The sequence below is a fragment of the Alosa sapidissima genome, chromosome 8, assembly GCF_018492685.1.
Source record: "Alosa sapidissima isolate fAloSap1 chromosome 8, fAloSap1.pri, whole genome shotgun sequence".
Classification (NCBI taxonomy): Eukaryota; Metazoa; Chordata; class Actinopteri; order Clupeiformes; family Clupeidae; genus Alosa; species Alosa sapidissima.
In genome coordinates, this window is record NC_055964.1 from 3,625,464 (window position 1) to 3,913,821 (window position 288,358).

At 43.4% G+C, this 288,358-nt stretch overlaps 9 protein-coding genes and 1 long non-coding RNA gene across 31 annotated transcripts in view; 5 read left to right on the top strand and 5 right to left on the bottom strand.

Moving 5' to 3' along the window:
* prr16 (proline rich 16) overlaps positions 1-7,095 on the bottom strand; it is an 11,883-nt gene extending 4,788 nt beyond the window's left edge. Inside the window, exons 1-2 of the mRNA XM_042102129.1 lie at positions 6,852-7,095; positions 1,870-2,906 (exon numbers count right to left, since the gene is read on the bottom strand). Coding sequence (XP_041958063.1) covers positions 2,061-2,906; positions 6,852-6,986 — 981 coding nt within the window. The 5' untranslated portion in view covers positions 6,987-7,095 and the 3' untranslated portion in view covers positions 1,870-2,060. The remainder of the gene's footprint in view (positions 1-1,869; positions 2,907-6,851) is intronic.
* A 2,891-nt stretch (positions 7,096-9,986) lies between these two features.
* Positions 9,987-27,844, top strand: hsd17b4 (hydroxysteroid (17-beta) dehydrogenase 4). The gene is made up of 24 exons (XM_042102128.1): positions 9,987-10,206; positions 10,902-10,955; positions 11,645-11,752; positions 12,645-12,704; positions 12,833-12,854; positions 13,059-13,105; positions 13,562-13,646; positions 14,047-14,234; positions 15,368-15,459; positions 15,793-15,817; positions 16,262-16,390; positions 17,226-17,290; positions 20,080-20,316; positions 21,076-21,127; positions 21,351-21,422; positions 21,705-21,808; positions 22,629-22,694; positions 23,612-23,681; positions 24,502-24,608; positions 25,040-25,126; positions 25,310-25,396; positions 25,534-25,672; positions 26,210-26,337; positions 26,870-27,844. Exons 1-24 carry the CDS (start codon positions 10,149-10,151, stop codon positions 26,957-26,959), a joined length of 2,172 nt encoding a protein of 723 aa, XP_041958062.1. The 5' UTR covers positions 9,987-10,148; the 3' UTR covers positions 26,960-27,844.
* A 1,378-nt stretch (positions 27,845-29,222) lies between these two features.
* dmxl1 (Dmx-like 1) lies at positions 29,223-68,214 on the bottom strand. Of its 6 annotated transcripts, none has more exons than XM_042102123.1 (45): positions 68,066-68,214; positions 66,781-66,986; positions 65,373-65,498; positions 62,797-62,871; positions 62,592-62,670; positions 62,340-62,472; positions 61,888-61,954; positions 61,288-61,466; positions 60,332-60,533; positions 60,071-60,233; positions 59,512-59,703; positions 58,793-59,019; positions 57,787-58,501; positions 57,280-57,401; positions 57,063-57,152; positions 56,681-56,783; positions 54,974-55,093; positions 54,567-54,776; positions 51,149-52,837; positions 50,684-50,794; positions 49,813-49,982; positions 47,120-47,217; positions 46,514-46,679; positions 45,830-46,100; positions 44,562-45,670; positions 43,749-43,940; positions 42,879-42,955; positions 40,641-40,762; positions 40,235-40,477; positions 39,760-39,956; positions 39,143-39,288; positions 38,934-39,019; positions 37,549-37,750; positions 37,032-37,149; positions 35,961-36,023; positions 34,806-34,892; positions 34,602-34,723; positions 34,098-34,239; positions 33,579-33,639; positions 33,246-33,373; positions 32,615-32,692; positions 32,407-32,498; positions 32,098-32,150; positions 31,671-31,888; positions 29,223-31,209 (listed from the first exon to the last, which is right to left on the bottom strand). In XM_042102123.1, exons 2-45 carry the CDS (start codon positions 66,865-66,867, stop codon positions 30,985-30,987), a joined length of 9,156 nt encoding a protein of 3,051 aa, XP_041958057.1. In that variant the 5' UTR covers positions 66,868-66,986; positions 68,066-68,214; the 3' UTR covers positions 29,223-30,984. The 6 variants fall into 6 exon arrangements, with proteins under 6 accessions (XP_041958057.1, XP_041958058.1, XP_041958055.1 ...); XM_042102124.1 differs by having other exon boundaries at positions 56,681-56,780; positions 62,592-62,673; XM_042102121.1 differs by having other exon boundaries at positions 62,592-62,673.
* A 22,921-nt stretch (positions 68,215-91,135) lies between these two features.
* Positions 91,136-161,444, top strand: sema6a (sema domain, transmembrane domain (TM), and cytoplasmic domain, (semaphorin) 6A). Of its 4 annotated transcripts, XM_042101074.1 has the most exons (20): positions 91,136-91,390; positions 120,320-120,459; positions 122,483-122,600; positions 128,011-128,071; positions 129,245-129,307; positions 130,231-130,332; positions 134,214-134,304; positions 135,478-135,597; positions 136,534-136,622; positions 137,471-137,688; positions 138,853-138,984; positions 139,722-139,877; positions 141,239-141,412; positions 143,171-143,311; positions 143,950-144,027; positions 146,749-146,807; positions 147,140-147,160; positions 147,285-147,335; positions 150,670-150,822; positions 159,746-161,444. In XM_042101074.1, exons 2-20 carry the CDS (start codon positions 120,360-120,362, stop codon positions 160,864-160,866), a joined length of 3,048 nt encoding a protein of 1,015 aa, XP_041957008.1. In that variant the 5' UTR covers positions 91,136-91,390; positions 120,320-120,359; the 3' UTR covers positions 160,867-161,444. The 4 variants fall into 4 exon arrangements, with proteins under 4 accessions (XP_041957008.1, XP_041957010.1, XP_041957011.1 ...); XM_042101076.1 differs by lacking the exon at positions 147,285-147,335; XM_042101077.1 differs by lacking the exon at positions 147,285-147,335 and having other exon boundaries at positions 150,673-150,822.
* Positions 161,445-178,727: 17,283 nt separating this feature from the next.
* On the bottom strand, positions 178,728-221,812 carry commd10 (COMM domain containing 10). Its single transcript, XM_042101713.1, has 7 exons — positions 221,653-221,812; positions 221,351-221,441; positions 220,487-220,597; positions 219,143-219,298; positions 214,260-214,370; positions 179,100-179,159; positions 178,728-179,006 (listed from the first exon to the last, which is right to left on the bottom strand). Exons 1-7 carry the CDS (start codon positions 221,679-221,681, stop codon positions 178,968-178,970), a joined length of 597 nt encoding a protein of 198 aa, XP_041957647.1. The 5' UTR covers positions 221,682-221,812; the 3' UTR covers positions 178,728-178,967.
* A 2,770-nt stretch (positions 221,813-224,582) lies between these two features.
* LOC121714816 (AP-3 complex subunit sigma-1) lies at positions 224,583-247,122 on the bottom strand. 10 transcript variants are annotated; one of them, XR_006033449.1, is made up of 8 exons: positions 246,890-247,118; positions 240,698-240,789; positions 238,492-238,603; positions 233,044-233,115; positions 232,107-232,214; positions 225,921-226,073; positions 225,457-225,505; positions 225,061-225,219 (listed from the first exon to the last, which is right to left on the bottom strand). XR_006033449.1 is itself a non-coding variant. In XM_042099899.1 (8 exons), exons 1-7 carry the CDS (start codon positions 246,956-246,958, stop codon positions 225,466-225,468), a joined length of 576 nt encoding a protein of 191 aa, XP_041955833.1. In that variant the 5' UTR covers positions 246,959-247,117; the 3' UTR covers positions 225,061-225,219; positions 225,457-225,465. The 10 variants fall into 10 exon arrangements, 5 of the variants coding, with proteins under 5 accessions (XP_041955832.1, XP_041955831.1, XP_041955833.1 ...); XM_042099899.1 differs by having other exon boundaries at positions 225,921-226,003; positions 246,890-247,117; XR_006033448.1 differs by having other exon boundaries at positions 225,195-225,219; positions 225,457-225,585.
* cdo1 (cysteine dioxygenase, type I) lies at positions 246,315-255,681 on the top strand. Of its 2 annotated transcripts, none has more exons than XM_042099894.1 (5): positions 246,315-246,339; positions 251,469-251,546; positions 252,802-252,959; positions 253,531-253,700; positions 254,596-255,681. In XM_042099894.1, the coding sequence occupies exons 2-5, from the start codon at positions 251,515-251,517 to the stop codon at positions 254,623-254,625; spliced, it is 390 nt and encodes a 129-aa protein (XP_041955828.1). In that variant the 5' UTR covers positions 246,315-246,339; positions 251,469-251,514; the 3' UTR covers positions 254,626-255,681. The 2 variants fall into 2 exon arrangements, with proteins under 2 accessions (XP_041955828.1, XP_041955827.1); XM_042099893.1 differs by lacking the exon at positions 246,315-246,339 and adding an exon at positions 250,357-250,599.
* LOC121714818 lies at positions 248,321-250,072 on the bottom strand. Its single transcript, XR_006033451.1, has 3 exons — positions 249,561-250,072; positions 249,169-249,466; positions 248,321-249,085 (listed from the first exon to the last, which is right to left on the bottom strand). It is a non-coding gene; the product is annotated as an uncharacterized LOC121714818 (long non-coding RNA).
* A 10,781-nt stretch (positions 255,682-266,462) lies between the features above and the next one.
* tmed7 (transmembrane p24 trafficking protein 7) lies at positions 266,463-275,863 on the top strand. 4 transcript variants are annotated; one of them, XM_042099890.1, is made up of 4 exons: positions 266,463-266,581; positions 266,927-267,124; positions 267,422-267,667; positions 273,852-275,863. In XM_042099890.1, exons 2-4 carry the CDS (start codon positions 266,957-266,959, stop codon positions 274,086-274,088), a joined length of 651 nt encoding a protein of 216 aa, XP_041955824.1. In that variant the 5' UTR covers positions 266,463-266,581; positions 266,927-266,956; the 3' UTR covers positions 274,089-275,863. The 4 variants fall into 4 exon arrangements, with proteins under 4 accessions (XP_041955824.1, XP_041955826.1, XP_041955825.1 ...); XM_042099892.1 differs by lacking the exon at positions 266,463-266,581 and adding an exon at positions 266,594-266,788; XM_042099891.1 differs by lacking the exon at positions 266,463-266,581 and adding an exon at positions 266,792-266,810.
* A 6,728-nt stretch (positions 275,864-282,591) lies between these two features.
* Positions 282,592-288,358, top strand: part of LOC121715431 (protein fem-1 homolog C) — a 21,283-nt gene continuing 15,516 nt past the window's right edge. Inside the window, exon 1 of the mRNA XM_042101155.1 lies at positions 282,592-284,798. Within this exon, the coding sequence (XP_041957089.1) occupies positions 284,255-284,798 (544 nt within the window). The 5' untranslated portion in view covers positions 282,592-284,254. The remainder of the gene's footprint in view (positions 284,799-288,358) is intronic.

Below are 288,358 nucleotides of genomic sequence, written 5' to 3' on the forward strand. Positions count from 1 at the left end.
AGGCCAGGCCAGGCCGCTTGTTAGTGCCTTAGGGGCTCTCATGTCACTGTATGCAAAATGAAGAACTAGCACTTTTCCTTGCCGGGTTGAATGATACAATCATGGATAAGGAAAAAGATAGTGCTAAACTGTGGGATACAACTAGAAAAAATGGTGGTACAACCACCACACATTTTGCAATCCAGAGTTGATTTGTCCAAATAAAATGAGTGAGGAGTGTGGTAAAAATAAGAACTCTGTCAGTGTTGTTCTGACACTGTCAATTATTGGTGTCAGACTAATATGTTAAAAGGTAGTCTATTATCTTTTATCAATTGTGCTATTGCCAGTTGTGGATTTCAGTGTATTAGCATTTGACAGATACAGTATGTTGTCCAGTGTCTCTTTTGAAGATATAAGTGAGAATGCCAAGAGAGAAGGACACACAGACAGTGCCATGTTACCAAACAGCAGGAGAGTGTGCCTGCAAACGTGTGTTAAGGCCACAGCCTGGGAGTTGACCTGGGACCCATTCTCATTTCCCATTTCCCTGAGTTTCTCATGGCCATCTGTCGATACTGTTAGGAAAAGAGGTGACCGTGTCCAGGAGCATGAGAGGTCAGGCTTGTTTGGAGCATACAAGGCAGATGAGTAGCACTCCCAAACCATTATGAGCTCCCAGCATGCTGTTAGGCACTGACTGTTCTGCGGCTAAATGGCCCAGCGTAATTGTGGCGGGCTGTTGGTGGAAGCTTGTTTGTTTTGCTCTCAGACACTAATCTGTGCACAGCGTTTCATACTCACTGTTGTCTCCCTTCAATGGGAAATGATGAGTGAATGCTGCTTAAATTCCTGTAATTTTAATCAGTCAAGGTAATTACGTAATGATTAGCTAAGTTGGTGCTGTGATCATTGGTCTAGTATGACATCATGAGTAATAGAGTGACTCTTAATTATGCTTGCAGTGATTATCATTATATCATTGTTATATATGATTTACATTCAACTATTAGTCAAAATGTGCTGACCAGATTACAATGAGCTCATTGGCTATAGTGAGATAACAATCTCTAGTGGAGGCCTGAGGCACAAACAGAAGCCTTTAACATGAACAAACACATCTGAGTGGATACATCCAAAGACCATAACTAATACTTTGCCATGTTATTGCTTGTTCATGCTCCACCTAAAAACTCCATCCAGTATCATACAATAGAAATTCAAACATTACTGATGGAAGTTCCTTATCCCTTTTAAAAAACTGATAGATTCCTCTAGTTCTTCATGTAATTTCATTCTTTGAACTACACTGGACTTGGTCTTCAATGGCTACTATTGACAGACTATTGTTGTGTAGTCCTCGTATCGCTACAGTGAAATAGCACTCTATCATTAAACAAATTCACCCGCTTCACATTGACAAAAATCTAACCAAGAACATAATGACAAATCCCTCATTTTTTATGAAGTCTATTCTCTCCCATCTCCCACTCCTGCGGTGACTTGAGGTCGTACTTAATGGACTGACTCAATCACACTCCCTCTGCCAACCCACACGAACACTCTGTTCTTGAGTGAACCACAAGCCAAGAAGTGGCAACACATGCTCACATTCTCACCAGACCCTCATCTACACAAGAAACCCTCTAAAGTGCACAGAGTCTTCAGAGCTGTGAGTGTTCCCTAAACTAAACAAGTGCTACAGCCTGAAGCGCCAAATCATCTTCAGAGGGGAGTCTATGAAACTGGCCTCACCAGGGAAAACATGTAGGTCTGTTCTATGGAAACACGCCTAAGAGCCCTTATGAATTACAGCCATATACCACCAATACCTGCTAGTGAACTTGCTGCTTACTGTTTCACAAGAGAAGCCTTTGATGAGTCACTCACCATCCAGATGAACTGCATGCCCCGTGTGAGATGCGTCTCCAAGTTCACTTTTGATCATCTGATAATTAATTCCTTCATCCCATTTCTAGACAGTACTTGTAAAAATAGACAGCTATTTCATAAAAGAAAAATAGATGTATGTTTAGAACTATATAGATTTCAATTCATACTAAATGGAAGCAGGGTAGAGGTCAAACGGTGGTGGTGGTGGACTTGCGTAGGATGGTCTTGGCCGGTTTGAGGGTGGAGGAGTGGGGTGTGCAGGGCGGTGGCATGGGGCCAGACGGGGGGAAGCTGTGGCTGGTGGTCAGGCCACCGTTCTCCAGAGGGAGAGGGGGGGACGAGGGGGACGAGCAGCAGCGGTGCGTGGGGCTGACCTGCTCCTCAACAAGCTCATCGTGCAGGTGGAGGTCCGTGTGATCTAATTCGTACTGCAGGTCACAGTCTGGGCAATAGCCATGGTACTGCACAGTCTCACTGAAGCGCACCCGCTCACGGGTTGTGGCTGCCGTGGCAACCACGGCATTGGAAGCCACCGCCGACGACTGCAGACACCGACTCTTGTCGTGCCTTGACAGCAGCATGGGGACAGGTGGGGGTACAACAGGTACCAGCGCTTTGCTGTTGTCCACAGGAATCGGTCTGGGTGGGCAGCAGGAGTCGAGGTTGTGGAGTGCCGTTGGTTTCCCAGGAAACACGCCGTTCCGCATCAAAGTGCCGTTGGGCTTTCGTCCGGGACTGCGGCTGCGGGTGAGGGTGTGTGTGTGCTCGTCCGGGCGGAGGGGGGTGAGGCGAGGGGGCGGGGGTGGGGGGTGGGGCTTCCTCAGGACGGTGAGGACACCTGGGTTTAGCGATGGAGGCGGCGGAGGGTGGCACAGGCACTCGTCTGGGTGGGGCTTGATCTTCTCCATGCTGGAGGCAGTCGTGGTCGTCGTGGTGCTGCTGGAGCTGCTGTTGAGCGTGTCTGTTTTGGAGCTGTCCGTCATCTCCTCCTCCAGACGCAGGCTGCTTGTCAAAGTGTCTATCTCATCCACCACCTACAAAGAGAAACACACACACACACACACACACACACACACACACAAAGGCAAAAATAGAAAGACACACAGACAGATACACACACAATAGAGTACATTAAGAGATGAAGCATTCCGTGACATGAAAACAAAAATGCTTCACACTTAGCAATGGTTTTCATTTAAGGTTGACTGCACTGCGGGGGTCTGCCAACCTGCAGAGAGAAAAACTCAAAATAAACAGAAAGAGCCTAGCAAATACTTGGCCAGGGAATGAAATGGAATAATGTCATCTTAGTGCTGCGTTATGTTGACACACTTGCTCAATGGAACTGATAGACATGACAGTCTGGATGATTAAATTGGGATGCTCTCTCTCTGTTGATTATTATCCTGCCAATGGACCTCTGTAACACGATAGGAAAAGGTATCTGTTAAAAAACTAGACACTGATATAAAGAACCTTCAAGCAATGTAAATGGTTTTGTAAAGAACTCCAAAAGCTGTAGAAGTATTACAGAGCTGTAGACATCTGAATAATCATGAATTAAGTAGAAATTTCAATTTGAAACATTATTTGAAGGGTTCAGATGCAAAATCCTCTAAATGCCACCTATGTCAAAAATGAGATAAAGATGGTGAGGGGATGCTCTCCTCACATAGTATATGCTAATCAAATAATTTAACTTCTAAACCCACTAAATACCACTCGCTTCCTGGTCTGAAATATCGATTTATAGGCAAAAACCTATAGGAGCCTGAATTTAAATGCTCATTTAAAAGAAAAGTGGTCAGACGGATTTAGAGGGTTTTGCATCTGAACTCTTCATTTGTAATATCTGGTGAAATCCTCCTCTTTTGCCCTGCAGGAAAGAAATCCAATTTCTCCAACCGCACTAGGCTCTCCAGCAGCAGAAAAAAAGAGCCTTTGGAAAGACCCCTAAAGGAAATTGTGTAGCTTATTTGTTTGACTGTTAAGTTGCAAAATAGCTAACAATGCCACAGTCCTCCATACTTTTAAGAGTTTCTACTCCCTTTATACCAGACAGTGGCGGTTACACACAAATAATTCATTCTATTTGAGAAAACAACTAGATTCTATGTCTATTCCTTTACAGTTTTCACCTCAGAGAAACTGGCTTAAGAGCAGCTGTTTAATGAGTCATGGCTTGACTTCAAAGAGGGAGGCTATCTCACTCACAACTCTAGCCAACACCAGAGGAAACTGAAGCAAAATGGAACAACTGTGACCTGTGAAGCATACGCTTACAGTGATCAGTGCTTAGTTAGTTAGTTAGTTTATTTGTCCTTACATAGGAAATTTGTTTTCACATACCATACAAGCCTCACAGACATGAAATACATAGGTACACACAGTTACGGTTCTTCACCCACCACCCTGTCACCACATACCCCACCCACATAGACGTTAACAGCACATATACAGCACATATATCACAACAGCACATATACAGCACATACACATCACATTACACAGATACAAACAAGAAAACCATCACCAGTTGGCATTACAGAGGAATGAGGGCGGCACAATGATCCATCACCGCTGTGATCTGTTGTTCAGTGCTGCTATTGCAGAGGGCACAAAGCTTTTCCAAAAGCGTACTCGCTTCCACCCCATAGCCCTGTATCTGCGTCTTGATGAGGTGAGTTTACTGGTGAGTTTACTGTTGAGGTCTGATAGATTAGGGGTGGGGAGGCCTATTGCTTTGGCTGCGGTATGAGTGATGCATGTGAGTCTGTTTCTGTTGGCAGTTAGCATGTAAGAACAATAAATAGCCAGAGTAATACACTGGGGTCTGTATAATGCAATCAGCACTACAGCACAGGGATGCACTGGGGTAGTGGGCAGGGAGTGGGATGGTTGCTCTTACTCAACTCTTCTCCTCTGAAGTCTGGGAGTTTTACACTTTAAAGGGACACCAGGCAAGCCTGATGCTTTTTCTCTACGAAACTCCCCCTCGCTCGGTCTGAAGCTCTTTTCCTTTTCTTTGCGTCTTCCGTCAAGGGTTTTCGATGCTTCTTCGCCGGCTCTGCCATTATACACACGTTTGCAACAATCTCTAGCGTTTCGTTAGCCTGCCTCTGTGCTGTAAACTGATCCTGCTTCGGTCGGCGGGTAGGATACACCGAATTGGCAAGTGGGATATTCTTCCTACAGGCAGTAGGGGCGGGCGAGAGAGCCTTCATTCGCCCCGTAATGAGTCATTTAACCATATACTGACTTACGAAGATGATTAATTAACGCGAAAACGTTGCCTGGTGTCCCTTTAAACTAAAGGCTCAAATATCCACTCTCATATCATGTCAGGCTTGGTTACACAGAGCAAAGCTCATGACTTATGATCATCATCAATGTTATGATCATGAGAAATGATTAAAATCCATTATCTTGCTTAAACATATTTTTAAATATTTTTACAGTAGGGTGACATCATATAAACACACTACTGTGCAATCCAAGGATGAATTATTTTTTTTAAATCCGCACTGTCACCCTGACTTTCATGGTTGAGGTGAGAAGGATACCTGCAGGCTGTGAGACCAGCATCAACATCCCTTTGTGCAGAACATCCTCCGTTGCCTTAAGCATTCCGTTCCTATTTTATGAGGACATCAACAAGTAATGTACATGTCTTGTCCACATAGGCCTATTAGCTTTCCTCAAAAGGGATATCACATGTTTAGTTTATTTATTAGACACCATCTGAAATCAAATTTGTACATATTGTCATTATAAAAGGAGCACGTGTCTATTTTATTGGACCACTAACTCAGAACCAAAAGACATCATCCTTCCCTCTTACCAGCAAGCAGACAGAAACAGGGCCTTGCGCAATAATAGCCTATTAGACATTCAACAAAAGAAAACAATTGCCAATGTATGTTAACTATTCACTGACGCTTTGCATAAAATGCCTCCAACTTTTCTCGTTACGAACAATCCGCTTGGGCGTAATATTAAGAAAGGGAAAGATCGACACCAATAATTTCTAAATCACGCCAAGCGGTCGGCTTGCTCAGACGCGCACAACTGTCCGCTGTGATAGCCTGGGATAACTGACAGAGCTGTGCATCCTGACAATTTTTTGTGCCAATGAGAATTGTAGAAGCTGCTGTCACAGTCTCTAACGTGGAACAGCCATGTGGGTTGAGTGGGTGAAAACACTTGCAAAAACGGTCATATTTGTAACCTTGTGGAGACGGTGTAAGGCTACCTCATCAGCCCGATATCGCTCACACGCGTAGCATACTGAAGGTGATGTGCTAAGGCTTCTCGGCTCGTCCAAGCATGCATGATGGGCTATTTGTATGGGTTTAAATTAAGCTACCTGAAGACCATATTAGAAGGGAAAGCCGAGTCATGATGGTCTGTTAGAAATGATTGCCAATAAATGGTTCGGAAAGAAAGAGTGTAAGACATTTTTGAAATAAAGTCTGCAAAACGACTAGTGCTCTGTGTATAACATAGGTATGAAATAGCAAGAAGACTGACCATATTTGCGAAGAGCTTTAGAGCCCGTACATATCCGAGAACATATCTACATATTTTGATCTGGTTGGCAAAGCGTTCTGTTTTGGACTAATAACAACATGATAAGAACCAATATTTCTCACTCGGATCTTTCAGGGGAAAGTCGGTGGCCCCGTTACAGAATGGGCTAGCCTACTGTTTTGCATTGCTAAGGCTGTAATTGCGTCAGTATTTCCAGATAAAATGGTAGATGATTTGAGTGACCGTCGCAGGGCATAGTATCCTAACTGGTAGGCTCTCTGACTAACCCGTGGTCAATTCTTAAGTCACATTTTAAAAATATGACCCCAATGTTTCCCATAGACACAAATCAAATGCACAACATCCCCTTCATCAGTAAGGCGCAAATGTCATATTATTTATTCACTTCAGAATTGCCACTCTAACCAGAAGAGAAATGAAGCACCAACCTCTTTCAGCTCTTTTGCCACATCTTTCAAATCTCCCAAGACGTTTTCTAAATCCTGCACGATTGTCTTGATCTGTTTTTTGACTTTTACCTTGGAGACAACTCCCTCCGACTCCGGGTTTGCTGCCCCTGACATTCTTTGATATTAAAAAAAAATATCAAGGATCTCGAATGAATCCTTTGAATTCAGCATAAGCACTTTGTTCATGCATTTTAATTTTATGTTCTTTCCTCTTCCCAGATATACAATGCAGAAAAATGAGGGGAAGCGCGTCCAAGCTGTCGCGCATGCGCATTTCAAATAAGACGGTAATATATATATATATATTTTTTTTTTAGTTTTTTTTTTTTTTAAAGAAGTAAAGTTGCGTTGGTGGACACAGACTGCACATAGCACATGCAGTAGCCTATATAGCATTTCATTGTCCTATGGAAAAGATGGCCAAAATATGTTATGCCTAGGTAGTACGCTATCACTGTATATCAATAAACGTTTGTTCTTGAATATTTAATGCGTTAATTTCATCAGACCTCATTTACATTGGATATTTTGCGTAGCGGGCCCTTTCTCACAAGGGATCATCCTATTAAGGCACAAGCATCACTGCACTGACTGCATGCCTTGAGCGGACGAGGGGGGAGATAGCCAACGTCACTGCAAGTGAGCGTGTGTAGGCTATGTCACTGGAATTAAGGGTCTAAACATACCATAACGGCACGGGTCAGGTCTGTGGTGAGATAGCGCTTGGGGTTGGTCGAAGCTGAATTGACGACTATCACAATCGAACTTAGACCGAAATGTATGTAGACGTAGGCCTATAGTGTAGACGTCTAGTGGTCAGATTTAAGAGTGAAGTTATAGGCTACTGGCATAGTTGCATAAGGCTACTGTAATGGTGCATTGAGATGTCTCAACCTTTCCTGACAGTGCTAAACAAAACCATACAATAGCAATGACTCAACTGAAAGATATTAGGTCTAGGCCTATTTTGATGGAGAACTCCGCCCCCTTTCAAGGTTCTCTTATTTATTTTATGTAACTGCGGAAGTAAAAACAGGTCAGCTGACCTCGAAATGTCAAGTAAGAGTCAGTCAGTGAGGTGTGGAGCCAGTCAAAATAAAACTTTAAAAAGGTTGCTATGGCTATTGTGTGTTAATGCACACCAGCTGCAATGTTGAAATGTGAAATGCATAATTGATAAATTGTAGTGTGAGTTGCATTAGCAGTCATGAGGAAATAAAGGCATGGATTTTTTTTTTTTTTTCAAAATCATTAAGGTTACAGTCTGTGACTCTAATCAATACACTTTTTGTCAAAATCAGGGAATTGCTCCTCACAGCCCTCAAGCTGCCAGTTTTGTGTGCATCTGACGGCTACACCGCTCTGTACTTTGAAAATATGTGGTTCAGACCGAGCCTACACTATTCCAGCCTATATCAACAGTTTCTTCAGTAGTATAGCAGCGGTGTATTTTTGTCTGTTGAGCTTAAATGTCAAACGACCAGAATCACAGACTTCACTGAACAGATGAAATGTGGAGCTGAAACAAAGACTTTATTTTTTGTGTTATGCATCATCTGAGAATAAGAGGCATCTATGGGCTATTATGGCAGAGTCATACTAACCGCCATACTATCCACTGCAACTTAACAAAAACAGCAATCTTCTTTAAGAAGAGATATTCCAATGTTGAGCAAATTATACCTTAACTGTTTTGTTCAGGTCCTCATACAAAGTTCAACCTTCAGGTTGCAGCACTGGTGGCTTGCCCAGAAAAACGGCATTGAAAACTGTAGGCCTACTCCACAGTGTTGGAGTGTTGAGCATGTACTCCGACTGCCATAGCTCTTTTGCATTGTGCTCAAGCAGGTTTGGTGCCCCATAGACCCACTGATTTATTGTTGTTGTGCTGTCGATTTTACCGAATTTTGACAATTGATAGGAAACAGTGTAGGCTACAACAAAATACATACCAGTAGATAGAGTCAATCCCAAGTGTAGGTAGTGATCATTTAAAAAACACATTTTTTGATTGTCTTGAGTCTGAAGAAAATGTAGGCTATTGATATTAAGACGATAATGATATAATTTTTTGTCCCACCCTTATTGAATGCTAATTTAACCCTATGTTGTTTTCAATAAAAAACTAGCCACTGTCAATCAACTAAACGCCCTGAATAGGCTGATCATGCAGTGCTCTCTCACAGAATGCTGCATGTCAACTGCAAATGAATTAGTTGGGGTTGTTTCACTTTAGGATTTATAGCTTGACAGCATAATTGCAAATACATAATGCTTAGGAGAACATGAAGAAGAAGAAAGAAGGCTTTGAATTTTGATCCTCAGTCCTGTGAGGTTAGTAGATTGCATAGCAGTAGCAGGGAACAGTTATTGATAGGCCTTTTATAAAATAATTTGAAGGAAATTAATAGGCTAGCCATTAGGCTACAGATCAGGTTTAATAATATTTTTAAATCCTTAAAAATGTGTGAATGTGTGTGTGTGTGTGTGTGTGAGAGAGAGAGAGAGAGCGAGAGAGAGACAGAGTGTGTGTGTTTGTGTGTGTGTTGTGTGTGTGTGTGTGTGTGTGTGTGTGTGTAGGCTATGTTTATTATTTGTGTAGGCTAGGCCAGTGGTTTTCAAAGTGGGGGCCGTGAGGGGGTGCCAGGGGGGCCTCAGCAATTTGGAAGGAAAAATAAAAGCAACAAATAAATACATTTGAAAATTAAATATACCTATTACTATGAGGGTTGTTATACAATGCCATTAGAATAATTTGTCGCATATCTGAACATTATATTTTCCATTATAATGACTGGGAATAATAGTAGCATAGTCTGCTCATATAGCAGAAAGCTCCAAATGCAATTTTTACACACTGTATGCTCAATCGGTAAGTGCTTGTGGCTAAAATAATTATTAGAATTAGCTTAATTTTACATTTGCCGTAGTATTGTCGATGGGTTTAATAACACATCAATGGGTCCTTGGCCAGAACCTAGTGGTATTTGGGGGGCCTTGTCGTGGAAAGGTTTGGGAACCCCTGGGCTAGGCTACTGTAGTGAGAAGTGTTTGACACACAGGGGGTTTGCCAAGCCATGTGATTGGTGAAGTAAAGACGTACACGAAACGTAACCCTCGAGTCCCTCCTACCACGGAAGAGGGGGAAACAGACTCAAGAAGAAAGTCCTAAGTACATTTGTGGTGTTCACATTGCAGTCCGTATGGTCTGTACTAACTGTATGCATTAATCAGTCGCGTTGAGTCCTTAATCGGGATTGAAAACTACGTTTTACCATGTCTGTGCCTTTATCATTTGACGGGAAAGTAGTGCTAGTCACTGGAGCTGGCGGAGGTAAATTTCCGAATAGTCTGCTAGCAAGCTAACGTTAAGTTCAGTTAACTGTATCTTTCATGCTGCAATTAATTGCTTCGTACATATTGTGGTATTTTGTTGGCCTCGTTCACCAAACGGACGTTTAGTGTAACCGATTGATCACTTTTTGCATAGATGACGAGGCTCTCTCTGTCTGTCCAGTGCAATGTTAGCTAATAAGTCGGTCAAAGGTTATTTTGCAGTTTCAGGTCATCAACATCAAGTACTAGCCTACATGGTAGCCTTTAATGCACGCCAGTCTACTTGTGTAAATGTTGTCATAACGTATTTAAATATAATGACGAACTACTGAAGTAAACACGTAATGTTTTAAGACTGTCTAATTCTTGAGTTGTTCATTCACACTAATAAGGTCTTATCAGGCGAACTGTCACAACAGGCACCTTGGACTGGCCTCAGTGTGTCAAAGTTGTAACAGACCTATCAGTTGCTGTTGATGGTAGAACGATGAAGGCCAAAAGTATGATAACGACAAATGTAGATTGGGTGCCTGTATGAGATGCCACTGGCACTGAAAGTTTATTTATGTAATTTTAAGGTTGGTCAAATAAGCATCACATTTCGCACGTGACTGTATGTTGCTTTGCATGTCATTTGGGTTGCAGGCAGTCAAACTAGCATGTTTTAATATTTTCTTTCCCACTTGACTCCAGGGCTTGGCCGGGAATATGCTTTGGCTTTTGCTGAAAGAGGAGCCTCTATAGTGGGTAAGTTTGTTTTGATTAGAACAGTCTATCTTTTAGGTGTGCTTTTAGATTTGCACATTTGTAGTTTGGACATAGGACTATCTCAGTATGCTGACCTTGGAAGCTTAAACACACAGATGGGATTTGTAAACATTTGCCATTCATGATCATGTCTAATTACACCAGGTTGGGAAACAGGGTAACTTGTGGCTATTTTAGAATATCATGCTGCTTTCTGAAACCTCAAACTTCAGTAGAGTACAACCTCTGACAAAGACATTTTGTAAGGCAGAGTAGACTCAGATATGTGTATGTGTATGTGCTTGTAGCAGGGTTATTCTCCCTTCTCCCTCTACAAAATATTCTTCATTACCATGCCAATGCAAATGTTTTCAATCTTCTCAATGAATAACTATTCAGCTATTAATGTTTTTATTTTTATTATTATTATTAAAAATAAGTGTTATACTTTCTAAACAAGTGTTTGCTTGCAGATTAGCTTCTGTTATGAGTCAATATGATTTTCTGTTGAGTGCTATTTCTATTGTTTTTGGTAATTGGCTGTTTAGTACTAATGCAGCACATAGAGATTAGGTTGAAAACGAGTTGATTGACAGGGTTGCTGAGCAGCAAGAGTAGATGCATAATGTGCACTTGCCATGTGACTGGACGAGCTGACACCTCTCTCTTTCTACCGTCTCCCCTCACAGTGAACGACCTTGGAGGGGACATCAAGGGAGGAGGGAAGAGCTCAGCGGCAGCTGATAAAGTAGTGGAAGAGATCAAGGCCAAGGGTGGGAAGGCTGTGGCCAACTATGGTGGGTGTGTCTACTTCTTTTTGCCTGTATGTTAAAACTCCATTATGTGAGTATTGGTATTTACCCCGGTTTGACACTTTAGTAGTCCAAGACATTTTATTGTAACTCCCTCTTTTCTTCATACATAATAAGATACTACTTTTATACATATAAGATAATAATTTTATGCAACCAGTTTGAAACCTCTTTTAAAGTAAATGTCACTCTTAATGTTGCATTTTAATATGGCAACTCAAAGTTCCATGAAAGTCTGACAGAATGCCCTGCATGTTGAAAAATTAGCCTACATTAAAAAGGGGTACTCAAGTATGTTGAAAGTTGACAACAAAGGTTACCTTTGCTACCCACTTCACCACAGCTCCATAGTGTAGTAGCAGGCATTCCAGGTGTGCAGCGGCAATAACAGATATCATCCCTATTATAGGCAAGTGAACCATCATGAATGTTTGAAAGTGTTCATTCTAGTCTGTTTTTCAGTCTCAGAGAAAAGTTTCTGATGTAGGTACCTTCAGAGTGGAAGTGTCAGGTTGTTATTTCTGTAACATTATTTTGAGGGCACCAGGTAGAAAAGTTTTTTTTTTTTTTTACCAGAAAAGGTTGGAGTGGAGGCCCTTTGTTCTGCAGCATAGTAGAAAACCCATGAAGAAAATTCTTGACGGGTGTAGTCAGAATACAGAATCTTGATAAAGCATCTCGGGCTGTTGAAGGAATACTGTGTGGTACTGTGTAGCCTCACGGGATCAAAAGAGTATATACTTCGGAATACAGAATCTTCGGAATACAGAATCTTGATAAAGCATCTCGGGCTGAAGACCCGTGTAGAACATCAGCAGGGCCCGGCTACACTGTCTCGTGGTGTCCTCTGCTGAGTTTGTGCTCCTTTGCTTTGCAGATTCAGTAGAAGAAGGAGAGAAGCTGATCCAGACAGCTTTGGATGCCTTTGGTCGAATAGGTGAGTTGGTCTTCGATGTTCATGTGTTAAGTGTAGTTTTCTGTGGAGATACACATTCAAAGTCACAGTAACCAATTTAATAAATAATTTATATGTTGTGATGATTGTTTTTTTTGTTTCAACCACAGATGTTGTCATAAACAATGCAGGGTGAGTATTTTTGTCTTCTCTATTTGAATCTGTTTGACTTTCCTGAAAAGGCTCTTTTTTATTAGTTTCTTACCACAGAGTGTAGCAATAGATCATCCTTCCTCACTGCCTCAGAGAAGAAAGAACATTTCTTTGTTTATGTCTGAAAATGCATTTTTCATCTGAATGGGGTTTTAAGGTTAGCATCTCTGGTTGTTATTTCAGGATTCTCCGGGACAGATCATTTGGCAGAACCAGTGACTTGGATTGGGGTACGTACAGAGTATGGCTGCAGTGCTTTCACATGATCAAGTGATTGTTGTAATTTATAACTTGGCATTACTGTGCAAGGCTCTTGTTCCTTTCTTCATCGTAAAATGAATAGTTATGAATTTTTGGCATTGTTATCTCAATAAAACCATGTACTTCAATGGAATATCCCTGACCAGTTTCTGAGCTCTGTTGTTGACAGTGTGATAAGGATGTTTACTCACCGTGAAGGAAATAATAGTTTCTGTATAAGTGTAGATCATTTTTTACTTTTTCAACTGCTGAGCAGTGATTTGAAAATAATGGTTGACTTGCATTTTAATATGACAATTTAAAATGATCAGTCATTGGCTTAATGTGGATGACAGAGCTATCAGATATGTAGATGTGCCGTGCACTATAATCAGAGCTATCGGATGTAGATGTGCCATGCACAATAATCAGTCTCTGCCCCACAGACCTCATCCACAGAGTGCACCTCAGGGGTTCATTCCAGGTGACACGGGCTGCATGGGAACATATGAAGAAGCAGAAATTTGGCAGGTAGTTTGACTGTTGGTTGCCTTCCAGAGGGAGTTGGGGGGGGGGGGTTGATGGAGGAAAGAATCTGTATGTGTGTTCCTTCCTGTAAATTCTTTGCACTCATGGGCTGCATGTATTTGCTCCACCAGCTAAGCAATAGTAAGTCATGCCTTTATGTTTTTAAGATTCCATGTCAGATCGACTTATTTGTGTGATCTATTCTGAAGTGATCAAGCTCTTTTAGACCATAATATTTGGCCTTAATCAGCGCTAGATATTTGTGTATATATAACTGAAAGACCGCTTCCTATAACTCCTTTCTATCTATGAAACGCCAGTTTCAGCTGTTTATTAATGACACTGTGCTCATCAGTCTCTAGTCTCTCCTGCTCCACTAACCATGCCCACTCACCCCTCCCAGGATTATCATGACGTCGTCTGCTGCTGGCATCTATGGCAACTTTGGCCAGGCCAACTACAGCGCTGCCAAGCTGGGCATGCTGGGCCTGTCCAACACGCTGGCCATCGAGGGCCAGAAGTACAACATCCACTGCAACACCATCGCCCCCACGGCCGGCTCCCGCCTTACCCAGACAGTCATGCCCCCAGGTGAGCCCCCCCCCCCCCCCCCCCTCCCTGTTTGCACGCCTCCCAGAGGTCTAGAGGAAACATTTGATCTGGCCTCCACTTCCACATACCAACTGAGTAAATATTAGGGTTTTGTCTGGAGCAATTTTCTGTGGGGAAGAAAATATAATTTCATATTAGATTTTTTGAGGACAAGCGTTTGTTTGGCTCACGGGCAAAATAAATGAGTTGGGAAGTAAGTAAATAAATTAGCATCTAAATCAGGGTGAGGGTCTATTTAAAAATGGAATGTTGTCTGAATGTTGGTGTCTAAGTGTGTGTTTCAGTGTGAGCTCCTAATTGTGCAGGGAAGCAGTTTTTCTCATTGCAGTTGTAATGTGTTAGCTGACATGAAAGGCTTTTCTGACTGACCCTATCAGCTTCTTGCACACAAACACATACACATACATACACACAAACCGATACACATACACATACACATACACAGATACGCATACACATACACATACACATACACATACACATACACATTCGCATACGCATATGCATACACATACACATACACAGATATACACACACACACACACACACACGCACACACACGCAGCTGAACTCAGTTGTCCTCTCGCAGCAGCTCTTCCAAGTTCCAACCCATTTACATGCATGTACACCCCCACCCCCACCCCCAAGTGCAGCTCATCTCTGTTCTTAGCACACCAACTTCTTCTCTGAAGTTCTTCTCACGCTTGTGTCCGTGGCCCTGTACTGAGCAGCACACATACAGGCTGCTTGTGCCTGAGCAGCGGGAGCCTCTGATAAACTAAAATGCCTCTAAGAGTGAGGCAGTGTGCCAGCTTGTCACTGTGGCTGCCAGCCTCCTCCCTCACAACTGCTCTCACACTTCTGTGGTCCTCTCTCTCTCTCTCTCTCTCTCTCTCTCTCTCTCTCTCTCTCTCTCTCTCTCTCTTTCCCTCTGTCTCTCTCTCTGCCTTGCTTTGACTATATCCTCTCTTTGTTTCCATCTCTCTCTCTCTCTCTCTCTCTCTCTCTTGCCCCTTGGTTCCTCCTCCTCTTCTGGTGTGGGTCTCTTGCTCCCCCTGCTGCACTCCTTCTCTCTCTTGCCTTTTTATCTATATTCCTCTCTTCCATCCCAGATCTGTTGGAGTCTCTGAAGGCAGAGTATGTGGCGCCCCTTGTCCTGTGGTTGTGTCACGCCGACTGCCAAGAGAATGGGGGTCTGTTTGAGGTATGCATCAGCTGAACTCTTTCTTTATATCTCTATCACAGACACACACACACACACACACACATTTTTGACAACCACCAAGTTCAAATAGACACACGCACACACATACAAACCACTAAATACACCCATACCTAGCATTCACACCAAACAAGCAATATGTGTTTTTGCACCTGCACCTCTCTTCCCTGAACCCTTCCATCTGTGCAACCCAACAGAAGCCCCATCCTCACCTGTGTGTGAATGCTCACTGAGCTGAGTGCTTGTCATGTTAGAACGCTCGTGACTGCCTGCTAACTCACAAACCTAACTGCTGTTGTGATTGGTCTCTGACAGGTGGGAGCTGGCTGGATTGGCAAATGTAAGTGTCACCCATCATGCATCTGTGAAATACTGGCCAGAGCTTTATATATAGCTATCCCTATATGCAGCTGTGATGCTGGCCAGAGCTTTATACATAGCTATTCCTATATGCAGCTGTGATGCTGGCCACTCTGACCTCACATGTCAGTGTCACACATCTCAGGTGTTGACCTTGACTAGAAGATCCTGCAGATGGCCATCTCTCCTCTGCTTAATAAAGTAGCACGTGTCAGAAGGTGCACACACACCACATGCTGACAGAAAGAAAGAGGCGGAGAGGATTAAAGGAAATCAAGGGTAGTTTATAAGTAAATCAATCAAGATGGCTTAAGCTTGAAAAGCATTGCTAGAGATGCCCATTAGAATGAGAAGAGAGGGACGCTAATGGATGCTATAAAGCCTGAGCGAAGTGGAGCGCCTCATGTGCTCTTGTGTGTTGCAGTGCGGTGGGAGCGCACCCAGGGCCAGATCCTGCGCAGGAAGGCCCAGCCGGTGACCCCTGAGGCCGTGCGCGATCAGTGGGGGCAGATCTGTGACTTCTCCAACGCCACCAAACCCGCCAACATCCAGGGTAAAGCACACGCTATCAGTTCCCAGCACATCCAGGTTAAAGCACAGCCACCCCACCCCACACATGCTTTAACACTGCGGCTCCAAGCTGCACGCTCCAGAAGAAGCCGTCAAAAGCACAAGCACTCCCTCACAACTGCATCAAAGCACTGTGTGTGGCACAACTGGATGCCAAGGGGACTCAATTGTGTGATCTGGGTCCATTGATGAGAGGAGTTTGATTCTAGAGCAGTCTGAGCACTGTGCTGCATATCCAGGTGGGACTCTGAACTGCGCGCTGCGTTCGCACTCCCAGGTGCTACTGCATGCAAAATGAACACAACCAAGAGGCAGAACATGTGTCCCAACTGTTTAATCAACTTGCATTAGCTTAGAGAAACAGGGAGAGGGAGAGCCTGAGGTAACATGACAAGAACAAAAGATGGCAACCTTTCATTCCTATTCTCATCCTTCCTTTCCATTTTCCTCTTTCTCTCTATCTCTCTGTCTTTCTCTCTCCCTCCCTCTCTCCCTCTCTCTCTCACGTTGTCTCTCTCTCTCTGCCTCTGTCTCTCTCCCTTCCCCCATCCGCCCCCTGGTCATGTATCACATCAGAGAGGCGAGGGTAGAGCGAGGGAGCAGAAAGGAGGGCAAGAGAGCTAAACACAGAGGAAGAGATGGAGCGTGTGTCTTGAGAAGAGAGACTCTTCATTTGCATGCCTTTGTAGTGCTCATCATCATCTGTGTTAAGGTGTGTGTGTGTGTGTGTGCGCTCAGGATGCTCTCCCCATCATCTGGTAAATTAACCAAGCAGCTAATTAGCCCCCTCCCGTATCTTCCCCCCCCCCCCCCCATAGAGTCTCTGCAGACGTTGGTGGAGGTGCTCTCCAGGGTAGAGGCAGAGGACCGTGAACCCAGCCCTGTGAGTGAACACACACAAATACACACAGTACACACTCACACACATATTACTACACACAGTCAAGCAAAGACTCACATACACAAAGTAATGAGTTTAGAAACTCCCTCATGATTTATACTTACAAAGCACTCAACTCTATTAAGTATTAAACTGACAGAAACTGCATTTTATGCTCAGTATCTCAGCTCAGCAGATCATCAGTATGAATGACAGTGTAACACTCAAAACTGTCGTAATGTTCCAATGATGTTATAAGTTTTCTACAATGTAATAATTTTTTCCATCAAACATGTAATAAACTCAATAATGTAATAAACTCACAACAATGTAATGAAGTGTTCTAAAGTGAAAAGTGAATCATTGTTATTACATTACTGGTTTTACCTTCTCAATACAACTTTTTCCTCTTAACTCCATCAAAAATGTAATCTAATGTACTCAAACATACCACCAATAATATAACTGCATTTTTCAATGCATTATATGTAGAAGTTCTTTTTCAATCCTTACATTTTTTATTATTCGATATAGTGAGTATAGTGTAGTGAGTTCTATTAATGTATTATGTTCATATTTTGGTCTGTATTCTGCGTTTTTGTTTTTCAGAGATTGTGAATACCATTTTCTTTGGTAGATGAAAAGTGAGCTGAAGCTGCAGCCCAGTTATTCTTGGAGAACTAGATCATGACATCTCAACTGAGTCTATGAGTTATTGATTGTATATGAAATCTATTGCAGTTATAGTAAGACTTGATGCTTCAATTCTGTGCTAGTTGTTGACCACACAGTACAGCACAGTGCTCTAAATGAGCTTGGTGCTTTGGCATGCAGAATTTGATCTGTATGCAGCACTGAATGAAGTGAAAAGTGTTCATTCTATTTCAACAAGTGCACTGCACTTCATGCAGCTGCTTGAACAGCGAGGTAACTAATCTCAAACACTTGTCTTTTATTTTCATTTGCATCTAAACACGTACACGAGTGTGAATTTAACCTGTTTACTTCAAGTTTTCTGAGCCTCCATATTCCATGCTTAAAACAGTGAGAGATTTTTACGTAAAAAAAAAAAACCTCGAATATTTCAAGATATCAAAATAAAAATTGAGAGTAGAACTGAACACACCTGTCTGTTTTGTTTTCTGTATCTGCCAAAATTAATCTCGTATCCCAATTGTTTTTAAAATGATCATTAACTTAGATATATACTGTATTCGCAAAATAGAATGACATTCTAGAATGAGTTTCTTCAGTACCGGTACATTATTGAACTTTTTCAGTTTTAATTGCATTTTTGATGGCATTAAGTGGAAACAGAATTATTTGATGCTATATTGTGATTACTGGATTCTGCAACCATAATGATAATATAAGCTTTTACATTTTGGGAGTATTACATCATTGGGTTTTATTGTATTGTTTGATGGACTATTGGGAGTTGTAACATGAACTGCAAAATTATAACACTGTTGGGTTGTACAAGAACAGTTGTGAAGAATTAATTTTGTTGAAAGTTTGCGTGATTATGAGGATGAATGGTAGCCTGGAGATTCCAGACCCAAATCCGAATGATTAAGGGTCTGGCCATGACTATGTAATGGCCCAACTCGAGGGGCGGCACCAAGCATGCATTTGAAAATCTCACTGCACGCAATTGGACAACAGTACGACTAATGTTTACTGACTGATTCCGGACTTCAACGCAATTGGATAACACTACGACCAATGTTTACTGACTGATTCGTTGCAGCACTGTCGTCATCTATTTAGTTCGCCTCTGGCCCGCCTATATCAGATACACCGATGTGATTTGGTGCCCCACGATACAAGGGGCATAAGTAATGAGCTTTATTACTCATTGTCAGAGTAATAATTAAAATTGTGCTCCCGCGAGAACTCTGGATTCCCAAGGTGGATGAATGGTTCATCTTACGTTATAAATGGTAAATCAGCAGCAAACATGGTGAGAAGGTGGGCACCTTCATTTTTTTGGCAGAAAAGAAAACTTTTTGTTAGACAAATTGTTTAGTTGGAGTTTTTAGTCTACATTTGTGTCCTAAGCATCCTTGTTTGATGGGGACTTAAAAACCAGGTCTCGTGCTGGAGTTATTAGGGGACCAAGCAGAAGTTGCTTGAACCCTATTATTTGTCAGAATCATTATTTTTTGCATATTTATGTATTCACAATACAATATATTGAACAATCTTGGAAATGTATTTGTTAAGGTGTGCTGTTGAGGCAAGTGTATATACAAGTGGCTTTGTGAGGTGTCCACCGGGCCACACTACATAGCACATAGCCCTGAACATATTTGTCTTTCACATGACCACATACAATCAAATTCCATATGCACATGGTCTATAAAAACAACAACAAAGAAAACATGAAAGTGTAAGTGTTTGCTCACATTTCCTGTATGGCACTGCCAACTGGCCCACTCAACAAAATGGCCACAAACTTCATATATTAATATTTAATGATAATGAAAGATCTTGATTAAATGAGTCATTCACACATAGAGCTGTGTACTGAATTGGCCACAATGTGGTACTTCAAGAAGCCACAAAACATTTTCCTCTAGCATGGTTGAGTTTATCTTCAAAATTATTGTTTGCCTATATGTCCAATTGTCATCTATAACTTAGTGAAACAGTGGAATCCTTCAAAGTTTGGCCATTTGGTCAGTTTGGTTCTGCTTGGACCCAGCTGACCACTGCTTGCTATTTTATTTGTTTTTGTTATTGTCCTTGCTAAATCCTCGTAAATCCTGACTGAGCTCTTCTCCTCTCAGATGGATGCAGTGGGCCAGACGCTTCCGGAGATGACCTTTACCTACTCCCACATTGAGTGCATTCTGTATGCCTTGGGGGTGGGCATGTCCACTAAGGAACCGGACCACCTGAAGTTCCTGTATGAGAACAACGCAGACTTTAGTGTTTTGCCCACATTCGGGGTCATCCCCTCCCAGGCCTCCATGATGAGTGGAAGTCTCAGCTCCGTGCCTGGCCTCAATTTGGACATGACCCGGGTGAGACTTCACAGATGCTACCCAGCACTGCTGGCTTCAGCACGCCTCAGACAATCCACTTACACTGGGCTGCAGCTGGGTATGGTAAACCCCAACAACACCAGCTCTAGGCACACAGATAGCAGCACCTTATCTATAAAGATAGATAGATAGATACTTTATTGATCCCCAAGGGTAAATTCAAGCCCATATACTTGGCTGTGTCTGTTGTATGCATCACCCAAAGAGAGGTGTTGGTGGGGATTGTAAATGAGGTTAAGGTTCCTGATAGGTGGAATTGTCTTGCACAGTCATCCACATTTGTAATTGATATATCACCTATTCTGGATTTGTATTCTTCCTTGACATTCTTTGCTGCCAGGTTGTTATTCACTGTACTATAAATCCTCCCTCTCATCCTTATTGATGGGATACTGTACACAAGAGAACACACCACTGGTTGATACATAAGCTTTCAGAAATAATATGCTGTGAATGTTAAACAGTTTGGAGAAGGGAAGTAAAACTGTGTCGGCAGGATTTGTGCCGTGGTGAGCTGTCACCTCACATATCATTTAAGTGCCACTGAGGGGTCTAGGGATCATGTGGAAAGCCGCTGTTAAACCCTCTGCCACATTTAGCCAGGAGCTATCTGTTTGCCTCTCAGTTTGGCTGCTCCTGCTGTCTGCATGCGGTAGAAGCTGCTTCTGATCACTCTCACAGGTGTCTTCTCAAGCTGTTTACCAACCTATGTGTTTGTTTATTTGCTGGCCACTGCAGTTGCTGCATGGGGAGCAGTATCTGGAGGTTTACAAACCGCTCCCAGCTTCAGGTGGGAATCCATGTCCTGTCCTCCGTCCCTGTCTTTTTCACTACTGTCCTCTCGCTGCTTACCAGTGTCCCTCTCCTGTCCACTCCCCTCTCCCTACTTCTGTATTCAGGGTCATCTCTTCCTTTCTTCCTTCTTTTCCTCTTTTCATTTCCTCTCTTCCACTCATCGCTGTTCTTCATCGCTGCTCTTTGAATGGACTGTAACTCATTTAATGGTTTTACAGGAACGCTCACCTCCAAGGCATCAATCGCTGATGTTTTGGATAAAGGCTCTGGATCGGTCATCCTGTTGGATGGTGAGTACCCATGTCACAGATGTTGCGTCTCAGAGAGGAGTAGAGGAGGGGGTTGGTGCATCACACGGATTCAGAGAGTGAGAGAGCACCTCCCCTCACACAAGACCAATGGTATTTTCATAACACTGATGTCAGAGACACAAACATTAAAAGACAGAATGTTCTGGATTGGTTTGGTGAGCGTTGCCATGTGTTATGGCCAGTGTTTGCTGCACAATAAGCCTGCTGTACTGTATGCTGCATCACTGTATATGTGTGTAATGTGTGATAATGTACTCGCAGTGCACACGTATAAAGACCAGGAGCTGCTGTGCTACAACCAGTTCTCCCTCTTCATCGTGGGAGCTGGAGGATTTGGAGGGAAGAGATCATCTGATAAAGCCAAGGTAGAGTCCTGCACTTGTGCACTATTCTCTCTGTGCTCTTAGTGTGCTTACTTGTGCACTATTCTCTCTGTGCTCTTAGTGTGCTTACTGTACTTGTGCACTATTCTCTCTGTGCTCTTAGTGTGCTTACTTGTGCACTATTCTCTCTGTGCTCTTAGTGTGTTTACTGTACTTGTGCACTATTCTCTCTGTGCTCTTAGTGTGCTTACTTGTGCACTATTCTCTCTGTGCTCTTAGTGTGCTTACTGTACTTGTGCACTATTCTCTCTGTGCTCTTAGTGTGCTTACTTGTGCACTATTCTCTCTGTGCTCTTAGTGTGCTTACTTGTGCACTATTCTCTCTGTGCTCTGTTTTGGCTCCTTTGGCTAATTATTCCAAGGGTGTGGAAGTGAGGAACAACGTTAACGTGTCAGTACAGTCAGAGACTTTGGAGTGCGCACTAAATACCAGCTCTACTGAATAGAGTCTGATTCTAAAGGCCATGTGGCCGGTGGAGGTTGATGAGCTGGGGGATGACATGCACTCTTTTGAGGTGGTTGGAAATGAGACGCACCACTGCATTATGGGCCATTTGCGCAGACACACTGTGCAAACTGGAAGATCCACTAGAGGGGCATAGCGACAGCTGAATGGAGAGATACCCATGGCCTGTACCGAGAGTTGGGGAACATGCTGAGTTTGCTAAGATCTTTTTTTGGAGAGAGCCCTAAGCCAGAGTGAGCACTTACAGTAGGCCTAGACCAGAGGAAGATGTAAAGCATTCTCTGAGCTCTTGAGCTCTTTGTTGTTTGTGATGATGAGTCTGCTCTTCCTCTCCAGAGCACTGTGGATATGCCCAACAGAGCTCCAGATGCTGTGGTGACTGATGAAACTTCCAGCAATCAGGCAAGCGCAAAACACACACATCCACACGTGCACACACAAACACACACATTCACACTCCTGGACCACAGACTCACACTTGCAGAGCACGCAGTCTCTCTCCCCCACTTTCTCTCTCTCTCTCTCTCACACACACACACACACACACACACACACACACACACACACACACACACACACACACACACACACACACACACACACACACACACACACACACACACTTTTTCTCTCTCTCTCTTCGCGATCACACCTCTGGGAATCCGTGGCACAGTAGATTTCCACGTCTTGGTGTAAGCATGGTGACAGGCAGGAAGGCCAACAGTGAGGCAGTGCAGAGTTCAGCCGCTCACTTCTGATTACGTTGAACGGCCTCGACGAGGAGAGGAGAGGAGAGGAGCCGCCTTTCCTAAACAGATTCATTGGAGTGGTGAGAGGAGAGGTGTTCAGAGGTGACTGCTCCTCTCCCCCTGATATGATCTCTGCTGCAGCACACAGAGGTTGCACAGGAACAGCAGCTGGTGTCATCATGAGAGCCCATCCAGTTGTGACCAGACAGCATCTGTGGTGTGTCCCCTAGTGACTACGCTATGATGAGGTGGACTCTCCACCAGCACCAGCAACCAGCAACATCACAACGTGGTTCATTTCAAATTGATTTATACATGAAAAACAATTCTACAATAAATTATAATGTCATAACATTGATGCTTAAAATGTGTTTGTTGTCATTGTTGCTCAGTGAAATGGAAAATGATCTGTGGTACTGATGATGATGATGATTATGATGATGATGATGATGATGATATTTAATTCAAAAGAAATGCTAATGCTATTCCGAGTTCAATAGCACCCATGCTGATGAAGAGCAAATGCGTTTCCCAAATGACTGAATGTGGATGTAACTCCTGCTCCTCCAGGCTGCTCTCTACAGGCTGAGTGGGGATTGGAACCCCCTCCACATTGACCCAGATTTCGCAGCCATGGGAGGTAAGACATCACACACGCACACGCACACGCACACGCACACGCACACTCACACACTCACACACTCAACACTCACACACACACTCAACACACACACACAGGTTAAAGGTTAAAGGTGGATAAATGTTTGGGGTTTTAGTGTCCCTCTGGTTGATGATTATCTAGAGTATGTTGTGTATGTTTCCATTCCTTAGCCTAGAGCAATGTAAGATAAAGACCAGTAGTTCTGTGGAATTGCTCAGAATGCTGACGCACCTGTAGGCCTGAAATACAGATGTGTCAGATGTGTCTGTGTTTACGCTAGCTTGTCAAATAAAATGTTAATCTTCAAATTGTGATTAAAATGTCTTGCCATCATTCAGTTAGGGGTCTTGAGTGGTAAAGAGCCTTTGGTCACAATCTGCTTTTCCAGTAGTTCAGTTCAACTGGGCATGTCATGTGGTCAGTGTGGAGTAGGTGAGGAGCAGTATGTGGTCAGTGTGGAGTAGGTGAGGAGCAGTATGTGGTCAGTGTGCAGCAGAGGAGCAGTATGTGGTCAGTGTGCAGCAGAGGAGCAGTATGTGGTCAGTGTGCAGCAGGTGAGGAGCAGTATGTGGTCAGTGTGGAGTAGGTGAGGAGCAGTATGTGGTCAGTGTGCAGCAGGTGAGGAGCAGTATGTGGTCAGTGTGCAGCAGGTGAGGAGCAGTATGTGGTCAGTGTGCAGCAGGTGAGGAGCAGTATGTGGTCAGTGTGGAGTAGGTGAGGAGCAGTATGTGGTCAGTGTGCAGCAGGTGAGGAGCATACGCGCTGTGTCCTGTCTCACCAGCGTCGTGTCATTTCCCAGGATTCAAAGCACCCATTCTGCACGGCCTCTGCTCATTTGGGTTTGCTGCACGCCATGTGCTGAAGCATTTCGCCAACAATGACGTCTCCAGATTCAAGGCCATCAAGGTAACCCACATGCACAATTCAATACTCTACCGAAGTCAGTCACAAAGTCCCACTCTCCTTTATCAAGGTCACACACACACACACACACACACACACACACACACACACACACACACACACACACACACACACACACACACACACACACACACACACACACACACACACACACACACACACACACACACACACACACACACACACACACACACACACACTCTTCACACTACTTTTAAAAGAGAGGCCACCAGGAGAACTCGCACTCGGAAGGAGCTAGAGTTTAAAGTTTTCTCTGAGTTGTATGCCGTGTCGTTTTGACAGCTTTTACTCTCCTTTCTTCTCTCTCTCTCTTTCTCTCTCTCTTTCTCTCTCTCTCTCTCTTCTCTCTCTCTCTCTCTCTCTCTCTCTCTCTCTCTCTCTCTCTCTCTCAGGTGCGTTTTGTTAAACCAGTGCTTCCAGGACAGAGTCTGCAGACAGAAATGTGGAAGGAGGGCAACAGGATCCATCTGCAATGCAAGGTGACATTTTGAGATAAGGCCACTCAATGACATGCTAATGTAAAGAAACACATGCAGCCCAATAGGGAAAAAAGCTGCTGAGTTTAGTAACAAATAAACAAATATTATGTAGCACTGAGGGTTGGTCCATTGAGCTGCAGTCTAGTGCTGATGAGAGTGGAACTGGTGTGTGTGTGCTGGCAGGTGAAAGAGACCGGAGCAGTGGTGCTATCTGGGGCTTATGTGGACCTACACGCACCTCCAGAGCTCTCTCCAAGCACTGCTCCTGAGGTACACACGCACGCACACTCATACATACACATACACACACACACACTTACTGTATATATATACACACACACACACATTTACACACACGCATTGTATAATGCACACTTCCAATCTCAGTGCTGTTGTGGTGTTTGTAGGCGGGGGAGCTGCAGAGTGATCTGGTATTTGCTGAAATTGGGCGCCGCCTGGAGACCATGGGGGCAGACCTGGTGAAGAAGGTCAACGCAGTGTTTGCGTGGGAGATTACCAAGGATGGACAGATCTGCTCACAATGGGGTGGGTCCACATGCGCTCACTTATTCACACACACACTAAGGAGCATGGGCACTTATACACACGCACACTAAGGAGTGAGTCCACATGCGCTCACTTATACACACACACACTAAGGAGTATGGGCAGTAACAGGTCATATGAGAGATACATAATGTGTGTACCATGAAGTACGTATCGTAACGCCTCCAATTACCACCACTTTCTTTTGAAAATTCTAAAACAATGATGTTTTTTAATACTTCAAAATAACATTTGATAAATGAACCTTACACTTTTCAGTAGCCATAAGTGTCAGTAAGGCAGTAGAAAACTAGAACATGAGTAGAACATGTACAGGCAGTAGAACATGAGTAGAACATGTACAGGCAGTAGAACACTAGAACATGAGTAGAACATGTACAGGCAGTAGAACATGAGTAGAACATGTACAGGCAGTAGAACACTAGAACATGAGTAGAACATGTACACCCAATTCAAAGCCATTGCTATGAGAACAGACCTGTGAGCACACCTCCCCTCTTCCCTCTGTGTGTCCAGCCATCGATCTGAAGTCTGGACCTGGCGCCCTCCTCAAGGGCCCGTACAGCGGCAAAGCTGATGTCACGCTCACCGTGTCTGACCAGGACTTCATGGAGGTGGTGCAGGGCAAGCTCAACCCACAGAAGGTACAGTATGGCCTTTACCACGGCTCAGACTGGCTCAGTCTTGGGCTCCTCAAACATGTGAAGCGTGGGAGTCTTGATTTGGTAGAGTAGGTGTTGGTTGAATTGTGGCTTAAACTCCTGAAAGAACGCATGCATGCAAAAAGAACGGATGCATAACAAATGTCACACATTCGCACTCTCTGAGACACATACACACAACAGAGCTCACTGAATTTTGTCTCTGAAATTTCTCAAAGTGATGTGATCACTGACAGACTGACAGACTAAGTAAGACACCGCCTGCCTCTGTGAGCACATTGTGCTCATTATAAATGAGATATAAAACAGAGAGCTTGTCAGCCTCCCAAAGTGGAGCGATCAGTCAGCTGCAGCGCCTGAGCCCAGGCAGGAGCTCTGGAAGGTGTTTGCCTTCTTTCTCGCTCTCTTGTTCTCTCTCTCCTCTCCTCTTCTCTTCTCTTCTCTCTCCTCTTTTGCTCTGCGCTCCTTTCATTCCCTTCCTACTGAGATCATGCTTTCCTTCCTCCCTCTGCAGGCGTTTTTCGAGGGCAAGCTGAAGATGCGGGGCAACATTATGCTGAGCCAAAAGCTGGACAGCTTACTGAAGGACCACGCCAAGCTGTGAGGGGCCCAGTGCATCACCTCACAACCACCGTCCAGCTATCCCATGTATGTCCAGGGGTCAGGAGCGCAGACTAACCACCGCTGTCATGTAATGGAATCACTGAATGCAATGAGATCTCTGATAATCAAACTGAATGGACATAGAGGATGATTCAGCAGTGCTTTGAAACTATGTGGAAGGGCATTAATTTCTATTAATAAGGTACTGTAGTCATGGGTTGGGATTCAGTTCCAGTGAAAAGATGTGAGAGGAGAGGTGTCTGCAGCATTTCTGCAGAAAAACATGGGCAAGAATTTGGGTTCAACCGCTAAACTGACCTGTCTGATGGGGAACTAGACCTGCTTTGCCTTTATTAAGTTAGTGTATCTCAATAAAATTGAAATGAAGACTTGAAGACTAACATACTAAAATCAGTCTTCTGTGTCCATTTATTTGATTCAGACATAAGGACAGGTTAATGCTTTGAACTAAATTTAGTGATTCAGTGCCTTGTTGCGGTCTTCATCACTTGACTCATGCAAGGTGTTATTCTCAGTATCAATGTTTCACTCTTTCCAAAAACATAAATATACAGTATATTTTTAAATGATTGCATAGAATGGTGCTGTGTGGGGTGAAATTGAAAGTGTGGGAGAAGGTGTAGTTTTGTTGAAATGTTTCTGCCTCCATCTACGCTGTGCTGCACCTGACCGCCCCTCCTGAAGTAGGTTGGTGTATGTAAAGTGCCTCCACCACTTGAAGGATTAGCAAATAAACAGACTCTTCTCCAGCGAGGCCACACTGTTATGTGCTACCATAAAAGAGACAGGGGACTGAGGAGCACCTGATGTGTCCTGAGAGCCTCGGAAGGAATGAATCAAACTAATAAAAAACATCTGCTTTCTACTCATGTGCAAGTTATTTCCACTCTGCCAATCAGCGCTGTAGTCGAGTCACAAAAGCCCAGCGTAAGAGGTCCCAGTGTTTTCCAAGTCACCAGTGTAAGAGTCCAAGACACCAAAGACCAGTGGAGTCCAAGTCACCAGTGTAAGAGTCCAAGTCACCAGTGTAAGAGTCCAAGTCACCAAAGACCAGTGGAGTCCAAGTCACCAGTGTAAGAGTCCAAGTCACCAGTGTAAGAGTCCAAGTCACCAGTGTAAGAGTCCAAGACACCAAAGACCAGTGGAGTCCAAGTCACCAGTGTAAGAGTTCGGAGGCGAGTTCCAAGCTTGTCTCCAGTGCTCCACGCTGGCAGTCACAGAGCTGGCGTACAAACAGTGATGGTAAGCGCGTGAATCAGCGTGTAGGTGAACACACTTGCCTGCCATGAAATTGAATAATGGCTCAGTGGCCTATTAATATAGCCATCACCACCAGGAAGCTACATCCCCCAGGTCACATTAAGGACAAGGCCATTTTGTTTAATGATTTAGTTTCACTGATGTCAAAGGCTTTCATGTTCACGTTCTATCATCCTCACCTAGGGTAAGAAAACACTAAACTCACCAATGAGCAGCTCGTGCTCTAAGTAGAACAAATGATGTCTTCATCAAGTTCCTCTCCTGCAATACAGGAACCAATACACACAGGGCTTGTATGGTAGGTGGAATGTGCTTGAACAATTCTGTGAGGACCATCAAGAGACTGCTGACAAGCGCTTCACTTGTATGCTGCTGTTCTCTCTGGTATAATAAAAGATCAGAACTTCATGTTTAAAGTCTGTGGCTGTCACCAGTGCTTGTGAGGGTATCCCACCCTTCTATATAGGCACAGGTACAGTACACATGGTAGGCTCGCATGTCTTGTTGCATGTGTGATCAGCCTCTAAATCATTCTGTCATCAGTCTGTCTTTGGACTTCTCAGTTGGCCTCCTTTTGATAATGCTTAATGTACCCAGTCTTACAAAACAGACATCTTTAATGCTTAGCATGTGAAGAGTGTGACAAATGATGTCCTACTCAGGTCTTTGTGCCCGCGGTCAACATTTTAATTAACAGACCAGTCCAAGTGGCTCAGTCTGCTGCCTTTCCAGCAGGGAAGACTCAAATTGACAGAAGCAAAGCCTCACAGAAATAAGCAACAGTTTGATGCTTCACTAGTGTGGCCAATCATTACCTACAATACCCATTGAAAATCGCATTGCTTCATGCAGTCCATTTCTGTGGCCCTTAAGATAAAGCACACAACAACCTGCAGAGCATACAAGTATGTGCAGAATGCAATACAAGTAACCAGTTAAAGATAATCAGTATAATAACACCACAATACTGCCACGAAAATCTCAACGTTGAATCAAGTTGATTTTATTATATCTTTACATTTTATGCATATTTTACAGACAGATTTACAATCATCTTTATACTTATAAAATTAGATTCTTCTGAGTATATTCACATTTGTAAGATTTCAGAGGGGGAGAGAGAGGCTCGAGAGGCTACAGGTGGAGAGGGAGTCACTTCCTGCTCTGTCCATGAGGACCATGGCTCCATTCTCCAGCTCATGTAGTAGTGTTGTGCTCACCATGGCAACAGAGACAGGGCCAGCGACAACAAAGGGCAGTCCATCACAGCAATCTCACTCGCCGGCACAAAAAACTACAGTAAATGTCACAAAGGAGCTTTTAATATCTTCATCATTAAGCACTATACTGTCTAAACTGGGCTTGGAAGCTGAGGGAAGGGCTGATGTCATTTGTGTAATAAAATTGACAAAAAAAAAGAAAACTACTAAAAAAAACTAAAAACAAAAAGCATGCCAGTCCTTTGTAAGGCGTATTGCTAATAAATATGACTCATTTTCAACAGAAAATGTTTTGTAAAGCACAGGCTGTCTATTAGTTCTCAAGTCACATCATCATGTCCTTACTTATTTCTATATTTACACAAAGAAATCATAATTACCATAAAATTAATCATTTATTTTCCTCCACATAGGAAGCAAATGTACAGTTTTCTCTAGTAGCATTTTACTGATTGGCGCACGTAAGCAATCTCTGTTCACTTCATAAGCACAACGTTTCTGAGGCTGTCTTGTCCTTGACCCAGCTTCAGTAACATGATAAACACTGAAGGACTTTAAGCCCTCCTCCCAATAGCATGATTCTCTCAAGGCAATGAGGATGATTATTTAACTTACATTTTTGGCAGCAAGAAAAATGCAGACCCAATTATATTATTTAACAGATTTTTAAAAAAAAACACACACAAAACCATCTGGTATAGATGCTAGCCACCTAGTAAAGCTAGAAAATTGATAGTTATACATGGATAAATCTTAAGAGAATATAGGATTTTCACATCACTGATTTTAGTTTTCATGACCATACAAGATAAATTGTGCAAGAAATGCACACTACTTTGTCTAAAAGGTAATTAATATCCACAATGAGAAAGTGCTTTGTTTTTTTAGCCTTTAGCTTTTTTCATGAATGTTGAAAATGCTCTTCAGTATAGCGTGCACCGCTGTGCTTGATATCTGCTCACCACATCCACATGATTTATGAGGCTAGTCTGTGCCATGGGATCCCACTAACATAGTAAAATATGTAGGTTATAAGGACACTTATCAGTTCATTTCTAGGCTACACTCATAATATACCACTAGACAGCTTATATTGCAGATGACTTAAGGCTCTGATAAAGGTAGCTGAATAATAGCAGTTAAATGGTTCCTTATTGAGGTGGACATCTCATATGTTGTGCTTTAATAGCTTGTTACCATGATCTTGTCCTTACTTTTTACAGTGAATCTGCATGGTGGGAGAACTTTACAGATTATTCTTCCCACAATGTACTGTATACCCAAAGTCTGACCTTATCCAACAGGTTTGGCTCAGGCAGCCATGTGCATGCCCCAGTGTGTAATGGGTGCAGTTATGGCCCTCGTGTTGGACTTGACCCTTCATGACATGCCAAGGTTCCTGACATTGAGCAGCTGGAGCAGACTCTAGAGTGCCATGGAGCTTTACGATGAGTGTAGTTTAGAGGAAGCTGATAAGCCTGCTCCAGGTGACCTCCATCCCCATGGAGTCTGGAATGCTCCGTGTCTAGATGATGAACTTGACGTTGTTCCTGGCTCGACTGGCCTGCACGCTGAGGCGGTCGGGGAGGACGCGCAGCTTCATGGTGCCGTCGGCGCCGCAGGAGAACACCTGGTTGGAGGGCGCAGCCTCCACCTGCATGACGCCGGTGCCCAGGTTGCGGAAGAGAGACTGGCGCGCATGCTCGTTGGGAAAGGAGTGGAGCAGGGTCTGCGTCAGCAAACTCCACACCTGGGGACGAAGGAAGAAGGGAGAGAAAGAGAGGGAAAAGAAACACATTGTTAGAAGAGAGGTAGGATAATGGGGGGGTGGGGGGGGTGGTTAAAGACATCATACAATACTTCAATGAGAGTTGTCTGATTCCACTTTGTGTGGTGCCCAACAGAGTCTTATAGCTGTTCTAACATCACTGTTAGCCATGGACATTAGCAATGCCAACATGCAGCAACTCTAACTTTTGGATCAATTTGTGGCACCGTAATATAGAATGAGATGCGGTCAACGTAAATGGCTGCTTTGGGTTTTAATAACATCAAAGACCGGAACTACGTTTTAGAATATCCGTTTTAGAAGACTAAAATCTGGCCCACTCTGTGCCTGGGCCTGAGTGTGACAGAGGCTACATGACATTCCAGCGCTCTCTCCTAAGCTCTCTGAAGTGACCCCACGTGACGTCCTCCCCTCTGACCCACCTTGATGTTGCCCTCGGCCGAGCCGCTGATGAAGCAGCCCTCGCTGGGCTCCACCGCCAGCGCTTTGACGGGCGAGTCGTGGGCCTGGAAGCTCTGCCGCTGCTGCCGCTGAGTGAGGTCCAGCACACTGATCCAGCCCCGCCGGCCGCCAGCCAACAGCAACTGCTGCTTAGGGGCCATGGCCAGCACTGTCGCGCCGGTCTCGTGACAGCAGAAGGCTGACCAGAACACAGGACAGCAGAGAGGGGAAGAGGAGAGGGAGTTTGGAGAGACAGGGAGACAAGTGCACAAGAACGCAGTCTGGATTAGGATCTGAACATGCTGAAATGAAAGGGAGAGTAAACCATAGAGATACCAAGCCTTGGTTTCTGAGAGTCAATCCAGACAAGACATTGTGTATGTCTGTGTTTGTGTGTGTAAGACTCACCATGGACTAAACTGTTTGCTGGTGTAACCAGCGTGTCCCACAAACACACGTTCCTATGGGGGAGAACAGACATCAGCACAGCAGGCAGGACAGAGCGATGGCCAATTAGTGATGAGACAGTAATGAGCAGAATTCTACTGCTAGTTTGACTTGGGTGGCAGACAGAAATGAGCAATTCCTGCAATTTTGTATCATTTATGTATGAATGTAGGAGGAATATAAATGCTTAAAAGTATCTGAGTGAGCACATTGTCTGCTGAATAGTGTGTGTGTGTGTGTGTGTGTGTGTGTGTGTGTGTGTGTGTGTACCTGTTGTCTGTGGAGAACCCTGCTGTGGCGATGAGTGAGGATGAGCCCACGAAGACGAAGTCATGAGCAGTCTTATTATGGCACTGCAAAGTCTACACGTAACACACATATACACAGCTGAGATACAGTACACTCACTGCTACTTGCAGATCAACATTCAAAGCATGAAGAACTCTGTGTGTGTGTGTGTGTGTGTGATGGGACTCACCATAAAAGGTTTGGGGGTGTTCCCTGTTGTGTTGGTCTGCCACAAGCTCAAGGCTCCGTCTGCATCCACAATGCCAAACTAGGCAACACAGAGTCAGAGGCTGTTAGACGTACAGAATGGCCTAATGCCCTCGTACTGTATGGATGAGTGGCCATCTACTTCCTTTATGCCCCTGAGTGCCTCAGCACATGCATTTGTGTGTTCAAGTGATTTGTCCGCTATGCCGGTCATTAGGCGCATTCGGTAGGGATGGGCAAAACAAGGCTTTGTGAAACACTGAAACGTTCGAAGCAATTGTGCCCGAAATCGTTTCACGGCTTCAAAACCACATTTGAGCAGTCTAGGCTCCCGTGCAAAAACATCCACGCTAACCACTACACCATCATGGCTATGGCTATGGATATGGTTCCTATGAAAAGGGAAAAGAACCTACCCCAAAGTAGGAGCTCAAATAGTTACAGGAACTGCAGTCAGAGACACTCTTTAATCCCCACATCCATGCCGTCCCAATGCTCCAGAAAAGGGGTTCTAGGAACTGCATGTTCTAGGTCTAGGAAATTTTTACGGTGCTAAAAGGCCTATTGTGTTGCCCAGGTGTGTGTTAGCTCCTTGGCCATGGAGTGTGTGTTACCTTGTTTCCCTGGTAGTTGAAACGGATTCGTGTCACTCTCGAGTTGCCAGGGCTCCTGAAGCAGATGATCTGTTGTGAGTGACCCCATTCAAACATTCTCACACTGCCGTCCTGAGCCCCAGTGAGGTCTACCGCACACGCACACGCACACGCACACGCACACGCACACACACACGCACACGCACAGAAAGAGATAAAAGATCCACTTAGCTGAGAAAAATAAGCTGATATTAGTAACTTATAGTGAAATAGGTGTAATTGATCTATCTCCATGCTTGTCATTAGGGAAGGTTTAGGTTTTCTAGGTCTGGGGTAGGGTGCTCTGGTTCTTACAGTAGGGGAGTGTTGGGTGGGAGGCCATCCTCCTCACGTTGTTGATGTTCCTCTTGATGAGCTGCAATTGGAGGATGATTGGACACAAGTTAGGACCCTAACAAGGCAGCAAGCGTGTGGATATGTGTGTAAGTCCTGTATGAGACTCTTGGGAGTGTTTAAGCATACGTGAACATGTGCATTTGTATAAGTACCTGTGCATCTGTGCGTGTCTGCAAATAAAAATGTGAGTGAGTGTATCTGTATCGTAGGGCCCTTGTGCACAAATGTGTATGTATAATTGAAGAATGTCAGTGCAAGACCATGTATGTATTTGCATGAATGCTGATGTGGGAATAAAACTGAATGCATGATTGTTGCCCTGGGTCAGAGTGTGAGTGTGTGTGTATATAAGAAAGTGTCTAATGTGTGCAAATGTGGCCATACTTAAATGAATGGCAATGTATAATTTGATATGTAGTGTTTTTATGAATACATGTGTATAATAGTACATTTTTGTGTGTGTGTGTGTGTATTCACCACGGAGGCCCCTCGGCCAGTCTGCATGCTGCCCAGCCAGGGCAGGTTGATGGGTGTGCCGGGGCTGCTGTGTGTGTAGGGGGTGGTGCCATGGAGGGTGGTGAAGTCATCTCGTGCGTGCACCACCAGAAACTCATCACCCCTGGAAACACAAGCAGCACACACACACACACACACACACACACACACACACACACACACACACACACACACACACACACACACACACACACACACACACACACACACACACACACACACACACACACACACACACACACACACACAGTCTCAGAGGAATCACCTCACAAACAGTCCCTCAGACACCAGAGGATTATGTGTCCACTTGAGAGTGTTTTTATGAGTGGGTTAGACATTTAGCGTATGTGTGAGAAATAAAATGCCTGTCCTTGTTGCACGTGTGTGTGTGTGTATGCGTTTGTGTGTGTGTGTGTGTGCGCGTGCGTGCATGCATGTGTATGTGTGTGTGCACATGTGTCTCACCCTTTGGCCTCCACTTCTGCTTCGTCGTCGATCCACGTTAGGATCTGTGTGGCCAGGATGGACGACACGTCCAGCTCCTGGATGTCATGCGTGGAGGCGATGACCAGGCAGTTACGGTTCGCCTGGTGCAAAGAGACACGAGAGAGGTCACTTCTTCCAGAATCGGAGCAAAGCCACAGACAGGGCTAAGTGGGGTGAGCGTACCTTATTGATGGCAAACGCTGTAATGATGTCGGACTCCTTGTGAATGATGCGGGCCTTTCCACCCGGGTATCCCAGATCCGCCTCAATCTGTGCAGCAGAGGACCTCCGCAGTGAGACACCACACAGACACACACACATACAGTACACATCATCACACCCCCCTCCCCCACAACAACTGGGATGTCTTCTCCATCACTCACATGAACACACGGCTGCATGCATTTGCACATGATGCAGTATGAGTGAGCTTGTGAGATGAACACACGGCTGCATGCATTTGCACATGATATGAGTGAGCTTGTGAGATGTGTGTGCTGGGGGTTAGAGTGATTACAGCACTGCTAATGCTAATGTCTGGAAACATCACAACACACTGACATCACACACACTGTGTGGGGGACCATCCACTTCTCAGAGGCACAGTAGGTGCTAGAGATGGTTTGAGAGTATGACTTGTAGTGATCTAAAGGATTCTATAGGCCAGAACAACCCATGGTAACGCCATCTTGATGTTGCTACCTATTTTGAGGGGAGTAAACGTGGTGTTAAGGTCTAAAACCACTGGGTCATCTGTTTGTGTACTAGTGGTCTTGCACCTCTGGTAACTAGAGTGCAAAGAGGGGTCCTAAAGCTTAACACCAGGTTATCACCCACAAAACATGGCCCACAGACATAAATTTGATGGCTGCTCCACAGAGAGCTTCAACACTTCAAAGCCAGGTCGACATGTTGCATAAGGGTTTTTGAAAGAACTCACCAAACATCTCCCAGCTCCATGACATTCTTACATGTCTTCACAACTCACTGAAGGCCAATTACATTACATTTCTTCAGTTGTCAGTGCTAGTTATATAAAACCAGTCAATTAAATGGGGTGTCTGACTTCAAGAGTTTCATCCCTGACGTTCCAGCATAGCCAAATGACCAATACTGTAGAACACAGGCTGTGTTTTGTGGGTCAAACATGACTTGGCACCACGTGAGTTCAGTGAGGAGCTGCTGCACACCCCTGCTGAGATGCCAGGGAGACATTTGGTTGGGTGGAACACACACATCGCTACTAGCACAACATGTCCCACTGCTGGTAATGGCCCAGAGCCTCTCTCTCCCCCCGACCTCCAAACACTCTTCCCGTGATGGTCAGTAGGGCAGTACCTGGTTGAGGTTAGGCTCGTCCACGCCTGAACATTTCCCATAATCCCTGCTGTCTTCCAACGACTTTAACCAAACGAGACATCAGACAAGAGACACAGGTGATGAGGCATGCAGGATCAACAGTACACACAAATTAAGACACTCACACACACATTAGGCAGTTAATCAGCACACACATACACTCAACACATGCGACAGGTGAGTGAGTGCAGGTTTGTGTTAGGAGTGGGACGACCATGTGGTCAGACTACAGCCCAGCTGTGTTGTCCTCACACACATGGTCACACAACCTCAGACTGTAACATTTGTTTTCATATTTGTGTCACAGTGGTCTTTCCAGTGCAATGTCCAACACAGCATTGTCAAGCTCTGTGGCACTGCACTGTCTACATTATTTCAAATGCTGTGCACCAGCCATCTAGTCTAAGAATGGCTGAGCAGTCAGACTGGTATCAATCATCATGAAATTATTCACTGAAAAAGGTCATGCAAACAATGACAAACAAGACAAATGATTGGAACAGATACAAGTCATACAAAAACAGCCAACAATTCAGCAGTCATTCGTTCACCAACATTGCAATGTTAAAAAAAGCAACTCGATGTTTTCTGATTTCACAACACATGCAAATCATCCAATCTGAATCATATAGGAGTGTGACCCTTAATTTCACATTTAACACACAGGTGATATCATCAAAGGCCTAAGTATTTGTAGCTCAAACCTACGTGATCAAGCTAACTCTGTCTTTGTGTAGGGCAGAACTGCCTTTATAGACAACCCACAAACCAACTCAGATGCTAAGTGGAGTGGGCGTGTCAGAAAGGGCCCAGGTAAGTGAGTGAGAGAGAGAGAGAGAGAACAGGTCAGTGGGTATGAGAGAGAGAGCAGGTGAGTAGGTGAGAGAGAGAGAGAAAGAAAGAGAGAGCGAGAGCAGGTGGGTGGGTGAGAGAGAGAGAGAGAGAGAGAGAGAAAGAGAGGGAGAGAGAGCAGGTGGGTGGGTGGGTGAGAAGGCAGGTGAGAGGTGTGACCCCTAGTGGCGGAGAGAGAGAGCTGGGCTGGGGCTGCACCTCGTTCTGGTCCCGCTTCTTGGTGAAGATGTTGCGGATGAAGGTTTCCTGCACCTCCTCCTGCTTGACCAGGTACTGCCACAGGCGCCGCACGGGCAGCGCAGCGTGCTGCTGGGACCTGCAGCCACAAGCCACAAGGGTTAGTCAGGCGGCTACTGTGCACGAGGAGATCAAAGATGAAGATGCAGCAGAACATACGGCCCCACAGGACACCTTCACACACTCACATCCACTTTCACTACACATCAAACAGTACAAATCTACAAAGTCTGGTGAAATCAGAGACAGCGGGAAGGAGAGCCTGCGTGACATCTGCATCCTGTCACAGGGCCACAGAGCTCCACGTGCGCTTCCTCCCCCGGATACAGGCAACTCAGCACACATATGCATCAGACTGATCAAGAATTCCTTCAAAGCATTCATCATTTAAAAGTCATTTTGATGCTCTTCAGAAACAAAGAGTTGCTTTATCATTGGCATGAATAATAGAGGCGGTGCTAAGTAAGAGACGCTGTACCTGAAAGGGGTGTTGGAGGCTTCATACAGAGCCTTGTGGCGGAGCAGAGCTGGCCCAGGGGCGCAGCTGTCGTCCTGGGGGTGGGTGGAGATGTATTTGGGAGGGGGGCCTCCAAAGATCTCCAGCCTCTTGAGGAGCACCTGTTCCCAGCGTTGCAGGGTCTTGAGCACAGCATGGCACAGAGGAGAACCTACAGGGAGGTCTGATCTCACACACACACAAACACAATAAATACACACACACACACACAAACACCATAAATACATACACAACAATACACTGTCTGACTGTGCACAGATCTACACACATATGAAGCCAACCATATACATAACCTTAACTACGTCCCCAATAAGACCATGAACGCACAATATACAGTAAGGCTTTCACACCATAGTATACACACTCTCAATAGACATGAAAACACACACTAATATATTATATATATATATATATATATATATATATATATATATATATATATATATATATATATATATATATATATAAAAAAATATGAACACACACACACACACACACACACACACACACACACACACACACACACACACACACACACACACACACACACACACACATATATAATTCAAAAGAAATGCTAATGCTATTCTGAATTCAATAGGGAGCACCCATGCTGATGAAGAGCAAATGCGTTTCCCAAATGACTGAATGTGGATGTAACTCCTGCTCCTCCAGGCTGCTCTCTACAGGCTGAGTGGGGATTGGAACCCCCTCCACATTGACCCAGATTTCGCAGCCATGGGAGGCAAGACATCACACACACACACACACACACACACACCAAACAAATACAATTACATTACCAACAACTTACCAGGGAACAACATAGCATGCATACATACACTCTTGCACACTCATAAATATTGTATAAGCACACAGACCATACACAAACACCATGTAATGCCACATAAAGCCACACACACACATAAACAAAGAATTTACATGACAAACCTACCACAAGGGAGCACATATATTCAAGCACACTCGTTAATATTGTATGAGCCCTGTACATTAAAGCACGTCTATCCTACAGGGATGTGGTGTGATGCAGAGGCAGCTGTTTACAGACAGTCTCCATGGCAACTACTCTCCCCTCCCCTCCACTCTGCAGCGTTCATCTCCAGGAAAGAGCTTCCTCTCATGGCCCAACATGAGCTTCATAGGCTCACAGTCAGGTGGGTTACACTCATGCACTCAGGAAATCAGATGTCCAGAAAACTAACTGGACACGTGACCTCAACAAGAGAACACTGGTACCACATTAGATATTACCCATCTTCTGGTTTGAGCTACACCACCCTCCACCCATCAGACTAAGATCATCCCCTTGGGTCCTGGGTGCTCACCCATGAGGTCGTGGCCTGCCATGGGGTAGAAGGACCTCAGGCTGGACAGGACCATCTGAACCATGGCCAGACGCATCAGACACCAGCTGTTGAGAAAAGAGCACGTAGTAGCACACCCACAGTCAGTCCACACAACTGAGCTTTTCACATGTACATTTTTGATGTTTGATTTCTCGCATTAGGAGTTGAATGGTCTAAGTGAGGGGCACCTGTAGGAGTTGTGGTTGGAATGTTCTCGCAGAGGGGAGCTGGAGTCGAAGGCGTCCGTGTACTCATCTTCATCCTCCTCATCCTCACTGCCGAGGCTCTCCTCAGAGTCATACACAAGCCTGGTGTCGGAGGGGAGCAGGAACGGCTGTGGGAGCAACAGGAGACCAATCACTCTCAGATTAAAGGGCTACTTAATCACATTTGGCCAGCTTATTAGCTCAATCACCAGTTACCTAACAAGAGGACTGACTACTTATTGATTAGAAGACAATTCTCATTGTCGTGAGCCTACTGGTTAGGGCTTCGGACTTGTAACCGGAGGGTTGCCGGTTCGAACCCCAACCACAACCTAACCCCTCACTGCTCCCCGAGCGCCGCTGTTGTTGCAGGCAGCTCACTGCGTCGGGATTAGTGTGTGCTTCATCTCACTGTGTGTGTTAACTATGTGCTGAGTGTGTTTCACTAATTCACGGATTGGGATAAATGCAGAGACCAAATTTCCCTCATGGGATCAAAAAGAGTATATCTACTTATACTTATCTTAACAAGATCGTTAATTCACTACAACTAAGAAAACAATTCCTTATGCCTATATCTGCTATGAGTAAGGTGAGACCTTAGCGATGAAGTAATCCCAGATGCTGAGCTCGGGCTGGACGAAGCGCTCCGTGACGCTGGAGGGGCGGGGCTCGGAGGGCGGGGTGGGTGGGCTGGGCGGGCTCTCGGCCGGAGCCTCCCTGGAGCTACTGCGGGACGAGCGCAGCCGGAAACGCTTCTGCTTCCTGTCCGACTCCTCATGGGCGACGGCGGCCACTGAGGACAACAAGGTCAGGGAGCCATCAACCTCAGCAACCGCTAACATCAGCTCTTCTCATGCACTCCATCCATGTTGTCTCTTTTCATTACTTTATTAACACTATCACAAGTATCAATCATTCATCTTTATTATGACCCTACTTGCATCATGAATATTCCCACCAATTGACTATGCTCTATTAATAATTATGCATAATTAAATCAGAGATGTGGAGAGGGGCTGCTCTCTCAGTGCAGTGGTCATCCCTCGTCTGGCGTGGCGCTGACCCACTCACCTGTGGGGGCGTCCTTGGTGACGGTGGGCAGACGCGCCCCTCCCCCGAACACGGCGACCCACAGCTTGCTGTTGAGGGGGTGCGCCAGCACGCGGAAGAGCTGGGCGCTGGAGTGGGTGGCCAGGCCGTGCACGAACAGGCTGAGGAAGACGGCCGTCAGCACCTCGCACAGCAGCACGCCCAGGCCAGCGCGGCCCTCCTCCCCTCCGCACGCGCTCAGCAGACGCACCAGCGCCGCCACACCTACAGGGGGCGCAAGAGACGCACATGTACACATGTCTCTAGCAACTCACCACCTCATTCTAGAACAACAGGAAGCACACATTTCAAAGCCATCTCGGCCTAAACATAGATAGATAGATACTTTATTGATCCCCAAGGGGAAATTCAAGACAAACATGGTCACCTGGCCACTGTGCTGGGGGGGTATTGGGCAGAACGGTCTCCTCTGTGCTGAGGCCGCGGCCTGGTGGATGCTGAGAATGCAGCGCACTCTGGTACACCGGTCCCATGATGCCATTCACCTGACTAACACACAGAACACAGCACATCACATCACATCACACAAATGAGAACACCTGATCAGGGCTGAGGGGCGTGGCCTGTGGAACAACAAATGAGTTATTCCTTCAGAACAGAGAAGCATCAGGCTGTTGGATCACACCAGTCAAGGAGACTATAAAAGATGAACAGGCTTATTCTGGGGAGTGTTTCATGTCTCCAGCAACTGATGCTTAAATAACTCAGTACTGACATGGCAAAGGGAAGATAACAACGCCGCAGAATAAACAAGTAAGAGCAGCCATGCTCTAAAATAGGTCATTACCTGCATTTCCTCAGAAAAGCTAATGATTCATTAGCAACCCTGTTAAGACAATTTTTCAAGACGCAAACATGACAAAACAAATTTAGATTTCTCACAAGATGCGTTTGGAAACTGGTTTTATCAAAGCACACGTTGTCCGCCATCATCAAGCAGCCAGCCCACAGCCAGAGAGCACACAGAAGCCTTGTCTGTGCACAAGCTCTCACTCTGAAATGTCACGTCAGGCCGTGGGCCATTCGACAGTCACGGGACTCCTGGGTCAGATGACGGTCACACCGAAGAGTGATTGGGTCAAACTGCCGATTTGGGATCCAGTGTTAGACCAGACAGAATTCCCAATGCGAACCCTAACGAGTGCACAAGTGTCACGAGTGTGAAAGCAGAGGTGAGAAGAACGCGAGGGCAATGTAGGTCAATGGAGACGGGCTGGGGAGTGGACGCAACAGACAACACAGGAGAGGAGAGTGACAGAGGGAGAGAGGTGAAAAGAACAGATGAAAACAGATCAACACATCATGAAGGGCAGCCAAAACACCAGCCACACTCCAGTGCAGTGCCTGTGAAAGTGCAATCAGTGGTCCGGTTGTCAGCTGGACTTGGTGGTGTGTGTGTAGGGACAGCGGAAGCAGCAGCACGGTCCATGGAGCGGCCGGTCTCCGAGTCCACTCCACTCAAGTCAGCTCAGCTCAGCTCAGCACTGCTCGCGCTCAACTCAGCCTCGTAATGAGAAAATGGAATTGAAGGATTTTCCTCTTCAATTCACTTTAATGAATTATGCAGATGAAGTGGTTGGAGCACAAACATGCTCCCTGGAGATCCTGTACGTCAGGATAAAGAAACCCAGCGCTCGGAACAAATCAGACTGACAAACTGAGGGGGGAAGAAAGAAAGGCAGACAGAGATAGACAACGAGACAAAGACGGGAAGAGACATGCAGATAAAAGAAGTGTGTGTGAGTGTGTGTGTGTGTGTGTGTGTGTGTGTGTGTGTGTGTGTGTGTGTGTGTGTGTGTGCGTGAGTCCGCGTGTGTGCGCGTATGTGTGTGTGCGTGCGTGCGTGCGTGCGCGTTTGTGTGTGTGCGTGCGTGCGTGCGCGTTTGTGTGTGTGTGTGCGCTGGAGAGGCTTGCGTAAGCTGCCGTGCCTGTGGGAGCAGCTGCAGCTGTGTGAAGGTGGTCAGGTGTGGGCTAATGGGGCCTGGTGCTGAGGCAACACTCCACACGGTCTGACAAAGACACTTGCTGAGGGACTCAATTCTGCGGCTGGAATTAAAGGCCTCCACACATAGACGTCAACATGAGTGTGGCTCACTCTGCTTTTGACATTCCATCCCATTAGACTCCATTGTGTTTTATACAACCACGCACACCAACACTGAACTCTGCCCACGCCACTGTGTTCATTATGATGCACTTCTATTTCTGTTGGCGCCACTCGATAAAATCCATTGTTCAGTTGGAAGTGGATTGTCAGTTAAAAGTGTCAGCGCTTATGTGTGTGGGCAAGTGACAAAACGTGTTGGCGCACTCATGTCGGAGCCTATACGCCGTTACAAACAGCATGAGCAAAACATTCTCTGTCTGTAACTGGCACATATGCACCAAAGCACTCATTGCAAAAATAAGAGACGTCTTGAGTTCTTCAACCAAAGCAGCTGGCCTTAAAGACAAACACCTGTCGGACATTACCCCCGATTCTGTACACAGACATGTACACAAGAGTGGAGGGCTGTCCACTGGGGCAGCTGGTCCACCATGTTGTTGAGCCACAGCGGAGACTACAGCAGAGATAAGGGGCCAGTGAGAGGCGGCTGGAACTGACCTGTACGGGTGTCCATCGCACAGACACTGGTAGATACAGGCAGACAGCGAGGAAGCCAAGGCATGCATCACATAGATCTGCAAAGACAACACAAAAAACATGCTTATCAAATGATAAATCATTAACAATTATTAACAATTATCAATATTCTTTTAATGTATGTATTTATTTATTTTTCTTGTATCAATCTTCACACCTTTCCCTGCTTGACATATGCAAAGAGGAAGCCAGTGATATCAGTTTTCATTTTGAGGACAGTCTAAAGCAAAGGACTGTTACTTTGTAATAGTTTTAAGTATGTTCATTTCTTGTTTAAATTGAGCTATTTCAAGGCATCTTACTAAATTCTTTAGATAAAAAAAAAAAAGAATATTGGGGCAGCCAGAAAAATAATAAAATTATTAGATAGATAGACAGTCAGATGGCCAAAGTGGATGAGTAGATGGATGAGGTGATTTCCCATCGGTCAAGTGCACAAAAGTCAGGTTGCAGAGGAAAGATGGGTATTTATTTTGGTCAATCATATTTGATACTCTTTGTAAGCAGGGACAGGAACACTATCAGTGACAAATTACTGGTGATCTGAGAGGGCCAGATTAGAACAGCAACTCTTATTGGTGATCTGAGAGGGCCAGATTAGAACAGCAGCTCTTATTGGTGGTATGAGAGGGTCAGATTAGAACAGTAGCTCTTATTGGTGGTATGAGAGGGTCAGATTAGAACAGCAGCTCTTATTGGTGATCTGAGAGGGCCAGATTAGAACAGCAGCTCTTATTGGTGGTATGAGAGGGCCAGATTGCATGTGCTCTGTGTGAGGGAGGGCTAGCTGTGCTGTGGCAGCAGCAGGCGTGGCGTCTCTCCTGGCTTTACCTTGCTGCTGACGGAGTCGGGGTGCGGTGGGGAGTCTAGGGCATTGATGGTGCGCAGGATGTCATGAGTGATGCTGGTCAGGTGGGACACAGGGTTGGCCACTACGGTCCGGGAGCCGCCCATGCAGGACAGGAGCAGCGGAATGGTGGCAGGAGGCGGAGGGCTAATCACCGCTGAACACATGCTGTCATCCTACAAGGCAAAAAGCAGGGTGGTCAACATTAAGGGTCAAGCTATAGGGGTGTGTGTGTGTGTCTGTGTGTGATGTACAAATACAGATATTCTCTCCTATTTTAGTATGCTCTCTAGTTTACATCTCAGTCCACAAGTCTACTGAACTCTAGTTTGAAGTGATCTCCACAGAAAGACTGACAAAAAGAATGTCAAAGAAACCAACAGACAGTTCCAGGTCAAACTACCCTGCCATCTCTGAGAACATTATTTTATTCATCAGCATTGGGTGAAGGGGTGTGTGTGTGTGTGTTTGTGTTTGTGTTTGTGTGTGTATGTGTTTCTGAAATTGCTAGTCTAAAGCGGTTGCTCACAAAGCTCACTGGCGCCCCCTCTCTGAAGACAATAGCAACTTCCTAAAGAACTAGGTCATATTTTTTCAAACATTTCAAATGACTGCTTATGTGACTACGTCAACTGATGTGTGAAAAAACAGAGCAAGAGAATAAGAGCTTGGGAGTTAGCGGACACTCTTTCAGCAGCTAAATCATCTTTATAGGTGCATATGCCATGTGTGCATGTACCAGTTCATGTGTGTGGCTGTGTGTTCGTGGGGTGTGTGTGGGGCCTGGTGCTGGTCACCTGCTGGGACTCCTGCAGCAGCAGGATGAGCTCCATGTGGACGGAGGCCAGTCCTCCCCCGTGGGAGCCGTGGAGGCTGCAGTAGCTCAGGAAGATGCGCAGCAGCTGCTGGTTCCTCTGCAGCCACTGCCTCCTGCCCTGGGCGGCCACAGCCTCAGCCCCGGATCCGGCCCCGACCCGGCCCGCTGCCGCGCCCCCGGACAAGGCCTCGGCCACAGGGGAGAGGCAGAGGTGGCTGTCCCCGGCCAGCTGCGAGCCCTGCGGGGTGGGGGGGCAGGGGCTGTAGCCGCAGCAGCACTCCAGGGCCTCCACCTCGCGCTGCAGCCACACGGCCAGCTGCTGACGGAGGCGCCCGCCGTCCAGAGGGCAGCCGGAGGCCAGCGTGCGCAGCTCGGACGTCAGCAGCTTCAGGCAGGCGCGGAACTTCAGCTGCGCCGCCTGGATGTCGTCGCCAGCCAGTGCCTTGGGAGCGGGGCTGGACACGGCCTCGGAGGGAGCCTGTGCCGGACTGGAGGCAGCCGACGGGTCGGGGAAGGCCCTTGTGCTGGACGACACCGGAGCTTCATCCACCTCTGCCTGCTTTGTCTCACCTTCCTCTTCCTCCTCTTCGTCGTCCTCATCTTTGTCGCTGTCCCACTTCAGGTCCAGGGGCTCGTCCACCATGCTGGCTGACGGCTGGCTCCAGTCCAAGCTCAGCGCTGAGTCGGAGCGGCTCGGATTGAACGAGGACGGCGAATCGCAGGCCGAGCCGAAGCCGTTGAAGAGGGGCTGCGACCAGTCGGGCTCGGTGGCGTTGCTGCTCTGATCGGCGGACAGCTCGTGGCTAGGGCTGTCCGGCCCAGGGGGGCTGCTGGTCTTGATGGCGCTGGGCAGGCGGGACAGCACCTCCAGGGCCAGCAGTGGGCAGCCCGCCTGCAGGTGAGCGTAGGCAGCGGTGAAGAAGAGGCGGCGCTCCACCAGCGTGACCGAGTCTTCCTCTCGGCCCTCGGCCGTCAGCCTGCCCCGCCTCTCCTGCGAGCCCAGGTGTCGCCGCAGCAACAGGGGATGAGTGCGCAGGTAGGTGTAGAAGTTGAACACTTGTGGGTTACATGGAGACATGGCAACTGGTCCTGAGGAGACAGCGCAATATGAAGACGCATGTTAGACTTTCCAGAAGATTCTTTCCCCCTACCAAACCCCCCCACCGACCCACCCCCCCCCCCACCGACCCACCCCCCCCCCCCCCCCCCGGGCATGAGTAAGCGTTACGCAAAAGGGTCAAACTGTACCTTGCTGTGCCTTGTGCTCACTGGAACCTGATTGGTCCACTGCTGACGCAGGAGGCTCCAGGAGTGTGTCCAAGGCACGGCTGTAGTGGTCGAGTACCCAGCAGGCCATGCTGCGCAGGAAGGGGTCGGAGTGGGGGGGCATATGAGGGTCCTGACCCAGCACGTGCCTCTGCAGTATGCGCTTGTACGTAGAGGAGATCTCAAACTCGGACTCATAGAGGCGCGTGATGACCAGCGCCAGCTGCAGGTCCTGGAGCTTCTCTATGCACACCTAGAGGCCAGGGAGAACACCAGCCAAAACACGCCCTTTAGGACTACTGAGCAGAAACTGTTGCGGAAAATAACAATTCTGTATTCTTCTTAAGTTCAAAGATGAACGCTTTTTTCAGGAAATGTCTCAACAGATCTGTGGCAGACTTTTCCTCTGTGTGATCATTCAACTCTATGCTCTCCAATCATTACTGAAGATCTCCTGAAATTTCTTGAATTTGTACCTCTGAATAGTGTGTGGAGTGTGTGTGGGAGCAGTGGTCATGTCAACCCAGTGTGACCACTACGTATCCCTGATCTACGTATCCCTGAGGCATCTGCTAAATCCCAATCATGTTACTTTGAGTGGGTGCTTAAAATTGGAGATCAGGAGTTCACACTGGTGTGTGTATGTGTGTGTGTGTGTGTGTTCACCTCCACAGCATCCTTGAGGGAGCCTGCGAGGAGGAAGAAGGCAGCAGAGTGCTGGAAGCGTTGTTTCCCTAACAAGGAGAAGGCATTCTTCAGTGCTGCTTTTCTCCACCGGTCCTCAGTGAAGTTGTGGCTGAAGAACTCCGTCATCTTGGCGTTCTTCTGGGACCTGCAACACCAACCGATAAAACCGTGTTAGTGGCTCCACGAAACCGAAACACACAAGGTATATATATATTTCAGTGTATGTATGTATTTTATTTATATATATATATATATATATATATATATATATATATATATATATATATATATATATATATATACACATACACACACTGCTCAAAAAAATGAAGGGAACACTTCAATCATACACTGGATCAGTACTCTGACACTGTTTGGTTCTGCGCACAAGTAAAACTTTTGAGGCGAGTGTTTTATTTTGCAACAACTGTCAGACACTGTGAATGTAGTTTGAGAATGGAGGAAAGGGTGGAAGGTTTAAGCTGTAAGTGTTCCCTTAATTTTTTTGAGCAGTATATATACCAGTGTGTGTGTGTGTGTGTGTGTGTAAGTGTATCTGATATAAAAAGAGCAGGAGGCGGGCACCTGTAGAGGCCCCACACCACAGCCTTCTTCTTCATGGCGAGATAAAAGAGTGCTGCGTCCAGGGGGTCGTTGTTCCTCTGGAACGTTGCTTTGGCCACCTGCAGGAACACAGCGGGGGGGAGGCCCCGAAGGACGTGAGTCGGCACACTCTATTCAGGTCAGTGTGATTAAAGCCCTCAATGCACTCCACTTAGACAGGCTCATTATAGAGAAGATGGAGGTGTATCAAAGCACCCTGTGCGTGTCTGTGAGTGTGCCAGTGGGGTTTGATCTAACACACATTTCATCTCAACAAATGAGTTTGCGTTGCACAGCCTGTAAAAGGAGCAGAGGCGTATCATTTAGAAGGAAAGAGAGGCCCAGGGTCCATGAGAGCCCTTGTGAAGTCTTCCACACGCATGCACTCAGCACACTAGCTCACACGCCCCGCAGTGCTACCAAGTGCTCAGCAATGTATGGAAGCTACACCACAGGCATGAAAACAGGTCAGGGGTGTAAAAGGTGAGAAGGGTGCGCAAAGAGGGAAATGGCCGATTCATAGCAACACAAGCGCGAGTGACCTTGTTGCCAATAGTGCAGCTTCCATGGAGTATCAAGTTGCCCAACACCAGAGATTTAAAAAAAAACAAATTACAAAATGACTAATTTTTACAAAAAAAAAAAAATACTTATTATTTCTGGAAGTTACCTTGGCCTTTGGAATTAAAATAGCCCCACATCATCACATACCCTTCACCATACCTAGAGTTGGCATGGTGTTATTTCAGTTAGCCTATTAGCTGGTTTGTTGCTCATTGAGCTCAATGGAAATCAAACCAGCTAATAGGCTAACTGAAATAACACCATGCCAATCTCTAGGTATGGTGAAGGGTATGTGATGATGTGGGGCTATTTTAATTCCAAAGGCCAAGGTAACTTTATCAGGATGCACAGTATTCTGGATCCGTGAAATAAGTGGCCTTTAAAAATAAAAATCTGCCTGTCTCTATGGGAATTTAACATGGGGTGGGAATACTTATGACCCCTGTATTTTAAGGAAGATATTTCCTCATTTTTCACTTAAGGCATTAAGATCAATTTCCAAAAGATGATTTTATATTCCTCTTTTCAGTCAACTTTAGCATGGGTGCCAATACTTTTGGCCATCACTGTAAGTGTGAAGGCAACATGCTTCAGCCTGGCCCTCCTCTCCTCCTCAGTAATCTACATGAGTATTCTTCAAAGCTTTCTTTCTTTCTTTATGCCTGAAGTTATCAGACATTTCTGAAGATTTCATAGGCCTAATGGGCACTTCATAGTAGACTATTGGAATGAGTCGGAAATAAGATAAGTCTGAATATTTGTTGGACCAAACCAGGTAATAAATAAACTTGGGTAGGGTAGACTAGGCTTTAATTTGTAAAATTGGTTTTAATAGTTTTAACCTGCAGCATAGGCTACTTACAGATTGTGGCATTGTGCTAGTGTGTTTAACCAACCAAGTTGGTACATGTTAAACCCTGTGGACACAGACTAGGCCTACTTATCAGGCCAGGTTTCTTAAAAGACAGCATTACCATGTCAAACACTGCTTTTGTCTCTGAACTCGACAAAACGCATCAGCCCAGTTTAGGAGCATTTAATTCAACTATTTAGTTATTCACATTAGCCTTTGCTATACTGATAAAGTATACCTATTTGCTTCACCTTTTGCCGATCTACATGGCTCAAACTGCACGTATTCTTCATCAAATGAACTCTTTATCTCTGTCCAATACCGCTAACTTTAACAACAGCCTATGCTACGTTGCTACACCAATCTCAACGTCTTTTTCTGACAGAAGTTGAAAGTTTCAACTAGCCCACCTGTGACATCAATAAGCATCTCTCCTCACCGGGCTCACATTCCAGCGGACATCAGACGCATATATAGTCGTCACAGACAGGGAGTCTATTCCAGCGCAAGCGTTCTGTTCATGTTGCATCCGCGGCAAAATTGAGCTTCCACTGTTTAATAGGCTAAATGCATAGGGGCGGCATTCACATAATCATTGTTTTTAAATTGGGCTGTTGTCTAACAAAGTATCAAGATGCGTTCGCGTCTGCGCGTGATTTGTAAACTCAGTTGTAACCCCATACCCCCCCCCCCACAATATTTTTTCATCGGATCTGCAAGTCCCTATTTTGGATTTAAAACGGTGAATTTCGCCGAGAGGTGAGGAGTTTTCATGACAGTCACTGCTCCCTTATGGTTAAAGGTAGCAGGGTGTGTGATGTAATAAGAAATGCATGCATTTTGAATGAAGCTAATTATTCATCACTACAGCGCCCTTACTGCGTGCTACATGTGCAGCACTCAAAGCCATCGTCATGAAACGCTACGCTAGGCCAAATGGTAATGTACACTCTATAGAAAAGGACGTTGCAAAACTAAAGTAAAAATGAAAATACTGAACACATATCCACCTTGAATTGGAGCACAACAGCACTGAAACTGACAGGATAATAAGTGCCGTCATTCGCAGGCCTACTGAACTACTGTGTGCTGGATTGACAGGATCATAAATGGCATGGTCAGGCCTACTGAACTACTTTGTGCTGGATTGACAGGATCATAAATGGCATGGTCAGGCCTACTGAACTACTTTGTGCTGGATTGACAGGATCATAAATGGCATGGTCAGGCCTGCTGAACTACTGGGTGCTGGACTCACCTTCTCTATGCAGCGGCGGAGGCGGGGGGTGCTGCGGAGCCACCAGCCCAGGCCCATGGCCCGGAGCTCTGTCCACGCGGGGTCACCCTTCTGCAGCACCGGCAGCATGTTCAGCAGCTCCTCCTCGGCCTCCGAGTGGAACGCCCAGGCGTAGTGGCACGTGGAGAGCCCTGCAGAGGGAGAGCGGTCAGATCCCCAGCAGCATGCTCAGGGTGCCCTACACCAGGGGTGCCCAAACCTTTCCACGACAAGGCCCCCCAAATACCACTAGGTTCTGGCCAGGGACCCCCTTGATGTTTTATTAATTAAACCCATCGACAATACTACAGCAAATGTACAAATACATTACGCTAATCCTAATAATTATTTTAGCCACAACCACGTCGCGATGGCGCATACAGTGTGTAAACATTTATTTGGGGCCATCACTCTACTATTATTCCCAGTCATTATCATGGGAAATATGTTCAGATATGCGTCACATTATTATAATAGCATTGTATAACAACCCTCATAGTATATTTTAAATGTTTCAAATGTATTTATTTCTTGCTTTTATTTTTCCCTCCAACTTGCTGAGGCCCCCTGGGCATCCCCTCGCGGCCCCCACTTTGAAAACCACTGCCCTACACAGCCCCATGCTCACACCCAGAGCCCAGTGAGCACGCTGTGTTCAATCAGCACTCCCTACCCATCCACTGTTTCAACTGAAGAGTGATAGCAAATAAAACAAGACAGTCGGGAGTGTTTTGTAGAATTGTGAGTGTATGACTGTTAAGTAGGGAGTTTGTGTGTGTGTGTGTGTGTGTGTGTGTATTTTTATCTGCCCTTAGGCAAGGTGGTTGGGCAGAGTGGGGTCAGTCCTGCGTACCCTGGTGCAGCAGCTGGGCGCGGTGAGCAGGGGGCAACGAGGTCAGCAGGAAGGTGTGCAGACGCACTGCCAGCAGGAACCTCAGGCCACAGTCGTCCAGCGTCTCGCCACCTGTCCCACGGCCCCCACACACAGCAGGACATCAGACACACACACACTTACTCACACACTCACGTCACTCACAAATCCACAAGCTACAGTGCTCAGGACAGTTCAGCTCATGACACAGAAGCTGCAGAAATGGAATGAAAAGCGTTTTTGGCATATTCTGTCCAAGGGAACAAAAACATTAAGTAAGCCAGAGAGTAAATCTCAAAGAGAATACAAACGACCTTGGAAAAGTGCCATTCATTCATTTGTACTTGTTTATCATGTCCTGTAGCATTAGTGAAATACACCAACAACATCTGACTGAGTGATGTTTAAAGAGCCCTGGCAAACCTGCTGACCACTCCTGATGCTTACCCTGGGCCTTGCCTTGGCTCTCTCCGATGTCTGTGCGTGTGGATGCCACGGTGTCGGCCAGGGCCATGAGGGACATCTGCTCCATGCGCGTGAGGCCCGGGAGGCTGGCCTGCAGCAGGTAGCTGGACAGCACTTGGGCGTGCTCCGGCCCGAACGCCGTGGGCCCGTACTGCGACAGGTCGATCACTTTGGCCTTTTCGCCATCCTCGTCGTCGTCTTGGAACGGATCGGGCGGCTCGTCGGCGCTGGAGGGCATCCCGGGGGACTGGAAGAGCTGCTCGTAGGCGCTGGGCGGGTTGCTGCGGGGGCCGGGGCCGCGTCCGCTGTCGGGCCCCGCGCTGACCGGCTCCTCTGTGGCGCCGCCGGAGGAGTCGTGGTCGGCGGCCAGCAGCGCGTAGAGCGGAAGAGGCGGGATGGACTCGATCTCGGCGTAGTCGGACGCGGCCTCGGGCCGCTGGAACAGCTTGGCGTCCCGCGAGGTGCCCCCCCCGCCCGCGCTGAAGGTCCGGGAGCGCTGCCGACCGCTCGCGCAGGCCGAGCCCTCCTCCCCCTTCAGCACCACCCCCTCGCCGGCCACACACTTGACCAGGTGTGAGAGGATGGCCTTGGCGCGCCGCACGCGGCCCAGGTCCATGAGCTCCAGCAGCTGGACGGGGTGGTACTGGGGCAGCGTGGGGGACAGATGGTGGGCCGCCTCGAACAGGCCGCTGTCCTCCAGCTGGGCCGGGAGCTCCGGTCCACCGCGCTTTCCCCCGGCGCTGCTCAGCTTCTGCGCCAGGCTGGTCAGGGAGCGCGTCAGGGGCTGCCTGGAGGTCACAGGGGAGGCCGTGTGGCTGTCCTGCTTGGCGGCGGCCAGTAGAGAGCTGACGCTGCCGGAGTCAGTCCCCCTGGACACGCTGGCGGAGCGGGCGGGGGCGGGCGGCTGCCACTGGGAGTAAACGTGCATCTCGCAGTCCATGCCCACCACCAGGATGCCGTCCCGCACCCAGGACAGGGACACCGGGACGGGCAGCGAGCCCTCCACCGACGACACCAGGTCCACTGCCCGCAGGAGAACCAGCCGGGAGGCATCCCACGCCCCGTCTCTGCCCCCATCGGAGAGGCCCAGCTCAGGCGGCTTGACCAGGAGAGGGCCGTACATGTGCAGCCTGGAGCCCACGCCCACGGTGAGGATGTGGGAGCCGTCCTCTCTGGACACCCAGTCTAGGTGGACAGTACTCCGGCCGCTGAACGGGCACTCGTCGCCGCCGCCATGCTTGCCATTGGCCAGCCCGGTGGACAGCCTTCTGTCCCAGCTAGCCTCGCTGGGACTGTCCAGCTGGAGCGTCTGCTCCAGCACCCACTGGGAGCCTCCTGTGGACTCGCACTGGAAAATGCTCACGAGGAGCGGAGAGTCCTTCGGCTGGTCCCCCTGAGAGCCAGTGGAGTCACGGTAGGCCACCACCACCCGGCTAGTGTGGCAGCAGCAGACAGCGACTGGTTCGCTGGAGACGCTGAACGCGCTGCTATTGGCTGAGCCCTCCTCCACCAAGAGAGGCCACTCCTCCCACACGTACTCCGACTGATTTTCCACCAGGGGCTGGGGCGCGAGGCCGCACCTCCAGAAGCGCACCTGGGCGTCCGAGCAGGAGGTGGCCAGCAGGTAGGGCGCTCGGCCGGCAGGCTGAAGAGATGAGGAGCTCAAGTGACCTGGAAGGACAGAAACACCACAAGAGTCAGGAGTCATTGCCAAGGTCAGTTAACTGACACATTCCACCCCACATGAAATCTTCACACATTCATTCAATTATCTGGAACCCACACTGTCCAGCAGCCACCAGACACATCAAGAGCAACAGAAGTAGGCTTTGCTATTAGAGATGCACCGATATGGAATTTTAGGGCCGATAACGATAACCGATATTTATTGGTTTGTTGTGGCCGATACCGATACGATAACTGATAATATTACTCTTGAAAAAAAATTGTGAAAAGTGATTTGGGGAAAGCATTTAATAAGCATATTTTTATTGCAGTAATTTTACCTACCACCAAATGATGGACAGAATTCATAATAGTCCTCAATAGTGCGGCAGTCAACAACATAACAGTAGCCTAGCCCTACAGTATGTGTGGCTCCTTTAAGTGAACCTGACGTCAGTGAATTGCGAGTGAGTGGCTAGAGAGTATGAATCGTTTTAATTTAGGACTAAACTGTATCTTATGTCCGTCTACTCTGTTGCGCACAACCTGCTGCAGCAGAAAGGAAAGGGGTCAGCCCCGAAGGTTTTAATAACTTATTATGATGACTGGAACTGAAGCAGGAATGGTTAGCATATTTCTAGGTAGTAATACAAAACCCAAGTTAACGTAATGCAAATATAATGCTAAAACACAACTTAGAACTAGGCCTACTTATGTACTCGTCCCACTAACGAGTTTGCTTATTTGTTTCTCCGACCAGCGCGGTAAAGTGCAAACACACCAGCACAAGACGGCTCTAGATAGGGCTGAGCTCCGCTCTGGTAAGGTTAAATGGCGGATCATTCACGAGACGATTTTAAGATGCACAGATTCCCAAATGAACGCATATCCACAGATTTTGTTAGAGTGGTGAAATACATTCACACCGCTGACATTATATTGAGGAAAAAGTATAGCCAACCAAGCTCAAGTAGCTCAGTGTAGCCAGACGGACCTTACGTAGGCCTAAATTAGGACTTATCGGCGCAAATTATCGGCCAGAATTCTGTTATCGGAATATAATATAATATAATAATATTTTCATTTTTTCACTTATCGGCCAATAATATATCGGCCGCCGATATATCGTGCATCCCTATTTGCTATGCTATGGGTTGGCAGCTAAACTTTTCTATCTATCTAATTAATTCTTACAGAGTCGTAAATTGTGAGTATGTTTATGGTTATTGTTATTATTCTGTTAAATTTAATTTGGTCTGTAACTAACGTTTTTACACACACACACACACACACACACACATGTATAACGCTAACGTTATGTTAATTGATGTCATTGTAAATACCTTGCGACAAAAATGTTTGCTAAGAACCATAAATATCACACAACAGACACCGACACCATAATGTGAGATATGCCCATAATGTTATCGCACAGGCAGCATGTGACCCAAGTTCCAGTAACTCTGAGTCACATCATCTGTCAAGACCGAGCCCTCCACACAGTCCTGCCTAGTTGGCCTTTTCTCCTCTGGGTGTCTCATTTGTCAGGTTGCCAGGCTCAGCACCTTGACAGAGGACACTGCGTGCCAGCGGGTCGGCACAGGTCATTAAAAACAAACTGACCAATTAGGTCTGACCAGCAGGAGTCAAACCAGAAGGGCCTGCCGCTCACACTGATGCTACGCGTCCACCTCCCTCTCTGCAGGAGAGCAAACAGGTGCGTCGGGCCGCTCACCTGCCGCAGGTGTGACTCTGATGACCTCCACGCCGGCGGGCAGCTCCAGCTCCTGGCTGAAGACGCGCACGCTGTGGAGAGCCAGACGGCAGGCGCCGTGCAGGCCGCAGGGGCTCCCTCCGCTCCGCTGAGGCTGTCCAGGAGAGGACAGCTGCCCAAAGCTCAACCCAGAGCCACTCTGGTCTGGGCCAGCAGGAGTGGACGCTTCACCTGCAACCGACAGAAAAGGGAACGATATCAATGCCAGGACACAGTAGATGCTCGGAGAGTACTAAGGAGCAGGTGAGAATGCAGGTGTTTTAAGACCAGGCGAGTATATGAAAACTTCAAAACATGCATGGCATGGACACAGCAGTGGCCTAGGGGGAATTCTACAGTGGACATGGGGGCTGAATGGGCAGTCATACCTGAGGAGACCGGTTCAGCGGAGAGCTGGAGGAGCCACATGTGCAGCAGGGACCGCCCGGTGGGTGTGGCTTCCATCACCACTAAGAAAAACCTGGCAGAGAACACAGACTGGCCACAGGCTGCAACACAGATGGAGGAGAACATGAAGACACAACTAACAACTAACAACTAGCAGCACTCAGAGAACACACATCTCTGCCAAGGCCACATACTTTAGCTTTGTTTACTAGGGTAAATGAGGCCATCCTTAAAAATATTTTCGTTTGCCGTAACCCGACCGACCCTGTCAATTTAGAACCGACCCAAATATTTTTTTTCTTTCCCCTTTTAGTCCGACCGACTTGCCGGTTGTAAACTTGCGTTAATACCGACCGATTGGTTTTTTTACTCCCAATACAACCAATACAAATGCAATAAAATACTATTTATTTTAGTAGGCCTAAGTATTGTGAATATAAATTGCCTACACGCAAACGTAGACTCACTTAAATAAAACCCTGTGGCGTCATCTCTACACCATTGGTTTTACGCATGTCACACTATGGCCTATACGCTTCGTTTCATTCACACAAACTGATAACGCTTTTACTTGGCACGAAGTTCTGGAAGAACTGTGCCCAGATCTTTTCCCATCCCTTCTCCCCCCTAGTCTAATGGTGACCGTGTCGAAGTATTAAAATTGGTTGTGGTCTATTCAGCATTTCTCAAAATATGGGTCCGCAACGTGGAGACTGCTAGTCTAAGTTTGAGAAAGGCTGGTCTATACAGTATAACCTGCATCAGAATGAGGTTTGCAATGGTGCGCCTAAAGGCACGGGTCGAAGACCCAGTCAGTTACGTCACGATATGCACATTTGTGTAAATTCATACCTACGTAATTACCATGACCAAAATTTTACTTTTTTTTTTTTACTTTGAATCTTGAAAAAAAAAATAAAAATATTGACCTACCTACCGTCCCATTTTTATTTATTTTCTTGGCTGTTACTGCAAATAAGAATATTTTTAAGGATGGCCTGAATGCTAATTTGTGTATTCACTAGAAAGTGTAATGGGTTCCTCCTTGGCCTGTGCTACACCTCCAAGTTTCATGCAAATGAGACTGGTAGTTTTTGTATAATCCTGCTGGAAAACAGTTACAATCTCATTGCTAGTGGTTACAAACCAGCTAACACCTACAGTCTGTAGTCCTAACAACATCCGCACAAGCTACAGCCACAAAATCAGTTCAAGTGCCTTTGTTTTAGACTGCAATGTCCTAACTGACCCGGACGCAGTGCAGCGCTGCAAGCCCAGATGCAGCGCCACACTTTGAGCAGACCTTTTGACGGACGCCCCGTTTCTATTTTACTTGGTGTTGTTCGCATTGCTCTGCTATTTTGAATGAGAAATATGGTGCTACAAAATTTAACCGGGACATTCAATGCAGACAAAGAGCATTCAATGCAACGGAGTTGCTCGCTGCTCAGATTCTGTTAGGACTAGGTGTATAACATCATGGTAGCACCAAAATCTGCGCTGCCTTGTATCTGTGTGTGTTTGTACACGTGTTTGCAGTCTGAAACTTGAAAGTTCTTTGTCAAGGAGGAATGAACAACATGGGGCTTTTAAATGATGTATGTGCTGAACTGAGTTTCTTCATGCTACTGTTCTGACACAGGGAGTTTCAAAGAGAATGTCACAGTAACTTCCAGAAGGCCCCCTACCCGAGTCTGTAGGTGGTGCCTCCTGTGCTTCTCCATCGGGCCTCTGGCTCCCCAAGATCAGGTCCTCCTCGAACACGTGCAGCAGTTGAGTCTGCTTCCCCTGCTGAGGACAAAGCATGGCACAGGGCCCGCAGCGCTCAGTAAAACAGCAGGAACAAATGTGGCCTCTGTGTGTGTGTGTGTGTGTGTGTGTGTGTGTGTGTGTGTGTGTGTGTGTGTGTGTGTGTGGGGTTAACACAGTTTCCCCCTAAATATCCTTCATTGGGATTGCTGATTGTTTTTCCACAGTGGAAATCACCCAATTAGTTCTAACTAGCACTTTCTAATGTACTTTGCAAGTGTTTCCTGAGCCTAATAGTAGCGAGTCAGAGTTGTTACGTACAAAGTCTGTGATCACGTCCAGCTCAATGATGCAGCCTGGGCGCGCGGTGGACTGCTGACTGATGATGTTAAAAGCTTCCCCTACAGATTTCTGGGAAGAGGAAAGAAAAAGGAATTTAGCATTCCTCAGCAGAAAGCACAGGACAGAAAGTGACAAAAACAGCATAACATAGCTCATAATCTGTTCTGGATTGGCAATCAAAAGAAAAGACACTCACAGAATTTTCTGGATTGGAGACTTCACTAAGTAACTTCTTGGCTTCAATGACAGCTTGATACAAGCGCAGAGAATGACCATCATTTGCCACAAAACAGGCACTGGGGGAGCTGCCATACTCGCCTTTAAAAGAGACAGAGGATCATTAGAATGGTGAAACACTCATGTGTATGATGGTTAGACTGACACAGCATGGTCTAAGGGCTAAAAGTGATGACAGCGCCACAGAGCTAAGCTATACTCATAGCTGCCTGCAACAATAACAATAATCAGGATTCCCAGACAGCAACGTGGCAGAATGAACACAAAACATGACTGCAGCAAAGGCATTAGGGCTGGGAACCCAAATGCTAGAATGGAGTAGACGTGATAAGGAACAGGAGCCGGGAGCAGGAACAGTGGCCTGCAGCGCTGCTCACACAGTGGCTCATTCATTAGCACTGACGTCAGCCGCAGCCCCCACACATGCCCACTCACTGGACGCAGCTGCTGCGGCTACTCTACTTACCCAGGCAGTTGCTGGGGATGAGCGTGGGGAGCCAGGCCACGTTGGCGAAAGCCGAGGCGTGGAGAGAGTTGACCCTGGCCAGCTCGGACACGCCGCCGGAGAAGGAGAGCGGGCCCACGGGCTCCACGCGCCACAGGATGAGCTCGCTGTAGATGGCGTTGGGGTCCTGCGGCACGGCGCCGAGCAAGCCCCTGCTGTGGCGTCCGGTGGAGGAGGGGGAGGAGGAGAGCGCGTTGACCGGGCCGGCGGCCGCAGGGGTCGGCGAGCGCAGGGCGTTGTGGTGCGAGGTGGTCAGCAGCAGTGGCAGCAGCGAGTGGCAGGCCAGGTGGTTGAGGTGGAAGCGGTGGCCGCAGTAGCGCGAGCGGTGCGACACACTGAGCACCGTGGAGAAGGCCGAGTCCTCGGCGAAGCTGACCGCCCACTGGTTGAGCGAGCCGTCAGCGTGCTTGGAGATCATGAGCACGCTGGGCGTGAAGATGCTGAGGCGCAGGCTGCCGGAGCCCGTCGCTGACCCCTTGCCCTGGTGGCCGAAGCAGGAGATGAGGGAGGAGGAGCGGGGCAGGCCGCCGCCGGATGGACGCTGCTGCTGCTGCTGGCGGCCCTGCTGGATGGCCAGGTCCACGTTCTTGTTGCAGGCGTACATGACCACGCTGCGGCTCAGCGAGTTGGCGTCGCCCGTCGGGAACGCCACGGGGATGCGGGACACAAATGACACCTGTCAATCAAATACACTGGTCAGGCATCAAGGCACTTTAAAACCAAAATCAACAGAACAAGGCATGTCTGTGAATGTATTGTATTTGTGCAATATGCAAAAGACATATTCCAGTAATATTCTAATAAAGAGAGTGACAAAAAAATATATACAGTCCTTATACCATTGCCCCAAAACATTTTGGCAACATTTGCACAGACTTTTGCTCGGGTGGGGTGGGGTTATTACAGGTAGCTGAAGAACACATAGTTCTGTGTGTGTGTGTGTGTGTGTGTGTGGTCCAGTCCCCACCTGAGCCTGGCGGAACATCCCGGGCTGGTACTCGTCTAGCCAGTCGGTGTGCCACACGAGCAGCGAGCCGTCGGTGGGGTGGATGCTGAAGAGCATGTCTGCGCTCCTGTTCCAGTCCTCCAGCAGCAGCTCCACCTGCTGCTCCACGGCCGCCACGTCCATCCCGGCCTCCAACTGTGGCGGCGACTGACCGCCATTCCCAGAGCCGTCCTCCAGAAACATGGCGTCTGCAACGAAAGGTTCCCCAGTGAGTTGCGCAGAGACCAAATGATGGATACGTTAACAGAGCATGTTCTGCCAATGACAACAGCATGTTTCATTTGAGCACACTGCTGATTTGGGCTCAGCTGTGGGCAACACTGACAGCAATCCCAGCACAGACAGGCCCTGATCCCTGATTTATCAGCAGTGCGGCTGCTGCTCCAGAACCCATTTGCACGCGTCATGACGGCAGATGAAATAGAGGCGCCTGATCAAGGCCGCTGTCAGAGGGCCAGTTAAACAGAGCTGTGGCTCTGTGGCGTAGGTGAGAGATGACCTTCTCACACACACACAGGCAGCAGCTAGGACAGCAAGAAGATGTCGGGTGGGGAGGGGGGGGGGGGGGGGTATAGAGAGGAGAAGGGTGTTGGCTGTGAGGGAGATGTGAGTGTAACGGGGCATGTGAGAGCACATGTGTGGTTCTCCGGTTCTGCGTGTGTTAGGTGTTAGTGGCGTACCAGCGGTGTTGTCGGCGGCGGCGGGGGCCAGGCTGGGGCTGTCCTGAGCGCTGCGGAGCATCTGCAGCAGCACCTCCATGGCTAGAGTGAACTGCAGCTCCTTGTTGTTGAGCCAGTGCACTGTGAAGGGCCCGCCCGGCTCCTCCTCGTCTGTGCCATTCAGCGACGAGATGGAGGGCAGCAGCGGGATATCTGACACACACACACACACGCGCACACACACACACACACACACACAGTAGCAGTATTTACATTAGTGAATACAAATGATTAGGACTCCTGTAAAGTAAATATTTGCCACAATACCAAAGCTCTCTCTCTCTCTCGTGCTGCCTGGTTTAAAAACCAAGGCTGATTAAATGTGCAGAAAGAAATTCTGGAATTTTGGAGCATGTGTGTGTGTGTGGCGTGGCATGTGTGGCGCGTGTGTGTGTGTGTGTACACTATGCACGTCTATGGATGCGTATTGCTGTATTTCTGTACTGTTGAAACGGATGTGACACAATGTGGTAGTTATTTGTGGCAGGTGTGTGTTGTGGTTTTGAGGTTAGTGCGTCACCTGTGGCCGGGTTGATGCTGGCGGCGATGTGGAAGTGGCAGAGTGCGTTGGCGTGGGGCTGGATGGGCTTGTGGCTGTAGTGTTTGCCCTGCTGCTGGGGAAGCAGGCTGGTGTGGGCAAGAATGCCACGCTGAGAACCCCCCCACGACTCCTGCAGGTTGAGCTGACACACACACACACACACAGTTCCATTACAGTGATCTAATCAGCACTTTATCATCTCAGCATGTGATGGGGTGATGAGATCGGCTCAACCTTTACCTCCAGTGGATTTGGTGATTTGCCATTAGCTGGGAGCTTCTTGTCCCTGGCCAGCCGGTTGGGGTCACCGTAGTTCTGGTGGTTGCCAGGGTTATTGTGCTTGAGTCCAGACAGCAGGCAGTCACTTGGCAACAGTGTCTCCGCCCAGAGACGACACACACTGTCCTTGCAGCAGGTCAAGAGCACATTGCACACCGCACCCCTGAGGGAAGAGAACATGCACGCGCGCGCACACACACACAAAATTAATTTGACAATCATACACACACACAAAGTAATGTGGCCATTCAAATATTCTCATTCCATCTAGTAAATGAGCAGCATAAAAGAGCATCTATTCACATCTTTTAACTGGCAAACATGACTACTGCTTCAGATATGAAACAGCTCACAAGACACATACACAACTTCCTGTCTAACATTACCCTGTGTGTGTGTGTGTGTGTGTGTGTGTGTGTGTGTGTGTGTGTGTGTGTGTGTGTGTATATATGTGCTAAGCTGTACATAACTTGATGTGCTGTCTTTTTTTTTTGTAAAACACACACCACAAATACCAATGAGGCAAAAGAAACCTATTAAAACAAGGGTAACGTCCCTTCTGTAGACATTCAAACAAAACAGAGAGCTACTGTAGCTCGCTACTCCCTCCCATGCAAATGAAACTCTCCCAAACGTGCATCTCGTCAGTGATTTGCTAGAACAGTTTGTTATGTTTTCATGGGCTTTTTACAATGTATTCGGGGCACAGGCAGCTGGCGGATGTTGAGGTGATGCTAGCTGTATGTGACAAAACATGTTTTAGCTTAGAAACCGTGTTACATCGCTTATAGCACCTTTAAGAAAAAGTTCAATAAGTGACATCAAATCAAAAAAAGACATCCAATCCTAAAGTAGAATGACTTGCTGTTTTGCTGCTCTGATGAAGTCATGGTCATGCCATGCGGTGGCCTCTGTACCTTGGCATGTACTTGCTGGTCTTCCTCCAGGAGAAGCCGGTGACTGACCGGGGGTGGGCCAGGTAGATGAAGGAGAAGTCCAGCCCACCCAGGGAGCTCTGCTCAGGTGGGGTGAAGAGCTTGCCAGCATCCCACTGCCAGCTGCTGGTACCGTACCACACCTTCACTAAGCAGTCATCCTGAAAACATCCACTCACATGAGCATCTTAACCTAAAGCACTTGGTACCATACCACACCTTCACTAAGCAGTCATCCTGAAAACATCCACTCACATGAGCATCTTAACCTAAAGCACTTGGTACCATACCACACCTTCACTAAGCAGTCATCCTGAAAAACATCCACTCACATGAGCATCTTAACCTAAAGCACTTGGTACCATACCACACCTTCACTAAGCAGTCATCCTGAAAAACATCCACTTACATGAGCATCTTAACCTAAAGCACTTGCACAGGCATAGACACCGAATGCAAAATAACCGAATGCCAAATAAACTTGTATCACTTAGCTGGATCATAACATGCATCAAACAGAAATTTTCATTTAATCCAAAAGTGAATGCAAATTTCAGGTGATCAATGTTTGAGAGCTTTTACCTGACCAGCTGTGGCAAAGAATTCTCCTCCAGGTGAGAACTTCAGGAAGCGAATAGGGGAGGCCGTCCTGTCCAACACAAACACATAAGAATGAGACACATATTCATTTGTCATATAAAATAAAGATGCATATTCAACAACTTCACTTTTCTAGAGAGCCTAACAACTAACAAAATGACTTATAACAGATTTTGAACACAACCTACAGACACTAATTCTACAGTTACAGCACAGAAAACAGTTGTGAGAGAAATACTTCTCACTTGTATGGGAATAATTGCATTTATTCCTAGAGAATTGCTTAACATGGACAGCACACATGTTCCTTCTCTGGACAGAGCAGCCCAGCTTTTGCAGCATCAGTCCAAGCACATGAGGGCCAGTATGGGCGGAGGCCCCTGACCAATCCATGGACCAGCAGATAGTTCAAGTTGCAGCAGACCAACACCTACTTGCACTGCCAGATGCACCTCCACGTGTTGTGGCCTTCAGTGCTGGAGCTGGACACCTCCTCGGCCGCCCCACAGGTGTAGCTCTCATTCGACCACAGCTGCAGGCTACTGGAGCCTGTGAGGAGTTGCATACCTGCGCCCAGAAAAGCAAATACTCACAACAAAGCACTAGATTTTAGGTAGTGTCCCTGTTTTAGCCTCTATGAAACGTAGCTTCTAAGACGTGAGAGAAAAATCAATCCTGTGTTCTACCTGCAGGGTTCCATGCCAGGTTGTGTGCAATTGACTGCAATACAAACTGCCCGCTCTTCTGCCATTGGTAGCCAAATTTCTGCTGGTGGAACACACACAAACACACACACGCTTTACTGCATCAAGTGATACAAAGAAGTCACGTAAGAGTACAAGCCTTAGAACATGTGCTTGAGGGGTTTCATATAGAACTTTAGACACTCACAGTTTGAGTTTTCTCTGGGTTCAGCAGGGGAATTGGCTCAAACACACACACGATGTTTCCATAGGAGGCTGCTATCTGTTGGCATCAGGGAGAGTTCAAACATTTAGTTGGAGGCAGACCATCAGTAAATACTCATGGGAAATGCTTCCCATCACACGATACTGTAATGATTCAGTTTGATCTGTCCTTGAGTCAAAAGATCATGTTACACAAGCTTTTCCAGGTTAAGTTTCCATTTCTATTAGATAAAGAGACTACATCATTAAGGATCTTTCAACACACACACACACACACAGAGAAAGAGAGAGACACACAGACACTAACACACACACCAAGGTACCTCCTGTAGTTATCTGTTCTCTCTGCAGCATTATTGTGTGCACATCCGTCAGTACTTCAGCTGTACATAATATTCATAATAATACTTTCAATCACAATTCCATTGTTTAAGACCCTTATTAAACCTGCTTTGCTTTTTCTATTTCACTACATTGAGAAGGGAAATTGTTTCACCATGGTTTCTTTTTAAGAAACTGCTAACTGAAAATCTCATCCAAGGTCAAATCTCATTTCATTTACATCCGTAAATTAGATTTTCCCTCTGAGGTGATCATTATCAGTAAATTATACATTCCGAGGGGGTACTTAGGCAGCAAATATTGTCAAACTGGTCTCCCTCTTCCACAACTGTTCGAAGCTCATCCATTTTACTCACAAAGCATAATACTATGTAAAGCATGCTATGTTTTCTGCCCAACACTTGCTGTTTAGCAGACTTTTCAATAAGCAGCTTCTTCAAGTGGTGTATACAGTCAAAGCCTCACTACAACCTGAACAGGAACATTTAAATCTATCTGAACAGGAACATTTAAATCCATCTAAACAGCCATTTAGTGCTGCACTAAACAGCATTATTGTTGAAAAAAATATTCTAATCAGAAAAAGAGGAGTACTAGTCATCCCGACAGATGCTGCAGTCTCAGACAAGTGACTCACAATGACCACTCAGATACACACACTCTTCTCCATAGTGAGCTCGCCTAACAGCTCAGCTCGGTGACACAGAAAGGGAACACCACTTATTTTAAGATGATGGTTCAGCTGTCTGTTAGCTCCTAGAAAACTCACATTGTGTCACCAGCTCTCCCAGGCAAGAGGAATTGTGCTAACCATGACTTCTAAGACTGTCTGTGTAAGCTTGACAACAGTAAAAGGTTGTTCAAGCCTAAGTGGACAGAAACGGCTTAGCACAATGCTGAGCCATATTTAGCTGTAACAGAATGAGGACCTAGGACCTAGTCAAGGAAGAAAGCAGGAGCTTCACAAAAACAACTGGAAGCAGGCCAAGTCTCCTCAAGCATATGCGAGCAAACACATAGGCACGCGTCTCTAGAGTTACCACTGTTTAGCTGTGAAGTCTACAGGGGCTTCAGATTCAACAACATGAATCAACTTGGAACAGAGCACATGCGTGCGCCACACACACACATTGGGGAAAATATATTTTTTCTGACAGATATTGCGATTTGCAATATAATTTTTGAATGTCAATTAATTGATTCAGTTCAATATTCCAAATGTCTCCTTAATTGTGCCACCCTTGATAGGTGAGCACGCCCAGTGCACAAGAAGCACAGTAACCCCGACCAACGGTGAAGCTCACCAATCAGAATTTCTGTGACATAGTCAAGAAGTATGAAATGAATATAAAAAAAGTCACATTAACTGCATGATTATTTGTAGCTTTCGCGATTAGGTAATTGCATTGGTTCATATTGCGATTGTGATAATTGCAGATAATTGTGATAATTGCAGTCCTAACACACACACACACACACACTTAAAAACAGAGAGCCTCTGCATTCTGTCCTCAAACACAGATTACACCACACCATCCATGGTTCTGTGTAACCTTTATAAACATTATCTTACTTACATTTCATATTTGTTGTAGTTCTTGCACTACTGTAGCAGGACAGTGCTGCCATATATGCTATATGAGCAAGGATTTAGAATCAATACATGGAAATCACATTCACCTCTTTCCCAAGAGGTTGCAATGCCTGAAACTAGCGCCTTCACATCAGCAGAAGCCCATAACAGGCTGGGTGCAGAATCTCCTCAAACCTGACTTGTTCTCCAGGCTCAGGGTGTGGTTGGCCCTAAGGCGGGGATCACATTAGCCAGCGGCAAGTGGCAGGTTTCCTATTGTCCTATTGTTCTGTATGGTTCGGCAGCGGAACGGTGGCAACGCTGGCGTAACACTAGCGTTGAACTTGGTTCAACTTTCAAAGCGCAACGCGTGCGTATTCAATTGCCAAACTGTTTGTGTTGCTTAGGAATGAGACAAAACTTATTATGGTCTGAGCTTTGCGTTATGTTTGCCGCTGCTGCTTGCCGATGTGATCTCCGCCTAAAGGTCAGTCTTCAATGTCAGCATGCCAAGAATGTGAACACAACCAAGAACACACACACACACACACACACACACTCACTTCAACTCAACAACCTGCTCCTCCTGTCTGCTGTGGTCAGGAGGAGACAATGGGTGGATGCCAAGGAGAGACGGTTCTTACCTGGCCGCCCTGCTGAGAGCAGTCCACACAGCCCACCTGGATGTTTCCGTGCTTGGCTCCTGGAATGATTTGAAGCCTCTCAAAGTCACTGCCCAGAATCACTATGTCACAGCCGGAGGCGTAGGCCTGTAGTACACAACAGTCACAGCAACTGTCTTATTTATGAACAGAAGCTTTACAAGGAATACAGCTCATCAGCATGTGTCTAGGAAAAGTCTAACAAAGGAAGCCATGATGTTCTTCTTCTCTTATCGTGTTCTAGCTGCTGTGCTACATCATGCTGAGATTGCTCTAAAGGCTGAGCTACAGGACATGCAATAATCACTGTTCATGCAGCTACAGTAAAAACTCCCACAACACAGTAAGTGGCAATGTTCAAGAGAAATACTTCATAGACAACATGGAAATAGCACATACAATGTAAGTGTAAACGGCACCCTTCCTTCAAAGTAATCAAACACTTCTTTATTCAAACCTTCCTCGGAGATAGATAGATAGATAGATAGATAGATAGATACTTTATTGATCCTCAAGGGGAAATTCAAGGGTCTCAGTAGCATACAGGCATAACACACAACATGCACTTACAACAGAAAATGGTAAACATTAGTATAGTATAAACATATAACTAAACTCCACTGTACAATAAAGACAGTAGAAGATAAGATAAGAAACTAACAAAACTAAATACACTATATAAGATGCAGGGTGGTGGAGAATGAAACAGAGTTGTGACAACAGGGATGTGTGACAGGGCATCCGAGACATGCTGAGTGAGCACCATCTCACGCACAGCCCAACCCAGCAGGCCAAGGGCACACGAACAAGCATTCCCATTACTGATCTGGACCGGTGTTAAGCAATGCCCTTGAAACATGGCTGATCAAATTAGCTCTTGTATTCATTTGATATGTATGATAACCTAGTGGTGGGAGAGTGCTGTTTTTTTTACTATAGTCTTAGCGATGCATCGCAGCTTGTTCAACAAAATTTGTAGTAAATGACTATAATAACTATACTGCTTTATGTAGCTTCTTTTTCTCACACCCTCCTCCCTCCAACATACACAAGGGGAAAATATTGTGTATCCCAACACAGCCTAAACAATTGCAATATCATTTAGAGGCCACACCGGCCAGCCTCAGAGGTATCCTACATCTTTAGCTCAACTGAAACTGGATCCATTTCAGAGAGAGCAGGACAGGGGAAGAGGCTGCTCTCCAATAGGTTCTGATCTGAGTAATCTAGAAACACTGCATTCAGAAATAGGGCCAGGTTCGGTTGCACAGGAGACCAGCGCCCGAGCTCTCGGTCACTTTTCACCACATTCCCGCCTGTCTCAGCAAAAGTGGACTGAGGCAGAGCTGTAACTGTTCCTAAAGCATAACAGTGCTGAAACAAGACTTACCGTGAAAGGCACATTGTTCAGGCTGCCCACAGAAAAGCAGTTGTCCCCAGGGTTCACTGCCCCAGTCAGTACCTGATGCAGATTCATGGTCCTTGCAGTACCCCTTTATTCCAAACTAGGTCTCGAACCTGGTATGATCAGGTGGAGAGGCATGGTCCGAGGAAAGTGTAAGCTAACACTGTCACAAACGCGTCAAGGCCTTCAACCTGAAACACCAAACAAGCACACTGGTTGGTTTAGCACTCGACATGTACGGTAAGTAACGTTAGCTTGCAGAATTAACCTCGTTCTGTCAGATTTATTGTTAAAAATGTCACCACTGCGGGATGTTCCCGATGGATTATTAAGATTATAGTTTCTGCTGCAGATGTGTACAATCCTGTCTGAAGACATACTAACATTACCATTTTAAAACTCAATGTTAGTCGTCCATAACTCTCCTACGTTGGTAACTGGCTCAAGTTAGCCCACTAGCGTGGGATGCTGTGCTCTACACAGTACGTACGTAGGCACTAGGCAGCGAGCTATTTGGCAAATGCTCTCAGTACAAAATCAAATGGGGGAAACTAAATATGACAGTTGTCACTATGTAAAGGTCCTTATCGATCTACAAATGAAACACATAACTTATATAAAATGCCTGACCTAAACCCCCTGCATTAACAACCAAACAATAAAATAGGTGAACAAGCTCCGTGTGTCACTCACGTGATGCGAATGGTCGGAAATAAGTTGCAGACAAGTTAACGTTAGCTCGAAAGCTAGGCAACATATCCTTACACGTAGGCAAAGTAAACTTGCTCGAACCATAGAAACTTTATCGTGCTGACCCTTCCCATAACATGAAAAGTTGACGAATTTGGGGGACTACTAACCTCATTTAAAAGAACATAAATTGCAACAGCTCAATTTGCTTGCTAACAGATATTGAGGGACGTTTGCAGCAAATGTAGTTGCCTCCAAACATTCCATCCATTTAGCTAGCTTTAGCCAAAATCCTTTCGGTTGCACAACCTCTAATTACATCTAAATTACATGTTCTTAGGACATTGAAGTCATAATCTAACACAATGTATATTTTCTAATTTACATTAAGTTACCTCAGCCACCTTCTCGACATTTAAAGGATAACGTTACAACACATGATAACATGACATTCTGACAACCAGTTGGTTTCCTATGCTAAACGGCTAACTAGCTAAACTTAGCTGACTAAACAGACAGCTGCCTAGCAGTACATACCTATTCCAGTGTCTACCTGAAACAGGTTACTTTTCATTCTTACCTTTTAAATGCGTCAGGTTTTGTATCGATCTTAGACCACATTTTTCAAAATAGCAATGACACAGACCTGCCGACAGATTCAGCTAACCAGCCAAGCTTTGGTTGTACTGCAACTGTATCTGGCTATGATAGCTGATGTTTTGCACTGTACGACAGTTCCATGCGCAATGCACCCTGGTTCTTGTGGTTTATCTATTTAGCTGTCATTTCTGCTCAGTCTCCTCTCTTTCATGGTAGACCACTAGTCCAGGCAAATCAAGGTCTGACCTAAAACTAATTGCAACAGAATTTATTTTCACATTGTCATATTTCAATTGGTGATCTAAACACCATAAAAGTCCATGCACATCGTGTTGGTGGAAATATATATATATTTTTTAATGCATCATGCTTCAGCAAATACTGACAAAACTGTAATTAGAATGTTGTAGAATAGAGGTTCTCAAACTTTTCCAACCCAGGCTCCCCCAAAACGGGCATGAAGGCCCTCCCTGACCCTGTTCTGCGCTGCCCCCACGAGTTTGATACTGTAATGCCGCCTACACCTACTACTTGGCTACTATAGAGCATGGTGGTGCACTGACTCCTCCTCAGTTTTCCCACTACTCTTCCTCAGTATTTTCTCCAAAATACCCAGTATCCCTATACTCTAAAACTGATTGGAGTCCATTTCTGCCTAAAATAATACACTAGACATTATTAGGAAAAGCACACATCTCTTTGTACCAGGGCCGTAGTCACCATAGACTTAATATTCAGACGTGACCAAAATGCCCCCCCCCCCCCCCCCCAAATATTCGGACATAGAAAAATAAATAAAGAAAAAAACGCTATAGGCTATTACAGGGAACCAACAAGTCCCGCCATCTGAAATGCAATCAAACGTAAATAACGCACAAATTAGTGACCTGTTGATGGTTTCAGAGAGAGTAGCCTACACTGTGAGTGGTTTGTCCTGGAGGTTTTGCGTTTATCGTTTGAGTCGTGCGCTATCAAAAGCTTCCTGTACCCTCCTGCGGTGCGGGCTGTCAACAATATCGCAAAAGATACCGGTACAATTCTCCCAAAACTTGTTGGAAAGGTGTAGCACTGTCTAAGGAAACCCCATTCATTTTTGAAGCTGATCAGACTCAAAGGGAACTTTGAAGCAATTCCATATTGTAGCCTATTTTCAGTGGCGCAAAAAGTGGGTATGCGTTATATGCGTTATATGCGGCGCATAGGGGCGCAGTACCATGGGGGCGCCAAAGCGATGGTAATAATAATAATAATAATAATACTATATTTGATATATTCTATATGTAGCTACTGTTGTACGTTTCTAAATCATCAATCAATTTCTGCATTTCCTCAATGTTAAATAACATTTTAGAACACTAACAGGCTAGAGTAGGCACCCTATCTCATAAGATTCTATCATAGAATTTTGACATAAAAGAGGGAGTGGGGGCGCCGTGAGCACTGAGTGAGCAGGTACGAGTAGTGAGTTTTCGTCTATGGAAAAAGATGGATAAAGCAAAAAAGCTGTTGGGGGCTAAAAATATAAAAAGAAAGGGAAAATGAGATGGCATGTCAAGGGATGCGACAGTAGTTAAATAAGTGGATGGTGAAAAGCAACAGGTAGGATTTAAAGTGTGACGTCTGTGCTTGGAGGCACACGTTTCATGTTCATGTTATTCATGTTACCAGACTAACTAGCGTTTGCTAAGCATATGCCGATTGAAACATAGCCTATTCCGTTCAGATAGCTAGGTGGTTACCATGCTCATACTGCACTTTTAATGGCAAACTGCAAACAGAAATGTCTCACTAGCACCAACTCATTACATGTTTCCATTTCCTAACAATGAAGACTCCTTGTAATAACTTAATATTGTGCTGTCATTGTGGCGCAAACAAAGGCTAGAGTTGGATCAGCCTTATCCTTTGTGGGCAACAGCTGGCAAAAGGACGTTATGAGAACCGTTTAGAGACTCTTACAGTGACAATGCGACATTTTACAATAGGCCTACTTCAAGTTCAAATCGGCAGAATTTCTTAAAAAAATAATAATATGTAATACATTATTGGCCTTTTGTTTTACTTTAGTTGTTTGTGTTTTTTGTGGGGAGGGGGGCAATTTGTTGTTGCATACCCCTCAAAAAATGGGTAGCTGCGCCCCTGCCTATTTTCTCGCAATGAAAGCGAAAGTGTCCTTTTATTTGAATTTGTGCGTGCCTGTGTCATTCATTTCTGAACCGGTTTATAAGCCTCTTAGAAATGGTTATTGCATCTTGCATGTTACATTTAGATACGCGCTCAATCGCGCATCCATGCAGGCAAAACGTAGCACTCAAATGTGGCGACGGCACAAAAGTTGAAAAAACTTTTACAATGGCGGTGATAGCCTACAGTTAATGTGAATCGCGGACAATAAGCAAAGAAAGGAATTTCCACCTCTATTCACCAAATAAAGGCTGTGTTTCTACATGTTAACACAAAACGTAATTTCTGTCAGAAACCAGCCTATAATGCATAGGGTTGAGGTGAGTCAGACAGAAGAGGGACCTGACTTAGTATGCTAGCCTATCTTGAATCCCATCCCTTTCAAACTACCTTAAAATTGTGTGATTAGCTGCCAGAATAATAAAATCAAAATACAAAATATGATTGGGCTATAGGTCCAAACCTATGAGTAAGCATTCAGTGTAATATAGAGGTTATCAAAGATACTCTAGTTTGCATTTTCTTTTAAAATATACATTTTGGACAAATGGAGTCATACCACAGGTCTATATCCAGGGATGGATTATTGAATGGACCTACTGGGCCCAAGAGCTCAGGGGGCCCTGAAGCCTAAGACTGTGTGAAGTTGCTTCTCTGCCCCTCTCTTCTATTTCCACAAAACTCACAAGTCGTCATAATTATAAAGGGTCATTTTTTTTAAGTCTTCCGGGGAAGTATGCCCCCGGGTGCCCCTATCTTAACAGGGGAGGGTTTTTTTTGCATCTATGCCCAGAGGTTCATAATCCATCCGTGCCTATGTCCCTCAAAAGTTTGGTATATCCTAATTGACTGACTTAACTAATGACATGTTTGTGATTTTAATAATATTTCTGCATGGTAGGAAATGTGAATTGAAATTTTGTTATTGAAATTCACACCGCACCACAGATTTGGTCCCCCCCAATGTTGACATCATGGCTATGGCCTTGCTTTGTACAAGGTCTCACAGTTGATGGTGTATGTTAGAATGAAAACCAAGCCACGAGGTCGAGAGAATTGTCCGTAGACCTGCGAGACAGGGTTGTGTGAAGACTGATCTGAGGAAGGATATAAGAAAATTTCTGCAGCATTGGAAGTGCCCAGAGCACAGTAGCCTCCATCATTCTCAAATGGAAAATTTTGGAACAACTAGTCTTCCTAGATCTGGCCGTTCAGCCGAACTGAGTAATCCAGGACGAAGGTCAGACAAATAACCAATGGTCACTATGAATGACATCCAGAGTTTCTTTAAAGGATGAGAGAAGCGTAATAGTCCGGTGGACAGCCCATAGAGCCCCATTGTGGATCCGGAAATGTTGAGTACACCAAAGTTTTATGATGGAAATATATAGTATGGGTTCCCAGCATGCAGAAACTGCCGGATGCTAATTTGCATATGTTGGGCAATTTGTGTAATTGAGCTAATTAGCATAAATTAGCATAATCCATATCTGACATTTTCCAGATTCAAAATCACTATTTTAACTTGGTTTGGTCACGTTTTTACTCTCATTAACCTGATTTTGCTAAAAACTTTGGTCCAATTTAGACAGATTTTTGGAGGATAGGGCTGTAGCGATATGCAGTAGGGCTGTAATGATACACCAACCTAACAATTCGGTTCGTATCACAATTTTTGACCCACGGTTTGATACGAACCTCGATTGTTTTGGAGGGGTCGGATAGACATTTCAATAGCCTACCTTAGAACACCAGAGGATTACAATATAATATATCTGTATTATTTTATATCCTGATATTAAAAGAGAGAATACTGAATGTCTGATATTTATGACAGCACACTTTATGCAGATTAGCCTATAGCTTAGGCCTACTATTTCTATTACAACTCTACCACATTCAGCTTCTCTGGTTGAAGCCTGGAAATATTGTACACAAAGAAGCATAGTTGGCTAGCTTATCATAGTCTACTGATTGGACTGTTAAGTTTCCTCATGTGTGTTTAAGATAATACTCTTCTCGTAGGGACAAGCCCTTTTGGGAAACGTTGGTATTGAGATGATCACTCAACTTAAATGCAAGAGCTTTAACAAATATGTGCAGCATGCTAATGATGCTAAGCAGATTTAATAGTGTAATGATTGATGAGACAGCGTTGTCTAATCAAAAGCTTTATTAAAGGTCGGGAGCAGGGACATCGGCACAGAACATAGCACACGCCAGGGGAGTCAAGAACACTCGCACCTTACACACATAGGGTTGGATGCAGCCGCACCATACAGGCACACATAATAACAACCCCAAAGTTCTCCCAGAATCCCCAGCGCGAAACATTGTGGGAATCTCAAGCACAGTCCAGCACGCTGACGTTACACAGCTCCCCCAACGCCATTGCCATCCTTGGCACATTCAGTCCAGCAAAGTCTCTGGCACTGCCACACAGCAGGTGGGGTGCACACACCGCAAGAGCCCTACTCACCCAGGGGAACCACAACCACCAGCAGCCCAATGCGGGTAGTGCTGGCAGTCACCTGGCCTGTCGCCGCTCGTCCCCAGCTCCCTTCAGAGAACGCCCTCAGGTCGCACTTTCGCAGTGTGCACCACCACAACGTTCCTCCAACACCTGGCGGGGCCTAGCCTCCACTGGCACAGACTCCCCACCACTGAACACCATAACTGGCACCGCACCTCCAACGCTCTGCTCCGTCGTCTCGCCAGTCGAGGCAGCAGACTCCAGCTCCATCGTAGCCGGACCACGCGGGCAATCGGGCTACAGCTACCGATGTTGGCATCCCTCCTCTGCTGCCTCGTTGCATAGCGGTCCTCCGCTGCTCCCGGCCGCTCCACTCCACCAGGGTCGCGCCAAGACGTAGACCTTCTCTCTGGCTCGTGCCATCAGATTTCACACAACAAACTTTTTTTCCCCTTATTTTTCTAAAGAGCGCCAGCGAACAGGCCAACAAGAACAGGCACCCGCACAGCATGGTGCCTCCCACACGCACCCAAAGGCTTAGAGTTCCGTTTTTCAGAGGGCCCTTCCGCCGGAGCTGCCCAACCGTCGTGCCTCAAACGGCTCCGCCAACCGTCCATCCTCAAGGCACCACCTCCTTGCCGCTCCACCTCTGCTCTGCTCCGCAGACAGGGCCACCGCCAACTCCAACCTAAAGCTGCCTGGCGGGGCCAGGGGCTCAAGGTCTTCTCACGGTGAAGCAGGTCGGCGTCACCACCTCATCTTCCAAGGTCGCGTGAAGCCCTTCTCCGCCGTGTCCACTGCATCGAGATCCTCTTCAGGCTAGCACTCCTCCTGTAGCCAGGCCCAGGCGACGGCTGGTCTCCTCCCGCGGATTCTACTGAAGGCCTCTGTAAGCTTCTTAGTACCCCTTACAAGGGCTGTCTTTGGATCCTTTTGCTTGGGCCTCCACCTAGCGGTGAGCATGGACGGATTATGAACTTTCGGGCCCAGATGTATTAAGGGCCCCCCACTAATTGTCGCATGTGGAAGGGGGGTTTGGGGGTCCTTCCTCAGAAATGTTTTAATTTGTTTGATGTGATTTCCTGTATACTGGTGCATTTTGGGGATGGACTAAATTCAATCAGATTCATACACCATACATCCTGATGTGTTGATATGAGGCAATGATTTCATGCAAAGGCTTGGGCTTCAGGGCCCCCTGACCCTGGGCTCGGTAGGCCCGTGCAGTAATCCATCCCTGGCGGTGAGGCCTCCCATTCCCGGCTCCTCCAGCACTGAAGACACCGTCTCCTACAGAACGCAACTTACTCCTCCATGGAAAACGTGCCCATCTACAGGTGCTGCTTTGGAAAGCAGCAGACCACCCTGATCCACCGGCTGTGGATATCACCGCGTTTGGATGGAGTAAGAAGACAGGTATGAAGGAAGGAGAGGAACTTGCCCACCCTCGATTCAAGTCCTGTTGCTCCTGCTGATTTGTTAGATGTTATCAGCAGTAACTGCAAAGCTGGGTTAAAACGGTGTATACATGTATCTGGAAAGTGCAGCTGTGCAGCTGCAGGCCTAGCCTGTACTAATTATTGTTTCTGCAAAGGCAGTGATGTTACATGTGTCAATATATATATATATATACACAGCTAAAAGAGCAGAAGGACAGGGATGAAGAGTCTGGAGAAGATGGCGACAGGACAATGGATGAGGACAGGAGGAGTAGTAGAGGCTAGTTCTTCCCTTTGTTACTCAATTGTGAGTCACAGCAGAGGGCCACAAAAGGTATTTTGTCTCCAGCGTACCGTGACACCAAGACATAAACCAACAAATTAACAAATAATAAAAAGTAAAAAATAAAATAATAATAAATAATTTTAAAAATCAAGCAATCCAATGCAGTTATATTACCTTACATTTTTGCCCATTGTTTACACACTAAAATCGAACACACTTACAGTATTGTGAAACACTACATACGATTTCTTAGACACTTGTGACACAGTGAAATCTGTTATCATTGAGAACAGACAGGATCCATAACCCCCACACCCCCATACATACAAGGGGAAAAAAACAATAGCAGTTTCTCCAGTGATTGTTTTTTTTTACTTTTGTTTTGTTAGTGCATTTTTGTTTTGTTTAGAGTTCATTCACTTACACAGTATTACATTGGTTAGTTGGATCCTATTAAAACATGATGCAAAAAATGTTAGTTGATTACTGCAGAAATTCTACTCTTGAGTTTCACAGAAGACTGAGTCTGAGAAAACGACAATAACTATAGAAACACAAAGACTGCAGTGTTTTATATAAAACACATCAGTGTATTGCTGTTGATTTGAAAGAGTAATTCAAACAGTGCATATGTGTTTTGTTGCAATAATTACATTTTTAGAAAAGATTGTTGAGTTTTGATTGCAGTGTTTCATTTTGGCATATGTGAGTTGTTTATCTCCAAGTGCTATGTCTTATGGCTGTGTGTTTTGACATAATGAGCCAAATTATGCAAAAAGTGTTAAAATAACGGCTTCAAACTCATGGTATGGTACACTGACATATAGTATACAGAGAATGAAGTCACTGTCAATGCATGCCCAGAATGATATTGCACTGCAAAGCTGTTGATCAGGTTAGTTGTTTTTGGGTACTGTGTAAGTGCTAAATGGGGTTATATTGACACCAATGGGCATAGATATGGATGATGCAGTACATGAGGCAACTTTTTGAGTAATGTTGCAGGGAACCACAAAACAGTTTCCATGCATTCTGCTGATTCAGGAAACAGATGGTTAAAGTTCTCAAGAAACTGATGGTACAGTAGAATCTTGTTTGTGCAAAAGGGACAGAAAAGTGGCCATTGGGCAGATACAAGCAATGCAGGAGGACAGGGCAAACGTCTATTTCAGTGGTCTCAAACTCTCAGCCCAGAGTATTCTCTTCTGAAGATGTGATGGAGGAAGTCTTTGATAGGGAGAAGGTGAGGGAAGATGCCATTCTCTGCTACACAGGGCATACTGTACTCTCACCTGGATAAAGGGAGCAGGGCTGTGAGAATCATGTACTTTGATTTCTCCAGTGCTTTCAACACCATCCAACCCCTCCCGCTGAGAGACAAGCTGGTGCAGATTAGGGTGGACTCCCACCCGGTGTCCTGGAAAACAAACTACCTCACAGAGAGACCACAGTTTCAGTTTGTCAGGTTGACGGACTGCCCCCCTGAGACTGTGGTAAGCAGCACTGGCGCACCACAGGGGTCTGTTCTTTCCCCTGTCCTGTTCACCCTTTTACACGTCTGACTTCAGTTACAACCTTGCAACATGCCACATGCAGAAATCCTCTGATGACACTGCAAATTGTGGCTATTCATGGGTTTCATCAGGTCCCTTACACGTGTATAAAATCAAGCATCTTGATTATCAATGCAGACTGCATGGTGCTTGATTAATACACCTGTGGAAAGGGACCTGATGAAACCCATGAATAGGGAAGGACAGGGGTCTGTAGGAGCCTGGTTGAGGACTTGGGACTTGTGAAGTGGTGTAGGTCTGACTCTCTGCAGCTGAACACTTCCAAGACAAGAGGTGGTGGTGACTTCTGGACGTCTAGCCCTCTGCACCTGTCTCCAGTGAGGGGGTCGATGTGGAAGTAGTCAGGGTATACAAGTACCTGAACTGGACTGGTCAGCAAACATACATAGCAAATATACACTTTATACAATGCATCTATTTCCTGAGGAGGCTAGGGGTCCATCAACATCTGTAGCAAACTCCTGCTCATGTTCTACCAGTCAGTCACCTAGCATTCTCTACTATGCTGTGTTGTGCTGGGGAGACAGTATTACAGTTTTTGCTTATTGCTTGAACATTATTCATGGGTTTCATCAGGTCCCTTTCCACAGGTGTAATAAATCAAGCACCTTGATTATCAATGCAGACTACATGGTGCTTGATTAATACACCATTTTGCAAGCATGGAGGCAGGTAGAGCAAGAGGCAGAGGAAGACAAAGAGAGAGAGGAGTAGGAGGTGGTCGAGGAGGCTATGCACGGAACAATATTTCAGAGAAACTTTGGTAAATCATGTGAATCATGGCCTGAATGGATGAATCATGGCCTGACAATGAGGGAAGCTGGGCAGAGAGTCCATCACATCTAAGCCTGTTTTACAGTAGTGTATTTTTGGTTTTACAGTATTTTTTTGTCTTACTGCATTAACTTTACTGTAGTGTAAAGTATAGTACTGTGATGTACAGTATTGAGTTGGTATCATTTGTAACCTTACAGTACTTTAATTTTTGTTTTTTGTCTAAACCTTTGTTAAAAAAAATAAATAACAAAAACTGTAAGTGTTGCCTTGAGCGTCACAGAATCCTAACTGATAAACTGAAAAAAATCAGTGAAAATTAAAGACTGCAGTGTTTTATATAAAGTACACTAGTGTGTTGCTGCTAATCTGAAAGTGTATTCATATGATGCAAGTGTCTATCATATTGTCATCAGAGTGACATTTTGACAAAGGATTAGGTTTTGATAGCAGAGTTTCAATTTGACATACAGTGCAACCAGAAAGTTTTCAGACCCTTTCAAGTTTTCCACATTTTGTTATTTTTCAGACTCATCTTAAAATGGATTCCATTCATGTTTTTTTCTCATCAATCTACACACAATACTCTACACTCACAACACTCATTGTTGGAGTGTTTCGTAAATTTCTAAAAAATAAAAGACTGAAATATTCCATTTATATAAGTATTCAGACCCTTTGTTATGACGCTTGCAATTGAGCTCTGGTGCCTCCTACTTCAATCAATGGTCCTTGAGATGCTTCTACAACTTGATTAGAGTCTACCTGTGCCTAAATGAATTCACTGGAATTTATTAGGAGAGGCACGCATCCTTTTATATATGGTCTCACAGTTGATGGTGTACATGAGAGTTAAAACCAATCCACAAGGGTCGAGAGAATTGTCCGTAAATCTGCAAGACAGGGTTGTGTGAAGACACAGATCTGGTGGATACAAGAACATTTCTGCAGCATTATAAGTGCCCAAAAGCACGGTAGCCTCCATCATTCTCAAATGGAAAAGTTTGGAACAACCAACAGTCTTCCTAGATCTGGCCGCTCAGCCAAACTGAGGAATCCGAGACAGATGGCCTTGGTCAGACAGGTAACCAAGGACCCAATGGTCACTATGAATGACATCCAGAGTTCCTTTAGAGGATGAGAGAAGCGTAAAGAAGAGTCTGAAACATAACAAAATGTGGAAAACTTAAAAGGGTCTGAAAACTTTCCGGTTGCACTGTAGTGAATTATTTATTTCCCAGTGTCTTGTGCGCTTGTGTGTAAAGTTGACACAATGAGCCAAAGTTCTGCAAAAAGTGCAAGCAATGGGCAAAAACTGTAAGAAGATGGAGGCTGCAGGACAGCTGGCTCTGTTGTTGGCACTGAGCTCAGTGGCAGAGAAAACCACCCTGAACAAGTTGCTGTCCACCGCGGACTCTGACTGTCACCCACTGTACTGTACAGTATACGTATATATATATATACATACTATATATATATATATATATACTTTTTTGATCCCGTGAGGGAAATTTAGTCTCTGCATTTAGCCCAATCCGTGAATTAGTGAAACACACTCAGCACACAGTGAACACACAGTGAGGTGAAGCACACACTAATCCCGACGCAGTGAGCTGCCTGCTACAACAGCAGCGCTCAGGGAGCAGTGAGGGGTTAGGTGTCTTGCTCAAGGGCACTTCAGCCGCATTCTACTGGTCGGGGTTCCAACCAACAACCCTCTGGTTGCAAGTCCGAAGCGCTAACCAGTAGGTCCCGGCTGTATACTATTCACCAGGCAGAGAATCATGTTACTTTTTTTTCAACTGCTTACTCACTAAACCTTTGCTTGACACACAATTTTCTAAACATGTCGTCCAAACATCATAACCCCACACCAAATCTGCAAAACCATACACTAATTCTCAGTGTTTGACTCAGTTTTCAATTTATTAAATGACATTTTTTAAAACAGCATACACAATTTTCTACTTAACACACAAAAATTTACAGTAACTTGAAGTAACTTGATTTCATTTTTCAAACACAACCCATTAAAACGAAACACTAAATCACCAGTGCTTCACTATCTCTCTTCACGTGTAAAGTCATTACTTTACTGGACACCATCCAATCATGCCTTAGTATAGGCCTATGAATACAGTAGACATACTCTATATGTACTGTAGGTATGGACCCTTTTTAAGAGGATTTGCGGTTGAAATGTTCAGTAAAATTACAGTAATCTGTAAACCTTGTCTTTTTTACTCTATTTTTGTTTCTCCCCAAGTTACCCTTAGCTCACACACACACACACACTTTTGTTTGAAAGAAGTAAAGTAATTTAATAGTAGTCAGTCATTTCCGTCTTAGGCAAAATCAACTTTTTCAAAACTCCATGAAAATCTGGTGGGCATTGTATTTTGCTTTGGGTTTTTTTTGCTGGCTGTAAAATACTGTATTCGCAACAGCAAATTATTTGGGAAAAATCACTATTTTTTTGGTTTCAATATTGCTTGAATTTTACTGTATATTTCAACTTCTCTCTGTAGATACCATTGGTTCTGAATATTTCAACCGGAAATCGTAGGAGCAGATTGAAAGGGTCTATAGAGAGAGTATATCTATTCATAGGCCTATACTAAGGCAATGATTGGATGGTGTCCAGTAAAGTAATGAGTATTTACACGTGAAGAAAGAGAGTGAAGCACTGGTGATTTAGTGTGGTATTTTGATGGGTTGTGTTTGAAAAACGAAATCAAGTTACTACTTCCTGTTAGATTTTTGTGTGTTAGGTAGAAAATTGTGTGTGGTGTTTTGCAAAATGGGTTTTAGTACATTGAAAACTGAGTTAAACACTGACAATAAGTGTATGGTTTTGCAGATTTGGTTTGGGGTTATGATGTTTGGAAGACATGTTTAGAAAATTGTGTGACAAGCAAAGATTTAGTGTGTAAGCAGTTGAAAAAAATTGTAAATGAGTATGTGCATGTGTCTTTTTGCTTTTGTGTGTTGTATGTGTGCTTCTGTGTGTGTGTGTGTGTGTGTGTGTGGGGGGGGGGGGGGGGGTAATGGTGTGTGTGTGTGTCTGTCTGTGTGTGTGTGTGTGTGTGTGTGTGTGTGTGTGTTCGCTTGTGAGTGTGTCAAACCCATGATATACCATATAATAAGTAGGCCATAGTCTAATTGCAAACAGGTTTAACAAAACTCTTGAAATTGTGTCCAAGTTTGGAAATATATTTATCTCCTGCTTATTGTTTATTAACCTCTGTGTATACAGCATTGCTATTTTCTTGCTTGGCCATGCAGATTGGGAATAGTATTTTTCTTGTCTTTTTTTTTCAAAGTCAAAGTCAAAGTCAGCTTTATTGTCAATTTCTTCACATGTTCCAGACATACAAAGAGATCGAAATTACGTTTCTCACTATCCCACGGTGAAGACAAAACATATTTTACCAATTTAAGTCCACAGACAGACATAACATTCAAGTAAACAAAAAAGTAAGTAAATAAGTAAATAAGAGGGCACATATAATAATGAAAAAATAAGAGCAGCAAAAATTGGTTGAAATTGTGCATGGACAGTCAATAAAATACTAGTGCAAAGTCAGGCCAATAAAAGGCTTGGGTAGTTCTGTTTGACCTAAGTAATAAAGAAAGTGGCATAGTGGTGCAAGTTATGTAAGAGCAGCAGAAGTGTTGTGTTTTCAGGACAACAACACCAAGTTGTAAAGTGTGCAAGTGTGCAAGTGTGCAAGTGGAGTAGTGCTGGCGGCCATTGTGGGTCCAATGTCCAGGATGTTATGTAGCTGAGGGTGGAGGGGGGAGAGGAGGGAGAGAGTTCAGCATCCTTACAGCTTGGTGTATGAAGCTGTTGGTGAGTCTGGTAGTGCGGGAGCGCAGGCTTCTGTACCTCTTTCCAGAGGGCAGTAGATCAAACAGATTGTGAGCGGGGTGACTTGCATCACTCACAATTTTGGTCGCCTTGCGGGTGAGGTGGGTGGTGTAAATGTCCTTCAGGGAGGGGAGTGAAGCACCAATGATCCTTCCAGCTGTGTTCACTATGCGCTGCAGGGCTTTCCTGTTGTATTCAGTGCAGCTTCCGCCCCACACAGCGATACAGCTGGAGAGGATGCTCTCAATGGTCTTGGTTATTATTCTATACTAACCACTGATATGTGGGGTCAAAAAGTTCCATTTTATTGTCTTGTAAAACCATATCTTAGGTCTCAGGTCATATCTTAGACCAAAGGTCTATCCAGATTACATTCTTGCATATTTGCAAGATGTGCTTTTTTATGTGCTTTTTAGTCAAGACAGTAATGCAGCAAGGTGTTTTCTTCATCTAATGTTTATTGCCTGAGCCCTGCAATTGACATATTGTATCTGCATTGAATTGTTCTCACATCATCAGAATGCCAACCTTCAAAGTGTAGGGAGTTTAAGCATAATGAACTGTCTCTCTCACAATTATTTCATTTTCAATGTAGTGGCTTTTCTCTTGTGTTGGCATGGCTGACATGATAGTCAGCACTTTTCCAGCACTCCTAAAACATGTGTGGATATATTGTGGGTTTATACTTCATTAGCAAACACACATAATGCACAGATGTACAACATATTCAAGTTTTTATTGATAACATAAAGGTTTGGTGGTCTCTTATCTTTACCATGTTGGGCTTTGAGGTGCTAGCATGACTATATTATGGTAGATGATATTATTTAAAGCTGCAGTCTGCAATTCCAATCCCACACACTTTTTCTTCATACTCTACTACTTAAATTCAGCAAATTGCTCCTCCTCATGGTCATCTCGATTCAGTGATTTCACTAAAAAATGGGCTTCGTATACAGTCCTGGCTGGCTCTGTAAACGCGAAACCAAGTGTGGTTCAGACCGAGCCGGAAACAATCCCAGCCAGTCCACAGTGCTTCAGGACCACAGAGGGGAGGGGTGTCATTTCACTGGCACAGATACTGTAGATAGCAACCTTTCACAAAACCAACATTGAATCAAGGACATCATCTTTAATAAACATCATTACAGTAAAAGCAACATCAACAGCAACAAGCATCACAGTGAAGTTTTAATCACTTTGTTTGAGATGTGTCTTCACTAAATGACATATTGCATCCACCAGGCGACATCTCCATGAATTTGTGCCATGCAAAAATATAGTTTTTATTCATAATTCTTCTTCAGCCTGTCCCAGTATTTTGATGCAAATTCCTGGGGGGTTCAGGATTGAGCATCTATAAATATTTTGTCTGGTGTTACAGTGTGAACCAGCAGGGACCTTTGGTTGACAACCTCTTCATTAAAATGCTATGTAGTCTGACATTGTATGTGTAGTCTGACATTGTATGTGTAGTCTGACATTGTATGTGTAGTCTGACATTGTATGTGTAGTCTGACACTGTATGTGTAGTCTGACATTGTATGTGTAGTCTGACATTGTATGTGTAGTCTGACACTGTATGTGTAGTCTGACACTGTATGTGTAGTCTGACACTGTATGTGTAGTCTGACATTGTATGTGTAGTCTGACATTGTATGTGTAGTCTGACACTGTATGTGTAGTCTGACACTGTATGTGTAGTCTGACATTGTATGTGTAGTCTGACACTGTATGTGTAGTCTGACACTGTATGTGTAGTCTGACATTGTATGTGTAGTCTGACACTGTATGTGTAGTCTGACATTGTATGTGTAGTCTGACATTGTATGTGTAGTCTGACACTGTATGTGTAGTCTGACACTGTATGTGTAGTCTGACATTGTATGTGTAGTCTGACACTGTATGTGTAGTCTGACATTGTATGTGTAGTCTGACACTGTATGTGTAGTCTGACACTGTATGTGTAGTCTGACACTGTATGTGTAGTCTGACACTGTATGTGTAGTCTGACACTGTATGTGTAGTCTGACACTGTATGTGTAGTCTGACACTGTATGTGTAGTCTTTGTCAAACTTGACAGAGAAGGCGTGCAGAAGAGACATGTCAAGCACAGTTAAGAGCCAAGATAACTGGGACAGACAGGCAGCCACTGAATAATGAAGAGACATGTCACTGACATTAAGATGCTTTAAGGACATCTCTCCATGCGCTTGGCCAAAACAGTTGACTATGCAGTAGAAGTAGGTCACAGAGCTATTAAAGATGGAGGTTTTTTTCCCCCCTTACACTAAATATTACATTGCAGTAAAAAATCCACATAGACGGGCTCACTAGCACATAGCCTTCTGAACATATCTATACACACACAAATACACACACACAATTATACACATTCATTACACATGTGCTGTATGACACACATTCTTGTTCATAACCACACACACACACACACACACACACACACACACACACACACACACACACACACACACACACACACAACCTTCCCTTGTTCCTACGGGATGTTGCCTCCTTTATTTGTGCTCTGCTGATTAATGTGGAGATGTTGAGGCTCCGGGCCCTTGTGTGATATGGAGGCTAAGTTGCATTAGGGAATTGTTTTTCTAGATGAAATGTAAATTACTGAGGGCTGGGGAGCTGTTAATCCATTGTTTGTGTACTCCTATCAAAACTGCTAAAAATAATATACAACATGCAACAATTTTCACAAATAACTTCTTGGCAGGGACAGATACTTACGCCGCAGGGAAATCACTGTGTGAATATGTCTCACCTTTCAATCAATTGTTTTGGTGTACTTACAGAACATTTACATTTTAATCAATGCTCTCTTCAGATTTTAGATCTTCTTAGAGAAGGCTAATAATGCTATTGATAAAACAGAATTTACTCAAGGACATGAACTGAACTGAGATACATCATATTTAATCTAAAGAATCTATCCAGAACAGTCCAGACTGTAACTCATTGATTTAGCCCTCTAGACTGTCCTCCATCACCTGATCATTTGGGTCGTGACCTAATCTGTGGGAGTGGGTGCTGTTTTACTGGTAAGGATCCAAGGATGCTCATCATGAATGTGCTCACAGGTCAGAATGAAACGGCTGTCTGGCCAAGATGTTAAAACGTTCAGACACTGTCACTGTCACTGTCAGACACACAATCAAAAGTACATATGGCTTTATAAACATCCAAAGTAGATCTCTATCTGTATTAATGCGCTATGCCATTTAGTTATTTCATTAGGCTTCAGGAGAATTCCTCTGTGTTGCACTTATGATGTGATACTGGAGCTATCTTTTGATTTCTCTCTTCCTTTTTCACTTTTTTGTATTTCTATCACACACACACACACACACACACACACACACAACTAACCAATGCCCAGAAGGTGTCTCAAACTCATGTAAGTTTACTTCAGTCACTCACAAGGGGGCAGTATTGAACCATCTCTACATGTAGCAAATCCCCAGTGGAATAACAGATATAAACCATCTCTACATGTAGCAAATCCCCAGTGGAATAACAGATATGAACCATCTCTACATGTAGCAAATCCCCAGTGAAATAACAGATATGAACCATCTCTACATGTAGCAAATCCCCAGTGGAATAACAGATATGAACCTTTTTGCAAGCGACAGATAAATAAATAATGAGTGAAATTGGCACTTCTATGAAAAATTACCTTTTGTAATTGGAAGGGCACTTAGCATGGTGATGAGCTGAACCCAATGACTCTCAGCAAGTGCTGAAAACACAGCGTTGATCAGTCTCAGTTGTTCCCCCAGAAACCAGACAAAATCACAGTAGAAAGAGGAGCATTACACAGTCTGTGGTTCTTTCAGATGAATTATACATGAAGTTTATATTTCCTTACCGAAATGTGAGATTCTCTTGAAGTGTTGTGTTGTGTGTGTGTGTGTGTGTGTGTGCGTGTTTGCGTGTGTGTGTGTGTGTGGTTGTGATGTTATTGTATCCTGCCTCGATGAGTAATAATGTTGATGTCTTAGGCAAGCAGTAATTATGGGATCAAAAGTAGGTGGGCCATGCCAGAGCTCTATTGAAGTTCAAGTGTGACCACCCTCTGATGTTACTAGAGGGGGGAGAGGGGAGAGAGTGTCTGTGACTCTGTGTGTGTGTGTGTGTGTGTGTGTGTGTGAGAGAGAGAGAGGGAGAGAGAGACAGAGAGAGAAAGAGAGAGAGACAGAGAGAGAGAGAAAAAGAGAGAGACAGAGAGAGAGGGGGTAGAGGGAAACTTTCTCTCAAATGTACCCGCAGAGTAGCCATGAAAGGCATGCACAACGTACAAAAACCACAATGATGCTTAATGAGACATAAGTCATTCTTTGTGGGAAAAGATCAAAAGTTTGGATAGAGTATCTGTAAGATGGTAAATGTGAGCTCATTTAAGTGTACTCAGGGTTACTTTACTGTAAGCTTGCTCTTGGGGGTTTTGGTTTCATATATTTTTGTGTTTCTTTTGCCAGAAACCTGTGGCACTGTATCCTTTGTGAGTAAAGGCTTGGTCAGCTCCCACACAGTGTAAACTCAGAGAGCAGTCCTCCCGCAGCTTCATCGTAATATTCAATCCTTCCACGGTCGATGTGGGTGTTAATTCCTGTTGTATGCTCTCTGCTATAATGCTTATTCAATCATTTTGCCTCACTGTGCTTTCTTTATTTACACAACATGCTGCTCCAAAACAGGGAGGTCTTTCTTGCAAGTCCTCTGTCGTCAGTGCTGAGTGTGCTGTGATGGCCTCCTGTAGAGGTGATGGGGGTCTGTGGGAACAGAGGTGAGGACAGGGTGTCTCAGGATATCCCATCGCATCAGAACTGCGCACATACGCTTCCTGAAAGGCCGAGCATATCCCTCCAGGAAGGGGAGGGAGGAGGTCGGCTCCCACGTCACGCACGCCCAGTTCAGTGGATCGCCCTGTGCACCTGCACCGGCTGTGCTGACCACAACATTTTCTGCACGGCTGCTCAGCAAAACTCACACTTGTGAAAAACACCATGGCGCGTCTCATTTGTGAGCTTTAGATTACCGCAACTCATCTCCACTGCTCAATCCCTACATGAGCACATGCAACTATACGCAAATATACTCATCTTCAGTGACAATGCACAGTGGACAGGGAGTTGACCAAGCTGCAGCCTAACCCCCAGCAACATTTAACTACCTTGAGCAAGATGGCTGTTTGTAGTAACTGCTTGAATGCAAATGGTTTCAAACACATTTAATTCTGTATATAAATCACCTGGACAAAAGGCTTTAATACAACATTTAGTGTAGTAAAAGCTGTATTATTATTGTACTGTACATTTACCGAAAGTGTCCAGGACAACAATACCCAATATCCATTACAGAACCACATTAAGTTATAAGCATATAAGCATAATCATATATGTTTTAATACTATCGAAGCTGTACAAGCCCTGGTGGTAACTAGAATCATTACATTCCTTATGATGCTGAACTTAGAACGTAACTGTCATTTGGGTCTTCTTTCCACAAATACAATAAAAAACATCTTTGTTCTTCTGACACTGAGGCACTCAAGGGCTGTATGCAGGCAGTCATGGGTTGCTTCTCTGTTGGTGAGTCATTCACATTTGCCCCTGTCTACGGCTGACAGGCTGTTTCCCTGTTGTTGAAAGAAATGGCTTCACGGTCTCAGGGTAATGAGCAGAAGTGAATATTTTTACATAGTTTAAACACTATGACGAGCTGTCACTCCAAGCTCCATGCGCTCACGAGAGAATGTTCTTGTGCTGATAAATTCACTGCTTGTTTATCAAATGAATAAGTCTAACTAACATATCTTATTCTTTACAGTGAGCAATACGCGTGTCCTTGAAATGGCAATACAATCCAAAGTCCCCCAAAATGGTCCATTTTCTAGTCATTAGATCCTCTTAAGATAAGTGATATTTCACTATTTCAGTAGAATGTCAATATAGGAATATTTAGCTCCTTTACCTTAGAATGTTGTATGTGGTAATATGAAACTTTTTGTACTCTGAGCAGGCAGATGGATATGGTCACTTGCTGTATGTGCTCTACTGTGAGTAACATAGCATCACTACATGTACAATGACAGGGCTGTTTGGTTGCAGAAAATAACAGAAAGAACAAGTCTTCTTAGAATCCTTAGCCATGTGACAGCCTTACTAAGAATTCTTTCCACAAGAAAAGATCCTTCAGGGTGCAAAGGGTATTTTAGATAGATAGATAGATAGATAGATAGATAGATAGATAGATAGATAGATAGATACTTTACTGATCCCCAAGGGGAAATTCAAGCACATCTATGTACCATTATGTACCATTATAAGCTGATGAGTCTGTCTACAAAGTAAATCATGATTTATTTGTGTTCACAAAGACCCTTCGGCCTTAAGACAGTACAATCAAAAGGGTATTCTACACAGATCCATTATTAGATACAGGGTTCTTAAGACAGTACAATCCAAAGGGTATTCTACACAGAGACATTATTAGATACAGGGTTCTTAAGACAGTACAATCCAAAGGGTATTCTACACAGAGACATTATTAGATACAGGGTTCTTAAGACAGTACAATCCAAAGGGTATTCTACACAGATACATTATTAGATACAGGGTTCATTTGAGTACTCCATTGTTATTTTCCAACATACATTGATCAATGGCATTCCCTCACCATGGATTAAATTAAAACAAAATAAAAACAAAGTTAGTTTGGGATCTCTTCAGGGGCCGAAAACATTCTGTGAAGTGCTAAATAGAGACTCTTCAAAACTTGAACCCTCCTTTCAGCTCTTGAAAAATCTTGAAAAAGCCATCATGTCCACTTCATGTGGTCAGTGCTGAGTTGAGTTGTGGCCCTTGTGCAGCGTCATCATCTCTCGCACACATATTTCCCAGACGGGCTTGATGGATCGAGTGAGATGTGCTACTGCAGCCAACCTCTGCTAGAGGATGGGTCTCCAGAGGAGGACCGCACTCTTACGTAATGAAGTTTTGCCCTCTCTCCTAAACATCTCGGAGATGATTCCATGATGTAGCGGTCAGTGATCCCTCCTCTGAAGTCATCACCTAGAAATGGAGCAATTCCATCTCCCATCCGTCTCCATCTCAGGGAAAGGATGAACGACTCAGGGAGCACAATGTGCTGTATGAAAAATGCAGGAGTTCAATGGAGAAGATAATGCTTCACAGGCAGAGTACACATGCACACTCAGTGAGTAACTGAAAATGCACCAGCTTAAAAAATTGATGAAGCCTATATCGTGTGTTAGTGCTCACAAGCGGATTATTTATTCACCAGGGGAAGCAAGTTGTTCCTAAATCACATGGTATAGCCCACAGCCTGCCCCCTAGTGTATGCCTGTGAGAGCTTACGTGCGTGTGTGCACAATGGCTGTGTGTGTGTGTGTGTGTGTGTGTGTGTGTGTGTGTGTGTGTGTGTGTGTGTGTGTGTGTGTGTGTGTGTGTGTGTGTGTGTGTGTGTGCGTGCATGTGTGTGTGTGTGCGTGTGTGTGTGGGGGCGTGTGTATGCGAGAGAGGGAGTCTCTGGGTATGTGCATGTGATTGCACACATCACAGCTGATCACAGATCTGGGTGTGGCCCAGCACACCTCTCTAATAAATAAAAGCAGGCTGCCCAGATAGCTCTGAGAACAGGGAGGGATAAATAATGGACCCAAAAAAGAAAATCGGATGTGTGACCATTTCTAACCAAAATACACCATGTGCTCAGTCCTCATCTGAGAATTCAGCTCTTGAAGATATTTTAGGAGAGGAGGATGAATAATTCTGGAGAACATCTCAACACACATTGCATTTCTTACAGTAGAAAACACACTGATATGAGGATAGTACCACTGCCGTTTTATTTACAGGCTATATGAAATATATAACCCTCCTTTTTAAGCATGATCACCTACAGGTACGCCAATCTGTACCTCCACTGATGACTTCTGTTTAATCTGTTTAATCATTTGCATGGCTTGTGCACTTTATCAGATTGTGTTTTTTTACGATGTGTAGGATTTCCAGATAATGCTTTTGGATAATGTGTAGATTGTTTTTCATATGCAAAGGTTTATTAAACTGCACTGCCAGCATTAGCACATCTTGAATCACATAACTCAGGCCAAAGCAAAAATCTCCAAAGCTGACTGATCCTAGCTAACAAAGAGTCCTAATGACAGCTACGCCTGCTCCACCCCCACCCAGCAGGTGGCCAACTGCAGGCTCTTAAGATGACATTACCTATTACTTCCATGTAGTGCAGGCTGAAGCCCCTAACTTATTCATGCATGACGCAAGAGCCTCCTCCGAGCAGACACACACAGACACACCCATCCTGAATACAGGGGCCTCGAGCTGAAGATATACAGTATCTGGGTGAACTTTATTTTCTCCCCACTCCACCCACCCCACCACTCCTCAAACCCCCACCTTCTGCCCTCTGTCTCGCCTTACAACATTTGCCCATTATGGGGCACCAGCCTGCTGTCCATTGAAAATGCTGACGTATGTGTCTGCAACTCCCCACTATATAATTAGTACATGGAGCCAAAAGACATGTTTTTCGGAAGGCAGCTGGAGTCACTCAATTTGAAGTCTCAATATTCAGTGACAACTGCATAACAAATACTGTACGTTAATATGTCAGATTGTGACTGTGTGTTTTATTATTATTAAATTAAAAGATCAAAGTAATTGCAAAAAGAAAGAAGTAATATAACATGTGAATTAAATTATGTTACAGAAATGTATAGAAAATATATTAAGGCAGGTCTGGAAATTACGTAAAACTAAATCAATGGCAGTGGGAACATATCTAGGCCTAGGCAATAAAATATTATTGCCTGAATCCCAAGGCAGGTTCTCTCTACGACTTTGTTTTGACAGAAGAGCAACATCTATGAGTGAAAATACGAGACAGGAGGTGTGGAGAGGAGGAGAATGTTGTGCTGAAATCCTTCCCGAGCCCCAATTACACGGTGTGAAATGTACCGTTCCACATCAGTGCGGTGCTGATCAAAAATGTGCTAACTGCTCCGGCAGCAGCCAAGTAAACGCTTTTCCAAGTGCATGTCGCACATTCATTGCCTATATCCTTGCACGTTGGAGTCTGAGTAAATGTCATTGGTCCCACGATGACAACTCCTTGATTTGTTTTTCTTTTTGGAAAACCGTACAATATTGCTCAACAGGTCAGTAAAGGGGAAAATAAACTGAAAATGATCTTTACTTAATTTAGTTAACTGTGGGATTTTTTAAATCGCGTATAGCCTTTTGTAATTTTGTGAGTTGTAATTACCTGAGGGACTATATCTCACGATTCCTTAAAACAAAACTCACAAATATAGCGTAACAAAATATATTTTACTATTACTATTAATATTACATTTTCAAACGAATAACTGTGTGTGTGTGTGGGGGGGGGGGGGCATATAAAAATATCCTGTGCTGTGTCTTCCTTCTCTACATACCATTTTTACATAACCGAAATTAAATAAGGCGTGCGCAATGCCACTACACACCAGGGCACCAATGCACAACAGTGATTAGGTAGCTGATGGTCCTCCAGATTGCCATACACACACACACAGGTTCGGGCAAATAAAATTGCCCTTTAATCCTGAAATGGCAAGCTGCTCTGAAAACAGGTTTTTATTGTCTTGAGACTTAATTGGCATATGGCTTAGAACTGTGGGTTGCAGCCAACAGGGAATCACTATAATAAAGGCAGTGGTTTTAAAACGGGCGTACATTCGGATGTATTGTATGGGGCCATTTGGGTAAGATGGTGAGGTGCGTGGCCAGTCTACTCCAGTTCCAGAGCAAATGAGTAGCCTGAAGTTCACATATTGTTTTTTTTCCTGGAGCTGATTGGTTATTATGGGGATCAGACAAGGGTGATTAAAAAAACCTGTGCCAGGTTGATGACGGGACCACCGGAGGAGGAGGGTTTTCTCACAGACAAAGACAGGGAGGCCTCGAGCCTCGCCTTCGGGGGTCGAAATATCAGCGCCGAGACGGCCTGTTATTTAGGCTACCGGGTACGTCAGGCGTTCCATGTCAACTTACAATGGTAGGTCTATAGATACCAATGTGAAAAATAACCATAATTACTGACAATGATTAATGACCATGATTCAAAGGATAAAATGTGCTATTGAGTAGGCCTACCTATTATGAACATTATCCAAGGATCCAATTAAATGTCAATAATTTACAATGACCATATAGGAAAGAAGGTTTCTCTTTCGGTGAAAAAACAGGTAGGGTAGCCTACAATAGCAACAGATATTAAATGCTACAGTAGCCTAGATTGCTATAGCTACACCTCACGAAACAAAAGATCCCATTCCACATCACCCCGCTCCGATCTGCGCTTTGGCTCCTCCCTGTGTGGACCGAGTGACAGCTGGGATGGCTGAGTGCTCGTAAGAAGCCTTCATCTCCAAATAGGATGACCAGCCAACACAGTGGAGAAACTGTGCCTCGTTGTCGCGTATGATTCGAACCACCCATTGTTAGTTCTTGGACGTCTGTTTGGTTCTGTTCAGTTATTTTCAAAGGATACTTTAAGAAGGAAAAGGGGAAAAAACATCAACGGCATTTCAAGTGGATTTCCAATGGATATTCCGATCTGAGGAGGTGCGCGAGAGCACGGTATGTAGGCAATAACGCGAACGAACGCACCGTATGTTTAGGAAAGTATAGGCTATAGCCTATCCTCCTTATTTTTCAATCAGTCAAACGTTTTTTGTGGATCGGACAAACAGGGAATCGACATGTTAATGTCATGCTTTTATTTACAATAACATTTTCTTAAATGTTTGTCTTCGATCTCCTGTTTTTATCCATGCACTTTGCGTGCGCAAGGCTGAGACCTCATAACGGCTGTATTGGAGTACGCGGGAGTATTATGACTAAAAGACAAGTGCACCGTTTGGTTGAGTACAAAGTCTTGGTAACAGTTGTAAAACTTTTCTTGCTGTTTTATGTGTGATTTTACTCTGCTTCTTTCTGTGTGATGTTGAGATAAACTCTCCTTGTAACCTACCTGTGGTTAATTTGGTTCTTTCATCGATGTTCGCGCGTGCTGTTGGTTAACTGATTGATAGCTACGGGGTGTGTGACCAATGTAACAACAGTTCGCAGTGCTAATTACAGGGCGTATTAAGCTACAATTATCATTGGAGTTACTGTTGTTTGTAAGCATGGGGACGTGTTATCGCTTCCTGACGGTCAATTGGTTGGCTATTTAAAGAAAATCTTCCCCTGAGTGTTGGAAATTATGTGAATTATTTGATAATGTATTTTCTTTTACTATTTGTTCAAATAATTGTAGGCATATGAAACTCCACTCTGAAGGGGATGCTAAGTTGGTCCCTGTGTAGCCTAACTGTTCGTAACAGTAAACAGACTGTCGGTAACTGTAGTCGAAGCAAGAATCAAAAAGGTAGCTACACACATACTTTTTACGTCTTGGGCATCCCTCATGTTGTAGGAAATGCACATGTAGACAAAAATGGCAGAGACAAATGGCAGCTAACCTCCACCCCTGGCCTCTCTAACCCCTTCCTTCAACACCAAGCAAAATGGCTAAAGCTGGCAACTTATACATAGGCTACGCACTTTTTTAGTTCCATACATTCCCCTAGGATAGTGTGTAATTTATAGACCCAGTGCCACTGATAGAGAAACCTCAGTTTTGCAAAATTAGAAGGTGTACAAGCAATACTCTTGAGGGGCTGTAGGATATAGAGTGTCTGTAGAGGTTTTGTAGAAGGCAGCAATGTCCAGTCACCTGCTCAAGGTCCTGAGGTCAGATGGGGTGGGACCTTTGTCAGTGAGGACGCTTCAACTCCATCAACTTCACTTTTGTTGAGGCATCAGGGTGGTTGACAACTGAATGTCAGTGTGTGTGAGAGCTCTTCTATCTCCAAATAGGATGGCAGAAGGACAGAGGCTGCATGGCGTGCTGAGAAAACTCAAGTGTCTCCTCCTCACTGAACTATTCATACTGGAGAAGGCAGCCGAATGTGTGATCATTCGGAAACAAGATGGTGCATATTTAAATGAACTTCCCACAATTCTCTGACCCTGGGTCGCCGGGCACCCTGCCATATCACCCCTGCACATGCCCAAATTCCAGCATTCCGGTTTTGTGTGGCAGATGGGATTTGTATTCATGAGACTGTTGTTCTCCAGATTCTTCCAGTGTCAAAAGAAGAGAGCAGCTAGTGTTGGTGTGGCAGGTGATTGGTGGGTAGGAGGGTTGCATGTTGTTTTCTCTGATGGATTACGTTTCTCCACTTGTAGATGTTCCCCTGAGTGCTCGTATGACTGGGTGTGACTGTATGTATCTGAGTCAAAGGCATTGCTCAAAGATGAATGCTTATCCACAAAATCATGTTGCTTCTCACACAATGGAGGGATTGCATCAGGCCCAAGATCATATTTTTCCTCTCCATTTCCCACTTGATTCATGTCAGCCTGGTGCTGCCCTTGCAAAATATTAATATCCCAACTCATTCATTCACTGCTATTGTCACTACCAGTATTATTCATTACGCATCTGAATCACCCAGTTATTTGAAAGAAATGCCCCTGAACCCCGATGAACATAGCTTGTCTGTGCTTTTGTTTCTCACCAAGTGTGAATAAATAGTTGCCGAAAGCGGCTCATTGTTAAATGCATTGTTGTTGCTTACTGCCCACATTGTTTGTGGTAAATTGGGACATGCTGGTGCAGACAGTTTATTCTTAATATAGCACAATGCCATTCAAAATGGCAGCTAAGAGAAATCCAGCTTTGGAAACAGGTGCAGAAAATGTCAGTATCCTGGAGCTTCACGTTGGGGCTCAGTGGCAGGGCTTGTTATTTCAAAAGGATGACAAAACAATTCTCCCCACTCTCATGGAACATGTCCATTCTGTAGACAGGGACACAGAGCCTTGCAAGAAACAGGGTGCTGCTTTGACCCTTTGCTGTGGATGTCGCCTCTGTATTCTTATGTGAATTAGGAAGCCAGAATTGTGCCGTATTCCCAGAGCCATCTCTTCCACCCATAATTGCCGTCTTATAGTTAGAGTTATCTCATGTTATGACAGCAAGGTTGTCATTTATTAAAACAGAGGTGGATTATACTAATTTTAGACTACTTATTGTTTAGGGTCCATATGACTACATCCCTTGGTGAAAAAATATCAGTGTTTGAGAAAGAAATGTAAATTATTTCTATTAACTTTGCATCCATATTCTCTCAAAATATATTCAGATATGCCCTTAACAATTCATTATGGCAAGATAACATCATTACATTTATACACAGGATTAGTGTGTAGGATTGTAAGGCTGTAGACAAAATATATTTAGATATTTGTATTTTCTGTATTTTCCCCTGCCCATTTATACTGTCAAAACATCCCCAAATCCTCTCAGGCATTTGCATAAGTGAGACTCCCCAGCCCTGAGTGAAAGCCTTGGGGACTCGTGCACTCTTTTGAAAAGAACACAGAGCACAAAACACCAGCAAACGTTGTGGTATTTCTGATTCGGAGCGGTGCTCCAAAACACCTCATCTGCACATTTGCCCAACAATAGGGACGAGGCTTGCATTGCGTGTGACTGATATGGATTTGTCACAGTGCCCGCGGCCATATTTACATTGCGCCAGCACAGACAGACACATTTAGCTCAGTCTGAATAATTGATGAATGCCTGTGTTAAATGAATTGCAGTCAATTGCTATAAAGGGTGTGGGGATGGTGTTAAGCACAAGCTCAAATGCACTGTCAATATCTCACAATACAATAGAGTTCACAAATGTTCAATACTGTAAACAGTGTGCATAAGTACATATTTGATACATGGGAGATGACAAAGATTGGATAATATAAATGTGTCTAGTGAATTTGTTTTCTCTGATGTTTGCAACTGCATTAAAATGTTTGCGGAGGTGTGCACCTCATGATAAGTCTGTGTCTGTTGGTTTGCTCAACCGTGTGGCACAACCGTTATTAGCATCAGCGCTGGGCTGGCGCATTATCTTCATTATTTCCGCTCATTCGGAACCGTTCATCTGTTTGGCAGTGCTCAGTGTCGTCTCCTCACCTGAATCCACCTCCTCTCTCTCCCTCATCCTCATTTTCAGCTTCCAGCTCCCAGATGGTTGCCAGTGGTTATTTTTCCCTCTGCGCTGTTGACAGTTGCGGCCCACCCATCCACCCCCCCCCCCCCCCCCCCCCCCCCACTCCCTTCTGCTGTGAGGCTGTCTCATTCACTCTGCAGAGCCCTCAGCCCAGGCGGCGCTTGAAATCGATAGCATCCGGATACTGTGGGGGTGCAAAGGTGTCAGAGTTGTCGCCCGCTCATCAATGGGGTACTTTAGTGCAATTGCTGCAATGAAATTGCCCTCTGAAGTGACTCATTGTTTGAGGGCTTCTCTGAGGGTGGGCTGTGTAATAAGGCAGGCAAACTCCCATGAAGGCAAATGTGCAAGTGACTTTACAATCGCCCCCATTTCACAGAAGAAAAGCTTTTTTTTCTTTTGGGGTCATTGTCAAGATGGTTCTCCTCATTGTAAGTCGTGTCTGTCTATGCAGCATGTGGATGTAGGCATATACAGGCAAATCTCCATTATGCAGAGCCTGTTTTAGTCTCCATAAACACTTAACTATTTCAAATCTACCCGACCTCCCAAGTGTAAAGCAATTTCACACCACAACTGCAATGAAATAATGAAGTTGGCTAGTCACTTCCTAGATTTCAACATACTAGTGGATTACATTTGTCACTGTCCTATATATACACTGTGTGACAGGAGCATAATTGCTGTAATGCCATCTTCTGGCTGAATCCTGCACATTCTTGCTAATTCCAAGTGCTCCTGAACATTTGTAGATTAGCATAAGCACATGTTGCAGCGGCCAGGCGGCCCTGCGGGTCTGCAGCGCTGACGTCTGAGGGCGGCCGGCGCGCGCACATGAGGCTCCTGGCGAGGGCGGCCGGTGCGCACATGATGCTCCTGGCGAGGGCGGCCGGCGCGCGCACATGAGGGTCCTGGCGAGGTGGCGCGTGTGCAAATGAAGTGAGCTGCTTGTCACTCAGAGGCCAGGGGAGAAGAGGAGGGTGTGATATTGTCTCCGACTCACCTGGGAGCCTGGCATTTGCAGGTGGGCCGACATCCGTCAGTAGTAAATCCTCATCTACAAGATACGGAGCCCACAAATCAAGGAATTATGTTTTTTTCAAAGGATGAAAAATGTGCTTGCTTATGTACCATATTTACAACCAGCGATATATTTGATTTTATAAGCATAATAGACTTCCATAATTTCTTTAGCTCTGTTTGTACAGAGTGCCTGTATACATGAGAAGGCTGAATGTTTTCCAGTACTGATTTGTTTCACCTTATACCACATGGAGAAATGAACAGCCCTGAAGGCGGTGTGTCCATGAGACTGTGTCTCACAAGGGGCTGTCTGTTGAGCTGTCTTCTGCTTCATTTGCAGACCTGGAGGCACCATGCACTCATTTTCTTCTGGCTTTTTAGCTGTCCAGTGTTCCTCAGCTGTTCGTGTGTGCGTGTGTGTGTGTGTGTGTGTGTTTATATGTAGTTATGGTTGCATGTGTGGTTCCACGCTTTCTTTTGCACCTTCAACTGCATTGGAGTGAGTGTATTTGTGTGCGTGTCTACACCACTTGAGTATGTATGTCTGTGCATATATATCAGTGGTTGTATGGAATGTGATTGTGTGTGTGTGTGTGTGTGTGTGTGTGTGTGTGTGTGTGTGTTTGTGACTCGTAGAGGAGAGTACATCTGTCCCATCCCCGGGCCCACTGAGATTGGCACGGCGTTTCTCATCTATTAATCATGGAGCCTGCTTTCTTATTCCGTTGCCATAGTTGCAAGGCCTTCGCTGGTGTTGGGGCGCCTAGAGGAAAGGGCCAGAAGGCTGGAGGGCAAGACAGACAGACAGACAGACAGACACACACACACACACACACACACACACACACACACACACACACACACACAGACACACTTATATATGCACATATATGCACAAACACACACAGGCTCAATGAAGACATTGAGAGGGCCTGCATTGGTTCTGAAGGAAGCATATTGGAGTGGCTCAATCCTGATTTTTTTTTAAAAAATGGCTGCCTTCATATTTGCAGAAGGACACTAATTCAACAGAATAATTTCATCACATCAACTAAAAGTTCAACACCATTTTGTCTTGTATGCAATTATATTCTCATATTTGTCAGATTTACTCTAGGCTTTCCTATTAGTTATGAAGAAACAGGAGATGACTCCAGTGTATCAGGATGGCTGTGTGTCTGTGGGATTAAAGTGGAGGAATGAGCAACACCTTACACCCCCCTCCTCCTGCCTTTCACAACCATCTCTTTCAGCATGTGGCTTAACATAGAGGAAAGCATCAGTCCACCCACACACGGCCAGAAACAGAGTTGCTCAGTCACTGGGGAGTTCTGTGGACTGATAACACAAATACAGATTATGTGAATTTGTTATGGTGTGCAAATACCTCCTGTAAAAGGCTTAAAACGGAAGAAAAGCTTACTGGTTCACAGCATATGGTGTGGTATGTGGGCATCATTTTCATGTGTTCCTGAGCTAAGCAGCTAAACTCTGCCATTTGGAAGACGTGGAAGCACTACTTACTGTAATACCTTTACATTTTGGCTGACATCTTAGCATTTGGGTTGATAACTCTGCACTTAAGTTGATAGCTCAGCTTTCAGCATTTAGCTTGACAACTTTTAGGGCTTTTAGGGAACCACGTGGATAATATCTCTGTGTATGTTTATTTAAAGTGAAGAAATACCAGGTTAGGAACAGCCTCTCTCACTTACTGCAGTATAAAGTTCCTATTAAATATGTCCCGCTGTTTTTTCGCTCAGAAATGCCCCCATTGTTTGTTGGACTCATCACTTTTGCTTTCTCTCATGAGTATTTTTAGAGAGAGGAAGGGGTAAAGCAGTCAACTCTGCTATCACGGCCCTTCCCTGCTGGCCTTTGATGTGGCTGCATTAGGAACAAAAGAACCATGTCATTGCCAGTGCCACTGGGCTGTAATCCAAGCCCCTGATGATTTACGCGCCACAATTCCCGCTTATCTGTGACCTTTCCTCGAGGTGCAGCACTGGGGCAGCCAGGGCTGAGAGAAGGGGGGAGGGAAGAGCCGGTGTGTTTGCACAAGTGTCACAGGTCTCCAGGTCAACTCTGAAGTCACTGGATGACATCATCTTCTTTTTCTCATAGTTTTCCCACGTTTGTCAAACAGTGGGAAGTGTGTGTGCGTGTGTGCATTTTCATGGAATAGTGTGCCGGTAGAGAGCAGGGATAAAGTTCCATGTGGCAGCCCTGGTGAAACTGACATCTCCTCATTTCATTCAAAGCTCCTCTAGCTGCCATTTCTCTCTCGTTCAGAGTCTCTATAAACAATACTTGCAAACAATTAACAATGTTTACATAACTGGAATGCAACAGTTTTTTTTTTAAAACGGTTCAAACAGAAGCTTCCAGTTGGTGATAAAGAACCAGTTGTTTCTTTTCTTCATGCACCTTGCGTAGAGTCAGATCTGGTCAAACTGCATAATAGCTCACTGGGTGTTTCCAGTGGCAGCTCTGCATGGCTTGTGGTTGGCCCAAGGGGAAGGTTTACTTTTCCTCGCCCTGTCGCACGGAGCTCAAGGAATAATGGCTCTTTGTTGCACATTTACGGCAGATCTAATGAACAAATTGCAGCCATGTGGCATGGTCTGCCTTCGAAAGCAAGTGCCGCCACCACAATGCCCCCAGTGTTGTATGTTTCAGGCGTGTCTGTCAGCTCTGGGAGGAGACGACCTGACACAGGCATTTATCCAGATCTGACACAGGTCTCAAGTTTCGTCCCTAACGGAGGGAGAGGGATGTTCATGGTTGTGATGGAACAGACAGCAGGGTGTAAATGTGTGGTCTATACCTGTAGATAGTGCTTTGTGTTCTACAGTGGTGTGTTATGGAGAGCAAGTTGCCTCTGGAAAACGATGGTTGGTGTTTCATGAGGGTTGGTGCACTGAAATATATTGCTCAATATTAGAAGGTTGCTATTAATGTTATCCGCGGAGAGAAATGGTGCGCTTGTTTTATGACTGAGGCGAGATAAAGAATTTGAAACAGTAAATTTCAAGGTTACAAACAAGTGCTTGGTGTCAAAGGAACTCCGTATCAATGTTATTGTATTTTTTGAATGAATGAGCAGTTGCAGACAGCAATACCAAATGCAAATATCATGTTTCCTTACAGGCAAACAGCAGCTTTTTTATGAAAAGTGCCCTTCACATTTCGCCTTGAAGTGATTCTAAGGATGAGGAGTCTGCAACAACACTGTTCTATTCAACAGCCTTTAAAACCGCAAAACAATTCAGCTGTCTTGGCCTCTTGTTTTAGATAATAGTGGGTGGGTTGCTTTTCTGATGTTGCTCCTTCTTGGGAAATATACAAGGAAACTGGAGACAGGAGGTGAGAGGCACATTATCAGGATATAGGACTCGGCTGTTCAACACCTGACCTACATATGAGTCAGATCCAGCCCTCTGGCTCGCCTCAGTACCCCCACCTGGCTTTGATCTCATGACACCCCTCACCCCTCTTCCCCCTAGGCGGGATCTGGGTTTACACATCCCTCTGTCATGTCCTCCACGCTGTGTTTGCACTGACTGGAGCTCTAAAGACTATCTAGAGCAATCTCAATCCAGCGCAGTGCCAGATAAGACCGAGCGCTACTTGGCTGGTGTTTAACACTGGTGGCGCCTCATTGAGTATCACCATGTAGACATAAGTATTGGTGTGTTTGAACACCGAGCGTACGGTTCATTTATCCTTTTGTGTGCACGGCAAACACTGTCTAGGTGCCTATAGCATTCAGAGCTACTTTGGCACTTCCTTCTCTTTTGATTGTTCCAGTGCTCATATATTTGTTTGTTCAATTCAATCTCTTCCCCGATTGTGTTATTAATACTTGATGTAAACAGATCCTGTGGACAGGATAAGGAACCAAAACATCCTTCAAAAGGGTGCTGTTTTCTTATCAGGGTGAGGGTCAGGCGTCGGACTTTGTGTATGATGCCAAAGGTCAGGAGAGAAGCCTGTAGACCCCATGTGTGCGCACACCGTTTCTCCACCCCCATCCTGATCTCTCATCTCTCTCACAGCTGGAGGCGGTGCCCTTTCTTTTTCTTCTCCCCCTGGTCCAAATGTCATTCTCCAAGCTATCAGGCAGAGCCTCCCTTTCCCTAATGCACTGAAATGGAAAGAAATGTGGGGTTTTTGTACAGATATTGATTTTATTTGGCCACAGGAAAGTGAGCGAGACCTCAGGGCCTTTTTATAGCCGCCGTAACGGTTATTTATGCACACAGATGCATTGTATTACTCTTTGGAGGTTATGAAGTGGGAAATGAGATAATAATCAATGAAAGCGTTAATACTTTGTTTTGTCCCATGTTACAAACACAATAGCTTTCATATGCCACCCAGAGTGCACCAAACCCATCATATTAGGACATTAGGCTGACCCCTGTTTTGGTCAATAGCTGTGATGATTTTTCACACTGGAAGTAATTGGCTTTTTCTGTTGTGATATTGATTTTTGTTTGTTAGAACGCACTTGTATTGCAAATTACATACAATTATGTCTCCTACCGTGGTCTTTTGTTCCTGGTAGGAACATGGCCTTGACATCTGAAGTTAGGTGGTATGGAGGGCGGGTTTTAAGAGTGCAGGAGGGGTGATGGCATCAGATGATAGCAGCAGGGTGGTAGAAATCCTAGAGCCACACAATGCCTGGACAGCTGTGGGTTTGTGCTGTGAGACAAGTGGCTGAGGCTTAGGTTGGTATGTGTGTGTGTGTGTCTGTTTGTGTGAGTGTGTGTGTGTGTGTGTGTGTGTGTGTGTGTGTGTGTGTGTGTGTGTCCATGTGTGTTTGGGTGCGTGCGCGTGTATGCGTGTGCATACAATCTGTGGGTGTGTGTATGTGTACTGTGTTAAGGAGGCTTAGGGAGGTACGTGTGCCTGTCTGAGTATGCATACTTTCTGGGATATATATATATATATAGCGTGTGTGTGTGTGTGTGTGTGTGTGTGTATGTGTGTGCATGTGTGTCTGTTTTGCATATGGATGTGTGAGGCAGTGGTGTGGCATCCACTGCATATTTAACGGCCATGAGATCTCAGGGGCCGGGTGGCCAGGGGGGTAGGGTGACAGCCGGACATGTGCTCCGGGTCAGATGTCCATGCGGGTCGGATGGGAGCTGGATCACCAGAGGGATATCAGAGCGATTGCATTTCCCCGGCTGCCTCTGCTCAGATGTCACTCAGGCCTCATGTGTTGTGCATTAGAACGCATGTGTTCCTCAGAGAGTGGCCACTGAGTCACATCTAGTCCTGCCAAAGTGAAATGTGCTGTGCTGGCCACAAAGCAAGCATTTGGGTTGCTGAGCTGAATATTTTTTTTAAATTAATTTTTAATATAAAAAATCAGTACGGTGTACAGTTGGGAGCCATATGCGGTGTCTACACTTCATTTGCTCCAAAACAGACTGCATCTGGTCAAGGTCCATGAAGTATGACGAAAGACTTCCATTTAATTCCCTTCATTTATTTATAAAGCAGCAATAACAACTGAACTTGTCTCATGGGGAATCTACGCATCTACCTAGTAGGATATCCAGTCACATGTCTTTATATAAGAGCTGTCATTCAATTAAAGTAAGCCCAGGATTAAATATTTAGCATACCAGGGACAACAACAACAATGGCCTCTTACAAGTCTTTCTTAACTGTTCTTTTTAGCTAATTGAATAGTCTCACAACTTTCAAACCATCAAAGACGCACACAAAAAAGTACATATCTTTTTTAAGGTTGAGAGTTAAATTCACTCTTCATTTGCATAAGAAATGCAGCCCTCATTTGCACAACATTAAACTTTTCCCAACTACTATCGCTCTCACTACTCTATATTACACTGCTTAGCGCCAATAAACACAGACCTCCTGTCACTTGTCTTCTATGTGTTTTTACCATAAATAGATCAGGGCCTGCTCATCACTGTGGATTTGTAGGCTTTTGTCTGTATCTCAGAGCATCACCAACTTCAGACATCCACAAAGAGCCCAGTGAGCGAACAGAACCGCAAGCAAAGCGATTTCCCTTCTCTGCCCACTGTGCTCTCAATCGATTGGCTCCAACGAGACGGATCATTTTGTCTTAACCCCCACTGTTTAAACTGTGCTTATTGGACACTGGAGCGGGAGGCCCGTGTGCTCAGTCCAGAGTGTTTAACCAAGTGCGGAGTGAAAATGAAAAACTCCTCGGCCAGACCTGGTCCCTCTCTGAAAGGCAGATCGATGGTCTGTGGCATTTAGAAGGCAGAGCCAGTGTGCGCTGGGTGGAGGTGGGGGGGGGCTCCCCCGCTGGCCATCTCCCTGTAGAGGTGACCTGGAGTGGACCGCAAGCTGCACTTTATGCCACTCAGGCATGGGACGGAAGGGCTGAGACGGTGGAGAGCAGACAGCGGTGTTCACATTCGTATCGTTTGTGTGAGACGTGCAGGGCTGAGCCCTCCATATGCTCCCTCCTGCTATGGAATGTGACAGTGAGTGGTGTTTATGTGGCGTAATGAACCCTGCACAGGAGGAGGAGAGGAGGAAGGGAAGCCGTGTTAGTGAGTGAGAGAGATGGAGTGAAGGACAGCGAGAGACAGAGAGGGGGAGAGAAGAAAGGCAGGCTTCATTATGGCAGACCTGCTACGCTTCACTGGCTTTTCCGGTTAATATACAAACCATTGTCTTATGGAAAAGCAGATAATAAGAGTTGAATTCATATTGAACCACCCCAGTTTTTAATGAGTGCCATGTCAGAAACAATCTTTTCATACAATAGGTCATATTTTTTTAAAGCAAATTGAATCGGTCAGGAATTCAGGTTGGTAAATGAAGCCTGAGCTTGAATAGGATATGAAAGGTCTGATTTGATCCCACACTGAGCTTTGAAATGGCACAGTGAAGGTGGAGCAGGAGCACCCATTGCTGTGGTTCTCTTGTGGTTGTAAAGAAGAGCTTTGAATATTGAATTAAAGGAGAGGCAGACTGCCTGACTCTGGCCTTGGCATTTATGAATGTGGCAGGGCATCTCCCTGGAGAAGGAGGCGTCTTCCATAGGCAAATTAATTAGATCTGTGGTACTTTTTATTGTTGCTCCGGCTCTGCCCGCTCGTTTGTTACTGTCACCAGGCAGACAAAACCAGAGAAGCTAAGGCCAGGGGGCGTGCAGTGTTTGGACTGGTGCTTGTGTGAGCCACTTGTTTTGCCTTGACTCATGTAATCAGCGATAGCAAGGGCGAGATTTCCTGTTGTCTGTGTCCAGCCTGTGGACCTGGACAGTGTTTGTAGATTTCAAAGTTCCTCTTACGGGTGTACAGAGTCTCAGATAGCAGAAGAGGAGAGACAGTATCACACTACCTGAGTAACACCACCAGATACCTCACCTGTAACAAGACCTCTCCCTGCCAGTGTGAGAACAACAAGCAATGGCATTGTCCCACCTTCCGTAAAACACTTGTACTTCTCAGTAACACTAATACCAGGATGATCTTGTCAGGAATTGGCCAGCCTTTAATCCATGTCATTAAGAAGACCCTGAAACATCCTGTGATGTCCTGTGCAAGAACATCAACAGCCCATTTGTATTGTCGTCTCTGCGAGTCTAAACAGAACTGAAAACTTTAAGAAACACAAATTAGAGTATTCTCGCACAAGAGCAGGAATAGGTACATTTGTGTCCAGACAAGAGCTCTTCAAGAGTCTTTGTGGAATTAATTGGCAGCCAAAATGACTCTCCTGCACGGATTTGAAGAGTGGAGTGGCAGCCATTCCGGTGCAGCTCAGGGCTTCCTGTCGGGGTGGCTGGAGCAGAGGTCTGCAGTGCTGCCAGGAGAGGCCACAGGCTTAGATTTGCACATTTGCTACATCAAGTACTCTCAGTGAACAGTGATTAGCAATTCTGCTGCCTGCAGAAATATAGGATAAGACACCAATCAAGGTCAAGCCTGGATGAATTTGCATGTCCGCTCGGCTCAAGTGTGTGTGTATATGTCAAGTGTTTTTCTGTTTTGTGTGTGTGTGTGTGTTTTTGTGAATGCAAACCTCCCGGTGCTGTGATTATGGATGATGTAGGGGGATTATGTTAGTTGGCGAGAGCGTCACCTCTGTGGCGGTGAGGAGGCCGCTGTGCGCTGTGCGATGAGACAGGTCCCTGGAGCAGCTCCACGGCGTCCCGCTCCTAAGCCTGGCACACAAGCAGCTCTGCAGGCCTGCTTACAGGGAGTCTGCTACCGTCCTCCAGGGTAGAAGAAAAAGATAAATTACAGACCTAATGCTTCGATTCGGTCAGATCAAGGTCCACTTTCTCACACACACACACACACACACACAGCCAAAAGCGAGCTGATGCTGGCCGTGTGCTCAGCAGAAAGCATGTGTTCAGATGGATTTCTCTCAAATCAGATCTGGCTAGACGGATTAGCTGCAAAATTCCAATATAACAGTTCAATTAGTTATTCTGATGTGAGGTCCTTAGTAATGAGTGGAAAAGTACCATCACTATTACCACCTTTGGTTTTCATCTGGTGGGGAAAAGTCTGCCTGGGATCCAAGCTCATGGCATGGAGATGGAGATGTCCCACAAAAGCAAAAGGACATGACAGATCAGTCACGCTTGTCTTCCCTTGTCTTGTATAAGGTGTAGGGGGTTTCATCAAGTGTGTGCAAATGTATTTCTTTCTCTCTTGTACGTGGAGGAATGATTGAATGTGAAACTTTTGGAGGGTGTGGGTGGGTGTTTTGAGGAGGCTGGTTTAAGGTCCCTCTCTATTCAACCACCATGTCACCCCATGGGGCTTGGCTAATTGGTGGTCCTGGAGGGGCCTTTTGTATATGTATATATATGTGCGTGCGTGCGTGCGTGCGTGCGTGTGTGTGTGTGTGTGTGTCTGCATTTGTATCTGGATCCCCACAAAGGCGTCATTCTCCATCACGTGGTTGCAGGCCCTCAAACAGAGGGCCAGGGGAGGAGGAGGAGGAGGAGGGAGAGCTTGTGGAGTGGGGGCACTGGGAAAGAGCGCTCCTCTCTCCCCCAAACAAAGCTCTGGCTGGGAAGAGCCGGGGAGTCCTTTTGCAGACCGCGGGAGCGAATCCCCCCCCCCCCCCAGTCTCCGGCCCCCAACAAGTTACCGCTGACCCACATGAGCAGCCGAGTGCGAAGCGGCCTTTCATGTCCCGCTCACCCCGTCCCTCTCGCTCGCAACACTGAGTCCGCTCGCTTGGCTTTGTGCGCAGGGCGGCTGCTTCAGCCTTCTCTCCAGCCCCGCTCCTTTCTCTTCTCCCTCTTTCTGTCACTTTGTTGTTGCTGCTTTGTCCGTGTGAAAGAAAGATGAGCCGCTGCTAAAAAAGCCTCCCATGTGCGATACCACTGCTCACCTCGGTTGAAGGACAGTAAAGCTCTTGCCTGCGCTAGGCAGACCAAGGCCCAGCTATGGGAACGCTCTATTGATTCAGCGGCTCTATCTTCTGCTGCTTCTTGGAAGGGAGGGGTGAATGAAAGAGGTCGGTGTTTCTCTTGAATCATGGATTCTTTGGCAGTAGTGGGTCTTTAACACACTTGTCATTGATTTTCCTCCTATTAACGTTTTATGTTTTTGCGTGGATAATGTTTTTGAAGTAATTAGAGAGATGTCATTCTAGAGCACTCAGAGAGGCAACGGAGGAGCGCTGGGACATAACTGCTCTCAGGTCATGTGTGATTTATACCTGGCTAATTCCAACACATAACAATTTTATGAGCCGAAAAGCCTCACCCCTCTCTCTGGGAGGAGTGGTTTTCTAAAGTGGGAAAAGAATATCTTAGAATGTAAACTTCATCTTCAACCCTGTGAACGGCCATGAATCATCACAAGTCACACCATTTTCCATTTTTTCCATCCAGATTTGGCGATGGCCATTAGGGCTCCTATGAGATCACAGCATTTGCAGGCGTGCAAGGAGTGATTATGCGACTCTATTTGCGGTTGGCCGGAAGTTAAATGGCTCCTGCACATTCCCTGTGAAGATTTACAGGCTGTGTGCTCCCTCTGGGCCTCACTGCATGGTGGGGAGATGCTAATGAGGTTATTTCAATTAACAAATGAAGGAAGAAAAATCGGTGTTTTACAATAGGAGTATTCATTTGCCTGTTACTATGTTTATGATGCGTGTCAGCTTCTTCAAGTAAGGGATGTATGCTCCAATGCAAATGCAGACCCTGGGTGCTATAAATTCAGCTCATGAGTTTGAGCTATCGTTTTATCAATGCCTTAATGAGGCCCAGACATCCCAGGACCTTGGGCCTTGTGTGTCTCCATCTATCATTTATCTTCCTTTTGAAATGTTACGCTTTGGTGATAGAAGGAGTTTGCTTTTAGCTTGAAAACCCACTTAGAGATAAAAGGGTCAAACAGGGAGGACAATTATGTAAGTATTTCTTTTTTGTATGGAAATGTCCCGGGCCAGAGTGTGTTTAGTTTCAATGTGTGTTTTATGGCCCAAGTGCAGAATCAGTGCACTTTGCCGTAGTTGGATAATCATCCCATCGTGAATCAGTGACCTCAGTATCAGGTGCTTCTGTTTCTAAATGCATTCTCGTATTTCAGCGAACTCTGGGCACATATGCTTTCCATTACGAGCGCCCGGCGCAGGCTACTGTGTACTGACCTTCCTAAGGCTCGTGCATATGTGAATGAGATTACTCCCATCAGGCAGCCGGCCTCTTACTGAATTCTCATTTATCAGAGAGGCTGTAAACATGCAAATGCCACAAACTGCTATAAAACCGCTTCCAAGGACACGTTGGTATTAATAGCCATGGGTCATCCACTGCCACAGCTTGTCCACGGCGGTTGGTAGCGTTTTTAAAAATAATTTGTTTTGTAACTTTGCGACTGCTCAATAACAGCTTTGTAAAGATAGTATTATGAGCTGGGGAAAGCTGAAGTAATTGTTTTTCACTTTTGTTCATGAAGTGATAAAGGAGAAACTGTGAGGCAGTTTTTTTTTTAATCTTTCAGCCCCTTCCTTCTTCTAACCACAACATGCTAATAGTCCTCCTGTATTGGATATCCTAATGAAGACCTTATAAGGATATTGACTGTAATCCTTTTAATGACTGGAGCTGCTTTTTCATCCACATTTCTCTCTGTGAGCAATGTCAAAGCCTGAATAGCTGCAGTGAGTCTCTCTTTAATGTCTCGGATGATGAATTATCTCAAGATACACAGCATCGTTCATTCTGTCATGGTGAGATCCATCCATCATCATAATAACATTATGTGCTGTATAAGCTTAGACTGTTGAGCATTTAACTTCTGCAATGAACCATACAGAATTGTTTAAAACAAATCCAGAAAATAAGTATTTCAATTTGCCGCGAATTATGATTGTGTAGTTGATCTATAGATAAACCATTCACAGTGTGTATTCTGTGTGTCGCCGTCCCTCTGATTGTAATTAAGGAGATCTGTGAGATCTGTGCAGTCTCCATTGTAATTGGGTGCTGATTCATTTCCTGTTGGCTCACTAGGGCTGCCTACCCTACATAGAGAGCCATGGCAAAGAAGGCCCCGGAGAGACGGGGAAATCAGCCACTACAGCAGGCCTGTAAATCTCATGGCACTCTGGGGGGTCCTCATCTTCTGGGGGAGCGGAGCAGGATGTGGGGAGTTCCTAGGCAGCTCGTGGGTAGCTTGCACCCTGAGCTCCTTCCTGGAGTCACAGAATTTATTCTGATATGGCCACAACCCGTAAGAGATGGTCCCCTAAGTGAATCCATTCCAAGGGAAGTGAAATTATCAGGACATGTTCCTTCCCCCTGTGGTGTGCTTTCAGTTGTGCTGCTGTGGCCCATTGGGGAAATGGATGTAGAGGAGTCGCAGTAAGTAGGAGTGCATGTGTGTTTGTGTGTTTGTGCGTCTGCATGTGTGTTGCATGTGTACTTTTGTGGGACGGAGGTCTCCTTTGTTCTTGCGGGCTTTGTTTTTGTTACCGCTGGCGCGGCGCTGCGGTGCTGTACTGGGCTGCTGAGGGGCTCGCTGGCTCCTGTGGGCCCTTCTGTGTCATTACTGCGCCATGGCAGAACGGCTTGTAATCAGATGAAGGACTCTCTGCGCTGCGCTGCGTTGTGCTGCGTTGTGCTGTACTGTGCTGTGCTGTGCTGTGCTGTGCTGTGCTCCCTGTATTCCATTACACTTTGCATCCCTTGGCCCGCCAGTGTGAGTGCACCGCGGAACCGCCGCCAATGAGCTTATGTCAGCCCTTGATTAGCCAGAGAAGCACGTGGTGCTGGAGGAGGAGGAGGGCCGGGAGTGGACGCCTTGTGGACGTCACGTCACCTTTTTTAAATAGTTAATCTGGCCAGCCAGCACAATGACTCCTTTAACCCTTTCCCCACCCCCTTCTTCCACACACACACACACACACACACACACACACACACGCACACACACACACACACACACACATCTATCCCGTGTGTATGTATTGCCACGGAGGCTGAGTAATTCTCCTCAGCTTCTGCTGAATTTTGCTCTGCATTTCCAAATGTAGTCCCCCTACAGGCTCCTCTACCGGCCGTGCCTGAGTTGCTTCAGTTGATGAGCTCCCAGTGGGACGCTAGCGCCTGACTCCATAGGATATTACACGACCAATGTCGTCATATGGTGCCAGTTGAGCAACACAGATAGGCTTCCTTCCGGCGTCTTACAGCGCTATACTGTGCTGCTGGCTGCTTTGCCATGCAACAGAAAGCAGGTTAGAGCCTGGGGTGTGGGGGGTGGGGGTTGCCAGTGAGTAACCCCCTACTTCCAGACCTTAGCAAGCTGTGGTTTGTTTTTTGAAGGAAGTGGCTTTCCGTAGGAGGGAAACATTACGATCGGGAGGCTCTGAGAATTCGAGACAGTGCCTCATCCCACTCCGCGATAAAGCTGGTTTGGAATGGTGGTAGTGGTTGTAGCCGTTTCCTAAATTGAAAATGCTAATGCATTCAGCCTTTGTGGAGGTGGCCCTAATCGCATGGAGTCAAGCGGAGGGGAACTGCTTTGATTTGCAGTGCGTGCTGGAGGGGGGCTCTGCTCCATCCAGATAGAGCCATATCTGCAGTCCTCGGGAGCACAGCTTCCAGCTAATCCTTTCAATGAGCCACTCCAAGGAGGATTTACCTGAAATGTTGTATACTGTACACAGTTTATTTATTTATTTATTTATTTATTTATTTATTTATTTATTTATTTATTTAGTTCTATTCTTTATTTAAATTTGCCTGAAGACAGCCTGATTCCTTACATTTCAGCCTTCCTCGCTGCTGGGTAAAATAAGCTGGTAATGATGGCAATGTTTACAGTGTTCAGTCATTCTCAGACTGTGTACATTGCAGTTCACTGACATTTCTTATAGCACAAGTGGGATCAGTCTTTCTAAGAAGGGAGACATCTTCCCTTCTTAGAAACATTGCATTCCAAGCAGTCACTGGAAAACTGGTTTAGATTACCTGCATTTGGAGTGACAACAAACTGCCCATCTTGGCTCTGTGTCATATGGACCTAACAGCTATCGAAAGATATGTATAGACAGTGAGAGTATTCAAAGCCCAACTGTGCCTCAAGATAGGATGTGAAAACTAGGCCAGATGCGATCCATTCCTGTGTGCCTGTCTGACTGCCTCTGTGCTTTTGCATTGTTGCCTTTGTTTTAAAAGATGCTGTTTAAATGCACAAACAGTTGAATGGGTTAAGAGTAGGATGAGCAGGCTTAACTGCTTAAGTCGCACCGACTGACACCAACCGCAAAGCAGACAGATTTCATTGTTGCTCACTAGCTAGAGAGTAATTGCTCTATCTCCATTCCTGGATGCTGGAATCATCCGTGGATTAAGCTAGCCGGTGGTTTAGTGGTGAAAGATGGTGGGTTTTAGGGGGAGGGTGGGGAATTACCCCAGAGGCTCACAGAAAGACAGGGAGGGAGGAATAAAGGGAGGGATGCCGTCTTTTCCAATAGCAGAGAGGCAATGGATAGCAGCTGATGCTCCTTGGCCTCACTCATTAGTTGAGTGGATATCTGAAACCAATGAGCCTCAAAGAGATTGTCACTGACTCCTCAATTCCATTAAGTTGATTTACATTATTTAGCTAACTCGTTAATCAAATTTTCCTGAGGATTTAAGCGGCATGACAACCCCTAAAACATGGAGAGTGAAAGAGAGGGAGAAAGAACGAGAAACAAACAGATGGAAGCCATTTCGACTGTATTGACTTAAACGGCACAGTGCGGGCCGAGGGGGTTCACCAAGGTTGAACGCATCTGCGTGGATACAGTGTCTGAGTGAGACCAGTCGGGCCCAGTCGCTTATCTCCAAGGCTGAGATAGAGGACTCTGCATTCAGACAGCAAAGATAAATTGCGACGACAGGCGGGAATTGAAATGAAATGTTAATGGCAAGGCCGCTCTTGGTTGCGGTCTATTCAGAGATGAGATGGTGAGTTTTCTACAGGCAAAAACAATTTATTCTGGAAATGAATTTCATGTTTCTTATCCCCAACCCCACCATAATGCTGTTTTGTGACACATCCATGAGAGGGTGGGGTAGGAGGATGGCTGAAATTTAAGATGACTTCTCTGTTGCCAAGGAAACAGTTTAACACCTAAATGTTTTTAGAACAATGGCTGCTTTGCCAATATAACTATAACTGTGAGTAGTCATTTGACTTGGATGCTGTCAGCAAGTTTAAATGTAAATGCTCTGATAATGTATTTTCATTTATTTATATTATCATATTTAGTGGCAGAGAAGCATTTTACCATGACATGTGGTAGCAATTTCAAATATATTTCAAGGAGGAGGAAAACCCCTCTGTTAAGAATTATTTAGAGATACTGTAGCTCAAGGTGTAGACGGCTGAAGTCTAATACCTCTACCCGAGTAAACAGAATTTTAAGATGCTTATTGTTTCCTTCGGTGATATTTTCTGAGTGCTTCCCCCAAAGAAAAGTCAAAACTGCTACTAGCCTATCATGGTAGAGTTTACGGAGTCCTTCCTAAGCTCTTTATCCCTGATGTTTATTTTTCGGCAGGCACGTCTGTAATGGAAGAGAACTGTAATCTTCCTGGGAGGCAGTCACAGTAGTGCCTAACTGACAGTTTTTTTTATAATTTCATTTGAATCCGTGGAACTGTTCATGGAAGGGCACCATAGCCCTAAGCAACTATAGAAAGGCCTGTCTAGCCTCTTAAATTTACTCTAGGCAAGGCAGTTATATTTAGAGTTTTCTTTGCCATAACTCAAGACTCATAATCTATTTTCTATTCTGTTCATCTCAGAATGGTATGATGATATTTCTGTTTGAAATTGGAAAGTGACAAAAGTGACAACAGGTTGTCGCTTCAGTGAGGGAGCTGAACAACATATTTGTTTGTTTTTCTCAGTCTTAAGCGTCAGCCGCTCAAGTGAAGTAAGATTTGGTCATGTGTAAAATGAAATCACTGCTGTAAAAATAAATTGCTAACTTGAAAAGATGCTTGTAATTAATCTGTGGCAACAAACAGGCTTCACACCGGCAGGCCTAGTCAAGTATAATAGCGCTGATGCGTTGCTTTGTTCTTGATAGAGTACAAGACAACAGGCACCCTGTTGCCACCTGGAAAATTTGATACAAGGTGATCTATGGGGTTGCTGACGAAATTAATGAAACATTTCCATTAGAGGAATTGCATGACATCAGTGATATAAGGGCACGGTAATCAAAAATGTCTTCTGACACAGGAAAGAAAATTAGATATTGAACAACCGTCATCTGTTCCTGCGTGGAGCAGCCAAGGGGGAGGAGATATATGAGATGGGCCTCCAGAAAAAGAGGAGTCTATCAGGGCGGGTCATCTGGGGGTGGGGGGGTAGAACAACACATTTAGTTTAGGCTGCAGGAAAGGGGGCTGCTTTGTTTCCATAGTTTCCCCCTAGGTACCAATAACAAGTCCTTATTTCAATTCTCAACTTTAGCTTTAGATGTGTCATATTTTTTATATATATAATTTACGCGCTCAAAAATCTATTGTAAATTAGGCAATTACACAATTTGATACTTGTACACTTACTGTACATAGACAAAGCTTGATAAAGTTGCCCGGCATGGTTTTGGAACTAGCATGCACATTGTCTCAATGGATAGATGAGCTGCTTATGTATCGAAACTAGCGCTGATACACAGACTGAGCTTTCACAGGATACGGAAGGGAGGGTTGTGTTGTGTGGTGTAACTCTAGTCAATAGCATGCATAATTAGCGTCATGCATAGTTACTTTTACAATTACCTTGTCGAGGAGGCCCTCTCAGTGCAATCATGCATGCTATTGTGTCGCCTGTGGAGCCGGAGTCACTTTTGCACCAGGGTGCATCCTCATCAGCAGAGCACGGGGGAGTTCATCAGGCCATGATTGGTTTTTTGGGAGGTACGGGGTTAGTGAGACAGTGATTGAACCTGGGGAAGGTGGTTATTATGCCAGATATGAAATGGCAAACTGCTATAATGTTAGTAGAAAATACAGGGTTCTTTTGCTCCTCTTTTGAGGAGAGCCCTAGAGTTCAGTCATTCACAGACAAACAGTACCCACCCTATTCCTATTAGGGTCTATTCAGAGAGAATCTTACTGCTTATGCTAAATGCACTTTAAAATTCTCTTTTAAAATATACCACAGGTGTGCATTTTAATGGAATATCTGGGACTGTTTCACAAAGAAACCTCTCTGGCTCTTTGGTCCTGTGTTCATTTTTGTGCCCAGCCCTCTCCTCTGTGAAGCCTCACACATGGCTTGATTTATAACAGGCGAAGGTGTGGCAAGCCCTAGCCAAATGTTTCAAATAAACTGCTGGAATTTGAGCTTGTAAATGGAATTCTCTTTGTGAATGGTGAAGTGTTTGTCATTCTCCGTCTCTGTCACTTCGCTGGCGTGCCCTCACTCGTGGCGTTGGAAACAAAGGGCCCACAGCTGTCAGCTGAGAGCCCCAAGAATCTGCGGCATCTGAAGCTGTGCTCTGAGGTGACGGCCGGCCGGGATATAGGAGTGTTGAACGTGCCTGACACCATGGTATACTGTGGCATACATGTAGCATACAGTCTCACTGCAAGCTCATGGTGTAGTGAAACACTATGTGGCTGGTATATATTAACGGCACATAAACATATCAATAAAACCACAATTTTGTAAATGTAAATTTGTGACATAGTTTGTAAATATGTAAACATCTCCCTAGCCATCATCTTGAAAATGTTTAATATACTAGTGAGATGCAGTATATTAGTGAACACTAATAATAGTATTGGACAACACTGCAACCCCTTGAAGAAAAACATTATGCTGAAGCAAAACATTTATTCCTTTGAAGAAAGCTTTTATGGGGGTATGGCTATTTTATGAAATTAGGCATCCCACTGGGTGTACCCCATTTGAAATGACAGTTGAATTGAGTGTGACAGCCTGCTGCCTTTTTCAAAGAGTGTGTGTAGCTGTACTTTAGAACCTGTGTGCTTGACTAACCACTAACAGAGGATGGTTGATGTTCTGTCTGTCAGTTCTATTTGTGGTGAATGTGGCTATTTCTTCCTAGCCTAGTGAATTGATAATTGCCTAGAACGTGTACATGGATCATTTGCATTTGTGTGAGGACTAGCAGAGAAAATAGGATCCAGGCATCCACTTAAAGGTCGGTCCACTCCTGCATGGCATGAACATTGTGAGAAGTAGTTTAAATTGGAATATTTTTTGTGTTGAATGGCGAAGTGCCCTACATCTCCACTCTTTGTATGACTATACAATGCTCAGTGGCAAAATATTTTTCAAAATAAGCCATTTTTTCCTCATAGCCTGCTGGTGCTATAGCAGATAAGTTAGTTAGTACCCATAAGGGTGTGAGCAGGGTGTGTTTCACTTCCTCAGTGTAGGTGGAAATTATGTATTTGTCTTGATGGCTCACTAAATGGGGAAATACACACGGCATACCTACAGATAAGAATATGTATGAGACCAAACAACAATTCATGCATTAGACTATAGCAGCATGTAGGGTATGCTTTTACTCTCCCGCCACTTTTGATTTGTTTTCTAAAATAAATTCACTGTACTGAAATATACATCATTCCCCTCCAGAGATATCCCACTGTATATAATTCTACCGATTTTTGCTGGCCACTACAGAGTTGTTGTTAATGATTTCTGTGCTGGAGGCCTCCATAGCTGGTGGCAGAGGATCGAAGCTGTCGTTTACGTCTCTGCAAATTTGGCCCTGAGTCCTATGAGCATGACATCCAATTAGGGCCAAGCACCAGACCAGACCACGTGGTCAAATGAGCGGGCCGCCTCTGGAGTTCTTTAAGCCGGTTTGGGCTCTCCAAGACTCGTGTTAGACCTTCAAACGCTGTTTGCCTCAGACGGCACTTTACTACAATATTGGCTTTGAAATGCATTATTAATTTGCCTGGCAGGGAAGACGATTTTCATCTATTCGCTAGAGTTTCATTGCATTTATGTAGAGAGAAGGAGACAGACTGCTAACACGGTGGAAAAGAATTTGGGACTTCTTGCAGTGCTCATCCCGCCATACAGTAGATGCAGTTCATGTCCAGACTGACAATATCAAAATAAAACCTAAGCTTCAGATGTGGAAAGCTTTTTCACTGTTGTATACAGTACATATTGTATTGCTGAAAGGGATGATGCCAGAGGCATTTTGTCTCTGTGCTGCTTAGCCCAGGTCCATCAACAGATTAGTGCTGTGCTCGTTTAGAGCAGATTGCCCCAGCCTTGGCCCGCAAGCTGCCTCGTAGGCGGAGGTGTTGTGACTGCTGGTGTGCGTGTGTGTGAGGCCATTGCTGATAGACTCCTAAACATAGCCAAGTAGAAAAGTGCTTCTGTTCATATCGGACAAACTCATAGTGAAACGTAATCATGTGAATTGCTATCATGTTGACAAAAATAACCTAACATTAATGGAAATCGACATTTTTATGACGAGACCTAAATGAAATGATTTCCTCTTTTGACATGTGAAATGCTTTATTGTCTGTATAGCTTTATAGAAGTGTGTGTGTGTGTGTGGGGGGGGATTCTTGTAATGTAGACAGTAACATTAGAGGTGCTTTGGTTCACAAGCAGATAGTACTTCCTCAAAGAGTGGTTGGTTGCTGAGGATCAGATGACGTGCATGTTGACTCACACTGTAGTAAGATTACACAGTGCCAAGCCTGACAATGTAGCTCACTACTGCCAATTCCAAAGGTACGGTGTCGGAATTATTGCTATATCACATTTAGCACTGCAGATTATGTTCTTTTCAGCAGTTTGGCTAACATTATGAATTAGGTTCATTGAATCTATAGTCAGGTTTTGTTTTGATCATTCTCTTAACTCCTCAAGGTCACACCCCATTATGTGCCTGATGTCATGAAAGGGTGATTTTCTCTTCTGAGAACAGATGTAAGCTTTAATGGCAAGCAGCCATGCTGAAGAGTTGTTCCATATGAAGGCTTTCACTCAATCAAGCAATTTGGTCATCAAGTGGCATTTACTGTAGTTCCCTTGGCATTTACATGGCAGAAAGACTGACGCCACTGCGCTAACCATCCTGATTAAAAGAGAATGATAGGCAAAATGGGTCCATAGTACAGCCATATCCCAGCTAACAATGTTGCATTCAAAAAGGTTGTTGTAGCATTTCCATGTAGTTATTGCAGTATGGACTACTGCCAGTTTTTGGTAGGTGTGCAAAATTATTTTGAAGCAAAGATGTCAACCCAGGAGGCCAACACATTTGGCTCATGTTCCCCATGTTCCCCATGGCACACACACACACACACACACATAGATATATATAGCAAAAATAAGATCGCTCTACCGCACACTGTTGACTTTTACTCGATTTTATTTAGAGCGAACAACGCGTTTCACATACAGCGTCCTCAGGTTGTTTGCATAATATATGAGATTACATTCTAAAACAATGTCACCATTTATTAGGCTCCATAGACATTTTCATCATTTGTAGCATGAAAAAACATTAAAGTGTGAAAGACATTGTGTGAATATCTAGGGAATCTGATCATCTGTAATGTTGTAGAAACGTTCCCCCTTTAGCTGGTATTGTGCATGATGGGCCCAGAGAGAGCAGGGTAGAATCTCATGAATATAGTCAAGCCCCTGGTTCTGCACCTAAAACCACTTTAGTAGAACGCAACATTCAGACACTCCACTCAATTGGAATGTCTGCTTTTAGTGTTGATGTTACATGTCAGTGCAGCAGCCTTGTCAGGCTAGAATGTGTGTCTTTGAAGTTCCCTTGCATATGTTTTGTTCATTTCATTTCTATCTCCCATCACTTTTGCATTTGAGAAACTGCCTCATAATATAATGCCCACTTGTTAAAGATGCATCAGGTTGTAATGTTAATGTTTAAGATGCATCATGTTGTAATGTTGATGCTAAAAATGCATCAGGTTGAAATTCAGCAGCGCTTGGAAGTGTTTTGTATGCGTGTGACCCTTGTACAGCTTTACAGACACAGCATCACTGGACAGTCCCACTTAGATAGTTGTAGTATCTCCTGTATGTTTCTGGCTATATGTTTCTGCTTCAAATCTGTCAGAGCTTTTTTATTTTAATGCATCCTTACAGCTGTTCACTCCAGAGTGTAGGTCTAGGTGGAACAGCGTATTTGTGGCAGTTTATTTGCATAGGTTTGCTGATATTTGTATTGGTAAAAAATTTGAGATGCATGAAGACAGGACCCCTTTTTTGTCTAATTATTTCTGTGCTAGCCATGTAAATGAATCTACAGTTTTTAAATGTAACACTGTTTAATATGAGCCTATGACTGCTAATGCCCAGGGACTCAGATAATGGTGGTAATGGTTTTCTGGCTAGCAGAGACCAGTGTCTGCCTGCAGATTTCATATTCCATTTTTAATTAAATATAGCAGATTCGTGCGGGAGCAATTGGAATGCAAGATTGATATGCAGAGCAAAGGGAGGCATCGCACAATGGCTGCCCGCTCTCCATCTTATCATCAAGGATTGGAATGGCCGCTCCATCACAGAGCTACCCACCAGGCCAGGCCTGATTAAGTTGTGTCGCATCATGATTGACAGCTCTGGGAAAGGTTCTGATATTTAAATGTGTGACCTCATTCTTTTTGTTGGGAGCGGATCCCTCGTGCGGCATTTGGAGGCCTTCAGAAGTGATTGTGCAGACGAAGACCATAAGCAGCACTTTCATCTCCCAGCTCACCGTACGCCTCTGTTATGGAAATAAAAGATGAGGGCCGAGAGAAGAGAGGGAAGACGGAGAAACAGAAATGTTATTGTGAGATACAGCTGTTCAGGAGAAAGGCGCAGCAGCAGTGACATTGAGAACAAGCGTATTGTAATTGGATATAGTGTGGCATTGAAGTATTTCTGATTCTGCCTGCCACCTGGGCTATGTATTAGTTGGGGCTGATATTACTGTACCTCCTCTTGCACCTCACCGCTATTTTCTCCCACTACTGTTAATTGTCCTACAGAAAACATTATCTAGGGCTTCTGTAACAAGAGAAAGAGAGAGAGAGAGAAAGAGAGAGAGAGAGAGGTACTGGGACTTTGGAGCACCATTACATAGCCTATACTTAGTAGAAGAACTTGCCAACATATTGCTACTATACTCTGGGAGAATGAGACTGAGTGCACTCCTAGCAAGTTGTACCCTGTTAGAGAACGGCACATTATCAAGTCTATTCTCCATTCGAAATTGAAATAGCTGTACTCTGTGAAGGGTATTTGTAGTTTGTGAGAGCACTGGACTCTGACAGAGGGCAGTTGTTGTGAGAGATCGGTAGGCTGCTATTTTTGGACTTTTGGACTCTGCGAGTGAAGAGCGACAATAGGACATGAGCAAGCCAAGGAGATGCCTGATAAAGAGTGCCCCTCTGAGAGACCTGCCATGGGCACTGCAGGCCACGCGCTGGATTCCCACTAAATCCCTTTAGGAGTTTAGTTTTAATTGTGTTTAGCAGCTAAACTCCCACGCAGATATGTGTCCTTAACTCCTTCTCCCTATTGTCTACACACACACACACACACACACACACACGCTCCATCTATCTTTTTTCCTGGTGTTTTCTCACCTCTGTGGCGAGTGTGTGTGTGTTGGTTTGCCAGGCTGGAGGGAGCCACTGGGAGCTGACTAAATGATTGGCCTGTCAGTGTCCAGCAGCTCCAGCCGGCCTGACTGTCTGCCTCGGCCTCTCGCCGGGCTCCATACCACCTCCCTGCAGAGGGCCGGCACAAGTGAAGAGAGAAGGATGGAGACAGAGTGTTTGTGGTCAGCTAATTGAGCTCCTGCCCCTTGTCCCAACCCATTAGCCGTCACTGTGCTTTGCTCAGATTAGCTCTTAGCTCCAAGTTGTTTTGCGTCTAATAGGGCCGCAAGACTCCTAAGCATGTTTTGCCAATATGAACATCAGTATGGGTGGTGATGAGTTTAATCATGTCTCAACCTCAAAGTTTCAGACACCATTCTCTCTCTCTCTCTCTCTCTCTCTCTCTCTCTCTCTCTCTCTCTCTCTCTCTGTCAATGTGTTATGTGGTTGGGGGGTGTCAGGTTGTTAGTTTCTTCATGAACATCCTGCTGGTATTCATTAATGTCTCACAGGTTTGCGCATGTTTAATGATTAACACGTTGCCTCTGGCTTAGTTTCCTGGTCGTAGCCAGTGAGAGAGGATAGTGTTTTCCTTTTTCCTGAAGGCCTTCTGTTTAATAGTTCCCCATCACCATCTCATTGACAGCACTTGGCCAAGCTAATAAAAGAATACTGCCTCTCCTTCTAAAAGACGACTTATTATCTACAATATCACATAGTGAAATTATATGTAACGAAGTTTGACAGTTGATGTCATGTAATCGAACTTGTGTGCACAAATTCCAGCTCCCTAACAACAATGTTTGGCTAAAAGAGTTGGGCTTTTTTTTTTCCAAGTAAAACCCTGTGACATTGGACACAACTCTGTCATCTCATTGTCAAGTGTGGCCCTGGCCCGCTGTCTCTCCTAGCCAGGGCTGTATTTACAGTGAACTGCCTGTCCCCAGAGGAGATCTCGCATGTCTGCTTGCCAAGCCAGGTCATCAATCAGCTCCTCAGCAGTCCTGCCCCTGGAACAAACAATCCCAGCCAGCCTCCATGCTGCTGCGTATAATCCAGCCCTGTGCTCGTACATCACCCCTCAACAGCCCCCACTCCACTCCACTCCGCCCGCCTCAATATGCAGCTAGAACCAGTGCGTTCCTAACAGCGCGTGTGTGTGTTGTTCAGGTAGAAAACGAACAGGCAGATTTGCTGGATGTGTGTGTATGTGTGTGTGTGTGTATGTGTGTGGAAGTGGTGCACCTAGGAAGCTGGAATGTGGGCCATTTTCCATCAAGGCTGTTTCCTTGGAGCTTTATTCGTGGCCTCTGCCTTCTGGTGAATCTGGCCATGAATAGTGTTTTCATTCCCCTCTGAATGGGAATCGCAACTACATGGGAAGACCCCTCCTCTCTCTCTCTCTCTCTCTCTCGTTATCTGGCTCTCTCTCTCTCTCTTTCTCTCTCTCGTTATCTGGCTCTGTTTTTCCTTCATACACTTTTTCAGTGTCTTTCTTTGTCTGTTCTCTCTCTCTCTTGCTGCTTTTTTCTTGGGATAACCTCTCGTCCCGCCTCTCCCCCCATCCTGTATGTGTTGGCACAGCCATGTGGAGATAGCTCAGCCAGTGTTGTGTAGAGGTGGGGATAAACAGAGTGAGGGGAACATTCGCATGAAGCTACGCAATAAGCTAGCAGGGTTGCTCAGTTCAGGATGAAGTCGAAAGAATAATTGAGCTAAACTGGACTTAAACACTCATAGCTGATTGCATTAGTACTGCACTGATTGTCCGCTGTGATTTGTGGGCGTAATTTGTTGCTACAATGCTCCAGAAATGTCGGTGGAGAATGAAATGTCGGTGGAGAATGAAAACATCAGCACAGTCAGGGGCTGCTATAAATCTAGTTGGCAAACGAGGTTCTCCATCTGAGGGTCTCGGAGATTGTCGCAGTGACCACTACATGATTCATTCCCAACATAGTTTCCCCTTTCATTAGGTGGTTCGATAACAGGTCCCCATTTAGAGTTTACAAGACGATCTGGCCCTGTGCAGGTTAGGAACAACAGGTCTGTTTTCATCTCTGGTTATCGATCACTGGCGCATATTACCAGCACTAATCCAATTAGCTGGTTTTTGCTTGCAAGGCAGGACTGTGAGCTCTGAGCTCTATTCAGCAATTTCTCTTCAGGATGCTGAAGCCTGCTGGAGTCAGATCTGTAAAAAGGGAGGCGTGACAGAAAGTAGATGGGATTAATAACATGTGCGTGTGTGCTTGTGTGTCTTTTGAACAGGTAGAAGTAGAGAAGTAGTCACGGAGCCTACAGCGCCACCATGAGGTCGGAGGCCTGGCTGCTGTCCCTCACCCTTCTGCAGGTGGCGGGAGCCGGCTTCCCTGAGGACAGCGAGCCTATCAGTATTTCACATGGCAACTGTGAGTACACTCACACACTCACTCACTCACACACTCACTCACTCACTCACTCACCCACTCACTCACTCAATCACCCACTCACACACTCACTCACTCACCCACTGACTCACTCACCCACTCACTCACTCACCCACTCACTCACACACTCACTCACCCACTCACTCACCCACTCACTCACCCACTCACTCACTCACTCACTCACTCACTCACCCACTCACTCACTCACTCACTCACTCACTCACTCACTCACTCACACACTCACCCGCTCACACACTCACCCACTCACACGCTCACCCACTCACACGCTCACTCACTCACCCGCTCACTCGCTCACTCACTCGCTCACTCATCAGTAGTCCATATGTCATAATCTAGCCATGCACACAGAGACATAGATACTGTATTACAGTTTTTCTCGATCGTTTTGATACCTGTGTCAACTCTGACATCACATTCTCAAAACAGTTAACACCTGTGTCTGAACAAAAGCACTCTGGACAAAATGACACATTTTGCTTGCAAAAGGCTGTTACTCTCTCAAAACACTTAAAACATGCAGCAAAAGCAAATCTTGCCTTCAAATACTACAACTTGTTGCCAATTCAAAAACACTCTTTAATCAATCATTACACACTGGGCAACAAAATGCAAAATCTAGTTCTCAAAATGAGCAGAATGTCTGTTTCATTACTTTCTCATTTTTCTGGTATCAGAAAAAAACTCTGAAAAGACAAAATGTACTGAATAAAAAAACAAATTATTCATTCCTCCCAAGATGTAACTGTCATTGACATGTAAGACATACAGCAAACACCTAGCAAGATACTGTAAATTTCATTGAACTACAACTTTCATCAAAATAGACATACAGTAAAGACCTTTTGTACTGTTTTCTCCACCAAATAGGCAATACAGTACTTTGTCTAAATGTGCATTAGATCCATACTTGCAAATAGCAACACAGAACAGACATCTCTTTTGTAGAATGAATGATTGCTGATTGAAGAATTGTGCAAAGGAGTTTCACACAGGTGTATCAGAAATTCAGACTTATACCACCTGTGAAAATATGTTTTCCTTTTGTTTAGCATGGGAAAACCAATAGAGTTTGGGGCTTTTGAATGACACCTGTGTTAACTGTTTTGCAAAAGGGTGTGAGAAATGGGTGAACCCAATGAAAATGTGCTGTGCAAAGAAAGTAGTCATGAAGACCAAGTGGGTTCTAGTTTACTTAAGCAGGTAAAAGCAATCGAGAAAAACTGTAATACACACTCCTACAGTAGTCCCAGGACCTAGGGGCCTATAAAGTAAAACACTCCTACAATTTCCATGGAGTCCATGTCACTTTATTGTTTTCTCAGACCTTCCTCTCCATCTCAAGTTCATATAGTGTACATCATACCTTACACTCCTGCCTTATTTCTAATTGTCTGTTGTTCCTCATCTCTCTTTCTCCTTCTTTGGCTCTTATGCCTTCTCCTCCCTCTCTTTAGCGCTCTCCACTATGCTCTCCTTATGCTTTCATCTCTCGTTCCCTCCCTCCCTCCCTCCCCGTCTCGCTCTCTCCCTCGTCTCCTCTTGCCGTCTCTCTTCCTCAGCTCTTTTCCACACACACACACACACACACACACACACACACACACACACACACACACACACACACGGGCCCTCTGCTTCTGGAATTTGAAATGTAATTTGGTGCTCAGGGAAGCACAGTAAAAATGAACTTAAAATGGTATTTCAAATTGACTTTCCCACATCAAAGGGTAATCCTTTCTATTTTCTGTCACAGCTCTGAGGCTTCTCTGTGCAAGACAGTATTCAATATGACTTAGATGAATGTGTGAAAACTATATGCGTCATGCTCATTTCATTTACTGATTCTTTTTTCAATGCCTGTCAAAATCAACCTTTCCCAGTGAGCTGATGTAATCTAACATCAAGCGAGGCATTAGCAGTTTGCTTTCCTTTGTCATTCTCTTTTTAAAATACTGATATTTGACTGTCCTCTTGTTATTTTTAGATACAAAGCAATATCCTGCATTTGTGGGCCATAAACCAGGCAAAAACAACACGCAACGACATAAACTGGACATTCAACTGATCGTTACTTTGAACCGGACCCTTTACATCGCTGCAAGGTTAGTTTCTCTTCCTGTCTCTAGGCATGCTGGGTAGTTAGTCTAAAATATGAGTCAGCAAATGGAAGCACTTAACTATTTAAGCAGGCATTTGCTGTGCAAGAAACAATGATGAAATGTCATCAGCTGAAAATGAACAAGGTCCAAGTGCACTTTGGAGGAAAAATGTGATTGAGAGTCCAAAATCCAATAATCACCATTCTGTGAAATCCATTTTCATATTATTTTATATGATTTTATAATTAATATGTCATTATTTTGCACTACCTCATATTATTTCATATTATTTGATCAAATCTGTGGACATGTCAGATAGACCTTGTTAATTCTTGGATGACGATGTGAGTAAGCTGAATGAAGCTGAGTAAAAAGAGACACAGCTCAATGTGCGCCGTCCTCAGAGGTGGATTAGCTTGTGATATTGCCAGAGATTGGTTGTGATCAGTCACACGAAGACGAGGAATGGGAGAGGGTGAGAGATGAGAAGATGGATGGAAAGCTATAGGACACAATCCTGGTGAGAGGAATCCTCACCAGGAGAGGAAAGAGTGAGGAGAGATTGAGTCTGAGAGGGAGAGAGGGAGCTAGAGAAGGGGAGAGCAATCAGAAACATTTTGTCATTCTCCATTCATCGCCCAACCCACAGCGTTGGAGCTGCCACTGGATTCCATCATTTGGCTCATCTGCTCTGATTGGCTGCTTAGCATGCTGTTCCCCTCCGCTCACTGACTCCGTTCCAGTTTGGCTAGTTTAAGGTGTAACTCGGGGGGTAATTAGGCTGAGGAAGCATCACATTTTCTCCGATGCCTCTGGTCACATGATGACCTTGACACTGTCTGATTGGTCAATGGAGCAGTGAAGATGAGCAGTTCCAGCCGTGGTCCCTGGAGCCCTGACCAGCATCCAGAGCTTTGAGGAGGGGGCAGTGAGATAGGGAGGGGGGTGGGGTGGGTGCGGAGGGCTTGGCCTATTGGAGACATACAGGATGGAGCTTAGTCCAGAGGGAGCAAGCTTAGGCTGGAGGGGTGCTGATTTGGATGCTGTATGCACGCTTGCAGAGGGAGTGTGTAATTCTCTTCACATCTGTGCAGAGAGTAGATGGTAATTATGAGCTGTCTCCACAATTTGTTGATTTAATGAAGAGTATCTGTGAGTTGAATGACAGAAAGTATCAAATAGGATTTTTCATAGTGAAAATAATAATCCACGATAAAGTTAAACCTTCAGCATATTAAGTGCAGCAGAGACAGAAAGAAAGAGAGAGAGAGAATACTTCCACATTAGCATATTGCCCGTTTATAATCCAGGGTGTCTCTAATCATCTGTAATGCTAATTGCATCCCCGAAAAACTGGCTCTGTGTTAATTATGAATTTAGGTCATGTTTTTAGTGGCTTGTTTTGGTTCTTTTCTCCATGTCCCTTGTGTGTTATGTTATCCTGTATTAATTCTGTGTTTTTGAGGTTTGGTAGTTCATATTCATTTTACCAGCCTAGTTGGGTGTTGCTGTTATTGTCAAAACGCTGTGTACGTGAGACCGAATCTCTCAAAATGAGTCAGGTGAACGCACACACACACACACACACACACACATGCTGTACACACGGACAGTTTTAGAAACCCTGGCAGCTGGTAGCTGTGGCTCATCCATTTGACCACCATCTTCATTCCCCCAGAGCCAGGGCTGGTGCTGGTGCTGGTGGGGTGGGGTGGGGTGGGAGGAGGGTGGTGTTGGTGGCTGCTAATAAAGAGTGGGATGATATGGGTTGGGGGATCATGCGGACTCCTCAGCTCTGGAGTGTATGGACAGACGTCGCCACGTCTGTGGTTGCATTTCATTTGTATATATCCCCCTCTGCTGTGTTGTCTTTCCCTCTCTCCTCCACTCTTCCTCTCTCTCTCTCTTTCCCCTCTCTCTCTCTCTCCCTCACTCTCTCTCTCTCCCATCATGCCTGAGTGGACTGGGCCAGTGTGTGGCGAGTGGGGCAGACTGTGGCAGGAGCAGTGGGCAGAGGTGGATCAGACAGGCTGGCTTAAGTAGAGTTAAGCTCTCCCCTTGTGCCAACCTCCAGCTTGCAACACCCAGGCCGCAGTGCCAGCTAGTGCTAGCAGCTCTCACCCCAGCATCGCACAGCAGTGCATTCCTCTGCCCTGGCAACGGCAACCCATCCATACCATTTCCCACAATCCAGCTCTGCATGGCGGGCTAGAGATAAAAAAGCCTTGTCAAATAGTGATAATATCACAAATAACAAAGTCTAATGACACCCTTGCTGAAAATAATAGTGCTAATGTGTTCCTTAGAAGTAAGGCTAGTAATTCCGATTCCTAGTGAATAGAAAATAAGTGAACAGACAAGTGGGGAAGTTGGAATATGCTCGTCAAGCGCATGGGTAGATGTCTCCGTGTGCCGAGGGAGAGCTGAGATTTACAAACACACGAGAGAGCTGGCGGGAGAGAGCAGTGCGTAATAAGAGATAAATAAAGGAGTGTGGAGATAAATGAGAGATCCGTGGGGAAGGAGCTTTGGGGCGGTTTCTCCGGAGGCCACATGAGTCGCAATTATTCTGTCAGCTCTGAAATCCCGTTAAAGCTTCGTTAATGATGCGGATTACACTTCCTGTGCCTCCTATTCGGGCCACTATCCACACTCCCCCCAACGGTGTTGTGAGTGCGCGTCATTCAATGTGTCTGTGTGCGTCTCTGTGTGTGTCACTTGTCTATCACTTTGTGTATTCCTGCATGCATGAGTGTGTGTGTGTGTGTGTGTGAGTGTGTGTGTGTGTGTGTGTGTGTGTGTGTGTGTGTGTGTGTGTGTGTTTATTCCTTTTTTGTGAAGGGTTCCCATACAAAATGTAAATGAGCGTACTCTTTGGAATGAGGAGAGAGCAGGAACAAGGGCAGAGACAGGGGCTAGCGGCAGGATTAGCATCCCCCATGGCCGGGTGCCCACTGCGGGCCCTTATCATGCCATTCATCCCTCGCTGGGCTCCTCTCTCTCTCCCTCGGCTGCACTGGACACAGAGCCTGGGTCTGGGGGAGCCAAACAATGTGGCAGAGTTGGGGGGCCCTCACCCACACATGATCTAGTCTTGAGGAGGGTTAGTGGGGGAGTGTTGGGGTTCGGGGAGGGTGTACCCCCATTTGGTGACAGGTAGGTGTGGACTGCATACTAATCTGGCCCTCCCTCCCTGCCGTCCCCAGGAGTAATTGTCCTACAAAAGAGCCACCAGATGGACGCCACTGGCCTGAGCTTGCCCACGGAAGAAATGGGGTGTTATGAAAACGACATTCTTTTACAACAAAGCCCCCTTCTTCTCCTACGCCCCCCCCCTCCATGAAGCCCCACTCCCCTCCCACACTCCAAACTCTGGCTCTCACCTCCTCTCGCCGGAGCCTCTGTACCCGCCTGGGGCTCCACTGAGCCGGGCCACACAGGCGTGGAGGTGCTGGACTCGCGGGGGGATGGGAGGCCAGACGATGTGGAGCGACGGCAGGGCTAAAAGTATCACTCTGGTTTATTTGCTCACGGTGCCAGAGGAAGCCCCCAGGCCTCTTTGTTTGCTTAAGCAGAGCTCTGATTTGTTCAATCGGACAAAACAAAGTTGTAGTTTGGGGGGTGGGGTGGTCAGGGGGTGAGCTAAGAGTAACAGCGGTAGGCGGATTGCGAGCGCTGGGGAGTTTGACCGGAGCTGTGAGGGGTTAGCGCTGGGCTGTCAGGACAGGCATGAGGAGGCGTGGCGCGCTGACGCGAGCACAGGTGCAAGCCGCTGTTTACCCAGGCCGGCTCCTCCACATTGTTCTGTCAGGATGTTTGTGTTATGCATCGCTTGGCCGCATCTTATCTCTGGACTGGTTGTCGCTCCGAATGAATGCGGGATTGTCTGAGTTTGGGGAAAATAAAACACAGGTCTCAGTGGCGTGTGAACCGACACAGAGCAGAGACATGCTGTGTGCTGTGCAAATTCAGTTGAGCTACATCTTGAGCTACTGACACGGTTTTTAACTCGGCGACATGAGACTGCTCTTACCCAAAACACACTTATCTAGTGTATATCTCAAAACAACTCGGCAAAACCCAAGGACCATCACACGATAGAAATGCCTCTTATTCTGACTCTTTCTGTTGCTTTCTGCTCTAAATCTACGGATAAGGATGTGTTTTTTTTTTTTACTCATTTAAGCTCGCGGTCATTTCTCCTTTTCTCATTTTCTCTCTCATTCTTTTAAATTAGCCTGGCACAGTTTGATAAGTGTTTGTAGTCTCAGTACCAGTAGTGTGGCAGCATCAGAATCAGCCAGAGGCAGTAAGCTGAACCTCTCTTACACAAAATCCAGTCGAGACTTAGGAATAGCCTACATTGCAGACATATTACAGATACATTATGCAATCGCCTTTAGCTCTGAAACTTTTTGCAACCCTCTGAATTTGAACTCCGTGGTTTTAATTAGCTGTGTAGCTGTATAGAGCCATGATGGCATATTTCTCCATTTTAGCCAACTCAGATTAACAAAGAGCTAAGCTAATATTACATTCGGAACAGCCACAAAAGCTCAGCAAGAGATTGGCTGATGCACAAATTTAAGGATCACTCTCTTTCACCCTCCCTATTCCCTTATTTTGATTAATTACCCAATTTTGGCTGCAGCTCTGATAACATAATTCTGAAGTGTTTGGGTTGTCTGTGTGTGCCTGTGCGACCCTGGGTAAACCTACATAAGTGGATTCAATTGCTGAAATTGCTGCTCATCCTCAGCATTATTAAATTTGGCTAATGGAAGCATGGAGGATGTGAGCAGGTTATGAGCCTTAATTAAAACAACGTTCCGACGATGGATCGGAGGCACACTGATTAAAAGCAAAACACGAGTCACAGTCTTAAACAAATAAAAGAATGAGCTGTTTTTTCTGCACAAGCTCTGGTTGCTGCCTCTGTAAACAGACTGGGGTTTGTGAACAATGTTTCTCTTTGGTGCGTTCAGGGGCACCCACATGCCTGTAACCTCTTGAGTTTATGTGGACCATATGTTAGGAGGAAACCTGCATACAACTTAGAACACATGAGTCTTGTCTGTGTTTTAATGAGTGTTAGTATAGATTTCCTGTGCTTGAACACCCTGCTTAATTGAGCTGAACAGCGCAGAATGACTTGGCACTAAATGCCCCCCCCGTCCGAGCAACCTTTTACAGAGAACAAAGATGCCTTTGTCCAAAAGCCAGGCCACTTAAAACCTTTGTTGACTGTTTCTGTCTAACGGGCAGTGGCAGTGCACTGTGTTGCGTTCCCCTGGCATGTCAAGAGCAGGCTGTGTTGGACGAGCCCCAACACGTCAGTTATGTTTTCTCTTGTATTCTGAGGACCGCGCGGCACCTAACAAAGCCCATTCTGTCTCTGGTGTGTCTCCTGCAGGGATCACATATACACAGTGGACATCGACACAGCCAACAGCGAAGAGATCTTTTTCAGCAAGGTGAGTGCTCACGTCCGCCCCTACCCACGCCTCCCCCTTCCCCCATACGCTCGTGATCCGCCATTGCCTCTGATTACCTGGAAGCCACGCAACCCCCCACCCCCCCAGACACACACACACACGAGCCCCACCCTCTATCCAGTAAGATCTGGCCGCAGACACATTGCACAGTGACCCTGCTAAGCTCATCATCCTATCAGGACTCAAGTGCCATGCGTCATCTTCCTTCAAAAGCACAACAGAGAAAGAGGCTGGAGATTTATGCGTAGGCTACTGGATATGTAACCGGCCCTCAGCCTTCCGTTTCCTGTCCTGTCCTGTCCTGCCTCCGCAGAGGACAATCGAGAGCGGACGAGGAGACGGACAACAGGAAGGACGCACAGATTAAGGATCAGAAATCACTGACGCAGCGAACGCTGCCCAGGCCCTACACCACTTCAGTACACATATTTGCTGTGGAAATGGCACCAGTGGCATGGCATGATCAGTAATGCAACGTAATTCAATCTCTCTGACACATGTCGACATGAATAAAGCTCACTGTGTGAGCTCCCCGCTTTCTGAAGAAAAGCCATGAATTATGAATGATAACAGAAATAATAAGATAAAGGAGCTTGAAAAACAGACATCCTGAAAGCATGAAGATATGTTGGATTGAAATGAAATCCAGTCCTGTCTGATATGAGTGCTTTTGTCAATGAGCGTTCCCCATTCAGAATACTCTTCAGTCCTGGGCCTTAATCCTTACCTGGGACGTCTGCCCAGAGAGTATATTATCATACACCAGTGCAAGTAGATTTATGATCTATCCCTGTAGCATGCCAGTGTTTGAAGCCTGCCTGTGAATGTGTAAACATTACAACTGCACCAACACGTCATACACAGATGAACAGAGTTCAACATGCATACAGAGAAGTAGAGTTATCATGGAACATGTAACATGTGTGTGAGCTCCTGTTGTACACAATGTGAGAGGCAGAACACACACACACACACACACACACACACACACACACACACTGGTGAATGGCAGTTAAATGGCTGAGCTTTGAGGTTGATGACATTTGAGGGGGCTGTGGGGAGGCAAGGCTGTATCTCAGTCCAGCACTCCCCGCTGGAGCTGGGCCCGTACAGCACATCCATATTGATCCAGCATCCATCTCCTCCCCACAGAAGCTGACCTGGAAGTCCAGGCAGGCGGACGTGGACACCTGTCGGATGAAAGGGAAGCACAAGGTATTCTGGGAAGTTTGTTTTTAATTCACTGTGACATCTGCCATGTTTCAACATAGCTTTGCCATTTTGAAAAAGTGACTATTTCATTTCAGTGTGTACTGCTTCTATTCAGGAATGATTGAATTATTTAGAGGAGAGATTATTTTCGGCCCATGGAAATAACATGCTTAAAAATTGAAAGCGCTCTAACCTTACTGCAGTGGTGTAATGCATTGTGGGAATGTAAACACGTAATGGATGCGTAGAATATTAAGGAGGTGTTGCCATCGGGGGAGTTGGGGGAGGGGAGAACTAGGGTAATCTTTTGGGGATTAGGGAGCACATGCACGCTGTACACTGTTTGTTTACGACCAGCCTCGGCTCTCACACAGGAGCATAGTGCTTTTGAATGTGTCAACTTTCTTCTGTTCAATACCAATTGTCTGATGATATTTATAACGAAGATGACACAAGGTTAGTATAAGTATATATACTTTTTTGATCCCGTGAGGGAAATTTGGTCTCTGCATTTAAAGTGAATTAGTAAAACACACTCAGCACACAATACACACACAGTGAGGTGAAGCACACACTAATCCCGGCGCAGTGAGCTGCCTGCTTCAACGGCGGCGCTCGGGGAGCAGTGAGGGGTTAGGTGCCTTGCTCAAGGGCACTTCAGCTGCGGCCCACTGGTCGGGGCTCGAACCGGCAACCCTCCGGCTACAAGTCCAGAGTGCTAACCAGTGGGCCACGGCTGCACCAACTTTTGCAAGTTTATGCGATGACTTTCCAAATTTACTGTAGATTACCATCAAGCATGGGAGGTGGTAAACATATCTGAAACTGTAGCCAAGTGTTTTTATAGAGTCACCGTCGTTCAAAAATGCTGTGCGTAAAATCTCTGACGAAGACTAATTGGCTTTCTTTCTTTCTGTGCTTCAAAGGATGAATGCCACAATTTCATCAAGGTGCTCCTGCAGCAGAACGAGGACACGCTGTTTGTGTGCGGAACCAATGCATTCAACCCTGCCTGTCGCACCTACACGGTAAACGCACACACACACACAAACATACATACATGCATACAAACACACACACACACACACACACACACACACAGTATCACCTCCACCTGACGTAAACGCTCAGCTTTCCATCCCAACGCCTGTTTCCAACACACACACACACACACACACACACACACAGACACAAACACACAGAGACATAACTTCATAGTTGACCCGTCTCATCTCATCTCACTGGGATGTGTGAAACATGCGGAACACAAACAGTGTGCGCCGTTACACACCGTGTCCTAAAGAAAGAAGCGCAGCTCCAGTGACAAGCACTGATGGATCGACTTGTCAGCTGCTCCATGCTTGATTGAGCCTGCAGGTGTGCCGCCAATGTTTTCTCTCCAAACACAGCGCTCAGCCCAGGTCAGGCAAGCACACAGGCCCAATTAGCAGAGCGGCCTGTCCTGATGTTGCTGAGGAAGGATGGGAATGTTTTCTCTCATGACAGGCCTTTGCTGTGGTTTTGGAAACTCAACAGGGAGGAAATAAGAGGCCTAGTTCTGTGTATGTTGGGGGGGAGGGGGGAGGGGGGAGGGGGGGGGGGGGCAGACCGATACTGCCATTGTGTGGAAGAAATCCTTTGACACACGCTTGATTTCTGGGGAGACAAGCTTTTCTGCAAAAGATGTAATTCTCCTTTTTCAGTGTCAGGGCTTTTCTCTTCCCTCATATTTTTCCTCATTCATCTTCCATTCTAATGTGACCATTGGGAGTGTTTGTGATGTGAGATAATGGAAGACTTTCAAAGATTAACTGAGACATCCTTTTTGGAGGTCTGAGAGGTTATTTAGATATGTAGTTATTCTAAAGAAAGTCACCTTTCTTTCCCCAATATAATGTTTGTGAATAAAACCTTAGCATGCACCTTGCATTCATATATAGAGATAACTCAGCCAGTAATCATTCTCATAAAATAAAAAGCGAGGAAGAATCAAGAGCATCATTATTGTGGCTAGATTTCTGTGCAGAGCCATGTCTCTCCAGCACAAAGGGGGGAAGAGCAGAGCCCAGCCCTCTGGAGCATGAAGTGAGACGGGCGGGTTAGTAAAAATAGCCCTGAGGTCCACCTTGGAGACCCCATTCACCAGCAGTTCATTCCCAGCGGCCTCCTCCACCTCACTGTCCCCCAGGACGCCGTCACACCCAGGGGCAGCAGCAGCAGCAGCCTCACCTGACGGGAGGAGGCAGAACATGTGCTCCGTCCCCATCCGGCTGTCACAGCGCTGCTCTCTCTCCCCAGGCAAAACCTGCCTTCCTCAAGATCACCTGCATCGCTTCCATCTTTTCATTTCATAGTCAATGTTTTTATCGTTTCTCTTTTCATTTCATAGTCAATGTTTTTATCGTTTCTCTTTTCATTTCATAGTCAATGTTTTTATTCGTCCACATGTATTTCGCTCTGGCCAGTGTCCCAGTTCTCGCTCCATCCATCTGAGGCTACTCTTTATCACTGTCCTTCTCTTTGTCCGGCTCTTTCCGGCACACTTGGCTAGTGCAGTGTAGCGTCCAGCCTTTTGTGTCTCTTCCTGCTCGTCCATTGTGCTCCTCCTGTGCCACACCCCGGATCCCTCCATTCCTCAGAGGAGGGCAGGGGGGTGCTTCTGTGGCCAGCAAGCTGAGCCCCTGCCCAGCATTAATCAGCACTGCTGCAGAGAGGCGCACAAATGTTCCTGTCGGCAGCAAGCAACACCCCTCATACTCGACACACACGCGGACACACATGCGTACACACACACACACACGCACACACACCATCTGTGGTCAGAAGGCCTCAGTTCACCGCAGGCACATGAGTTTCCCCTTGAGGGCTTTGCACACACACACACACACACACACACAGAAGTTTCAGACAAACACACACACAACCATGACAGAAACTTTCATAACCACATACACAAATACAAGCTTAGGCACATGAAGACAGACACACACAACATATGCTCGCACAGAGACACACACACACACTCTGCCACATATAAACACAGTAGACACAGACAGCCTTGGTAGCTCGGGGGCAAGCTCCCTTGAGCCATGCAGGGCTTTGTGCATTACTACCCCACCCCACTACATATACAGATGGTATGAATAACATCACCTGTTGCTGGGTGGAGGGTATAATTGCATGTGCATATGTGTGTGTGAGTGCTAGTCACATTTGGAAAGGCTACGAAGACATAGGTCCCTTCTGGATCTGCCCTTTACAACATTACTGGGGTTTTAAACACACTTGAAATGCGTGTGCATGTGCTTGTGCGTGCACGCGCGTGTGTGTGTGTGTGTGTGTGTGTGTGTGTGTGTGTGTGTGTGTGTGTGTGTGTGTGTGTGTGTGTGTGTGTGTGTGTGTGTGTGTGTGTGTGTGTGTGCGAGAGTTTGTATACTAATGTGAGATTATTACTGATTGTTTGTGCATAGGCTCTTGGATGTATCCAATCACATGATCAGACCCTTTGTCTGGCGAAATGGAAAGTGTCCCCCAAATCCTCCATGTCCAGTCCAGTCCCAAGTCCAGTGTAGTTCAGAAAGCTTTGAGTCAGTGCAGACGTCTGAGGGGTTCAGCCCAGGATGGGGCCGAGCAGGGGAGTGTCTCTGGCAGGGGAGCTGGGCCGCTGGCTCAGCCTCCTACATCTCCTGATTGTGTGAGAGCGTCTCTTTCCTCCCATTCTGCCTGAAGAATAGAGACATGACAGGGAGCCAGACCGGTGATGGTGGGAGAGGGGCGGAGAGGGGGTCAGGGGTCATCACCGTGGTGAAATGAACAGCAAGATGTGGTCCGTCCCTAACAGCAGGAGAGGGGAGCACCATCATGTCTCAACTCCAGAGCTGTTACAGACTGACCTCATGGTCAGGCTGCCGTCTGCAGTTTACTGTCTGGAGTTTCAAAACTCTCTCCCCATGATATGACACCGTAGATAGTCATCATAATGTGTTACTGATATACTATATGTAATAAATAATGTAAGAATTATTCTTTTCAAATGCACTAATGCGTAATATCACAATGCATAAAAATGCATAATTGTACTATTATGATGCAATGCTGAGGTGGGTCATTTTTGCTTTGCATGTTGAAGAGCATTCAGAAGCTGTGCGTGACCTTTGTTATGGGCAGATGAGAACTGTTGCCGTGGCAGTGGAAATAGAAGACGAAATGACCTGTTTAGGAGCCAGAAAGGGTGGTGCAAGCACATATACTTCTTGGCAAGCAGTGGTCTTTGTCAACGCAGAGAAAAAAATAAATACAAACCTTAAAATAACTCCCTCTGAATATAATTACCCTGTGTTGCGACCTCCCAGAAAATGGTCCAGGCTGGGAGGCTCTTGGACTTCAGTGCAGTCCAGCAACAATGCCACAGCATTCATTTCACACCCAAATTGACTGGTCATGTCGGTAACCACACAAGTTTCATAGACTCTTAGAAAAAATGTTTTTTTTAGGGTAAAAAAATGTTTGAGCAGAAGGTGATGCTATCTGTTTTAAAGGGATTAAGTAACTAACTAACAAAAGCAAGCCTTTCTCAGCAGCAGAAAGCGGTGATTAGTGATTATTTATGCTAGATATGTTATTTGTGCTGCTGATTTGTTTGGGTTTTTTTTTAACAGGCTGGGGTACTTGAGGTACAGATGACCTTTAAGATAATATATTTATGGCTATGTTTCCTCTTGACCAATAACAAGAGTTGTTTCTCACATTGATTGATGAAGTGCATGTCAACATGGTTTAACATGCTTTTTCTTTGCTGTTTTAAAATGGAACATAATTTATTTTCAAGTCCCATAATTCCTTGCTTCATAACAGACCATAAGCCCAAATAGTGTGTTTAGATCTCTTCTTTCTCTCTCCCTCTCTCTAGATGGATGCACTGGATGTCCTTGGGGAGGAGATTAGTGGGATGGCACGCTGCCCTTATGATGCCAAGCATGCCAACGTTGCCTTGTTTGCTGGTGAGTCACTGCCCGTGCCAACAAACCATAATGTCCCATGCCAATAAGAAAAGATGTGCCAATGCACAAACTGAAAACTTTGTCTATCAATGATCTCTCTTGAGGTTTAGCTGTCAGTCTCATGTTCCACTTGCCCTAGAGGGTTGCGTGTCCTGAAGGTGTTCAAATTGTACAGGATTTGAAGAGTTTGTTAACTTGACCCTGTCAGTGCCATTCTTCATGGTGGTGTAGACCTCAAGCTTTGCTTCAAGCCCGATTAACAGATGTAACTGTGTGACACCACAGTCTTTGTAAATCCATGGTTTGCATTCCTTGGGCACCAGTATCCAGGACGTCACCGGCTAAACTTGGAGACGGCAGACAGGGCCAGAGGGCTGAAGGGTCAGACTGAGTTGCTGCTGTTGTGAGGAACAGTCGGGCCATTCCTTGCCTCGGGGAATACTCTGCCCACTTTGGACAGCAGATACGATTGCCTAACACATGAAGCTATTGTGGAAGTGTAGATGGCTGACAAAACACATTCACACACTCACACACACAGTCCCACACAAACATACACACATTGTCACAGTTTTTCCCAAAATATGGGCCGCAAAAATAAATGGGAGATGGAAAAGCCGTGTGAGTCACAGTGTTTTGCTGGAGCCATGGGAGGAGCTCTTCCAGTCTATCCACTCCTTCTCACAGGGGCCCCCACTTGCTCTCACTCAGCAAAGCACTCAAGCACTGCTCTGCATTTGCTTATTTATTGAGATGGCCCTTTGAACACAAGTAGATGTACGTGGGAGCAGGTGTGCTCAACTCTAGTTAAGCTGGGTCTTGGGGTTTGCCATTTGATTATCAGTCCCACAAAGAGTGAGAGGCAAAGACCTAGAGGAGGAATCACCAGACAGAAATGTTCTGTTTCCACTGAGAGGGGCCTAGTTGCTGAAGCTGGTTTCCTCAGCAAGCCTGGTTTTCTGTGTGTGCAACCCCCTATTTTGCGTTCTGGCTTGGGACAGCCTCTCTCATATACACAATCCCTGTGCTTTGGAAGATGTGAGTGTGTGTGTGTGTGTGTGTGTGTACTCTACATGATCACTCAGCTTTGGAACATCTGATGAGTGTGGTGTGTGTGCTCCGAGCGCTGGTTGATGTGGTGAGCTGGTTTTCATTTCTCTCCATCCCATGCAGATGGAAAGCTTTACTCGGCCACAGTAACGGACTTTCTGGCCATCGACGCTGTCATCTATCGTAGCCTGGGAGACAGTCCAACACTGCGCACTGTCAAACATGACTCCAAATGGCTGAAAGGTGAGCAACGGGGATGCCTGCACTTGCGCGCACACACACACGCACACACACACACACACACACACACACACACACACACACACACACACACACACACACACATACAGATATACATACAGAAACACACACACATATACATTCAGACACACAGAGACACATACAGTACACACAGACAGACACACACAATACACACTCACACATATATATTCTGTAATAGCACATATTTCATATCAGTAAATCAAGTCATTGATCAACAGTCTAGAGGGCTCAGGGGAAGGACATTTTATGGCAAGGATCCAGATGGAAGCACAAGTGCAGATATGATGTTATGTGTAGCCAATATGTATGAGGCAAGACAGACATGTTTCACATTTAAACGACTTGATTAGAAATGTAAAGGCAAGTACAAGAACACCGCAAACAAGATGCACCAACATGTAGGGAATCTCTCTCGCAGCAACAATAGGCTTTGGCTCACACCCTAGCTTTCATACACACAGAGTAAAGCTCAGGTCCACTGCAACTGAAGGCCAAGGAAGCTGTCCCCTTAGCCACATGCTGGCATCTTCTGCAGTGCTTAGCACACGAGAGCCTTTATTTTGTCTCCAGTTTCATCTGTTTCTCTTTCCAACTCGCCGATATATTGAAAATGTTTCTGTTTCGATTGTTCTCACCCATGTGGGCAGGATGCTCACATCTAAACAGTGGGCCGATTTCATCTGAATGTGAATTAAGTTCTGGGCCAATTTGTTTTTAGTGTTGTGAACCGTGTAGGCAAAAAAATTAGGCAGTGTGAATAACCCTAAAGCACTAAATTACTAGCTTTTTAACTAACCAACAGTAAACAAACTTTGTGTAAAAGGGCGCTATTTGAATCAAATGTGAGCTGTGCAGTGCAATTGTATCAGTTGTGACCCAGCTGTCACCTCTCTACAGAGCCCTACTTCGTCCAGGCTGTGGATTATGGGGACTTCATCTACTTCTTCTTCCGAGAAATTGCTATGGAGTACAACAGCATGGGAAAGGTACGGTTCGCCAGACTTCTGTTGGCTCGCAACACTGGTTCAGGGTAGAGTCACTTCCTACTTCCTACTTAAGCCCAGAAGCAGGATACTCTTGGGAAAGCAAACAGGAAGTGGGTGTATCAAATGTCTGAAAGGTTGGTCAGGAAGACATAAATTGGCAACCCCTTTTCAAAACAGAAAAAAATAGAGTCAGGATGTGGCTGCTAAAATTAGTCTAAAAGACCCCGAAGCTGTCTGGATTCTCAATTGGAAAGCTGAATATGTCCCTGATCACCCCACTTTTCTGGTTCCCTGGTATTCGGTCTTTCTTGTAAGTGTTCAGTACCAAGGAATCAGGTAGAAGAGCAGCAATGCAAATGAAAAGAGTAAATAGCACGGTATCCTCATATGGCTCTCAAGGTTAATGTGCTTTTAAAGCTCAAGGAGAGCCCAGCGCTCTGAGTGCACATTATGGGAGGACAGTTACATTACGCAGACAGACAGGAGGGGTGCGTGCCCCATCATTACGGACTGCTCTTTGGTACCACTGCTGTGTAACTCCATTACAGGGGTCATGCCTGCTTTGGCTTAAACTGCTATCAGTATAATTTGATGTCAACACAGCTCTCATACACACATAGGGTCAGCAAAGACGTTCTACCAGCTGTATGGCAACAGGATAAAAACAAAAAGAATGTTTTGTATTCCTCAGGAATACTTCCACTTCAGTTAAATTAAAATGTCACTTGTTAGCACGATGGATAACTGCAAATAATGTGTTAAGACATGAGTGTGAGTGAGAGTTGAATTTAATGTAAGTAAAATACAGTGATGCAAATGTGTCTGCTCTCCCCCAACCTCCCCCCTAGGTGGTGTTTCCCCGCGTGGCAAGGGTCTGTAAGAATGACCGCGGCGGCTCTCAGCGCGTGCTGGAGAAGCAATGGACGTCTTTCCTGAAGACGCGACTCAACTGCTCCATCCCCGGGGATTCACACTTTTATTTCAACATCCTACAGGCTGTCACCAATGTCATCCACGTCAGCGGGCGTGACGTTGTCATGGCAACCTTCTCTACTCCATACAACAGGTTAGGAATGGGGGCCATCCTTTGCCGTGCTCTGTGCTTGTGTTGGGCGGGTTGTGCGTATAGAGGATGCCAATTTGTGTACGAGTAGTACACTGACTGTATTGATGTGTATGTTGATGTATACGTCTGTGAGTATGTGTTTTGATGTGTGTGGGGGTGTATTCTCCGCTTGCTCTAGTCTTTAGCTCTGTGTGTAAGCTAGAATACATTTGTCTCTCTCTTACCCTTTCCCTCAGCCTCTGTTTCACAGCTCTACGTTACTGCTGTGGGAATGAGTGCTTGTGTGTTAAAGCACATTTTTATTTTAATTATAATTAACGGAGCAGGAAGAGCAGCCATACACTGCCGTCCTCTCCTTTTATGGAGCTTTAAGGAGATAAGACAATTGCTTGTGACAGTGCAATTGAGCCTGGTTAATAGGCATTAAAATCAGTCAAGCGGATTCCAATTTTTCCACGGGAATTTCAATAAGGGTGATTCTCTTCATCAGGAGCGGGATGTGTGTGTGTGTGTGTGTGTGTGTGTGTGTGTGTGTGTGATGGGGGGGGGGGGGGGGGGGGGGGGGGGGCGTTATGAGAACCACAGCAGCTGTGGCCGGTCCGTTTGACTGTGGGCCGGTGCAGAGTCATCCTGACAACATGACTTGTGTCTGGCAGCAATGGAGTGTGTCGGCTGGCGGGCTGATTGAACTGATTTAGTGCAGAATGGCACGTCTGTGGGCTCATATAGGAGGGTCCCTGTGCAGGCCTCATTAATTTACTCAGTGCAGCTGGAATGGTGAAGAGAGAGAGAGAGCAAGAGAGCGAGAGAGCGAGAAACACAGAGAAGGAAGAAAGAAAGCAAGAGGGACAGGAAGCAAAAGCAGGGGGTGAGAGAGAAGGAAACGGAGGATGAGGTTAGATGAAATGAGAGGTGAAAGGAGTGAAAGTGGATGAGGGCTGGAGGCTGGGCTGTGAGAGGAGTGTTTGTGTGCCTCTGTGCACATCCACTCCACTCCACTCCACTCCGACTCAGTGCAGCTGGTGGGGCACCTGTTAGCACCAGCACAACAGACACACACACAGACAGAGCACTGGTGTTAGCAAACAGTTGAACATTGAACTAACAGAATTAAAGCCTCTTCTGTCATATGTGTGTGTGTGTGTGTGTGTGTTCTCTCTCTAGCATCCCTGGCTCGGCTGTGTGTGTGTACGACATGGCAGATGTGACAGCGGCCTTCTCAGGCCGCTTCAAAGAGCAGAAGTCCCCCGACTCCACCTGGACCCCTGTCCCTGAGGAGAAGGTGCCCAAGCCCAGGTATGCATAAGCAAGAACGGCCTCTTCACACACTCCCCATCGCCAGCCTCCCCCAAAACACACACACACACACACACACACACACACACACACACACAGAACACCACCCACACAGATCAGCAAAGGAAAGCGCGCGCTCTCTGCTCCAGATGGCAGACTAATTTTACAAATGCAGTACGCCACCCCTGATCAATCTCGGCAGCCGTCCCCTGCATCGCCCCCACCCCCCCACTAATTATCTCATAAGTGATGCTCCCACGTTTTTACATCCTGAAAACAGCCATTTAAGGAAGCGCAGTGCGTGGCATCGCTCTAGTGTGCCCACCGCACGCTCCGCTCCATATGTCTCCCTCTGATGTCGAGAGCAACAGGATATCAGCGCCCAGCCATTAGCACCAATTACATGTTTGTGTGAATGAGGGTCAGGTGTTAATAAGAGCCAAAGCACAGAGCTGGTGTAGCGAATCTTTTTATTACATTTTTAATTCTTTGAAAAGGTTGCAGTCGACTGGAGAGACAGGAGCCTGGTCTCGGTCTGGTGAATTGAGTGTAATCTTAATGGTTTCATGTATGCCTGCCCTGCCGTTCAAATGATTTGCTTTGCTGTCATATACCTTTTGTATTTGGATAGAAGCGTCTGCTAAATGACTACATGTAAATGTAAAAAAGATGTAAATGTACTGGACTTGAGACGCTTTCCTTCCTAACCATTTTTCCTTCTGTTTTGGGGCTTTCAGACCTGGCTTTTGTGCTGGCACGCCGGTGATGGAGAGGTACAAGGTGTCCAATGAGTTTCCTGATGACACTCTGAATTTCATCAAGATGCACCCTCTGATGGATGAAGCTGTGGCCTCCATTGGACACAGACCCTGGTTTCTCAAAACTATGGTCCGGTGAGTAGACTAATGTATTCCAGAATGTGGCAACCATCCTAATGGATAGCAGATCTCCTCTCAGTAGAATTTTAAATATGCCGCATTAGCGAGAAAACTAAATAGCTCAGGCCACAGCTGTGGTTGGTTATTAATGTAAGGCTTTCTGACAATAAGCTATAGAAATTCATCTGCATTTGAGAATAGCAAAGTAAGCCAAAGATATGTTCTTTTTTACGTCTAGTAGGTAGAATAATGCATGTCTTTTAGTGAACGAGTAGATACACGTAGCTCCCTTTGTCCTTTGTGTCTGCCGGTCTGTACTCAAAGTCATTCGGTCTGATTAAATGGAAGCCGCAATGTAAAACAGACAGTGAGACCAGCAGGCTGCAGCTTTGTGGCTGGAAATAGCAGTGTGTTGTATCAGGGCTTTGTAGTCCGGTGCTCCGTCTCATACTGCCTATGCAGGGCACTTGTGTGACTCAGGAAGTCGGCTGGAAAGGAGATCCGTAAGAAGACGTTTATCTCAGACATGGCCCAGAGGAAGATGTTTGAATTTGCGCGACCCCCCCCCCCCCCCCCCTCCTCCTCTCCTCTGTCTACTTCTTTTCCTCAAACAAATTAGAACAATGGAGTCCATTTTCAAACAGGACAGGAATAGGCCGCTGCAGGCGAAAGCAGTTAGCGGAGATGCGCCTCACCCCTCGCTGCTGCCTCCGGATCTCGTCCTGGTTTCAAACGGGAGCAGGAGCGGAGAGAGACCCCTGAGCTAGCTTTGCTCGCGTGAAGTTTGCATCAAGCTTAGCTACAGTCGCAGCTCCAAATCCTTCCATTCGCCACAGGCCCAGTCACCTTTGTTTCTTCTCCTCTGTTCAGGCGTATAAGCATCATGCACAGACAAGTGATTGATGCTACATTCTGTTGGGTGCTGGTATTTTTAGCCTGCTTCTTCTGAAGGATTAAGTCTCTTTAACCAACTGAAAGACTTTAGGGGACTCCCCAAACATGAAAAGAACTCCAGAATAATTTATTTGTCTCTTTTTTTTAATCCTATTGATTTTAATTACCTTGACAGTGTATTTGCATACCGCTCCGCAAATTGTGCATACATTTGATTAAGGCTAAGATTTCCATGGTAATTGGATCTCTGGTTGCCTGATAATATTCTAATTCCTCCTTGCATGTGCAGGCGAACAGTCAGGCAGCTGTTCAGTTCTGGGAAAATGAGCAAAAGACTTAATTATGAGACTCCCACTGCTCCTGTGCTCTTTCTTCTCAATTTCTCATCCCCCTTGATTGTTCTCTCTCTCTCTCTCTCTCTCTCTCTCCTTCTCCCTTTTTTCCCTCTCTCATTTGCCTTTACGCCGTTCTCTCGTGTGCAGGTATCGGCTGACGCGCATCGCTGTAGACAGCGCAGCTGGCCCATACGGGAATCATACAGTGGTGTTCCTGGGCTCCGAGCGAGGGATCATCCTCAAGTTCCTGGCTAAGTTGACCAACGGCCTCCTCAACGACAGCCTGTTCCTGGAAGAGCTCAATGTCTACAACCCTGACAAGTTAGTATCCCATTATCCCCTATCACTGGCTCTTTACCTCACCTGCCCTCTCTTTCTCTCTCCCACTCTCTCTCTCTCTCCCTCCCTCCCTCCCTCCCTCCTTCTCTCTCTGACTTTCTCAGTGTCTCCATCTCATTCAGTCTTCTCTGATTAAGTGCACCTGATGAAGCACTCTCTATTGTTCTGTCTCCCTCCCCTCTGCCTCTGCCTCTTCACTTGTCTCCATCTTGTGTCCTTCCTCTGATTCTCAGTGCGTGTGTGCCAGTGTCTCCTGCAGTATGTGTCCCTCTTTCCGTCCCTCCTCATGTCTTTGTCCTCCCCTCCCGTCTGTAGCCCCTGCTGTCCCCCACTCACTCATCTGGTTGCAGCTGGAGCAGCAGCAAGCCAGTGCTCTGTCATTTTCCCTGAGTTTTATCAGGTTTCAGCCACACGACCATTTGTGGTCAGGAGCTAATGAAAGAGCGAGCACAGCTCCCTCGACCGCACAGCGCTGCACTTCCAAACGCCTGCATGATTAAAGAAAACACACAAAGATCCTGTGTGTGTGTGTGTGTGTGTCTGTGTGTGTGTGTGTGTGTGTGTGTGTGTGTGCGCCAAAATCACCCTAAGATGATCTTGCTCTTTCTTTGAATCTATCCAAAACCAGCTGGAGATGATACATGATTCCTCACGTCCTACTTTCATTTCTCTCTCTCTCTCTCTCTCTCATTTTCCTCTCTGTCTATCTCTCTCCTTCCCTTTCTTCAGCCATGATGTGACTCCCCAAAGCATAGCCTGAATTAATGTCCTTTCATACAAATGTATGAGCCATGGTTTTGGGGTTGGACTCATTGAGTCAAACCCACTAGAGGCAAGCTCTGCTCGGGCAAATATTTAGAGTGGAGGTGTGTGTGTGTGTGTGTGTGTGTGTGTGTGTGTGCATCTGTGTGCGTGCGTGTGCGTGCGTGCGTGTATGTGTACGTGTGTCAAAGAGAGGGCAAGCCAGTGACCAGAGGGCTTTTAAAATGAAAGGGGATGCAGGGTCAGCTGCTGGTTGGACATCACGGATCTGAAGGACGAGACCAAACACACACACACACACACACACACACACACACACACACACACACACACACAAACAAACAAACACACAAGGCTTGCTCTGGCATCTGGCCATATGGCTTTAGTGGTTAGTGTAAGTGACTTTACTGGGAAGGATCAGTGCTGTCCAGAGGAGTGCCCACTGTGCATTGTGGAGGGTAGATAGACTCTAAGCCTTAATTGAGTGCTTTTAATGCCGTATGGGTAGCCCGCCTCTGCCCACACACACACCCACACACACACACACACACACACACACACACACACGCATAGCCTCTCTCCCCTGCTTAGTTTGCTGCTGCTGAATCAAGATTAAGGTTTATTTTATTTGTCCCCTCACCAGTTGCTGGGCAGGTCTTCTGTGCTCTTTACTGAGTGGGTGTTCATGACTGCAGCGCTGCAGTGCAGTGGGACTTGGCCACCTTGTCATCAGGACTGCCCCATAGAGCCAAATGCTGTGCCTTTGCCACCTTTATGGAAGCAAAATGTCATCACACTTCTGAAAATTTGAATCTCACAACATGTGATGAAGTCACACTAAAAAGTGCTATGCCATGGGCAGTGCATTGATTGTAGTTATTCTCTTTGGGATGGGGACTATTTTGGATTTGACTGTTGAGTTGGTCAGAGCTGGCCGCGTGTAAGCGCCGTGTGACCCTTGTGTGTGTGTCCCTGCAGGTGCAGCGTTGACGGCGTGGAGGACAAGCGCATCATCAGCATGCAGATCGACAGCAGCAGCCACTCTCTGTTCGTGGCCTTCACCTCCTGCGTGGTCAAGGTGCCGCTCTCACGCTGCCAACGCCACGGGAAGTGCAAGAAGTACGTCTGACACGGTCACCCCCCCCCCCCCCCCCTCTGCACTCGCTCCTTTCGTCCGTCTCCTCCATCTCCATCCATCTGTCCCTCCCTCAGCTCTCCTGCCTCCTCTCATCTCCCCCTGCCCTCCTGTGCCCTCCTCCCCCTGCCAGAGCAGTGCTGCTTGTGTGTTCAATCCATCAATGGAACAACAATCAGCATCTCAATCATCTTTAACATCGGCAGTGTTGCTCTTGGGAGCTGAACTCAATCGGCTCTATGAATAGATCTCTCTCAGGCCTATAGGTTACAGTCAGGGTGTGTTGTGGCTGGTCCCAGATCAGTTTCTAAAGGCTGTCTCTTGCAGTGATTGTGTCAAGTATTTCATCATGTTTGAGCCACAGCTTATTTCAGGTTTCAGCCTTCATGTTTTTTTCTTCAATATGTTTCGTTTTTTATGAGCAAGCTGTTTTACCGGCAAACATCTGTTGGAATGTGGTGTTGATGCGAGTAAACGATGGGACCCAGTCATGTGTGGTAGGACCAGACACATTTGCGCTCCAGAGTTACTGTACAGCAGCTCTGATGTTTGAGGTCACAACAGATACTCCAGCTTTGGCACCATGCTCACATGTTATCTTCTCTCTCTCTCTCTCCTCTAGATCATGCATCGCCTCCAGGGATCCATACTGTGGATGGGTATCAGAGGGAGCGTGCAAGCCATTGATGCTCAACACAAAGTGAGTTTCTTTCTCCTCATGTGTCTCTCCTCTTTCTCTCCTAGTGGCCCTAGTCATAACCCAAACCAGCTTTGTGTGCGCGTACGTGTGTGTGTATGTGTGTATGTGTGTGTGTGTGTGTGTGTGTGTGCGTGTGTATGCGTGTGCATTTAAGCTTATTATCCAATTGTGGTTCATTTTCATCTCTTCATGTGGACAGTCTAAGGGAAAAACTATTGACATCAAATAAATTAAATGTGTGTATGTGGGTGTGTGTGTGGGACTGAGTATTTTGTGTAAACATGTGTTTGTATACTGTATGTGACACACAAACTGTACGTGTTTGAAAACTCAGAGAGGGGGTAAAGTCGAGAATTGAGGGAAAAAATAGCAAATGAGCTCATCAGAGCTCAGAGTAGCCACATTCTCACTGTGGTGTGTGTGTGTGTCTGTTTGTCTATGTGTCTGTGTGTGAGTTTGGTTGAGTGAGTGTGATCAGGGGGGCGATGTGGAAGGCAGGGGCCATGCATGCCATTTTATTCCTGTCCTGTTATTATGTGGTGTGGGGAGGAGCGCTGGAGTTTCCACTCTGGAAATTGAGCAGACAGAGGCATTAGCAGGCCAGATGAGCTCACCCCTCCGCTGCTCCACGCCGCTTTAAAGGCACTGAGGAGGGGATTACTGGTGATCCGCTGGGCCGCCCGCCACACTCGCACATACACACATCACTCAGGCCAGAGAGAGAGACGGAGAGAGAGAGAGAGAGAGATGATGATGGCCATCTTTGCCTTGTCACGTTTCTAGTTTCACTTGTTGTCCATATGTTTGCGCTCTTGTCTCCTTCCCTCTGTTTTTGCTACCATTACTCTCTCTCTCTCTCTCTCTCTCTCTTTCTCTCATTCTCTCTCTCTTTCTTTCAATCGCTCTCATTCTCTCACTCTCTCTGTTTCTCTCACTCTGTCCCTTCCCCCTCGATCCATCCTCCATCTGTGGCTTAGGATGATCAGCTCTCCCTCTAGAGATGCCTGCTATAATGCCTAAAACAGCAACTCCCCACCACACACACACACTCACACACACACACTCTCTCACACACACACACACACACACACACACACACACACACACACACACACACACACACACACACACACACATACACACACAGTTCAGTCACACTCTCCATGTCACACAAAGAGACCATGCTCAATCACACTCAGATAGACAAACAACAAATGCACAGCCCCAAACACAGACAGAAACACACAACACACCTTTATATCTAGAGGAATACGGTATACACTGGACACACACATAAAGACACAAACTGACTCCCACTCACACAAGCTGAAGTACATGCAGTACACTTGTGTGTGCTTAGAGCCTCACACACACATTCTCTGAGGCACAAACATACAAATGTCAAAGAGTTGACTGATGAATTTACACATCCATACACACACACACACACACACACACACATGCTAAGAGACACACACACAGGCTCAAATTGCCTTTTCCAGACTCTTAGTTGGTCAGGAGTGAGAGTTTCTAATCTCTCCTCACATTACTCCCTCTCTCATTAGCACACAACACAGCTCAGCCTTGTACTGTTTCTCCACAACTCAAACACTATGTTCAGAAAAAAGATTGTGTGTGTGTGTGTGTGTGCGAGCGTGTGTGCGCATGTGTGTGTGTGTGTGTGTATCTTTTGTGGAGATGGGGTAGTGAGTTTGAGCTGACCCTGGAACCTGAGTCGAACTGTGCCGAGGTGTGTGTGTGTATGTCTGTGTGTGTCTGTGTGTGTCTGTGTGTGTCTGTGTGTGTCTGTGTGTGTGTGTGTGTGTGTGTGTGTGTGTGCATGAGGGTCTGGAGATGTTATTGGCTCCCCTGGTGAGCTGCTGCTGTCACGGCCTGCAGTTGGACAGATTACCTTCTAGATGGTTCCGACTCAGTGCACACTCCTCAGGTCCTTCAGGACTGGCTAGCCTGAACTGCCCCTGCTGCCTGGCAAACACATTGTTTGCAAGATGAGCTTTGTGTGTGTGTGTGTGTGTGTGTGTGTGTGTGTGTGTGTGTGCACAGGCTTGGAAGGAGCTAAGCCAATCTATGTGTGTAAATAGCCTGCTGTGTGTGATCCCGTCTTGACTTGTAAAGACAGTTCTGTGCTCTGTGAGTCATGACTGGGGGGATTTTTGCTCTGCCTGTTCGGTGGTTTGAGGCACGCGGTAGCTGATCAGAAATCAGCTCCATGGCCCTGTGTGTGTGTGTGTGTGTATGTGTGAGAGAGAGGAGGGGTGGGGGGGTGGGGGGGGGCAGAGAGTGGAAGAAAGAGAGAGAAATAATATAGATATAGAGCATTACATTAGGCTTTTGTCTAAAAAGTTGTTCCTGACAGATACAGGCTGTTAGTGTGCACAAGAATGTAAGAGAAAACAGAAGAGAGTGTGTGTGACTGTGTGTGTGTGTTCTGTGTGACACTTTGGGAGAATGGGCAAGTGGGCAAGGCAGGGTTTATTATCTAGTTCCTCTATTCTGCTCATCCTGGTACAGATAAGGATAGCTTGTCTTTTGAGTGTCTCGTGTGTGTGTGTGTGTGTGTGTGTGGTGTGTGTGTGTGTGTGTGTGTGTGTGTGTGTGTGTGTGTGTGTGTGTGTGTGTGTGTGTGTGTGTGTGTGTGTGTGTGTGTGTGTGTGTGTGTGTCTGTCTACTCTGACCATGACGTCTGTGTGTGTTGTGCAGATGGGCGTTTGAGCAGGACGTGGAGCAGGGAAACACAGATGGACTGGGAGACTGCCAAAGTAAGCACAGCCTTCTGACACACACACACACACACACACACACACACACACACACACACACAGAGGGAGAGAGTTCATCTATGCATACTGCGTGTAGGAAGAAAGAGAGAGGTCATTTAAGAGGAAAATAGTGAGGCTGATGAAACTGAATGACTTACTGAATAAGGGTGAGGAGACGGCTATGGAAGAATGTCAACAAGACAGAAAGCCTCAGAAGGAGAAACACAGTCTAGCACACACACTTTCCACTCACAAATGTACAGGTGCACAGTTGAAAATGGAAAAGTTGTGACATGTTAGGATGCTAACCTTTTATTTCCCCTCTTTTCTAGACTCTTTTGTGGCCCTGAATGGTAAGTATCTACAGAAATAGTCTTCTCCTTTTTCCTCTTCTTCTTCTTCCTCTTCTTTTTCTCTTCCTCCTCCTGTTTTGTTCTGCTCAGTAACACAATCATCTGTTGTTTTTCTTTCGTAAAGCCTTTCATTCCAATCGTCTTGGTTATGACATGACATCCAAGTTTTTCCATGGTCAGTCTTTCTTAAGTTTTCCTCAGTAGCGTGGAGTATGTGCAACTGTGTTAGTGTGTGATAGTGATTGTGTTTTAGCAAATAGACTGTGCTGTTGTGTGCTATAGTAAGTCCCAGGCTCTTCAAGCCTCCTTTTATTATACAGCCCCCCCCCCCCCCCCAGCTGACCCTCAGTGTGGTCATATTGATGGGCAGTGACCTTTCCCTTCCCTAATTGGCCGGCTGCTGCAGTGGATAATAAGGTGGCACTTAAATCTGAGGCTGGGGGGGTCCTGGGCCGGATGACAGGAGCAGAGGTGGGAGAGGGGGGTGTTGATTGAAGTTGAGCAGTGACCAGCATCCTGGACACCTTTAGCTGATTATTCAGGACACACATGCTGAATAATAGGCTTCAGCAGCAACACACACACACACACACACAGACACAGACACACACAGACACACGCGCATGCGCACACATACACACACACACACACACACACATATACACACACACACACACACACACACACACACACACACACACACACACACACAGCTCTTTTAAAACATTAACTCTAATGCAGTTGGATACAAATATCAAAGCATACCACTTCATAGCCTGGCTAACGCCAGACCTCATCTCATTGAGATGGGGTCTGGGAACTACACATGCATACATGTCTCGTATTCGAGACGGCCAGAGCCGTTTATTGGGCGCTACGAATGTCTATGAAATGCATCTGTACGTAGCTCATAACCGCTTCGTTGTGTCTTGCTGCCCCCCCTCCGTTCTGTGATTGGTTCCTTCGTTGAGGTGAAAACTTGGTCAATGGAATCCAGGCTGCCTAGCAGCGTGAATGAAGTGGCGCGGGTAAGGCAGCATGGGAAACCCAGCACATAAACAAGCACAAGCTCCGTTATGCCATCTGATGAGCAGGGTGCTGTGCTAAACCCATCTGACTGATGCCTTTCTGAGCTGGAGAATCTCACACTAGAGAATTTGTAATGGCCTTGTGGCAGAGGGTCAAACACTCAGAGGGTCAAACACTCAGAGATTTCCACTCCACTTGCTTTATCCTCCTCAGGTGCATTTCGCCTTTTAATCTATCATCAACATCTCTCAGATTCTCTCCCTCACACTCAGTTTCTCTTCCCCCCTGCCTCTCTCTCTCCCTCTCTCTCTCTCTCTCTCTCTCTCTCTGTCTGTTTTTCTCTCAGCCCGCACCAACTCCCACACACTGTGATCGGGCTTGAGTGCAAATGTATAGTGTTTACATTCCAAATGGACTCAATGGATGCCATTTATTCTGGATTAGTTCTTGTGATAAAGCTGTTGGTTTTGTATAAACAGATTGATTTAATGTCGAGTCATCAGTCATTTCGGCCGTGTTGGAAGGCATTCAAGTGGTGCATTTGGCTGCCGGACTGTCTCAGACACTGAACAGAGCATAAACGTGTTTGGAAAATAGAGTTTCACACATTGCACGCACCAGAGGCAAGCCCAGCCCTTGCATAAAACACATTAAGGTGAACATAGGGAAGAACATGGATATGATATGATGTGCACTGTGCACCTTAATCATGAAACCTGCTGATATGGGAAACCAGTGTAAGACACTGGGCATCAAAATCAACCTGTGGAGAGAGATACAGGAAGTGAACAGTTCTTCATACATTTTCTTCACACCTGGTCACCTCAATCCTCCCCCTCTCCTCCTCCCCCCTTTTCTCTCCCCTCCTTTTCAATCTCTCCTTCCCTTTCGCTTTTCCTCTCCCATTCACCTCTCTCTCTCTCTCTCTCTCTCTGATTCACCTCACTCACATCATCTGACAGGCCCAGCCCTCTCTCTTTCTCTGTCTCTATTTAACTTGTAAAGGATCAGCAGGATGGCGCTTTGGAGGGGTTTTTAGACTCATATGATTATCATGGTCGCTCCACACGGCTGTGCTCCCTCTGTATGTGTGTCAAGAGGCAGAGCCTAGCGTCCCTTTGGCTACTGAGGATGAATTATAAAATAGCTCTGTCACACTAATCTCTCCGCCTGCGGCTCATTGTTAAATAAATCATTTTAATGATGGTGGCGCGGAGGCTGGGGGTGATGGGGGGGGGGGGGGGGGGGGGGGGGGGGGGGACTGGGGGGTAACGCTGTCAGGCCAAGTGCACTGGAGGCAGCTGCAGCCACAAACGTGCCTCCCTCCACCAGAGCCTTTTTTCATCTCCCAGCTACTGTGGCCACCAGATGATGACTCTAGGTGTTAATTACAGTGCTGGGGGATCTTGACGGGAGTGTGGGGGGCGGGGGTATTGGGGGGCGTTATGGGATGGAGAGGAAAGAAGCCGGCAGGTGGAAGTAGGTCACACACAATGTCTGGCTGTCATCAAAAGCACATGTGTGCCAGATTCCTGAGGACATGAGCTTGCTGTCACATTCATTATCCATTTGTTATCAGGGGAGAGCAGAGCAGAGTTAAAACACTCAAGGCTCTTCTCAGTTTGCTACTCACTACCATTTTAATCGCTTTTTATCGTCACTCAACTTCAGGTATTAATGAGCTCAAAAACGATGTCGTATTCATCTGATTTGTACAGTACTGTCGTCATCTCTGCCATAGTTAGCGGTCATACTGTGGACCACACATTGTCGGTCATCATGTGTGGTTTTCAAACCATCTCCACTGACTTTGACCTTACAGTGTAAGCTTCTTTCTTTCTGAGTCATATTCCTGGCAAGAGAATTAGCAAAGCACACTAAGCACACACATGCATAGACAAGACCCAGGGGTAGGTTAGATTTCTAGGTTAGATCTAAAATTTCCCTCGGGATGAATGAAGTATCTATCTATCTATCTAGATGCGGGCATTGCAGATAAAGATCTACTGAGACCTACCAAGAGAAAAGAGAAATGGGCTGGTGGAATATGCATTTATGACAAGTGGAGCAAATCAAAGCTGTCTCTTTCATCTCATGGGCAGATAGACGGCCAACAGATTTACCCCTATCCATAGCACTTGAGCTGAAAAGACAAAAGCCTACATTCTCCCAGCATCCTTTGAGTCCTGAACTCAAGAGTGGTGCACAGAGAGAGCGAGACTGAGAGAGAATCTCTCTACCAGACAGAGCTACAGTAGCTGCTTGCCATTGTTGTCCCTTTGAAACTAGAAATAAGAGCCACTGAAATGCACTTCCTCCTTAGCTACATGGAGCTCAGTGAGCAGCCACCCTTTGAAGTAGACTGTGCATATTGGAACATTACATGATAGAAATAGGTATGTGAAGTGGTTGAAGAGTGTGTATGCGAGAGTGTGTGTGTGTGTGTGTGACCGAGTGTGTGTAACATGTATTGTGTCCAGCAGGCGCCCCCACCTCCCCCCTGCTCACCACGGCCTTGGCCCCAGCCGCTGGACCTCTGGGCCGTGGGGGGATGGTCAAAGCGGAGGAGCCCGCGCGCGATAAGACGGACCCCTACATGGCAGTGCCCTCGCAGACGCAGCAGGACGCCAGCGGTAAGCCTTGGAATGGAGGAGTCCATTAGCCTGTCCGAGATTTACTGGTGCCCCTGCCGCCAGCTGACCAGCACGCAAACCCCGCCTCCCCCGCTCGCTGCTGTCGCCACAAATGCAAACAAATTGGTCCTCGGCAACGCGAACGTGGGAGATTTATTAAACACCAGTCTGTAATGTCCTCTGGGACGGGATAATATTGGGGCTGTTACTGTCCGAGCGAGGAAGATGGCTGCTGCGGTTATTTCGGCAGAAGGCGGTCTCCGCAATTTAATCACCAACACGGTCACAACGATGACATTGAATACCCTGTTCGTTTTTTCCCCCTTTAGCTGTATGGTCACTCTTGCCATGTCAAGGTCGCATCTTAGCCTTGCTGTACAAAGACCCTTGAATGAAACAAATCTTCATCGCTCAGAAAGTGACCTCGAGAATGTATTAAAAGGAGGATAACCATTAGAGATTCCATTAAACCTGCTTCCATGTCATCGAGAAACACATCGTTAGCCTGAGTCAATAGGGAGAACAGCAGCCTAAGCTGATATTGATCATCAGTCAATAAGGTGGGTGATCTGTATGTTAATGGGAGACTAATACTGTTAGCATGTAAATAACAGCACAGTGTTTAGAGGGTCTGCACAAGGAGACAATGACCCTCTAAGCTATTGGCAGCTCAGCTGCCTCACTATCACGGATAGATGGGTGGACGGATAGATGGGTGGACGGATAGGCGGACAGATAGATGGGTCAGTGGGTGAGCTGATGTGTGTGGTGGAGCAGCAGTGGGGAGCGTGTCTGGTCACTGGAAGCACATGCACCCATGAACTGGACAGACACAATGGTGGCAGAGGTTGTTAATGCGTGAGGCTTCACAGTGCTGCTTGCCTGTGTCTGTGGCAGTCCCCAGCGTTGCACCGGCACAGGCAACTGGCCCACATGACAAAACAGCAGCTTCTTTTTGGCCTTCTGTTTATTTCTTGTGTTTGACTTTATGTTCCTTTTACTCTGACATGCCGCTTGTTTTCAGTTTTCAGTTCACAGTTTTTAGAGAGCTCTGAGCTCTGGCGCTCTGCTGTGTGTGTGTGTGTGGACTGGTGCTTTGTCTCATGTTGTCTGTGTTGCTGTGTGTGTGGACTGGTGCTTTGTCTCTTGCTGTGTGTGTTGCTGTGTGTGTTGCTGTGTTGCATGGCTGCAGGGGAGCAGCTGTATGGGCCACTGCTCTGCTGCTAGCACACCTGTGCTGCACACCTGTGCTGCTTCTCACTGAGCTCACCTCTACTCCTTGTTTGCAGCGTTGTGCTTTTCTGTTGCGTCAGCTAACGGCACTCTCATGGACTCCCCCACCAAGCACTCGCTTCTGAGCCTCTCTCTTCTCCTTCACTCTCTCTCTTCTGTTCTTTCCATGGTCTCCTTGTCTCCCTTTCCTTATTTCCCTCCTCTTTTCTCCTCATCTTCTTGCTCTCTCATGTTCTCTCTTTTCTCCAGTCTTTTGTCTTCCCTTCCCCTCCCTTCCTGTCTCTCAGCCCTCTGCCTGCTCCTTCCTCTCCTCTCCGGGCGGATCTCCACCCCTCCTCTGCTCATTTCCTCTGCTCTTGTTTGACCCTCGTGTTTTGCCCTGTTGATCTGCTTGCTGAAGTTTGTCAACAATGTACTGGGGAAAAAAAAAAAAACAACAGAGTGAATGAATTAATGATCAATTCAGTGAGAGAACCCGGGTGCCTAAGTGAGTGAGAGAGAGAGAATGAGTGAAATAAAAATAAATGAGTGGGTGAGAAAGAGAGCGAGAGCGAGAGAAAAATGAGAGTGTAGGCATAGTGGGTGTGAACCTCAGTGTAAACCCTTTAATTGATTGTTAGTGGTTTACACATCCTTTTTAGGGACTTCCTTGCTTTATTGAGGCTTAAAACAGCGCAGAGTCAAATGCTTCCTGACGGCTCAGATTGGATCTGGTTCCATGCTGTTTGTGAAGCTGAGTGGCAACACTGCAGTCACACACTGGAGCATAAGGACAACAGTATGTGCAACATGGTGAATTTGATTGCAGTACTGTATTTGTCAAGGGTGGATGGTTTGGCCATTGCTACATCCCCAGACATTAAGAGCGAGTGTGTATATTGTAGGCCTGTGTATGTGTCTACTTGCGTGCATGTGTCTAATTGCATGCACATACTGTATGCGTGCGATGCTGTGACTGAGACAGAGGGAAAGAGAGGGACATGTGCATGCATGTGCGTGTGCTGCTGGGCCTGATTCCTTATTTTTTTTTTTTGCAGTACATTGGGGGCTTGTGTTCTTCTTGTGTTGTGTCTCTGCTCCATCTCTCAGTGTGAGATTGCACCTCTCTAACCCTCCCCCCTGCTCATTCCACCTCCCATCACCATCTGCTGCCATTGTGACAAGCCTCCTTCTCCTCCTCCAGACCCTTTCATCTTCACAGATGGAACATTCCAAGGCTGTACCTTTACTGTGTGTAGTGCAAGCGAATTACTAACCATACTTTATGGAGCATCCTCTCTAGCCCCTCTCCTCCCTGGAATGGAGGCCATATCTCTAACCCCCTCTCCAGCGCTCGCGCGTGTCTCAGAACTGAATTGTGTTACCCCCACCCCCCCATACCCCCAACCCTGGCCCTTCCTTTCCAGCCTGTACACATCTGTGTTTGTGTCTCTTATTTATAGGTTCAATTACAAAAGAAATGTGAAGAAAGAGAGAGAGAGAGAGAGAGAGCAGCCAAAAGAGGGAGAGATGGGCAGGGGTGGACGTTATCCCACCTCTCCCTCCCTCGCTCTTAACACGCTAGCTCTCTCTTTCTCTTCATTTCTTTCTCTCGCTCTCTCTCTCTCTCTCTCGCTCTCTCTCACTCGCTCTGTCTCTCCATCTCTCTGGTCTGCTGGGTCTGCATTGTTCTGTGCTCCATCCTGGCTGAGGATTCATGGGTAACTCAGGGCTGTGTGGCTGACAGTAAGTGCAGGTGCCTGAGGAAACCCAGTGAGGCTGGTGCTTTATGGGCCGCCAGCATACAGTATGGGGGAGTTACAAACGGAGATTTGAGCTCCTGTCCTGCATGGCTTTGATGTAAAACTGGTCACAGGGAGCATTTAGCAGAGAGTCCTATTAGATAGCCGCTCCTACAGGGTCAGCCGCGCCACTCGGAGGGGTGGCTCAGGCTTTGTTCCCCTTAATGTTCTTGGCCATAACTGGAGAGCCCATAGTGAGTTTGATAATGAGATTTTAATTAATGGCTCCGTTACGCTTGCTAATCCATGCAGTTACTTTTGACTTCACGGCAAATTTCATCTCTTTTTTTATAACCTTGTGGGAGTCTTTTAGAAGTCTGGGAGTTGAGCGCCAGCCTGACAGCATCATTGTGGGGTTGTCAAAATGACAGCAAGGTCTGTGGCTGACTCTCTTCAGGGTCTTCTGGTCTGTTAAGCCCGAGTTAAACAGCTGGAAACTCTCCTGTGGATCATCCCGCTATAGTGTTTGTTGCTCCCAGTGCAACAAAAGAGCATTCAGACCTCACCCCCTAACCTTTGCCCTCATTTCACCTTTCAGTGCACATTACGACTGGCTTGCACTGGAACATATGGTGTGTGTGTGTGTGTGTGTGTGTGTTGTTGTTTTGTGCCTGGCCATAATGCTGGTGGAGATTGCGCCCAGTGGGCTGGTGAAATGTTTCTGACTGGTTGGAGGATGGAGGATGAGTCGTAGCTGTGTTAGTGCCGTCTCATTGGGCACACACACTCTGCCCGCCGTCTGAGGGATGTTGGGGATGGGTGTGAAATGCAAATCCATCTTAAGTGAGAATGAAGCACTCTGTGCCATAACGCCGCGCGCGCAATCCAACCACCCTCATCCACGCTTCTCCCACATTCACATACGTGACCTCAATCACGAGGCTGTGGATGGATCACACTAAATGGTGGAACTGGGACACTTAGTCACGCGCGTGCACACCACACACACAAAAACGTTCCATCTTTCTCTCACACACACACACAAACACACACACACGCACACGCACACACACCTTCTGTGAGACTGGTCACCAGTTGAAGCACCATCTTTCTGGTGCACACTAAGGGGCAGCGCATCAGAGAATGAGTGCCAAATGTCATGTCATAAATGAATGAAGGCGAGCGTGTGGGTTAAGAGCTGCAGAGCAGAGCCGTTAGTGTGAGCTCCATGAGAAAGCAGAGCAGAGCCGTTAGTGTGAGCTCCATGAGAAAGCAGAGCAGAGCCGTTAGTGTGAGCTCCATGAGAAATCAGAGCAGAGCCGTTAGTGTGAGTTCCATGAGAAAGCAGAGCCGTTAGTGTGAGCTCCATGAGAAAGCAGAGCCGTTAGTGTGAGCTCCATGAGAAAGCAGAGCCGTTAGTGTGAGCTCCATGAGAAAGCAGAGCCATTAGTGTGAGCTCCATGAGAAAGCAGAGCAGAGCCGTTAGTGTGAGCTCCATGAGAAAGCAGAGCCATTAGTGTGAGCTCCATGAGAAAGCAGAGCCATTAGTGTGAGCTCCATGAGAAAAGCTCCTTCATTATTCACCGTCTCATCTCTTTGTCTACCATCTCCCTGGCAGTCTGTACAAGCCCACGCAAATGTGTAGCCCTGATCCTCCCATTATGAACGCTCCAGGAATGCTCTGGAACATTCCACTGGGCTCTGCTCTCTTTGCTTGTCTGTCCAAAAGTCATTCATACAGTAAGCACTGAATGGACTGATGCAGGTATTACACCACTTTGTAATCAAGGCAAGTGAATATGGTTTTATCTCAAATATACTGTATGCACAAAGTTCTTTTATAGCTAAGAGGAACTTGAACCATTGCAGAAAAACACTTTCAGACCCTGCTGAAAAAAACAGCTAGAAACCAGCTTATGCTGGTAGCTCGTTTTAGTTGGTCTTTGCTGGTTTTCTTCCAGCTCTTGCTGGTCTTTGCTGGTGTAGCTGGTTGGGCCACCAGCTGGATATTCTGGCGTGACCATCTGAGGAAGCTGGTCATGCTGGTGTGACCAGCCTGTCTTGTGGGATACAGCTGGTGCAAGATGGTCATTCTGGTGACCAGCCTGTCAAGCTGGTCATGCTGGTTTGCTAGAATGACTAACATAAGCTGGCATGGCCAGTTAAACCAGCACTATAGACCACCAACACCAGCTAAAATGACCAGCTTGAGGTGGTACAACAAGTAAAACCAGCTTAATTACCATCATAAGCTGGGAAAACCAGCTGAAGGTATGTTTTCGCAAGAGTTTTGCTGGTCTAGCAGGTCAACCATCATAGGGTGGTCAAACAAGCGGGTTAACAAGCTGGTCAACCAGCAAACCACTTTTAGCTGGTCAGGCTGTTTTTTTCAGCAGGGGAGAAAGGGGTGTGACCTGTTTCCTCATCAATCTCCTCAGAGAGGCTTTGCACTTGGCTGTTAGTGCTGCACTTCAGAGTGGAAGGCTTTGAGAGCAGAAACACAATGTGATGTATGTGCAGCCCTGTGTGATTATTCACGCACATCAGTCATTATTCTGTTTCTAGTCTTTCCTGCATGTGCACATACACACACACACTCACTCACTCTCTCACTCTCTTACACACTTACACACACACACACACAAACATACACATACCCCCAGACATGTCCCTCTCCGATAACATTTTTATCTTTTTCTTCCATCCTCTTTAAACAATGCCCAGAGCCCTAATGGATGCTGGCAGAGGTTAGCTGCACTTGAAAGGCCTGGCTGGGAAGTAATGAGTGCTTTGAAGTCTCCCGCAGACAAAGCTGCCAGTGTAGCCAGGCACAAACCACAAACTGCCACACACAGATTTGGGGGGGTGTTGCGGGCAAGTGGGAAGGGCTGGCTGGTGTGTGTGTGTGTGTGTGTGTGTGTGTGTGTGTGTGTGTGTGTGTGTGTGTGTCCCTTAATGTGTTTTTAGGTCAGGGTTGTATTCCCACTACACTTCCACACAGCATAATAGTGTCTACCTTTACCATCTCAAGGTGAGGATTTATGTATTTAGGAATTCTACTGTATGTGTGTGCATGTGTGTGTGTTTGCAGTTAAGCGTTCATCTAAAAAGAAGAGATGGTCTGTGTGACAAGTGGAATGACGCTTCATGAAATTCAGATGAACTGCAAAGTTTCTAAGCACAGACAGATAGGGGAACACATTCCACTAATATTCCCTTGGCTGTTTTATAAATGCCATGCAAGGCTACATGTTGCTGCAAACACCACTGGCTAGCCTCGGTCTCAAGAACAGCCAAGGACCCCCAGAGCAATAAAGCTGGTAAAAGAGGGAGAGACGTCTCCTTCTGAGCTTGCTTGTTAAGTAAAGAAGGTCTCCCTGACCTGTGTGCATATGACCGCCAATCCTTCATCTGGAGGTCTAGCTAGTCTTTTTATGGCCGTGCCCTCTTTGAAGTTACAACGTGAAACAATTGACTTTCTACATGAAAGATGAGGGATCTTCAAAGGTCTGCTGGGGCCTTCAAGGCATTTTAGTCTGTCCCTCTGACAGGAAACTCCTATGTGAAGGAAACTACGCCCCTTAAAAAAGGTTCTTTATTATGTGGGAAGAGCATAAGAACCCTTGTTATCCCTGCATACAGTAGGCAGCACTCAATATGACTCCATGTAGATTCAAGTAGATTGGCTCAAAGTTCTATTCTTCCAAATAGAATATTATATATTATTCAGTCAAAGTTAAGGGTTGTTGTGTTTTGATAGGCCGCAGTCTAGTCAGACTGTGTTTTCACTATTCGTTTCTCATCAGAGTTCCAGCTGAAAGTGGGACGTTTGCCAAGTGTCATTTTTTTTGTTGTCCAAACAAAACATCTCCAAATTTTGCTATCTACTGACATTCAGAAGTTATGTATGGGAATGATATTAAAGTCATTTTAAAAATATATATTTTGTTAAAAAATCGCTGTTCTATAATTCTTCAGTTATCCAGACAAAGAATACTGATGTAGCTTGTATCTGCACAAACCCAGATGGTACTGTTCTGTTTCATTCTACACACTCTGTTTTCATTCTGTAAGCTGCAAATAAGGCCACGTGATGAGAAAAATAAAAAGGATAAAACTATTCTGAAAAGAACAGAAAAAAGTAACAACTCAAAGTCTTCTAAACTATTTGACTGTGAGCCTCTTAAAATCCAGGCTACATACAGCAGAACATTATCTTCTGTTCATTTCTCTCTCCGGCTCAGAAGTCAGAAGGTCTCACTTTCCCTTCACTTAAAGCAGACGAGAAAAAGGCAAAGGAGCATGATACTGAACAGCCCCAGAAAAGGTCAAAAGAAAAGGATTAACTAGGATCACATGGCTAATACTAAATCATGATGTCAGGCTTTTTTCATGCTCTACGCCGGCTGAACTTTTGGTAGGATGGCACCCAGGCTACCGCCTGAAGAATGTAATTCCCCACAGCGTTCAATTTATATCTGACTCAAAACTTTAATCCCTCAACTTTCCATAGTCGGCTGTAATTTCAAAGTAGGAAAAAAAAAGAGAATAAGTTGTATAGAAACCACAATTTGAAATTAGAATGTACGATTCTACCATGGAAAGGGAAAGGAGTGAGCGAGTAAGAGGCACTTTGTGAAAAAAAAAACAACTGTACAAGACATCAAATAGTATATCAGGCAGGGAGAAAAGTTTTGCTGAGAAAAATGAGGGCAGAGCAAAAAAACAGGGGAAAGAAAGAAAGGAGCTTTGAGCTGATGTGTGCATCAGCAGAGAAAAAGCAGACGCATGGAACTCCAGCAGACTGGTGCCTTCTGAGGCCTTGCAGAGCAGCCTGTCACCCCAGCAGCATCTCCACTGCAGATAAGACTCTCTCCCCACCACCTCCTGAAAGCCTGACACTTCCACTGGTGAGACAGACGCTCTTCCCAGAAAAAGAAGTGGGGAGTGGGACGTGGCAGGACTGCACTCAACAGCCGACAGAGAAGGCGGACAGACGCAGCACAGGGCCCAAGTCGTCGTCCTTCCATTAGAAGTCTGTTTTGTCTATGTGAAGCGTGGAGCATTGGGTTCAAGCGCACTAGCCTGCTGTGGAATGAGGGTCTGTGCGGCACAGCTGAGGGTGTCCAGTAGTTTGTCCAGTGGGAGCCATCAGCATAATGTGGTCCCAGAGATGATGAATCCTCTCTGAATGCGGTCAGTGTCCACGTGAGCTCCTCTCTGACCACTCCGTTCCCTCCACCCTCTCGGTAGCTCTCTCTTCTGCACCAGTGCAATCAATTAGGCAAAGCACTGCATGCTCTTGTAGGTCAGGGTTTATGGTCAGCTCTTTTTCTAATAATAATGGTCCATTTCATATACTGTATATACAAGTTTTTCTAATATTTAGAAAGCTAGCTCAGACGCAGATTTATCATGATCGTGTTCTCTGCTCCCGTTCTCTGCAATGTTCTAATACGAGGCTAAAACAAAATATTCTGCAAACAATAAATTACATTTTTTTCATCAGATTGATTCTGTTTGGGGTGACTTTCTACATCAAATTCAATGAAATCAGTGTTATTGAAAGGGTAAATTTAATTAGAAGAACAATGTTCTGACAAAAGAAAAGTTGTATCTGAGCAAGAAGGTCTGCATTGTGCATATTTATTTAGCAAATGTCATGCATCAGTGAGAGTTATGCAGAGGTACTTCCCTATTCAGAGGTGTTGCATTTAGTCCCAAGCTGTTCTTGACTAATGTGTCCTTACCCCAGCACTGCTTTTTCCTGTCAACTGATGGCGTAGCAATTTAATCTTTCACCAGAGCATGCGTGTGTGTGTATGTGACTTACTTCTAAATTATGAGAGCTTCAATTTTATTTTATTTTATTTTGTTTATAAAAAATATGTATTTTTATTTATTTATTTTCCCAGCAGATGTTCTTTACTGCTGGTGGATGTCTAAAGGTGTGTTTGTTGTTTTGGCAGGTGTGATCCGTGAGAGCTACCAGAAGGAGCGGGATCAGATGGTGCCGGTGACCCTGCTGGCCATCGCGGTGATCCTGGCCTTCGTGATGGGCGCCGTCTTCTCGGGCCTGGTGGTCTACTGCGTGTGTGACCAGCGGCGGCGCCACTTTGAGACGTCCTCGCGCCACGACAAGGAGCTCCCGCACTCCCGGCGCGGCTCCATGAACAGCGTCACCAAGCTGACGGGGCTCTTCGAGACGGGCGGCAGCTCCAAGGACCCGCGCGCCGCCGAGGCCGTCCTCACGCCGCTCATGCACAACGGCCGCCTCACGTCGGCCAACGGCAAGATGCTCATCAAGGCCGACCAGCACCTGGACCTGTCGGCCCTCCCCACGCCGGAGGCCACGCCCATGCAGCCGCGCCGCAAGCCCAGCAGGGGGAGCCGCGAGTGGGAGCGCAACCAGAACCTCATCAACGCCTGCGCCAAGGACCTGGGCGGCCTGGGCTCCCCCACCCTCATCCCCACCGACCTGCCCCTGCGCTCCTCCCCCGGCCACATCTCCAGCGTGGTGGTGCTGCCCCTGCCCCAGCACCAGATGCAGGCCTACCAGCACGAGTACGTGGAGCAGCCCGGCGGCCCCATGGATGAGCAGGGCGCCACGCTGGAGTACAAGACCATGAAGAGCCCGTGCCCAAGCGGCCTGACGCTGGTGGAGGACGGCGAGGGGGGCGTGAGCATGGGCATGCTGCTGCCGCCGCGTGTGCCCCAGCGCGAGGCCTCGCTCAGCGTGCCGCCGCCCTCCGTCCCGCAGATGGGCAAGCGGCTGGAGGTGCACGGGCACGAGCAGCGGCGCGGCTACGCCCTCAAGGCCTCGGCCGCGCTCAAGCGCCACAACACCAACTCCTCCAACTCCTCGCACCTGGCTCGTAACCACAGCTTCTCCCGCGTGGAGACCCCTCCCCCGGCCCCCCAGCGCGTGGACTCCATCCTCATGACCACGCTGTCGCGGGCGGGGGGGTCCTACGGCTCGCTGCCCCGCTGCGGAGCCCGGCTCTTCAAGCCCGACGTGCCGCCCAAGCCCTCCCCGGCCTCCCTCGCCTCCTCCCGAGTCAAATCCCCCAGCAGTGACTCGTACACATAATGGCCGTGGCCGCTCTGCTCGAACCTCCTCGCCATCCACGTCCTCTCGTCCCTCCTCCTGCTCGCTCACCCCTGCGACACTCTCTGGAGAAAAAAAAACAGAATCAAAAGCAACAGAGGCAAAACAGGGAACACGCACTCTAACACAAAAAAAAACCTATTGACTTTGTACATTGTTGTACAGTAAAAAGCAGCACTTCTCTGAAAGAGAAAGAAAAAAAGATGTCTATATATAAATACAAGTGTGGCATGGCTGGGCAGACTGCGCCGGTGCTCCTGGAGGAGAGACGCAACACATGCTACTGAAATGATCAGGAACGCTCTTCATCATGTCATCAAACCGTGGGATTGAAGAGTCGCTCCATGACGTTCACATGGGAATCGAGCCCAGAGCCGACACGGTGACTTGACTGGGCTCTCTGCTCTGTGATCAGTCTGCCAAAAGCACACCAGAGAGGGTGAGTGAGGAGCAGTTGTATATTTGTGAAGGGGCAGAGGCCCAGATTAGCACTTGGGACACAACAAGCAAGTTCTGACTGGAACAACAGCCTTGAGTTTACACCATAAAAAAGAAATGAAGTCTGAACTGTGAAATTCACTTGTCAGTGTTACAGCTACTGGATGCAGCTATCAAGGGTTCATCTTGAGGAAGGTCTCAAATCTTTCTACTGTACTGGTTACTGAATAACACCTGACTGTTAATACTAATAACTGGTTGTATTTATTTTTAATAAGTGCTTTCAAAGAAAGACTTAATCTTTTTAGGCTCAAGAGATCTTTTTTTAATTATTATTTTAATTAATCAAGTGTAAAATTATTTAAAGTCATTAAACTGGAGCCAGTTCAAGTCTTTTCCATTGTTGTTGTCAGAAGACGTCCGCTAACTCTGTTTGGGGCCTTTGCGAAAGTGAACATTAGAGAGCTCTGACCCCTTGCGTATGAGGGTGTATATTTATTTAACTGTGCCAGAGATAGACCAGCCATGGACCTGTTTGCTCAATGTTTGGATGGTCAAACAAATGAATAAATCATAAGAATGGAGAATTTTAAACTCCATCCTTTACTCTCACTTCCTGGATGGCCAGGAAGCGGGTTTATGGCCTGGAGTAGGTTTATGACCTCACTTCCTGTAGAGTTCAGTGACCTCACTTCCAGACGACCACTGGCCCTTTTTGTGTCACAAGGCATCATATTTTGCATGTGAAAGTGCAAAGGAATTTGTTGTCCTCCCCTCCCCTTTCCACCCCCATACACACAAGTGCAGACTCACACACTCCGACAACTAGAACGTGTGGTTGTTTGGACTCATTGCCATGCTGTTGAAAGCACTCAGCTTGTTGAGGACGTTTTTGACATGGATTATTTTATGCCCTCCTGACTACACAAACCTGTTACCAGTGACGTCTGATCGGTCTGTTAAATAGCCTGTTTGTGTTTCACTTCCACATGTAAATTTGTGCCTTACACTCCTTGAGTAGTGATCTTTGTTTTCTTTTTCTTTTGTATTTTCATTTCTTACTTTTAACTGTTTTCCCTTGTAGCTTTTATGATGATTATTCCCTTTGTTTAAAAAAGAAAAAGCAGTGAAAGAATGTAGGTGTTCTTGTTGTACTGTAACTCTGGTCCCATTGGAATAACAGTGGTGTGGGGTGGGTGGTTAGAGTGGGTGGGGTAAAGGGGTAGGGGTCTCTCTCTGTGGGTCATCTTTCAGATTGTGCCAATGATGCCCTCCAGTCAGCTCTGCTCTTTTCATTTTGGCCACTCAGACATTGTCGACACATTTACGTTTTTTTTTTTTATTTATTTATATTTTTAATGGGTTTTTTTTTTTTATGTAGCACAATGTGTTGCTGTTGTTTTTCTTAACCTTCTCATTTCTGCTGTATTCAGAGTTTTGTGTTGTTTTGGAAAAGGCCTTAGCCTTGGAGGTAGGTATGGTCCACCATAATACAGTCACAAGAAACGAGTCCCATTACAATGTATGTCTTTCCTCCCAGCTCTTCTATATATCTCTGACCCATCGTCCACTCTCCCTCGCCCCAGGCCCTCATGTATACCATCAAACCCAATTTCTAGACAGATGAAGGCAGGCTGGTTCCTGTGACAGTAAAGCATTGAGATCATATCAAGATGACAATATCAAATCCCCTTTTTAAAAAATATCTTTCTACTGTATGTTTGTGGCTTATGTATTTGAACTTAATCGTGTCTCATCCTATAAGTCCTGTCCTGGACCAGTGTTGTGTTGACCACTTCTCTTCACCATTGAAAACCAGCACATTGTTAGTGTTGTTAATTATAGTACGGTGTTGTAAATTCTCCACGCCATTCTCCAGCCCCCCTACATTCATTTCAAGTCCTTCACTCAGCCTCTGATGAAGCTGATCTCCCTTTGTCACGAGGCATGCATATGTGCAAGTGTTTTGTTCACAGAGAAAGATTAATGTGTATCAAATGTATTGACTCCATTGGCTGCATTACGGATCTTTGATATACTTAGGGGGCGTCTAGTCCTCAGTTAGTCAACTGCAGCGTTTGTGAAGTGAGGGGCAAGCCTGTTTCTGACCTCATTCAGTGATGCGCTTGCTCAGTCCTCAGTCTGTATAGTGCAGCATCTCGTTTTAGATAGAGGCATGTTCATTCCACCATGGGGGATGGTCACTGTAGTCAGATAGTGCAGCGTTTCTGCCTAGTGTCTGGATGACCATTAGTGGACCATAGGTCTCTGTGGTGTGCCTTCTTGTGTCTCAGCCCTTGCTACGCACTGCTAGACTTAGCCCAAGGCTTCATTCAAGAGCAGGCTTAGGACACAAGTTTTAAACTGCTACTCGGGCCACCAGAACATTTCCTATGCTAAAAGCAAAGTAGCGAAAGCTCACAATCATAGGTGTTGTGTGTTGTGAGTTCCTTTCTGTTCAAATGCTGTGTCCAAGCTCAAGTTTCCCACATGCCTGTCTGACTGAAGCATCGTTTTTTGTTCTCAGAACGATTTCTTTGTTCCTCATTTTTTTTTGTAAGATTGTAAGATATTGTTGTCACCAGGTTTTTCTTGCTGTCCACTTCCTTAACATATGATTCACAACTAAATGTATGTTGTAAAGAAATTCTCTTTAATAAATAAAAAGGTGTAATGAAATCATTCAACTCGGTTCTTGTAGATTGTCTCTGTTAGTGTTTTTGTATACTGCTTGTTTTTGTGTGTGTTGGTGTGTTTAGGGGGTAGTTTGTGAGAGAAAGGATATCTAACAACCATGACAGACAGCTTATCTTGATTGTGTAGTTCAGATTATGTAGAGAGTCCTGGTTTCTTTGTTCAGGGACTCCTTTCATCGCTCTGATGGCTCATCAAGCTTTTGTAAACAGGCGCTCAGGGGCAATGCTGGTGCTGTGTGTTGGATGGAGTCTCTGCTGTCAGGGTGGATAAACAGTGCAGATAGGCATCGGTCTGGAGCCACAGGCACTGGGCGGCCAAGATTGAAATGCCTCAACAGCTCCTGCCAGCACTCTGGCACGGTGAGTCAGGAGTGGGGAAGTTTTGAGTTTCAGCGCAGCTCGTCCCCCTGCTCAGATGCTCCAGGTGTGTGTCAGTCTGACGGCGCGCAGCTCACCTCACAAGCTCAGGTGACCACAGTGTGTCAGGTGCCCAGGCGTAGCGCCTCTGCGTACAGACAACACTTGATCTGCCCCGTCATCATGCATCAGATCTTTGTTTATGACTCATTTGTGAGTGCGTCCTCAGATCAGATAAATGGCACTCGATTTGAAAGGTTCACACCAAGAAACAAAGACCCTTTTCATTGTGAAAGGAATGTAGTGTGAACCCAAGGTGACCGCTATAATCTCCTCCATCTATTTTACGGCACCTGCGCTAGCACTGTAGCCACAGAGGCTTGTGCCAAAACATATGGAAAGCTAACGTTATTGTCCTGTTGCCAGGAGGGGGGAGGGGGGGGGGGGGGGGGTTAGAGTACTGGACAATACTGAAGAGGGAAATTGATGCAGCAATAAGGAAATCAATGCTAATGTACTTTCAGGGTTGGAATAAGATCCATGCTAAAACAAAAATTACATTCAACTCATGAATAGAATTTCAGTTTCTGTTGCCCATAGCCCGATCATGACACCCATTTTTTATTGCTCAATGTTATCTTATTGCCATCCTAATTTAAGGATAATGGGTCTTATATGTCTTTGATACAGTAGCACCTTTGGATTGACATATCAATCAGAGATTTCCTAACAAAGCTTTTTACGGTGCTAGCTTTGAAACGGTGTGGCTGTCCTCTATGGTCCAAGCCACTGCTTAAGTCTGTTAGCTCTCTGTCAAGCTGCAGCACAATCACGGCAGACCCACAGATCCCACCAGGTTGGAATCTGCCTTTTCCTGGCTTAAGGGCCGCTAATCCCCTGGCCGCCATCTATACTCATTTTGAGGGCTCATCAATCTGTGGTCAAAACAAGCTTAGGCCCGTAATCCTTGACCCTTATTTCTCCTACTGTCTTTTGCAACAGAAATCTCATATGGGCCCCTATCCGCTTAGGATGTGTGACTTTTTCTGTCTTGGTTCAGGCCGGGAACAGTAGCGGCCAGTGTAGGCTACTGTACTCAACATGTGTGGGTCACAGTCTTAGTCCCCTATGGCTTGAGAGAGTGAGCCGGGAAGAGCAGACTCCTGTACCATCTAATGATGCACCAAAATAAACCAGTTATCCAGAGGCCCTTTTTTCTTTTTAAAAATCTTCTTAATGATAATGGAATTATTTTGTTTTATATTAACTAAAAAGCTACAGCAATTCAGCATTGACCTCTAACATTTCCCTAATAATATTAGTCTGAGGAGAAACTCAAAACTATGGATTTGGCCTCCTAGATGTCAGTCAAAAATAAGACTATAGGATTGGAGGAACTGAAAGAAAGAGGTAAGAGAGGAGCGATGAGTTCCTGTTTTTTGCTGTGGTTGTTTTAGGTAAAGCTTGCTTCATTAACAGGTCATTGACATCTTTGCGTTTAGTCAACAAAAGTGGCTTCTATGTCTCTTGCATAAAATATACCTGTCATGCCTACATCACTGTCAATCTCAAACTCATACAAAGCAAGAACTCATTTACAGCTATTTTTACATAGCATTCTGTGATTACCATGGTCTGACTTTAATATTTGAACACATGTAGTATGTGGCACCAATGGGTCTATATTTCTTTTATAGAGGTTATATGAAACATCTGCAAGATTTTATATATGGTGTGTGTGTGTGTGTGTGTGTGTGTGTGAAGGACAGAGAAAAGAAAGCTGCCTGTTGTAACTGGTCCAAGTTTCACACGGCAGCCTCTGTGGCGATGTAATGGCTTTCTCTTCGAGCTGAAAGATTTCTATGTCTATTGCCTTTTCAAGGTCAGCCAATGTCTCCGGCAAAACAACAAAGAAAGCTTTCTTTTACGACACATTCTTGTTTTTATCTAGATTGATCCATTTTCTCTGTACCCTGACTGCAACCCTGGTCATGGCAGGACATGTGAATACTGGCTCTTCACCTTTCTTGCTTCCAAATAGACAAACACCTGGTCTGGTCTGGTCTGGCACAAGTGGAGAGGAAGACCAAAGACAAAACAATGAGGTAGAAAAGAGTTGGAAGTGTTCTAGCTCTATCTGTACTGTTGCAATATACAGCTTACATGGAATTCCTGTTAACTGTAGTGTGATCTGATCTTACAAATAAAACAAAGATTCATAAGAATCCTGGGCTATTCTGTCACAGGCCCAACAATTTGTTTCATTTAGTTTTGCTAGGCTAGGGAAGAAGCAACGAAGCATACAGTACTTTTACTCTTACAGTACTCAGTGCTCTTACTCTTACAGTACTCAGTGCTCTTGCTCTTACAGAACTCAGTATTCTTACTCAGTACTCAGTGCTCTTACAGTACTCAGTATTCTTACTCAGTACTCAGTGCTCTTACAGTACTCAGTACTCTTTCAGTACTCTTACAGTACTCTGTACTTTTACTCTTACAGTACTCAGTACTCTTACTCTTACAGTACTCAGTATTCTTACAGTATTCAGTACTCAGTACTCTTACAGTACTCAGTACTTTTACTCTTACAGTACTCAGTACTTTTACTCTTACAGTACTCAGTACTCTTACAGTACTCAGTACTCTTACTCTTACAGTACTCAGTACTCTTATGTAGAGCTTGCCTACTTCTGAACATGTTGTTGTGTGAGGGAGGGAGGGAGACACTGGATACATAACAACCTTGTTAAATCACAAGGCCCGTCATCTTTTGTGAATCCTTGCTCCTCATGTAACAGATGGAGATATGGTCTTTAGCTCTGTGTTTGTATCAGTTCTACATTAGTGAAATTGCCAAAGGGTCAACAGTGCCATCACTACATCACTGTGAACACTGACAGTGTTTGTTAAAGTAACACAATGTATTTCTTACACATTAAGACAATGGCTTCACATTATTTTTGCCACACTGACTTCCAATATGGAGTAAGGAGAAGGAGAATGTCTGGTATTGCACTACTGTTTGCACTACACTATCATTGGTGTCAGTGGTAGGAGCATAACCCTTATCGTTGATTTTAGACGAATTGGGTATCCTCTTAGTGCTAAATAGATACATCATGTTGTGACAATGTAACATGTGACAATGACCTCAAAAAACGTGTTGAAAAACAGCTCATGTACACAGGTATGTATATATACTAGAGTTGTACTGTATGTGTACCTGTGTTTGTAAAGAGAGATACCTCCCTACCCCCCCTGTGTTCAGCAGCAGTGCTGCTCTTCTTTAACTCAGAGGGACCCAGGTGTCTGCCATTTCATCTGAAGTGGGAGATATGACCTCCAGCATCCCGCAATCCCTTGAGGCACTGAAGGTCATCCCCACAAGCCCTGGCTGGCACCTGATAAAGTCTATCTGAGCACAGATTGATTTCTCCACCCGCTGTGACCACAGAGTAATAGAAAGTATGATGAAGGGGCTGGAGAATAATTCACAGACTTTCCTAATTATAGAGCAGGGTATCGCATAAAAAAACATGATCATTTTAAACGGAAAACTCTGCCCTATGTTTTTAAAGTAAAGGAGACTTGATATATTGATAGAATATTGAAGATGACAAGAAACAAAAATATTTTATGAAATTCAATGATCCATTTTTTGCCAGAAAAAAACAGAAGCAGAACCAGAGCCTGGAGTGAATGTCCCAAATAACCCTACTCATGCGGGCCATCATTACATCTAATAATATGCTTTGTGAATGCATTTTTGATCATTTATGGCCCAATCTTCCATATGCTTCTACAAAAAAAGAGACATTTGGGAAGGAGATCCTATTTTGAGCTAACAGGGTACAAATAAACCCAAAAAGAATACGTTTGCTACTTATATATTTATCTGTCCTTGATACTTATACATGGCCGATTGTTCATCTTTCTTCAAGTGTCTGGACAACGGACAGCCCTGGTAAGTGGGTGTCAGTCAGGGCCTTTAGAGAAGCTGGAAGGCCTAACGAGTTTCATTTCAACCAATTATGTCAAGGGGCAAAGGTTAGGTTGAGTCATCAGTCATATGTGACATGTAGTATCGACGCAACCCCCACCCAGCCTCACTCACACACCCACACTCACTCACACACACACACTCACTCACACACTAGACAGTAGGGATGTAACAATTACCGGTATAACGGTAAACCACGATAAAAATGTTGACGATAACAATTACCGTTTTCTTTTGAAATATCATAATTATCACGGTTGATTACCGTGGTGTTAAAACCGTGTGTTTAATCCTTCCCAGCTTCATCCGAGCCTGCTTTTGACATACAGTAGGCCTGGTACAACGAAACAAAACTGGTACCCTACTGATTCTGTTGTCTAATTTTTTAACTGCGTTTCGGATTAGGTTATACCTGATTTTAAAAGGCGGAACATTTTCACCGCAAAACGTGCACTGTATCATGTAGCCACTCTGCGTCTTTTTATGTTCGCGTCCACATTAAATCCATTCCACTCACGTTATCAGGAGAACACAGTAGCCTAAAGTTTTATTTTGAACACTTACTTTCGTCTCACTCATTGGGTCCAAATAACAGAAATAGCAAACTCCAAGTCATGGTAGGGTAAGTTAAGCTATGAGCACATAGCCAATTAAACATGAAAAAGTGAACGGGACACTTTTTGAAACTATTTCAGCTTGTGTAGGCCTATCCGTGCTTTCTGAACATATTTTTAAAACACACTTTTAAAAATCCCGTGATAATACCGAAAACCGTGATAATTTTGGTCACTATAACCGTGAGGTTAAATTTTCATACCGTTACATCCCTACCAGACAGTCCAACCACAATATCAAGGTTCCAGTGCAGGGAGGAACCTGTGAGGTAGTTTCATCTGACAATTAAACGAATGGATCAATGGCCAATACTGAACTTAAGGGTCATATTTCCTAACTGTGACACTCCTTTCTGGGTGATAAGTAAGGGATGACGGCCGCAGGGTGTCCGGTTATACGGAATTAATGGACGAGGCGGAGGCAAAGAACTCTCCGACACGGAGTGAAGAGGAGTTTCCTCTGCCGAGTGTACACAATGTGCATCTTCACAGCTAGTCATGGCCAAAGCCCCATGGTGAGCTTGGAACAGTACCCGTTTATTTACCCTCACGTGGGGCAACCTAGGCCTCATATAAAAGACTGTACCTGTGGTCTCCAAATTCATCTGTGGGTGAGGATCACACAGATATGTACGTAGTCTATCTGTACCCTACAGCAGTGCCCAGCGGTGTCAGCTTGATTCAGATAGAGAATCCATACAAAACACACTGAACTCCCCAGCGTGGGTTTGTCTTTTGTCTTTGTGTATTCAGAGGCCAGATGCAAGTCAAAGAGTTTGTGTGCAGGGGGAGGCTGGAGATGTTGCGTTTGGACTGGAGAGAGCGCCACATAAATCAGTGTGCTGGAGAGATGTGTGGGGATCCGGAGGCCTCTCCTCTCCCCAGCTGCACCTTGTCTGCGCTCCCCCTCTCCGCTCCCTACATCCATAATAGATGAAGGAGGTGAAGCTCTCCCAAGGGCTCCCTGTCGCTTTCTATCTGTCCATATTTATCTCTTTCTTTTTCTTTCCATCCTCTGTTCACGTGTCCTTTTCCTTCTCTCTCTCTTCCACTCTGGCTCTTTCTGTTCTCTTTTCTTTCTACACAGCTGTTTACTGGCAATGGCTGGTCTCTCTGTGTGTGTGCTGTGTGGTCTCTCTCTCTCTCTCTCTCTCTCTCCCTCTCTCTCTCTCTCTCTCTCTCTCTCCTCCTCCCTCATCAAGCAGACAGAGCAGCAGCAGGAGGGAGAGCAGGAGGTGCACCCAGCCAAAAGCACACATCACAGCAACTTTCATCCTGCTTTTATCATCCCTCTCTCTCTCAACATCCCTTCTTCTCTCTCTCTCTCTCTCAATCACACCCACACATACTCATGTGTGCATGCAAGCAGTACATACACATACACACTCACAAAGAGCATAAATACAGATACAGATATGTGGTGATTAAACCCACACACATCAGGTGATCGTGCCTCTAGTGCCAGTGGGAATCCATGTTTCTTCTATCGTTCTTTAAGACATTTGGCCCAATTTTTTGCCCTGCTTCAGTCAGCCCTGACAAAGTCTATAATCAGGACACGTTCCTGACCGATCAGTTGTTTGCCGTGGAGTTTGAGCAGACTCACAATGCCTTAAAATGTAACAATCATCGTTCCAGCTCCCAACCGATCAGGTTGGAAGTCAGACATTTCTGTCGGCTGTCTCACAGTGTGAGCAGTTACAGTAGGACATACAGTGTAAGCACAGCACTCGACCTGCCCATTACAACATAGTGTGAGTTACCACATTGTATCCAACTGAGAAAAATCACACCATCTTAAGTTTCAAAGATTAATCAGATGAGAGCATTAATTATATCATGCTAAAATTGCATAAGCTGATGCTATTCAACATGCAAGATATAATAACTATATAAAACATTTAGTTTTCTATTACTGAATGAAAGGGGGCCATATATGTGTGTTATTAACACACTCTTATTGCATATTATATACCCTAGAGACAAGAAATACTATGCTGGCTTTTCCCACGTTCATCCCCCACTAACTGTCATACATTCACCATTTTCCATGTATGCTAATATGCCGGTTCTGATACGTGTAAGAGCTCATCTCTGCCCAGCTGCCCCCAAGCAGATCGCTCTCCCACCACAATGAGTCATGAATCTGCTCAAAATCTCTTCTCCTGCGCCAGTCAACTCAGCGCCTGCTGTTGGGGAGCAAGTTCAAACTGGCCTCTGGAAAAACTGGCCTTGAGACATAGGTTATAGGGCATATAGATAGATAGTATACAGTGTATATGTTAATGTTAATGTTCATTTTACAGACCTTTACCATGTGAGAGATGAGGGTGAGTGAGGGAAACAGTGAGTGAGGTAAAGGAGGAGAAGATAACAGAACACAATCCATTAGATGTGTCTGCGCTGCCTTGTCCTTTTAAAGAGAAATGAGGGCTATGACCATTTACTATACAGATAGGGAGAACCTATAACTATGTTTATTTTCTGTTTGTGGGAAGTGTTTGTAAAATGAAGACATTGGTCCATTTTATTCTCTGTGTAGAGTGCACCATTCTCTTGTGTTTGAAGAGAAATGCACTTTTTCTTTTCAGGGGAGTGGGATGTTCTCTTTTTACGTGTTGAATGTTTCACCTGAACGATTCCACTGTGACTTGATCTGTATTTCTATAAAGCAGACTTTACTGAGATGGAAGTCTACACAAAAGACATGCACCATTAGTAGACTGGTGAGTAAGACACGTCTGTTTTCTCTATGGAGACAAACAAAACAAGACTGCTTCCTCTTCAGAGACAAAGAAGACACAGCTTTGTTCTCTGAGAGAAAAGATACAAGTTTGTTTTTATTTTGAAGCAGACATACTTTTTTTTCTGTGAGAGGTAAGAGGTTGGAGTCCCTTTGGCATTGTCAAGGCAGAGCCAGCCGTCATGCTCACTAGACTGGGGTCTCCATTCCCAAAGGAGTAGAGTGCTCTATCTCTCTCTCTTGCTCTCTCTCTCTCTCTCTCTTTCTCTCTCTCTCCATTCACAGATGGTGGAGATTGACACAGCCCATCCTACTAGCCAACTTATTCTCAATCTGTTTAAAGCACACAGCAAAAACATCTAAATAAATGAAAACAGCCTCAATTTAGACATGAATAAAATATTAGCTTGTGACTCCTCAGACCCAGTCTGTCCCACATCAGACAGTGTGGCACAGTCTCTCACATGTGACACTACAATATGTCATTTGCACTGAAAAGTCAAGATTAAAGAATCATGCTGCCAGTTTCATGCTTCAGATTTAATTTTGTAAAAATAAATGTTGATACTGTAGATCCAAGCAGTCGATTCTATTGCATTACAATGAATGGATCTGTGTTGACTCAAAACATTAGGATGTGATGAACTGAATGGATAATATTACATGAAGCTGTTCAAAACTCATTTAAAACATCACATTATTAACTGCAGGATAACAGTTAACACTCTCCAACATTGCAAGAAATGACACTCAAAATTCACAGGTTTATGACTTTATAACACTGTACCAGGTGGTTAACGATATGAGACTTTAATTAACTTTTATAAATCTGTGTATTGTCCTTTGAACATATATTTAAACACCTCATAAAGCATTATAATTGTAAAGATATCATTTCGTATCCAATATATAATGATTAGCTCAGGGAATGGTGCCAGCAAAAGCTGGATGACTTCGTGCTTCCGTTTAATAGATACAGTTGGAGTCCCTGACCTGATCAAACACAGACATGCAAATCACTCTTAACCTTTACAGCACAACCAAAAACATACTATTAATATCACAACACACAATGCACCCAATATGCTTTCAAAATCACCTGCAAGCTTCAGAATGGTAAATAAAGGGATTGGGCTTGATACTGTAGCAGACTGCAAGTCTCTAATGAGTGGGGGATCTACAGTGTGTTTGTAAATGAATGGTACAGTTGTTAGCATGTAAGTGGAGGCTGACGTCTGGCTCCTAATTAAATGTGTCTGGGCAGCAGGGGGAAGTGAGGCTACCTGAGAGGAGAGACGGCTTTATTTAAGTGGACACTTGGGCAGCCACTGCTCTGCACTATGCCAGGGGACCAAACAGCATGGCTCCTAACCGACCCAGTCAATTTCATTATCACGCACATGCTCCTGCAACTCACACACAAATACACAATAAATGCATATTCACACACACACACACACACACACACACACACACACATAAACACACACCCTCACAAACAAAGACACACATTCTCTCTCTCTCTCTCTCTCTCTCACACACACACACACCTCACTCACACATAAACACACACCCTCACAAACAAACACACACATTCTCTCTCTCACACACACACACACACCTCACTCACACATAAACACACACCCTCACAAACAAACGCACACATTCTCTCTCTCTCTCACACACACACACACACACACACACACATACACACACACCACTCACACATAAACACACACCCTCACAAACAAACACACGCATTCTCTCTCTCTCTCTCTCTCTCTCTCTCACACACACACACACACACATAAACACACCCTCACAAACAAACACACACTTTCTCTCTCTCTCTCACACACTCACACACTTCCCTGATTAGAGCCTGTGACCCACCTACTTAATCTTCTTTTCATCCCACTTGAGCCACACACACCACACACACACACACAAACCACCCCCCCACCCCCACCCCACCCCCACACACACACACACACAAACACACGTTCACACACAGACATGAGCGCACAGGCTTAAAGAAATTTGTGTTGGCACTGCAATCTCATAGCAGCTGTCCCCTCCCCAGTGCGTAAGACAGCCTCATCTGTTTCTTAACAATCTGTCAGCAGACTTAATAAAGAATGATACTCCATGGAAGACACAGTTGCTATTAGTCCACTAGTGGCACACAGTGAGGTCTAGGTCAGGTACAAGATGGAAGAGAACGGAAAACATCAACTAAAAACATTTTCATACCAAAAAGTAAAACCCCCACATGAATAGAACAGAGAAAACCAAGGATTTAACAAGTAGCATCTCTCTCTCTCTCTCTGTATTTGTCAATGAATCAGACTATTTAAATATGTAATATGTAAGCCTCTGTATGTGTGTGTCCATGGATTTATTTCTGGTGTGAATATATGTGTGTGTGTGTGTGTGTGTGTGTGTGTGTGTGTGTGTGTGTTCCTGAGGTAAACAGATGGGAGAGTAGTGGGATTCTCTCTATCCTGGCTACCTGGATTTGGGTAACAGGATTACTAAGTGTGTAATGATATGGGTGGTGTGGGGGCATAGTATACTTATCATGCAGTTTGGACAAATGACTATCTCTCCCTCGCTCTCTTTTTACAAATTTGTATTACTCTGTCTATATTCAGTGTATACATTTATATGTTTTGCATATGTGTGTGTGTGTGTGTTCAGATCTTTCATAGGGAGGAGGAGGCTCTCCAGGTTTGGGGGAGCTTTTAAGAATTGATGTGTCTGTCCTAATTTTAGGCCTCCGCCCCCTGTTGAATGATGCATGAGATATGTGCCACCCAGTGCGCCCAGCCCAGGCCTCCTCAGGACACTGAGCCACCGCCTGCACACTGCTCACGGACATGCAATGCACTACACCATTCACTAGTCCAGAGATCACAACAGCAAAGAAACCTCATTACAACAACCTATATTTTCATATTTTGTGAATATGCAAAAAAGCATAATTTATTCTATTAAGTTTGATAAACTGCAGAGTAAATGTCTTAATTTCACTATAAAATGATGAATATGTAAGATTATTTGTGTGTTTTTAAGTAAGTAACAGTAAGCAATGAATAGAAAGACATTTAAATATGAAATCTAAATGATTAATAGTCTAAACAAGCTTACTCAATAATATTAGTCATTAATAATGTTTTCTTTTTCTTACTTTCTGACATTAATAGTGGTGCCAATCATTTTGAGCAATGTGCTCATTTATAAATATTTATTTCTTTATGAGATTTTCCTTTTTCTTAAAATAAATTTGCTTCCCTTCAAGGTTGGATTTTTCCAGTTTTTTTTTCATTGTGAGATTACAATAAATCACCAACAGATTGTTTTTTATACTGTTTTTTTAGTCAACTTTAGCAGAGGTGCCAATAATTCTGGAGGGTACTGTATGTGATTTAGAACAATGGCTATTTTTAGAACCTACACTGCAGGCACCTCATAGGCTCCCAGCAGGCTACCTGGTGCCCCTGGGCACTGAGTTGGAGACCCCTGTTCTAAAGGATGTCTAAATATTACACAGACGTTTACTGAAAAGCTTTAAACTGAAGGAGTGACCATCAACAACATGATGTGATTTGAAATACTACCACTGCTGCTGTGCTACAATCCACACAATAAAGTCATCTATATTATGTTACCATTAGTCAAAGGTAAGTTCACCTTACATTTACATTTTTATTCAAAAACCTAATAAAAATGTAAACTTAGTAAAACAACATAAAAAGAGGTAATGAGTGATTTATTACAGTAGGTTATCATATAGGGATCACTATGTGTGCCATGTGAGTTTGCAGACATATAAAAGTGGCCATGTTGGATAATTATGTTGGGTGAACTGGACAGTGCTGTCCCTCACCCCACTCGCAGCGCATGAAGTGGTGTTCCCACACATCCTCCTTCTCCTGGTGGAAAAAGCCAGTGAGTCTTGACTTGTGATGCCGTCCGCTCCACGCGGTGCCACACCATGAGGGGTGCCCAGCTTGAGCCGCAGCCTGGACAGTGGAAACAAATACATACAATTAGTCAGGACTTGATTGAGTGGCCTGCAGGGTAAACAGTATGTCTGTGTATGTGTGTGTGTGTGTGTGTTTGTGTTTGTGTGTGTGCGCTGCTGGTGCCATACTGTGCAAAGTGAGGACAGGTCCTCTCTCTCTCTCTCTAGCTCTCTCTCTCTCTCTTCCAAGTTGGCATGCCCGCTCCTCCAACTCATCCATCTGTGCTGGCTTCTATTTACAGAACACACACACATACACCAGCACACATAAACACATACATACAGACATACACACACACACACACACACAAACATACGTACACTTCTAGAGCTTAAAACAATGTCAACACGAAAATCTCACAAAAGCTGAGTTAGTGGGAGCAAATGTGGAAGGAAAAGAGCCGTTAGAAAATACATGCTGTAAATGAAGCAATGTGAGAAAGCAGTGCCGTGTGATATTGTGATGAGTGGTGGCCTTGTGCTACCGCGTGTCTCAAGACACTGAGGGAGACATCTTCTCCTGGACACAGACTGGACACTTACAGGCTTGTTGAAAATGCTTGGCTGCAATTCTGTAACAAACAAACAATAGCCATTATTTTCCTGTGGCTGACGCCAGTGCTCTCGATTTCAGCTGCTGTGCGGAGATTTCAGGCATGAGTGTGTGTGATTGGCCCGCAGCACACGGCTGCATCAGGAGCCATTGTGTTTGGACACGACTCCAGTGGGAGATGGGGGAAGAGGGCAGACAGGCTGGCTGTGTAAAAGGGCTGATGAGTCTGGACCATGACTGTGTGTGTATGTGTGTCCTCAGACCCAAGACTGACCTTGTCACAGCTGGCCTGTGCATTCACTCACTGCTACTGAGTGTGTGTGTGTGTGTGTGTGTGTGTGTGCAGCACAGCTGGGATGTGGATTGACTCTCCACTTTGACTGTTGCATCAGTTCATTCATCACAGGCTTCACATCACCGTGGTAACAAGGTTTGCTAACACCCGCTCCCTGTTGGGCAGCACTTAAACACACACAAACACATACACACAAACACTATACACAACCACACACAAACACAACCACACACACACAAACAAACAGCTCTGGAGCGAGGCACTAGGATGAATGAAGTCTTATTGTGCTGTTCTAGATGGAAATAGGCTACTCTTGCCTGCATGAAAGGCACTGTGTACACTTTATGGTGAGTCAGACTACTGATGATGAAAACAACACAGCATTCCTCAAGATTCAAAAGGAAGCGTTGTTTCTCATTTGTCTGCACAAGTAATCACATTTATTTCAATTCATTTCTGTAAATCTTCAGACACAGATCTGTCCTAAATCTATATACACACAATTCATATATCGGTGCTTGTCCTTAAAGGACAATTCTGGTCTATTTTTGGATGATAATAGGTGTAACCTTTTGTTGGGGACCAATAGTAATAAGGTAATGCACTGCGTGCACAATCAGTCATTTTAATAGTTCTATGCTCTACACTTACAAAGTAAAAGCTATTTCAGTTCTTCTGTACATGTACCCTCTCCACAGTTGCACAGAAGTGTAATGGTATGTTAAGCCTTGTCAGTGGCTTAAAGTAGCTATTTACTTTAATATAGCGAGCTTGCCCCCAATACCTTCACTATATTCTATTTTATTGTAAATGTATATTCCAGTCTTACTCAACTGCTCCGATAAGCATTGCTTTGGTGTCGAGTGTCATGTCATTTTTCATTCTGATGCAGCGAGACATTTCAATTAAAATAATACTTTTAAAATGAAAATGGCAACAATATCACCATTACGTTCCTGACCCACAGCATTATCCACATCTGACATGAAAATGAGATGAAGACAGAGGGCTTTGCAGAAAGTATTTCTAAGGGCCTCTGGTTCGGAATCCGAATCAGGGTCAACTTTTGTACTAAACAGGCGGTTAAAGTAGGCACCATTTTACAGTATGAATCAAACACACAAGCATGTTTTCTTTACCTAATCTAAATTTCACCAGATTTACATGACGTCATGACGTCAAGGATGTCATGTGCATATATGACTATATGAGTGTGTCTCACACGGCTTCCTAACGTACACATTTTTAGAGCTGTGTGTTTGCTCTGCTGGAGAGTTCAGCACGGCCCGTCTCTTGCACTGCTGCCTCCGAGCCTCCATCTGCTCCGCCTGCTGGGTAACACACTCCTGCCTCCGGCAATGACTCTGTGTGTGTCTGTGTTTGTGTTTGTGAGGTTAGGGGTGCGTGTGGTGCTGACGGGGGTGTGGGGAGGTGTAAATTGGGCTAAGATGGCAGCTGTCTTCAGACATGCAAGTGTTGGGTGCTGAATCTTGACAAGGTTTAGCTCACAAGGTACATTCTTCTTTTTCAACTGCGATCTAGTTTAGGTCAGAGGGGTAAAAATGAGAAGGAAAAAGGGAAAGAGAGATAAAAATGCAAATCCATGCGTTGCGTTTATCATCAGAAGCGTGCGGGAGGTTGGCTTAATTAGCAGCATGTTGCACCATGTGCGACACACACTTCCAAATCTCTGTATGCAAAATGTAGGTTAAGAGCTTTACGGTCTATCCATGTACACAGCATATTGTATGTCCCCCATCTCTGTCATCTTACTGACTTGACGGTATCACGAGATAACGAGCAAGATAACAGTGTTAATAGACCCATGTTTATAAAACACATTTAGATTTTCAGCATTTCATTATCACTGTGGGGACACCTCGTTTCTGTGATGTTTCTCAAACCCTCAGCTCCAGACGGGTGAGTGAAACCTCCATCTGCATCCGCATCCGCCCACTAGATGCATCGGAGTTGATGAAAGCAGCTTTCAAAAGTGCGTCCTCACGTTGATAACAGCATTTGATGCATTTGACAAGATGGGCAAGTATGTGTCTGATACCTGAAGAACCACAATGCAAAAGGCCATCACAAAAGATGTGTGTACTGAAAGTCACTGAAAGTGAGAAAAAAAAACCCATATATTTTTATTTTTTTTATATACACAAAGTATGTGTTCAACTTCAGGGTCTGAACAATAAAAAGGTTTAGAAAATAACAAGAGGTGTTCAGAGAATTTTGTAGAAAAAGAACAATTAACATAATACTAAAATCGTCCATCAGTTGTTCCCCCTGCTCAGTGCATGGAGAGCCCAGCCTTCATTGCTTAATCTGTATAAAGCGGATGGTGGGGTGGGGTGGCTTCAAGTGAGCGAGTCCAGCTGAGCTTGTATCGTCTCTAGCTGCAAAGACAACAAAGAAGACAACAGTTGGAATGAGGAATGGAGTCATGTCTTGGGCACACACAACAAACAAGCAAAAGAGTGGATATTGACCTTGTGGTAGAACTCCAGCAGCTGCTGATGGTTGAACTCCACTAGGACATTCTCCCGTTGCTGAAAGACAACAGGAGAGGAAGGGAGATAATGAAACACTGTCTGCGGGCATCATGACAACTCCCCTTCAGCTCAAGGCAAACACACCCCATGGGTCATCTTTACCCTTCTACTCAAAAAGCCACAGAAATCCAGACAACAGTTAGGACGAGAAAGTGGCAGGGTTTAATATGTCTGCTATTGCAGGAGTCTCAACCCACAGGATTGCAAACTCTATTTCACCATAGTGGAGCTTCTGTTCTCATTAGTCAACTGTGTATTGCTGCAAAAATCACAAGCATTAAAATTTGAGACAGAAATTCTTCTTGCTTTCAAAAGGAAAATGGACACAGAGGAAGCACAACTGCAGGCATGCACTTAGTGTAGTGAAGCAGTGAGGAAGTGGAGAGTGGCAACCGCCTTTCGCAGAATACGCGTCCAGCACTGGGGGTCAGGAGCTCGGAGGGGATGTGAAGTGCCAGCGGGAGAGATGGGGTGTCACAGCACATTAATGAAATGGATGTTAATTAGACCTCACATTATCATCATCCATAATTAAAAGCAAAAGGGGGAAATGTTATCTTGGGCTGACCCCACAGGACACACAGAGGAGCAAATCTGGGCCAGTTCAGTATTCAAGAATCAACAATCATGCTCATGTTTAAAAAGTGCTCTACATACTGTATAAGACTGCTGTTTCCTGCAATAATGCCACAGTAAGATGCTTACTGTGTTAACAACAGCAATGTGATCAATTAAAATAATGTGTTTTTCAGACATGGGCATCAGGCATGGGCATATCAGCTCATAAACAAGTTACATTCACACTATTCCGTTTTCGTTTAACACAGTTTAACGCAGTTTACCGCAGTTAAAACACTGTTTGAAAACTAATATGATCCATTCCGTCCAGAATTTGCAATTCTGGAACCAAAATGGTGGACCCCTAAAATGGAAGATGACCACATGAACATTTGCACAAATCACATGATCACTCCTGCATTTGTCAGCACTGTAAAATGTACATATTGTTATGTTCCCAACAACAGAAAGGCCAGTTAAGCATTTTGTTCTCCATGGTGCACTCAGAGCTCGCAGGCTAATGGTGCAAGTTGAAGAGTCATGGAGAGTTGCAGGTAATTATTGTTTTTCTCTTTTCGGACTAGGGGCACATGACCGATGTATGAGCACAATGAAGAAAACATGAGAATGACAAGGTCCAATCAAGAAGGACACATGGGTTTCTAACAGGGGGTGAGGGATTGGAGGGTAAGCTTCAGCCAGTTAGCATCTTTAAAAATGGTGTCCAACATGCGCTCACCTCTGGCTCCATGTGTGCACAAAAAAGCCAATTAGGTGCCACATTTTTCAATGGCCAAATTACATCATTGGTGTGGATTGGTGGTTGAACTGGCAATCCCTTGCTGGGATGATAAACCAATCCACATGGACGACAAATCAATTATGCACAAAATTATGATGGTGCCAGAAATTAGCCTTGTGAAACGCCATTTTGAAAAAGATGGTTGTGGTGAATTTCAAACTTTCTGGCTGAAGTAGCTAGCCTAGCATGGGCCATTGAATGGTGACAGTGTCCCCCCCCCCTCTCTCTCTCCCTCTCTTTCTCTCTCCAGCTTTAAATAATGCCTCCATGGTTTCTACGTCATCATCATTTTCAGATGTTTATGGATTCCCCTGTCCAAATTAAAGTTTTCTAATTAAAACAGAGCCGACATCATTTTCAATAGGTTCCATTTCAGGAGCTCCAAAACTCTAAATTGGGGTATATGAAAGGCACAAACTTAACAAAAGAGTTTGAAAGTGTGAATGTACCCACAGATACACCCACAAGGATGACGCGGATTTGGAAGCTAAGCATCAAAGGCTCTGCAGCAAAACCCCGTGACTTTTCAGTGCAAAGAAAGTGTGTGACTAAACCCAGGGGGTTCTATGGACATATCTACCCCCTCACAGCCACAAGTCCCTTAAAACCTGACCATGGTCAAAACAACAATATAAACGCATACAAGGGCTCTAGCACTTCTCCTTGCATCAGTGTCATCCAGACGGACATGCTGGTATGTGATGGACAGGCTTTCTAGAGGCTTTGTGGGTGTTTGCAAGCGCACAGGAGGATGCGAATGTGCATGCAAAATGTATAAAACTGTATACAGAATATTCCCCACGATCTGCACTAGCATCCCGGCAGTGTCTGAATCAGGAAGTCTCGTGAGAAGCGTGAACGAGCGAGAAAAACTAAATGCTTCAAATTCTCTAGACATACACACGCCCCCCTCATGCACTGGTTAGCCATGTCGGCTAGCTATTAGATGGCTTCATATTTTAGATGTTCATCATGGCAGAGCCAGCGAAAAGACCAAAAATGACTGGAGTTACACAAGAGCCCTTTAATAAATATTTTCTGTTAAATGTGCTCTAAGTGATGTTGGGTAATGTCACTTCTGTTGACGTTCAAACAAAACAGAGAGCTAGCTAGCCCCTCCCTCCCCCTCCCTTCCGTGCAACTGATCAGACTGTTTTTGTTACCATTTTTGGAGCCTAGGCTGTTTTAAAGAGACTTTTTTACAGTGTATTCAGGGCACAGGCAGCTAGCGGATGGTGAGCTGAAGTTTGCTGTATGCGACAAAAAATGCTTTAGCTTATAAACCTCAGCACCTTTAAGGCAGCAGGATGTAGTGAACTTACAACTATTCAACTCATTCAATTGACCAGTGTTGCTGCAACCATACGTGTCCAACAGTGGTTATATTGTCTATCACCTTTTATTTGTTATCAACGAATCCCTATTTTTAGCTCACAAACTATCAATCAAAATTGTCAGGGGGAAATATCAATCAAATTTCCTGTCATCCTGATGGGTTAATTAATGGTGACATGTTCTTTTAAAGAATAAAATAATGTCACAAAGGTTAAATATATCATATCTAGAAAACATTTTAAATAATGCTGCTTTAAGTGAGTGTCATGATGTTTGAAAAGATTTGATGGTAGAAAGCTGAATGAAGGCGCCATGAAAATATCAACGAGCGAGCACAGAGTATCACAAGGGATTATTGTAATGCAGAGCAGACAGTGAAGGTACCCACTCTGGCACCCAACCTGCCATCAGAAAATGTCTGCCCCACAATCTGTGATTTACACATGGAGTGTTACTGTCAATTTTATCAGATGACATCTCTGCCAAAAGTGTTCTCTTACAGTCCCTCAATCCAGAGAGGATGAGAAGAGAATGACATTAAAAGGTTATTTTCATAAATTATTAGTCAAAAGCAAGTTTTCTGTATGTTTTTAAAATCTGCATCACTTTCATGAAAGAAAAAAGAATACATGCCACTTGTCCAAGCACCATATGGAATTGTCTAGAGAGAGTGAGAGAAAAGGGTGTGGCAGTTGGGAAGGAGGAGAGGAGAGAGAGCTAGATGAGAAGCAGACTTGACTATAAATAAAGGAAGAGCACGTTTGGAGAGGCTCAATGCCTGCAAACATCAGGCCACCATCAAAGATGCTCCATGTGACAGAAGCAGTAGCAACAGGAGGAGCAGTGGCAGCACAGCACTCCAGAAGCCCTTCCTGTCCAACTGTGCTTCCCCACTTCACACACAAAAGCCTTCTGGGAGAGACGGGATGGCCTAAACATTTGAAGTGTACGTGTCATATGGGGAGTGCATCAGGGAAAAAGGCACCTCATTCCCAGAATTAAAAGAGGTTCTGGCACATTTCTCTTCTGTTTGTAAAAGACCATAATGGCAGGAAAATAATAAAGAAAAATCCATTTGATTTGGACAGCCAACATGTGTTAGAGTAGATAAACACCATTCCAACAAAGCATGACATAATACATATAAAACATGCATTCCAGAACAAACAACGCCTGATTTAAGGGTTATTGCTGACAGAGGAGATCATGATGAATGCCATTTGGTGAAATGATTAATTAACTATTCATTAACTTTCCCTAAACAGTTAACCATAAGTGACGTCACGCTCTGCCACTCTGTTTCTTCAGCTGAAGTGCCCAGAATAGCCTGTCCCTGAATGTTCTTCAACTCTGAAACTGTCCTTAAATTCAGGTTGATGTTGGCATTGTCGCTCATTTATTGCTTGGCATGCTCAGAATGGCAGTTTATACATTATTTTTATCTCGTTTTGAACAGACACTGCATCCTATTGTTGGTCGGCAAGTTGTTGAGGTCAAAATGTTTTCATGCAAGCACACTGCATCCAGACATGGTCTCTATATTTCTGAAGTGAGACATGATGTCTATTAACAATATTTCATATTTCACATCCAAACACCTTACTGCACTGCATTCACTCGTGCTACTTCCTGTAGATGCGTGCTGACTGAGTGCTGTACTGTGTACAGGGTTCGTACACCTATTCCAAGATCAAATTCAAGCACTTTTCAAGCACTTTCAAGGTCAATTTTCAAGCTTTTCCAGCACTTTAGAGTGGTGGCAAATTGCATATTATATGAATATACTAACAAAAAATGATTTTTACTTTTTTATCATTTAGAGATGGTTTTTAACAGACAAAATTGTGTTTCTTAATAGCAGGAAAGAAATGAAAGGAAAACTTAAAAATGTGTCACCTGTCTGGAAGTAGACTTCTAACCTGCTGAGTCAATATACCAAAAAAAAAAAAAACATTAAATAAATAAATAAAATAAAATAAAATAAGAAAATAATCACTCAACAAATAACTATTCTTTGCTGAATATGTGAACTCAAACTAATGTTAAGGCTCACTCTCATGACAGTCAAGACTGATTATGTCTCTTTCTTGCCTACAACGGCATGCAGACAGGCCTACATCTGTTCATGAGCATGAGCTACCAACCAGGAGGCTAGCAATGCGGAGATGTGACGTTGGGTGACATGAAGATGACTGAGTTGTCATATAATTGGATAAATTTAACTTCTTGCCAAACGACACGATATCCACATATGCATGGTGTTTTAATGTCCTTTCCACTTGTAGGGCCTATAAGCATTAAACCACAAAACTGAGCTGAAGTTTGAGACATGACCAAGGCCGTAGCCCGGATTCAAATACCGAGGTCAGGGGTGTTGATAGAAATGTTGCCCCCTGCGAAATACTATGGGGGTCCGGGGGCATGCCCCCAAGGAAGAAAAATGTAAAAAATAACCCCTTAAATGATGACTTATGGTGAATATTGCGGAACTAATAGATACATTCACATTAATAATTTATACATTATAGCATAAATCACACTTAGAAATACAGCCTATTAGGCATATGGTACATTTATAAAAGAGCAAAGTAGCCTATACTGTATATGCCTATGAAAGACTTAACCATAGAGGGCTGTAATGTAAAGGCCATCATGATCATCAGACTCATATTCTGACTAGAATTGAGTATGACTGCGTCAGGCTATGCACCTGTATATTTCAAGAGCCTTTTCTCCAATTGGTTTTGAGGATATTTATACTGATCTCTGCTCCATCTTTAATTACAGTGCACTGTACTGTTCTTCCTAGGCAACAACTTTTTCTTCTTATTATTATTATTCCGCTTACCACTTTTTCCGTACGCAATTTCTCGTGAACAGTTTAACTTAGAAACTTCATTCAAACTTTGTAACGTAGGTCTTCAAACGGACCAGGTTGCTATGTCTTTTCAACTTTGAAACTTTTATACTTTTTGAACTATTAAAGAAAAACTTTTTAAAAATCCCCATAGACTTAACATTGCCGATTGTGACATCATAATACAGCCATTAAGCAATTAGAATCCTATGCCAGGTGTTCAGGCCACCTGCAGCCTCAGGCTTTAAGCATACAATCTGGGTCAATAAAGACTACACATCCTATTCAACTGTTTCCTCTGCCCAAAACTGTTTCAAAATAAAAGTCCCCACTACAATAATTCACTGTTAAACAATTTAACCCTTTAAACTACTGAAATGTTTAACTGTTCAGACATTGTAACTGTCACTTGTCTTCAACTATGACTCCTACCCAATGTAGCTAGTTAGCATTGTTAGCATAGTTAACATGTTAGCATTGTTAGCATTTTTAAGCAAAACTGCTAGAATACATTAGCCAAGTTAGCTAAGTAACATGGTTAGCATTTTAACATTATTAGCATAGTTAGCATTTTTAGCAAAACTGCTAGAAAACATTAGCTAAGTTAGCTAAGTAACATGGTTAGCATAGTTAAATATAACATAGTTAAAGCTATGCAACCACTATGTCTATCCTAGCATCACCGTAGTAACCATCTCTGTATTATCTATTTTAACTATACATGATATTTTACATCACAACTTGACACAGGGCTCTCCATTGGTACCATATCGATCCTTCTGGCTTATAAAAACAGACGAAGTGACTGCAAAATAATAACGTCATGTACACAAACCAACGCTGCACACCTATTACTCTTGTTTGAATTACTCGCGGACCCGTGATCGGATAGATATGCTACGCATGTCAGATGAAAGAGGACACTCAGAGCTATCATTTGATACCACATCCTTCTGGGTTATAAAACAGACGAAGTGACAACAAAATAATAACTTCATACAGCTGGACTGGTTTTTGTCTGTTCTTGTGGCAAAGCATGTTTATAATCCAACGCTATCGTGTGTTTCTCTATGGCAAAGCATGTTCATAATCCGGTTTTGAGATCATATAGCAAATTCCTGCATGGCATCCAATTCAAGGTTCACATTGCATCCCAATTTGTTCAACAAAGAAACACCTTTTTTGCATTTACTTTGTTCATGGCAATCCAGTAAAAAGTTGAGAATCATTATGAGTGCATCTCGGGTCAAGTAGGTCAGATCAGATCGTGTCACAGATATGGAGCGCAGAAAGGTCTTTTTTCATCACTAAATAAAAAATGGCATTTATTTCCGTAAAGCACACACCACATATTTCTGTAAATTGCTCAGCCCCAGAGTATCCCTCCAACATGGCAATTATATTGCCCGATTCAGGACAGTCTGCCCTACACACACATGAAATGCATGTAGAGCTATGAGCTTGCTGTGGTGAGATACATGTCGAAGAATTTTTATAATACGCTTTTTATATTTTAATTCTTTAAAAATCAAAATAAAATCAATGCTAGTACTAATACATGAAATGATGGCAGATCTGGATAGCCTAGACTCTGCTGAAAAAAACAATATATAATATGTGTGTGTGTGGCACTTACAATGACCAGAATAAATCCTTATGAATAAAGGTAGTGAAAATGCCCTAAAAACAGCTTAGGGTTCTAAGGGTTAAAACGGCAACCTCACTTCATGTTGATGGTCATCTTGCAGGGGGGCGTTGTCACGCATGAAAACAGACTGGCAGATCCATAGACTGGGCAGATCAGTCACACACGCAGAGGCGCAAGCGAGGACCATGGCGGAGAAGTTTTAATTTTAAACTCTCTGACTTTCTGCATTTAATAGGCCAAGCTAACTATTCCGTCAGATAGCTATTTGTGTAAAAAAAAATACACTTACAATTTTAAGCATTTTCAAGCACTTTATCCGAAATGCAAGCACTTTTCAAACCTTGAAAAGGCAACATTAAAATTCAAGCATTTTCAAGGATTTCAAGCACCCGTACGAACCCTGTGTGTAGCCTATGGGAGGGCAGCGGCTAGAGTGGCAAGAGCTGAGAAATGCTTGAGAACCACTTTTTGGGGTGGAGGATCAATGAAGAAAAAGACAAATGGAAAACACAATGTGTTGTCTTTAACTTAAACTATTGCCAGTAGAACCACACTCCTCGTCATGGGGTTGGTAAAGGATATTGTCACGACTAAAATTCAGTTGTAGGCACAAAGCTGGATGCAGTACATTTTTTGTGGATTTAAAATGAAGGAATATTTGATTTGCAATTTAAACAAACATACTATCCTAGATTGGTAATTCAGATGGCTTGGCAACAGCTTGTCATGGCTCAACAAAATATCCATCTTTCTTACATACATACATGTACACACACATGAACTCAGTTCGCTTTGAGAAAAAACATTTGTTGGCATTGTTGGACTAAGAATTAATGGTAATTAATTAATTAATGGTTCAGAATAAGGTGGGATCACTGATTGGCAGTCAGTGTAGTATGTGGGATCCCAACAGTCCTTCATAATTAAAGTCTTGTGCATGTACAAGCGCCGGCGCAGGGAAAGCTAAAGGGAGGGGGACCCCGCTTCAGTGGTCTGCTCATTTATTTATTTATGTATGCAACGTTCTGCATATGGATAAAATTCCTTATCAGCACATTTAAATTCCACACAATATTTGTACTGACACACATACATAGACACAGACACACACACGGGTGGATACCCCCAGAGAGTGGATAAAACCCATGGATAGAAATATGTAGGTTTTTCCTCCCTGGATGTCTACACCTCCCCCAAACATGGTTAATTATGAATAAATAAAAATTCCCCTCCATTCTTGGTTAAATGGTTTCCATGGACACCAGTCCTTGGCAGAACCTCTCCTCCATGCACTGCTGTCTGTCAGTCGGATGAAATGTCAAGCTCCCTTTGTGCAAGCAGGCTTTGTCGCTCTGAGAAAATGTGCCCGTAAGTTTGATTTTTGTTGTATGCGTGTGCTTTCTGTTGTCTTTGTGTCAGTCATTTGGGTGGGAGGATTTTTGGGGAGATTGAAAGAGCAATTGATATTCTGAACCATTTGGGCAATACAAACAAGGGGAGGCCATCCAACGCCTGTCATACCAGATTAGGCTTCTGCATGCTCCCAGGTACAGCGGGAATGACTAATGCTGTGGAGCTAAGCTTCTCTGAGCCTACTTCACAACGTCCTCCTTCACAGCATCCAACGGCTTCTCTGCCCTCGTCGGAAGGATTCCACACCACAGTAATGAAAGCAAGGTGTTGAGGCATGGCGTTTGAGACTAAGGGCCCTATTCTGACTATCTAAAACACATGCTCTGAAGCATCTGGTTCAAGTGCATTTAGGGCGTGTCCAAGTACACTTTAGCTAGTGTGACGGTGGAATAAATGATAACACACCAGGCACATGGTTCTAAAGAGTTGTACTTACGTTTCTTAATTAATTATAGGGTTATATGTGTTTTGGGCGTAACATTCAATAAAGCCTTCTCCCATCCCCAGAAATGCTTTATCCACGGCACATGGCTATTATAATGATAAATGAACACATCTCTGCAGAAGGAATCTGCTCGCATGCGACCATTTAAGCAACAGCAGGATTGTCCCAAAGCTTGCTTTGCTGAAACAGGTGTGTGTGTGATATAGGCAACAACATAAAGTCTTACATTTAAGACGTATTTATTTTCTGACTGACAAAGGGGTTACAATCGAAGGCGTAACAAAAAAGCAACACTCACCCTGCTAACATTTGAATGAGTGAGTAAATCCTACAGAAACTCAGCCAAACCACTGGGCAAATTATAACGTAGATATTTTGATAATGCGCTCTCAAAATAACTGTGAAATACTGTGCATTTCACTTTAGACCAGGTTTTTCTGGCTCAGTGGCGTAATCATTTTCAGTGGTGTCAAAATAGCCATGTACGATCAGTGCGCCTGGCCACACCTCGTTTTCTCACTGGCGCCTGGCACAGGGATGGCACAGGGATGGCACAGGGATGCGCCCGGGCACACGGCAGGGCCCTTAGGCTCACTAGCTCAATGAGCAAAAGGCAAATAAACACATAAACAACTATTCAGACACAAATAAGCATACAGAAAATAATAAAACTAAAATATTAAAATGAAAAAATTTCAAAACAATGCATGTCTCACTGATGCTTTTTCCAGCAACTTCTCAAAACAAACCCTTGGCATCATCCATAAATATAAGTACATACCCTGAAAAAACAAAGGCAAACTCAAGAACAAGGCTGTCTATGTGAACTGTTTGGCAAGGGGGGGGGGGGGGTGTTGACAGACAGACTGACTGGCCTGCATATGTCTGAATCTTTTTTCTTCATGAAATGTGTTAACATGGAGAGGGAATCATCCAAGATCAGCCACACAGAACAAAAGGAGAAATATTGAAATGGCAGCCGTAAACAGGAGGAAAAGGTCATCCAAGATTCCTTGTTGTCTGACTCTTCAGACACACACACACCTTCCCTTACATATGCGTGGTCACACACACACACACACACACACACACACTGTGCTGGTGTGATGAGCCTTCTTCAATAGCAGGAAAGACAGAGGAAAGAGAGGACTATAGGAGAGGTTGAGGGGTTGTGGGTGTTGATGGCTTTTAAGACCTATTGCCATACAGACAAAAAATACTAAGGACTAGAAGGAAAATCTCAAAGTAATTATCAAAGTAAATACATTTGTACTGCTATGAATTCTATTCAGACTGCAAAGTTTGCATCAGTAATCAATTCCATGTTGATCTTGTTTGTAGTTTATCATATACAGTACTGTATCAGTACTGTTAAAAGACCTATAATACTGAACCAGCACAATCTATGCTGCCAAACTTGATGGAAGGATTAGATGACTAAGATGTAGCATTAAATAAGTGTTAGGATAATTGAGACCTACAGTACCTAAACACATTTAAGACCTAGTGTGTAAATGTATTAAAGACTTTTTAAGACCCTGCGTAAACCTTGATATAAAGTTAAATGTACTGAGATACGTGTTTGAGTGTCTACTGTATATGTGCACTGATGCTGGTGTTGGGGAATGTTTCAGAAAATGGGAACGTGTGTGTGTGTGTGTGTGTGTGTGTGTGTGTGTGTGTGTGTGTGTGTGTGTGTGTGTGTGTGTGTGTGTGTGTAAGGTAGAGGGAGCTGAAATCCCAAAAACCGCCATAGCTTTTCAGGGCCTGTCCAGACATTTTTTTTTTTTTTTTTTTTAACTGGTTACGTTTTTTATTGGTTTGGCCTTGCGTCCACACGACCTCGGCGATTTAGGAGCCTAAAATCGATCCTTTTTTAAAACCGGGTTCCAGAGTGTTTTTTTTTTTTTTTTTTTTTTTTTTTTAAACTGCTGTTTAGCCCTCGCCGTGTGGACAGCAAAACCGGCATTTTTGATGACGACATAGCCCCACCCCTAAACCCAGTCACCACACTCGACCTGACACTCTGCTCATCAGAACAAACCAACCATTTGTTTGTCATGTCAACATTAGGGCTGTCAAAATTAAAGCGTTTGACAGCCCTACAAGCAACACAGTGTAGTTATTTTACTTACTAAAATAACAGCTATCCTCGCAATTTAAAATTACCTCATGCTAGTGAGTGACCTGATATTTTGGGATCTGTATTCCATGTAAACACACACACACACACACACACACACACACACAGGCACTCAGGCACACACCCAGCAACAACAGAAGAGAGACGCTTCAGAAAATGTACATAAATAAATTGAAACTGAGCTTCAGCATTGAACATCAAAGTTTAACTTGGACCGGGGACAGAAAGTGTCAAGCAGATGTAGTATCCTGTGCTATTCTTCTGACTGCCATTATGTCTTTGTTAATTGTTCAGTGGCTGGCCCAGTCCGGCCTGTGCTCCAGTGCTCTGAGCGCTGGGAGTGGACAACAGGTTCTTTGTGGAGGAGAAGACTGGAGTGGCCCTACACCTCATCATTTCTTTAATAAAACCAAACGGATGAAGTCATCAGTGCCAGACCTGGCCAACCAGTGGCCCTTATCCATGATGACAAACCACATCCTTTCCTGTGGTTTCTGTCAAAGGGGAGGGGGTGGGGTGAGGGGGGTAGAGGGAGAGAGAGAGAAAGAGAAAGAGAGGGAGGGAGGGGGCAGGAGAATGAAATGCAGAAAAAGAGCACACAAAAAGGCAACTGGAACACAGAAGAGTGCAGGAGAAAATATATGTGAGAAAGAGAGACTTGGAGAAAGTCAGCACCTCCAACAAAAACAGCCCAACACATCTGATTCCTGACCACAAGAGCTGCAATGCCCAACAGCAGCGAAGTTTTCAAGAACAAAGGAAAGGAAGAAAAAGAAAATGGTTCCCTGTGCTCCTACAGGCTGGCTGCCTGGTGGGCATGTGTCGGGACACTCGGAGGAAGGAGGGGGGCAGGAAGAGGAGGAAAGAGAATAAAAGGAGTGCAGATAAAGAAAGGGAGGAGCAGAAAGGAGAGAAACGCTGGTTTTGTGTCGATCAGGCCAGCGCTTATCTTAATACAACTCTTTCAGTGCCACGGTCGGTCACTTGCTGAGAGGGGACGCTCATGACAAAGATCTCAATTGTCTGTTCCTTGGCTTCCTAAGACCAGAGCAGTACAGAGAGTTCTTTCAGCAGCTCCCCCAAAACCCAGCGCAGAACACATACAAACAGAGCCAGATACCCACATGTGCATTAACTCCATTTGCAGATTAAAACACAAATAAATGTCATAAATAATTACCAAAACGTCACGTTTACACTGACAGGCCTTGATGCACAGTTCAGATTTTTTGACTATATCAGATTTTTTGGACTGCCTGTTTACATCTACATTTCAGAGTGGCCCATAGCAGATATCTGTGTTTACATGGTACACTCATCTGTTTAACACCCGCACCCGAGGGATTTTGGTCACTGAAATGAATGCAAATGTATGGACAGCACTGTCTAGCTTCTCTAGCGACAGCCTTTTTAAGTATAAGTATATATACTTTTGATCCCGTGAGGGAAATTTGGTCTCTGCATTTAACCCAATCGGTGAATTAGTGAAACACAAACAGCACACAGTGAACACATAGTGAGGTGAAGCACACACTAATCCCGGCGCAGTGAGCTGCCTGCTACAATGGCGGCGCTCGGGGAGCAGTGAGGGGTTAGGTGCCTTGCTCAAGGGCACTTCAGCTGCAGCCCACTGGTCGGGGCTCGAACCAGCAACCCTCCGGTTACAAGTCCAGAGTGCTAACCAGTGGGCCATTTTATTGTTAACAAAATCAATCGAAGGCACTCAGATGACGTGATCGACTAGGCACCGTCGCTCATCTGTCCATTATCGTATAAAGCTCATCCAGACAATTTGATTGGTACCCGAGCTGGTTGTGTTCCAGAAGACATCTGGGTTAAATTTGGGCTGGCTGCAGGCACCACCAAGCCAGGAATGAACTTGCAGAGAAACAAGTTTGACTGAGGTAAAAGCAAAGCAAAGAATATGATCTGTACACATTCTGATAACACAGTTTTCACTATTCACTATTGTCCCATCCATCTAGGTTGAAATCGGCTTTGAAGTTGGGAAAGCACACAATAACCTCAAATAAAAAATAACTGATAACTCGCCTCAAATGCATTAACACAAAAATCACGAGACTTTTGTGAAGAGAGTTTTGAAAATGTAAGGAGTAGAAAGTACAGATATTTCTGTGAAAATGTAGGGTAGTGAAGTAAAAAGTTACACTTTTTTCATAAACTAAATACTCAAGTAAAGTAGACACCTGAAAATGCTATTTAAGTACAGTACTTGTATTTGTACTTTATTAGTACTTTATAAGTCCACAAAATAGGCTACCGGTTTGATTTTAAGGCAAAAAAAAGTGGAGAGCCCTTATTGCAGTTTATTCATCTCCATTTTCATTCATTTCATTTCATTCACCGTTCTGCTAGTTGTGCACATGAAAGCAATATTATGTGTAATGTAAATGCGAAAAAGTAAAAGACTGTGGCCATTTTCAACGATGTGCAAGTTGAAAATGGCAGGAAATATCTGACTTGTCCCATTTGACGGTATTTAGACATATTCAATTCATATCTGATTTATTTGCACATATGAATGAGGCCTGAAACCAATGTGCTTTTTCCTGTTTAGACGCTAATGCTGCACATCGGAACTGTCCCAGAATTGGGTCACATTTAGCCCAAGTCATTGAAATGTAGTACCACATTTAAATGCCTAACATGTAAATGTACAGTCAAAATATAGCAGCTTTGTCTAAATTCCACAGCTTCTTTTAATTTTACAATGTCAATAAGGGTGAGGGTGCTGGTAAACAACTGGTATTACATTAGCAGTTCCTGGATCCTGCAGTGCTGCCAGAAAGTAAAGCACAAAAAGACTCAGGAGTAGCCAGTTCTCAGTCGCTGTTCTCTGTTCTCCAGCGAATCGGTGGTACTGTACACCCCCAAAAAGCCACTGTAACTCTAAAAACCGGTGCATGCATACAGTACATCCTAAAAGACATGTAGGAAGGACAGGGTTAATCTCTGGTAGGATGCAGCCGGCTAGATGTGCACATCAATTTATCAGCGTGAAATAACAAAATGGCCCCTGTGGTATAGTCCACTTTTAATCAACCATCTGCAGGTGGCCTCTGTGTTATGATATGAGGTACAAATACAGGAAGATGGCTAAAAGAAAGAAAGAGGGAAGGAAAGAGCTGCCAGGGCTTGGTGTGCATGAGGACGGACCAGGTGCCAAACCAGTAAGCTTGCTGCAGGGCTTAGTTGCTCTCCAGCTCCTAGTTGTCTCTCCCTCTCCCACTCATGCAGACCTTCTATTACTGTAATCATATCTGACACATTAGCATTAATTGGGGGAGGGGGGAGGGCATCTCCACATTTGCATTTTCTCCAACAGTGACAACTGAAGGATGCAGTGAAAGAAGTCAAACAAATCAGATCATGAGTACACAATCCGAACACTATCCTCAACATTACTGGCCCTGCTTATTCTCCATGAAGCAGACATACCATCAAGGTCAGCTCATAGAGCTCACAGATTTGAGTGCCAAAAACACTTTGACATTCAATATTGAGGACTCATCAATCCCTCTCCAAACAGCTAGTATGAGTAAAAGAAAGTGGCTCACTCTGACGTTGGGTCAAGAAAAGACTGAAAACAGTCAAGAGTATTAAATCATCTTAACCATGAATCTAAATATTAATATCCCTCTTCAATAACAGACCACCAGTTTGATTGACAGGGACATTCCAAGTACCATCTGCACACAATACACTATTCAAATGAAATGCTGGGTTCTCCTTCTCTTATTCTGACTTAATTTGTATTACATAAGAACTGTTCTGTTAAATACATCAGAAAATGCAATTACAAACAGCCCAATGACTACATCACATGGATGTTTAATTAGGCCATATGTGCAGTGTTACTAGTCTACTGAGGTTTATAAATTGGCATTATTACAACTCACTGCACACACATACAAACTGATACATGCACATGCACTGACATGCACCCACACCAACATCAGCACATGCATGCACGCACACAAACTCAAATGTTCTATTTTTAGAACACTGCTTTCATTATTGGGTTCTAATTACCGTAGCCTCATTCCACCCACTGATTGCCCCTAGTTTGCTTGGCTTTTGCTGGGATGGCTCTGCTGGCAGTCTAGGTGTAACACATGTTGTAGTGGGTGCTTACATTAACTCACAAAACCAGCCAGTTATCTGACAGCTGGGCTGCTGTTGGCTGTGGCATCATTAATGTTAGATAATGGTAAAGATGTTCCATTGGTCACAGCGAAAATGAACTTCTTCTCTGACTGAGTGTTAACTACAAAGAGTTAAATGTTCCACTCAGTTGTAGGTCTACATCAACACCCACTGGACATCCTGGCTGCTTTGCCGCTTTACAGCCTTGAATCTACTTTCCCCTGCTCTGTGTACAAGAGCATTTAGCTCTTCTCTTTCCTCTCCACCCTTCAACCCCCCTCATGCTAGCTCTCCCCGTTTCTCCTTCTCCTCTACCCTCGGTCTTGCTCCTCTTCCTCCCTCCCTCCCTCTCTCTTCATATTCATCCTGCCCTTCACCGTCTCCCACCATCATTTCTACTTCCTTCTCTGTGGTCCCATCATAGGATGGGTCATCCTCATTAGTGCCTCTCATGCAAAGTGAGATTAAGAGCTCATTAGCATACAGGAGGGCCTTGTGCTAATTACCCCTCATTGCTAATTACCCCTCTGTGTGAATGTGAGGGGCAGAAAGTGGGGCAGGGAGAATATGGGTCAACAAACTAGAAGAACTGTGGGGAGATTGATATACAGACCTCAGGTAAATGTGCATACAGTTGCATTACAGATCTATTTTCTAAACGTAAACTTTAAGAGGTCCATTAATATGGAGAACTCTGGGACCCAAATCTAACACTTCTATAAACACCTGATCAACAGCAGAAAATGTGAAATTAAATGAACTATATCATACATTACTGAAGCTTAACTATCTTTTAGCTTAACATAAATGGAGAACATTTCTAAATATCTACACAGGGTAACAGACAACACTGGTCACCATATCTGGTTTTGGACACCAACATAGCTGTATGTCAAGCATAAGGTAGCCGACCATTTAATGTTCAACTCTGTCGAGGATTTCACTTCTTCCAGGAAAAGCAAGGGGGAGATGATCTCTGAGGACTCAACGATGGGAAATGGAGGAGAGTGTTGGCTAGCCGCTCACTCCACTTTAGCTCTGGGGTGGGCACAGACATGTACTGCTTCACTGGCCCGGGATAATGCTCCTTAGAAAGTGGGGCAGCAGATAGTGTATGTTGGCTTCGAAATACTCACATAGGATGGACTTGTTAATGATTAATGTGGCTCTCTGTCAATTATTTAGCATTGACTGTTGCTAGGCATCCTTCAAAATAATTTCAGGTCAATATAGGTAAGCAGACGGAATGGTACAATTCTCCAAGGGTATGGTGGTATGGTGGGTTTCAGAGCAAGAGCAAAAGCAGAAAAGGTGGAAGATGTTTTTAGAGTTTAGTTTTTAAGGCTTCCCTTTAAAAATCTGGAATTTCTCCAATATGTCTGTTTTTTCCAACAAGGCAAGACAACACGTTTGCTGAAGAAAGCTGAGGCTTAACATCACTCCAAAAGCCTTTAAGGGCATCTGCAGAAAGCCAACTAAAAGAGAAGAAGAAATGGCTTCCTTTGAAGAGAGTTGTTTTTCCCCTACAGCACGACTGTGACTAAAAGGATTGTGGTGGGAGTTGACTCCAGGCTGGCACAGAGAAGCTCCTGGCCAGGATAATTACCAAGTGAAGAAGATTTCTCCCTTTCTCTTGCTTTCTCCCTTTGCCCCCTCTCACTCCAGTCACCCTTCTTTCTTGGTGTACTCTCACTTTCCTTGTGAATCCTATCTCTTAGTGCTGCCTACACACCAGTGAGCTCTTCTGCTGGCTGAGCTTCTGAGGCAGAGGTCTTATCAGAGCCTCACAGGACCCAGGGAATCCCATTCTGATGACGACTGACAGGGCAAACCAGTCCAATCCCTGGACTCGTCATTAATGAGTTGACACAGCCGTACAGGCATAACATTCAAACGCTAATATCAGGAGATGAATCCTGAACTTGTTCCATAACGAAGACATCATGTGTTTGGAAACTCCGGAACAAGACAAACAAATTCAATATGTGAGAGAGGATGCAAATGTTGCCTCCTAATGGTGAATGTAAGTGGCCAGAGTCTGTGGTATCATAAAACATGAAAATAGTGCCACAGAGGAGGTTTACATTTACAAAGCCACAGGCTGCATTCAAATAGAAAATCAAGTTGGGGACTACAAAATATTTGGCTGAACCTTTATCTCCACCCTAGCCTTTGTGGACAAAATCTGCTGCAGGATGCATAATGCTAGTATGCTTAGACGTGTTGGTAAGAGAAATATCGCTGGCTGGAAAATTCGGTACGACATCCATTTGGGAAAACACATTTGTATCGGTCCTTCCTCATGCGTCTTTCTGCTCCAAACTAAAAGTGCAAGCCAAGCTATAGATGTGGAAGGCTAAGAGCTAAAGGAGCTGAAATAACTACACAGCCAATCTCTTGACATTAAGAAACCCTTAATTAAATGCATCAATTAACAAATAGAAGTAATGATTTGTTTATGTAACAAATGCATTCAATGACATAACAATTCAAACATATGCAATCACTTTCAGATTACATTCTAATACTATTTGATAGCAGCAACTGATTTACGCATTGGTCTTTTCCAAAAATAAGCTGCAGCCTCATGTAGGCATCTATATGTGCATAAATAAAAAATGGGACAAAAGAGCCTGTACAACGAGCTGTGGCGCTGAATGAACAGTGCTGTCAACACTTGACCACACCAGCGGTCGAGCTTGAGGAGTCAGAGGGTCCCTGCTGTTGGTAAGCATTGAGCATTGTGTGGTTCAGTGGGGATTAGGTAGAGCCTCTTTCCACATTATTTACTGGAGTTGAATGGTCATCAGCACGCACGCATGCACACACGCACACACACACACACACACACACACACACACACACACACACACACACAGAGCTTCCAGTGTAGAACTGGCTTGTTCAGGCACCTGAGTTACTGGGTTGTCGGAATCAACAATGTTTGTGATGTAATGACAAGCAATAATAATGGCATGACAGAACGGGCCACCCATGAACTTGCAAGTATTCAAACAATACAAGCGAATGCACTGGCACCCCCGTTTGCCTTCCTTTCAGATAAACAATGCCTCTGAGCAGAAATCAAACATTTATGAAAAAGGCTGCATTCACACAGAAAAAAACATACATAGGTGCAGTAGAGCCATTCAGCGCAGACAAATAATGGAGGACAATGTAGGCAAGCTAGGATGGAACATCCTTGGAGTCTTCCAAACACACAAACCTTCATTGTTTCGGGGGCTTTCTGATTTTTGCTGGCCCCACAGATTCAGAAATCTGTGTTGATCAACAATGGGAAAGTAAACACAAGTTTTCTGTCAAGGGTTACGTTAGTTGACTACTTTGAAGATGTTGCATCAATACTGTGCACAATCATTTTTTTTTTTTTTTTTTTGCAGTAGTTTCAAATTATTTTTCCCCTCAAGGATCTGAAGAGAAAATATCATATGAAAACTGCAGCACTCCTGTGTAAACTCTGACCTGCACTAGCAGATATTCTTTCATTCAAAGTGCACAAGACATAATTGGTCCATCATTGACCAGTGTAATCCTACCAAGAAGCCACTGTTCTGCTTTTGAGATGGAGACACGCAACGCCCAGCAGTGGCACCTTTAAACTCTTATGCTATCAGAATTTCATCAGTAATCCAAAGACTCATATGCACAATCCTTCAGTGGCCTTCCCAAGGTCTACACCTATATTAGCTAGCAACTAAACACATAGTTTTGTCACAGATGGGGATATGCGTGGCAGACTGTCAGCCTTTGCTAGCCATAAGGTAAGCTTTCATACAGGGCTGTATTTTGCACACTGGCGCATGGCGTAAAACTTGTTTTCCACCCGCGCAAAGTTTAATTTCTTATTTTGCAATTTTTAAAAATGCGCCTAGGGGTGTGGCAATTAACAACTTAGGGAGTGGCTTAGCCCATTGTCTAAAAATCGCTATTGTACACCTGGCCAGGGGCCTGTACTACGAAGCGGGGTTTCTGGCTTATCTGGGTAACTTCGAGAGTAACTTGATCACGTGTGGCGTAACTTCCCGATTAACCCGTACTACGAAAGGTGGATAGGTTTTAACCGAGGTATGCTGCCATGGCAATTTACGCTTCATCTCAAACCTGCTCCGACCAGGTTATGTTCTTGGTTAACCCGAGGTTTCCGTTAACCACACCCTTTTTTATAAGTACCACCCCTCCACTAACAATTTCTCCCGAGACATGTCGGCGTACCTGGATGATCCATACGACATTGGAGCGCAAATCGTGAGGGACTCTCTTCGCAGGGCGAGGGGTTTTAGAGACCGCCAGAAAACATATATAGCCTACCCGGACGATATTCTCTATGAAGATATAGATTGTCAGCCGAGGGAATTCGTTATCTTTGTCAGATGATCTAGGAAGACGTCTCATAGCAATGCCCGTACGTGGACATTCATGTATTCAATCGGTGATGCAAGAATACTGTAGGCTAGTCCGAAAATAAATCGGACATAGGCCTACAGTATGCTGAACATCTGAGCAAGAATAGCCTAAAATAAATCGGACATAGCCTACAGTAGGCCTAATAAATAAAAATCACAATTTTAACAAACTTGATGAATTGAATGTCATATTACTGTACCCTGCACATAAAGGCTACACATTTCCACAGCACCAGAATCCGACCGAATGCCTCCCTCAACCCCCTCCATAATCGGCTTTCCACTATTATTTGCGATGACCAACTCCTCTGCTACTGTAAAACACTCTGGTGCCTTTCCTCCTACAGTAGTGTTCGAAGACACTGTTTCTTGTTAGTTGTAAAACAGAGGCCAAGTGAAGGCTATAAGCTAGGCCTACATGTTTTCATAATTAAGAAATATTAATTCAAGCTATAACTATATAAACCTACTATTCTGAATAATGTTTTTGTGTTTCATTTTCACCTGCTGCCATGTGCGTTTGGCAATGGTGTTGCATCTGAAATGTTCACATGATTAGGCATACACTAAATCAGTCAATGGGGGCTACTTAAACATTCAATTATCCTTATTACTGGTTGCATCTGTAGGCCTTTCTATGAACTCAAAATAGGCTATTTAATTATTTCAACTCATTTCAGACATTCCGCAAGCTACTAATCCTCCGTAACACATATTTGAAGAACATGTGGGAATAAAACTTTACTTTTAGGCATTTAGGCTACCCGATCTGCAATACGTTGCCAACAGCCTTGCTTTGTTCACTGCCAACGTATTTGATTTTTGTCGTAGAGTGGGTTTTAATTCCTCATAACTTGTTATAATAATTCATCCGTAAAACAAGGTGATCGCGTCATCATTGAAAGTGGTGACTTGCGCTGCAACCCGCCCCTTTTATGTGAACGCGCACAAACTCCAATTAGGTTAACCCCGGCTCAACAAATCAACTTCAACATCAACATCAGCGTCGTAGTACCGATTAACACCACTTAAGATAACCAGGTTTTGTCAACCCTGGTTTAACAAAGTAACCCTGGGTTACATCTGGGTAGGTTAAGCTCCCTTCGTAGTACAGGCCCCAGAAGTCTATGGCGAGTTGTTTATATGTTATTTTAAGAGCGCATTGTCAATAGTCATATTGACAGGTGCACGCACCATCCTTCTATCATCCATGAACGCACACCAGCGCACGTCCATGCAAAACATTACAAATTGCACGATTACAATGGGAAACATAATTAGAATAAAGATATTACGAAATACTGTACATCTCATGATGAGTAGTTATTCACCATCATTTGCAAATTGGTAATGACGGTTAAAAGTGATTAGGGAAGAGGGAGAGACGTATGGAGCACAGCTGAAGACGCACTGTCACGAGATATAAGCAACTCCTCTGCAGGATAAATGTTGTTTTATTCAGTCATTTGAGCAATATTAGGGTATGTGTTGCTTTTTCCAGCCTATGTTTTCGGTGGTAACCCACTGTCAGTCAATAGTGAAAGTAACATATAACTGTCTTGTCGTTGACTGACACCATGGTGAAGTTAGTTTCACTTTGCCAATGAGTTCAAATAATAGAGTGCAAATGTGTGAAGGCTATGCTAGGTTTTAGTAAAGCATGGTTTAGTGGAGTGACTATTCCATACGGTCTCGCAAGCAGCCTCCTTCAAATGGCCGAATTTGAATGTCAAAATACCGATGCATTTATTTGACATCGCGCTTTGCGCCGGTAAAGGGAATGACAGATGTCTTCTCATTGGTTTAAATGATGTTATACGCCCCAAACACACCCATGACTGATTAAAAAACCTAGGAACACCTTGTTGCACCATGCGCTCGACGTTTGATAACGAAAACCCTCCCAATGTGGACTGGACATCCTACTTAATTTGAATAAGCTTTTGACCAGTGACGATGCACTTTTGACTATCATGATAGGGCCCACAGAATGGCAACATAGTGACTGTGTTTTACCCATTTGCTGACACAGAATTGGATCTATAAGCATAAACAGGAAGCAATCAGAATAGCAGTAGATGTAAACCAAGTGAGGCTCATTTTAGTGAAAGAATATCCTTGTATTTATCATAAAAAGATTAACTGTGTTATACTATGGCAAGTAAACTTAATAAAGCGCCACTGGTGTCAGTACACCAAATTCTGCATTTTCCCCCCTAATAAATCTCTAGTAGTATTTTTCACTGGCTATCAGCCCACCACATCAGGGTCAGCAAAATGATAACCCTGGCCACACTTACCAGGAGTGCTCTGCTTTGCCAAAACACATCTGCAATCAACACAAGTGCCCTGGAATAGCACATATAGTGAGTAAAATGTGTTTACACTGGTGTCTCTGTTCTCCTTTCCCACTGGAGAGGGTGCTTAATACAATAAGAGTGAATGTGCAGCGTAAGCAATAATTTGTCCACCTCAGCTTGATTTATTACTGAGAGTGGATAGACCAGAGGGTGCCAAGGATGGTCAGGGCTCTGCCCTGTCTTTTGACTCATGAATGGAACACGGGAAAGTTTTTAGGGGATAACAAGACAGCAGAATTTAATTTCATTAAGGGATGACTATTCAGTGGGACACATAATGCTCTAATAACTTTCTTTAACAAGCAGAACCAATGTCGTAGAAGCTATGGAAGATGACCACGGAGAACAGTGTGTCAGCAATTTGTCCACAACTCCGATTGGATCAGATCAGCTTACCCAACAGACAACAGAAGATTGAAAAGAAAACGGGCAATTCCGAGCAAAACTGTCACATCCATAACGCCAACACAATGCCATGGTATATATATAGTTGGCGCTATGGATGTGACAGTTTTGTGTGGAATTCCCCAAATAGTCATTTTTATCACTATTTCAACCTCTACAAACACCCATACCAATGGAAACTACTAGCTGTGGCCTGGAGCCCTGAAAAAGATAAAGGGGAATAAGACACACTGTGATGAAATGAAGATAAATACTCTGCTCATTTTGAAATCTAATCTAATCCCTATTCCTCGTGCACTGATTGTGATTCCTCCCCTGCTGTCATATCCAGAGAGATTTTATGATAACCTGCTGACATCAAAGTGAAAATCTCCATGACAAAGAGGAAAAACATTTTTGTTTTGTTTTTCAGAGCAAGGCCGCCATTTAAAAGCTGCAAGGTGCTGCAGGTAATTCACTAACTGTGGCAACAAGAACAGTCAAAGTGACTGCAGCCCATGGCCTGCAATATTAATCAAGGTGAAACAAATTCCAGCAACTGCATTCTGAGCTAGATCTGGATGAGTCTGTGGGAGGACCAAGGAGCACAAAGTAATGAAGGGCTTAGATGTTGTAGTCCTGGTGAGAAGTGTCAGATTTGAGCTGATATGTTCACTTTGTCCTTGGACTTGGTAAACTTGTAGATTGTTTAGGGCCCTGAACATTTTCAGAAAAGGAGTCATTCCTCTGTGGTGGCTATTTGAGTTCCAGGCATACCTGAGTTATTTATTTTTCATCATATCTAGAGACAAATCAGCCAAGAGATATGATGCAATCATATTGTCTCATGAGTTACTCTGTATTTCCCACAGAAAATATGATGCAACCAGCCCTGTGACAAACATACTTAAGCAGTTAAATTAAAAGCTTTCACACACGTGAAGATTTTCAGCAGACCTGCATTATTTTACTTTATACAGGCTAGTAAGGGTGAAGGTGAGATGTATATTGACTTCAACCACAACAGCCTTTCATTTTGCCGTGAAGAATAAAAATCCACTGCTAAAGGTAACCTTGTAAAAGCTGTATAAAAGATGTAGTTCTCACTTCCAATACAACAAAGTGAAGAACAAACAAAGAATCACATATACATAGATACCATTAGATAGCACACAATCTACATCTTCTCAAAGGGGGCTGACTGGAGGCAGCACCTGAGGCCGCTCAGACAAGCGTGATGACAGCCAAGGACTGCTCCTGTGGAGAGACTCGAATGCCTCCTGTTACTGCTGTTCCTGCTGCTTCCTCCTTCTATAATTCATCTTCCTGCAGCAAAGCAGGTCAGGCCAGGGCTGGGGCTAGCAAATTCTGGGCGGATCCTAGCTGGAACAGTGAAAGCTGTACCTATATTTGACCTTCCTTCTCAGTGAGGCTAGAAAGTGAACATATATTTCTTATCCTTCCTGTGCTAGGTTGAGCGTTCCTTGCTAATGTTCTTGGATCATAATCTTCAAGGCAGATACGCACAATTGCTAGGTAACTTGAAATGTGAAAGACACCATGGCAACAAGCTGTTGTGGTAGGTTTGGGATACGGTATTGATCAATATTTTGCTCAAAGGGGGGGCATCTACTTGCAATGTTTGCTGATTTAGGAGAAGACTGCAAGTGGGCACATGGAGGCTGTAATCCGGCCATCTATCCACACTCTGAATACCTACACAAACAGAGCAACGCAATCCACACTCTGCATACCTACACACAGAGCAACAGAATAAAAGACTCTGCATACCTACACACACAGAGCAACAGAATAAAAGACTCTGCATACCTACACACACAGAGCAACAGAATAAAAGACTCTGCATACCTACACACACAGAGCAACAGAATAAAAGACTCTGCATACCTACACACACAGAGCAACAGAATAAAAGACTGCTCCATTCTGTTCTCTATTTTCTCTTGCTCCTCTCTCTCTCTTACTGCAGTTCTGCCCATTACAGTCCACTGATTACTTGGGCATACATCCTTAGCTCCCTCCATCATTATAAACGATACACACAGCACAGTTAAAATACTACATTCTCTAACCTGACTGAACAGTCTCGGACTCAACGGCCATTACTCTGGTTCCAATTCTTGGATGCTAATTATGACCGCTGCTAGCGAAGCGGTCATATAGGGATTGTCAAAGGTTTTTTTTTTTTGTTTTGTTTTTTTTTTAATCTATTTCCTGAATTTTTGGTCAACGATACCCGGGACACCGAACCACCGGGGCACATGAAATTTGGTGGGTATGTAGTCCCACTAGACATTTACGGAAAAATTTAGTTTGGTCCCTGGGGTAATTTTGTTGGAAGTTAAAAGTGGGTTGGAAAAACAATGGACGCTTCCTACAAGGACTGTAGTTTACCGAAGAGAACGTCTAATAAGGATAGGACGATGTTCAGATGAAATGTAATTCCCATTTCTTCTTGAAGCCGAAATAAATCTGAGGATGTTTATCGGACATGCTTGGTTTTTACTGCAGGTACGTTAATCTTATAATATCAATAAGGACCTAGGTAATGTTACCGTTAGCGTTGGTTGAGTAATGGAGGCCAATTTGATTGATTGCATTTGTAGAAAACTATAAATGAGGTTATACCAAGCAAATTGATAGCAGCACTGTAATTGTATCTTTCGACTGTCATTTGTTGCACGTGCTACAAAAATCATTCTGTGCAATGGAAGATTTACCAACGTTACACCGGTCTGATACAGTTTTGCCTATACATGCGTGAGACTGAGAAGCCTGTTTATTTTGTTTTAAGTGCGTGCAGGGTGTGAGAGGGGAATCGATGTGCTTTGATTCCAGCTTGGTAGTTGCAGTCTGTGAAATTAAAAAGCATGTGTGTGTGAAGTATCCAAACAATGACACCTTCATCATTATGGTTGCTTTAGCAACACACCTTAAGCTACTGTGTAGTGGGTCCCATTTAGAAGTGGCTACTTCATTCGCGCTTTCCTTGACTCATGGAGCTGCGTGAATTTTATTACAACTTTTCGCCACGATATGGCAGTTTTAGTCCGCTTGATACTGTAAGGCGTAAGCCATTGGTTTCCAAAGGAGATTTTATTTGTGTCGCCAGTATAGCCTATTGACAATTTATGTTGTAAATAGGCCTACCTTATAAGCCTACCTGTAGCTTAGGGAAGCTAACAGCTTTCTATTAGGATCTAGTTTGTTAGTTACAGTTTTGTCAAAACTCCCTGATGCATTTTTGCATTTAGAATAGCCAGAGCGTGGATATCTCAATCGGAAAATTAAACAATATCGGGTGCCTATGGACTAGGCTGGGTGAACCCAGCCTGATCTGCCCGCTATTTATTTTTTGATTTCTTAAAAGATTGAGCTTGGTCTGGTGAAAGCCAGACTAACCATGGACCTCAGTTACACAATGCAAGGGAACATGAATCAGCCTATATTTGCATGAACAATAACGGACAACAGCTCTTCAACTTTGGCCCGTTAAAATGTGTATGAACAGTCTAGCGACCCATTTGGATATGTCAGTTATTTGCACCACTGGTTAGATGTAAAACAGCATTTCGTTTCAGACTACTGTTTTCGCATTGACAATACAGTATTACATGAACTAAAGATGACTAAAATCTTATGTAGAAGAAGAAACATTCACAAAAAATCCATCCATCCAAAAATGACCTTTGTTTTTGATAGCTGTTGAAAACGGCATAGAACTGACAGAGATGTTTTTGTTAATTAATTAATTAATTAATTAATTAATTAATTAATTAATTAATTAATTAATTAATTAATTGATAAATAAATAAATAAATAAATAAATAAATATTATGCTGATACCTTTTGCTTTTCCCAAATACAATGTAGTCTACAGGTGTAAGTGACCTTTCATCAATCCAGTTGCAATGGATGAACTGTGATTAACTGCCCTACTTGTGATTGTTTAGAGATTTTAAAGGTTTTATAACAATGCTACATCTTCTTTGGCTATTCTACAATCTATTCACCTTCTCAGCACCAGTAGGCTACTTTCTGTGCAGCCGCACACACACACACTCAGGCATGCCAAACAAGCACACACAAAAGTTTCAAGAATGGGGGATGGAGTAAAATATGGAGACAAATTGAAGTGTGATTTATTTTCGCGGAACGGATGTCCAGGACTGAGCGGCGGTCATATTTTGTACCGCTATGCGGTACATCTAGTTTATATAATAATTTAATAATAATTTGGCTGCATTTCCAGTATTGGCGTCACGTAGTCGTTTGTCCACCAGATGGCGCATCGTTGCAGTGAGACGTAATTTTGTTGGAAGTTAATCTAAAGTGGGTTGGAAAGACACTATGCTTCCTACAAGGACAAGACTGTAGTTTACCGCAGAGAACGTCTAATACGGGTAGGATGATTTCTGCATGACATGTAATTCCCTTTTCTTTTTGAAGCCGAAATAAAATCTGAGAATGTTTATCGGACATGCTTGGTTTTTACTGCAGGTAGGCTACGTTAATCTTAAATTATATCAATAGCCTAGGACGTAGGTAAAATAATGTTACCGTTAGCATTGGTTGAGTGATGGAGGCCAATTTGATTATTGATGTATTTGTAGAAAACAATAAATGCGGTTATAGGCTACCAAGCAAATTGATAACAGCACTAATTGTATCTTTCGACTGTCATCTCATTTGCTTATGACCATAACCTAGGCTACTAACAGGAGACGCTTTTTATTTTTTCGAAGTGCGTGTTTAGGGTGTGAGTCGATGTGCGTTGATTCCAGCTTGGTAGTTGTAGTCTATGCGATTAAAAAACACGTGTGTGTTAAGTATCCAAACAATGATAACGCTTTCATTATGGCTGCTTTAGCCACAGACCTTGAGCTACTGTACAGTGGGTTGGGTTCCATTTAGAAGTGTCCACTTCATTCGCGCTTTCCGTGATTCACACAGCTGCGTGAAATGTATTACTACGGATATCCAAAACTATTTCGCCAAGAGGTGGCAGCTTAAGCCCGCTTGATACTGTAAGCCATTGGTTCCTAAAGGAGATTTTATTTGGGTCTCCAGCATAGCCTAGTGACAATTTATGTTGTGTAATAGGCCTAGCATAGGGCCTACCTTATATAGCTTATAGTTTCAACAGTCACGGTTTTGTCATAACTCCCTCTATGCATTTTTGCATTTAGAATAGCTCTGAAACCGGGGGGCGACATGTCGCAGGGGGGCCGCCAGTGCGTGGATATCTCAATCGCAAAATTAAACAATATTGTCGACCTGCCGGCGATTACTTTGTGTGCTGCCCGCAAACACACATTCCAAACAAGCATACACAAAAGTTTCAAGAGTGGGGGATGGAGTAGAAGATGGAGACAAATTTATTAATATGATTTATTTTCGCGGAATGGATGTACAGGACTGAGTGGTGGTCATATTTTGTACCGTTATGCGGTACATCTAGTTGCAGATGCTTTGAGTTGTGACCAATTTCACCAAACATGGTGATTCTTTTTTGCAAGGATGAAGTACACTTTTCTATGAAAGTGTTTTTATGAGGACACTTTCACAGAAATGTTTGATGTTGAAGTTTTGTGGTTATTCTCCCCCTCCCCAGGTGGACCTGTCAACAAAACATGCACATCTTGCTTTCACATGAAGCAAGGCTTCAAAATCACGTTTTTAAGGCCTTCTTTTGGCCTTCAGCAACTTGTAAAAAAGTCAACTTTGTCTATCCAATAGTACAACAGATTTGGGGCTGGTTTCCCGAAGCCTTCTTCTAATGCTACATAGTTCGTAATCTCTACCTTAGCTCTATCTTAACATTTTCAAACATTTCCCGAAATGTAATTTGCTATGAATGTCTTTCGTACGTTGTTCGTTGTAAGAGCGGTCTGGAGCACTCTTAGAACTCTCTTAGCTGCACCTTAGCAATGATTCGGCTCTCGACGCTAGTTGCTGGCTGTGTAACCTATAGCAATCTAGAAATCTCTGTTGCGCATAACTCGTATGGTATATTACAGTTTTGGTTCGCCAATGATTTTATGTAAGTAGGCCAATTAAGAAAACTGGAAATGTTTTCACACAAATAATAAAATGTGCACGCATTTGAAAATGATTAAAAGCCTTATTCTCTTAATTCTTGGTTTTTCCCCGCACCATCTTCTACAATGTTTAATGTGGGGGATTGCTTTTATGTTTAATGTTAACCAACGGCACAAAATACTGAATTAAATGCAGCTGCTGGTCAATCAGCTGTGATTAAAAAACAATGAAATACTATTATTCAAATAATTTATTCATATGGAGTGATGAAGGATGGCGTAGGCCATAAAGGATAAAGGTGTAGCTGGTCATGCCGACAGATTGCGGATCGCTTACCCCTACAGACCTTGTGGAAACTTTGTTAATTAAGGGTAGATCATTTCTACTTTTTCCATCATCGTATGCTATTAATAAAGTTCATCCATGTTGAAGTAGCGTGAATGTTAGGCCTACCGGAGAGGCGATATTTGAGCAATGTTTCTTTTTTGCAAAGAACACATAATGCTGTTATGCCTCGCGTGAAGTGAAATCGATGTCAACCAATTCAGCACCTTCAGGGTGGACAGTGCCTTGTACGTCGGACGTAAGGAGCTTTTTGTAAGAAAACTCTTAAGGGACAGTTCGGGAACCAAGACTATAAAGGAAAACAACTTTGGTAAGGTTTACCTTTGGAGTCTTCGTAGCTCACTAAGAGTGAACATTATAGGGAAACCGGCCCTTGGCCAGTCTTGTTCTAGGTCTGTAAACTATTGCTTATTGAACACCTGACCGCTGAGTCTTTCCACTGCTTTTTAAAGCTGACAGAAAAAGTGACGTCCCTCTTTGTCTCTTTGAGAGAGAGAGAGAGAGAGAGAGAGAAAAAAAGAAAGAAAGAAAGAAAGAAAGAAAGAAAGAAAGAGAGAGAGTGAGTATGTGTGTGTGCACCTATTTTTGTATGGCGCTACCACCCTCAACAGATCAAATCACTACAGTGGCCTAGACAGAGCTGCGCCAGCTGCAGTTGTGTGTGAACCCCTAGCTAGCGCAGTCTCCTTGGAAACCAGACAAAAGCTGGTTAATTTAAACAATGTGAACACCAGCTAACCCAAGCAAGCCCCGGTCTCACCCTTACCATCTCCAATTCCATTTGATCCTACTGAGCCATACTGAAACCAATGTGCAACAGTTAATTCCTCAGTTCCAGGTTCAATTCCTCAGAGACAAACATCCAAACAAACATAACTCGAGTCTGATCTGCTGTGGTCGAGTGGGTGTGCGTTCCTCTGAGCCAGGTTTGGTGCAAGCAATGCTCTTGCCAAAACACTTCTGATCTACAAGGGGGTGGCCTGGAAACAACGCAGTGGGTTACATGACAAAACGCAACAGAGCGCCAGACTCCTGCTAACATGAAAGCTCATAGTCGTCCATTTTAAAATATAGTACTGCTTTTCTCTTGCCCGTCCCTCTCCCTCTTTCATTGCCTCCTTTTCTTCATGCCTGTGGAGTTCAGCAGTGAAGAAACGAAGGCTCAGGACAGCTATTCATAGGCAGAGAAGTGCTCTGTTGTGTGGTGACTTCAGCCATTGCCTAGGCAGCCCTTCAGGGTGCCTCTGGTATGTCGTCTGAGCAGCCCTAGGAGCGAGAGGGCTGTGTCCTCTCCACCACATGCTTGTGGGAAAGAGTTGCCAGCGATGGCCAATCTCTCACCGCTGGCTCTATAAATAAGAGCCATTTGTCTCATCGGGTGCTTAGCAAGAATGGCCAGTGAAATGGGGGTCTATAGGTTTTCAAGTTGGGACAGGAATTCCATGGATGAAAAACAATAAGACTTGCAATAAGACTATTGCACATCAGTTGAGCCTCTGTGAAAAAGACAGAACACACATGTTGTGCCCTGACTGATAATACGTTCATATTCAAATATGACATACTGTATGGCCCTTAACTGTCATGGGGGAAAGATTTTTTCAATCACATTCATAAAAAACACTGGCCACCTAGTTTAATCAGCAAGCATAATTTCTGTCTCCAAATGTGATAATTAGTGATCTCTGGTAGCCACAACAACATGCAGTGATCCTCTCTTCAACACAGGTTTACTAGACAATCTGGGCTCAGTGGAATTCTATAACGCCAAATGCATGGCTAGAGTGTGATTCAAGCTCATTCAATAGAATTAATAAGCAGAAGCAAATCAAATGTTATCAAACTAGGGTGTGATTCTCACAAGTATCTTTGCCAAGCTTAAAGGCAATGACCACACTAACTAACAAACCCTGTGAGCATATTAATAGGGACCATTATTTTATAATGGTTGTGTTAAAACAATGGCTGCTACTTCAAAAAAAATCCCTCTAATAAACTAAAATGAGAGAGAGAGAGAGAGCAAACAACAAGTAAACAAGGCAGGCAACAAAAATAAATAGTGAAGAGAAAGAAATGGCAACAAGTGGGAGGAAAGACTAAATGTGAATGAGTGAGCAACAGCGATGAAAGCAAAAGATTGAGCCCATTGTAATAGCTGCATGTCTTGTAAGGGAGCCCCTGGTTTGTCATAAGCTACCAAACAGCACAGAGAGACAGACGATGTGAGTCAAAAGATGAATTAAAAGGACAAGGCCCAGTGATCAAGCTTAAGGATGACATTACCAGAATAACTAATATTATGCTTGAGGAATCACTCATGGGAATGAATCAGCCCTGAAAAACAACCTAAAGAGATTTAGCAAGACATTTACCCAAACACAACAAACAGACATGCAACCATAGGACAACAAGGAAGGGACATGAGACACACACACACACACACACACAAGATTTCAGGCCCTCTCAGTAACCCAAATACTTAGTGTGTACTGTTTTTTACATGACCCAGTCCTACATGTTAAGATACCCAATACATGTTCCTAATTTATGTTCAGGGCTAGCACACACCTGTGAATCCTTTCATGTAATGATTTCATGAATGATTTTGTGTCATTTGTTTTAAGATATGTAGGCATTCAGAGAGGGAAAGGATCATAGGCTCTTGTTTCACGCATGAAGAGAAAAAGATGGAAGAGAAGAGGGAAAAGAATGGGATCTTTAATTACAGGCTTTATCTGCGGGTAATAATAAACGAGGTCGCAGCCTTCAGTGGGAAAACTCTGACAAAGGCCTTCCGCTCCTCAGTGGCTGAGCCCAGAAAAACAAATTAAGTATCAGCAGCCTTTCAAGTTGAGGCGCTTTGATAAAAAGTCATGAACAGATTTCACGAAGAGGGGGAAAAAAAAAACAGAGAATTAGTTAGCACTGCACATAATACTAAGGATGACACACCAGCATCCCATAGGCACATGGGATGTTCCAGGGCACATTCACCAATTAGCAGGTTTCAATGTGTGTCTCGTATATGTGCCTTCTCCCTCGTCTCTTAAAAAAAACATGGTGATGAAGATAAACGTACAAAGGTGATGGTGCAGGAGATCAAAGAGATCTAAGAACACCATTTAACAAGCCTGAAATCAGACATGACTCATACATCTTTGTGCTCCTCTTGTCACTTGGGAAATCAGAGGGGGGCCAGTATGAGGGAGCCTCCCTGTATCCAGGACAGAGATCCAGAGGGGGCTCCAATCCCCCTAAAGGAGCGCCTGACAGTGGGCTGGGAGTCTGCCGGGGCCCTGACATTATGGGGGCCCAGGCCTGGGTGTTGTGAGCGGGTGGAAGGATGCAGCTCATCTCCTGCCCAGCGTTCCACTCCATCCATCACCTGAACTACCCTGTCAGTTGGAGAAAGGGGGTGGGTGCTCAGGCTGGTTACTCTCAAGCAAAATGCTAACGGAGTCCATTTATATTTTCATAATTCTGTCTTAATGTGTGGGGACCCTAAAGCCCCTTTAAATACAATTTCATATGTATATATATCCACCATTTTAACTTGGGTTGCATATTTAAAGGTCCATCATGTCTGTCAGTCTAAGACATCTGATATTTATCTCACTGTGAGCTATTCCAGCAGTCTTACCAGAATGTGAAAGAATGTTGTCTGATTTCATGAAAGTAAGATAGAGACAACGACGTACAAATCCACCTTATCAGCAAGCTGTCTGCAGTCAGTGAAAATGTACACAAATACATACTGAAATGAGAACGCACACACACACACCAGGAGAAAAAGTAAAGTAAAAATATATTTTGACAGCTAAACTAAAGCTCATCAACTCGTAGTCTGTGAATGGAGGACTATTTCTATGGACTAAAATGAATGTAAGCTACACTTGTCTATTTGCCATTTTCAGCCTTGCAACTCTGAATGAGCTACTCTGGCAGGGGGAAGAAAGAAAAGGCAAGAGTGAGTGAGTAGGTGACAGCAGGAGGAAGAAAGCCAGCTTCCTGGAAAATCTACTATAATTTAGCAAACATATTTCTAACACCATGAAATTGTCATAATTTTAAATGCATATTTTGGGCAAACAAACTAAAGTGGTTGTCTTTTCATGGAGCGTGAGTAAACTGAACAAATGCCATTTAACTTTTTGGAAGCAGAAGCAAAATATTGCAGGATCATCGCACAACTTCATGAACAACACCAAGGTGAAATGTGGTTTCAATTTAAAAAGTGGGCTAATTACAAATAAGAGATCATGCCTAAAAAAGACTTGAGAGATAATTGTCCTAGGGTTGAGTTTGTTCTGTATACACAAAGCAAACCAAAATCATTCATAAGAGTCAGACACAGAGAGAGAGGCAAGTCTGAGTTCCTCATGGTTTTACAGTCACAACCAGTCTGCCCAGTTTTTCATGTAACAACAGTGCCCCCTCGAGAAAGAAAGGAGGAGTTGCCATTACTCTGGAAGGAACTCCAAGCCCATTAGGCCCGATTCACGCCGGGTGTGTGGCGAGAACGTGGCGTGTCTGCTGCGTGGCGGTTGTGTGGCGTTTTCCATGTCTTTGCACACCAGAAGCCTGTCTGACAAGGCACTGCGGCGGCTCTTCGTTTTTTTCTTCACTGATTTGAATGGAAATGCTTCCAACACGCTTGGGTGTCATGTGAAAAATAGGCGTCGGTCCTATTTCTAGAATGCACGCATTTTCGGCGCGTCTCAAGCCGTGCAGGAGACATGTGCGTCACCCAGGCGGTGTGCAAGCTGTAACCTGTTAACATGGGAGCCCAAATAAAAGCGGACAGGCCACGCGCCCAGTGTGAAACGGGCCTTACCCTTCAGACCACTGCTCCAGCTGTTCCAACACAACAGCACCCTGCCACTGGTGACTAACATGGCTGAACTGTGTTTCATGTCCTGATTATTGCAATGTATTTATTGCACATGTGACATCTGCTTGCCATCAATGCCATGGCTTATCACCACCAAGGACCACCTCAACAACATACGTTTGTGACACATGTAACAAAATTCTACAGTAATATGCTGTAAAATCTGGCAACTTATGCAAATAAGTAGCAAAATATGGAAGGCAAATTAATGGATTATGGGCATGAATAAGATGGCATGCTTGAGTTTTGATATGCAAGGATAGGGCTGCTTACTCTGCACGTCCCCCAGGCTTATCAAGACCCAGTTGTCCTGTAATATTCTGAGCCATTTGAGGGAGAACATTCAGCACATGTTCATCATGACAACGTGCATGCTCACAGTGCTTGGAAACACCAATTGTCAACACAATTATTGCTCCCCTCCGTGCATACTTGACAGTCTGAGCACTCTTTGATCGCACCTTACACATTGTATGTGTGATTGGAGTTCTGTGTAGAATGATATCAGATTTGTCTTGCAATGCTTTTTGGCTATGGCTGTATCTGCATGCACTATATGGATGTGTGTTAGAGGTCTGCACTCCCGCGGTAGACCCGCGGGTCCCGGCGCAAAAGAGTGTGACGCGGGACAACTTTTGAAAGCTCTTTGCGGGAGCGGGCGTGATGAGAGAGGTGCATTCGCGGGTGTGGGACAAACCGATGATTCACTGCACTCCCGCAAATTAAATATGGAAATGATTAAAGTAGTGTTCATAACTTTAGTTCGGCTGGATGTTAGGCAGCATTAAAAAACGGGGTTTAAGCATAACTGACGGATAGCAGGCCTATAGCCTATCGTCGTTTACGTGGGCTCAATTTGTTCCTGCTGCTCATTGTCAAAACTCGAAATCGAAAGCATGACAGAGGAAGAGGGCACCAGACTAGGCCTACTTCAGTTGTTAGCCTACATTCAGAACCAAGAAATTTAAAATCAGACATCTGGAGTCTTTCTCAGGTGTGTGCTCCTTTCGTGAGACAGAAAGAAAAGCTGAATAGGCTATCCCTCCTGCATGCGGGCTTTAGCGGGCGGGAGCGGGACATCATGTTACAGATGCGGGCGGGAGTGGGACTAAAAATGACACATTAATGCAGGAGCAGGACAGAATATTGCGGGAGCAGGCGGGCGCGGGACTGAAAAATCAGTCCTGTGCAGACCTCTAATGTGTGTACATTTCATGTACATGCACAGAAGTCTGTGTGTGTGTGTGTGTGTGTGTCCTTACCTCTGTATCTTCATGTTGAAGTCCAAGCTCCAGCACAGCATGGGGGGCCTTGAGCTTGGCCTGGTTGGACTGGCCCATCTGCAGACTCATTTGCCAGCCGACCTGCTCCAGCTGAGGGCAACACATGACCAAACTCAGGCATTTGGCAACAGCTGTGCCCACTCTACATTTCCGTACGTTTCCAAAACACAAACTACTATCGACGAACTGTGACTGAGAAAGCTGTCGTCATGAAGGGACACCTGTGTGCATATGAAAAATGCTTACCTGCATGTCAAGCATAATGTGTTGTGCATTAGAAAAGCAAAAGCAGTGCTCAGTTTTTGTTAATTAAAAACTTTGGATGGATTAAATGCAGGGAAACCCTGTTGCTTTGGCCACAGCTGTGCCCCAATATTCCTTGAGCTCCAAATGTTGTTCTAATACAATTCATTGAATGCTAAGGAGTGGGAGAGACCATCTTGTATAAAGCTTTCAGTTGAGCAATGTCATTTCAGTATCCCACAAGGCAACTAGCATTTCTTCTCAGTAGCTCAATAGGTACATGACCAATAATGGCCTCAACAAGATGAAATCACAAGTATTGACTATATATCTACTATGAATCTCTTTGATAACATTGAATAGAAAGTAAAAATGTCCCTGTGAGTTCCCAAGGCCAGCAGGCTGGCTCTGTATGACGGCTAGCAGCTGCTTCAGCATTAGATGTTAGCCCTACCATTAGTGTCAGTGAGGACGCAAGAGTGGCAGGTTTACTGTCGAGCACTTTATCAATCTGCTTTTGTGGGTTAAAACATTAGCGGGAAAGAGAAGTGGGTGAGCTAAGTGTTTTATGAACAGCAGTCTGATGAGTTGATGAATGGGCTGTCTGAAGGCTCAGAGCAAAACGAATGGTTAGGAATATAACCAGTTATCGGAGCCGATGCCACAGTTGGCATCGGCCCTTAGTAGCACTATTGAGAGGGCGTTGCTCTGCCCAGCACATGAGGAATTATGGGGCAGCTGTGGCCTACTGGTTTGCGCTTCAGACTTGTAACTGGAAGGTTGCCGGTTCGAACCACGACTAGTAGGAACGGCTGAAGTGCCCTTGAGCAAGGCACCTAACCCCTCACTGCTCTCCGAGTGCCGCTGTTGTAGCAGGCAGCTCACTGCGTCTGGATTAGTGTGTGCTTCACCTCACTGTGTGTACACTGTGTGCTGTGTGTGTTTCACTAATTCAAGGATTGGGATAAATGCAGAGACCAAATTTCCCTCACGGGATACTCATACTTATCTGAAGAAGCACACGAGACGCTAACCAATGGGAAGTCATTCATTGACTTCATCAATCTGAATCAATCTCCAACCACCCATCTTAGGGATTTTTTCGCAGGCTACTGTCTATATATAGCTACACCGCAAACAACCAGTCCTCATCTCTATTCTGAAGTGATCAATTTGCATCAGGTCCAGAATGCCAATGGGGCAGGAAAGGGTAAAGTCTAGTGTTCTTCAAAGGACAGAGGTTATATTCATAACCATACATTCTCTTTCAGTCAAGTTAACTCAACGCCACCAATGGTGATGCCAAGCCGTCCACCTAGCACAAGCAGAGCACAGATGTGTCCTGGTGTCAGGCCATGGTGATGTGCTCATTGAGTCAACGCTGCGGAGTGGTTATACCATAGTCTGCTGCACTAACTGCTACCAGGGTGTTCCATGCGTTATTAGCTGCCATGAGAATAAGCTGGGAGTCTAGCAAAAGCAGAGTGCTGACAGTAATAATAATAATATAATAATAAGCTTTATTTGTATAGCACCTTTCATACACAGAATGCAGCTCAAAGTGCTTTACATTTGAAGCATGTAACACAATAATAGTCAGTCAGTCATTATCAATCACTTTTCTTCATTGCTGGGGCCGTTTATGATCCACTCAGCAACATATCAAAAATATAGAAAATAACATGTCATAAGACTGGCAGCCTTAACCCTTTACCCCCCCATAAGCAAGCCATATGGCAACTGTGGCAAGGAAAAACTCCCATATTCCAGGAAGAAACCTTGAGCAGAACCTGACTTAATAGGGAGAGCCCATCTGCTTCTGGCTGGCTGCGCCCTCCAATGGCAACAGATGTAGAATAATCTGAAAAAGTAGTCTACAGGATAAGATGAGTAAAAGCTTTCCTGTACAGGTATGTTTTCAGATCTTTTAAAAAAATATTTACTGAACTCACCTGCTTGATGTACAGAGGCAGGGTGTTCCATAGTTTTGGGGCATAAAGGATAAAAGCCGCTTCTCCACTTTGCTTGTGGAGCACTTTGGATACGATTAAAAGATTAGAATTGGATGATCCAAGTTTCCTTTGTGGTTGATAAGATATTAAAAGCTCAGAGATATATGAAGGTGCTATGCCATTCAGAGCTTTGTAAGTAATTAACATAACCTTAAAATCAATTCTATAGGAAATAGGGAGCCAGTGCAGTTCAGCCAACACAGGGGTGATGTGTTCTCTCTTCTTGGTCTTAGTTAAAAGTCTAGCCGCAGAGTTCTGTATGAGTGCCAATTTCTTTAGATGTTTTTTGGGAAGACCAGTGAAAAGTGCATTGCAGTAGTCTAACCTGCTAGTGATAAAGGCATGAATTAGTTTTTCTGCATCTTGTTGAGTTAAAAAGGGCCGCACTTTGGCAATGTTTCTCAGGTGGAAATAGGCTGTCTGAGTAACTTTACTGATATGGGGCTTAAAACTTAACTCTGCATCTAAGATGACACCGAGGCTTGTTACTTTTGGTTTGACCTGGTGCGCCAAGTTCCCCAGATTACTAAGAGCAATGTCTCGCTTTAGTTTTGGTCCAACCAAAAGTACCTCTGTTTTGTCATCATTTAGTTTCAATTTTTTTTTGCTCATCCACTGATTAATGGAGGTTAGGCATGCAGTGAGGGAGCAAAGGCCATCTGGGTTAGTTGGCTCCACAGAAATATACAATTGGGTATCATCTGCGTAGCTATGGAAGTTTACATTATGCTGACTTATGACGTTTCCCAACGGAAGCATAGGGAAAAAAGCAGGGGACCAAGGCAGCTCCCCTGGGCCACACCAAAAGGCAAGTCATGTTTTTCAGACACATGATCTCCTAGACTGATATACAAATCTCTGCCAGTAATGTAGGTTTGAAACCAGTTTAGAGCATTATCAGAGAGACCCACCCACTTCGCAAGGCGGCGAATTAGGATGCTATGATCAATGGTGTCAAATGCTACACTCAAATCCAGAAGAATAAGGATTGAGACTTTGTTTGAGTCAGTAGCCAGTCTAAGATCATTGACTATTTTTACTAGAGCCGTTTCTGTGCTGTGATTTTATCTAAAACCTGATTGGAATTTTTCAAGGATACTGTTTTTCGTTGAGGAAGGTATTTAACTTTACAAACAACTTTTTCAAGTACTTTGCTCAGGAACGGTAGATTTGATATAGGCCTGTAGTTGCTCAGATTGGTATGGTCAAGATTCGACTTTTTAAGTAAAGGTTTCACAACAGCGGTTTTAAAAGCAGTGGGCCGTGCTTGTTAAAGCGAACGACACTGAGCAGGCAGAGACCTGACTCCTGACAAGCTCAGCAGCGTGAAGGCTATGTGTGCACGTTCACTCTACAGTGCTAGCACACCGACACAGGTGGCATAGGAGGCACAGGTGGCATAGGAGACACAGGTGGCACAGGTGGCATAGGAGGCACAGGTGATGTCCACTCTGGGGGCGTAAAGCTAAAAGCACAGAGCGGCCTACTGATGTGCTAGCAACAGGTTTCCAGGTTACACAAGTGGGCACAGGTGTCGCTCACACTTGGACATATCTTCTTTTGGAAGAATTCAGTGCATGGGGGCCGCAGACAGTTTGTCCAACGACCCACATGCACTGAATTCAAGCCACAGCACACTGAAGACAGTAAAGCATGGTGGTGCACAATTCATGTTATGGGGATGTTTCTCATACAGTGGTTTTGGGCCTATTTATCGCACACCAGAGATCATATTGCTGCACTCTGGGGCATGTTCATGTTAATGCCCCCAGAGCTATAATATAGTGGCTGCAGCAACTTTTTTTTCATAGCGACAGTACTTCGAACTGGCTATCTGGCGAACTAGAGTATCTATCTAATATTAAAGTTGCATTCATATACATGTTATATATGTATAAGGGAAACTAAACAGGATTAGCTATATTTCCCCCTCTGCTGGAGAAGTTGTGCATTATGCTATTTTAAACTGTGGGAAAAGGTAACAATAAAGCACATGGATTGGTTTACAAGCTAGCGAAACGGTTAGCATAAGTTCAGCAGAACAATGCGGATGTTACAAGGTAATAAACACAATTTAAAACGAGTTTCTTGTTCCTCACTTCTCTTGCCGGGACGGTAGTCCCAATTTTGCAAGGTTGGTTTTTCACCTGAGGACGCTAGGGGGAGCGGGGAAAGTCACAGTTTGCACCGGAACAGGTCATTTAACCATCCAAATGATTTCTAAAAGGCTTTATTAAGTTGAAGTTTTCAATCAACCATAAAAGGGCACACAATAACCCACCGTTCATTGAGCTCCACTGGGCTGCCCTTAGCTGCCAGTATCAAACTCAAGTCCCTAATGCATGTTTACAAAGTGCTAGCTAGGTCTGCTCCCACTTGCTCCCACAAATGCTCTCTTAAAGGCTTATCTTACTCCCCAGCGATACGTTCCTCCAAGGAACTCGGAACTCGGAGTGCCGCCTGGCACTGTCGCCCCTGTGCACAGGGCAATCCAGACTGTTTTCACGTACAAATCGCTACCAGAGCTGGGGCTTCCCTTCCCTCTTTAGTTTCAAGAAGCTCCTGAAGACCCAACTCTTTCAAGAGTACCTCTTCTGTGACCTTTACCTTTTTAGGAGCAAAGATTCTCTCTCGGATCTTCTCAATGACATCTGGGCCAGTGGTGGTCCAAGCCTGGCACAGAGTGTCTGCCTTATCTGATTCCATGCCTAATGCCTCCAGCTGTTGCTTCAGAGTGGCTGGTTTTGTGTTGTGGTACACAGCCTGAAGGCAAAAGCACAGAAAAACATGACACCTGTAAAATGAAGTTTAGATGAAAGACTTTCATTAACATCAGTATGTCCTACATATTACAAAAGCTGTAAGTGACGAATGTTTTCACTTATGTCCATTTGTTGACAGAATGGCTGGTTTATTTACAGTATTACGTAGATACAACTGGCACAATTTTCATGAAACTTGGAGGAGCATGGGAAGGACCCATTACATTTTGGAGAATATTGGGCCCATGGAGCACCTACAAGAATAGTGATAGACCGATTTGTCTTTTGTCAAATGTAATTCTTTAGTCAAAGTCTCATTTCCATTAAATTATTGTATTAGATGAAAAAAAAAGATAATACCATTATAATCCTATGCCCAGCTCTCTTAATATTGGCACCGGCAATTTAAAAACCCATATTGATACCCATATCACGATGCATGAAATCGGTTTCGCTCTTGCTGGGGTTGTAAGATAGGCCATTTGCATTCTCCAGACTTTTTTTAATGAAATAAAGTGGCTTTCAAAAGCAGTAAACTATGCATTTAATTTTAATCTCAGTAGACAAATACTTTATTTACACCTGAGAAATATACTAAACAGGAGTGTTTACAATAACAGCACTGACTAATGTATAATATCAAAATAATAATGGCAAAATGTGAAAGTGGATGGTAGATTTCAGACACAAGCTAATAACTTACTATTTAGTGGCTGGTGAATTTGACTATTTATCTGACAGTGGCTGGTAATGGCTAATTGCCAACCATAAGCCTGCAAAGGCCAATTTTCTGCAACAGCCTTTAGTGTGTTCCAATGCCACTGAATGTTAGCCAACTTATTGGGTTAAAATGCCAACTCATTATGAGAACCTTATTGCAATTACACATGCATGGCTAAAAACTGTGCAGTTCAGGGAAGCATCAGCATTTGTAGGTTCGTTTATGGTTCAAAATGGACAGAAAGAAAGACCTGACAAGAAACTTTGATTTCTTTTCTAGGATATGAATACATGTGCATACAAGTAGCATTTGTAGGAAACATATCTGATTAAGCTTTATGATTCAATTTGAGCTTGCTGTACTACTCAAGGACAACCTTTTTTAAGTCAGAGAGGGTGATTAACTAAATGACGAGACTCTATGGAGCCAAGCTGTGATGGAATGATTGAGAAAATCTGTATTGCAAACCTGTTCCAAAATAAAAGAGATGGTCTCCAGCACCAGAGTTAGGACAGGCTTCTCCATGGCTAGAGCACTCTGCAGCTTCTCCTCCTCATCCTCACTAAAAGGGCGCTCTGTCTAGAGAGTACAACAGTGGGACAGTTTAGTACAGTACAGTCGGCTACAGTAGCCTACAGCCAAAGCCCATCCAAAAGAGCAACCCTGGGGCTTATTAGCCTGGGTGTTCCCATGCTGCCTTGCGCGCAATTTGATTCATGCTGCTAAGGCAGCCTGGAGACCACGGAGCAAATTTTCGCCTGAGATAGGGAACCAATCACAGAACAGGGGGGAAAGCAAGACGATGATGAGCTATGCACAGACGCATTTGATAGACATCCGTGGCACCCAATAAACGGATCTGGGCATTTTTTTCAAATACGAGAAAATGAACTTTTGGTTCCCAGACCACGTCTCATTGAGAAGTGGTGGCGCTAGCCAGGCTAGGGGCTTATAACTTCCAGTTGGACATCCAAGCTATTAACAATATTAATCTTGAGTTCATAAAGAGAAATGTCATTACATAGGCTAAGGAAAAGTGGTAAAACTTTGAAGATGGGGTTGCAAGGTGCACACTATGAACCTATGAAGGGGTCCATATTTTGTACAACACTAGATAGATAGAAAGATAGATAGATAGATAGACATTGGTTATAGGTCCATATTAGTAATATATTAGTGTTATTATGATTAGCCTATTATTATATAAAAGAACTTCCACTACAGCCTGCCATGTCCAGTAGGTCCACTTTTGAGATCATTATCCCAATTTGCTAACATGTACCTTCGAAAAATTGCAGTAGGCCTACTTGATAATTCGCTAAATTCACTTACCTTTAGATGTAGTTTCTGCAAGATTCGCGAGAGGAGCCGAGAAAACTTGCTGATGTCAATTGTGTTAATGTGCGTCATTGCCTCCTTAATACTAGAGAAGAGACACAGGTTTTATGCACCCTACAAACACTAACCAGTAATAAAAACTAGAAGTAGCCTACTACTAGTCAGCTACATCATCATCACTCAGTGGTGTAGCGGTTTGTAGCACACAAGTGCACACAGACGAGTCTGAATTGCAAACGGCTAACTATTATCTGGGTGCAGAATTGTGTGGGTACGCAACACACCTCCAAACTTACCTAAGCGTTTCCTTGATGATAGTGGCCATTATTACCAGTCTTTGTTTTAACTGCAGGTTCTTTTAAAAAAAAACATACCACCTTCACATTTCCTGCTCTTCCTGTTGTGTAGTCATATGACATACGCAACGTCACATTGGAACCACCCACAAAGGCAGGCTCAAGGCGAAGCAGCCCAAGAGCAGCCAGGGGTAGCCTACTATTAGAGGGAGAGCAGCTTCACAGAAGAACTTCTGACGGCAAATTTGAGGAAAAGTTGGTAAACCACCCTTCTTACCTAAATTGATGATGCTGATTCTGAATATTTTGTTTACCAAGCTCAATTCTGAGTTCTAATCCGCATAATCAGCATTTTAACATAAAATAGCGATTTTGTTTTGCTTATTTTTCACTAAATTGGGTTGATTTCAAAAGTAATCACTAAAAACAAATAAAAGTGTTCTCTAAATACATGTTTGAGCATTAAAGAAGCCATACTATAGTTTATTAATGTATTTAATGGAAATATGATTACAGTTAACATGTAATAAACTCGGAAATTCTAATCAAAACACAACCATATTTTTATTGCTAACATAGTGAGTCACTCATGTGGTGTTTAATGCATTTCATCACAATAACAAGTTGCACAGATAACCTTCAACTCAGAATATATCCTACAGTACATATGAACTTAGATAGCGGGAATAAGCCTAATGCAGAACTGCATGTACCGTCAGCAACAACCGACACGTAAAAAACATTTTACTTCTAGTAACACTGGATTTGGTATGTGTGCTTGCCTCCATACTAGAGCTTGATAATGTGCTCTTCTAATATGCCATTGAGCAGCATCACTTGTTGGTGGTAGAGCCTTCGATCCTCAATATCTAGAAAACAGAGTGGCTCTGGCATAGTGTTGTCACAATACCAAAATACAATACGATACAATACCTGACATAAATATCTTGATACTCGATACTGAAACGATATCCAAATCCTAAAATATCTGGAAAAGAAAGGACGCAGGCCATTGTGTATTGAGTCATTTGTGATGAATTTGGTGCACTTTTGGTCAATTCTGGGTTTTAAACTTCTAACTTCCTTCATAATTATTATTTTTGTAGTCAGTAAAATAGTAGTTTGTGTGTGATTAAGTCCTTTATTGTTTATTATAGCTAATTTATATTATATTGTGTGGTGTTTTGGCAATAAATTACCTTTATATAGCCAAAGTAAGCTAGATCAAGGTCAGTGTTCAAATTACTACATGCAAATCACTTGCTATGCAGAAGAGCCTAATCTTTAGGCCATCTGATGTAGGCTACCCTAGGCCTTCCCGTGTTTATGGGATTTCTTTGACAGTTGCAAAGGTAAAAAAGTTGCTCCCAGTGTAATTTAATAAGTACGTTTCAACCACTCAGGTCTTAATCAGATAGGCCTACACCATTATCTGTTGCAATAGCTGTGTACATTCCTACATTAGGTCTATTTCTTTGATAGTTAACATCATTAGCTACCACATAACAAATACCAAATAACAATACAAAAATGTCTTACAAATTTTCCTGCATACTACTAAAATGTGCTGCAGTCAGATGGGTGTCCTAAAGACATATCTAGATCTTGAGCATCTATGTTGAATGAGCAGTTTTTGCAGTGATCACTGGACATTCCACATTGCTAGACAGCACTTGAGTAAGGATAGACTTATTTCCACTTCACAAATAACAATCGCTATCTGCAATAGCTACAGTACAGGGACATTAATCAGTTCATAGCTGAGGAATTGTCCTAGGTCCACTTCCCTTTCAGCATCATATGCCATAATGATGCACTGGAGAATGTTTCTTTTCGTTTCGTTTGTTAGCTATCTGCTCTCCCTCTATATTGGGCTCAAGCGGATTTATCATAAATTACTCATTTTTACTCTTCTGGAATGACTATAGGCCTACTCTAAAGTAAAATTCTTCAGAATTTTATCTAAACTATGCTACAGGCATACATTTTCAAATATATTTTTTGTGGAAAATGGAGGGTTTTAGGCAAAAATTCCTGTTAAACGTACCGCCCCATATCACCTGATCCTGATTTTGGCCACAGATTTTTGTGAACATTTAATTCTTTCCCAGTTTGGACACACGGAATGGAAAGCAAAAGAGAGAATTTCAATGTAACACTTCTAAGGCACCAGATGATTAGACATGGAATGAGCCTATCATATTACAGCTCACATCGACGTATACAAAATATGCCAACCTTTTCACAGTCTGACCACAGTCTAATATTTCTCTTGGCTTATCATTGTAACAAACATTTGGCTTTGTCATTTCTGATCTTTCAGTTACAAAGTTTGACCCTTAGACATCCTTTTAGTAGGTTCATGAGACTATCTTTAGATTATCTTCAGCTAGTATAGTATAGTATATATACTTTTTTGATCCCGTGAGGGAAATTTGGTCTCTGCATTTAACCCAATCGGTGAATTAGTGAAACACAAACAGCACACAGTGAACACACAGTGAGGTGAAGCACACACTAATCCCGGCGCAGTGAGCTGCCTGCTTCAACGGCGGCGCTCGGGGAGCAGTGAGGGGTTAGGTGCCTTGCTCAAGGGCACTTCAGCCACGGCCCACTGGGGCTCGAACTGGCAACCCTCCAGTTACAAGTCCAGAGAGCTAACCAGTGGGCCACGGCTGCCCACAACCACGGCAGCTCACATATCTTTCTATGTTAGCATTTAAAGCCAATACTGATCATTTAGAAAAATCAGTGTAAACAGTCGAAGGTTTTCATTTGATACCAAATACTAATTAGTATCAACCAATTATTGATACTATTTTAAATTATGTCACCTGCTTCCTCTCTCCTTTCATACAAATGAATGAGTGAATGAGTGTGAAAACAACCTCCTTGGTGGATATAATAAAGCAGACTTCACAGAACTTGGATCAAGTCATACAATGATTAAATATTTTATTGTGTTACAGAGCGGGGGGAAATATAAGCCCCTTACAGTCACACATTAAAAACAAAGTCCACTTGTAGTTTTATATGAAAAGATAATTTAAAATACTTCAGTACATACTACAACTGAAGCAAATAGCATAATTTGATATATACAGTATTTACGCATGTTTGAGTCATCTGTTGTACAAAGAAACAGAACAATATGATTTATTTTTTAAATACTGTAGCAGCCAATACTTAAGGGCAAAGGCATATTTATAAAGGAACACTGGAGGTCATGTTTTGAAGGAGGCAAACTGATAAATGCAACAACAAACACATGAAAAAAGTTATATCAGAAGGTGACATTCAAAATATACATGAAAGAACAACACACTTATTCAGTACCTTCATTGTCTTTGATGTAATATGATATTTGCTTCATTTTGGTAAACACACCATAGTAAACATCCTTTGGAGCGCATGTATGCCACAGTCTCTCAGGTTTTGCTATTTGAAAGAGGGCAGATTTGGCACTTTAATGCTAATGTCTCCAATATTGATGTTCTTGGGCATTTCAGGAAGATTCATGTTCTTCACTGCTGATACAGCACGAGCAGGGGCTCCAGCAATACCAGCCTACACACACAAAGTTAAATTCCGTTAGTAATGCTAATGAACCACACAAACACGTAGTACACATATCCACACACACAGCCATACAACTCAGCACAGCACATTGTACAGATACAGTCAACCACCACACAGAATGCAAAAGCACCAATCTTGACAGACGTGCACAAGTCTGCGTAGGCGTTCCCATAGGCCCAAACTGTATGCACATGCACTGCTTGTTCAGACAGAAAAAAACACAACCTGCACCAATTATGACCATCTCTGGGGGAGAGGCAGAGCTTCAGAGGGCCTGGATGGACAGTTAAAGAGCAGAAGAGAAATCAAGAATCATCGCAAGCCATAGAGGAGAGCAGCATCGCATGGAGAACTCTGATGTGTAGAAGGGCCAGAGGAAAGAATGAAACAGGGAGACGGTTTTAAGATGAGAGGCATGAAAAGATGAGGAAACTAATCTGATTTGGCTAGTTTATCATTATTTATTTATTTCCTTTACTACTAATGAAAAGGACAAGAAAATGTGACCTCAACTTGCTGTCTGGCTCAGCTATATCAACATGGCTACATTATGAGACAAACTTTTACAAATACACTTCAAAACGTCATACACAACAAGAGTGTAGTTAGTAGATGAGTAGATGTTTCTGTATAGTCAATTCAGTTACATAAATTATTATGTATGTGATGGCCTCACATAAGATACTAACAGCACAGAGACTTTCTGAGCATCAGGCTGGCCAGCTTTGAACAGGAGCCAAGTTGGGATGAATCCCTGGGCTGTGGCCGGATACTGTTGGGGCACATTTTGAAAGGACCATGGCTGATGAATAAGGCAACACTTTGAGGTGCAACAACACCATCTGTAGTATTGGAAGAAAAATACAGAGCCTTTGCAACACACTGGTAGTATCTAATATAAACACACGTTAGGTTCAGAAATGTATTCATTTCAATATCACTATAGTGAGAGGCAAAAATGAAATGTATTAAAATGGCCAAGTGTACCATTTACCTTGAACAGCATTCAGTGTTCAGTTTCATTTATATTCGGGGCTAATAGTTGAATGAATTCCTACATGACCCAGATCCAAAATATACTACACATTCACTCATTCATTCATTCATTCATACCAAAAGAAAGCAGAACATGTGAATGTCAAAATTAAGTTTTTCTTGCATTTTTGCCTCGCTTAACCCATCATCCAATGTGATGAGATCTTTAGATCATAGAGACATGCAGGAAAAGTCATTCCGATTAAACTTCCTGTTTAAGTGTACAGATTGTTAGGAAGGACCTTGGGCCAATCTTCATGTGAAGCAACCTCAAGTCTCTAGTAATTATGTAATGTGTTGTGCGAATTGTTCTCTTTGGCCTCTTTCACATCCACAACAATGTTAGATTGAAAACAATCTATAGTACATAAGAAATTGCCCTGTTCACTTAGCCATCAAACAGCAAAATGCCATGCGCCTTCATTACCGACAGCTTATTACAGAGTAGTGCGAGCAATGCTCAGTGAAACGAGACACAGTCAGCACTGCAAGCTAAGATTTCTTGAATAGTTACATCATCATGCACAATGGCAACCATGGCACATTTCTATTTATGATATCATGCCAGTTAACTTTTAACAGTTGGAAAATACTGGGTGTGAAAATGAACTAGGTTAAACTCATGTATTTGGCAACTGAGCAGAGAAGCTGAGATAACTTCTGAGACAATCTACTGAGATCATTAGTGACTTCATTCAAATGAATACTCTGCCAATTAAACCATTTAAGGTCATTTAAGTTTCCTTGCCCAACTATTCTGATATCAATGTAGTGAATGAATGGAGAACTCTCCCGTCCTCTCCTTCCTCCTTTTCCAAAGAAAGGAATTGGCAGATGAATGTTGGTAAAGTTACTGGGTTACTAGAAGATTAACTGTCATCAGCAACACAGCATCAAAAGAACATCTTTCAATGTAAGTGGGAATTGGGCCTTTGCCTCATGCCATGTCTCAGTTGGGTTGAGGTTAGGCAGCATGCGGGCGTGCAAAAAAATTCACCAAATATTTGATGTAAAATCGGTTTGAGCCATTAAGCTGTTGATTTACCCGTGCATGTCTGGATTCCAACAATTCCTCCTGTGAACTTGAGGGTTCCCTTAATTGTCAAACATTCTACACCGAACAACCACATTTTGCCCAAGTTGGAGACAGTGAAATCCAAGAGAAAGATATTGTATTGCTCTACTTGAGCGACTATGGCTCACAACCAATACTTTGTATACAACCCCTGGCAAAAATGATGGAATCACCACTCTTGAAGGATGTTCTCGGTCTAACCGTTGATGTGCCGTGAGAAAGGTTGGAAATAGGCACCCACCAGCCCAGCACTAAACTCCAAGAGTGGTAAACAAAATCGAATATTTCAGGCAGTAAAATCCCCGGTAAGGACCAAACTAGATTTTGTTCAAATCTACACACCTATGGCTACTGAAAAATGTAAGGTTAATTTATCAAATGTTATTTTGAAGTATTAAGCAACATTGTTGTTTTAGAATGTTCAAACAAAAGAGTTGGTAATTGTCGGTTTTACGATAAACACTCTATTTTTGTGCATTAAAACTGCTTTTTTGTACATTACAAAGGCTGCCCTAGTCGTTGGACATGGGCCTGAAGTCCTAAAAATCCTAAAATATTTTGCTATTTGGCCTAACTTTGAAATCATGAAAACAATGTAGTCAACTCTCTAAAGAACTATCTAGTGTAGAAATAAAGAGCGTTGTATTTAGGGCTTGCATGATTTCAATACCAGATCTGCTCTCATGAAGTAGCCACACTGTTTAAATGAAACAACTTAATTCACACTCTCTTGACAGACTTTGGTGAGGTGCATGCCACTTTCAACTTTTAACTTCAAACAGACACTTGTGACCAAAATGTGACCAAACTACAGATTTCTTTTGGATGCAGGTTGTCAAGTCCACCTATTATCACTAAATAAAAGCACTCATCACTGGTATTGGAGATTACTTAGAACTCGTTGAATCCAAAGCTGAAGTGGACCAAAACTGTATCTGTACAATGTGTCTCTACTGGTAAAATGACATTTTGAAAAGAAAAACACTGAACAGAGACATTGGTATAGCTCTTTTTTTGAGGGACCTAAACATGAACAGGAACATGAGGACACACTATGATAACTGATATTCCTGACATACAACACACATACTTGCATGTACAACTACTTACAAACACGCTACACACAGAACACAGGGGCTACTAAGAGCTGACTATGAAAGTATGAATGTCAAACATCTGTCTATCCTTCTATATCACAGAATACCTCAGCATCTCACCTATTATATCCATCAATAAAATAAACTCAAGCGTTAAACTGCACCAAATTAGCCGTTCTGTCACAAAGATGGCCCTGGACATCACCTTTTCACCAGTCTGATTTCTACTCAGCATGTGCTGCCCTTCCATTAGTAATATGACAAGAGTGTTCAACAGATTTTACCTGTTGGGTCAGTCAGAAGTGTATAATCTAAAATATTAGAACCAGTTAGTGCATACATTAGTACACAGCCTGGCACCTGGCACAGACCTTTTTAGTTTAAACAGTACAGACCATTTTAAGTTTGATGCTCACAATTGACAATATGAACATCTGGATTAACATGGGTGACTTATCCATGTTTAGCCTTCAGGTGTAGGAACCTCAGACCATGAAATCCATTTCAGAGTGATACTGGATCTGGACAGCCATTTTAAAAACAAAATTCTTCAAAATGTCAAAGTAATTATTAAAGCACAATTATAAGCAGTACTAATATTTTGCAGATGCTGGTGAAAATTATAAATGCAATGTAATTGCTCCTAATGGTCAAAACATGCCTTGGGGCACATTAGCAGCTCAGTTCAGAACCTGCTGAAATGGAGCCGACAGTCTGATTACATTAGCCTACCATTAGAGCTCATAGTAGCCCATCACAAATTGAAACAGACTATTTAGTTTTGCTATTAGACATGATGTGGTGTGGGTAACATTACTGGTTGGAGTGAGGAGCAGTACCTGTGTCTACCTGTCTTGTCTGGGAGACTGAAAGATAAAGGTCTGAAAGAGAATGGAAAGAACTGGAGCAGGTTAGAAAAGATGGAAGAATGTTAGACTAGATTAAGAGAGACACAGAAAAGTAGCAAAGTCATCAGAGTAACAATGAAGTTGGCAACCATATGCCAAACACAGAGAAGGGAGTGGGAATTTCTACTTTAGATATGACAGATTTTGTGGTTTTGATCCTTATATAGTAATTAGATTTGTTTGTATGTATGTCATTCAGATTTAATTAATCCTGTATTATGTCTCTACCACTCTTCCTGTGACTGGCATAAGGTGATTCAAAGAGTAGGGGGGTTGAAGTGTGGACAGTTTAAAGCAGGGTGCCCAGTTGAGTTGGTGTGGCTGTAGGTTGTCATCCCCATAGAACAAGAGCACGTCTTACTCCTGTAATTGATTTAGAGTTGTTGACCATCATATCGTTAGTTAATTTCAGAAGGTGTCATCCTTGCATTGGACAAAAACCTGCAGCCACAGAGTAACCTCGGTTCAGAGGGAAGATCTGGGATGATCTGACGCAAAGCGGTAAAAGACTCTGCCGTCATTTATAGCAGACTACTGCGAGGAGAAGAAACCATACCCCTAATAATGCAGGGCCAGAAGATGGATTCAGGCCCATCACAAGCACAGTCAGGCATCCCACTCTCGCATCATCTGTATCATATTTATACAGTCTATAACTCTATGGATTTTTTTCAGTCTATGGATTTTTAAAACTATTGTATTTTATTTAAGTTCTATTTAACAATTTGAAAGCATCTCTGCGTGCTTTGAACAGACCCTGAATAGACACTGGTGGAAAACAAAGTAACAGTTTGACTAGACTAAGCGAGAGAAAAGCATGCCAAAGAACTTACAGTAAAATAATATTTTAATCCTGCATCAAAATGACAACTAACCACTTAACAATCTTACTGTCCATGTGAAGATTAATTTCTAAGCCAACTCCAGAAAATTGTTAATAAGAGTACATTTGTTAAATTGGCCCTAAGGATTTTATCAATGTACAGTTGTACAAGTAGTACAACCAGTTCTTCCCTCCTTTAAAGTTGGCTAAAAAAAAACCTAAAAGGTACACATATGATGACTACATGCAAGCACACAAAGTGTGAGGGATTTCTCAAATCTCTTTTTAAATTTATCGGTCTATTCTCCTGGTTAGCTTTCAAAATTATTATGTTTAGGGTCAACAACATCTTAGATTTTTTATAATACATAGACATCAAATGTTGCCATTTTCTCATAATGACTAATTGTGAATGAATGAAACCTTTATAATATACATGTAATATCAAGTAAGAGTGCATCCTGGGACAAAGCCACTCTCTCTGAGACATGTAAAAAGGCCCTAGGTGAGTGTATCCACAGTACTATGATGTAAAGTGAGGATATTTCCTGATCTGCTTTATATCAAAGACTCCAAGATGCTTCTGTATTTCCTCGTTCTGCGTGTCTGATTCCGAGGATTCAAAAAGTCAAATTCAAGAGTCACTCCTCAGCGGAGGACCACAGTAAACACAACTGCAAAAGATGTGTTACCTGTTCCTGTTAAAGATAGGGTTTCCTTCTTAACATTATGGCTATAAGCCTGAAGTGAAAACAGGTAGACCAACACCATGTAATCAAATATCGAAATGAAACACTCAATAACTCAACTCACTCAAAAATGCCAATGACAATGATTCATGCATTACCTGTGATTAGTACATTTTCTGATGTAACTACTTATGACTATACTAATGCCTTTCTTGAAACCACCATGGTTTATTTAAGCAATAAACTCCGAGAGGCCATAGGTTACTACATATGACAAGATTTCATAAAATAAAGGCACAGCAACGAGAAATGTAACAATTTATTCATAGATAATCATTCTTCTGCCAAGGAATATATTTCCGAGTCGAGACGCAGCTATTCCCAACTTTTCTATCAAGTTGTGGTAGCACAGTAATATAGAACGAAATGCAGTCAAGGTGTATGATTATGCTGCATTTTACAACGCCATCGAACGTGATTCAGCCAGTCACAATCAAGGACCGGAACTATCAGTTTTAGAAAATAATACTAGATACCTAACCTGTGCTGAATGCAGCATTAGATGAAAGTATTAATGTTAAATGCTGAATTACCAACCACTTAGTGAAATGTAAAGGATACGTGTTAATATATCAGCTAAATACATTCAGTACTGTTTTCATTTTTATTTTTCCTGACTTGCTTTGACTATTGTATGTCTATGAACAGCTACACCCTTCAAAAATAATGATGCAAAAAAAACATGATAAACAAGATAAAACATTCAAATTCAATGTCAATATCAGTAAATGGTAGGCAGGTAGCTTGACATATTACCAAGGCTGAAAATGTTGCATGCATTATAATGTCATATTAATGACATTTTAACTGGAGTACTGAGTGAGGCTGTGATATACAACAGAACATGTAAGAAATTGGGAGGCAGGAGACCCTGCCAGAGAGTTTATAATCAGGAGAATTAAAATACTCTTTTAGGATGATGATGATGATGATGATGCTAGAAAAAGTGTGTATACACATCTCCTGTTGGTGTTGGTACAGGCACAGACTTTAAAAAGGTAATGTTAAGGAAGAGGAGCGTGCAACGGTAACAGCAGTAACAACTACTAGCAGACATCTCAAGCAAAGCACTATGAAACATACACTACAGAAACAAGCAGAGGACAGAGAGGGAGAACAGATAGCCTTGCAACATTCCCAAGGTCAACAACATTCTATAGAAAAGAAAGAGAACAAAACTGCAGTTACCTCTGACTTCTCCATCTTGTTCTGGGAATCCACCTGTGTGATGATCTCATTCATGTTGGTCTCTAGCACCATTCCTCCCATCACCATCTCCCCCAGAATGTAGTGTACCTGTTAACCAAGACTTTAACAAGAGTCTACTCATGACACCAAAGGGAAGGGTTTCCCTAGTAATGACTATGTGGAAATACACTTTATACTTAGTGTGAAATCGATAAGAACACAGAGAAAGACCATTTTCAATTCAATCTCAGGCTGCTTTGCACCAAATGATAGCAGCATGCTTTCTGAAGACATTCTACATTCATAAAAAGTAGGGCTGGGCGATATATCGATATAAAAGATATATCTATATATTTTAAAATGCGATATGGAATTAGACCATATCGCATATATCGATATAGTTCAAATTTGTGCTGTGATCCTTGCTCCACGCAAGCCGCTGACCGGAGCTCTCTGCACTGCTTCCCTCTCTGCACTGCTGTGAAACTGCACGCTACTTTTCTCATATAAATATATTTATTTCAGAAAAAGATTGGCCTATTTTATTTTATAGGCTATTTTTATTTAAGATACTTTTTTTATTTAAATGTGCACCTTACAGAGCTTTGATTTAAAAAAAGGCACTCCAGTTTTATGTTTACATTTTATTGTTATTTGAGTAGTGAGTTTCCAATAAAACTACTCATATTTGACTGAACATTTCATTTTACAGCTCTAACTTTGCGAAAAAAATATCGGGATATATATCGTATACCGATATTCAACCTAAATATATCGGGATATGACTTTTGGTCCATATCGCCCAGCCCTAATTCAAAGGAAATTATTTTTACTTTACTCATTGGTTGAATAATCCAATGTCAGTGTCCAATCTGAAGCATTATAACCCAAACCTCAAGCCTCAAGACCTGGAGGAACTGATTTCTGTACACATTACCTTATCAACATGGAAAATCAAGTCAAGCTCACAGACATTCTCAAAGCATTTGTCCAGGGTTTCCACAAAAACCTGTGGAAGAGATATGCCAATGAGATTGCAAAAAACCTGCAACGTCCACCAATCACACAAGGGCAGAGGGGTTTGTACAATAAAACATAAGCTTACTGAAAACAGTGGACGTCAAAGGACGTTTCAATCAATCAATTTAAAATCTTATGAATTATTATCAAAACCAACATTCACATCAGAGGTCCAAAACAGCAAACATTTCAAATCTTAAAAATTACTATCAAAACCAACATTCACATCAGAGGTCATGTCACAGGATGCATCATAAACCCTTCTCACACTAATGGCCTGGGTCAGACCAGGGTTATTTAAGAGGTGTGTAATAAAAGTGCTATATCTTGTGATTATATATATATATATATATATATATATATATAACACACAATGAAAAAAATGAGGAAAAATCCAACCTTAAAGGGAAGCTAATTTATTTTGAGAAAAAGGAAAATCTCAAAGAAATAAAGAAATAAATATTTTTAACAAAAGCACGTCACTCACAATTATTGGCACCCCTGCTTGTAATCCCTTCTTAAGCCAATAAAACAGCTTGTAATATTAAATATATATAACATAAAGTTGGCATGGGATTTAAGACAATTCGTCTTTACAAAATGTCCCCAGATGGTCCAGATTTGCACTTGTGCATTTTCCTCTGACTCACCCCACTGTTTTTCTATGGAGTTTAGATCAGGGGCCTGAGAGATGGCAATGCCAAAGCTTGATTTTGTGTTCAGTAAATCATATTTGTTTTGATCTGGACGTTTGTTTTGGTTCATTTACTTGATGAATGATCCAAACATGACCAACTTTTAGTGTCTTGGCAGAGACACGTATTTCCTTTGAAAATCTTCAGATTTGTCTTGGTGTTCATGATACCATGCACCTTAAAGGAGAATTCCGGTGTGATATTGACCTAAAGTGTATTGAAACATGATACCGAGTGTGAACGTATGTCTCATAGCCCATCTCGGCTTGTCCCCTGCACTCCAAAATCTGGCACTAGTTAGCCGATGCTACAAACAGCTTTTTCAATAGTGGTGCTTCGGCATCGGGCTAGCCATGCAAATAAATCACTGTTTTACACCCATTTACGAGGCTCAATGTATCTCCACACTACATTGGTAGACTTCCGAGGGCCCTGACATTTAAAACGAGACATTGAGAACTTTGAAAAAGCACTGGTAGTTTACTTACAAGACGATTTATACAGACAGTATCTTCACGAAGTTTAGCGTTTGCAGCCATCTTGAATTTAGTCACGATAAGTCGAGCCACGAGTAAGAATGAATAGGTACGATAAGGGATCAGATTCCAAAAATAATTCAGTGGAAATGCATGGATTCCAGTTGCTGCTACTGGAAGAAACTGGAATCCATGCATTTCCACTGAATTATTTTTGTTGCACTAACAGGGCTAGCTAATATATGAGGCTTTTGCCAAAGCCTGTTGGTAGCAGGACAAAGACATCCTTCTTGATAATCAAATAGTTTAACGCCAAAAGTTATTTGCTCAAGTTGAATGGGCAATTTGCAATTGAATGTGCAACCAGTATCTATAGCCACTTGGCCAGTGCGAATGCAAATGGAAAAAACAGTTTTGGGGAAGAGTAGTTAGTAGAACTGTTTAAAAGTGGACTGTTCCTATAACTAAGTTCCTGTAACTACTTGGTTGGAAAGAGACTTTAGTGAAAAAGAAAGTCATGAACTACTTCTGAAAGTTCACAGACACTCTGATTAAATTAAATAAGTTGAAATTAGATGGGGAAATGCTTCTGTTAGATTTTGTATGCAAGAAGTGTTTTTGTTAAAAATCTTTATGAGATTTTCCTTTTTCTCAGAATAAATTTGCTTCCCTTTATGGGTGGATTTTTCCTCATTGTTTTCATTGTGAGAGTTGGTGAAATTAAAGAAAAAGCAAAACGGGAGCAAGTGTGCGGACATTCAATTTTGTTTTTTTCATTGTGAGAGTACAATAAATCACCAAAAGATTATATGGTAACACTCCATAATAAGGTGCCATAATAAATAGCAAACTAGTAATTACCTAACCCTTTGTTAATATTTGTTAATTGTTACTAAAATATCTATTTGGCACAAGTTAATAGTTTTTTAATCATTAATTCAATATTAGTTGTTTGCATAAAATCTGTATGTTAATATTTTAACAAATCTATTAACTAATATTGTATTAATATGTGTTAATAGTTAACTAAATGTCTTTTTGGCACTAATTAACAGTTATTTCTTACATCATTTAAATGTTAAAATGTTTATTTACAAACTATATACTAATATAAAAGTTAATGACATATTATTATTTATCTAGCTTTTCTGATTAGCTTTGTGGAGAATTTATGGAATTTATGGTTTATGGCTTTATGGTATTGTGGGGTGTATAAGCACCCTACTGCCAGTGGTTGGTTGTGTGAGAGTTTGCACACCTCTTCTTCCACTTCATCCTTATTGGATACCTTTGTGGTTGGCTGTCCTGTAATTGGTGACCCTCTGTCTAAGTAGTGTACTCTTTGCCTTTGGAAGTACTATTTGGTTGCTGCTTGAATTTAGTGAAATTCAGGGGAGGGGTGTAACAGAGTTAGAAATATAGTTTACATGTAGTGTGTGTATGTGATTTTCGCCGTAATTAAGCAGCTTTTTTGAGATTGGTGTTTTGAAGCCCCCTTTGGAGAAACGGTATACTGCAGCTCTGCTGCGTTTTGTCCTTGTATTGTTGCCATAGCTGATCAGAAGCGGTATGCTTTGCATTGGGTACAGTGAAAACTTTGATATACCACCTGTATTATATTACTTTACATGTATTGTTAGGATTTGGTAGCAATTCTAGCAACTTAGAGAACGTTTATTAATGTTTTCATTATGACCACGAGTTCATACACGAGTCTAAAGTGACTAGCTGTAAACTCTACTAGCAACTTTCCATGCATTCACTGTAGTTTAGCTTAGTGCTCATGGAAAGTGCAATTCAGTCTAGCAGGAAATGAATGTACATTTTGTTTAGCATTATGTTTATGCATTACCTCCGTATGGTCTACATCTGTGAGTGTTTAGTGAGTCTCAGAATATTAATAAACTCGTTCTGTGCACCTGAACATTCCATGTGGCACGTCTCCCTTGCTAGTAGGGCTGACAGTGATGGTATAGGAATCATGCATGTAATATAGCCCATTCAACTACTTCTTTTTATTTTGCTTGTGCAGATGCTGTTTTATGTATGCCAGTGCCTGAAGGCATGTTTTGTTTGAACTTTTCCTAAAGGAATAAATGTGATAAGCCAGTTTTGGTCTCAGTCCCTTCACTGTCTGACTAATAGTTATATATTACTACTTATATTAATAAAGCTTAACCAACTTTATTATAAGGGTCCCCCATACTGATAGTTATATATTACTAATATATTAATTAAGCTCAACCAACTTTCTTATAAGGGGCCCCACGCTTATAGCTATATACTACTAATATATTAATTAAGCTTAACCAACTATTGCAAGCGTTTCTGGCACCGACAAGAGTGGCGGCATGTCAAGGTAGCTCCGTGTTTTTTTCTTGAATTTTCCTTTCGGGATCAATAAAGTATCTATCTATTGTAAGGGTCCTATGGGGAGTGGTTCATATTGGGATAGGCAGAAGCACAGTTTAATATCAATTAGTTAAATAATAATAAATCATTAACTTTTCTATTAACATATAGTTTGTAAATAAACATTTAACATTTAAATGATGTAAGAAATAACTATTAATTAGTGCCAAAAATACATTTCGTTAACTATTAACACATATTAATACAATATTAGTTAATAGATTTGCTAAAACATTAACATACAGATTTTATGCAAACAACAAATATTTAATTGATGATGAAAAAACTATTAACTTGTGACAAATAGATATGTTAGTAACAATTAACAAATATTAACGAAGGGTTAGGTAATTACTAGTTTGCTATTTATTATAGCACCTTATTATGGAGTGTTACCTATTATATTATATTATACCTGTTTTTAGTCAACTTTACCAAAGGTGCCAATAATTCTGGAGGGTACTGTATACACATACAGTACTGTGCAAAAGTCTTACATGTTTTGCTTCAGTAATGCCATATGGACCATATTTAGCAATAAGCCCCAAGAGGCTGTAGGTTACACTGATTCTAGCAGAGCAGAGCAGCAGAGTGCCTAAAACCCCCCTTAGCTATTGTAGAATCAGTGTAACCTACGGACTCGAGTGGCTTATTGCTTTTCTAAAACTGTTGCTATAAATACCTGGCAAAGTTTCATAAAGTAAAGGCAAAGCAACGAGAAATGTAACGATTTATTCATAGATAATCATTCTTCCGCCAAAGAATATATTTCCTCTATCTGAATGGTTTCCAAGCAACGTCGTCGAGACGGAGCTACTTTAACTTTTGTATTAAGTTATGGTAGCGCAGTAATATAGAACGGAATGCGGTCAAGGTGTATGTTTGTACTGGATTTTACAATAGCATCGAACGTGATTCAGCCAATCACAATCAAGGACCGGAACAATCAGATTTAGAATGTTTATTTCTCACTTTCACTCTTAATTAGAACATGACCAGAGAACACAGGGAATACTCTATGTACAGACTATTTAAATACACATAAAATGTAGTTTTTGTTCTGATACCAGTGCAATTTCAGTCTCAAGCTGCCATTGGATTTGTTGTTTTAGCTGTGACCCCCAAAAACACACACACCATACCCACACTCCACCCACCCACCCAAACATCCCCCCCCCACACGCACACAGGTACACACCTCTCCCCCACACACCCTATTACACCCCCCCCCCCCCCCTCCCACACACACACACACCACTGTCATTATAACACTCCAAAAACAACCAATCGAATGGATGCAGAAGACTAGAACCGAACCAGAAAAGCATTTTTTTTATATTCCCTCTATCTTCTGGTTGAATTCTAATAAAGGTAATGAGAAATCAACATATACTTTGTATACTACAACTATAAAGTGAGTGCAAGGCCAGAGTAATGACAAGGAACCGTTCCTGCCTCAAAACCTGGATTGCTGCTAAAACAGTGTGGTCTACAATCATTGAGGAGACATGGAGAGGATTGGTAGGTATTATAAGAACCATTATTAAAGCTGTGATGGCAAATAAAGATGTTTTGATTGATTATATAAAAAGGGTATGAATCATTTTGGAGAAATTCAACAATAAATCAATATTTTCCAGGGGTATGAATCATTTTGTTCCTAACTGTAAAATTCTACCAGAATATAGAATGGTTGATGGTCACATTATTTCCAGCTTTTCTAGATCAGCTAGTTTCCTGGCTTTATTTATTTTTTATTCAATAGAATATAATTTCACTTACCTGTATTAAATCGAGTATCCCAAGTTCACTTTCCGATGAATCCACGCAGAAGACAAAGTATAAAGTGGCATAGTGCCTATAGATGAGCTTGTTGTCAGAGCCCCCTATTAAGCTGCCAAACACATGAAGAGATTAAACAGATTAATAAAATGCCTGAGTAGAATATAATTTATTTATGTGTTGCAGGTTAATCATGACGACACCGTATAGACTGTTGTGCATGGAATCTTGCACAGCATCTGTCTATTTGAATGACTTAGGGCAGTGTTTCTCAACCGGGGTGCCGTCCAGCATCCTCAAGGGTGCCGCAGAAACGTGGCTGACCCTAGGCTAATAAAATGAAATTGAAATAAATGAATGCATCATTTTGGAATCTTTCTTCTAGCTTTATCACGCAGTTAAGTAAATGGAGGCCACATCAGAGAAAATAGTTTTTCTAGATTATTTTTTCTAACGCCGAAGCTGCAATCATGGTTTGGAACGTAGCCTGTATGACATCTACAAATATTTACAGCGCCCGATAGTGGATTAGTTATCATAGCATTGTGTCACTGTTAATTAGCCAGCAACATGGAGGGGTTTTTGAAAAGAAAAGCTCCAAAGTCTGATACATAAGGCCTTAACATCATCCACTTCATCATAGGTCTCTACCTCCTTCACTGTATGAAGAGACTTAGAGTAGCAAGACTAAAAAACGACAGTATGATGACAATTATTTCACGTTTGGATTTATCTTCCAGGGTTGGGTAGTATCACGTTACAAGTAGCCCAACGCACATGAGTAAAAAATATATTTTTTTTGAGGAACGGCAACTTTCCATATTCCTTTTTCAAAACTGTACTTCTACTTTCACTCAAGTACATTTTTGAGCAAGTAATCTACTCTTTACTCTGCTATATTTTCAATTGTCTTTCGTTACAAGTACAAGTTTATTATCGGAGGAGAAAGCATCTCTAAGGAGAAAAGCGCACCCTTCCCTCGGTGCACAACGGCGTGGGAGAAAAGAATCAGGGCTTCAGAAATCATTGTTACGTTGCCCTGTGAGTATAAAAGTAATGACTGGCCTGACCATGTTATAGCAGCCTACTACACTACTACTACTCTGAGCTGGACCAGGAGCTACGTGTGTGTCAGTCATCCATTCCTGCGAGAATAAAGCGGTTGTGTGCATCGTCCCAGGCCCAAGTGTGTGTGTGTGTGTGGATGAGTTGTAGTATGCTACATGTGTTATGCATTTGTTAGTCTTCAGAGACAGTGTGTGTATTCTAATGATAATCTACATAAAAAAAAATAATAATAATTTTGGGGTGCCTTGAGATTTTTCATTCATGTAAAGGGTGCCGTGATTGAAAAAAGGTTAAGAAACACTGATTTAGGGGCATTCAGTGGTATGCTGCCAGATTAGCTGATAAGAGTTTTACCAACCTTTGAATTCATTGCCAGTGCTGATCAAAATTGCTTTGAAATTCGGTTTATTTTAATGTGTTAACTTAAAGTGACTGATGTCACAGTCTCTGCTTTTCATACTTTCATGCTTCATGCTTATCTGATTTTCAACATTCTGGTTGTGAGTTTGGCGGCGATATATCCTGGTGGAAAAACGTTCCTTCACCCAGGCGTATTAAATTACTCCAGCGATACAGGAAGTCAAGGAGGGGACTCTGAAAAGGACGGGACCTCTCTGGTGAAGTAAATTTGAATAAACCAATCGCATGCATGCAACCTTAGAGTGATATTAGCCCATTTAAGATAACAGCGTGTTTTTTGAGAGAGCACAATTTCACACCAATCTGTAAGCATAGTCAGGTTATGCCCTGTTCTATTTGTCTTTTCAAGTTGTTTTCCAAGCTGGTTGTTTTCCAGGGAACGCCCTCTGAAGTCCAAACACGACTCGTCAACTCGGTCTAGCCCAGAGTACTACGAGTTTGAACTGCCAAGATGGCTGCGCCTATTAACAGTAAATGCGAGTCTTATATGCTGTGTTTATTAGCAATTCTGTTGGATTTGTGTCACATTACATCAGTCGTAGATACCAACAGTGTCCAACCCCTATATGTCGCTATGATGTTATGACGTTTGTTTGGGTCTTTACAAGGCTCATCACTGAATATTTCAAAAGTGTAGCCTATCCAACCTGCCATCTGCTGGGAGACACTCACAGAGGCACAAACTTATACAAAAGAGAGAATGTTGGTAAACACTCACATTCCCCCCTCCAGGAAATTGCAGACATTCTCATCTCGTTTTGATACTAAGTGAAACGTCTCTCTGATGATCTGCTGTTCTGTATCTTCACTCTGAGGAAGGAAATGAAGAGATGACAAATTCAACCACTCTCCAGTATTAGTCAGTCAATGTGCCGTCAGGCAGCAGCTATTTACAACACAAGTACTCTCTGTTGATGATGAGTTGTTAACTCATTGAATGCCAAGCTGTTTTCGGAAGCTTTGTCCTAGAGTGCCAGCAATCTAGACCATTGTTGATGATTTTTGTACAGCCACAGCATATTCTGTGTTATAGCTATGAACACATACAATGGCTCGTTTAAAAGGTGAGACTTTAAGCTATCAGTGGGTGCAAACTGTGTATTTCTACACGCCTCTGTTCCTGAGAAATCCCAAGCTAAACAGTGGCTAGTTTTCATCAAAATCGCTGTTTTTTTTCTACAAATGGAGACGTCTTTCATGAAATGTTGCCTGTAAACTTTCCGGGAAGTAATCAGCGAGACCTGGCGAGACTGCCACCTAGTGATAGACCCACGAAAATGGCCTGGTTTTGAGATGACGTGCATGCGTCATTGATTCGACCCAAAGCGGCAACCGAGTTATGATAAAATGTCCAGATAAAATGTCCAGATTGTGAGTTTTCGATCGTCATATATTTCATTTCCATTCATCACAGAGTTCCCAAAATCACATATACGGTGTGTTAGAGTGTCTAGTTTCGTAATTTAAAAAAAAAAAGCTAAAAACGTAATATTACGTTTTTGGCACTCAACGCATGGGAAGGAAAAGCGTGTGTGTTTCGGCACTCAATGAGTTAATATAAGGCTCCTTTGAGTTTTAAGTTCAGTTAAAAGTATATGGTAAGCATGATTGCAAACTGCACTCGAGGGCATTTGTCTTCATCCCCTATTGCAACATTTGTGTATGGAAATTGGCCCACTGGTTAGCACTCTGGACTTGTAACCGGAGGGTTGCCGGTTCGAGCCCCGACCAGTGGGCCGCGGCTGAAGTGCCCTTGAGCAAGGCACCTAACCCCTCACTGCTCCCCGAGCGTCGCCATTGTAGCAGGCAGCTCACTGCGCCGGGATTAGTGTGTGCTTCACCTCACTGTGTGTTCACTGTGTGCTGTTTGTGTTTCACTAATTCACAATTGGGTTAAATGCAGAGACATTTCCCTCACGGGATCAAAAAAGTATATATACTATACTTATACTATACTAAATTATTGTGTGCATGTGTGCGTTTGCTTTTGTGTATACACTGCAAAAACTGCTTATCTAATAAAATCTAACCAAGTGTTATTAATCTTATATTATGATCAAAAAATATAGTTAATATTGTTTTCAGTATAAAGAGACTTACCTAGCTCTTTCTCGTAAAATAATTTGACTTAATTTAAGAAGACTTTGACTCCTTTTAAGACGTCTTATCCTGAAAACAAACAAATTTGTCTGCCAGTGCGTTAAGCACATTTATACTAAAAATAAGCACATTTGTCTGCCAGTGCGTTAAGTAAATTTGTCTTGATAAGACTCCTTAAAATAAGTCAAAATCTTCCTAAATTAAGTCAAAATGATCTTTCGAGAGTGCTAGGTAAGTCTCTTCATACAAAAAGCAATCGCTGATACAACCTTTAATATAAGATTAATAACACTTGGTTAGATTTTATTTTTTGCAGTGTATGTGTGCTTCTCTGTGTGTGTATATGTGTGTGTGTGTGTGTTTTCGCTTCTGAGTGTGTGTGGGGGGGTAATGGTGTGTGTGTGTGTGTGTGTGTGTGTGTGTGCGCGTGTTTGTGCAAGCGTGCGTGTACGTGTTCATGTGTCTTATGTGTGTGTGTCCGTGGCGTGCTTGTGTGTGGGCCTGTGTGTGTGTGTGTGTGTGTGTGTGTGTGTGAGTCTGTCCGTGCGTGCCTGTGTGTGTGCATGTGAGTGCGTCTGTACATATGACTGCATGTCTACTGTGTGTGTGTGTGTGTGTGTGTGTATGTGTGTGTGTGTGTGTGTATGTGTGTGTGTGTGCGTGTGTCTATGTGCGTTCGTAAATTCAATCTGACACTCTGAAAACAGAATACCGCACAGTTAAAAAGTTTTGGAGCGCTCGGAGTGGCAATTTACGAACGCACCCATAACACAGGAATTCCCGTGTTGGCAGCAGTAATCCTAATGTTAAAGCTATATGTCAAAGGAACTGTATGTAAGATTGTGGCCAAAACTGGTACTGCAATCACTTTTAAAATACTGTAGAGCGGTGTATCCCCTCCCCCTCCCTACGGTGGCCAACAGGTGCAAACGACTTGTAACTTATGACAACAGATGCAAATCAACAAAACATGTGCAAACAGATAAAACACAACCAACTTAAGAAAACATCTTCATCTTCATTTGACAACACATGCACATCATTTAGAAAACGCGCTGCAAATTCAGACAACATTTACATTTCAACGTGCTACGAAATTCACAACACAACGGAAGTGTTTCCGGGGGACACTTAAAAGTGATGAACACTGAACAGGTGGCGAACGGGTGTGACAACGACAGCTCCTGTTAAAAGAAATCTGGCTTGAAATGTAAGTATTTGGGTTTATCTTAACATTTTAATGACACTTAAAAGTGATGAACACCTCTCCTTTACTGTCTGTACCTATGTAGTTCGCCACCTATTCAGAGGTGTTCATAACTTTTAAGTGCCCCCTGGAAACACTTCCGTTGTGTTGTGATTTTCATAGCAAGTTTCTGAATTGCGTGTTGTGAATTGACAGCTCGTTTTTGAAATGTAAATGTTTTCTGAATTTGCAGCGCGTTTTCTAAATGATGTGCATGTGTTGTCAAATGAATATGAAGATGTTTTCTTAAGTTGTTTGGGTTTTGTCTATTTGCACGTGTTTTGTTGATCTGTATCTGTTGTCATAAATTGCACATTGTTTGCACCTGTCGGCCACCGTACCCTCCCCCCTGACTGGCAGAGCTGGCAACCCGGATTCCGAAACACTACTGACTTTGTGATTAGTAGATAGGTGGAGGGTGGCGCATCAGGGCAAAACACAACATGACAACATCAACATCAGTTGAGGGGTGCAACTTCACTTTTTAAATGACAATATCCTGGCTGGACTACTGTTGTCAGTGATAAGTATTTGAAATGAACATTATTCCTTAATGTCTTGACATATCAGGGCCATTTTATGATTAATGAAATGAAATACATTTCTTACATACGCTTCCTTTAACCATGTCTCTATCTCTGAAACGCAAAATTGATGATGAAAACGGCAGCTCCAATCGGAAAGGACTGACAAGTAGGCCTATTTTTAAACATTGCTGTCAACATCAAGTAATAAATCGAAGTGTTTACTGTGCAATGAATGCATTTCGGTAATGAGAGAATATAATGTTAAGTGGCACTACAAGTCAAAGGAGTAAAGTAGCCTAGCCCTCGGTCACTTTTGTATGGAACAAGAGCTATGTATAAGTATAAGTATATATACTTTTTTGATCCCGTGAGGGAAATTTGGTCTCTGCATTTAACCCAATCGGTGAATTAGTGAAACACAGTGAACAGAAGCACACACTAATCCTGGCGCAGTGAGCTGCCTGCTTCAACGGCGGCGCTCGGGGAGCAGTGAGGGGTTAGGTGCCTTGCTCAAGGGCACTTCAGCCGCGGCCTACTGGTCGAACCGGCAACCCTCCGGTTACAAGTCCAGAGTGCTAACCAGTGGGCCACGGCTGCCCCCTATGTAGCCTGGACATTGACTTGTCACCCGACGCAAGATACCTTTTACCAAGGCTCTTTTATAAAGAATGTGTATGATAGCTATATCACCTGATTGAGGCATTACAATGCTGCTTATTGTTTGCCAGTACGTTTCACTGTGATTTGTTTTACAAATATGAAATATGACAGAAGTTGGATGTTAATGATTGTTAGCCCGTCACTTGATTGAGGCATTAAAATGCTGCTTATTGTATGTCAGGATAGTGTGTCACTGGTTTCTTTTAAAAAATTATGAGCTATGACAGAAGTTGGGTATGAATGTTATATATTCCATCCCATAACACAGTTTTACTGGTTTATTTTACAAATAATCTGAACCTACTATAAGCACCTTATGTCTGTTTGGAATTGTTTTGAGAGCCTATTGATGCATCTCAGAATAAAAGAATGTCCACCACATCCAGTGTTTGTGAATATCTTTAACTGAACTTATTAAATGTAGCTGGATACTTAGAACGCATGTCTCTTATTCATGGGTTTCATCAGGTCCCTTTCCACAGGTGTATTAATCAAGCACCATACAGTCTGCATTGATAATTAAGGTGCTTGATTTTATACACCTGTGGAAAGGGACCTGATGAAACCCATGAATAGCCACAATAGTCATTTTAGCAAAGCCATATTTTGGGTGGCCCGCGAAGACCCAGTGGTTGTCCTGTCTGGCCCACTTGGTAATGAAGTTGAATAGCCCTGGCCTAGAGTCTAGAGTCTTTTGTAGCATTAAAGTTGTTATCATGCAACTAAAACAAAGTACTTGTAACTGTAACCATCAGAATTCAAAAACTGGAACAGTAGTTTGTGCTCACACTTTTCCCAATTCCCACAACCAATGCAGCACCATCCCTTTCAATCCAACTGCTCAAGTTGGTTGTTTATTTTTATTCTGATTGAGGCCGATTCTAATCGGATTAACTGTGCATGCCCATGCAAACCCACCTACTGCAACCTACAACCTCCTTGGGCTTATTACACACCAAAACAAAACAAAAAATGATTTTATTGACAGACACTCGCCGGTGTTTCCAATTATTCTCTTGCCCCTTTTCGAACTGCCGAAGACCGCCAAATTTTGCAATGACAATGACAACTTTAGTTTCAGTCACAAATAATTGGAGTATTCACTCTAAATACACACATGCTGTGCCCAAGCGGACATTATTTCAGAGACAGAATGTCGTCTTTCCTGCCGATAGTAAGCACGAGTATATCACAAGGCGAGTCACGCTGGTCAGCCTAGCCAGCCATATTACATCTTATCGACCGGTGTAAATATTGCAAACGCCCTCGCAACCTTTTGTTAGAGCCACCAGCTCAGTGTCACAATGCTATTATCGCTCTGTAAATACTTAATGACCTTCTCCAGGTATCACAGCCTATTAAATGTCTGGTGAGGAAATACAACAGGTTTCACAACCAGCTAATGAGAAGTTGAGAACTCATTCGTCTATGAAGTGGGTTGGGCGACATAATAATCAAAGTAATTGATAATTTCCGATAACAGCATTACACCCATAGATATATATACTGACAGTATATATATCTATGCATTAAACCAAAGGAATAACAAACGTTTTAAGCAGCAGCAGCAGAACAGTTTCTTCAAGGGCGACATTAATGTATCCAAACGTTTCCAACTGATCTGCGCATGTGACCTCAGCATCCTGGAAATGCTATGGTAAAATATCATAGGAAAAGATAAATCGAATAAATCGAGCTCGTCAATTTTCACAGCGGAGTTGCCTGCATGAGGAACTGACTTACTGATAGCGTGACATCATTTAAAGTCCTGAAATCACTAGTTGCTACTAACGTTACTGGTCTTAACGTACATCTCGCCTTTGCAGTGTAAGTAGAATGGGCAAGCAAAAACTTAACACGTCGTTAGCTAACGTTACCTACCTAGCTCACTCGCTAACATTAAGTATTTCCAAACTAACAGCGGTCTGAAGCTGTCCCGATACAGGCAAGTAGCGTCTCAGGCTTAAGAAAATGCAAGCTCAAGGCAAGATAGCTAACGTAACGTTAACATTAACGATTGCTGTTAACGTAATGCTGCTAACAAGAAATCTCACGTTAACGTTGCCGCTAACGCTGTAAAGAGACTAACGTTGACGGTAGGTCTAGTTCTGCTGAAGTAACGTTAGGTTGAATTTGTCACTACCAATTGAACTTGACAGTTTAATTAAAGGTCATGTCTGTACATGCTAACGTTTCCCTAGCTAACTCTGACTTCGAAGACAAGTCTTCCCTTTAAATTGAAGTGGTTAACATTAACGTTAGCTATAACATACAGGCAGGCAGACTGACCAACAAGATCACCACAACGCAGCTAGCTCTAGCTGTTACAAATGGTAAACGTTAACGTTACGTTACAGTTTCCGATGTCCATACTTACATAGTGCTCATAGAATTTCGACAGTCTCGGTTTTCCATGATTGTTGAAAATTAATATTGCTTTTATCATTTTCAAAACAATACAGCTCAATCAACGTAGATACAAACTACTGTAATTTAGACACCTTTACACCTCCTGATTCCAGTCTACCTGACTGGAAAGCTGTGTCAAATTACAACTCAATTGCATGTCAATGCATGCGTCAAGACACTAGAGAAGACAGATGTCTAGTGAGTGACTCCAGAAAATAGTAGTCAAATGACACGTCTTCAACTACGGATGCCGAAACGGGTCAAACGACACATTAAGCCGAGCCTACTTGTGCTGTGTCACCACATTTGTTGCGTCTACTTCTCCAAATTTCCTTACCATTAATATCTTCGGGTCTGTTTCACCTCGTTTCTATTATTTCTATTCTCGACTATTGGTACTGAAATTAGGTTCAGCATACCTGACAAAGATGCTCATGCTATCAATTTAGATTGAAGCTATGCCACATGATGAGTTTAACCTGTAGATGGCAGCATAAAATAACAGCTCAGGCCCTAATCGTCTTTTATTGATAATGAAAAGATGAAGTAGAACTATCAGGGCATGGAAAGAGAGAAAAAAACCTGCGACTGAACTGCGGGAACAGCAGTTGGGTAAACTTGTTGTGTTCCTCTTCAGGTTTGATATCAACAAATAATAATAGCCGATCTGATCTGTCAAATCCTTTGTCTCTAACCTAGGCAATGAAATCAAATTAATTCATCGTTCGTTTTTAATGACACATGAGTAACAGACTCTGCGATCCAAGAAAGGTTCTCTCTCAAGACAACACTCGAGTTGTTTGGTTTTTCAATATTTATTTTAACTAATGAAATAGCAAACACCATGACTTGCATCCTAATATTCTTATGGCCTACAGACATGGACACAAATGACTCTCCTTCTTACAGTTAAAGGCACATATAGTATATATTTTATATATATATTGCATATTAAAACATATTAAAGAATGTACTGATTCAGGTTCTGATGTAAGCTTGCTATAGCTTATGGACCCTTTCAAGAGAGTTCCATTATCAGCATCATAGTTGGCCCCACAAGACTTCCTTTTTAACATTCCATATGTTATCTTAATGCAGAGGAAGTAGATTGGGGCCCAAATAGAACGTTCAAGCATTGTTTTTGTTTTTATTGTTGAAAGGGTCCATAGGGCCTATATGGCTGAGATGACAATAGAACCCTAGGCCTAATAAGGCAAAATAATATGAAAATATAGTAAGAAATACAGTAAATATAATAGCCATAAATGCCCATGACAACTTTACACCAGTTTAAAAAAACAAGTTTACTATTTCACTCTTAATTCACAAATTCACTTTTTTGCTTCAGTCTGGTATCCACAAACCACATGGCCAGTTCTGAAGGTGATGATACATGGGGCAACTTTTTGAGCAATGTTGCTGGGCAACCACATAACCAATCCCATTTATTCTGATTAAATGATCATGAAGATCGACAACTTCCGACAGCTGTGCTTCTACTCTGGCTCGTCATATTTCTGTGCCTGAGTCCTGGTGTTCTTCATCTATAGATGGCCTTCTCATTCACACTGCACTGCAGTCTTTAAAAGCACCTTGGATAACCTTATTTGTCTTCCATACTATCTGCTGAGATGGTCTGCGTCTGCACCCACAAAAGAGTCATTTGGTGTCTCATAGGGCTGCAGAATTATCGCAACCGCAACATGAACCACTGCAATTATCACAGAGGCTACAAATAATTGCGCACAGTTAATTAAATTTATTATTTTTACATTCATGTCATCCTGTGCCACTTCTGATTGGTGAGCATGCCTTGTGTGTGAGAAGTACATCACTTCTGATTGGCGAGCTGCACTAGGCATACTCACATACTCACACTTACACATCACAAGTGGCACAACCTAAAAAGACATTTGGAATATTTAACTGAATCAATTCATTGACATTCGAATCAAAAATCATATCACAAATCCGATCGCAATATCAGTCAGAAAAATCACAATTAGATATTTTCCCCAAATCATGTAGCCCCAGTGACTCATCAGCAGCGTACCAACAAGAGATAGCTTTTCAGGGTCATGTTTTCCAACAGTCTCCAGGCTTCAGCAGTAGCTGGCAATGAGTGTTTGAGAATTTCCCCAATACCCATCAGCTTCAATGAGACCTGAGGCAGAATTCTGTTATCTATTATTTATGATTTTAAATTATTTATTACTTATTATTATTATTCTCACTCGCTCAACTTACAGGGAACTGCAATACTGCAGGGAACTCCTTGTAGCATCACCACTCTTTCCCGGGTCCAGGCCTGGAGTGGGGCAGCTCAGCGATCATCTTGAGCCATGATGTCAGGACTGGATCCTGTTATACTATAAAATTATAAATAAAGTAAACATATTTTTAGGGGGGGGGGCACTGTGACGCAACTGGCTACAGCGCTCTTACCATATAAGGGCCCAAGTGCCCTCGGGGACTCCGGTCATTTCCCAATCCTACCCCATCTCTCTCTACCACTCGCCTCCTGTCTGCCTCACTTCACTGTCCACTGTCATAAAAAGGCCAGAAAATATACTTTTAAAAAACATATCTTTATTATGAAATTTAGTATTAATTAGTACAATTCAACTATTTAATCATACCTTTTTTGATCAGTTGCCATTATGATTCCTTCATCTGTGTGGATTTCATTTATTAACACCAAAAACTTGGCAAAATGTCCTGTCAATACATGCATGGATATGTATTTACTAAGAGAAATGTTGACACATTAAATAGGCCTACTTGTTTCCTCTATTTTACAATGGAGGTCATATTCTTGCTTATGTGTAGCCTACTGTATATTGTTCATCTAAATGTATACCCAAAAAGCTGTTAATAGCCTATGTTTGAAAGTCACTCCCATCCTCATATTTTTTGCCAGGTCAAATAATTGCCACATGTACCTGATTAGGGCTACTGCCACACTATAGGCCGAATGTCACTGTACCGAATCATTCCAATCTTTTTTTCTCGAGTCTTTTTGTTAGAAATAGTTGAGGGTCTAACTAAACTAAACTAAAATAACTAAATAACTACTGCTGAAGATAACACACTGAAGGCCATTTTTATATACAGGCATTACATTTGTGTTCAAATCTGTCTGAACAAACTGTTTAAGGACACGATCCAATATTGGTCACAATTATGTCGTAGGGCTAATGCTGGTTTGGGTTATTCAACTGAATGTCTGTTTACAAACCTCTACGTTTGATTCTACATTGTTCTATAGTGTTCTTTTTACAATTTGTTAAAATGACCCTAGTCTACTGTTATAAGCAAAGATTCTAGAATCTTTGGTTATAAGTTAGCCTACAATCATATTTACGTTAATAATATTGTGGTTTTAAATCAGACTACCCTGCGTTGTGTCCGAGTGGTACAGTCCAGCAACAGGTCCTACCCAGATATATAAATAGTGTGACGAACATTTGTTTTCACTTATTTGGTCCACACGAATAATCTGGACAATATGGAGCAAACTGAAGTAATCAAACCACAAACGCTAGATGATCTCATAAAAATTTTGCACCAGATATTTGAAAGTGACACTATTAATATCAAGGAGGTACAGAACATCATGGAGTCGTATGAAAGCAATCCTCAAGAATGGAGCAAATTCGCGAAATTTGATCAATACAGGCAAGTTTTCATCAGGTTTTGGCCTATATCATTAAATGTCGATAATTGGTGTAGATTCATCATTTAGCCTAATTAGTTGGACATGGAGTAGGCTAGGCTAGGCTATATTATCTACGCATTCAGATTAGTTTTCTATCCATTCACAGTTTTCATTTGCTATTTGTGCAGGTTGTGCGCACAGTTTCCTTTGCAAGTTGTGTTTTACATTAAATAAATAGGCATAGGCTACATTTTGCAAAAGGTAGGCTATCTGACTAGTTCTCTTTTTTGTCAGACTTAAGCAGTCGGACAAATTTAACTCTGTCTCAGCAATTCGCCTAGGGCTACTTCCAAAAAAAATCTGGGTTGACGCTTCAGTTTCAATGAAATGAATGATTTTTGGTTTGCAAATAAGTGAAAAAAGTAGCCCATAAGGTAATATTTTTTTGTATCGTTTTATGATGCCATATATTTTCGAGATTTCCCATCCAAATGTTTCCATCAAAACAGTTGTTTATGGGCTTTGATGTTGTGAAGGGTGGGGACGGGTTCACCAATCAGATTCAAGACTAAGCCCACACCCGCTTGACTACGAAACGCCTAGTCGCAGGACAATCACGGGCGATCATGGTTGCAAAAATGAACACTTCTGAGCCAGATCACGTGGCTTCTTCGCCTGCCAGTGCGAAATGCCAGCTCACACACCACAATCTCATCAGTTTAGTGGGTTTTTTTTTTGTTTGTTTTTCCAGAAAAACATGACCTCATTTCAAGTGGGAAAAGTGGGACCACCACCCCTTGTTCCCCTCAAAATGAGTGAAATGCTATGATCTGTGCATCATCGTGGACGTATGATTTCATGGTTCATACCCCCATTTTCCCTTTTACAGATACACCAGAAACCTGGTAGATGAGGGGAATGGGAAGTTCAATCTGATGATCTTGTGTTGGGGAGAGGGTCACGGCAGGTAAGACAAACAGGATAATGTTGCAGTTTTGTGGCAGTAAGTTTTGCTGTGTTTTTTTTTTTTCTGATATAGTCATCAGAGGCTCAGAACTACAGAATCATCCTGCAGAATAGGTTTTAGAATCAAACTGTGTAGATAAATCGCCATGATAATTATTTGCGGATGGCGTTTAATTAATCACATCTCTTGTAATTAGCTCTTGTAATTACATTTTTGGATCTGAAGTACAATCACATTATTTGCTGTGTATTCCACATGGGAACTTCAGACCTTTTGTGGCAGAATAAACTATAGACTCATATCTAAGGAAGTCGAAACAATTACACTGGGTGGTTTTATGCTTTGCCAAAGCCTCTTCAATTAGCCACACTGCCTTGAACATTTCAAACAACAATTATAACTGATTTTAACTCAGTGAAATGGCATGTCTGTTTTGCCACATTGCATACATTTTTGGTTACAAAATTATCTTGGTTCATTGACCCACTGAAATTTAATACACTAACATGCTTGTTCCCCTGGGGATCAATAAAGTATCTATCTATCTATCTATCTATCTATCTATGCTGAATTAATACTGAGTCACTTTATATGGCTTCAGATAATGGGGTCCAATGTTCTATGTATGATTCTAGGAGTTGCACAAGATAAAAAAGAGATAAAATATTGATAACAGTGTTCATATGTCAGACTATGATGTAGTATAGAGGTCACCTTATGTGACTTTTGGGCCATTTGAAAAAAAAAATCTAAAAAGTCTAAAAAAGGAACATGTCAGTTCTATTTTGATATGAGACTTGCTCCAGGCAGTTCTAGCAAGTTGAAACCGGCTGAATGCACTTACAGATATGCTGCTCATGAATGTTTGGAACAAGTTGGTGATGGCATTCTTTCAATGTATAACAATGTAATTAATCAATGTAGCGGTGTTTTGTATTCTTTTTGAGAAGGCTTTAATCAAACTTCTACAGTTGATTCTTTTCAGATAGTTATATTGTTAGTTAATATAACTATAACAGTTATTATGCTGCCAGTACTGTGTTATTTTTTATTACTGGTTCTGATGCTACTGTTACTGCTCTTACAAACCATTTCCCCTTGGGGATCAATAAAGTATATATCTATCTATCTATCTATCTATCTAAACTACTACCATCAAGATAAAAAAAGTGTTTCTTTCAGTTGTCCTTGTGATGCTTGATGTATACTGTCTCCAGAAGTCTGACACTGCCTATATGCTTGGCACTCCTTGCAGTAGTATCCACGACCACACAGACTCCCATTGCTTTATGAAGATACTTCAGGGCCAGTTGAAAGAGACACTGTTTGAATGGCCAGACGGCAAGAACCATGGTGATATGGTTCAGAAGTCCCAGAGGATCTTACTGGAAAACCAATGTGCCTACATCAATGGTAAGCATTTTTTGCAGTGTTCTTGTCTTGTTCTTGTTTGATGTGCTAACCTGAATCAGAGTGGCTCTGTGAAATTCATCAAATTGCCGAGATTTTCCTGTGTCTGAGAAGCCTGAGATTATATCCTGTTCTATTTTTATGGAAGTGAGTAGCAGCTGCTTTAGTTAGAATGGGGAAGAATTACATACATCTTGGATCTAGGTCATTCACAGCACCTCATGCTTTGGTTTGCACTTAAAGTTGTATCATGATCTCAGAATTGACCTTGGCAGAAGAGAAAAAGCAGATTGTTTTATCTTCTGTTTTGTAAATTTGCCATTCATTGGCTCTCTTCAACAATTTTAGGCGTCATTTTCTCACAAAATTCCAAAGGGCCTTCAGCTACGCTGTTGGAAATAGAAGATATCCTGCACTGGGCATTGACCAGTTAGAACTAAACAATCACTTCAGAGTTTAGAATGCTTTGGCAGAAGAACATTTACACTGGCTTTGTTCATTTAAAACCTTTATTTGAATTGACTAAGCCACAGGCCAAATGTAAGCCTATTTTGGTGTGTGTGTTTGTGTGTAGACTCCATGGGCCTTCACAGAGTGGAAAACGTCAGTCACACAGAGGTTGCAGCAAGTTTGCATCTGTACAGTCCCCCCTTCCAGCAATGTCAGACCTTCGACCAGCGAACAGGGCACAAAAACACAGTCAAAATGACGTTCTGGAGCCAATTTGGAGAGAGGACTCCTTTTGTAAGTATTATTTACATAGTCAGGCTTAAGTGTTCTTGCAGCCACATACAGTGTACAGCCTATAATGTGGTTATGGATCATTTTTTACCTGTCCAACTGTGTTTGTGTGTAATGCATTGTTGACATGTTGAGGATTTTGATTGAGGCTTTGTTAAGTAAAGAAGTTAAATTAAACAATTGTGTCAGGGTAGGCAGTTATCTTCAACAATGGAGTCAGGAAAGTTAATGTTTAGTCTCCAAAAGATAGTGAGATTACATTCAAGTCTTTATTTCAGGACAAACATGCTGTGAGCACAACATGTACATTCTTGATGTGAGATGTGCAACGTGGCCATTTTTAACTGAAGAGAGTGAGGACGCATACAGTCATTTGTAGAGTTGGCACAATGTGTGTGTTTCCTCCCATAAAGCGCTGCTGATGGGTCTGTGGTTGGACTGACAGCCAAGTTCTGGATGCTAGAGGGTTTTTTTCCATTCACTCTGCAGGAAGTGTAGTCTGATGGGTTTAACATGTGGACTACTCTTTCTTTTTACCTTTTTACTAAATATCACTAGAAATTTATGGCCAGATTTACAGGTGGTGATTCTGGCAAACACAATGGCTTTATCTCTATTGGTAGGGTTGCATAAGTTTATCCCTGACCACACTGCTGTCTGGCTCAGGGTATTACAAAAGCTGATAAGATTAGATAATTTGGGCAGGCATCTTTTATCTCCCTGTTTCACTATGTTTTTACTAAGTTGTAAACATTCTACCCCCTTCATCAATCAGTCTTCTACAATGTCTTCCAACACTCAAACACTAATTTCTTTATCATGCTATCTTAAATGTTGTCATTCATTGCTTATGGTTGACTAACTCTTCCTATGTTTTTCTTTTACTTTTACTTCACAGGAAGCTAAATTATCACAGGAGAACAACTGAGATGCCCAGAGAAATGAGGTAGATCTGCCATTGGAGAAGAGAAGAGCCTCTTAGACCAATAATTGAAAACAAAACAGGCACAAAGCATTGGCAGAGAAGCTAAAAGCTAAAGAAATAAAATAAGAATTCAAATAAAATGAAATAAATGGACTGAAGAGCACAACCCCCTTTGTTAGAAAAGATTTGCAGAAAAGAGAGGGTAGATGGAAAGGCCAGGGCAGCAATTAACTAGGGTTTATGATCTGCCAGTGTGAGCTTGGCCCATGAGGCAGAGCACTGGCTGAGCAGGGTGAATAGTGGCATTAGCTCCGGCTGCAGACTGAAGCTGCTCTTTGTCTGTGATGTTTGAGAAGAGACCCCGACCCCTCCCCAACTCCCCCTCCACTATCCAACACCAGCATTCCGATGGGTCTGGGACCTGCTGGGAGTGACACGCATTGGGACTGTTACAGTGCTCCACATGTTGGATTTAGGAGAGATCAGAGATGTTTTGAAGACAAAAAAACAACTACAAACGCCCTAAATGATAAATATCCAGATGGTACTTGTATATACATGACATGACGCACATGATGCGTCCTGCACTTGTTGATTTCTATGTTAAAAATACATGTGAGAACACCACATGTTAAGGGCTGGTGTGATGAGTGGAGTCTGTCAATTTGTATAATTTTGTAATTGACATGAGTGAAGTTGAAATACACAGTAGACCTACATGTGTTTTGTAAATTGCAATGCCAAATGACAATCTGCTATGTTTCAGTGTTAATTTGGTCTTTGTTTAGTGTCATTGTGAATGTGTATTTAAAGTAGAATTGCAGTTATTAGTTTCACAGTAGACTCCAGACTTTTAAAGAAAATTAAAAATGAAGCGCTTAATAGATAAGTCGTTATTTTCTCTCAGGATTTGGCCTGGTGGTTAAGTTGTAGTATTTATAGTTAGCAATGTTGAAAAATAGATCTTCCAGTTTTAAATATTTGTCAAATGAAAAAACCTATCACAAGGAACTTGCTACTTTTAATGTGGGTCATTAAAATTGAATCTGTCAAATGCCAGTTCTGGTCTTGTCTTTTCTTTTCTTTAGTTTGTCTACATTCCTATTCACTAATAGTATGATTTTGTGAGATTGTGAGCATCAAATTCATCTCACATGCCTTTCTTTCTACATGTATTGTCTTGGATGTGTTAAAGCAAAGTTTATGTTTAATAATCAACTGGTGATAAAGCATGAAACCATCAAAAAAGTCTAGACATACTATTTGTATCATAAAGTAACCAACGAAAACATTTGCAGCAGTCTTGTGTAAAACAGATTATGGCAATAGGGTCAGATGAGTTCTTTAAGGCACACAATCAGAGACGCATTCTTATATTACTGCCTAGTTATGTGCTTTAAAGCTTAGCTAGGGCAGTTCCCTTTCCTCTTTTATACATCACATAGGTTTCTAGTAATCACCAGAACAAGTGAACTGTTCCAAAAATGTTAGAACATTACGTGCTCTTTTAGCAAATGTGTTGACTAAAGCCAAGTTGCACAACCATCTGAGACAGGTTTTATTGCACTAGATGACTTGTTTTATTGGTTCAGAGCAATATTAGCATTGTGTCAACTGATTTACTGCCATCATCTAGGACCTTGAGACCTAATTACAATATTGATTTTGGCTGGCATGACGTGATGCCTTTTTGGACTGCTCCTAGGTCAGACGGGCACAGAGGGCCAAGCTGAGGTAGCAATGTTCCTTAAAGAGACCATGTGAGTCCCATGCCAGCTGTGTCCATAGAGTACATTAACATTTTTCTTATTGTAACTGATTTTTGTAGCTGCCTTTTGTATTGTTTACAAAAGTAGCTGCTTTTTGTATTGTTTATTGTTTGTATTGTTTTTGTGGGAGAAGAAAAAATATGTTTATTTTTAAACCGTAATTTAAATGTTCTGCTTGTTAAATTATTGTCACCAAATTATGAGACACACTTTCCTTTTAAGAATACCATGAGGTGCATTGAGGTATACAAGCACAGAAGTATCAAGAAACTATTAAAAAATTTGAATTTCATTAACATTGTGAGATGTATGATTCACAAGACCACTACTCTGACAGACTACTGTTGCTTCTGCTAAGGGAAATTACATTTAATGGTAAGAATCAGTAGCCTATTCTCATAGGTACTATGCCAAGGAAAAAATAGATGTTAATCACATACTGGATGGGTACTGGCACATCATTACAAATAGTATTCTAACCAGTGGACTGAATTAAATTCCTTTCATCCATTCATCATGCCATTCATCACATCCTTATTATATCACTCAAACACAAACATACAATGATAAGTCATGGGCTACATATGCAACATTATAGATAGATTAGATACATTATACATTTTATTCAGATATTTTCCAATTCAAGCTTGGCGAGAGGCTCGCTTTAAAGTCTGTGACGTGTTTTGGCCCTGTATTCTCCCATTAGGATGGTATTATCTAATCTGCACAAATTGTTAAGGTTTCATAGGCCCTGAACAGTTCTGGCACATGCCAAGAGGCATTGCTGTTTTCCAAAAGAACATATTGTTCTGTGAGGATGGAGAACTATACCATGGCCTCTCTCCAAAATCCTGGTCAGGCTGCAAAACAATCATATATGGAGGGTATGGGGGCTAATAAAATCTGGAGTCCATCAGGCAACAACTGAACAGAAAGCCTGTCCTACTGCAGCGTGTGCTTGCAAACACTTACCACAAGTGCCTCTCTGTCAAATTGAGAACAAGGTTTTCTGTCTGATAGAAAGAGACAAGCACGTAAAGCAAAGCCAGTGCAAGTGCATAACAAATACAATTCAATCCTGTAAAGTCACTCAATTGGATATCAGTTTAACAACATCCACATGGATGAGTTCTTAAAATTGGTGTAGGTACATGATTATTGCTGCTCTGGAAGCAGTGAAAATGTTGCCTTTTAACTGACTGTGATGTTAATACTGTAGTGCAAAGAGCAAAAGTTGTGTGGGATATATGCTCTCCCACTCTCGGGATTGGCTACTATAATGGCTCCGCCAGAGCAAATACCTTCAGCAAGGACTCGTGTTTTTTTTTAACTATGTCTGACATGACACCCCCAACACTCCCCAGTAACTCTGAATGTGATTGGCTGAATCTCATTCAGGCTGTCCAATGACAATGTGTGTGTGTGTGTGTGTGTGTGTGTGTGTGTGTGTGTATTTTGTTTGGCTCAATTGCTTAAGAATATTCCTCAAAATTTTACTACTTTTATGTTTAGATGGAAGAATAGTATATTTGTATTGTCCTTCACAACGAAACATTATTCTTTTTTAAAATCAACAAATTGCCTAGGTGGCTTAAATCGGAAAACCAGGCTTTCCATTTTGAAAAGGGACTTCATAATCATATTACAATATATTCAATATTGTTTAGAAGAATTAGCCTACATATAGGAGGAAAATAGGCTAAGCATTAGGAATTACAATGATTAACACAGTCTGTATTTGTTTGCCTAAATGATATGCAATTCAGCCTTCAATTCAAATGACAAACTGGAGACAATTTACCTTGCGGGGGCATGCGTGCATCTTCAGTTTCCTCTTCCTAACCTCTAACCCTAATGTTTCTGGCAGCTTGAGTGAGACTTGAGAATTTTCTGTAAAATGACAAAGACTCTATCTTTTCCCATTCCTGTTATGGTGGAAAGAGAAGTAAAAGTGAAAGTGAAGTGGAGTGAAATATGACATCATTTAAGGGAAACCTTCTCTGTAGCCCTCATCCTCTTGCTCCATCTTTGTCCCATTTAACATAAATGGCCTACATTCCTGAGGCATTCCTGATACTGAAAATGTATGGATGGTTCATCTTTATTTAGAACATACAGGTACATTTTCAGAAGATTTTTTGTCTGAAGAGGGTCAGTTTCTGGGCTCATGTGAGGGAGGATGGACATCTTAAAAATTGCAATAGGCCTAACATACATTGCATGGCCATATCATGAAGTCAATATTGGGGGATACCAAATGTGCATGGCAGGGGATACAAATGCATGAACACATGAGGTGATATGTTTATTTATGTTATAAATATTGTTAAAAAATGTTAATATAATGTCAATAACAATAAACAATTAAAAACAATAATCATACTGTTTTCCCATTTTCATGGGTCCATTCTATCTAATGCCAGTGAGAGTCGAACAAATTACTACTAACTATCATATCCCTTGAGGATCAATAAAGTATCTATCTATCTATCTATCTATCTGTCTATCTATCTATCTATCTAGATACTTTATTGATCCCTAAGGGGAAATTCAAGGGTCTCAGTAGCAAACAGACATCACACACAACATGCACTTACAGCAGAAATGGTAAACATAAGTATAAGTGTAAACATATAGCTAAACTCCACTGTACTATAAAGACAGTAGAAGATAAGAAATATAAGAAAAAACTAACAAAACTAAATACTAAATATACTATATAAATTAAAATGAAAAAGTCCAATGTGCTTGAGGGTGATCAAGCATAAGACGCTTGTAGTGACAGGGCCGGGACTGGTAAGGTGCTCAAGAGAGTGAGTGTCATGGTGAAGGTGCAAAAAGTAGTCCAACCAAAGTCCTTTAGTTATGTGTGCATGGCAAGGTGCTCAAGAGAGTGAGTGTCATGGTGAAGGTGCAAAAAGTAGTCCAACATTAGTCCAACAGTGCAAGAATAAGGTCTAGAGACCAGCATAAATAATATGGACAAATAGGAGAGTAAAATATAATGTAGACAAGGTAATATAAAAAAAACTATGTCAGTGAAAGAACAGGTTGAGGTAATAGGGTTATAGCCATTCATTCATTCAATATTGTAGCAGAAGCCTGACCGCAGCCATTGATCATGTGTGCTAATATAGCATGAAAAACAGTGTAGCAGTAAAACAGTAGTGAAAACATTATGCTATGGACATTAGTAAAACAGTAGTAAAACAGTAGTAAAGCAGTAGTGGGCAGTCAGTACTCAAACATGGAGAGGGTGGAGAGGCAGACAGACTAAGCAGAGAAGTCTATCTCTCCTCTTCCCTTTAGTGAGGCATTGAACAGTTCAATGGCTCTGGGGACAAATGACTTCCTCAGCCTTTCAGTTGTGCATGGCAGATTTATGAACATAAATCTATGCACTGGAAAACAAGTCCAGATAAGCTATTGTGGCCAAAGTTATGTATTAAATATTCAAGAATTTGGTCATTTACATGTCTGGTTTGCCTTTGTGCTATAGCATCATAGTTCCAAGTAATCGTGTCAATAATATTCAAACCAAAAGAACTGCACCCACTAAGCTATACACTTTTGAATTAGATAAGTCAGTTTGCACAACTAGCATCATCATGCCCTGCCCCTCTCTCGTTCTATAGGCCTACTCTGAATGCCCCAGAGGGAAAATATTACAATTAATATCTGTAAACTATCTGTAAAAAGTCTCTTGCATGATGTTCAGGAATGGACAACATTTATAATATCATTAGCGTTATGGTTTATTGATAGCAATTGCAGATCCACTTTCCCCAAAAAACGTTATTTGTTTGTCTTTGCAATTAGGCCTACTGACAGCAAAATATTGGCTCACTCTACACAATTACCTTTCCAGCATGAAATGACTATAGACGTTAATAAAATGGTCCGTTCATGCCACCTGGGAATATCAGGGACCACCCCCGTGAGGCCACGTTGTTTTCCCCACTGTGAATGTTCACGTGCTTTGTGGTTGGAATGTATGAAAAACATGGATGCCACAACAAAGGCTAAAACACACGCTCACTAATCTTAAATGAACAACTGTTTTTGCTTAAAAATAAGGCGTAAAACGCACCAGAATGGCAGTTCACATTAAAATTGTTAGACATGAAAGTCCACAAGGACTACAAATGAACTACAACGTGACGACAAAAGTGATGACAAGTCCCCAGCTGGGCAACTCCGTGAGCAAAATATTCCCCTAGTTTCCCACCACTTACATGTTCATGCGCATGGGAAACACATTTTTCCTAGTCACCTTCACGTCACTTTATGTGGGAATTAGAGGTGGGAAACTGGGGGATAATGACCGATCTACAGCGATGGGAAGTAACAAAGTACAAATACTTTGTTACTCAAGTAGAATTTTTAGATATTAACATGAATATCGGTACTTTCTACTCCTTACATTTTAGAAAACTGGCTCATTACTTTAGTTTCAAATATTTTCAGTGGAGTTAGCCTACCGTTATTATTTTTCGCGTCATCAATAGCGGATGGGAATATACGTTGCACTTGACGTACCACTACAAGGTGACTCGACAGATTTGGGCGGCATTCATTTGCGGCAAATCATTACAGCTTGATGGCAGTAACGTTAACGTTAACACGTAGTAGTATGTCTCAATTCAATTAGGCAAAAATGCCCTCCTCCTCTCCTCACCTTTGATGCTTCCCTAACTTCTAGCTGCAGTGTAGCCTATATCCTAGCAATAAGTAGCCTAGATGCAGCATTGGATCTTGAACAGGGATGTAGTGGAGGCTAAACGCAAGTAAACACAGTTTCCACTTCTAAAATTTCAGAAATAGTTTATCCATCTCTTATTAGAGTTTATCCACCTCTCAAAAGAGTTTATTCACCAATACAACTGTTAACATTTAAAAAATCTCACTGTATTATCCACAATAACAATATGTACACTCATCAACACTCTATGAACCACTTAATGCTACTTGTATTGTTATAAACATTGGACAATAACCTCCACCATCATCAAACATGTTCTGAATGCCTTTTCTAAAAATCTGATACCGCATGGACTGCTTTTTCATATTTCATAGTTTCAAAGTTTATACTAACTAATTCATAGTTTACCCACCTCTAATTTTACCACTACATTCCTGGTCTTAAAATATTCACAGGAATCAAATATTCATGTTGTTTTATCCAAGTTGTACAGATGTATAGTCCATACACCCATGAAGCCAACAAAGAAAATGCAAAAATAGAGACTTTGGTCTAATTATTCCATTTTGTGTAGTCATTCTATATCAGAACCTGGCATAGGCTACAATCCAAATAGTCTACAAAAACCTCAGAAATGGATAATTTTATTGTCAGTATGCATTTTGGGTAACCAAAAGTCCTATGGGGAGTTTCCATAGGGCATTACAAAACGCATGAGCATACCTTGGCAAATAATGATCTAAAGTACTTATTTTTCATTCTACATTGATCTTGCACACAGCTTTGCAAGACCTGGTGCTAGGGCTCAGTTGTGTTTCTAAAATCATATCAATAGACCTAGAGGGCTGAAATGTGGTCAATTCAAGATGCTTGTTATCCGGCAGAAAGAAAAAAACAATATTCTAGGCTCTGTAGCTCTGTGCCAGTGCTTCCTAAGAAACTACAGGATCTTAGCTTTCTAAAGATGTCCAGCATTTGATGGTAGGCCAAAAGAACACCCTCTGAAGTAGTCTGTGCAATGTTGGGGGGGGGGGGGGGGGGGGCTAGAACAGGTTATGGGAGAATTTAAAAAAGAGACTGGCACTCTTGCACTCTGGTAACATTTGTGTGGTCCAGGTACCATAAAAAATTGTTGTTATTCACAAGACTACTTTTACTTTTATACTTTAAGTAAATTTCCAAGCCTGTACTTTGTTACTTTTACTTGAGTAAAGAAGTTAAATCAGTACTTTTACTTTTACCAGAGTATTTTTTAACACAAGTATTTATACTTCTACTTAAATATGGGAAGTGAGTACTTTTGCCATCTCTGCCGATCTAGGCAAGGCTGTCGGCCTGGTATTGCGCTACTTTCACAAACATAGGCTAAGCAATGGTGCAAGAGAGGATTATTGTGCAAAGCAAGCCATTGTTTCCCCAGAAATACTCCGTAATCAGGTTTCTTCACTTAACTGAGATCATCTTACCTCTGCACTCCCTTTCTGTCAGTTACTTAATTATCTAGCGTATCATTTTCCAGTTTGTGATCACTACTGAATTGTGATTTAACAGTGAGTGATACTGCTGTAACGTAACAATTTGTGTAGATATTGGAAGGGAGTGGCATTTTGTGCATTGCTGAATATTGGTGTGGACATGCCCCCCTCAAAGTATATTATGATTACGGCCTTGATACAGTCCATTCAGAAAGTGTTCAAACCCCTTCCCTTTTTCATATTGTTTTGTTGCAGCCTTATGCTAAAATCATTAAAAATTCAGTCCCCCCTCATTGGTCTGAAGTAACCTATCCCATAATGAAAAAAGGACTTAAAAATTTTCAGACCTCATTACATGAAGCATATTTGGTGAGTCTTCCTGATGCGACAAGCTTTGAACATGATTTGAAGATTTTCTGCTAATCCTTTCTGCAGATCCTCTCAAGCTCTGATTGGATGGGGACCTTTTGGTGGACATTCAATTTGGTTCAAGTCAGGGTGTTGGGCCCTTCAAAGACATCCACAGAGTTTTCCAAATAGCCATGTGCTTAGGGTACTTGGAAAACTCTGTGACTGAATTAATCTGTTGCAAGGTGAACCTTTGGGCCCCTCTGGGGTCTCGAGCACTCTGGAGCAGGTTTTCCTTCAGGATATCTCTATACGGACAATAAAAAGTAATTTAGAAGGGAAATTGAAGAGAAGCAGGAAGCAGTTTGAAGTTGAAAGACTCAATGATATTAAACGCTGTAGACAAAGACGTTTGGCTCTTCTTGGTCAATTTGCGTTGGTGTAGTAGGCTGTAGTATATACCAACTTAGGCTATACACCTATTTAGCTTGCAAAAATCTATGAATTTTCCATGAATCAAAAGTCGAAATGTGCCCCACGCACTCATATGATCTGGCTGGCGAATGAAAATGTGCTTTAACTATTTACAAACATTACATAAAACATTCTAACAAAAAAAAAGGCCTATACTGTAGCTGCAACATATAAAATGAGCAGTGCTAAAAAAAATATTTTTAAAAATAGCAAAATTAAAAAATGACAAAATGATCAGTCCAGCTGCTGATAAAACACAGAATGCCCGTTATGTGACTCATCCATGTGGAAGCTGGGGAATGGTGGCGGAGGAGAGTGATATGGAGCCGCAGCAGGTGCACGGTAGTGGCGTGGGGTATGTGTTCTGGTACAGGAGCTGGAATTCTGGCAACCATGTCCCACAAAAGGGAGGACTGTGCCTGCATGTCCCTTTGGATGTCCTTGAACATGTTGCCCAAGAACCCCATCTCTGAAGAGCGACAGGGCTGGCCGAGTGGCTGCTCCCCCAAATCGCACAGCATAGGTCAAAATATGGCCGATCCAGTCTTCCCCTGCCACTTCTGCCGTTGTGATCATTAACGCTGTTAAACTTTTTGCGCAGGCATTTCAATTTGCTGGTGACCTGCGCTTTGTACCGTGAATAACCGAGGTCACAGAGTTTTCTGGCCAGTCTTTCCAATAAAGGACTCCCCATGTCTTCTTTCTCCTTTGCTGTTGATGTTGCTCCTGTTGCTGCTGATGAGATGATTAGTTGTTCATGTTTATAATGTATACAGTATGTGGTGGGTTGCATAGATAGCATACACCCCCGCCCACGTCCCCCTGTGTAAAAACGACTAATGACTTGTTGCCCGGTCATTGCCACTGAAAAACAATCAAATATGATGCTGCTACAACCACGCTTCACCACTGGGATGTTGTTAGGCAGGGAGTGATCTGTGCGTCGTTTCTTCCAGATAGAACATTTATAACAGATGCCACAATTCAGTCTTGCTTTCAACAGACCAGACATTCTTGTATCCTTCAGGTGCTTTTATGCCAACTCCAAGACTTTCCTTTTGGTTGTCCTGGTTGTCCTGGTTGTTGAGAATTTTTTTTTTAAAAGCTTAAACTGTTTACCATGTTGTTAGTCGCTTTGGTTAAAAATGTGTCAGCCAAATGTAATGTAATGTAATGTATACATGCATTTGGGCTCCCCCTACAGTTGTGGAGTATTTGCATTTTAAAGAACTGTAAATCTGTTACTTAACTGTAAACTGTAAATCCACTCGCCTTATTCAGGTGGCGGCCACTGTGTAAACCAAAAGGAGCCTAATGGGTACACTGAATATCATTAATGCGTTTTCGCCACCTACTGGCGAATGCATAGAACACAACAATCCTATGGTTTGTGTACCCTGTAGTCTTGTTTTGGTTTACAATGGCCGCTGCCTGAATAAGGTGAATGGCTTCTGCCCTTCCCCCTGGAAACAGTACATGTGAATGTGATTTTTTTTTAGAAGCCGAAGAATAGGAACAGGAACAGGCAAAGATATAATGACCGGAGAAAAATGTTGCATTGTCACATTGTTGTGTTGTGGTGGTTTTTCCTGTTGTTTATTAGGCCACCATTGGCCCAAAATATACATAAAATTAGCTAGCAGATCATGAGAAGATAGTTGAATGTGTATTGGCTTTAATTTAACTAAGACAACTTCTAGCAACAAACACTAAGACAAACACCCATGGATTAGCTTCCTTGCTAGCACGCTGCCTCCCATGCCCAAGATGAAGAATTCAAGTCTAATGCAGGAGTAGGCCTACACTTTTTTACACAAAGCAGGTTACCGTAGCAGCAAATGTGACGTGTTTGAATGAATTTGAAAATGTATTTGAAAAACACACAACTATATATTCTGAGGTGCCAACCAACTACAGACAGAGTTTGATGACCATGATGAAAGCAAAAACCACTGAAACTGCTGTCAGTAAATAATTGCATGTGAAGTTTGAGTGTGCAGTTACAATTTGTTCTTTGTTTGTGTTTGAATGTTAGGCCTATAAAATAAAATCAATATCCACAAACAAAGCTTTAGTATACACACTATGGTGAAAAAAGAATGTGCTAGCCAATTTAGATCCAGCATGTTTTTGTTTGGATTCAGCAAGTAAAGAAACCAGGCTGCAATTAGGCTTTGGATACGTAACAACCATGTACCTACGATCATGTACCTAATAGACCTAGCATTCAAGCTAGATTGTATAGCATCCAGTTATCAGGCTGCTAAAGTGCAAATGAATACTACTGCATTTCTAAGCTAGTGGGAGAACTACTATAGAGTGCAGCACACCAAGGCAGGCACATGACTGGGCCTGTGCTCCCAAAGTTGTAAAAAAGGGTTCAAAGTTAATGAAGACAGAATATCTCGTATTTACAGGTAATTGTACTCCATCATTAGGAATAATATTCCACTTCTGCTAATAGATGGCCTTAAATAGGCTACCTACCACACACTTTAAAATCACATAGTCCTAAGTGAGGACAGAGACTAACATGTAAATAAATACATGCCTGCCATCTAGTAATATTGTTTTTCCATAATTATTGAAGTGATTGGTTTCCATAATTCTGGAAGTCTGTCTAATCTTAAATCACAAATCACACAAACACAAAAAGGTAAACACAAAAAGGTAACAATTACGACATTTCTTGTCATAGCAATAACTGAAACGTGAACCTGAGCTATAGCCTAGATTAGGCCTAAACCAAAGAAACAGATGCTGATGACACACCAGGACTTCTGAAAAATTGTTATGAAACTTTCTTGCTTATCTTGCACAACCTAGGCTTGTTTGGTGTCCCTAGCAGACATTAATGTTTAAATGTATTTAGCATAGGCTACAATGCAAAATCTTACATTTACACTACGCTTTGTTTTCCTAATGGAAGGTTGTGCTTCAGTTTCAACAGCTCTGTTTTCTTTTTGCAAAAAAAATCTGTTTATTTGAAATATGTATTTTGTGGTTGTTTTGTAAAGCATGTAATGCATAGCATAAAGTAGGCCCTAAAATAATGCGCAGGAGAGCTGCAAATGAACAGCTAGTAAGAGAAAATCGGATAGTGGCACATCTGACAACTAGAAAGTCTTTGCGATGGTGCTACGTAGCCAGGAAGTACATGTACTTCCGCCATCCGGGTCACTGCATTTGAGGTAAGTTAAATCGCAGGATTGTTCCTTCAACGCCGTACACTAAATTATAGTTATTTGTGAACAGTTTTGTCCGTTTACGTGGCAATATGATTATGTAAAAAATACAAGTTAGCCCCTACCATATACAGATTTTCCCAATTGTTGATTGGTCCCACTTCCCCACCGGCTGGTTAAACGAGCAAGAGCTAGCATAGCATTCAAGACTGGATATTGGGTTGCTCCGTCCAGGGTGATATGTGACTCGTGCCGTGTGACATTTCACAATGTTAAAGGTTCTGATTGCTGTAATTCGTGTTGCTAAGTGTATTTTTACATTTGATGCATAAACAGCTGTTTCAATTCCAGGGTACTTGCTGGCAAATACTAGCTACTGCTATGATGGGTGAATGTCGTCGTGTCAGGATGTGGGTACAGGTGCTCTGTGCTCATTTACTTTGTGGATTGGTGCTTACTTCGGAGCTCACATTCGAGCTTCCCGACAATGCAAAGCAGTGTTTCTATGAAGACATCGTCATTGGCACGAAATGTACATTGGAGTTTCAGGTAGGTGACTCCTTCACTAGGTGAACTTCGTTAGCTAGTTTTTACGTAGGCTCTACGAAGGTTGATGGGAAAACATTTGACGGAGGGAGCTAGTTTTTCCAGAATGTTGGCATTGTTTCCATCCCTAACGTTATACACATTAAATATGGCCATTGGATGAGCATGTAGAAGCAGACATGGTACTATAACTGAGTAGTCATGTAACTTGGACATTGCTACTGTATGCTTGCAACTGGTCAAATGCATTGAGTGCTGGTCCATTCATTTGCGTATTGAAATTCGAACGTCATCTTTTAGGTCGTTACCGGGGGGCATTACGATGTCGACTGCCGCCTGGAGGACCCTGACGGAACTGTGCTTTACAAGGAGATGAAAAAGCAGTATGACAGCTTCACGTTCACAGCCGCCAAGAACGGCACCTTCAAGTTTTGTTTCAGCAATGAATTCTCCACATTCACCCACAAGACTGTATACTTTGACTTTCAAGTCGGAGATGATCCTCCCCTCTTCCCCAACGAGAACAGAGTCACCGCCCTCACACAGGTGCGTAGGCACAGGCTGGAGTATTGAACCTTTTTCACAGCAGCCATTTTTTTACATAAAATATGGCAGACCCAGGTGTTAGGAATTACACTAATTAAGGTTGTAATTGTGCTATACACACATTGAACAGTGACTTCATTAACATAATCAGTAACACCTGAGGTTGTCCAACTTTTTCATGTCAAAATGGCTGCTGTGAAAAAGGTCTATAATGAAATACTGCATTAAAGTAGCACTATGGAGTCATGGTCTAAAACGAACACGGTAGCTACTTAAAAGGCATGCAAACACCACCCAGAGCCTTGTTGACAGAGGCTTTCTGACATGCTGAATGTTGTCTGGTGATATAGACAGCAATGTCTCACTGTGAAACACACTGTGCTGTGTGTTCCTACCCGGAACTTCATAGTGCAGATCCTGGATGGCTCGTGGGAAAGACACATGTGTTTATCTATCCTTCACCTGACCATATATCATAATGTATTTGGACATGATGCCAAAACTAATTGCCAGATAAAAGCTTTTCTTGTAAAGTGGCAAATTGTTGCATAGTGTTTTAAATTGGGTATTTGGGTACAATCTAGATACAAGTTGCTGATGACTTACAACTTACAGAGTTGTAACTGTGTCAGCAGCCTTCGACTACTATTATAGTTGAATCAGCAAACTGGAAATAGTGACATAATGAAAGCTATAGACTATATTATGAAATGGAAGATATCACAGTTAAACAGTAAAATCTGTTTTACCAGTTCCAACAAAAATATTTATCGTGATTTCTAGAACACAGTTAAAAACAACATATGGTTGAACATAGGGCTGGGCGATATGGACCAAAAGTCATATCCCGATATATTTAGGTTGAATATCGATATACGATATATATCCCGATATTTTTTTCGCAAAGTTAGAGCTGTAAAATGAAATGTTCAGTCAAATATGAGTAGTTTTATTGAAAACTCACTACTCAAATAACAATAAAATGTAAACATAAAACTGGAGTGCCTTTTTTGAAATCAAAGCTCTGTAAGGTGCACATTTAAATAAAAAAAAGTATCTTAAATAAAAATAGCCTATAAAATAAAATAGGCCAATCTTTTTCTGAAATAAATATATTTATATGAGAAAAGTAGCGTGCAGTTTCACAGCAGTGCAGAGAGGGAAGCAGTGCAGAGAGCTCCGGTCAGCGGCTTGCGTGGAGCAAGGATCACATCACAAATTTGAACTATATCGATATATGCGATATGGTCTAATTCCATATCGCATTTTAAAATATATCGATATATCGCCCAGCCCTAGTTGAACAAAACACCAGAAAACTCGTTCAGAGAAACAATCAAACAAAAAAAAAATAACAATACATATAAATATACCCTTAAAAAAAATAAAAGACCAATGGTTGGGGCAGATCTAACAGGGAAAGGCAGACTATTTCATAATTTCGCCCCTACTACAGAAAAAGTCACGGTCACCTTTAGGATGGGATCACATTAGCCAGCGGCAAGCGGCAGCAGCAAGTGTAATGCTCAGACCATAATAAGTTCTATATCGTTCTAATGGTAACACAAACGGTTTGCCTCAACTGACAATTGAATACGCCCGCATTGCACTTTGAAAGTTGAACCAAGTTCAACGCTCAGCTTGTTCAACGCTAGCGTTACACCAGCGTTGCCACCGTTCCGCTGCTGAACCATAGAGAACAATAGGAAACATGCCGCTTGTCGCTGGCTACTGTGATCCCCACCTTAAGCTTAACTGATGGGGACCAAGAGTAAAAGTTTGTAAGAAAACCTCAGTGTACTAGAAGGACCGATTAGATGTTATAGTTCACTAATATACATTGGAGCTTGTCCATATATGGCTTTCAAAACAAAAGAAAAAAAAGGAAAAGGAAAACATTTGTACTTCACTCTAAATTTTACAGGTAACCAGTGCAGTGACATTAAAATAAGGTGATCTGGTGCTATTTAGGTAGCAGATGTGGGGGTGCATTTTGGACCATCTGAAGTAGAGTGGACTGACTCACACCAAAATGCAGAGCATGCATGACATTGCAGGATCATCATTTCCTCTTGCGCCATAAAGCACAGTCTATAGGCTGCGCTCAGTGAAACAAAACCATGTGGTTTTGTTCATTGACAATGTCATATAACTATTCTGATGAGCTAGCTAGAACGGCAAAAGTGTTACAGTCTGAAGTTGACAACAGGTGGATTGAGTGAGTGCCCCTACAAACTACCATCTGGATCATAGGAAAATTACTAGTGCTGTCAAACGATTAATTTTTTTAATCGCGATTAATCGCTGAATTCCTATAGTTAATCATGATTAATCACATATTTTATCACATGATTAAAATTCTATTATTTTACATTTCTTAACTTTCCAGGAGTCCATATTGACAATATAAAGCAATTATTGTGTATCTTGATTGGGATTCAAATGAAAGCAAAGCAAGTTAGCCAACTTTATTAACTTAACTTTAGACGTAGGTCTATTTGATTATTTCAAATCAAATTTCAAAAGATGTGCAGCAGGCCTTGAGGCAACACAATATAGGCCTATTCTTCAGAAATATAGCTGATATAAACTGAAATAAATGCTACCGCAGAAGTGCATGCACAAAATGTACACACATTATAAAGGCCATAACAAACATAAAATACTATAAATATAAATACTATAACTTATTCATACTATATTCATTATCTTTGAGTTCAGTTGAAAAGAATGGAATCAAATGTAAATGAATGTCCAAAGCAGAGTGCATCGCACTCATGTCGGCATTGGTGTCCACAGCAATTTAAAACACCATTCAGCCGACTGCCGGAGGTTCAGAACTGTGCTGGTGTTTATTAGCTTATCTCCACGACTACGGGAGGAGGACTAGGAGGAAGTAAAGTTCTTAGACTATTTGCTACTAGGAAGTGTCTGGCAGTTTGAGGACAAGAAACGGAGCATCAAAGCCACATAAAGTCAAAGAGTCAAAATAGTAGCAGCCAAAGAGGATTGTTGATAACAGAACAAGTGACGGGGAAAAAAATCTTTGGCGGCACATGATTAATGCGTCAGCCTACTACTCTTTGGCCGGCTCGTAAGCCCAAACAAGTGTGTGCAGCATGCCTTTACGTAGCCTAGCCTACTAACAGGGCATCATCATAAAGATACATTTAATCTGCATCACGCCCCATTTTAGCGGAAAACAAGTTAACATTATATCATTGATTCCAATGGGAAAGACAGCTAGTACTCACACGTTGACGTTCTAGTTATTAATTCACAGAACATTCAAAGCTACATGTACCATAATATCCCATGTAAAACGGTTAGCTTGCTAGCTAGTTAACTGTGGAACTTTAGTATAACATAGCCAAATATAGCTGCAAGCAGCAATGTGGGGGCCAAGCAGGCAGTTCAGCAGGCCAGATTTGCCATGCAACTCAATGCCGTTGCATCAGGCATATAGCATTAAGCAGTCACAGCAAGTTCCATGCCATACAACCCAAGATTGGCTGAGTTACAAGGTCAAGTTTCACATCAAAACATAACTGATTTTGTGGGGCTGAACCAGGGCTGAGTGTCGCCGCCCCCTCACCCAGCCAGCCCACCGCCGCAACCGCCCCTGCCCATCCCACCCCGTCCCACCCTTGCACGCACACATTAGAATGAACTAGATAGAACTTGCTGTCATCAGTTTCACATCAAAAATAAAAGATTGACTGAGATATGATCACAATTGCTGTGATTTAAACACAGAGGTCAAAAATTTACGTCATAGGGTGTGTTGAACTCGGCTTGGCCCAAGGATTCCAATGATACCTCATTTTTGACAATCGGGTCAAGGGGTCAGAAGTTACATGCATGAACGCAAGTCCAACTTTGGCCTGTTGGTGGCGCTAGAGCGCTTGAGGTGCCAGCATGAAACTTGGTGAAATGAATTATTGGACTGTCCCCAATTAGTGTGCAAAATTGTATAACTTTTTACCAGACGGTTCTATGGGCTGCCATTGACTTCCATTGCAAAATAATGCGCATCAGCAACTACTGGCCAAAATGCATTTTTGTCAATTACGGAGCCCCCTAGAGGTCAAATGTCACCAAATTTCTTGAGCGTCCTCCCGATGTGGTCTGAGGTACATGTACTAAGTTTGGTTTTGATACATGAAAGCGTTGCTGAGATATGAAATCACTTCCTGTTTGGCGGCTTCGCCGCAAATTTTGATTGGCTGGTACAGGTCAATGCTTCTGTCAATTGTTCCAGAAAGCAATGCACTCATCAGGCATGGTCTGAAGATGGTCTCTGCCAATTTTGGTGAAGAACAGATGAAATTTGTGACCTGCGAAAACTTGTACGTGTTTTTGATTAAATCCAATATGGCGGCCGAATCAATTACGATGACATCACAAGTTGGCTTGGGTCGGCCTAAGGACCTCCAACAGTATTACCAGACACCACTAGTGCGTTTTAATTCTAAGCACAACTGCAGCTACAGGCCAAAAAGCATGTTTCTTAATTACAGCGCCCCCTAGAGGTCAAAGGTCACCAAATTTCTTAAGTATTCTCCTGATGGGGTCATAAGTCTACCTACCAAGTTTGGTTTTGATAACTGCAAGGGTTGCTGAGATATGAGCTCACTTCCTGTTTGACGGCTTCGCCGCAAATTTCGATAGGCTGTTATGGGAGAACGGTAATAGTTCCGGAGACGATAAGCACGAGCTGAATGAGGCTTGGTCTGAGGATGATCTGTGTCAAATTTGGTGGGAATCAGAGAAAATATGTGACCCCTGATACATTTTAAGTGTTTTTGATTAAATCCAAAATGGCGGAAAATCCATCATGGCGGAAAATGATGTCATAGGGTGCGTTGAACTCGGCTTGGTCCAAGGATTCCAACGATACTTCATTTTTGATAATCGGCCATACGGGTCAAAAGTTACATGCGTGAACGCACGTCCAATTTTGACCTATTGGTGGCGCTAGAGTGCTTGAGGTGCCATCATGAAACTTGGTGACATTAATCATGGGACTGTCCCTAATCAGTGTGCCAAATTTCACAACTTCTTACCAGACGGTTCTATGGGCTGCCATTGACTTCCATTGGCGGAAGCGTAATAATAATAAGAAAAGGTAGAAACACAATGGGTGACTTCGCAGCTTCGCTGCTTGGCCCCCAATTATCTTCTAGTTGTAGGAAATAGGCTACGTTCATATTACAAGTGATAGAATGAATGTGCGACTTGTTTAGTTGATGTTATGACATGTAAAGTTAAGCTTGCCGAACTTAGTTCAAGTCAAAGTTCAAGTTTTTAGTTTAGTCAAGTTCAAATCGGCAGAATTTCTTAAAAAATAATAATATGTAATACATTATTGGCCTTTTTGTTTTACTTGTTTTACTTTTACTAGTTGTTTGTGTTTTTTTTTTTTTTTGGGGGGGGGGGGGGGTGCCAATTTGTTGTTACATACCCCTCAAAAAATGGGTAGCTGCGCCCCTGTTCAAATCAGTCCAGTTTATACAGGTTTTCAAATATTCTAATCCTCTAGTGTTCCAAATTATTGAAATGTTATTTAATAAAATGATAAACACACACACACACAAAATCGAGGTATGTATTGAACTATGGGTCAAAAATCATGATACACCAAATTCACGATTTGGTTTGTATCGTTACAGCCCTACTATATGGCAATTATGTGGAGAGGGTCCCTACAGACCAATTGAAGTATTGTTAACTTTGAAAGTATACAAAGAGGTTATAATACAGACGGTTGATAAAGTCAATGCGTTACCTTAATTGGTCTTCCAGTTGCCATGAACATGAGCAAATTAGTGGGTGCGTTTTGACTTCTTGCCATGCTGTGCAGATCTGGTTAAATGTGATGCATGTTTGCATTGTAACGTTCAGCCACATCTGCACAGCACTCAGTCGTATGAGCCCACTGATTTGCGACCAGAGGACAAGCTTAGGTAGTGCACTGACGCTGAAGTAAAAAAGTGTTATAATAAGTATTTATAAATATTTAGTGAAACTAGCTGGCACAAAGGGTTAGGTCTTCAGAAAGCTAATTGTTCTCACAAGCTTTCATATGCTTCATATTTCATTGTCCCACCATAAAGCAGCACATTAAAACTTCTAAACTGAGCATGCAATAAACTATGCCCTTTCCTTTTGCCTGTCTTCCTAGATGGAGTCTGCATGCGTATCCATTCATGAGGCACTGAAGTCGGTGATTGACTACCAGACCCATTTCCGTTTAAGAGAGGCTCAGGGCCGCAGCCGGGCTGAGGACCTTAACACCAGAGTGGCCTTCTGGTCCATCGGCGAGGCTATCATTCTGTTGGTGGTTAGCATCAGTCAAGTAGTGCTGTTGAGGAGCTTCTTCTCTGATCGCAAAACCACCACTACACGTGTTGGTTCTTAATGCTGTTTCCCCTGCCCTCAGCATTGTCTGACCCCCTTCCCACAACTCCCATGATAACTGCTCTCCATTATGGAGACTTCAGTAGACTAGGCCCTGATCCACCGCTCAGTGGCTTAGAGGGTTTCTGTTTCTTTATGTGTTTGACTGCTTTTGTATGTTTCTGTTTTGTTTTTAGTGCTACAATGTGAAGTTTTTTTTTTTTTTTTTTTTTAACAGCCAAACAAATATTTGAACACTGCGGTGAAAGACCTAATGGCTTAACTTATTTTGTGGATGTAATGTTATTTTTATGTATATCTGAATGTAAAAAAAGAATTCAGACACAGATCCAGACCCATCACTGAATCTGCATGATTTGAAATACCCTGACGTCCTGCATTCAGACTGCAGCTACACCTCTCTTGTCTGAAATTCCAGCCTGCTTAAACAAAATTTGTCACTGTAAATTGGCCCTAAAAGATAAGATGCATATCTATAAGCAGGTTATTGGAATTTGCAACAACATTTAATGATATTAAGCATAAACACAAAATAGTTTTCAATAAGTCAACTCAACAGCGCAATGTCTTAACCACTATTTTTTATTACATTAGGAGAGATATTCTGACATAGAACACAGGTCTGACTTAAAGGAATTTATTATATTAGAATATAATTATGTTGGTTGCCATTTAGCTGTATTTTCGTGGTTGTTTAAATTATTTCTTTCAGTTATTTTTTTTATTTAAAGCAAGCACTGATATGAAAATGGGAAGCAGGTTAATTCTATTTCCTTCCAGATGTGTGTTTTGGGAGAATTGGGTGGGTTTTTTGGATTGTTTTGGGCTGATGAGCAGCTAACCTGCTCTTTTCCATTAACATCTGAATTATTTTTATGTTTGTCACAATAGCTCAGTTTCCCAACCACAGATAACACAATATAAAAAATTGGAGGCTGATAATTCTGTTGGAAATACACCTACTGTCTTTATATGCTTCAAGCTTAGTTTTTCAACAATACATTAAGGTTTGCATTCAAGCTTAGAATTCATACACAGCGTGGAACTTACTCTGCAAGGCCTCTGGGAGCGCTGATGGGATGATTAGGGAGGTCAATCCTAATGTAATTGCATGTGATGCAAATTCATACAGTGTTCCGTAGAAGCAGACAGAGAAATATAAGTTGCCAATTCGGTTCTTGCACTGAAAATGCTATGTTGGAGGATCTGTCTAGTAGGTTCATGCACTGAAAAGGTGCAGTCTGAGTTCAGCAGTGATATTTCAACTCATATTAAATCAGGAAAGGAAAGGCTGTGGTTTAGTCTCAGAATCTCTGGCTCCTGTCAGAAAATGTCCTGGTGAAACTGAGCAATTAACTCTGGTGAAGAGGTAATTAAATCCCTGCTCAGTTTGACTTCTTGTTACTATGTTGGTTGTTTTCAGTTGCACACAGTTTATTGATATAATTACTCTCCCCTCATGTGATGCTGTCAGTCATCAAGTCACTAGAGGGAAAGGTATTTCCTCAGACAGTACTTCTGTTGTCATCTGATTAGTGTATTCATTATTGTACACCTCACCCTGACCCACTTCACATTTCAAATCATGCACACATCAGCCAACACACACCACAAGTTCCTGATCATATACCAGAGCATATGCCAGTGTAATGGGATTTTGGAAAATGTGAAATGAAAACAAACAAGTTCAGTTATGATATACGCTTTTGTCAAAATGAAAATGACAATGTACATTGTCTTTATCCAGTTCTGTAGAATAAAGTCTGTGTGACTTTTCTCAGGTGTCCCCTTCCTCTCTCTTCCTATACCATATTCTTTACTCTGTTGTGCAAAAAGATCCTTGCATTTTTATTGTTTGTGTCAGGCCTAATTGATCACAAAGTTTTCAACTCTAGTTAATACATTGGGCAATTCATTTAGCAATGTTGCGGAGCAACCACATCACTGATTCCTTGTGGTCTGATTGGATGCCTGATTAAAGTTCTCAAGGGGAAAAAATGTCTCGGTATGAATGGGAATGTGCCTAAACAAAACTACTCAAGAACACTGCCCAGCAACATTGCTCAGAAAGTTGCCTTGAGTACCATCAGCTTTAGTTTAGTTATTAGGAGTGTTGAACAGGTAAAATGCACAAAGGCAAGTCCACCTTTCTTTCCAAAAAACTCATTCACAACAAATACATACAAGATACTAACCGACCAAAATGAGAGAGTTCCGACAGTCTTGACAATTCCAGGCCTGAAAGTTATACAATTCATTAAATTGGCTGAAAGTTTTGGAAATATATTGATAGATGTCTTTTTCCCATTGATGCCTGTTTCCAAACTTCCCGTTTTATGACTTCCAGTCTCTTACAGACTCTTACCAAATAATTTCAGAAGTGCAATAAAAATGCTTTTTTCATGTAAACAAGGGTTTGTTTACTCAATTTAAAATAAAAAAATAAGTTCCTGGTTGTTGGTGATTTGGAAACATCAGTGGGCTCCTTTTCAGACCTGCAGAGCGAATTCAAATCTGCAACAGGTTTGTCTGGGTTCACTCAGGCTAGTATATTTTGTCAAATAAGGTCTGATCTTCCTTATATTGTATAGGATAAACTGACATGACGTTGTGACAGGCATTTTTTAGAGAAATTTAGGCGGTCATCAATTGTGACACCCAACTTGCATGCCGATGAGGCAAGCTGGATGTTAATCTGTTGGGGAACAGCTGCATTCGCTGGAAGCACCACAAACTCAGTTTTGGAGTGATTAGGCTGAAGTTGTTGATCTTATCTTAAATATCCCTAAAGTCTCCAAAAATCTGATCAGAAACAGTAGTCATCAGGTGGGAAAGACAGGTAAAGTTGCGTATCATCTGCATAGCTGGCAAGTTCCTGAGAGCAAATTATCTCACCAAAGGAAGTGGTAAATGGACAAAAGAAGGGGCCCTAGTACTGATCCCTGAGGCACACCTGTGATGAAACACCTGTGATGAGTTATGAAACGTTGATACCTGTCCTAGCCAAGACACATTGAATGAATGTTCTTTGAGGCAAGATGCTAACCAATAAAGAGCTCTTCCAGAAATTCCAAGTGCATGTAGAATGAATGGTATGGTTCACTGTGTCATAGGCTTCAGATAAGTAAAATTAAAACTGATGACTGAGGCCTTATTTACTATAAATGCTTCAGTCACAGATAAAAAAAAGGGCAGTTTCGGTAGAATGAACAATTTTGAAACCAGACTGCTTAAAATGAATAAAACTTGCTTGAACACCACCTTCTCTTTAACAAGAAAGGAGGGAGGGAGACAGGCCAAGTTCTTTACATCAGCTGAATTAGTTGTAGGCTACTTTTCTTGAGCAAAGGTGTAACCCTTCCTTGTTTGAAGAAAAAGGAACTTTTGCCATAACTGAGTAAGAGAGATGAATTAATCATATATATATAGGCAATGCTCAGCCATGAACTTCCTAAATATCGACAGTTCATTAAATGTCCGACCAGAGAGAACAGCACTTTAGATCACTGTTACACTACAGTAAGTAGTGCATATAACGCCGTCCCTCGCGCAGCATTAGGACTCTCAGATCTCGTTATGGTTCACTTTATCCCCACCTTGAGCAAAACAGCGAAGTATAGGTTCAACAAGGCTGTGAGAGAGGCTAAACCCCCACCTACCCACACACACACTACACACACACACAAACACAGTCACTGTTCCACTCCCCTCCCGCCCACACACACATCTTCACTGACATCACTCACATACATCATACATACAGTACTCTGCTTGCAATAGTAAGTCCCTTCACCATACTTGCAGTACACTGCCCCCCCCCCTCCCCTACACAGCACATTATTTAATCAGGAAGCTTCTCCAACACACATCCCCAACATACTTACAGCACACTGCCCCCCCCCCATCCCAATCCTCCCCTACCTTTCTTATGCAACCCTTGCCACTTAATCTACTAAACCCCTCTTCTACTGCACTCCCCCTCCCCCCCATAAATGCACAAATAAGCTGACACCAGACATAATTTCACTGCATTTCTTACTTCCAGTAACTATATGCATGTGACAATAAACTTCCTTGTATCCTTGTATCCTTGTAAACAGCTGTACTTTAAGAAATTACAACAGCAGTTCTCAGCCAATGACTCTGCATCTGTCTGGAGAACCTCTGTCAACCTAAAGCCCCCAATACCACAAACAATGTACAACTTGCCAACAGCCTGAATAACTTCTACTGTCTTTTTGACAGACAATGGGACAGTCCTCTACCATCTTGAGCAACCATACAACAGACATCTGGTCTAACCCCCTGTTGTCCATTACCTCAGAAGTCCCTCCCCCCATCACTATGACTCCTCTCTCCATATTAGAGAGAGATGTAAACAGTGTTTTTAAGAAGCAGAACCCCCGTAAAGCAGCGGGGCATGACTCTGTATCTCCATCCACCCTGAAGCACTGTGCTGATCAGCTGACTGTGTTTACCGACATATTCAACACCTCGTTGGAGACATGACATGTACCAAGGCCTCCACCTGAAGGTCTGCTTCAAGGCCTCCACCATCATCCCTGTCCCCCCAAAAAATCAAAGATCACAGGCCTCAATGACTACAGACCTGTGGCCTTGACCTCTGTGGTCATGAAGTCATTTGAGCGCCTCGTGCTGTCCCACCTCAAATCCATCACCGACCCCCATCTGGATCCCCTGCAATTTGCCTACAGAGCCAATAGGTCTGTGGATGATGCAGTCAACATGGCACTACACTTCATCCTCCAGAGTACTTGGAGTGTGCAGGCACCTATGCCAGGATACTCTTTGTGGACTTTAGTTCTGCCTTCAACACCATCATCCCATCTAGGTTGCATGACACTCTCTCCCAACTGAATGTGCCTGATCCCACCTGCAGGTGGATCATTGACTTCCTGTCTGACAGGAAGCAACATGTGAGGATGGGCAGCAGGCATGTCTCAGATCATTGAAAAATCAGCACTGGGGCCCCGCAAGGCTGCGTTCTTTCTCCCCTGCTCTTCTCCCTGTACACCAACCACCTCCAGTCACAAATCTGTCAAGCTCCAAAAGTTTGCGAATGACACCACCTCATTGGTCTCATCTCTGGAGGAGATGAGTCTGTCTACAGGAGAGAGATTGACAGTCTGTTAACCTGGTGCAGTGACAACAATCTAAAGCTGAATGCTGCAAAAACTGTAGATAGTTATGGACTTTAGGAGGAATCCAGCCTCACTAGCCCCCATCATACTCCATGACTCCCCAGTGAACACTGCGGAGTCCTTCCGCTTCCTGGGAACCATCATCTCACATGATCTGAAGTGGGAGCTCCCTCATCAAAAAAGGACACCAGAGGATGTATTTCTTGCGGCAGTTGAGGAAATTTAACCTGCCAAAGTCGATGTTGGTGCACTTCTACTCTACCATCATATCCAACCTCACTTCCTCCATCTCCATCTGGTATACTGCTGCCATTGCCAAGGAAAAGGGAAGACTTCAGCGCATCATTTGCTCTGTTGAGAGAGTGATTGGCTGCAGCCTGCCTTCTCTCCAAAGTCTGTACACCCCCAGGACCCTGAGGCAGGCAGGAAAGATTGCTGCAGACCCCTCCCACCCCGGACACAGTCTTTTTGAGACACTCCCCTCTTGCAGGACGCTGCGGTCCATTCTGCGGTCCCCTCTGCAATTGGTCTCCTCAACAAAACATAGCCCCCCTTTCTGCATAGTGTTTTTGTCCCTGCGTCTGCACTTTGTCATATTTGTATATATGTATAGGCCTATATTATATTATATTATATATTGTATTTAAATACTTCTTAAGTGTCTTGCACCATTTCACCAAGTCAAATTCCTTGTGTTTTCTTTTTTGTGTTTTCAGCTGCCTTAAAGGATAATTCCGGTATTTAGCACTTTGGGTCCCTTTTTTACGGGCAGCCGTGGCCCACTGGTTAGCACTCTGGACTTGTAACTGGAGGGTTGCTGGTTCGCTGGTTGCTGGTTGCTGGTTCGAGCCCCAACCAGTGGACCGTGGCCCACTGGTTAGCACTCTGGACTTGTAACTGGAGGGTTGCTGGTTCGAGCCCCAACCAGTGGGCCGCGGCTGAAGTGCCCTTGAGCAAGGCACCTAACCCCTCGCTGCTCCAGCAAGCACCGCCTTTGTAGCAGGCAGCTCACTGCACCAGGATTAGTGTGTGCTTCACCTCACTGTGTGTTCACTGTGTGCTGTTTGTGTTTCACTAATTCACCGATTGGGTTAAATGCAGAGACCAAATTTCCCTCACAGGATCAAAAAAGTATATATACTTTTCTGGTTTGTTTTGGATGAACCTGAGTGGTGGACACCGACATTTTGATGATGGGTCCTGTTTCGACTTTCTGGCTCGTTTTGAATAGCCTTTGATTGTTTCAGAGTGGCTGGCTATGGGCATGCACAAACATGTCCTTAAAACAACCCTTAACGTTCGTTTTCAAAAGTTATATTAGGCTACCTTATAAGTTAAGGTAATAAATAGCTACATGAATTTAAATGTGGAACAAAAATATGTTTTCATTTGGATTATACAGAATTTTAATTATCCAATTGGGTGTGTTATTGGGATTTGATACATTTAATGTGTGCAAATATAATTTTGGTAACCTTACAACCTCAGCCCAGGCAACATTGTGCGGACCCCCTACAATCTCTGGCGACCCCTAGTGGGGTCCACGGACCGCAGGTTGGGAACCACTGCTCATATCAAACATACATATCAAAATATAAGAATTTTTATAATACGCTTTTATATTTTAATTCTTTAAAAATCAAAATAAAATCAATGCTAGTACTAATACATGAAATGATGGCATATCTGGATAGCCTAGATTCTGCTGGAAAAAACCCCAATATATAATATGTGTGTGTGGCACTTACAATGACCAGAATAAATCCTTATGAATAAAGGTAGTGAAAATGCCCTTAAAACAGCTTAGGGTTAAAATATACATAGATTTAAAAGCAAAAATACTTTTTTTTTACAATTATTTAATAAATATATCAGGAAAATATAAGTTCATAAAATTAATTTTATATTTCAGTAGGCTATTCAATTTCATTATCCTAAAAACCCAGAGTCCCCCCCATACCAGGATGGTTCGACCCAACCTGTCACATGCCACCCGCCATCACCTGTCAATCAATGTCAAAACTCAAACGATGGAGTCGTGGTTGAAGTTTATGGATGGAGTCGTAGTTCCAAAGTTTAATAAATTAGACACTGATGTCACAGCGCTCTGTTTTAAGTCTTTTTTTCTCAACTAAAAATGCTTTGCGCTGGTTAGGGGGTCCTTGGATGAAAAAATATTTCACAGGGGGTACATCACTGAAAAAAGGTTGAGAACCACTGGCCTAACCTGTGACAGAAACAGCACAGTGCTGGCCAATCAAATGTTCTGATGAAGCTCCCGACTGGAAAAAATAATCAGGATGATGGGCCGACTCCAAAAACAGTCATGTTTATGTAAATAGTTTGGCTTTGTTTTGAGCAGATTTTGTAAACTTTAGTGAGAAATAGGCACTGTACAGTTAAAAAAATAGGTTAGAGGTGTTGTTTGCAATTTGTGTACCAGCCAACTAACATTGGCAAGCTAGCAGTCCAAAGTCAAACAGCAATTATAGTCGTGTCATTCAGTGTTGAGCTGTCAATCTCGGAACCTCCCAGTGCTGGGCAAGCCCACCATCAAGCATTGGCACTGGCACACACTGTGTCTACTCTGTTAAAAAGATCTCCCCCCTTCCCATTGAGAACCACTGCTCTAAGCCAGTGGTTTTCAAAGTGGGGGCCGGGGCCCCCTAGGGGGCCACGAGGGAGTGCCAGGGGGGCCTCAGCAAGGAAGGAAAAATAAAAGCAACAAATACATTTTAAATATACCTATTACTATGAAGGTTGTTATACAATGCCATTAGAATAATTTGTCGCATATCTGAACATTATATTGTCCATGATAATGTATAGGAATAATAGTAGAGTGATAGCTCTCATATAGCAGGAAGCCCCAAATGCAATTTTTACACACTGTATGCTCCATCGCAAAGTGCTTGTAGCTAAAATAATTATTAGAATTAACTTAATGTATTTTTACATTTGCCGTAGTATTGTAGATGGGTTTAATAACACATCAAGGGGGTCCTTGGCCAGAACCTAGTGGTATTTGGGGGGCCTTGTCGTGGAAAAGTTTGGGAACCCCTGCTCTAATCGATGCTGGGTAACGTCACTTCTGTTGACATTCAACAAAAACAGAGCGCTAGCTCGCTACTTCCTCCCCCTCCCTCCCGTGCAATTGAAACTCTCCTAAACGAGCATCTCGTCTGTGATTTGCTGAAACAGTTTGTTATGTTTTTATGGGCTAGGTTTGCCCAGGTTGTTTTTGTTGCCTGGGCTGTCCACAGAGATCGCGTTTTTACAGTGATTCAGAACACAGGCAGCTAGCGGGTGGTGAGGTGATGTTTGCTGTAAGTGACAAAAAATGTTTTAACCTAAAAAATCGCGTGGCATCGCTTAGAGCACCTTGGTCAGGGTTGCCTCGACGGTCGCAGCACTGCCTTGAGTCGCCGGTGGGGAACACCATCAAGCGAAGTAGCTTTGGCGGCGAGGAAGGATGACTGCAACGTCAGTGGCGTTCTCAACTTTTCTGTGATAGAATTACTTTTTAGCAAGTGTAATGGACACATAATTAATATAAATAGGTCTAAATTGCACAAAACTTAAAGTAGCCTACATAGTTCAGATCACAACAAGTATAGGTTCATGTTGATTTAAACGCAGAAAAAAACAGGAAGAAAAATATGAAGCAGCCAGCGAATAAAAGCCACCGCAGTGCACTGTAGGCCTAAAACGCTCCTTTATTTAGGTGTTCATTTGTCAATTTCAATTGTATAAATGAAGGGGGTTCCCCGATAAAGGCTTTCCTCGTGTTCACTATCTATTTTCGTCGCAAATACGTAGTTAAAAATTCAGCTCTGCGATTGGATACATTTTTGCCCATTCAAATAATCTGCATCATTTCCCATAGAACTACCCTGTATCCCGAAGTAGAAGTGTGCATTCGCTGGAGCTCTTTGCGGCGATGCATTGCCGCACTGCTTCGTTCGCTTCCGCGTGATGTCTGGATAATCGTAATATTTTTAAAAACCCGTTTTTTGCCTTTACGAAGCCAAACTAGTTGGATTAAAAGACTGTAGTTGACGGTAGACTAACATTAACCAATTACCTCGAGGCAATGGCACGTAATTTAATACGGGGAACGAAACAAGCGGGGGTGGGAAACCCATCTAAGCTAGTATAACGCAGGTTATTTTCCCCTGGCCCAGATATTTTTCATCGAACTTGAGACATTAACAGCTTCGATCAGCCGTTTCTTTCATGACAAAACGTTACGACGCACAAATGGCATTGTAAGAAAGTGATGCGTCTGGTTATGTGCTAACGTTATCTGGGTGGATTGTTCAATGGATCAGAAAACGACATTAAAGACACAGGTGACAAAGGTTGGCTAAGATTGCTATGCTAGCCAGCTAGCTTAAAAAGCAGTTTCGTGGATGGAAGAACTGTGGCACCCAGTTCCACGTAGCAACGTAATCTAACGACTCTAACTAGTCAGATAGGTTAAGTGTTGTATTTGTTAATATATATATATATATATATACCAACATTTTGGTAAGTCAAGTGCATCGGTGCAGGAAATGTAACGTTCTTTTAGAAAACGGCAAATTGACTACATTGTTCTTGGACAGATAAGTTAGCTGAAGCTAGCTACTGTTAACTTAGCAGATGCTATCCTCGTTTGCTGTCAAAGGTATCGTTAGCTAATCATTGAGCTGGGAAGGAAGTAGAATTCGTTTAACGTTAACCTGTGATAATTAAATGTGTAGCATTTGATTGGTTTCAGACCGTTTTCGCTTGAGATTTTTGGTGGGGGATTCACAGGGCCACTTGATTGATGTGTCGTGATTCTCTCAGCTGGCTAACTTTAAGTTAGCCTATCACATGCACAGACGAAAGAGTGCAGTAACACTGACTAAACATCAGGTGAAAATGCTAGAACTAACTTAAACGCCATCTATCTTATCCTCTGGTGAACAATTGAAAGACTTTTAACTGTTTACTGTCAAGTTACACTTCCTTCCATGCAATGGATTTAAAAACGGCCGTCTTCAACGCTGCCAGGGATGGGAAGCTTCGGCTGCTCCAAAAACTATTGGAAAACAAAAGTGACCCCGAGGTCACTAAACTTATGTCTGAGAAAACAAACGGGGCAACGCCATTACTAATGGCTGCGAGATATGGACATCTTGAGCTTGTGGAATATCTTTTGGAATGTTGTTTAGCCCCTGTCGAAGTCGGGGGGTCTGTCAATTTTGATGGGGAGACAATAGAGGGGGCTCCACCATTATGGGCTGCTTCGGCTGCTGGACACTTGAAAGTGGTACAGTCGCTGGTAGGCCATGGAGCTTCCGTTAACAACACAACCCTTACGAACTCAACGCCCCTAAGAGCCGCTTGTTTTGACGGACATCTCAATATTGTTAAATATCTAGTGGAACATAAAGCAGACCTTGAAGTGGCTAACAGACATGGCCATACATGCCTCATGATTTCCTGCTACAAGGGCCACAAGGAAATTGCTCAGTACCTTCTGGAAAAGGGCGCAGATGTCAACAGAAAAAGCGTGAAGGGTAAGACAACTTCTGAAAGATTAAATCATGTCTTTTGCCGCCTTAGGCTTCATCATTATGTTTGTTAATTAACTTGATTGAAAGCACTATCCTACTTGTCATATGTCAGGTAATTTTGGGTTGGGTTGGGAGGTCGAACAACATTTTCACTCACTCATTGTTGTAATGTGTTAGTTTGTGATCTTTCCCCATCTCTGCCTCTGCCTTTTTATGTATGGGTTATTCAATAGTGTCACTGGTCAGTCATGGCATCCCAGGTGTCAGGCAAGCATATTTTTGTTACTCTTCTGATGGCCTACATTTTTTGTCAAATTCAACCAATTGCTCCACATAGAGCAATTTGTTGAAACAAACAGCTACTGGCTCAGAACTGGCTGGCTGATTTTGGCTGAAGTTTGTCTACACAGTGTTTTAGGTCCTAAGACCTATTAAATATCTTTATTAAATTTCATAATATTTAATATTATGAAATATTCATAATATTTTTTCCCATAGATAGATAGATAGATAGATAGATAGATAGATAGATAGATACTTTATTGATCTCCAAGGGGAAATTCAGGGTCTCAGTAGCATACAGACATCACACACACAACATGCACTTACAGCAGAAAAAGTAATATAAGTATATATACAAAACTCAACTGCACAATAGAGACAGTAGAAGATAAAAAAAATACTAAATAAACTAAATCAAATATCCATATAGTGTGCTTAGAATAATGTAGACAAAGTAATATAAAAACATATATAATAATAATCAGCTAATATGCGAACAAAGGCAGGCAAACAAGATGATTGCCTTACCCAATCTCTTGCCTTCGGGAATTCCCTGTCCATGTATGGCCCAAAGCTATGGTGATCTGTTACACATACTGCCTTTCCAAAGCTGCTTAGATATCGTAGACAGTCAGACTTCATATAGTATAAATTAAACGGTTGCACAAAGCAGTTTAGCTCTTGACTATCTGAAGTAGGACTATAGTGCAATGAATTCTGGATAAAGTAAGACTCTTTTCAAAATAAAAAACATGGCTGTCTGAGTAACCACATTTAACCAACTCAACTCAATTTTACCCAAGCAGAACATGCTTGTCTTTAGGTCAAACAAAATGAATAGGGCATATGTCTTTACAAATGACACCTCAGGTGTGGTGTTTTTTTTTTTTTAGTTTTTTTTTTTTAAAAGTATATATTTTTGGGCTTTTTGCCTTTATTCCGACAGGTCAGTGAAGATAGACAGGAAGTGAGTGGGAGAGAGAGATGGGGTGGGATTGGGACATGACCGCAGGTCGGATTCGAACATGGGTCCCCGTGGGCACTTGGACCCGTTCATGATACGGGCGCTGTAGCCTGTTGCGCCACAGCACCCCACATATGTGGTATTTTCTAGGGATGCACGATTGGCGGCCGATATATTATTGGCCGATAAGTGAAAAAATTAAAATATTATTATCGGTCCGATAATAGAATTCTGGCCGATAATTTGCGCCGATATTTTTTAAAGCCCTAATTTCTCGACTAGGCGTAGGTAAGGTCCGTCTGGCTACACTGAGCTACTTGAGCTTTATTGGCTATACTTCTTCCTCAATATAATGTCAGCGGTGTGGAGAGCAGAGTGGAGCTCAACCTACATAGATCCGTCTTGTGCTGGTGTGTTTGCACTTTACCGCGCTAGTCGGGGAAACAAATAAACAAACTTGTCGGTGGGACGAGTACATAAGTAGACCTAGTTCTAAGTTGTATTTTAGTACTATATTTGCATTACGTTAGCTTGGGTTTTGTATTATTACCTAGAAATGCTAACCATCCCTGCTTCAGTTCCAGACAAGTCATCATAAGTTATTAAAACCTTCGGGGCTAACCCCTTTCTTTTCTGCTGCAGCAGGTTGTGCGCAACAGAGTAGATGGACATAAGATACAGTCTGAGGAGTTGCACACAAACTCTGATTTGAACAATATATTTTATTTATTTTTGTTTATGAGCATTTACTCCTAAATGAAAACGATTCATGCACTGTCTCTAGCCACACACTCGTAGTTCACTGACGTCAGGCTCACTTAAAGGAGCCACACATAGGGCTAGGCTACTGCTATTTTGTTGACTGCTGTACTATTGAGGACTATTATGAGTTCTGTCCATCATTTGGTGGTAGGTAAAATTACTGCAATAAAATTATGCTTATTAAATGCTTTCCCCAAATCACTTTTCACAATTTTTTTTCAAAAGTAATATTATCGGTTATTGTATCGGTATCGGCCACAAAACACCGATAAATATTAGTTATCGTTATCGGCCCTAAAATTCCATATTGGTGCATCTCTAGCTGCATGATATCATTGTGCTGCTGGTGTTCATGTGCCCATGGTGTTCCTTGATTATTACACTGGAACAAAAAATGTGACCATGCAAATAAAATTGTGATAGAACAGTGCATTTGTATGTAACTTTTATTGTTAAAATAATGTTATAAGGGACCATTGGCCCACGGGAATCTTCACATGATCAAATCTGGAGAGGTCTTTTTTTGAATGAAGATCCTTTATTTCCACTCTTGTTTTTTGGACCTTTTTGCATCTTGCCTTTTTTGCGTTTTTTGCCGAGGCTACCGCCTACCGCCTCCTAGTGGCCTGACTTAAAATAGGCTATATGGACTGCTAACTGCTTTTGTGGTTGTTTGCTTGTTTGTGCGTTGTGTTCATATGATGTGTCCTCAATAATATAATATGTTCAATACATTTTGAACACAGCTACTTGAATCATATTTCTTGAAGTCTTTTTAGTTATTCATTTAGTGTTTTGTGGTGTTTATAAAGTCCATTTGTTATTATTTCTTAATTTTAGTTTAATTTCACTCTGTCTGAGTGGTGGTGGATAAATCCACCTGGCGCCCAACCGTTACGCTACCCCACTACCGCCACAAAACAAACAAACTTTGAATATGATTTTTGGGCAAAAGTCAAAGCCCTACCCAGAAGGTGGTGTCAGGTGGTGTTTGAAAGGTTTACATTTCGAGTTCCGGAACCTTCCATTGGTTCCATAGGTTTGGGCACTTGACTGGCATAGCCTAACCCAGTGGTTCTCAAATGGGGGTACGCGTACCCCTGGGGATACGTGAAGGCACTCCAGGGGGTACGTGAGATTTTAACCCTTAGAATCCGATTGACGCAAAGTGCGTCAAAAACACACACCCTTTCTTCTCGGTTACATTGCTCTGCAACTGTTCATCGCAGCGAGATGAAACCTTTATTGCGTGACAGAGCAGAAGTGGGGCTTTCCAACGAGACAACGCACTTGTCTGTACGTTAAAGTATGAAAATAAAAATCATGAAATTAAATCAAATTGCACCATATTTACAGTCTTTACTTCTCTGCGTTCACGTGCGCACCCATTACTCTCATTTGAATTACTCGCAAACCCGTGAACGCATACCCCAGACATGGGGCTATCATTTGATAGCAAGTATGTTGATCCTTCTGGCTTATGAAATCAGACGAAGTAACTACAAAATAATAACGTCATGTACAAAAACCAATGCTGCACACCCATTACTCTCGT

Coding starts and splice junctions, on each gene's coding strand:
- hsd17b4 (XM_042102128.1), top strand. CDS start 10,149: ATGTCTGTGCCTTTATCATTTGACGGGAAAGTAGTGCTAGTCACTGGA. Junction 13,647..14,046: donor AAGAAGCAGAAATTTGGCAG/GTAGTTTGACTG, acceptor CACCCCTCCCAG/GATTATCATGACGTCGTCTG. Junction 21,423..21,704: donor ATCGGTCATCCTGTTGGATG/GTGAGTACCCAT, acceptor ATGTACTCGCAG/TGCACACGTATAAAGACCAG.
- dmxl1 (XM_042102121.1), bottom strand. CDS start 66,867: ATGAATCTGCATCAGGTACTGACTGGGGCAGTGAACCCTGGGGACAAC. Junction 59,020..59,511: donor CGCCGCCGACAACACCGCTG/GTACGCCACTAA, acceptor CTTTCGTTGCAG/ACGCCATGTTTCTGGAGGAC. Junction 33,374..33,578: donor CCACCCAACACTCCCCTACT/GTAAGAACCAGA, acceptor CGTGTGCGGTAG/ACCTCACTGGGGCTCAGGAC.
- sema6a (XM_042101074.1), top strand. CDS start 120,360: ATGAGGTCGGAGGCCTGGCTGCTGTCCCTCACCCTTCTGCAGGTGGCG. Junction 134,305..135,477: donor CAACGTTGCCTTGTTTGCTG/GTGAGTCACTGC, acceptor CATCCCATGCAG/ATGGAAAGCTTTACTCGGCC. Junction 147,161..147,284: donor CTCTTTTGTGGCCCTGAATG/GTAAGTATCTAC, acceptor TCTTTCGTAAAG/CCTTTCATTCCAATCGTCTT.
- commd10 (XM_042101713.1), bottom strand. CDS start 221,681: ATGGCCACTATCATCAAGGAAACGCTTAG. Junction 220,598..221,350: donor TGCAGAAACTACATCTAAAG/GTAAGTGAATTT, acceptor TGTACTCTCTAG/ACAGAGCGCCCTTTTAGTGA. Junction 219,299..220,486: donor TCTCTTTTATTTTGGAACAG/GTTTGCAATACA, acceptor TTTTGCCTTCAG/GCTGTGTACCACAACACAAA.
- LOC121714816 (XM_042099896.1), bottom strand. CDS start 246,958: ATGATAAAAGCAATATTAATTTTCAACAATCATGGAAAACCGAGACTG. Junction 233,116..238,491: donor GGATACTCGATTTAATACAG/GTAAGTGAAATT, acceptor TCTCTTCCACAG/GTTTTTGTGGAAACCCTGGA. Junction 232,215..233,043: donor TGATTTTCCATGTTGATAAG/GTAATGTGTACA, acceptor CTTGGTTAACAG/GTACACTACATTCTGGGGGA.
- cdo1 (XM_042099893.1), top strand. CDS start 250,430: ATGGAGCAAACTGAAGTAATCAAACCACAAACGCTAGATGATCTCATA. Junction 252,960..253,530: donor CCAATGTGCCTACATCAATG/GTAAGCATTTTT, acceptor GTTTGTGTGTAG/ACTCCATGGGCCTTCACAGA. Junction 253,701..254,595: donor TTGGAGAGAGGACTCCTTTT/GTAAGTATTATT, acceptor TTTACTTCACAG/GAAGCTAAATTATCACAGGA.
- tmed7 (XM_042099889.1), top strand. CDS start 266,900: ATGCATAAACAGCTGTTTCAATTCCAGGGTACTTGCTGGCAAATACTA. Junction 267,125..267,421: donor AATGTACATTGGAGTTTCAG/GTAGGTGACTCC, acceptor GTCATCTTTTAG/GTCGTTACCGGGGGGCATTA. Junction 267,668..273,851: donor GAGTCACCGCCCTCACACAG/GTGCGTAGGCAC, acceptor CTGTCTTCCTAG/ATGGAGTCTGCATGCGTATC.